Source organism: Artemia franciscana, chromosome 1, assembly GCF_032884065.1.
Source record: "Artemia franciscana chromosome 1, ASM3288406v1, whole genome shotgun sequence".
NCBI lineage: Eukaryota > Metazoa > Arthropoda > Branchiopoda > Anostraca > Artemiidae > Artemia > Artemia franciscana.
In genome coordinates, this window is record NC_088863.1 from 51,096,162 (window position 1) to 51,384,519 (window position 288,358).

Here is a 288,358-nt window from a genome sequence, read left to right on the forward strand (position 1 = left end):
TAATTGAACCCAATAAATTCGTTCAGAAAAAAGCTAACTCAGAAAAACAATCTTACCTAGACACTGTCGATTTACTGTCGAAGAGTGTTGAGAAAAATATCAATTAAATTGGGTCGCCTACCTTCACTAGCATTTTTTTTTAAAGCGTTTTCTTTAACAAGAAAAAAAAATCTTTCAGATGCCTCAAGTCTGTCGTTTTCCTCAGTTCAGGATGTTCATTCAAATTTAAAGAGTCTGACGATAACTTCAAGTTTGCCGTTACCTGTTGCCTCTAGTTCTCACACAGATTCGAGTACAGAGACACTGCCTACCAGCTCTGCCAAGGATAAAGAGCTGTCACCACCGACTTTTTCCCACGATTCCGATACAGACATTGAAGTGAAACATTCTGATCAGCTGCCAGAAGGATTGAGAGATGATACAAGAACCGAGAACAGCAGATGGAGACGACACACACAAGTAGCAGTACATCCTCCTCGCTTGACACGAGCATCACGCCCTCCTCTGACTTCGGTTTCGCAGTGGTGCTCAAAGAAACAAACCAGCCAACATCTTGGGATATTGCATTTTTTCTTAACGAAAGATGGAAGCCAAAGAACCAAGCCGAAGTTCGGACTTCAATAAAAAGACGAAAGATGGGGTGTAGTTACTCGTCGTCTTAACATTGAGCTTCTTATCCGGTTCCCCTGGCTTGCGGTGAGCCGTCACCAGAACACGAGGGACTATGGTGTAGTATATGTGTCATAATGAGAAAATAAAATAGCAGTGGAGGGTGGTTGGCTCTGTATGGGGGTGGGAGTGGTGTTTAAAAATGAGTCGGCTCGTCTTAAAACCACTGAAGGACTACTCGAATCTGATTGGAAAAGATGGTGCACTTACACAACATGCCAAGTCACATTATCATGTGAATTATAAGTGTAGAGCTGCAGCGCTTTTACCTTCGTTCAAGCAAGACCATCAAGATGTCAGGAATGCCTTGGACTCTGAAAGAATGAATCAAATACACCAGAACCATGAACTATTTACAAGCATTTTGGGAGCAATTAAACTTTGCGGGGCAAAGAATATACCCCTTCGTGGCCACGGGGACTATGGTAAGCTCGATAATCAGGTCCCTAATGTAGTAGCAGCAGAAATTAACGGTAATTTCCGTCGCCTACGTCAGTATCCTGTTCAGGGGGGCAATTTGCTGCTTCAAAGGCTTGTGGATACTGCACCTGGAACCGCAAAATACACTAGTAAGTAGATCCAAAACGAACAGATCCAAAATGAAATGGAGAACTTATTAAGTCCAAAGCAGTCAGAAAAGTAAAAACAGCAAGAGTTTGGCGTCTCATTGCTGACAAATCCACCGATAGACAGGCAGGAGAACTCATGGTAGTTACGTGTCGTTAGGTTTATGTATCGGAAAAGGGTTACGTAATCCGAGAAGATCCTGTTACCGTGGTCAACGCCTTTCAAACCTTAACGGGGCTTGCTGAAGATGAAAAGACCAACACCAGCCGAAATTTTGAAGAAAGGCTAGACGGCAAAAGCCTCGGCAGGCTACTTTTAAGTGCAGTCACCAAATCTGGCTTAGACATGACAAAGTACGTCGGCCAAGGTTATGACAAAGCCGCTAGCATGTCAAGCTTGGTAAATGGGGCTGCTGGCGAAATAAAGCGCAGTTACCAGCTTGTAATCCAGTTCTAAGCCATGCCAATAATCTTTCGTGCTCGAAGATACTTTCTGTCCCTATTCTACAGAATGCGCAAGATGTCGTACTAGAAACCATCTTTCATTTCAGCTCGAGTGCCAAACGAAAAAGGCTTCTGAAGAAACACCTAATGTCAGACAACGATAGAGCTGAGACCCTCATTGGTCTTTGTACCATAAGATTTGTAGAAGGGCATGAGGTAATTAGTCAGTTCTGGGATTCCTTCTCGTCTATTATTTTCGCTCTAGAGGAGATGGAAAGCTGGCTGGACCGAGAGGCCAGCAGTAAAGCACACTTACCACGTTCTTGCATGGAAAATTCAAACACTTTGATCAACCTGTTCTGCTTGAATTCGTTTTCTTTTCTAATGAAACTATTAGCAGAGTCACTTCAACAAAAGGACGGTGATCTTGTGAGAGCTTCAAAACTCATAAGCAGTGTCAAGACAACATTAGAGGAAATGCGACCCACTGGAGAAACTGAGTTCCAGTCTCTCTAAAAGGAAGTCGAGAACATAGCAAAAAAATTGATGTTGCCATGAAATTGCCATGAAGTTGCCATGAAATTGCCATACGGGCCTTGCGCTCTGTGCAGCAAACGGGAGTACTGAATCTGGATCCAGAAAGCCACTACAGGATGGCAGCATTCATCCCAGCCCTGGATGTCATTTTCCTTGATTTCTCGGAAAGATACAGCTCCCATTTTGCTCATGCAACTTAACTTTCATCACCAATTCCAACAATTGTCCATAACAAGAATCTGGACGATCTGAAGGAAGGGTACGAGAAGTACAAGAACCTTATAAGTGGCAAATATACTGATTTGAAGATGCAATTCCAGACCTGGAAGAGCCACTAGTCGAACGTAGCAACGGAGAAGCCGAAGACGGCCATTTCGGCTCTCAACAGCTGTCAGGAGCAGATATTCCTGAACTTCTTTGCGTTACTCACAATCCTTGCGACGCTTCCAGTTTCAGCATTTGGGGCATAAAGAATTTTCTCCAAGGTCGACATAATGTATTCTTTACTCAGAAGCACAACGTCAGAGGAGAGATTAAAGGCGCTGTTGTTTGTGCAAGTATACAGTAGCGAACTGCCGAAAACAGAAGTTGTAATAATTTCGTTTGCAATCAGAAAAGTTAGGAGACCGAATCTGATGCTCTAGCATGGCCTTTTCTTTCTTTTTGTTCAATTTTTCGCACCTGGGATTCAATAGAAGAAAGGAGAATAGCCCAGCAACAACTCCTCTCATCCCACGATGCGAACCAGATCTACAGAAACGAGACTTACAAACTAACCAACAAATCTGTCAAAAAGAGAACCGGGTCCAAAAAAAAGAAGGTATGGAAGAAATACTCCCTGCTACTACTACTAGTAGTGGTACTTAGATTAGTAACATGATTTAGGTGATCTAGAATAGTGGAGATGGCATGGTATGATATAGACTAGTAGAGATGGGATGGTATGATATAGATTAGTAGAGATAGGATGATCTATATTTAGATTTGTATGTGTGGGAAAAGGAGGGGGGAGTGAGATCGAGAATAGGAGTGACTTATAGTAAAAAAAGCCATTAGTGAAAGAGCGCACCCACATACACACACGAACACATACAGAAACACATGCACAAGTACAAATCCACAAACACACAACAAAAGAAAAAAATTATACATACATATATACATTCTTATACCTACACTCTTTTCTACTCTACTAAAAAGAAAAATATTCTCCTACTTTGGCAATTAAGACAGATAAACACTTGAATAAGGCCTTAACCTTACTCACCCATCCAAATAAACAGTTTTCCGATATTCATATCATGGAATATCAAATAGCTTCATATTAGCATAGAAAAAAATAGCTAGGTTTTGGGGGTTGGATTCATTAGGAGTGCGGGGGTAGCGAGGGCAGTGCTGGAGAACCTTCACGTTGGTGTCCCTGTTATTACTAATCAAACTCTGGCATTTCACTAGAACTTACAGTGCAAAATGCAATCCATCTATTTTTTAAGGAAATTTAAAGGAATGAGACATAAAATTTTTAGGTTACAAATTATTCAATATAAAGCTATTAAGGTCTAGTATTAAGAGCTAGTAAGGGCTATTACCCCCTACTCTCAAGCACCCACGCCCATGAGACACTGATTTTTTTTGTAGTTTACAATTCAAACAGGGAGTAGAAAATACTTTTAGGGATGGGTAAACAGATCTTTTTTTCTAGTTTGCATTTCGGATTAAAGAAGGAGGATGTACAAGCTCAAGATATTACATTAACGTCATTTCATCAGAATTCTCCTGCTAAAAACAAAACTTCAAATGGCTACTACATTGCCTGCTGTAAAATGGATGGAACATGAAATCAAATGAATTGATGAGCATTCTACTGGCGTATGATTGTAAGAGAAAGGTACATCCAGAACGGAAATAGTAAAAAATGGAACTATTTTACATTACAATGTTAATATGACATTATTTCAATATAAAATACCTATTTACATTAATATACTATATTTTTCTCTATCAATATTAGACTTGTATGGTTTTCGAAGAAATTGAGAACTTTGAATATATCTGGGTATTAAACCCTGCCACGGTAGGGGTAGGGTTTATAACAAACATCATATCATACATACTTTCCTTTTTGAAAATAAAAATCAGCTTTAACAGAGGGGTACACGACCCATTTCATGTTTGGTTCTGGTTCCGATTAAATAACCCTCGAAAAAAGGAGCCCTTGGCACAAGTAAAAGCCAAATTTTCCTTTGCTGATCGTGGAACGTCTTCAAAACATTTTCTAGCTGCCAAATCAGCAAGACAGGACCCAAACACTGCAAGTGCTCCTCAGATATTCCACAGCAACCAGGCGTGCGGTTGGTTTTCACTCTACTTATAGAAAATGTTAGAATCGTGTAGCGGATCAAGGAACAGTTACAGCTCTCTACCTCTTGTAAAAACAGTTGTATTTCCACTCTTACAAATCAGAGGTTTCCCCATTAATTAATTTTTTTATCAAGCTCTAAAGAAAAAGATAAAAATTTGTATGACCTACTCATTAAAAAGTTTCAATGAAGCCATAGTGATTTCTTAAACAAAGAATCTGCTCACGTCTGTTGTTAATACGCATTTTACTGTTATAGGGAAATGGTATTGGCTTTCAAATAGGTTTCTTCGTCGTTTTACATTAGCACCAACCAGATCAGACAAACATACTGGTCTGACGAAAGCGATATCGACATCCTAACCTATCATTTTTGGCATTTTTCATACAGCCTATTGATTGAAATATGGCCAGTCAGCCAGGTAACCAGAACAATCCGTAGGCAGTTTCTCTAGCATACATCTAGCAAATCTTCATCCGCTTTTCGGAGCGCCCTTGCTTCAGAACCTTATTTGACCATTGTCATCACTGTAGCTTCCAATGTTCTAATCTCTGCTGAGTTTTAACTGCTTTTCCTATCTTTAATAATGCTTTCTGATGTTATGGTTAATGACATAATAAATACTAAATGATGCTTATATAAAATAATGCTTTAATGGTAACACTTTCTAAAAGCATCACTTAAGGCCGTGAATAAGTGAACTGATGGAATTCGATAGTCCCATGTTAAAATTGAAAGTTTATTATTTAAAAAGTACTCAACTATTCATTGGCGGGAGATACCGCTTTTAATATCAGGCCGTAGCTTCTTGAAGATGCTACAAAATGTTTGCTAGGATTTTGCTCTATTTCCTCTAATTGCTTAGAAATCTTAGAAAATGTCTAGATCTTTTTCACAAGTCTGTTGTTAATACACATTTTACTGTTATAGGAAAATGGTATTGGCTTTCAAATAGGTTTCTTTGTCGTTTTACATTAGCACCAACCAGATCCGACAAACAAACTGGTCTGACGAAAGCGATATCGACATCCCAACCTATCATTACACTCGAATCACATTGGCACCCTTGGTCCAGTACCCCCCCCCCCCAAGATTTTCTCTGTATCAGCCCCTGCACGCCCTAACCATCTCAACCTTTCTCTCATTATAGCCATAGAAAGCAGGATTGAACCACATTTTTCATAGAGTCTATTGATTGAAATATGGGTCAGTCAGCCAGGTACCCAGAACAATCCGTAGGCAGTTTCTCTGGCATACATCTAGCAAATCTTCATCCGCTTTTCGGAGAGCCCTTGCTTCAGAACCTTATTTGACCATTGTCATCACTGAATGTGTCATCACTTCCAATGATCTAATCTCGGTTTGCAGACACATCTTCTTATTCTTCCATACCTTTTTTAACTGTGAAAAAACGCCCTGAGCCTTGGCTATTCTACTTTTAACATTTTCAGAGCTCCCATTGTCTTTACTAATAATACTACCAAGGTAAATGAAGCTGTCCACCTTGATCGATTTTTTGTAACCCAAAGTCACCTTTTCATCTTGACTTATTCCTAACCTTAGCGACTTAGTCTTCTTAATATTAATCTTCAAACCTATTCTAGCACCCTGAATTCGCAAAACCTCTAAAAGCTCATTGATTTTGCTCACGATACCCGCCTAACTGACCACATTTAAAACAGAAAAGCGTATGAAAAATAAGGTTCTATTCCACTTTCTACGGCTATAATGAAAGAAAAGCTGAATTGACTAGGACAAGTTCTGCAGCTGAACGATGACAGACTGCCAAAGATAGTCCCTTTTGGCCCACCAATTAGACCAAACGAAAATTAAATCGTCTCTAAATGGGGTAGGAGGAGGTTGTAAGGAAGGATTTAAGAGAAACTGGAACTTCTTGAAAGGGTATAAAAAGAAAGGCCTTGAATAGATTTGCATGGAGGAGGAGCGTGCGTACCCGTGATGGCCACAGGTGGCTTTATACTGCAGTGAGTTTTAAAAAAAAAGGTTACGAGTGGTATGTTCATCTAATTTATAGCTCGATAATGGAAATATCTCCAAATTTATCACGAAATCTCCTCACTCCTCTTTACATAGGTACCATGCTTTCCTTATTCATTCTAGAATAATTTTTCAATCTAACTCTCTTATATTTTCAGAACTTTGAAAATCAAACAGAATAGCAAAATAAAACAAAATTTAAACTCACGGTCCAGCAGTCTAAATAACCTTCTTTGTGTCAATGCTCAGAATTACACTAAACATTAACATGTTCAAATAAAATTCTTTACCACAAAGCACAAGAGAATCTTTGATAAAATGGTATAAAGATTATGCTTTTACTAGCATAAGAAGAAACGTTAGTAATTCAATAATCCATGTCTCGTTTTTGATATGTAGTAAATAATTGAGACAAAAACTTTATAAAGTAGTGAAAAATTATGTTAAGTGATAGTTATTAGGGATGGATAGTGGTTAATTTATAGCAAACAGTATTTCTGGCTTTCGTGTAAAGTGAATATACCACTCGATGCCTTTTTTTATGCTCTTTACAAATATAATAATCGCTCCTATCGGAAATTCAGATTTAAGCACTTTTTGACCTCTTAAAAATGACCAAAATATGGGTATAAAAAAGCCTTAAAACATTGGTCTCAGATTTTAAAACATTGGACTCAAACTTACCGTTTCATTATAAATCCATTTTTTAATGTTATATTATCCACAAGCAGTGATTTTCCACGATTAAATTGGCTAAATAAATTTCATCAATGTTATGGCGTTTTCTTCTTCCTTGACATTGAATTTTAAATAAAGCATGCGTTTTTGGTCGAAAATATGAAAGCCGGCTATTACGAACACCAGTTATAGTGTTTGCTATAAATTTAACTATATTATATACAGCAATGGTTAGTTTACGTATTTAATATATGCTATGCTTTACCCCAAGCCCCCTGATGTGCAAATATATAGCCCAAATTTGTTTCTAACCTAAATCAGATTTGCGATTTCAAATATCCTATTATTTTGTAAAAACCGACCGAAAACGCATGCTATAATTGAAATTGCGGCGACAAGGAAGAAGAAAACGCCATAACATTGATAACATTTATTTATCCAATTTAATAGTGGAAAATCAGTGCTTGTGGATAATATAACGTAAAAAAAATGGATCAAACAGTTCGTAGTAACGAACTGTAGTAAGCAGCGACCCGGCTCAATAGTAACCGAAACTCTAAAAAATGGAATTTTGATACCAAGAATTACATCAAAAGAATTGCATATTAATGCTGATTTTAAATATATAGGTTTTGTCAAGATCAGACATACCTATCAAAAGTTACGAGCCTGAGAAGATGTGCCTCATTTTAGAAAATAGGGGGAAACACCCCTAAAAGTCATACAATCTTAACGAAAATCATACCATCAGATTCAGCGTATCAGAGAACCTTATTGTAGAAGTTTCAAGCTCCTATCTACAAAAATGTGGAATTTCGCATTTTTTGCCAGAAGACAGATCATGGATGCGTGTTTATTTGTTTTTTTGTTGTTTTTTTTTCCCAGGTGTGATCGTATCGACTGAGTGGTCCTAGAATGTCGCAAAAGGGTTCATTCTAACAGAAATTAAAAGTTCTAGTGCCCTTTTTAAGTGACCAAAAAATTTGGAGGGCACCTAAGCCCCCTCCCACGCTAATTTTTTCCCAAAAGTCACCGGATCAAAATTCTGAGATGGCTATCTCATTCATCATAGTCGAAACACCTAATAACTATGTCTTTGGGGACGACTCCCTGTAGTCCCCGTGGGAGGGGCTGCAAGTTACAAACTTTGACCTGTGTTTACATATAGTAATGATTACTAGGAAGTGTACAAACGTTTTCAGGGGGATTTTTTTGGTTTAGGGGGGAAAGTTGAGGAAAGGGTTACGTGGGAGTATATTTCCATGGAGAAAATTCTCATGGGGGAAGAGAATTTCAATGAAGGGGGCGCAGGATTTTATAGCATTATTTAAAAAAACAAGGAAAAAATATGAAAAGTTTTTTTCTACTGAAAGTAAGGAGCAGCATTGAAACTTAAAACAAACAAATATTATTAAGCATATGATAGGTTTACCTCCTCGTTATACCTCACTCTTTACGCTAAAGTATTTTTAGTAATTTCAACTATTTACTCATCGGCCTTTGCGATTCAGAGGTCATTCTTAAGGATTGGGACAAGATTTCAGCTTTAGTGTAAAGAGCGAGGTATCGACGACGGTTGAACCCCCTCATAAACGCAATAAAAACATACAAATATAGAAGTTCGATATGTAAGTTAATTCGTAAGTTACGTATATTTTTTTCCAATGAAAACGTTTGTAAGAAATTAAAGATTCAAGTTGCTTTTTTAAGTAATCCAAAAATTGGAGGGCAACTAGGCCTCCTCCCTCGCTCCTTTTTCTCAAAATATTCCGATTAATTGCAATTAATTAATATGCAAATTTCGTTTTAATTATTTATGTGCGGAGACCCAAGATCAAAACATACATTAATTCAAAAATGTCCAGAAATTAAATAAAAAAACAAGTTTTTTTAAATGAAAGTAAGGAGCAACATTAAAACTTAAAACAAACAGAAATTACTCCGTATATGAAAGGGGCTTTTTCTCCTGAACGCCCCGCTCTTTACGCTAAAGTTTCTTACTGTTTTAAAAATAGAGTTAAGAGAAAGAGTCAAACTTTAGTGTAAGGAGTGGTTTTAAGTTTTAATGTTGCTCCTTACTTTCATTTAAAAAACTTGTTTTTTTTATTTAATCTATAATGAAACGATAAGTTTGAGTCCAATGTTTTAATGTTTGAGACCAATGTTTTAAGCCTTTATTATACCCCAAATTTAGGTCATTTTTAAGAGGTCAAAAAGTGGTTAAATCTGAATTTCCGGTAGAAGCGATTATCATATTTGTAAAGAGCATAAAAAAAGGCATCGAGTGGTATATTCACTTTATAGGAAAGCCAGTAATACTGTTTGCTATAAATTTACCTGGATAGTCACTAGTGACAAATCGCTAGGGGTGGTGACCCTGAACAAAGGGGAATTTTTGGGGAACCAATTTTTTCGAGGAAACAGATTTTTGAGGAAGCCCCCAAAAATCTGGGGATAAAGGAAACACTGGAATTTTCAGACAAAATTTGCCAACAAATTTTACGTATCATTCGGTTGTATGTACCGCTGCTCAAATAAAAATTTTGTTCAATTTTAGATTTATAGCTTTATTTTTTAGGTAAAGGGTTGAAAATGCCTTAGAGATGATGATGGGTGCCATGGCGAGCAGCCGTGTAATGCCAAGGTGGCATGAATTATTTTGGGGGTATCACGAAAGGGTTTGCTAATGATAACACGAATTAATGTACTTTAAGCATAATTTTTTATCAAGAAATATCTGGAAATTTTCTAGGAATTATAATATGTATCACTGGGGGCATAGAGTAACTACATATTGCCATGGTGGTGTGAATTGCTTGGACTAACATGTTCTACATCTTAAAATTAAGGTGGGAGGTATTAAATGAATTTATTGGCGGTAGGGGGGACTGAAATCTAACACTTAATTAAAAGAAGTGAAGGATTTTCATTTGGATATCTGAGAAATAACTAATAATATTGCTTAAATTTATCTCTAATAGCGACCCCTCCCCTCTCTGGAATTGCTTGCTAGGGTGGGCTAGCCGCCTATTTTCACAGTGGCGTGAATATGCATAGCCATAGCTCAATGAAACGTGGAACGTTCATTAAAAGTTCTCAGAAATAGCTCTTAATATAAATAAAATTTATCTCAAATAACAACCCCCCCCCCCCTCTGGAATTGGTTGCTAGGGGGGCTAGGTGCGTATTGTCACTGTGGTGTGACCATGCATAGTCTTGGTAAAAGAAAAGTGGAATTTACATTAAAAGTGCTCGGAAATAGCTCTTAATAGGGCTAAATTTTTTTCTAGTAATAACCACCCATCCTCTGGAATTGATTGCTAGAATCCCAACCGTTATTTAATTCATGTTTTTTTGCATATATTTTATTCTATGTCAGGTTTTATCACGTTTTTTTAGTTTTAACTGCTTTTCCTATGTTTAATGATGCTTTCTGATATTATGGTTAACGAAATAATAAATAATAAATAGTGCTTATATATAATAATGCTTTAATAGTAACACTTTCTAAAAGCATCACTTAAGGCCGTGATTAAGTGAACTGATGGAATTCAAAAGTCCCATGTTAAAATTGAAAGTTTATTATTTAAAAAGTACTCAACTATTCATTGGCGGAAGATACCGCTTTTAATATCAGGCCGTAGCTTCTTGAAGATGCTACAAAATGTTTGCTAGGATTTTGCTCTATTTCCTCTAATTGCTTATGAATCTTAGAAAATGTCTAGCTCTTTTTCACAAGTGTAAAATTTACCCAGGACAATAACCCTTTACATATCCACGCGTAAAATTGAGACGGAAAAGAGAAAGTAAGCAAGTATGACCCCACTAGACGCATAAGCTCCAAACCGACGCTACTGCTCTCCATTTCGTGGCCCTTCAGCCAGGAAGCACAATGGGGGGCTGGGGGCCAGCCATCCTGTGGTAAAAAAGAAAGCAAGACATAAGAAGAATTTCGAATAGGAAATCTGACAAACTCGCCCAGTGTAATATTTCCCCTGAAAAATTCCCTCCCCATGGAAAATTATCCCCGACAAAAGTCCTACCAGCAGAAAATCCCCACAAAAAAAAACTGTATGCATACTTCCCAATAACAAATACTATGCGTGAACAACAGTCAAATTTTGCAACTTAAAGACTTATCCCCAGGGGCTGTAGGAGGGTCATGATATCCCCAAGTTGTGCTCAACTACGCTGAACACAATGGCTATATCAAAATTTTTATCGGACGATCCCGAAAAAAGGGGCTATGGGAAAATAATCGCTTTGCTGGATAGTTAAACAGCTCGGAGAAAATGGCTAAGAAACACGTACACCATACATTTTTCGAAAAGTGTCCAGTAGAAAGTATTACTGAATAATAACAATAATACAATGGCTTGTTGGTCCATATTCCAAAGGCACAGTTACATTGAGGAGGGGGGGCTGAGGGTACCATGTGCCATCCATACTGTGAGACGGGTTGGGAATTGTCGGAAAATAATAGCAACAAAAAATAAAAAATATATCTATTCGGGTATTCAAGTGTCAGAACACTCTTAAATGATGATGATGGGTGCCACAGGGTGTTACCGTGCAACCACTGTTTATAAAATCTTTATAGATAACAAGACATGTTTCAAGTTCTATGTGGTGTTAATTGCCTTGGACTGTCACATTCTAACAATGAAATGCTAAGTCCTGCTATTCAAATAAAAACAGTGTTCAATTTTGGATTTATAATCTTATTTTTGTGGGAAAAGGTTGAAATGTCCTAAGAGTGATGACAGATGCCAGAGGGGAGAGGGGCAGCCGCAGAATGCCGTGGTGGTGTGAAATGTTTTGAGGACATCACGAAAGGGGTTTGCTTACGAAAAAACTAATCAATGGACTCTGAGTATAATTTCTTATCATGAAGTGTCTGGAAATGTCTTAGGAATGATATTGCGCATCACGGAGTTGTCACGAGACACCCACATGTTGCCATGGAGGCGTGAATTGACGAGAGGGACCATCACATTCAGTAGGGGCAGAGGGTGCTTTGTGCCGTCCATAGTGTGACAAGGGTTGTGAATTGTCGGAAAAAATAGCAACAAAAATAAAAAATGTGTCAATTGATGTATTCAAGCATCAGAAAACACATCATGATGATGACGGGTGCCAAAGGTTCTTACCATGTGACCAATTTTTATAAAACATTGAAAATAAGGAGAAGGTTCGTTCAAGAAAGGTTTTAAATTCTAAGGTGCGTGAATTGCCTTGGACTATCACATTCTAACAATGAAATGCTAAGTTCCGCTGTTCAAATAAAAATGGTGTTTAATTTTAGATTAATAAGCTTGTTTTTTGTAGGAAAAAGGTTGAAAATGCCTTAGAGATGATAATGGATGTAACAGGGGGTAGTCCTGTAATGCCAAGGTGGTGTGAAGCCTTTTGGGGCATCACGAAAGGGTTATTTACGAAAACATGAACCAATGGACTCTAAGCATAACTGTTTATCAAGAAATGTCTTAGGAATGATAACATATATCATTGGAGGCCACGGGGTAGGCACATATTGCCATGGTGGTGTGAATTGCATGGACTAGCATGTTCTAAACCTTAGAGTTAAGGTGGGAGGTGTTAAATGAATTTATCGGCGGTGGGGGAATGAAATCTAACTCTTAGTTAAAAGAAAAGAGGGATTTTATTTAGGACCTCTCAGAAATAACTCTTAATATTGTTTAAATTTATCTCTAATAGCAACCCTCCCCCTCTGGAATTGCTTGCTAAGATAGGCTAGCCGCCGATTATCACGGTGGCCTGAATATGCATAGCCTTGGCTGAATGAAACGTGGAATGTTCATTAAAAGTTCTCAGAAATAGCTCTTAATATGGATTAAATTCATCTCTAATAACAACCCCCCTCCACTCTGGAATTTGTTGCTAGGGTGGGCTATCCACATATTGTCGTGGTGGCGTGAGTATGCATGGTCTTGGTTGCAAAAAACGTGAATTTTTCATAAAAAGCTCTCGTAAATAAATCTTAATAGGGCTTAAATTTATCTCTAATAACAACCCCCCTTCCTCTGGAATTGGTTGCTACGACTCCTACAATTCTTTAATTCATGGTTTTTTTTACATATACTTTATCCTATGTCAGGTTTTTTATCGTTTTGGTTTTTCGTTTGCTGAGTTTTAACTGCTTTTTCTGTGTTTTAATAACGCTTAGTAATTTTTTTTATTAATAAAGTTGCATATACAAGTCTGTATTATTTATACTTTTTTAGGATAAAACTTCAATAGGTAACCGTTTACGCAATTTAAGCATCCTGTAGCCCCTCTCGCCTTTATTTCACCCCTGATAGCATATTCAACTTCTAATAGTGTAATAGACTTTATTACTAAAAGAAAAAAGAACGCTAACAGCAACCCGCATGTTTATCTGATAACACTCTCTAAAAGCATTATTTAACGAGCTGGAGCATACCAAATTCAAGCAATTTCTAGTAATCAATTTTCCCCTCTGCGTCTCAATTATTGCAAACATATGGAAACACACAATATACTTAATCGTCCTAGTATGCTTGAACAGGAATTATCCACGTGTGGAATCAGTTATTTCGTATATTATATTTCCTGAAACATAATATTAGAAAGATTTTCATAGTCCAGCTGTCCAGGGCACCATTCCATTGGATGGAGATACCCTTTCGAATCCTAATGGGGACGCAAATCATTGGAATATAAAGGTTCCCTGAGAAAAACTCATTGAAAGAAAATTAAATCTCTTAAAGTATTATGCAGCACCGATGTGTAAATTGTCATTACGTAACACCCATGTTTAGCCCCCATCAGTTACGACCAGGGATTTCCCGATTGACAAGCAGACTCTAACAGGTCCTATTACGTAATAGTCAAAAGTAAACAAAACCAATTATGCAACAAGTGCTGGCTGGGAGGAATTGCTCACTAGCCCCCCCCACCCCCGTGGTTAGATTAGGAACCCAGTGAAATTGGATGCTATGGCCCCTCATTGGAATTAAATGTTAAGGCCCCCAATGAAATTGGATGCTAGGACCCCCATTGGAATTGGATGTTAGGATCCCTGGTGGTTAGGATAGGAGCCGAATGAAATTGGCTACTAGGGCCCCGATGGAATTGAAAGCTAGGGCTCCCCAGTGAAATTGGATGCTAAGGGCCACTTGTGGTTATGTTAGGGGCCCAATGAAATTGGATACTAGAGCCCTCAGTGAAATTGGATGCTAGGATCCCTGGTGTTAGGTTAGGATCCCAATGCAGTTGGATGCTAGGGCCCCCATGGAATTGAATGCTAGGACTCCTCAGTGAAATTGGATGCTAAGGGCCACGGTAGAATTAGATGCTTGGGCCCCTGGTGGTTAGGTTAGGGGCCCAATGAAATAGGATGCCATGGCCCCCAGTAAAATTGGATGCTAGGGCCACGGTGGTTAGGTTAGGGGGTCGATACTAGGGTCCCCCGTTGGAATTGGATGTTAGGGCCCCCAGTGAAGTTGAATGCTGGGATCCCTGGTGGTTAGGTTAGGGGCCCAGCGAAATTGGATGCTAGGGCCCCAACGAAATTGGATATTGGGACCCCAATGAAATAGGATGCTAGGGCTCCCCAGTGAAAATGGATGCTAGGGGCCCGATTAGAATTGGCTGCTTGGGTTCCCAGTGAAATTGGAAGCTAGGGTCCCGGTTTTTAGGTTAGGGACCCGGTGAAATTGGATTCTAGGGCCCTCTTGTCGGAACTGGATATTAGGGCTCCTAGTAAAGTTGGATCCTAGGGTCCCCATGGTTAGTTTAGGCCCCCAGACGAAATTGGATGCTATGGGACCCCCAGTAGGCATGAATTCTACGCCCCTCCCTATTGGGTTTGACTGCTACCCCCAGTTGAAATTGTTGTTAGGCCTTCTCTCCCCCTCGGTGGTTTGGTTAGGGGCCCGACAAAAATCATTAGAATATAAAAGTGCTCTGAGAAAAACACCTTGAAAAAAAAGAAATCCCAACGAAAAAAAATCTCTAAAAGTATAATGTAAAACCGATGCGTGCACCGTCATTACGTAGCATAACACGTGTAAGATTCCGTCACATCCCTTAGTGTGCCGTCATTACGGAACACCCTTGTGTGCACCGCCATAACGTAACACCCATATGTGCGCCATGCTCAGTAAAACCGGGACTTCCCCACGGCCCCCTGAAGTCTAGCATGTCACGCGAGATTGCGTCAATCCCAATAAATCCATCAAGTCACTCAATATAACCTTGCCCTCAACTCCTATGACGTAACTGACACCTGAACACATTCCCTATGACACGTACTTGCGTCTTGAGGGGACGCCGTTCAACTAAAATCATCAAAGGAAGAAAGAAGCAGTAGCTATGGGTCCGTATAAACTTCGAGGGGATACTACTGATTAAACTTTTTGAAACTTATATATTTGAAACCAGCATAAAACTCCGATTATTTTGATACATCATTTGAATCAAAATTTGCTTTTTAGGGTTTTGGTTATTATTGAGCTGGGTTGCTCCTTACTTTACCATTACAGTTCTTTACCATAACTGTTTGATATTTGATTATTGAAGCTAGTCCAATTTCTAACAACGATTTGCACTAAACTTCAGACTTTTTCTTTTTTAAGGCTTTTGAATTCTTTTAATCCGTTGTCAAAATAGAAAAACATCGTTTGTAATAATCGCAAATTTTCGTTTTTTGGGCCTTTCTACAGACACTATTTAACTGGTTGCGTTAAAACCTGAAATCTTAATCACGTAGCGAGTGGATTTTATCTAACAAAAAATAGACTATTTCTAAAATTTTCAGGTATTTCTTCAGTTTGAATTAAAACATTAGAATTATTGCTCAGGCACCGTAAACGCCTTCCCAGTTTAGATACTAACTTTATTCTGAACTGAACTTTTAAGAAATTTCTACTTTTTTCATGTCTTAAAAAGACATTGCTTATCCGGGTTGCAGCAGTAGCTAGCAGCATAGTAAGAGACAATCAAGTCCCATACTAAAAAATACGAAAACCCATAAATCCTAAAAATAACGTTAGATCGAAACACAAAGTTCACTATTAGAACTACCTTGTCCAAAACTCCTATATAGGAAAGTTTACAGTCTCTTGGCTTGAACAACAAAGATAATATGTTGGCTTAAAAAACAAGGAAAATGGCTTGAACTACAATATTCTGTACTGACGACATCTTTTTCTTCTGCTTTTCTCCTCAGCTAGAAGGACACTGGAAAATCGTAGAGAGTTGTTTCAAGGCTCATTTGAAAGGGTATTGAAGTATTTAAAAACATTTTGTGTTTAATACAAATACACAAAAGAGAGTAATGAGGAATTTTTTCAAGACAGTTAATGAACAAAATATATTTGAATATTTTGGCCCTATATGTAAGCGCCGTCTTCAGCAAGAATATAATAAAAAAATAACACGAAAAAATACTTACAATAAAAGTTCTTGGTTAAAAATCCGTTTTTTAAAATAGCCTTGGTATCATTACTTCTTAACGAAAAGTTCAGCCAAGACTGTATGATAAAAGCTAACATTTTACAAGCTAAAAAGGTTCATTCATTTCACTAGCTGTATTTATTAAGAATAGGAATAATTTCTTGTTGCGATGTTTGCCTTCTCTGCAGCTAATCTTGTAGTTCTTTTGGTATTGGGCTTGTTTTTATTGGTTCCTATTTTTGTTTTATTTTGAATTTGACTATTTTCTATAATAAATTTTCTGTATACATGCTAGAGTGTGTATTCATCCAAGTCTCTATTTAGGGGTGTATTATTAATTAAGTTTCGTTTGACTTCGATTGCCTCGCAGACAGTTTGTTTGATTCCTAGGTCATTGGTAATTAGAATTGTTTCGTCAAATAGATAATAATAGTTTGCATTTTCAAAAATATGACTGCTTAAAGCTGAATCGAAACATACGGAGCTATTTTTAGATTTTGATGCTTTTTCAATACTTTTTTTTTGTGTTGCTGTAATCATGTTCCTAAATTTTGGTGGGTCAAATCAATGTAATAATTTCAACAACTACATGGTATTTGATACACCCCTCTTAGACGAATAACTGGGGTTTCACCCTTACCAGAATTGAGAATATTCATTATACTTAAATTACTTGTGAAGACAATACGTAAATTATTTTTAAACAACCTTTTTCAGTTCTGAAGTAATTTTCGGAATATAAAGTAGGGAAATCGTGCTTGTGGGTTTATTCGAATCATTCACTGGTGTGATATTTAAAAAGTATGTCTGTAATAAATTTGATTCTTTTTTTATATACGGCTTCGAACAGATATTAAGTATTCTATCCACAAGAGATATTACCACGCCTCTTTTAACCTGTGGAGGATGGTTAGATTTGAAGTGAAGGTATCTATTATTGTGTGTAGGTTTTCTACAAACAGTAAAATCATGTTTATTCACACTACGTATTACCAATGCATCTAGAAAAGGTATGTTTTCATCTGTTTCGGTCTCTAGAGTGAATTGCAGGTTCACTATAATGATGGGCAGTGATCCAAGTGTGCTTAGTAATCCTATAATTGGTGGTCCAGTGACAATTTATAGTCAATTAGGCAGGTGCTATTCTTTACAAGCCAAGAAAATGTGCTTTTGTAAAGCAAGTAGCAAGAGCAAATGTGGCAGAGCCCTAAATGGCCAATCAAATGAGAGCGGCAAACGACGAATTACGAGCGGCAAATAAAATGCGAAGCTCAAGCGAAAGTGCCAGAGCTCAAAACGGCAATCAAATTAGAGCTATAAGAGACTGATACGTAAATCGTAAAAATAGAGTATTTTCTTTAGATCCGAGTCCAGATACCCCCTAATGCGCGTCAAAAGTTTATGGTCTCCATAGATTGAGTATACCACTGTATGAGCACCAGTCGAACAAGTACAAGCCTCGTAAGCACAAGCCTCATAGTAGCACAAGCCTCGCTGCCTCACTATAACTCTCCATAGAAGTACCATCTGGAAACTACACGACATTTTATCATCCTAAAACTTTTTTTAAGAAGCTTGCTAATAGTTTAAGAAGCTTCAGACGAGCTGAAAAGCTTTAAGAAGTTTTTTAAAGATGCTTGCTAGTACTTGCCCCTTACCCTACTTGCTACTTGCCTCTCTAAAACTTTTTTTTAAAAAACTCTTATCATTATGGACAAACATATACAATAATCCGTGGTGAATACCTTACGATGAAGTGGCCCGATCTCACTAAGTGTTCGGATCAAGAAAAATTAACCCAGGTGGCTTGAGCATATCGTCAAAATTGTAAAAAACCGTATGTCTAGAATAAGAAAACCACGCACGGGGTGACAGGGGCTAAAGTGGCTGTTTCCCTGTCTAGAGGAATCTCATAGAGGAAGAAGTATCAAAGTATTAACATTCTATTAGTGTTGGGACCTCATACTGTCCAAGGGCAATATGAAGCCTCTCTGGTAGTTTTCTAGTTTCTGCAATTTAGTTTGCTTTTAATAAAAGAATAGCAAACTTCTTACTTTACAAAAGCAAATTCGTGCAAAAGTTGTGATTTTACTACTATTATTATTTGTTTTACTTAAAAGATGTGTACAAAATTAAGCGAAAATTTAATAAAAGTAAGCGAAAGCTCCCTCCCTTAAGAACGAAATTTAGAAGTTTGTCCTTCAAATTTGGTGGACAAGTCAAACAATTTGTTACACATCCAAATTTTCAAAATTTTAAAAAGGGGGTCCTTTAAATGAAAAGTAGGCGTAAGACAAATAAAATTAAAGTAAAAGCCCCCCCCCCTCACTGAAGGAATATTTTGGGTTTTTACCCTTCGAATTTTGGGAAATTTCAAAATTTTGAACTACAAAATTTTCACGAGGAGAGGGTTTTACAAATACACACAATTCGATACAATTCCAGAAAGTATCCTGAAGAACTTACCAAGAAGCAGTAAGAATATATTCACTACTAGTACTAAAGGTACGATATGAGATGGGTCTAGATTCTCCAATTTGACTACTACTAATATTCACAGTCTGCATTCTCCTGATTATTTCTTGTATTTTGCCATTATTTGTTGCTTCTGGCAATTCTTGTTCAGTCCTTGATTTTTCAAGGCGAGCCCTTGCTTTTGGTAGTGAATATTCTAAAATTGAATTCAAGGAATGTATTCATAAGTCGGAAAAAACTGTCCTAAGCAATAAATCATAATTCATTCACTTAATTTCTACCCTTATTCATTAATGTGATTTCACTAAGGCAACCTTTAACCTGAATTATTGATTAAATAAAAAAACAGGTTTTTGAACTGTAACATTAAAACATTAACATTAACATTAGGAGCGACATTAAAACTTAAAACGAACAGAAATTATTTCGTATATGAAAGGGGTTGTCCCCTCCTCAAAGCCTCGCTCTTTATGCTAAAGTTTGACTCTTTCTCACAACTGTACTTTTTGAAACAATAAACTTTAGCGTAAAAAGTGAGGCGTCGAGGAGGGGACAACCCATTTCATATGCGGAAAAATTTCTGTTCGTTTTAAGTTTTAATGTCGCTTCTTACTTGCAGTTAAAAAAACTTGTTTTTTATTTAATTTCTGAACAAATAAATCTTGTCCTCAAACAAAGCACAATGAAATTTGTTTTGAGCCTTACACCTTTGCTCAATCCCAATCTATGCAGTCAGTAAAACTATTTCTTAACCAATTAACACCTGCTCCTAGTAGCTAATTATCTTTTTTAACTTCTGAGACAGGGATAGAGTATGTTCTTAAATTACTAAAAGTCGTATAAAAACAGCAAGAGACACATAAAAGTATTCAAATGCTAAACTTTTTATAGCAGATCTTTAAATGAAGTTGTACACCATAGTCACTGCACTCAAGGGTTTTTCATCTACATCTTGCATGTCCCCTTGTTTCAGGGCAGCACACGAGCTGTAAGCTTTTTTAGAAACACTCTAATTGTAACCTGGTTTCCATCAAACCCTGAGACACAATGAGTTTTGTTAGTCACTAATCTATGAAATATTTTACTTTAAAAATCCGGTTGCTAATTGTTAACCTTATTGATATTTACGTGGACTGTTCTATGGAATTTCCACCCAGCAACAGCTAATGTACAGAATAAATTTAGTCCAATTCCCAAGTGTCATTTCATGCTCTTAACTATTGGCCAGTAGTTAAACAGGGTATTATCTAAAGGTCAACACCTCCCTTACCAGCATTATATTTGCAAATTATCTTTAGCTGCTTGACTGCGACTTCCATTTATTCTGCTGAACTGTAGTGCTTCATGCGAAGCACTGGGTCAATAGTATCATGATTTATAGCAACAGAAACAGCCTTAGCATCTTTCTAATTCCCCACAATCACAGTACCATTAGGTTACTGGCTAAAGTCATCTCTCTGTTTCTTCTGAAATTATTTGTCCTCTTCCAGCTTGCACACTTGCAATTTGTTTTCCCTGGCAATATCTGAAGGAGGATATCCATAAGTGCAAAGCGTCATCAGAAGGTCAAACAAGTGAACAAATTATCAAAGTAAAGTGTGTGCTGTGCTAGACTCAGGACTTTGTTCAGAAGGTCACTCGCCACTTTTTGTCCCAAGGGTTTACTTTGTCTGTCATGTTGCCCATACCTTCTCCCCATATACAGCTCAATGTTTGAAGAAACAGCCACAGGAAGATGCTCAGGCCTATGCTTCACGCTCAAATCTGATAGACTTTCCTCTGGTGAAAACATCCATGATGACCAAAAATGGAATCATTTATGCATCAACTGATACATCCATTGTGAATATAACAATCTACAGAAAGCTTGCATTAATGGCCTTTACAAATGATGAAAACTTGGCTATTTTTGCAATAAATCATAATTACAGATTACATAACAGATTGCAAGTGTGCAAACTGGAAGAAGACAAATAATTTCAGAAAAAAAACAGAGAAATGACTTTAGCCAGTAATTTAATGGTACTCGTGTACCATTACAATACCTAATTACAATTCAATATTTTGATTTGTAAATACTTTGTGTTTCATTGTACAAAAGCAGTGACCCAAGCGCCTGCTTTAACTCTTAAGAAGCATTTGCCTTAATTCCAAGTTTCTTATTTAGTGACAGCTTGAGAAGTTTTTGCAGAGAAGTATTTTTCTATAGATTTTATAGATTTTAGAAGAGATTTTTAGTTTGTAGCCTAGTAGCAAAGCACTAGGTAGTAGCCTAGCAAATACCCCAGACTTGTTTAGTTTCATTCCCTGATTTAGTTGAATTTATTATGGCCAGCAAGACCAAGCGTAAACACACAAGCCCAGTTAAAGTCCATGATAGGTGTGCTACATTTTTTACAGAATTGAATGAGGGGTCCTCTGCCATAGAGTGTGATATTTGTGAGAAGGGGATTTGTTGCAATTGTCTGAACCCGTCCCCCTTGCAAATATAAATTATTAAACAAGATGATACAGTCACTTACTTGTTCGATACGATAAACATGCGATAAACAGCGGTAAAAAAAAAATTCAAACTAACAAAAGACAACATGGATAGTCTTGTTACATAAATCATCACTGGAAGACTGAATCCGAGAAGGCACATCTATTAAACCAAATCGAGCAATTATCTTTCTTATTTCGGTGTCATCTAGGAGGCCGGAGGAGGAATTTGCAATATCTGAATTAAGCCGCACGTAGAGTACGGCGATCTTTCTTACGAAACAGATGAGCCATGCCTGATAAAAACAAAATCACAGGGGCGCAATAAGCGTTATAAATCATGCACAAACCGTTGCGGTTGTAACGGCTTTTGTTTGGGGATATTTTTCCGTGAGCGACGCGTAGGTTTTACACGGCTTGATTCACTAGGGATGAACTGGTAGTGGAAAGTGTTGGGCCGAAACACAGACCAAGCCAACTAACTAAAGAACATGGCAGAACTGCAGTCCCAGCAACAAATGGAGCGACCGCATATGGGCTATTAAAACAAATAAACTCGCATTTAGACGCATTAACTCACAGTCCAATCTTAGATAGTTTATTGGTGAAAACAGTAAAATTGGAAAGCAATCCACGGCGAGTCCGGGCAACAAGAAGAACGTCGTCTGCATATGCAACAGAAGACAAACCAATATTACCGTAAAAAACAGAACTACTAAGGGGACACTGACACGTTGCAAGCACACATTTAAATATACTAGGAGACAACACGGCACCTTGCCAAACTCCCTTATTAATTTTTCCCGGGTCAGATATTTGGCAATTCCAGGTAACTTGAATTTTAGACTTTAAATACCAAGAAGACAATAAATATAGAACAGAAAGATTAACACCTGAAGACGCATGGGAGAATAGAGCCTGAGAGTGCACAATATTGTCGAAAGCCCCCGAGATGTCAACAGTAAGACAGTATAAAGACATTTTAGTTTTTACAGCATCTTTCATGTGTCAGCTTAAAACATAATGTGCATGGGAGCAACCGAAACTTTTCCAAAAACCAAACAGAAAAGGCGTAAAATCACAATTCGACTCAATTTCTGGTAGTAATAAATGTTCAAGCAACTTACTAAAAAAATACGATACTGTAATGGGACTATAATTTACACGTGATGTGGAATCCTTGCCTCGCTTTTGAATAGACGTTACACGGCCATATAGGAAACTATCAGGAACAAGCGACTGTGCTAAGCAAGACTGGAAAAATATTTTTAGATGGATAAGTAGAGCAGGCAGGACATTCATGAGCAAAAAATTGGTAAGAAAGGCCGTCACCATTAAGGCTATTTGAACTTAATTTTCTTAAAGCCCGGCGAATTTCAGATATTACTATGGCTGGACGTGAGCCTGCAGGAGACGTTATGGTAAAAGTGGTTTAAGCAACTTATAATAAAAAGACTGAAGAAAACTATTAAATACACTGAACACACGTTTATAATGATCAACAAAATTAGCTAGCTGGAGACAAAATAGGGCAGATGGGGAACATTTTCTCACTATTAATAACCTTATTCCAGGAGGCCTTATTGGTGGGGCCTAGCCATGCATTCAAGCGTGCTCTCTTCAAACTGGTCTTTTTCAAGTTTACACTTTTGTTTCACAGAGAACAAAGCTCCAGACGATGGTCGGTCACATGATATCCACAAACGTAGCCAAAACTTGGCTTTTTGCTTAGCACGTTTTACTTCAGGATCAACGTTCCAATTAGGCTTTCTTGTACCAATCCGAACTTTATCCACAGGCACTGTAGCTTTGGAAGCTGATTTAAGGCAATGAACAATTTGATAATAATAGCAATTTAGGTCAAATACACTTTCGTATGCCACTTTGGCTGAGCTGAAAGTGTTTTGATAGATAGCTCACAGGACAAATTACAGCTAAGAATAAGGTGACCGTCATCAATCTTCTCTTCGTCCATCCTGACAACTGATGATAATAAGTTGGAACTGGAAGTGATCACATGATCCAGGTTCGATTTTGAACAGCCTCTGTTATGAATATACGTGAATGGGAGGCTCTTATCTGCAACATGATATCTGCTAGGAAGTGATTCTAGCAAGAGGATTGACCTATCGGAGTTACCAAGAATGTCACAGTTAAGGTCACCAGCTATAACCCAATTTAGGTCTTTCAAACGTAGACTTTCGAGTAGATACCAAAGAGCTTTGTTCATTTTAATCTTAAGGGTGACCAACTTAGGGTGTAAATAAATAAGGATACTTTTATTTATTTATTTGTCTTGTTTGTTTTCTACATGATTTTTTTTAACCTTTAAATTGATATACATTTCTTACAAATTAATTAGTCATACCACAGTTTCATTTGCAAGATTTGATCTACTTTGTAACCCCAGGTCTCAAAATTGCATATAAATTTAATGAAGCTAGGAAACATAGAACTCATGTCTGTTTTAAAGAAAATGAATGGACATAAGTAGGTTCTAATACACTAAGGTCTTAAGGCCATGGCAATTAAAACAAAACAATGAAGATTAACTTTAAAATACTTGACAATACATAAATATAACAGTCACAAAGAAAACCAATACTAAAATTTTACTTTTGTGCTCAGTTGCCAGCCTGACCAAGACTCACCACTGTGTTCTAAAAAAGGTCTATATCAAAATAATGATTTCGAGTGCCAGTAAAATCGGCTTCACAATATAGGAGGATGGCTTTTAAGATGTAGGCCAAAGCAGGTCATACCAAATCTGTTTTCAAAGGGACAAATCTATTTTCAAAGTGCCGATATGTTTAAATTTTAAGTCACTGTGTTTAAAGTGTATTTAAAGTGTATTATTTTGGTCTGTTTTGGGGAGACCAGAAATATTGAAAAACGGTTAGAATGGAGGGATCGGGACCCGATCCCTCCGAGGGATCAAGGACCCGATCAAACTGACTTGTAAGTAAAACTTTACTCGGTCCGATAGTCGTGGGGGGAGTGGAAGACGGGAGAATCCGGAATATTGAGCCATGCATAAATTTGAAACGGGTGACCGTGGGATACAGCCCCCCTCATCTTTTTCCGGAATTCCCCAAAGTTCCGGAATCCTGGAAGTTCAAAAGCCCCTTTTTCCGGATTATTTTGATATACTTCCATCCAGTTCATGTTCCAGATACAAGAAGAAGAATACAATAAGACCTTCCAGACCAAAGAGCCTCTTATGTTCAAACTCAAAATGGAAACGAGGTCACTAAAGAGCTAACATTATTTCCACTATTCACAGTTTCCTTCTTTTTTCTTTATACTAAGCGATTTCACATATTTATCCATTTAAAAATATACAACTCTGACGTCACTTGTCCTCAGTAATCTTTTTTTTGGGGGTCAGCAAGTGTAAGCTCACGGAAAAGTAATCCTGAGCGTTCGAGGGGGTAATCCGACTAACCTCTGACGTCATGTGCATCTCATAAAATGCTTGGATTAGTCGGATAAGTAATCGGACAAGTAATACCAGGTTCACACGCATAGGATCTTGGAAAAATCCTTTAAGGATTTGGTAATAATGGCCAAATACTTAAACCGTTTCCTTAAAGGGCGAAAGGATTTTACGCTTGAAATTTTTTCAAGCGGTGAGCAAAATTTTTACAAGCAATAAGCCAAAGCCTTAAAGGTTTTTTCTAATGCATACGCCCTTTTAAGAAAATATAGTTTTAAATCACCTTTGGGTAGGTAGGTTGTAAATCCTCAGTCAGTGTTGCCAGATGTAGCTTGATTATGCGGAACGTAGCATAATTAGGAACCAGAAGCATCCAAGCATAATCTTCATTAAGATAGCACAATTGTAGCATAATCTGAGACGATGTAGAACAACTCATAAAGTTACATCAATAAAACGAACACCAAAGATGGTTTATCGAATTTTTCGACCAAACTCAAGTAAAATTTTCGGCACAGCGACATACTACGAACCATCTGTTGTTTTTTTTTTTGTTCTGATCCTGTGGTCTATGGTCTATGGCAAGGAAAAGCGCACGCAAAATATTTGAATTTAAAGACATGTGGTGATTGGTTGGATTGGAGATGATGACTGTTTGATGAAATTTTGAGATTTAGAGGGGTTTCATGCCGTTGTTTTTGGTGGTGAACGGTGAGAGAATTTTGTTGTGCAATTAGGCCTAGCCCTTTCAACCATAGGCAATGGTTCATGGATCAAGAACTGGTTGATGGCTATTACACACCAGCTAGACACCAAACTATCGCCGAAACTCCAAAATATTTTGTGAAAAGCTTTTGCTGATCAGATATTGTTTTCTAATCTACCAAAATCTATTACTGGTGGCTAGTTACAGTTAGGGATTCTAGTTTTTGATGGACATTTCATGAATTGCAAGTTTTTCCCCAAAGACAAAGGCTAGCTTAAAGGATCCTCAGTGTCACTAGGGAAACATCTTCGTTTGGGAATCTCCGGATGGCTGTCAGCCAGTTCTTCAAATGACCACCCATGGTACTGGGACATGTCTCACTACATACCACTTGTGGTATGTACTCGGACACTTATGGTATTTACTCGGACATGTCCCAGTACCATGGGTATTGGATTTTCAAAAAAAATCATAACAAAAAAAAACCTTGGAGACTCCACTCTGAAAATTTCACTAGTTGTTTAGAACAATGAGAGCTTTCTATGGAAAAAAACACATAAAAATCTGTTTGGACAAACTGACCCAGGTGGTTACAAGATTACATTTGCTCATATTCCGCTGGTTAATTAACATAACTATTTCTAGATGCTTTACTCAGAAAGAACTTTCAAATAGCTTTTATTTGGTATTTTTCATTTTGTCTTTAGGTGCAATAGGAGCTGAGATACAGCAGTTTAATCATTGGCTGGTTGGCATAAATTGGGCAGTTTGAGTCGATGTTCAATGACCCATATCTCGGACACCGCTTCAGCAAAAAATCTAAAATTTTGGTTTTGGGAGTTTCTCATAGGGGTCTATCTCTATACCAAATTTCATCAAAATTGAAGAAGATGATTCCGTATTTTATTCCAAAGTGTGTTGATTTGATGCGGGATGCCCCTATTATCTCTGACGGAATTCTAGCATTTACCATACCTACGCATCTTTTTGTGAACATTCACCATTCAAGACTTTTGTTTTCATGATATAGTAAGAACCTTTCATGGTTTCTATTATTTTTGTATGTCCCTTTTTTGAAGGTTTAGCTGCACATTTACAAGTCATTCCTTGTTGAAGTACTTGTGAAATATTTTTGGAACTACTTGGTTTCCTGATCATGAGTTTAACCAGTTGGTTAGGACTTCTTAATAGATATTTAAAATTGCTTTCACTTTCAATTTTTGTCTTCTTTCCAGGAAGCATTTTATGATGGCACCTGTGTCTCCAAAGAAAAACCTCCAAAGAAAAAGAAAGACACTGGGCGAGATCATAAGTTTGTCAAGTCTTGGATGAATGAAAAGAAATTTCAAGGATGGTTGAAAGAAGTTACTGGAGATCCGTACAGTGCGTTTTGCCATGCATGCAATGTACAAATTCTGGCACGTAGAAGTGTAATAATAAAACATGCTGAAGGAATTGGTCAGATGAAAAATGTCACTGCTGTGAAAAAAACTGTGTCTGTAAAGGCCTTCACGGGTAGTAATGACAAGGAAAGAGTTCACAAGAATGTCGTCAAGAGTGTCGTCGTGGAACACAGTATTCCCTTTGCCACTAGGATCACCAAGTCAAGACACTGAAAGTAATAGCAAAAGATTCGAAAGTAGTCCATGACATGGAGCTTGGTAAAAAGAAAATGATTTCTATTACAAAGAAATTTCTAAACAAGGATGAAAATTCTCAGATAGTTGCAGAGATCAAAGACTCGTTCTTTAGTTTACTACTAGACGAATATACCGACAATACACTGGATAAATACTTGTGTATTCTAGTAAAATACTCCAGGAAGAGTGATGGGAAGATCTGCACAGATTTGTTCGGGATGATCAGACTTGAACCTACCAATCTGTCTGCTGATGGTATGTTTTCGCAGTTGAGAGATTTTTTGTTGGCAAAAATCTATCTTTGAACCAGATTGATGGTCTGGCCTGTGACGGTGCGTCTGTGATGGTTTGGGCCAACAATTCAGTTTATCAAAAGCTCAAGGACTCAAAGGACTCTAAGAACTCGGTGCTTTTGAAATGTATTTGCCATTCGGCCCATTTATGTGCTGCTGCTGCTACAGCCGAGATACCAAAGCATGTCGAGGAATTTGTGAGGATGGTTGTTAATTACGTTTCTTCAAGTTCAAAAAGAACTGTGATTCTTATGGAGTTTCAGGAGTACTATAAAAAAACCTCGAACAGGCTGCTTAAACTCACAGACACAAGATGGCTTGCTACTCACCAGTGCATTGTGAGACTTCTCGATCTATGGAGTGCTATTGAACAGTTTTTCGTGCTAGCTTCAGCAGAAAACCGCCAAGTTGCTGCAGACAAAATCATATTAAAATGAAAAACCCGTTCACGAAAGCGTATTTGCTTTTTCTTAAGTATGCTCTCAACGATTTCAGTTCCTTCAACGCCTTGTTCCAATCGGCAAAGATTCTAATCGGAGATTGGCAGTCTGAGTGTGAAAAGTTCATCAAGACTCTATGTTAAAACTTCCTCCAAGAAAGGTTTCTAAGATACTCTACAAAGATCAATCCTTCAAACCCGAGTCACTTCCGATCATTAGAAGACAAATTTTTAGGAGATGAGTGTGCCCAATATCTTTTGACATCATTGCAGAGTGGTAAAATACCCCCTGTGGGTGTGATCACTTTCCAAAAAAGGTGTTTAAGTTTCTACATTACCGCAGCGACACAGACGCTCAAGCGATTCTTGCACGGGGATCCTTTTTTGAAGTCCCTTCAGTTTGTAAATCCCAAGATGGCCCTGGAAACTGAAAGAACCAGTATTCTGTCACTAGGTGTCGTAGTGAACCAATTTCCAAGTATTATGCCAAAACTCACAGATGTTGACTCCCAGTGGCGCAAGCTGCCATACACTTTTAGTGAGTCCGAAAAGATAGATATGAGCAAAATTACTACACACTTGATGTGGAGAAAAATACACAAAATGAGAAACTTTACCGACGAAAGAGTTTTTCCAGATCTGGCAGAACTTGTCGAGAGGGTGCTCTCCCTACCGCATTCGAACGCAGACTCAGAAAGAATTTTTCTTGGATCAGTGATGTCAAGACAAAAAAGCGGAATAGGTTGAAGAAAGAAAGTATTGAAGCCGTGCTGGTCACAAAATTGCGACTAAGAACAAAAGATACAGTTTGCTACAAATATCTCCCTACGGACAATCAGATCAAGCTCCACAATTCCGAGAACCTCTACGTAGCCACCCTACCCACTGGTCAAGAAGTGGAATCTGATAGCGAAGATGAAGAAGATTTTTGAATATGAACCGCATTTTTTCTTTATTTTTTTAATGTATCTGAAGTAAAATTCTGATGATCTTCTTCTTCTTATGTTTGTGAGGTCTGTGGATCAGTATGATGTCCATTCACCTCTCTGACAATACAGGAAAAACTCCACTGATTATTGGAAGCTTCTGGCAATATTCCTAGAAAAAAATCTGCCGGTTGACAACAAGCAACGTGTTGCTAGTAATAATGGCGTCTTTTCAGGATTGATATCATCAACCTATAAATAATAGCTTCTAATTCATGTGATAGGGAGCAATTGACGAGAGCATCAAAAGTTAAGGGGATCTTTAATTGATGGCAGTAATTCCTCAGTCTCCTGGAATCATTATCTCCTGGGATGCAATCAAATAGCACATGTTGAGCGTTTTCCACAGTCTGAAAGCATTTTCTACATAGTGGGGTGTGGTGGATTCCCCATTTAAAAGGGTCAGCGTTAAGTAAAATTGTTCCAGTTTTTAACTTATAGTAGATCATATTTAAATCCTTAGACTTGAAAGGAGGGTACAAAAACCGCTGGTAAGTAATATTTGTTCTAGCTATAACAACATCTCTGTAATTCTTTGTTCTCAAATTTGTTGCCAGAGGGATCTCAGCAGCCTTATTTGCCAAATTATCTGCCATTTCATTATATTTGATTTCTTTATGACTAGGAATGTGAAGGAATGAAATACCACATCCCATCGAAAACAGATATCCAATCTTTTGGCGTATATTTTTCAGGTCATAATCATCAGCTTGATAATTTATCTTGTTGAGAAGATGAATTGATGAAAGGGAATCTGACAGGAACAAGACATTTCTTGAAGAGGTCCCAAGCTCACTTAAAGCATCTAATGCAAGTCGAACTGCAAATAATTCAGCCGAAAGTACTGATGAATTAATTGGAAGGGGGGCAAAAATATTCAGGTTTAGATCAGGGATACAGGCAGCTGCCCCAGCCTTAGAATCTTTAACAGAACCATCAGTGTAAACATGCATATAATTGGGAAAATGTGTATTCACATAATTTTTAAAAATTATCTCGACTTCCTTCGCTGAATAGCAGGATTTATTCTTTTTTAGCATACTCATGTGACACTCAATATGGGCCATCTCCCATGGTGGGGAATCCACAAAGGGAAAGTATCCATCCACTGAGAAGACCACTCTGGAAACTCCTTTACAAAAAGATTCCAGGTAGATGATACAGAAATCATAGAGGGTGTGTTATGAAAGACTTTCTGGTATACATAATGTTGATTACCATATGCTTGTATTCTGGTGAAATATCTTCTTCTTTGAAGCAAAGCTCTTTCATCCAAAGAGATGATCCCCGACAGGTTTCTCATTTTAATTATTGGAGTATGCTTATGAAATCCCATAGCAATACGGATTGCAGAATTTTGCAATGACTCCAACATGTTAAAAATCTTTGGCGAGCTATTAGCAAAACATTGAATGCCATATTCCATTTTTGCCCTTATATAAACTTTATAAAAATCTATCATTGTTTTAGGTGATGAGCCCCATTTCGAATTAGCGAGTCGTTTAAGTATGGTCAGTTTCTGGATTATATTCTTCTTGAGTGATTTTATGTGATCATGCCATCTTAGTTTGGAATCAAAAACAATTCCCAATAACTTCACTGAAGATTCATAGTTTATAGTAGAGTTATTCACGACTATATTTGGTATGGTTGAATGTCTCTGTCTGGTAAATAGGATTGCTTTGGTTTTGGAAGTGGAGATTTGCACAGATTTGTTCGGGATGATCAGACTTGAACCTACCAATCTGTCTGCTGATGGTATGTTTTCGCAGTTGAGAGATTTTTTGTTGGCAAAAATCTATCTTTGAACCAGATTGATGGTCTGGCCTGTGACGGTGCGTCTGTGATGGTTTGGGCCAACAATTCAGTTTATCAAAAGCTCAAGGACTCAAAGGACTCTAGGAACTTGGTGCTTTTGAAATGTATTTGCCATTCGGCCCATTTATGTGCTCCTGCTGTTACACCCGAGATACCAATGCATGTCGAGGAATTTGTGAGGATGGTTGTTAATTACGTTTCTTCAAGTTCAAAAAGAACTGTGATTCTTATGGAGTTTCAGGAGTACTATAAAAAAAACTCGAACAGGCTGCTTAAACTCACAGACACAAGATGGCTTGCTACTCACCAGTGCATTGTGAGACTTCTCGATCTATGGAGTGCTATTGAACAGTTTCTCGTGCTAGCTACAGCAGAAAACCGCCAAGTTGCTGCAGACAAAATCATATTAAAATGAAAAACCCGTTCACGAAAGCGTATTTGCTTTTTCTTAAGTATGCTCTCAACGATTTCAGTTCCTTCAACGCCTTGTTCCAATCGGCAAAGATTCTAATCGGAGATTGGCAGTCTGAGTGTGAAAAGTTCATCAAGACTCTATGTTCAAACTTCCTCCAAGAAAGGTTTCTAAGATACTCTACAAAGATCAATCCTTCAAACCCGAGTCACTTCCGATCATTAGAAGACGAATTTTTAGGAGATGAGTGTGCCCAATATCTTTTGATATCATTGCAGAGTGGTAAAATACCCCCTGTGGACGTGATCACTTTCCAAAAAAGGTGTTTAAGTTTCTACATTACCGCAGCGACACAGACGCTCAAGCGATTCTTGCAAGGGGATCCTTTTTTGAAGTCCCTTCAGTTTGTAAATCCCAAGATGGCCGTGGGAACTGAAAGAACCAGTATTCTGTCACTAGGTGTCGTAGTGAACCAATTTCCAAGTATCATGCCAAAACTCACAGATGTTGACTCCCAGTGGCGCAAGCTGCCATACACTTTTAGTGAGTCCGAAAAGATAGATATGAGCAAAATTACTACACACTTGATGTGGAGAAAAATACACAAAATGAGAAACTTTACCGACGAAAGAGCTTTTCCAGATCTGGCAGAACTTGTCGAGAGGGTGCTCTCCCTACCGCATTCGAACGCAGACTCAGAAAGAATTTTTCTTGGATCAGTGATGTCAAGACAAAAAAGCGGAATAGGTTGAAGAAAGAAAGTATTGAAGCCGTGGTGGTCACAAAATTGCGACTAAGAACAAAAGATACAGTTTGCTACAAATATCTCCCTACGGACAATCAGATCAAGCTCCACAATTCCGAGAACCTCTACGTAGCCACCCCACCCACTGGTCAAGAAGTGGAATCTGATAGCGAAGATGAAGAAGATTTTTGAATATGAACCGCATTTTTTCTTTATTTCTTTAATGTATCTGAAGTAAAATTCTGATGATCTTCTTCTTCTTATGTTTGTGAGGTCTGTGGATCATTATGATGTCCATTCACCTCTTAGACAATACAGGAAAAACACCACTGATTATTGGAAGCTTCTGGCAATATTCCTAGAAAAAATCTGCCGCTTGTTGACAACAAACAACGTGTTGCTAGTAATAATGGCGTCTTTTCAGGATTGATATCATCAACCTATAAATAATAGCTTCTAATTCATGTGATAGGGAGCAATTGATGAGAGCATCAAAAGTTAAGGGGATCTTTAATTGATGGCAGTAATTCCTCAGTCTCCTGGAATCATTATCTCCTGGGATGCAATCAAATAGCACATGTTGAGCGTTTTCCACAGTCTGAAAGCATTTTCTACATAGTGGGGTGTGGTGGATTCCCCATTTAAAAAGGTCAGCGTTAAGTAAAATTGTTCCAGTTTTTAACTTATAGTAGATCGTATTTAAATCCTTAGACTTGAAAGGAGGGTACAAAAACCGCTGGTAAGTAATATTTGTTCTAGCTCTAACAACATCTCTGTAATTCTTTGTTCTCAAATTTGTTGCCAGAGGGATCTCAGCAGCCTGATTTGCCAAATTATCTGCCATTTCATTATATTTGATTTCTTTATGACTAGGAATGTGAAGGAATGAAATACCACATCCCATCGAAAACAGATATCCAATCTTTTGGCGTATATTTTTCAGGTCATAATCATCAGCTTGATAATTTATCTTGTTGAGAAGATGAATTGATGAAAGGGAATCTGACAGGAACAAGACATTTCTTGAATAGGTCCCAAGCTTACTTAAAGCATCTAATGCAAGTCGAACTGCAAATAATTCAGCCGAAAGTACTGATGAATTAATTGGAAGGGGGGCAAAAATATTCAGGTTTAGATCAGGGATACAGGCAGCTGCCCCAGCCTTAGAATCTTTAACAGAACCATCAGTGTAAACATGCATATAATTGGGAAAATGTGTATTCACATAATTTTTAAAAATTATCTCGACTTCCTTCGCTGAATAGCAGGATTTATTCTTTTTTAGCATACTCATGTGACACTCAATATGGGCCATCTCCCATGGCGGGGAATCCACAAAGGGAAAAGTATCCATCCACTGAGAAGACCACTCTGGAAACTCCTTTACAAAAAGATTCCAGGTAGATGATACAGAAATCATAGAGGGTGTGTTATGAAAGACTTTCTGGTATACATAATGTTGATTACCATATGCTTGTATTCTGGTGAAATATCTTCTTCTTTGAAGCAAAGCTCTTTCATCCAAAGAGATGATCCCCGACAGGTTTCTCATTTTAATTATTTTAGTATGCTTATGAAATCCCATAGCAATACGGATTGCAGAATTTTGCAATGACTACAACATGTTAAAAATCTTTGGCGAGCTATTAGCAAAACATTGAATGCAATATTCCATTTTTGCCCTTATATAAACTTTATAAAAATCTATCATTGTTTTAAGTGATGAACCCCATTTCGAATTAGCGAGTCGTTTAAGTAGGGTCAGTTTCTGGATTATATTCTTCTTGAGTGATTTGATGTGATCATGCCATCTTAGTTTGGAATCAAAAACAATTCCCAATAACTTCACTGAAGATTCATAGTTTATAGTAGAGTTATTCATGACTATATTTGGTTGACATTACTCTATCAAGAGATCATTCAGATTTCAAGAATAGGCTATCAGTCCCTGGAGTGATGACCTCCCAAATGAGTGGTCACCCATAAAGACCTCTGGACCCCACTGCTGTTTCTCCTGCTTTAAAGGAATGAGTGAGCAATAGTTGCTTTTTTTTGCAGATATTATAGCATCTGATATATGGTCTAAAGTGCAAACATACAACAAAAGTAGTGTTCAACTCACCTGTAAACTCACCACCAAACTGAGGGCACATAACAGTCATAGCATAACTAATCTCTTTGAATATATTTTCTATGCATATCCTATCTTTTTTTCTTGAGAAGCCTGGTATATGACAGGCTTCTCTCGGACTAGAGAAATAGCATGTCTTCAGGTTCAATATTCCACATTTCTCAATATGTTTAAAAGTTTTGCTCTGAAACTCTTTTCCTATTGGTCAACTTTACGAAAAAAGTTAACTTTCAAATTTTGAAAATTCAAAGTTTAACTTTCATATTTGAGTTGCGTTTGATTCACTTTTCAAGTTGACTGAAACCAGCATTCCGACGTTTTATTTGTGATTCCGAGTTAACTTCTAGCGTTCGATTTGTAAAAGTTGACTGAAAATTAATGAAAAGTTGACTTTTAACAACTTTTACATTTTGTACGTTCGTCTCAAGTTAACTCGGAAAGAAGGCAGAAGTTTCAATTATAGCTAATCATGGAGTATGTCTTCAGATGGATCCAAGATGAAGGCACCACTTTTGTGTACCAGTGTGGTGAGTTATTGAGCTTGATTTTATGTTGTTGGGTAGGTTGCACTAAAATAGACTTAAAAACTATGTTATTAGCCTAGTTAAAACTGGCTTTTTTCTTGTGTAGGTGGGTGGGTTTTTTCTTTTACTGGTTGGGTGGGATAGGTAGATAATAAAATGATTAAGAAAAATCTTGTAAAGTTATTGGAATATTAGTTAAAGTTACTACTAAGCTACTTGAGCAATAATTTCAGAGCTGGTTATCCAAATATAATCTGTGTGGCCAGAAGTTTAATTGTTAGATTGCAGATTGTGATTTTCATATGTCTTCTTTTAGTCATTCCATTCAAGATGCTTTGGATATTTTTTTTATTGTGATAGATTGTCTTAATGCTCTGAAAAGGGAAAATATTTCAATTGCATAGGATGGGAAAATTTCAGTAAGCTAATCAATTTAAAGTCCTAAATTAGCAAGGGAAGTGTTTACTTCACTAAAAAATAACTTGTATACAGTGATTTTTTTTTTAAATTCACTGTATAATTGGAGTTCTTTGAACTCCAATTATACAGCCCTGTTTTTGGCCCCCTTTAGCCTGTATCTAGTTCCTGATTGTCCATTTAGCCTAAATTTCATTTTTTCTGTTACTCATTTCTTGTCAATATTACTAAGGGTTCATAGTTAAGCTCTTGAGAAGTCATTGTTAAACAACATGTGCTTATGTGGTAAAAGCCAAGAGAAGGACCTGTAGGCCTATAGAAGAAAACCTGTTAAAAAAAAGGTGACTCTTTATTATTTACATAATAATTATAGCTAACATGTTCTATATGCAATCCTGCTCTACTTTAGCCCCAACCCTCCTAATATGGAAATCTAAAGCTGAAATTACATATTTCCTATTGATTCTGCAAATCTATCCCTCAGCCCTAGTACCTGAGAATTGAAGCAACTGTGGCAAAAGAAAAACAACTAGGCTAAAAGATGGCAGAATACATTGAAAATATATAATTTGGGCTATATATTTGCAAATTAGGCAGGTTGGGAGTAAATCTTTTTTGTTTACATTTTGACTTACAAATAAAGTGAATTTACCACTTGATGCCTTTTTGTATGTTCTTTACAAGTATAATAATTGCTTATATTGCTAGTTCAAACTTGAGCACTTTTTGACCTAAGCTAACAAATTTTCAAGAGCTCAAAAAGCACTTAAATTTGAACTTGCAATTGAAGCACTTGTTATGTTTGTAAAGAACACAAAACAAGGCATCAAGGGGTATGTTTACTTTATATGTCAAATATATGAACAACAAAAAAATTACCAATTATTAGCATAGAGTTGCATAATTTTCTCCTGGGTATGTAGGCTAAATGGGAGGTCACTTACACCTGATCCTGTCCCTACTGTTTTTACTTGGTTGGAAGAAAAATCCAAAGAAAGTTCCTATTGAAAAGGAAAGAGCCCAGAAGTGAGATTGAATTTGTCATAGCTTGGAGGTTTGCCCCTTCAGTCTGTTTAAAGACAACATATTCATAACTGAAGCTTTGTTAATGTCAATCTTAAGGGTGACCTACATTTGTGACACTTCATTAAATGGTTGTAAAGGGATACTTTTATTTATTTGTCTTGTTTGTTTTTTTGAATCTTTAAATTGATATACATTTCTTACAAATTAATTAGTCACACCACAGTTCCATTTGCAAGTTTTGACCTACTTTGTAACCCCTGGTCTCAAAATTGCATATAAATTTATTGAAGCTAGGAAACATAGAACTCCTGTCTGTTATTCCTAAGGCAATGACTCCTGTCTGTTAACACTAAATTCCTAAGGCAATGGCAATTAAAACAAAACAGTGAAGATTAACTTTAAAATACTTGATAAGACATATATATAACAGTCACAACGAAAACCATTTGCAAAATTTTACTTTTGTGCTCAGTTGCCAACCTGAGCAATTGTCTCAAATTTTTAAACCTTGCAAAACATTCACAAGCCATTTCTTATGACCTACACTCTTGTCTATACATCAACAATTCATTGAAAAGGAAGACCTACCTTACTGGCATTCTTTCCTTTGTACTTATATTTAATTGGATTAAAAGAAAGAATCTATGGCCCAGTCAAAAGCCCAGTAAAGAACCAGGTGGTCCTTCAGCCAGGAAGCTAGGGACCAGTCATCCTATACTTTTCTAAGCCCTTCCTGCTTACTGACCCTGGATTTCTCTAGGTAACCTTTCAAGGTTGGGCCAGTTCTGACTCAACCTACATAGTCACATCACTGACCTTTGCCCCAAACCAAATAAAAACTGGCAATGCCAGGAATTAGACCTTTGCCCTTTGGACAGAGTATTCTCAACCTAGAGTGCCAGCCACTTAAGCAGGAACACAAATGTAACCAGAAAAAGAAATTATTTGAAAAAAGAAAATATTGGAAAAAAAACAACTCAAGTCATAATTCCTACCATTTTTCACCGCTGTCCCATAAACAATATCTATTTTATTTAGACAAATTAATTTTGAGACATGTATCAACAAAACTCCCATCAGGGATTGTATTTACTTAAAATACAAATAGCAATATGAATGCTCAGTTTTGTGATATTCTAGTTTTGAAATAATAAAAAAAAGAAAAATTATATGTTCTATTTGTTTTCCATCAGCTCACTTGAGCAAAATCATTTGTGACAAAAATGTACCCATGGTTGGCTTAGAATCCCTTTAAAATGCTTTAAACAGAAGGAATTTTAAAAACAATTATACTGATCAGCAAGAAGAATATTAAAATAACTCTCTAAACTTTTAAGACAATTTTTTAGCTGTGCAAATGCAAAACTTTAATAGTGTCCTAATGTATTCTAAAAAAAATAATATTAAAATGTGTCAGTTGTATTTTGATTGAAACTGCCTCAAAAACTTTTAGTTAAAATCTATGAAATGAAGGGCCAGGCATTCCTTTACACTTTATGCAAGATGTGAAAAGAAAAACAATTCAATTGTTTTTTTTCACAAAAGAAGATTAATTAAAAAATGTATTTTTAACAGAAAGCAACTGACATGAATGAAATGAAATAAAACAGAAATTCATGGAGAATAAATAATATCAGCCATATACTTAACCTACAATCAGGTGGCATAAAATATTATTTCTAAATTTAGAAAAACCCAGTGTTATTGCTTAAAGTTCTGTTAAATCAATAGGAATTGTCTTATCAGAAAAAGGCCAGAGAGAAAGAAACTGATAACCAAAAATTTATGTAGCCAAAAATTTCAGGACCCTCTAGAGGAGAAAGAAGTGGAGGTAGGTACTTTAAATACTTTCCTGGGACATACTTTGGTTAATTTATAGCAAACAGTATTACTGGCTTTTGTATAAAGTGAATATACCACGTGATGTGTTTTTTTATGCTCTTTACAAATATAATAATTGCTTCTATTGGAAATTCAGATTTAAGCATTTCTTGATCTCTTAAAAATGACCTAAATATGGGGTATAAAAAAGACTTAAAATATTGGTCTCAGACTTTAAAACACTGGACTCAAACTTACCATTTGATTATGAATCCATCTTTTTAATGTTACATTATCCACAAGCAGTGATTTTCCACAATTAAATCGGATAAATAAATTTATCAATGTTATGGTGCTTTCTTCTTCCTTGACAGCAAATTTTAAATAAAAGCATGCGTTTTTGGTCAAAATATGAAAGCTGGCTATTACAAATACCTGTTATACTGTTTGCTGTAAATTTAACTATATTAAATGCAGTAATGGTTAGTTTACATATTTAATATATGCTATGCTTTACCCCAACCCCCTGATGTGCAAATACATAGCCCAAATTTGTTTCTAACTGTTACAAATTTGTGATTTCAGATATCTTATTATTTTGTAAAAAAATGACCAAAAACACATGCTTTAATTGAAATTTCAGCAACAAGAAAGAAAAAAACGCCATAACATTCAGTGCTTGTGGATAATATATCATTAAAAAAAAAAATGGATTTATAATTAAACAGTAAGTTTTAGTCCAATGTTATAAAGTTTGAGACCAATGTTTTAAGCCTTTTTATACTCCATATTTAGGTCATTTTTAAGAGGTCAAAAAGTGCTTAAAATATGAATATCCGTTAGAAGCAATTATTATATTTGTAAAGAGCATAAAAAAACGCATCAAGTGGTATATTCACTTTATACAAAAGCCAGTAATACTGTTTGCTATAAATTTACCCATACTCTAGCCTCTAGACACATCCCTGAAAGTTTCATTTTCCTAACCTATCCACTTTCAAAGATAGCCAAAAGTAGTTAAAGTAAAATTTTACCCCTACTTTATGTTAAAAATCCAGTTTAGACAGCAATCTCAATGAATATATATATTATATAATATAGGCATTGACCAAACCATTCTAATTTTTTTCAATTAAAAATTATAGATTGGTTTAGAAACTAGGCCTGTTTGATTTGGTAATATTTGAATAACTAACCAATGTGATAGCTGCCCTCCTAAAAGCCTCCTAAGAACCAACGTTTTTAACAACATAAAAATTTTCTTCTGATTCCTTATTAAGGTTAGCCTATGCAAGATGGGCCTAGAACACCAAAAACCCTTTCAATCCTAAGAAATATGCATAAGATTACTTACAGGTCACTGAAAAGGTAAGATTATTTCCACTATTAACAGTTTCCTTGTCTTTTCTTTAGACTAAACGATTTCACAAGTCTAAATTTTTTGCCACTGAAGCGTTCGATTCGCAATTCTGTGTTGACTTTCTAGGTTGACTTCTTACTAAATAAAACGGCAACAGAGAAAAAAGTCAACTTTTAAGTTAACTTTTACAAGTCGAATCAAACGCAACTTTGCTCTCGTAAAGTTATAAAGAAGTTTAACGAAACAACTTCATGAAGCTTACCAACGATTTTACGAACTTTACGAACGCCGTGTGAGCCGTGCATTAATCAAATTAGTAACTGGACAAGTAAACAAACACAGGCGTAGTGTAATAACTCATTTCTTCGGCATAGTCCTAATCGGTGTAATAAGGCGTAGTGTAATAACTCTTTTCTTTGGAGCAAGCTGTAATAACGCGAATGGTTCTATTAAGGCGTAATAAAGGAAAATAGGTCCCGAATCTATTTTTGCTTATGCAGAGCCAATCAGATCCTTTTGATTGGTTCTGCAGTGAGCCAAGCAAAGTAGTGGAAGATTGAAAATTATTCTACCTGTGCAAAAGAGAGAGAGAAAGAGGGATTCCTGGAACTACAAGTCATGCATGTTTTGGGAATTGTTTATAGAATCTGTTAAAGAAAACAGAATGTTATATATAAAATGTGATAAGTTGTATAAAAACAGGGAAGCTGTCAAATGCTCATGGGCAGCTATTGGTGCTCAGATGGAAATATCTGGAGATGAGAGAATGACTAGTGAATTGAATTCTTTACATCTTGGCCACACTTGGTTTATTTCAGCACAGATTTAGGCGTCAAAGTGATTACTCAAACTAGACTCAAGAAAAGGCAGCTTTTTTAATTGAAATTAGATAAAAGGAATTTACTACATTTACTGAATTTTGATTGTCATTGTTTTAAAATCAGGAGATAGATTAGAATAAATAAGCAGTCTTAGTTAGGTTACAGAAAATGACTGTTATATCTGTGGGCTGGTATCTACCAATAGGATCCACAGGTCTTTCTGGGGGACAACTCTCTGATAGACCATCACTCCAGAGACTGATGACCCATTCTTGAAAACTAGGTGATCTTTTTATAGACTGGTTATTTAGATATTGGAGTAGGTAAGAATTTGGACAAAACAACATTATAGCCTACCTCAATTTTCGGTTTCTTTTTCTCTGGTTTTAGCTTTGATGCAATTCCTATTATTTCAGTATAATTTTAATGATGATAAACAGTTTTTTTCTAAATTTTGTAAATATATTTACAGGTTTTTCAAACCTTTTAAATTGGGTTTGAGCAACATTGTGAAGCTGAATATTTCATTTAAGCAGAAAAACTATTTTGCATGATTTTGCTTATATAAATTGCAGATTTTAAGGTCGTCAAAGGTCAATACCCTCTAGAGAAAGAAAGGGTTAAGTAAGTTCTTTAACCTACATTCCTGGGACATACTTTATTCTATAGATCTGTCCCTGAATGTTTTATGTTCATAACCTAACTGCTTTCCAAGATAGCAAAAAGTGCTTGTCCAGAATTTTATAAGAGAGAGATATTTATCAGACCCAAAAAAAACAACATCAGCATTGACAGCCTCCTCAAGAAGTAAAAAACTTGTCCTAGGGGGTGGCAAAACACACTAGCTTTACTATTTAACTATATAGGCTAAAATGCTAATAATTTCAATTGCACTGATAGTCAAAAGTAGACCTTAATCAAAGACACAAATTTTAAGCTTGAGCAAAAATTTAAAAAGTAATGCCTGATCCTAGATGTGGAATTCCAAAAATAGAGCAAGTAATTAAATCATAGATAGAGCCAATCACAGATACATTCAATCTATGGCAAAGGTTGTGAAGCAGTTTACTTGTATTCAAATAGGATAGGATATAAGGGTACTTTTTTTAATTAAAAAATGGAAACAATGTGTTTCTAGGTTGTAGGAGGCTAATGCCTACTAGGCTAGCCCACTTCTAACTATATACTTCATATTCTAGGTCAGGAGCTTACTACCTAGGTTTACTGTAACTAAAATATTTGGCCAAGATTATGCTCTGTCTCAGTATTGGGGCATTACCCCATAATACATTTTACTGTGATATAACAGTTAAAGTGGTGATCAGTTGTCCAACTGCTGTGTATCTTATTCTAGTAACCCATCGTCATTATAGTATTAGGTTAGTCTCTACTATGGGTAGGCTCATTAAACTGAGTTGAAGCTTGAATCACAATGGGGCACTGGCTTATGCAGATTTGGCCTGAAAGGTATTCCTAGTAAATATGTTGGTGCTTTGATTAATTTGGTGGCTGAAAGACAAAATACCAATTTATGTATCTTTTTTTTATAAATTTTCTGAGCTAATCTTTGCTATCTCAAATGCATGCCAGCCCTCTCTCCTGATGTGCCTTGATAGCATATAACCTTTGGATATGTAGGCTAAAAAGTTTGCTGAAAGTTTTATCAATTATAGATTCATAGGATATTATCAAATTGTCCAAGTCAACAAACATTATTCGTCATTCGCCTGCCAAGAAAGGCAATAAGCTTGTAAGGGCAAGCGAGGTTATCACCCTCCACTAATTAAAGCCACATTCATATCACGCTACTTAATGCAAAAGAAACTCAACTGATGAAGGAAGAAAGGGAAAAAGAGAAAGAGGAAAAAGACAAGAAGAAGACAAAAAATTAAAAAATTAACAGAAAAATTAACAGCAAGTAAATCAGGAAAGGCCTTGAATAGAATGACAACCTGGAGCGGGCCTTACATCAAATTTACTCACGAGATAAAAGAAACTTCTTTACCCGTGACTTGAAAGCCAGAAGACTAGGCACATTTTTCACACCCTCGGGCAAAATATTCCAAACATGGGGACCATAATGGCGAATTACAAAAGATGCCCGAGTAGTACTCCTAAACTCATGAGTTAAGTTATCAGCTTTTCTTGTATTATGATCATGACGGTCTCTATTAAAAGTAAAAAGATTTTTAAAAGCAGGGGTGAGCAGGTGATTCAAATATTATATGAGAAAATCGCAACTTGGTAATCTCGAATATGGGATACATCCATTAACTTATTGTTTTTAAAATGCTCATGAGCAGGAACATCATCAGAATCATAAAATTCCGATAATAATTCTACAGCTCTATTCTGAAGTTTTTGTACTCTTTTGAAACATGTTACAAAATTACTTGCCCATATAGAGCATCCGTAGCTAATATATGGACAAATTATATTAAAATAAATCATTTTTAGAATCTTTTTTGGGACTAGATTTTTAATTCTTCCAATCAACCCAAGACCTCTGCTTAATTTTTCAGCTATAGCATTTGAATGGTTTTTCCACGACGGGTTTTCATCAATTAAAAACCCCAAATATTTTCTTGTTGCTACTCTTTTTATCACATTTCCTTGAACCATGATTTGATCATTGCCAACACTTGACGAAAGTCTGGAGAATATCATGAAAAAAGTTTTAGAAAAGCTTAGTGTTAAAAAATTTTGTTGAGAAAAAGTTAGAATGACGAGAAATGCTGAGAAATGATGAAAAGGGGGGGTCCCAGGATTGACCCTTGTGGGACCCCGCACTCTATTTTCTTTTTTGAAGATAAAAATGATCCATTCTGTACTATCTGATACCGGTCGTGTAGATATGATGAAAACCATTCAAGGCTTGAACCCCTCGCCCCAATCGAGGCAAGAACTTGAATAAGCCCTGGGTGGTCCACCGTATCGAACGCTTTTCTAATTTCCAAAAACACAGCTACCGGTATAAGACCAGCTTCAAATGCATCATTAATCCAATCAACCAATGTCAGAACTGCCATATCTGTAGATAGCCCTGTTCTGAACCCAAATTGGTTTTCCATTAGAATTTTATTCTTTTCAATATAATAACTTAACTGGGCATGTACAGATTTTTCATATAACTTAGAGAAAATGGGAGAATGGATATAGGTCTTCGATTCGATGGGTCATCTTTTTCCCCTCCTTTTTGAAGACAAACCACTCTTGCAATTTTTAGTGCTTGCGGGAAGACTCCATGATCCAGAGAAAGGTTGATGAGGTGCGTCAAGACAGGTAAGACACTCGTTTTTGCGGCTTTTATGAGTTTCAGCGAAAACTCATCCATCCCACTAGAGCTCGACTTCATCGTAGCCAGGAATTGTGGCACTTCCCGTTCTAAATATCTTGCAAATTCAAAGGAATTCTCACTTGCAGGCTGTCTTTCAAAAAAAGATCCAAAACTCACAGATGTGCGTAAGCTAGCCCGCGCTTGATCGCAAAGTCTTTTTCCTTCATTTGCAAAATAATCACACAGAAATTCAGCTATGTGTTGAGAATCAGTAAGACGACCTTCCGTCGTCTCCATGGCTCTCGCCTCCTCCCTACTGTGAATATTACCGAAAAGTTTATTCATTGTTTTCCATATATTTTTCATATTCCCTTGATTTTCATGAAATTCATTTTGGAAATGAAGTTTCTGAGCTTTCTGTTTTACTGAATTTAAAATATTACGAAATTTTGGAATTTTATAAAATTATCATTTGAACGATCCTTTAAAAAATTCACATAAAGTTGGTTTTTCTGCTTTATTGAAACTAGAATGGCTTTTGTTATCCATATTTTCTTAGGAAAATTTCTATTAGGGTTGATTCTTCGTAAGGGGCATGTTTCATTCATTACATTAGTAACTATCTTACTGAAGAAGTCATATGCTGCATTTGGACACTTTTCCTCTATTACACGCGAAAAATTCGTTTCATCCATCTTATTTGCAAAACTGTTTAGGTTTTTACTTTTCATTTCACGGTAAAACGATGCCCTTGCACACCGTTTATTTCCTTTGACTGATTCAGCTTTATTTTACTTATTAAAAGAAGGTGATCCGACCCGTCGGACACAATCACATCTGCTTGGGATCTTTCGAGTAATCCACCATTAACGAAGAAATTATCAATTAAGGACGCCGAAAGATGCGAAATCCGAGTTGGAATAGTTACAAGAGGAAAACTATCATGTGACACCATCATATTAACAGAATCTGAGCTATTCGCTTTTTTTAGTAAATCAATATTAAAACCTTCCATCATAAATTTATTCTTATTTTCATTGTTAATTTTATCTAATAACAATTCAAATTCATCAGTAAAAACACTAATATCACATGACGGATTTTTGTAAATTAATCCCAAAATTTTTTTTCTTCATTTTTTATTTCGATGAAAAGGGTGTCGATCCTACCTTCCAGCCACAGGGAGAGGTCATCCCTAACCCAATATTGGGTACCTTCATTTATGAAAATACATAGACCGCCCCGCTCCATGGTTGTTCGTTCTCTTCGCTCGCAAACATATCCCAGAAAAGAAAAATCCCAGGGCAGTGACTTGCTAGAAACAAATGTCTCACATAGGCCTGCAATGTACGGTTTCTTATTTAGTAAACTTAAAATCTCACATAAAGAAGAATATGCCATTCTTAGACCTTGACAATTCCAGAGAACGATCGCTCTTTCATCTGCACTCACAGGTTTTGAATGCTCATAAAGATTATTTGGATTCACATAATTACTTGGACGACAATTCAACGAAAAATTATCGTTGCAATCATCATCCCCCGCAAGTGTGTCACAAGCTTGACTTCCAAAAATAAACCGGTTTTGTTCAAATTCTTTCAAAGCGTCATCATATCTGTTCACGCTCATTTAAGGTGACTATTTAATACGAAAAAAAGTCTGATAGGTAGAAAGAAGAAGGAAAAAGAAAGAGATAAATATGAAAGAAACTGACATTTCGGCTCTAAAATGCAAAGAGGAAAACAAACATACAAGTAATGCAGCAACATAATTTCATAACTCAAAATTATGCGGTCGGACTCGGTAAACGGACCACTTCAGCCATAGCTCTAATTTTACGGATCTCTCCTGCTGAGTCTTTTCCAAAAATTGTCCCGTAGTTCGACCAAACATTTCTATTTCCGAGCTTACTTTTAGCCAAGTCAAGAAACTGTTTCTTTTTTGATGTTAGGTACTCGGTAACAAACATTTCTGACCGAGCAAGTTTTGACTTAAATGAAAACACTTTTCTTACAGTTTCAGCAGACTTGAACACAACCAACACAAGCGCAGGACGCGTTTTTGCATTTACAATGGTGTCCGAATCAGTAAAATTTGCTCGACATTTAAATACAGAAACTATTGCGGTCGAAGAAAAATCAGAAATTTGCATTTTATCCGTAATCACATTCAATATACACTCAGAGATGGGAAGACCCCCACTTTGTTCAACACCATGAAATACAAGCTGATTCTGTCGTTTTTCCTGCTCCATATCATCAAGACAGGTTTCAAGCTGTTCAATCTTGTTTTCTAGGGCTAGGTTTGCGTTTTGGAGAGCCCGTAGTTTGTTTTCAATCTCATCAAACTTGGTCCAATACTGAACAAGTATAGAGTCGTGAATCTGAGAAACAATAGAGTCAATTATATCTGCACTATTTGATAGTCCAACTTTTTCACGTACTTCTTTTTCAATATCATTTCGGATATTGGATTTTAGCGTGTCCAAATCCGATAATGCAGAATTTATTGAATTCGCAGATGTATCTGGTAAACTGGAACCACTAATCTCGAGATGCTTATCAGGAAAATCAGCTAATTCGGCAAAAGCGTTCGCAACACCTAATTCATTTTTCTTCTTAGCCTCCTTTGAAATGCTAACAAAGGCTGAAAGCTGTGAGGCTGTTGTTGTCACGATTTCATGGCTTCCATAACTAAATACAACATAGGATATTTTTTGTTCTTGGCCTGAATTATATCCAACACTCGACATAGCCATGGTGGATAGTTTTTGAATTTTGCTAGAACAACAGCATCTTTTGTAAACTGAATCATTGAAATGTATTATCAAAAATAAAAATAAAAAACTACACTTAACTTTGAATAGGTAGGCCCACGTGAGCTTGGCAATCACCTTATAATCGGTCCAATCAGTCTTACAACGCTTAAAAAACTCTAGCAATCAAGCCTGCACATCCAAAAATCGTATCCAATTTAACTCAATATCAAGTTCATTAGCAATTTATTATGTCCAACAGATCATATCCAATTTCGTTCAATAGGTCAATGTACTTTTTTGGGAAACAGGTTTTGAGAATGCAATATAAATCACACCTAGGTCCTTTCGCTTTGAACGATGAATGATAACTGAACAATGAATGATAACTTCTTGTGCAAAAGAGAGAGAGAAAGATGGATTCCTGGAACTACAAGTCATACATGTTTTGGGAATTGTTTATAGAATCTGTTAAAGAAAATATAATGTTGGGTAACATTCTAGTTAATTGACTTCTCGCTATCTCGGAAAGGGTTTAGGTTAGGAAAATGAAACTTTCAGGGATGGGTCTACAGGCTAAAGCATGTCCCGGGAAGGTATTTTAAAGTACCCACCTCCACTCATTCTCCCTCTAGAGGGCCATGAAATTTGCCTAAATTACAGGTCTATACCTATTGAAAATTTTGACAAAACAACATTTTACCTTAATTTTCAGTTACCAGTTGCTTTTTCTCTGCTTTTAGTTCTTAAAATCTAATTCCTGTTATTTGAGTAGAATTTTGAGTCATATCAATGTTTTTTTTTTCAGAATTTAGGAAATGTATTTGTATATCTTTAAAACCTTATAAAAATGGAATTGAGCAAAGTTATGAAGCTGAAAAATTTTTTTTTGTACTTCAACTAAGCAGAAGATCTATTTTGCAAGGTTCCACTTTTATAACACACATATTTTTAAAGATCATCAAAGGTCAGAGCCCTCAAGAGGGAGAAGGAGTGGGGGTAGTTGCTTCAAAATACCTTCCCGGGACGTACTTTAGTCTGTAGATTTATCCCTGAAAGTTTTATTTTCTTAGCCTAAACCCTTTCTGAGATAGCAAGAAGTCAATTAATTAGAATTTTACTATAATGTTGTATATAAAATCTGATAAGTTGTATAGAAACAGGGAAGCTATGAAATGCTCATGGGCAGCTATTGGTGCTCATATGGAGATATCTGGATATGAGAGAATGACTGGTGAGTTGAATTCTTCACGTCTTGGCCAAACTTGGCTTATTTCAGCACAGATTAAGGCATTAAAGTGATTACTCACACTAGACTCAAGAAAAGGCAGCTTTTTTAATTGAAATTAGAAAAAAAGGAATTTACTACATTTACTGAATTTTGAATATCATTGTTTTAAAATCAGGAAATTGATTAGAATAAAAGAGCAATCTTAGTTAAGTTACAGAAAATAACTGTTACATCCGTGGGCTGGTATCTACCAATAGGGTCCACAGGTCTTTCTGGGGGACAACTCTTTGATAGATCATCACTCCAGAGACTGATGACCCATTCTTGAAATATAGGTGATCTCTTTATAGACTGGTCATTTAGATATTTGAGTAGGTAAGAATTTGGACAAAATAACATTATAGCCTACCTCAATTTTTGGTTTCTTTTTCTCTGGTTTTAGCTTTGAAAATGCAATTCCTATTATTTGAGTTTAATTTTAATGTGGATAAACAGTTTTTTTCTAAATTGTGTAAATATATTTACAGGTTTTTCAAACCTTTTAAATTGGGTTTGGATAAAATTGTGAAGCTGAATATTTCATTTAAGCAGAAAAACTATTTTGCATGGTTTTGCTTCTATAAAATGCAGATTTTAAGGTTGTCAAAGGTCAATACCGTCTAGAGAAAGAAAGAGTTAAGTAAGCTCTTTAACATAGATTCCTGGGACATACTTTATTCTATAGATCTGTCCATGAATGTTTTATGTTCATAACCTAACTGCTTTCCAAGATAGGAAAAAGTGGCTTGTCTAGAATTTTATAAGAGAGAGATATTTATCAGACCCAAAAAACAACATCAGCATTGACAGTCTCCTCAAGAAGTAAAAATTTGTCCTAGGGGGTGGGAAAAATAAACTAGCTTTAACATTTAACTATATTGGCTAAAATTCTAATAGTTTTAATTGCACTGATTGTCAAAAGTAGACCTTAATCAAAGACAAAAATTTTAAGCTTGAGCAAAAATTTAAAAAGTAATGCCTGATCCTAGATATGGAATTGCAAAAACAGAGCAAGTAAGTAAATCATAGATAGAGCCAATCACAGATACATTCAATCTATGGCAAAGGTTGTGAAGCAGTTTAATTGTATTCAACTAGGATAGGATGTAAGGGTACTTTTTTAGTAAAAATAAATGGAAACAATGTGTTTCTAGGTTGTAGGAAGCTAATGCCTACTAGGCTAGCCCACTTATAACTATATACTTTATATTCCAGGTCAGGAGCTCACTACCTAGGTTTACTGTAATTAAATATTTGGCCAAGATTATGCTCTGTCTGAGTATTGGGACATTACCCCATAATACATTACTTTTCTATTTTTTTTTTAATTTTCTAGGCTAATCTTTGTTGTCTCAAATGCATGCCAGCCCCTCTCTCCTGATGAGCCTTGATAGCATATAACCTTTGGATATGTAGGCTAAAAAAGTTTGCTGAAAGCTTTATCAATTATAGATTCATAGGATAATATCAAATTGTCCAAGTCAGTTTAAGAAAAAAAACACAAGCAAACTTTTATATACTGCCTAGGACTTCTCCAGCCCATTGGGGGGGGGGGGCTAGGATCCATTTTTAAGGGTAGTGATTTATGTACTCAGAAAAACATTAAAAGGCACATTGAGTGATACATTTGTCTTTTAGCTAGTAAATTAGTCAAAGCCCTAATAAATTTACCTTGATTTCAAGGAATACCACACAACCTAGGGCCTAAAACAAAGGAGTAAGCTCAAATCTTTGTGCAAGACTTAATTGATGAGATGGGGTCAAATTAAAGGAGATCACAAGGAAGATGAAAAAAGGACATGGCCATGCTTACTACTGGACCAATCCACAGGTCTTGTACAGGAAATTTAGACAGTTTTTTAATTTTTAAATACCTATTTGATAACTGAAAGAAGTTTGATACATTCAATTTATATAACCTTTGTGTATGTCTATGTATGGCAAATTACAAATCTTACCTTTTGTTGTGTGTCATTGAAACATAAACAGTTGTTTGGAATGAAGTTCCATTAAAAAGGAAAGAGCCCATAAGTGAGATTGAATTTGTCAAAGCTTGGGGGTTTGCCTTTTCAGTCTGTTTAAAGAAAACAGATTCATAATTGAAGATTTGTTCATTTCAATCTTAAGGGGTGACCTACATTAGTGACAATTCATTGAATGGTTGTAAAGCGATACTTTAATTTATTTATTTGTCTTGTTTGAATTCTAAATGATTGTTTTTTTAATCTTTAAATTGATATACATTTCTTACAAATTAATTAGTCATACCACAGTTCCATTTGCAAGTTTTGACCTACTTTGCAACCTCTGGTTTCAGAATTGCATACAAATTTATTGAAGCTAGGAACATAGAATCCCTGTCTGTTTAAAGAAAATGGATGTCTTTTCAAAGAAAATGGATGGACATAAGTAGGTTATTTCTCTAAAGTCCTATGGCTATGGCAATTAAAACAAAACAATAATGATTAACTTTAAAATACTTGGCACTAAATAAGTATAACAGTCACAACGAAAAATCATTCACAAAATTTTACTTTTGTGCTCATTTGCCAACCATAGTAATAGACCTAAATTTTTAAACCTTGCAAAACATTCATACTGTCCCCAGCTTTCTCTGGGTAACCTTTTAAAGGTTGGGCTGATTCTGGCTGAGCTTACAGAGTCACATCACTGACCCTTGTCCCAAACCAAATAAACTGATAATGCCAGGATTTAGTGCCCCTTAAACAAGAATTCTCAAGCTAGAGTGCAAGCCACTAAAGAAAGAACAAATGTGACCAGAGAACAACAATTAAATGAAAAAAAATATTGAAAAAACAAATCAAGTCATAGTTGCTGTCACCTTCACTACTGTCCCATATACAGTATGTATTTTATTTTGAAAAATTAATTTTAAGACAGGTATCAACAAAACTCCATCAGGGATTGTATTTACTTAAGATACAATCAGGAATATGAATGCTTAGTTTTGTGATATTCTAGTCTTGAAATAATAAAAAAAAAAATTATATGTTCTATTTGTGTTCCACCCACTCATTTGAGCAAAATCATTTGTGAGAGTGATATGCCCATGGTTGGTTTAGAATGTCTCTAAAATGCTTTATACAGAAGGAATTTTAAAAACAAATATACTGATCAGCACGAAGAATATTAACATAACTCTCTAAACTTGGTTCTTTTCAAGACAATTTTTTAGCAAAACAAATGCAAAACTTTAATGGTTTTTAAACAAGTAACTTGTAAACAAAAACTTAAATTAAAAAGAATACTTATTAGAAACAATGCTAGTAATATGGAATTAGACTTAAATAGCCAATTTGGCTTGTTTGAAACACCCCACAGCAATACTTTAGCAAACGAAATAGCAATTAAATTTTGTGAGTCCAATACAAAATTTCACATGATTTAAACTTTTGAATTTTCCCCTGTTAGATAAGAGCTTTGAACTTTTTGTATTTGGACAGACGCGTAAATCGCCGCCATCCGACGTATAAGCCGTAAAAAGCGGTATGCACCTTATTACACCAATTAGGACAATGCCTTCGGAGCGAGCAGTAACAATGAGAATGGTTCTATTAAGGCGTAATAAGGGAAAATAGATCTTGAATATATTTTCGCTTATGCAGAGCCAATCAGATCCTTTTGGTTGGTTCTGCAGCGAGCCGAGCAAAGTAGAGGAAGATTGAAAATTATTCTACTTACAGATATAGATATACATTTATTAAGAAAAGAAAACAAACACTATTCGCCATTCGCCTGCCAAGAAAGGCAATAAGCTTGTAAGGGCAAGCGAGGTTATCACCCTCCGCTAATTAAAACCACATTCATATCACGCTACTCAATACAAAAGAAACTCAACTGATGAAGGAAGAAAGAAAAAAAGAGAAAGAGGAAAAAGACGAGAAGAAGACAGAAGAAAAATGAAAAAATTAACAGAAAAAAATTAACAGCAAGTATATCAGGAAAAGGCCTTGAATAGAATGACAACCTGGAATGGGCCTTACCTCAAAACTACTCACGAAATAAAAGAAACTTCTTTACCCGTGACTTGAAAGCCAGAAGACTAGGCAAATTTTCCCTCCGGCAAAATATTCCAAACATGGGGACCATAATGGCGAATCACAAAAGATCCCCGAGTAGTACTCCTAAACTCATGAGTTAAGTTATCAGCTTTTCTTGTATTTTGATCATGACGGTATCTATTAAAAGTAAAAAGACTTTCAAAAGCAGGGGTGAACAGGTGATTCAAATATTTATATGAGAAAATTGCAACTCGATAATCTCGAATTTGGGATACATCCATTTACTTATTCTTTCTAAAATGCTCATGAGCAGGAACATCATCAGAATCATAAAATTCCGATAATAATTTTAGAGCTCTATTCTGAAGTTTTTGTACTCTTTTGAAACACGTTACAAAATTACTTGCCCATATGGAGCATCCGTAGCTAATATATGAACAAAATATAGAAAAATAAATCATTTTTAGAATCTTTTTTGGGACTAGATTTTTAATTCTTCGCATCACCCCAAGACCTCTGCTTAATATTACAAGTATAGCATTTGACTGGTTTTTCCACGACATGTTTTCGTCAATTGAAAACCCCAAATATTTTGTTGCTGCTACTCTTTTTATCACATTTCCTCGAACCATGCTTTTATCGTTGCCAACACTTGACGAAAGTCTATAGAATATCATGAAAAAAGTTTTAGAAAAGCTTAGGGTTATCAAATTTTGTTGAGAAAAAGCTAGAAATTCAAAGAAAGCATTATGAATTTTATTATACAAAACATCAAGCGAAGGCGCAGCTAGAAAGAGCAAAGTGTCATCTGCAAACAGGATGACACCAGCCTCCGACAGGTGATGCTTCAATCGATCAATAAAAATGATTAAAAGGAGGGGTCCCAGGATTGACCCTTGTGGGACCTCGCACTCTATTTTCTTTTTTGAAGATAAAAATGATCCATTCTGTACTATCTGATACTGGTCGTGTAGATATGATGAAAACCATTCAAGGCTTGAACCCCTCACCCCGATCGAGGCAAGAACTTGAATAAGCCCTGGGTGGTCCACCGTATCGAACGATTTTCTCATATCCAAAAACACAGCTGCAGGTATAAGACCAGCTTCAAATGCATCATTAATCCAATCAACCAATTTCAAAACTGCCATATCTGTAGATAGCCCTTTTCTGAACCCAAATTGGTTATAAACAATCAAGAGAGATAAAACTCTACAAAAAGAAAACTTCAAACGAGACGACGGCCAGTAGAATTAAAAGACTAAAACAACGCGGATATTTAGCCTGTATAAAACAAGGCGTCTTCAGCACAAGATAGAAAATTAAAAGAAAACTAATCTAAAAACAAATAAAAATCACCACCAAATATAATAAATACAATTGTCGCTACTTATTCACGTAGGGAAAAGTAGCTATGCGAGTTACTTCAAGGAGAATCAAAGAGCAACTGAGGAAAAATTTATGAAAATTGAAACTTAGTTAAATATTCTGTTGCGAAATAATCCTCTTGTAAGCTAACATTGAAGCAACTCTTTTTGGTCTAGTGGGTAATCTAGTCCCCTGGTGATTGTGTAAAATTTTCATTCCCCCATCGGCTATTGGTTCAGTTTTTAAAAGAATATCATAAATTGGGTCAAAATTTAAATTCCCTGTGTCTCTATTTGTTGAAACATTAGCAAATATATGTTTTTTAATTTCTATAGCCTGCCTCGCCCACTGAGAAAAACCTCTATCATTAGAAATAGCTGTAGCCTCATCAAATTGTATAAAATGTTCAGGATAAAAGAATCTGTGTTCAGCTAGAGCCGAAACAAAAGTCTCGGGAGGCTTTCTTAGTTGTAGGGTTTTTTTCTATTGAGTTGCGATACTCAATAAATCATTTAGTAAATTGTTGGTGCGTTCTACCAATATAAAACTTTCCACAGGAACAAGGAATTTTATATACCCTACTAACTAAATCTCCCCGGGTTAAATTCTTCCCAGAATTAAGATAACTACCTAATGGTCTCACTGATTTGAAACAAGTATCAATGTTATGTTTACCCAAAATTCTTTTAAGAATCTCCCCCAAAGTAGGTACATAAGGTAAAGAAATGAAACGTTTCGATAAGTCTAATTCTGTGCACTGTGAAACCCCAATAACCCTATTGTTGTGTTTAACGCGTCTAGTTTTTATTATTTTATCAATGAATTTAATCGGGTAGCTATTACAAAATAAAACATCCCTCAAATATAACTATTCAGAATCTAAAAACTCCCGGGAACAAATTCTGAAAGCTCTATCCACCAGTGCAATCACAACCCCTCGTTTCACTGAGATAGGGTGGCAAGAGTGAAAGTTCAAATACCTATCACTGTAGGTAGGCTTTCTATAAACTGAAAAAAGTTAATGTAACTCACTTTTGATCAATAAGATATCCAGAAAAGGTAGTTTATCACTTTCTTTAAACTCCACTGTAAATTTTACGTTTTTGTCAAAACTATTTAATGTTTATGGAAAAGGTATAAAGACTCTAAACCGTGTTTCCAAATGCAGACCACATCATCCATGAATCTGCCCCAGAAACAAGGAGAGAGCCTAAAACTGTGTATGGTGGAGGTTTCAATAGATTCCATGAAGAGATTTGCCAACAAAGGGGAGAGAGATGCCCCCATAGCCAAACCAAACACCTGTTTATAAAATTCACCTCTAAAACCACAATAAAGAGAATGTTCATTTGCAAAAATAATCAATTTCATAATGACTTCAATCTCCAAACTCGCCACGGTCACATCTTGTATCAAACCAAAGTGCTTTTGTAATTTAATCCTTAATATCCTCGCACTTTTTCACGTAACAATTTGAATACATGGACACTACATCAAAACTACAAAGAATTGAATTCTCCTCCAGTGTGAAATTTTTTAACTTATTAGTAAGATCAGTGGAATTTTGTATCTATGATTTTTGTGTTCCTAAGAGTGGACGCAATGCCACCGACAACCACTTTCCCAACTTTGCCACTGGTGATGAAAAAGTTGATACAATGGGACGGAGGGGGACTCCCGTCTTATGAATTTTGGGTAGACCATAGGTCTTTGGTGCGGAACAACCTCTTGGATAAAATTTATTATAAAATTGTGGGGTAATGTGTAAATCATTTTTCAAGGACTCCAATTCCTTTCTAATCGATTCCTTTCTAATCGTGGATAGAGCTTTCAGAATTTGTTCCCGGGAGTTTTCAGATTCTGAATTATTATATTTGAGGGATGTTTTATTTTGTAATAGCTACCCGATTAACTTCATTGATAAAATAATAAAAAATAGACGCATTAAACACAACATTAGGGTTATTGGGGTTTCACAGTGCACAGAATTAGACTTACCGAAACGTTTCATTTCTTTACCTTATGTACCTACTTTGGGGAGATGCTTAAAAGAATGTTGGGTAAACATAACATTGATACTTGTTTCAAATCAGTGAGACCATTAGGTAGTTTTCTTAATTCTGGGAAAGATTTAACCCGGGGAGATTTAGTTAGTGGGGTATACAAAATTCCTGGTTCCTGTGGAAAGTTTTATATTGGTAGAACTCACCAACAATTTAGTGAAAGATTTATTGAGCATCACAACTCAATAGAAAAAACCCTACAACTAAGAAAACCTCCCGTAACTTTTGTTTCGGCTCTTGCTGAACACACATTCTTTTATCCTGAACATTTTATACAATTTGATGAGGCTATAGCTATTTCCAATGATAGAGGTTTTTCTCAGTGGGCGAGGGAGGCTATAGAAATTAAAAAACATATATTTGCTAATATTTCAATAAATAGAGACACAGGGAATTTAAATATTGACCCAATTTATGATATTCTTTTAAAAAATGAACCAATAGTCGATGGGGGAATTAAAATTTTACACAATCACCAGGGGACGAGATAACCCACTAGACCAAAAAGAGTTGCTTCAATGTTAGCTTACAAGAGGATTATTTCACAACAGAATAATTAACTAAGTTTCAATTTTCATAAATTTTTCCTCAGTTGCTCTTTGATTCTCATTGAAGTAACTCGCATAGCTGCTTTTCCCTACGTGGATAAGTAGCAACAATTGTATTTATTATATTTGGTGGTGGTTTTTATTTGTTTTTAGATTAGTTTTCTTTTAGTTTTCTATCTTGTGCTGAAGACGCCTTGTTTTATACAGGCGAAATATCCGCGTTGTTTTAGTCTTTTACTTCTACTGGCCGTCGCCTCGTTTGAAGTTTTCTTTTGGTAGAATTTTATCTCTCTTGATTGTTTATTGTCATGTCTTGCCAGTTCGGCTTAAGAACTTTCCAAATTGGTTCTCCATTAGAATTTTATTCTTTTCAATATAATAACTTAACTGGGCATGTACAGCTTTTTCATATAACTTAGAGAAAAATGGGAGAATAGATATAGGTCTTCGATTCGATGGGTCATCTTTTTTCCCTCCTTTATGAAGAGGAACCACTCTTGCAATTTTTAGTGCTTGCGGGAAGACTCCATGATCCAGATAAAGGTTGATGAGGTGGGTCAAGACAGGTAAGACACTCGTTTTTGCGGCTTTTATGAGTTACAATGCCTAATTACATACTAACCCTATGCATATAGACGCTTCTTTGCAAGTGAACACTTTTCTTTGGAACCTTTAAGGATTTGGCTGTTGGATTTTTACAAAATCCTATGCGTGTGAACCTTGCATGAAGAACATGGAGTATATTCCGGTTTTTTGAGTTTTGGTTTACCATTGATCTGGGTCGCCTCTTACATGCAGTTCGTTGCCACAAACTATTTGATTACTGTGCAGGGGAAATGTCGAAAAGTCAGGAAAATGTCCGATCTATGTTAAAAAGCCTTCATATCGACTGTTCACCGGAATGTATAAAGTGTCTCAATGGTGACGATTGGATTTGTAATGCCTTGTCTTATGATCGTCATTTTAGGGTAAGTAACTTCGTTGAAGAGAACTAGAACAGAACTTCTTGACGCTTTTACGGGTAGAACAGTATATCCACCTGTTAATGTGCAAGCAAACGCTGATTTAGATATATTGACCTTGCAAAAAAACGAGGTGAAGAGGACACTGAAAAGGTATGAGTAGCTTAAAAAGCTTGCTAAAAAGATCTAGTGAGTAGTTATTTGTACATTTGCAAAAGGGATACTGATATCTACCCTAAAAGACCGGAAAACATGGAAAACATCAGTTTTTTTCACTTATTGTCTTAGTATGAATGGGAGCATAATGGTTCTGATGACAATATGATGTTAAGTGACGGGTCTTTTTATCTCATAAAAAGGCTTTCTTATACCGTATATGACACAGAAGAGAAAAGTAATCCCACTTGAATCTGACGAGAAGAAGGACGCTTACAATGGAGATCTTTTAAAATTGTTTAAACCTTAGCAAAATGAAATGAACTAGTAGCCAGTGCAAAGAACAACTTTCAAACTTATTATGTTGAAAGTGTAAGCTATCCTGAAATAGTAGCTTACCACGAAAAATCTGTTGTTAAGGTCAAAAGCGATCTAGAACTTGAAGAAAGGGTTCAAAAAGGCCTAAAAGAAATTCTGAAGGCACAAAATATTGATGAGAACATTAAAGTATCCAGATAACGCAATTCAGGGAGGCATCACGGAAAGAGCAGCAGATACTATGGATGATTTGCTAGACGAAAATAACCGGATTTTAAATGGTGACATCGAAAACAGGTTGAAAAATGACTCCGGGTCATTTAATATTGATCAAAAGAAAGTTGTTGACAAAATTTTAGACTCAGTTACCAAGCGCAAGGGTGCAACATCTTTAAAGTTGACTGTACATGGATGTGGGGGTACAGAAAAATCTAGGGCTATCAGTGTTGTGAGAAAACTGCTTTGCCACAATTTTAAGAAAGAAGACTGTCTCATTGTATTTATGACACCTACCGGTATCAGTTGTTTAAGTTTACCCATTGATCAGGAATACCCCATAAAATCCACACCTCTCTTCACTTAAAAACTTCTTACATTGAGAAAGACACTTCAGGGGACACGACTTTTTACTATCCATTAAATGAGTATGGTATCGTCTCTTCTTTTAATCTACAGTCACTTAAGACTAATTGAAATAATGACAGTTGATTTACTATTGGGTAACGCTAACTGCGTGTTTTGGGATTTTTTTCAATTAAGACCAGCATGTGGTAATCCTCCATATTTACTTCTGACACGGCTAGAAGTAATTGAGAGAATCGGAGCAGTTGGTAGTTTCAACCTTTGGCATTTATTAGAGTACGAGGAACTAAACAGAATGAGACAAAAGATGGACAAGAGTTATACTCATAGACTTGCTTAAATTATACAAGGGTTTTGCACTGGTGAAAACTTGAATAGTTTTCACAATAGAAAAATTGGGATCTCTTAAAGAGCCTTAAATGATGAAATTATAGATGTTTATGAAAATTGTTCGCAGATGGAAATAATCCTGTCAAAAATAGGCAGTCTTTGACCTGGCAATGTCATCCTTATATCTGAAAGCTCTATCCTTAAGATATTGAAACATGTAAAATTCTTTTTTGAATCCTTAAAAATAATATAACATTAAAATTTCCAACTGACAAAATCGCCAGTTTCTACCTTGATGGTTTGGATTGAATGAACGAATGAATATCTTTTATTACCCATCGAAAAACAAAAAAAGAAAACAATGGCGTACAATAAAAGAAAGGAAATCAAAACAAACATGTCACAAAGATATACACAAATTACTAAAAATACCAAATCTAAAATAGTAGGCCATTCCACGGGTTTGAAGAGGACTTGCTACTCAGTTTTCGAAAGTTTTTGTCCCTGGCCTGAACTGGTTCCAACACACTAAAACGGTTAACGATGTACCTATTCTTGAACTACCGAGGGGTTTGAAGCAAAAACCTCGCGTAGTTAAAGTAGCACTTTCACAACACTCACCTATCAGATTCAGTAAAAATGTCCCAAATGGGGTCAAATATAGAATAAAGAATAATAAGGAATGGTGTGAAATTAATTAGAAAGACACAAGAAAGCATGGGCATTCATTGTACTATGGCACAAATGAGGTCTGTCAGAGCTTTTTGCGGTCTGTAAGGGCACTAGCTTCAAATTTTCTGGTCTTGACCTGTTTTATTAATGTGTATATAAGGCAGCATCATAATCTAAGATTATACGACAAATTCATACGCTAAAAGTCGAAGGTTCGTAAAAGGAACTAAGTGATTATTTAGAAGAGGTATCAAGAAGGCTCGATTATAATAGTCAATGCGTCATCTTTAGTGATAGTGATATTAGAGTTCCTGTAGTCCAAAATGTAATAATGAAGTTATTTGGTGAGAGCCTTTATAAGGTGGCTAACATCAAGGATGCCCAACAATGCATTATAATGTTGCGAGCAAATAAAGACGAAATATCAACTGAAGCTTCTAAGATCCCTTTCAAATAAGAAAGGTCGTTAAGTAATGTTGGCCATTAGTCAAGGGCAAATCCAACAGGACATACCTGAACATGATAAAGAACAGCTGATTGATTGTACTGGTGGGAAAGAGGTTATATTAAAAGACGATCATTAGAAAAACTAACCATTGTACATTTTGAACTTACTGCTTTTTTCCGTTTACTGCTGTTTTTCGGAATGCAATGGTAGCTAGTAACGTAGTGAAAGATTTTCGGGTTGTGGCAGTAGCTAGCAACTATTTATAGTAGAACCACCTTGTCCAAAATTCCTATATAGGAAACTTCCCGTCCCTTGACTTGAATACAATAAGAGTCTACTGGCTTGAAAAACAAGAAGAGTTGTTATAACCACGATTCTGCAAGTTATTGCAAAGAACAAATCCTATCCCATTGTAACTGAAATGTCAAAATAATCGTGATTGCAGTTCCCGCTGCTAGTTGCTTCTGATACATATCCGGATTGCAGCTGTAGCTAGGAACCTGATAAGAGAAGATCAGGTCCAAAACTAAGGAATATAATAGCCCATAACTCCTAAGAATATGGTCAGATCAAACCAATATTTACACCATTTTGACCGTCTTGTCCGAATTTCCTATATAGGTAACTTACCATCCCTTGGCTTGAATAAGAAGGAAAAGATATTGGCTTGAAAATCGAGAGGAGTGGCTGAAACACAATATTTTGCACATACGGCATCTTTTTTCTTTTTCTTTTCCACCTCAGATATTTTGGCACTGGAACATCGTAGAGATCTGTTAATTCCTAATTTTAAAGGAAATTGACGGAGTATAAAAAAGATTGAATTAATTTTTTTTACATATAATCAATTTTATGCGAAATTCACATAAATAATCGATAAAGTTCATCATTTGTGCCAATCAAGAAAATGTGATGTAGTAGGTATCAATAATAGTTTTTCAGAGGTAGTTAGCAATCTAGCAAGAGACGATCACACCCCATAGTAAAAACTAAAATAACCCGTAACTCCTAAGAGTGAAGTCAGATGAAAGCAAGAAGTAAACCATTAGAATTTCCTTTTCTGAAATCCCTTTAAAGGAAACTTACCGTCCCTTGCCTGGAATTAAATAAAAAAAAACTAATTTTTTTAGCTGAAAGTAAGGAGCGACATTAAAACTTAAAACGAACAGAAATTACTCCGTATATGAAATGGGTTGTCCCCTCCGCAATCCCTCGCTCTTTACGCTGAAGTTTGACTCTTTGCCACAATTCTACTTTTTAAAACAATTAAAAGCTTTAGCGTAAAGAGCGAGGGATTGCGGAGGGGACAACCCATTTCATATATGGAGTAATTTCTGTTCGTTTTAAGTTTTAATGTCGCTCCTTACTTTCAGCTAAAAAAATTAGTTTTTTTTTATTTAATTTCTGAACGTTTTTGAATTAATGCATGTTTGGTTTTGGCTCTCTGCACATAAATTATTAAAATGAAACTTGTATATTAATTCTTTTTTTGGCTAAATGGCTTTCTCTTAGTTTTGATCTGACGATTTTGAGAAATAAGGGGTGGAGAAGGAGGCCTAGTTGCCCTCCAATTTTTCGGTTACTTAAAAAGGCAACTAGAACTTTTAATTTTTAATGAACGTTTTTATTAGTAAAAAATACACGTAACCTAAGAATTAACTTACGTAACAAACTTTCATAACCTTATATTTTCATTATGTATACGAGGGGGTTTGTACCCTCGTTAATACCTCGCTCTTTACACTAAATCGTAAGTTTTGTCCCAATTCTTTAAGAATGACCCCTGAATCAGAAAGGCCGTAGAATAAATAGTTGAAATTACTAAAAATACTTTAGCATAAAGAGCAAGGTATTTATCTCCTCCTAAATACCTCGCTCTTTATGCTAAAGTATTTTTAGAACCCCTCATATGCGTAATTATCTCTGTTCGTTTTAAGTTTCAATGCTACTTCTTCCTTTCATTTGAAAAAACGTTTTCATGTTTATTTTTCATTGTTTTCTTATAGTAATGCTAGAGAACCCTGCGCCCTTTTCATTGAATTTTTCTTCCCTCATAACAGATTCCTCCAAGGAAAGATCCTCCAGCATAGCCCCCTCTCCTCAGCCCCACCCCCAAACAAAATAAAATCCCCCTGAAAACGTCTGTACACTTCCCAATAACCATTACTATATGTAAACACTGGTCAAAGTTTGTAACTTGCAGCCCCTCCCCCAGGGATTGTGGGGGAGTAAGTCATCCCCAAAGACATAGTTATTATGGTTTTCGACTATGCCGAACAAAATGGCTATCTCAAAATTTTGATCCGTTGATTTTGGGAAAAAAATGAGCGTGGGAGGGGGCCTAGATGCCCTCCAATTTTTTTGGTCACTTAAAAAGGGCACTAGAACTTTTCATTTCCGTTAGAATGAGCCCTCTTGCGACATTCTAGGACCACTTGGTCGATACGATGACCCCTGGGGAAAAGAAAAAAAAAAAAACAAACAAATAAACACGCACCCGTGATTTGTCTGCTGGCAAAAAATACAAAATTCCACATTTTTGTAGATAGGAGCTTGAAACTTCAATAGTAGGGTTCTCTGATATGCTGAATCTGATGGTGTCATTTTCGTTAAGATCCTACGACTTTTAGGGGGTGTTTCTCCCTATTTTCTTAAATAAGGCAAATATTCTCAGGCTCGTAACTTTTGACGGGTAAGGCTAAACTTGATGAAACTTATATATTTAAAATCAGCATTAAAATGCGATTCTTTTGATGTAGCTATTGATATCAAAATTCAATTTTTTAGAGTTTTGGTTACTATTGAGCCGGGTCGCTCCTTACTTACAGTTCGTTACCACGAACTGTTTGATAACAATGAAAATATATTAGTTTGAAAATCAAGAAAAATGGTTGCAACTAATTTATTCAGCCCATACGGCATCTTTTTTGTTTCTTTTTCTTTTTTATTTTAGAGATTGACCTCTGGCCTATATTAACTGAAATAATCTATTGACAAGATAACTTGAAATAAACATTTTTTGAAAGTTGCTTTTCTAAGATGCGTCCGGGTTGGAGCGGTAGCTTGCAATCTAATAGGATACGACTAGGTGCCAAAGTAAAAAAAAACAAAATAGCCCATAACTCCTATGACTAGAGTTAGATCAAAACAATAAGTACACTATTAGAACCGCCTTGACTGATACCACTATCTAGAAAACTATCTGTCTCTTTGCTTAAATAACAAGGAAAATAAATTGGTTTGAAAATCAAGAACAGTGGTTGCAGCCACAACATTCTGCATCGAGGCCATATTTCTTCCTTTTTTCTATTTCACAAACAACTTGGCACTGGAACATCGTAGAGAACTGTTTAATCGTTCATTTTAAAGAAAATTGCCACATCAAGTGCAAGCTTGTAATTTATTAAAAATAATTTTTAATCTTTAATCAGGCCATTACGAAAAACTTCATTTTTCTATCAGGAATAATCGAATTCATCGGATCACAATGCTCGTGACAAGTGGGTGTGCTTACCATAGTAGCATCGGAGAATTAATGAAAAATAAGTCACATATAATTATAGTAAAGAGTGAATTCAAAAAAAAAGGAATTAAACCCTGTTTTTTTTTAAATTTAAAAGATATTGCTTTGAATCCGATATATCAAAGTTCTCCCCGACGGGGAGTCAAACCCCAGTCTCCGGCTTGACAAGTGGGCATGCTCACCAGCGTATCATCGGAGACCTAAAAAATATAGGTTACACATACAACATGATAATAAATTCGTGAATACACTAAAAAAATTATATAAGGGAAGGGTATGATTAGCTAGAAATGGGGATTACGTAAGTTTCATCAGTATCATATCCTCTAGACATGGCTTAAGCCTACTAAAGAAAAAAACATGGTACATATTGGGCTTAGTTTGATGCCTCACTTTCAGAAGTTTGTCTCTTACTATCCTAAATAAGAAAAAGTCATAGGCTTTTTCCTATTTGTGATTTTATATTAATAAATATCGCAGCAGTGTTATTATTCAAGACTGTGGGTGTCATGTAGTAGTTATTCAAAGATCCGGGTTGCAGCGGTAGCTAGCAACCTAATGAGAGACGATCACGTCCCAAACTAAGAAATGCAATAGCCCAATACTCCTAAAAAATAGTATCAGATTGAAAAACTAAGTACACTATTAGAATCACCATATTCGAAACTTCTATACAGGAAACGTACTGTCTCTTGGCTGGAACAACAAAGAAAATATATTAGCCTAACAAAAAAGAGAAGTGGCTTGAACTACGACACTCTGCATCGACGGTGTTTTTTTCCTTTTCTCCGTCCTCAGCTAGCTGGGCACTGGAAAATTATAAAGAGCTGTCTAATGGCTGATTTCAAAGAAAACTGATACATATAGAGCATTTTGAAATGAAATTATAGTAAAGAACGACCTCTTCTCCATATTAACTGAAATGTTTTTCGGGATTTATAGTAAAGAAACACCTCTTCCCCATATTAGCTGAAATTATCTTTTTTCCGGGTTGTAGCAGTAGTTAGCAGCCTAGTAAGAGACGATTACGTCCAATACTAAAAAATGTATTAGCTCATAACTCCTAAAAAAAAGTGTCAGATCAAAACAAAAGGTACAAAATTAGTACCGCCTTGTTTGAATCCCTATTTAGGGACCTTGACATCCCTTGGCATGAACAACGAGGAAAATCTATTGGCTGGAATCCAGGTTGCAGCGGTAGCTAGCAGCCTAGTAAAAGACGATGACGTCCCATATTAAAAACAAAATAGCCCACAACTCCTAAGACTAAAGTCAGATCAAAAAAATAAATACACTGTTAGAATCGCCTTATTCAATACCACTATGTAGAAAAGTATATGTCCCTTAGCTTGAATAACAAGGAAAATATATTGGTTTGGAAATCAAGAAAAATGGCTGCAACCACGATATTCTGCATCGAGGGTATATTTCTTCCTTTTTTATTTTTCACAAATAACTTGGCACTGGAACATCGCAGAGCACTGTTTAATGGCTCATTTTAAAGGAAATCGCAACATCTAGTGCATGCTTATAATTTATTGAAAATAGTTTTTTAAATATAATCAGGTTCTTACAAAAAACTTCATTTTTCTATCAGGAATCATTAAATTAATCGGAACATCACGCGCGTTACAAATGGGCATACTTAACATTGTAGTACCAGAGACTTAATGAAAAATAAGTTACATATAATTACAGCAAAGAATGAATTCTAAAACAAAGGAATTGAACCCTATGGCTTTTTTTAAATTTAAAAGATATTGCTTTAAATTCAATATATTAAAAGTTGTCCCCGACGGGGAGTCAAACCCCAGTCTCCAACTTGTCAAGTTGGCAAGCTCACCATTATATCATCAGAGACTTACAAAATATAAGTTACACATACAACATGATAATAAATTCGTGAAAACACTAAGAAAATCATATAAGGGATGGGTATGATTAACTAGAAATGGGGATTATGTAAGTTTCATCTGTATCATAGCCTCTAGACATGGCTTAAACCTACTAAAGAAATAAACATGGTACATATTGGGCTTAGTTTGATGCTTCATTTTCTGAAGTTTGTCTCTTACTATTCTAAATAAGTTTACACTACTATTACTATTCTTACTATTTGCGATTTTTATATTAATAAGTGTTGCAGCAATGTTATTAGTCAAGATGGTGGGTGTCATGTAGTAGTTATTAAAAAAACCGGGTTGCAGCGGTAGCTAGCAACCTAATGAGAAACGATCACGGCCCAAACTAAGAAATACAATAGCCATAACTTCTAAAAATAGTGTCAGATCAAAAAACTAAGTTTACTTTTAGAATCATAATTAACAGACTTCTATACAGAAAACTTTCAGTCTCTTGGCTGGAACAACAAACAAAATATATTGGCCAGAAAAACAAGAAAATGGCTTCAAGTACAATATTCTGCATCGACGGCATTTTTTCTGTTCTTTCCTCCTCAACTAGCTTGGCACTAGAAAATTATAAAAAGATGTGTAATGGCTCATTTCAAAGAAAACTGGTACATCTTGTGCATTTTTAATGAAACTATAGTAAAAAAATGACCTCTTCCCCAGATTAACTAAAATATTTTTCTGGGTTTTTCTTAGTAAAGGACCACCACATCCCCATATTAACTGAAATAATCTTTTTTCATGGTTTTAGCTTCAGTTAGCAACTTAGTAAGAGACGGTTACGTCCAATAATAAAAAATGTGATAGCCCATAACTCATGAAAAAAGTGTCAGATCAAAACAACAGGTGCAATATTAGAACCACCTTGTTTGAATACCCATATTTAGGGATTTTGAAATCCCTTCGCTTGAATAAGGCGGAAAATCTATTGGCTAGAATCAAGGTTGCAGCGGTAGCTAGCTACCTAGTAAGAGACGATTACGTCCCATAGTAAAAACAAAGTAGCCCATACCACTATATAGAAAACTATCTGTCCCTTAGCTTGAATAATAAGGAAAATATATTGGTTTGAAAATCAAAAAAAGTGGCTGCAACCACGATATTCTGCATCGAGGGCACATTTTTCCTTGTTTCTTTTTCACAAATAATTTGGCACTGAAATATCGAAGAGAGCTGTTTAATGATTCATTTTAATAGAAATTACCACATCTACTGCATATTTGTAAATTGTTAAAAATAGTTTTTAAAATATAATTAGGTTTTTATGAAAAACTTCATTTTTCTACCAGAAATCATCAAATTCATCGGATCATCACCGGCGTAACAAGTGGGTATGCTTACCATTTTAGCATCAGACACTTAACGAAAAATAAGTTACATATAATTATAGTAAAGAGTGAATTCTAAAACAAAGGAACTGAATCCTGTGGCTTTTTTAAATTTAAAAGACATTGCTTTAAATTCACTATTTTAAAAGTTCTCCCCGACGGGGAGTCGAACCCCGGTGTCCCGCGTGACAAGTGGGCATGCTCACCATTATATCATCGGAGAATTACAAAATATAAGTTACACATAAGACATAATAATAAATTCGTGATAACACAAAAACAAAATTATACAAGGAATGAATATGATTGACTAGAAATGAGGATAATGTAAGCTTCATTGGTATCATAGCCTCTAGACATGGCTTAAGCCTACTAAAGAAAAAACATGGCACATATTCGGCTTTGTTTGACTCCTCATTTTCTGAAATTCGTCTCTTACTATTCCAAATAAGAAAAAGCCATAGGCTTTTTCCTATTTTTGATTTTTATATTAATAAGTGTTTCAGCAGAATTTCTAATCAAGACGGCGGGTGTCATGTAGTAGTTATTAATAAATCCGGGTTGCAGTGGTAGCTAGCAACCTAATTAGAGACGATCACGTCCCATACGAAGAAATACAATAACCCATAATTTCTTAAAAATAATGTCGGATCGAAAAACTAAGTGCACTATTAGAATCAACATCTTCGAAACTTCTATACAGGTGACTTACAGTGTCTTGGCTGGAACAACAAAGAAAATATATTATCCTCAAAAACAAGAAAAGTGGCTTGAACTACGATACTCTGCATCGATGGTATTTGTTTTCCGTTTTTTTCTCCTCAGCTAGCTGGGCACTGGAAAATTATAAAAAGCTGTCTAATTGCTCATTTCAAAGAAAACTGCTACATCTACAGTATAGGCCTGTGTAGTTATATTTAAATTCAGTTTTTTTCATTTATATTAAAAGACGATCACTAGGAAATCAAACAATTGCATATATTGGACTTATTTAGCTGGCTTGATCTTGAAGGTTCGACTCTTACTATTCCAAAAAAGAAAAAGCCGTGGGATTTTTTCTAAGGCTTTTCCCTATTTGTAGTCAGGGTTTTATTTGGGTTGCAGCGGTAGCTAGCAACCTAAAAAGAGACAACCACGTCTCATAGTAAATCCGGGTTGCAATGGTAGCTTGCAACCTAGTAAGAGACGATCACGTCCAATACTACGAAATACGGTAGCCCATAGCTCCTAAAAATCTAAAAAATCTGATCTAAAAAGTATACTATTAGAATCATCTTGTCAAAAACCCTTTTGTGAGAAACTTAGGGCTCCTTTGCTTGAATAACGAGGAGAATCCATTGGCTTGAAAAACAAGAAAAGTTGCCTGAACTACGATATTCTGCATCAAGGGTATCTTTTATTACGTTTTTTCTGCATTACATAAAGGATCGACATAGTTCATCATAAATGGTGTTAGTCAAGAGGATCTCAGGTAGCAGTCACTAACAAAAGTTTTGCTTAGACTTTAAACTGAAATCAGTGTAAAAATTTTCTTCGGTAAGAATTGAGCCTTTGACCTTAAGAGTAAAATTATATCAAACTATTCCCTGAACTATACAGGCTGTGAGTGTCCCATTATTAAAATGGTTTATGTTATACTTTATAATAAAGAACGAACACTAGCTCATAGTAACCGCAACATTGATTAGTAGTTGTAGCCTTAGCCTTATTGGCAGTATTATCATTGGTAAACTTTTCTGGGTATGGTGTACCATTTTACGTACTTATCTGATTAATTCTCTGAAATTTGTCTTGTACTATTTAAACTAAGAAAAAGCTTGAGGCTTTTTCTGTTTGTAATTTCAGCTATATGAAGGATCGACGCTATAGTCTGGATTGCAGCAGTAGATAGCAACCTAGTAAGAGAATATCACGTACATTAGAAAAATTGGGATTTTAACGGTAGCTAGCAATCTAGTAAGAGCCGATCACATTCAATACTACAAAATGTAATAGCCCACAACTCTTGGAAAAAGTTTCAGATCAAAACAAGCAGTACAGTATCCGTATCGCATTGGTAGTTTTTACATAAAGGATCGGTATAGTTCATCACACATGGTTTTAGTCAAGAGGATTTCATGTAATATAGTCATTTATATTATAATAAAGAACGAACCCAAACCCATAAAAATTAGTAATTATAAATGGGGACTATGTAAGTTTAATCGGTATCTTGGCTCTAGAAAGGCCGTTGGCTTTTTCCTGTATGTAATCAGGGTTTTTTTTTTTTATAATAAAGAACAATCCAGATTGTATTGATAGCTTGAAACCTAGCAAAAGACGATCACGCCCCATAGTACAAAGTAAAATAGCTTATAAATCCTATAGCTAGAATCCGAATACAAAACGAAGTAAGCTTTTAGGATCGCCTTGTTCAAAACCTCTATACAGGAAACCTACCGTTCTTTGGCTTGAAGAACAAGGGAAATATACTGGCTTGAAAATCTAGAAAAGTGGCTACAACCACGATATTCTGCTATATAATAAAGAACGAACTCTCACCAATAATAACTGAAATGTTTAACATAATGCGGCTTGCAGTGGTAGCTGGCAACCTAGTAAGAGACAGTTCCATCTTATAGTAAAAACAAAATAGCCCAGAACTCATGTAACTAGAGTCAGATCAAAAAAAGAAGTATACTATTAGAACTTCCTTATCTAATACCCTTATATAGGAGACTAACTGTACCTTGGCTTGGATAACGAGGAAAATTCTTTAGATTGAAAAACAAGAAGTGGCTGTCCACAAAATATTCTTCATTGACAGCATTTTTTTCTTACATAAAGGATTACATTAAGGAAAGAACTGTAGCCCATAGTAACTGAAGTATTAAAAGGAATCATTATATAGATCATGATGTAAAACATACTAATCATTACAAATAATAGTATAACGCAAATTTGTTTTAATTATATTTCTAAGAAATGATCACAAGTAAAAATGTCCCATACCGGGTATCAAAATCGGGCCAACTGGGTGACAGCCAGATAACCCAAACACTAGTTACAATAAAGAACGAGAGAGTGTTTTAAGGGGAAACTATTCAAAGCAGACTGTTCTATGAAATCCATGTAAAAATTTGCCAAAAAAGGAGACAAAGCAGTGCCCATGGGTAGGCCCTTGACCTGGAGGAAAATTTTTTTTCGAAACATAATATATAAAAAGAACTTGGTGCAAAGACGTACAAGCATCATTATTGTGTCAATTTCCAAGGTTTTATAATCTGACTAAGTAGAATTTTCTTCTAATTTTCTTTGTAAGGCCTGTTCATATTTATGGACATCGCATGAAGTGTACATGGAAATTACATCAATACTAGATAAGATAGTTTTTTCTGTTATACTATGATTTTCAACTTCTCAACAAGATCTATGGAATTTTTTATATAAGATTTCTGTGTTGAAATCGAATTCTTCCTCCTTCTTTACGTTACAATTTACTCTTAGGTGCACAATCTGAAGGCCCATTTAGCCAGAGAATGGGTTTCAAAACTCTAACACATATTTTAAAAGACCATAGACTCAAAAGATATGTCCTTAGTAATAAAATATCTAATTTCAAATCTTAATTACATCAGACTTTTTCCGTCCCGGATTTTCTCCAAATTTTAAATATCTCACAAAGGTCTTTCCGACAAGTTTTTTATTTAGCGGAAACTCGCTTATCAGAAAAATTTTCAAAACTCGAATATCAACATTTTCAACAAACACGGATTTTCCTTCCTAGATTTTGTCCTGGCTCTCCTTTGGAAAATCTATCCTCCAAGGTTTTCACACCCAGGGAGCTAAGTATTCTATCAAAAGGACCTACATTTGCAATGGCTCAGACACATGTAAATATATCAGAAATTATTACGAGTGTGGTGTCCAGTATTTTTAGCTCTCATGGTGAAGTTGAAAATCCAGACCTACTAAGAGGAGAAATAGTAAAGAGTATTCTTGATTATAAGCCGTCATTGTCGCTTAAAACTCAATCAAAGGAAGAAATTAAAATCCTCTAAAATTTGAAAAAAGATAAAAATACAGTAATTACAAGAGCGGACAAAGAAAACACAGTTGTGATTATGGATTCTGCAGATTATCAAAATAAAATAAATACCCTTTTATTGCATAAAAATACTTATAAAGAAAGAAAAACTGATCCTACATATAAATACACCAAGCAGTTGAGAAAAGAATTAGAAATTTTATAAGAGAATAAACTAATCACCCCTCAAATGTACAGAAAATTTTACCCAAAAGGTTGTTAAGCCCCAAAATTTTATGGCCTACCCAAAATTCACAAGAAGGATACTCCGTTACGTCCTATTGTAGCATGTTATAGCTCTCCAGCTACAGGTGTAGGAAAATTCTTAGCTACAATTTTCAAGCCTCTTCTAACAACAAAGAAATCTTATATAAAAAATTCCATAGATCTTGTTGAGAAGCTGAAAATCATAGTATAACAGAAAAAACTATCTTATCTAGTTTTGATGCAATTTCCATGTACACTTCATGCGATGTCCATAAATGTGATCAGCCAGTAGCAAAATATGAAAAACAAGAAAATATTTCGACAAGGACCTCCGCCAAGTCGTCCTCAGTGCTCAAAAAAAGAAAGAGGAAAAAAAGAAACAACAGCAAAATCTAACCTTTTTAAGTGAACTGCACGAGAGGAAAGAAGACACTAAATCCAACAACAAAAACCAACTTGAAATCAATGAAAGTGAAGTTACCAATTAGATTGAATAAGTTTCCTTGCCTTGCAACAGATTTCGCCTGTGTCCAATTTCGGTTTTCATTAGATATGCGGACAGGTTGTCTTAAATTAGACTGGGTGAAAATATTCATAGAGTCTTTTATTATTAAATTATTATAAATTGGGCCTAAGGAAACATCTCCCGTGTCTCTATTTATAGCCAAAATTCTATTTATATGTTTTTTTTATCTCAATTGCGTCTTTAAAAGATTGCGGTAGGTCATTTATGGTAGATATTAAAGTTGCCTCTTCAAACAGAACTAAATGGTCAGGATTTTCGTATATATACTGGGCCAGAGCTGAATCAAAGTTTTCATTTTTATTTTCCAATCTCAGGGACTACTCTATTGAAATTTTGTGTTCTTGCAATCGTTCCCCTAGCTGCTGATTGGTCCTTCCAATGTAAAATTTTCCAAATGAACACGGGACTCTGTAGACACCACTACCTAGTATAGGGTTCGTTTTATCCTTTCCCGAGTTGAAATAATGTTCAACTTTTTGTTCAGTTTTGAAAGAAACAGAGAGATTATGTTTTTTTAAAATGTTTCCAAGTTTGTCACTGAGTTTCAAGACGTATGGTAATGTAGTGAAAGTTTTTTTTTCTCAATTGACAGTGTAACTGAATCAAGGGGGACGGGCTCCCTGTTTTCCCATTTTATCTTTTTTAATCGTCTATCTATTATATTTTCAATGAGGTTGATTGGGTAACCATTGCAGAATAAAATATCTTTAACATAATCTAACTCGGATTTTACATGATTACGTGAACATATTTTTAGAACCCTGTCGAATAAGGAAATTACTATCCCTCTTTTTACACAAAGAGGGTGATTTGACAAGAAATGTAGATACTGATCATTATGGGTCGGCTTTCTATATATAGAAAAATCAAGGCTAAGAATATTTTTTATAACTAAAACATCAAAGAAAGGGAGCTTTCTGAATCTTCCAGTTCTATTGTAAACTGGAGATTCAAATCATAAGAATTCAAATGTGCCAAAAATCTTTTAGAGAGTCCTGACCATGTTCCCAAACAACAAGAATATCATCAACGAAACGAAACCAGAGAGAGTGTTTTAAGGGGAAACTATTCAAAGCAGACTGTTCTATGAAATCCATGTAAAAATTTGCCAAAAAAGGAGAGAAAACAGTGCCCATGGGTAGGCCCTTGACCTGAAGGAAAATTTTTTTTCGAAACATAATATATAAAGAGAACTTGGTGCAAAGACGTACAAGCATCATTATTGTGTCAATTTCCAAGGTTTTATAATCTGACTAAGTAGAATTTTCCTCTAATTTTCTCTGTAAGGCCTGTTCACATTTATGGACATCGCATGAAGTGTACATGGAAATTGCATCAAAACTAGACAAGATAGTTTTTTCTGTTATACTATGATTTTCAACTTCTCAACAAGATCTATGGAATTTTTTATATAAGATTTCTGTGTTGAAATCGAATTCCTTCTCCTTTTTTACGTTACAATTTACACTTAGGTACACAATCTGAAGGCCCATTTAGCCAGAGAATAGGTTTCAAAACTCTAATACATATTTTAAAAGACCATAGACTCAAAAGATATGTCCTTCCAGTAATAAAATATCTAATTTCAAATCTTTATTACATCAGACTTTATCCGTTACGGATTTTCTCCAAATTTTATATATCTCACAAAGGTCTTTCCGACACGTTTTTAATTTAGCGAAAACTCGCTTATCAGAAAAATTTTCAAAACTCGAATTTCAACATTTTCAACAAACACGGATTTTCCTTCCTAGATTTTGTCCTGGCTCTCCTTTGGAAAATCTATCCTCCAAGGTTTTCATACCCAAGGAGCTAAGTATTCTATCAAAAGGACCTAAATTTGCAATGGCTCAGACACACGTAAATATACCAGAAATTATTACGAGTGTGGAGTCCGGTATTTTTAGCTCTCATGGTGAAGTTGAAAATCCAGACCTACTTAGAGGAGGAATAGTAAAGAGTATTCTTGATTATAAGCCGTCATTGTCGCTTACAATTCAATCAAAGGAAGAAATTAAAATCCTCCAAAATTTGAAAAAAGATAAAATTACAGTAATTACAAGAGCGGACAAAGGAAACACAGTTGCGATTATGGATTCTGCAGATATCAAAATAAAATAAATACCCTTTCATTGGATAACAATACTTATAAAGAAATAAAACTGATCCCAGAGATAAATACAACAAGCAGTTGAGAAAATAATTAGAAATTTCAAAAGACAATAAACTAATCACCCCTCAAACGTACAGAAAATTTTACCCAAAAGGTTGTTCAGCCCCAAAATTTTATGGTCTACCCAAAATTCATAAGAAGGATACTCCGTTACATCCTATTGTAGCATGTTATAGCTCTCCAGCTACAGGTGTAGGAAAATTCTTGGCTACAATTTTCAAGTCTCTTCTAACAACACAGAAATCTTATATAAAAAATTCCATAGATCTTGTTGAGAAGCTGAAAAATCATAGTATAACAGAAAAAACTATCTTATCTAGTTTTGATGCAATTTCCATTTACACTTCATGCGATGTCCATAAAAGTGAACAGGCCTTACAAAGAAAATTAGAGGAAAATTCTACTTGGTCAGATTATAAAACCTTGGAAATTGACACAATAATGATGCTTGTGCGTCTTTGCAACAAGTCCTCTTTATATTTTATGTTTCGAAAAAATATTTTCCTTCAGGTCAAGGGCCTACCCATGGGCACTGTTTTTTCTCCTTTTTTGGTAAATTTTTACATGGATTTCATAGAACAGTCTGCTTTGAATAATTTCCCCTTAAACAATATCTCTGGTTTCGTTTCGTTGATGATATTCTTGCTGTTTGGGAACATGGCCAGGGCTCTCTAAAAGACTTTTTGGCACATTTGAATTCTTTTGATTCGAATCTTCAATTTACAATAGAACTGGAAGATTCGGGAAAGCTCCCTTTCTCGGATGTTTTAATTATAAAAAATATTTCTAGCCTTGATTTTTCTATATATAGAAAGCCGACCCATAATGATCGGTATCCACATTTCTCGTCAAATCACCCTCCTTGTGTAAAAAGAGGGCTAGAAATTTCTTTAGTCGACAGGGTTCTAAAAATATGTTCACGTAATCATGTAAAATCCGAGTTAGATTATGTTAAAGATATTTTATTCTGCAATGGTTACCCAATCAACCTCATTGAAAATATAATAGATAGACGATTAAAAAAGATAAAACAGGAAAACAGAGAGCCCGTCCCCCTTGATTCAGTTACACTGGCAATTGAGAAAAAAAACTTTCACTACATTACCATACGTCTCGAAACTCAGCGACAAACTTAGAAAAAAAAAACAAAAGAAAACATAATCTCTCTGTTTCTTTCAAAACTGAACAAAAAGTTGAACATTTTTTCAACTCGGGAAAGGATAAAACGCACCCTATACTAGGTAGTGGTGTCTACAGAGTCCCGTGTTCATATGGAAAATTTTACATTGAAAGGACCCATCAACAACTAGGGGAACGATTGCAAGAACACACAATTTCAATAGATAAGTCCCTGAGATTGGAAAATAAAAATGACAACTTTGACTCAGCTCTGGCCCAGCATATATACGAAAATCCTGACCATTTAGTTCTTTTTGAAGAGGCAACTTTAATATCAACCGTAAATGGCCTACCGCAATCTTTTAAAGAGGCAATTGAGATAAAAAAAACATATAAATAGAAATTTGGCTATAAATAGAGACAAGGGAGATATTTCCTTAAGCCCAATTTATAATAATTTAATGTTAAAAGACTCTATGAATATTTTCGCCCAGTCTAATTTAAGACAACCTATCTGCATATCTAAGGAAAACCGAAATTGTAGACAGGCGAAATCTTTTGCAAGGCAAAGGATGATTATTCAATCTAATTGTTAACTTCTCTTTCATCGATTTCAAGTTGGTTTTTGTTCTTTGATTCAGTGTCTTCTTTCCTCTCGTGCAGTTCACTTAAAAAGGTTAGATTTTGCTGTTGTTTCTTCTTTGTTTCTTTTTTTCCTCTTTCTTTTTTTGAGCATTGAGGACGACTTGGCGGAGGTCCTTGTCGAAATATTTGCTTGTTTTTCATATTTTGCTACTGGCTGATAAAATCCTCGTTTTTCACCTATTTGATTTTTCTCTTTTAATCTATTATTTCCTTTCTTTGTTTTCATACGTAATGCATAGCCAGTATGGTATCAGAACGTACTCAAACATTGTGCTTTATTTCCGCAGAAAACGAATTCAATTTTATTATTTTAGTTCCCAGTTCAGGATCGCAAAGTTATTATAAGAACTGGAAAAATATTTATATTATCTGAAGAATAATTTTAATTTTTTAGTTAAAACTATAAAAAACCTGAAAGCTTAAAAAATCAGGTTGTAGAGATAGCTAGCAACCTAGTAAACGACGATCAAGCTCCATAGTAAAAACTAAAATAACCCGTAACTCCTGAAAATAGAGTCAGATCAAAACAAGAAGTACACTATAAGAACCTCCTTGTCGGAGATCTGCTATACAGCGAACTTACCGTCCCAGGGCCTGAACATCAAGGAAAATATATTAGCTTGAAAATCAAGAAAAGTGGCTGCAACCACGATATTCTGCATATAAGGCATCTGTTTTTTTTTTCTTTCCGTTTTTTCCTCCTCAGCTACCTGGGCACTGGAAAATCATAGAAAGCTCTGTAATCGCTCATCTTAAAGGAAATTTCTATATCTAGTGCCTTTTGTAATTAAAAATAAAATGTTTTTGAAAATAGAACCAATTTTGACAAAAAAAAAAATGCGTTAATACCATATATGGTGTAATAAGTGAATGCAATATTTATACACGCTTATCTATCGACAAGAAAATAATATAAGAAACGCATAGTTATTTTACCTTAGACCTTATTTCCTCTAGGGCCATCGGTGGCGCATAGGGCGTCGGCAAATTCTCTCCATTCGTCCCGCACTGATGCTGCAGCGATGACGTCTTCCAATTGAGATGGCAGTGAGATAAGAGCCGTCTTCAGATCTCAGTCGTATATTCGTCTCAATGGATTTCTGGGGCGGCCTCACTTTCTTCTTGTCTGGCTTCCATTCATAGGTTGTTCGAGGACTCTCTTCCATACAAGGAATGTGTCTCAGGTATATCCATTGTCTTCTTTTCATCAACTCGATGACTGGAGGTTTACCTATTTTTCTGCGTATTTCTACATTTGTAATTTTTTTGTTGCAAGCTTGTATTCAAGATTCTTCTGAGGCTCATATTTTCAAATGCGAGGATCCTTTTTTCAAGCTGGGTTTTTATTTTCTAACATTCACTAGCGTAAAAGAGAATTGAGAGTACATTGCTGTTGAAGAGTCAAAGCTTCAGTCGCATTGAATATTTATTACTTCTCCAATAGGCTTCAATCTATTAAAGGCACCTGTAGCTTGTCCCAATTCTGCGTTTAACTTCGGTCGAAATTTTTCCATCACTGTCAATCCAGCTACACAGGTACTTGAACTCCTGGACTTGTTCTAGATCCTTGTTTTTGCAATGGAGAACAATTGGCGAGCCTTTCATGACCAGGTTCTTCACTTAGTCAATGTTTATCTTTAGCACAACATTCTCTGCATTCACGGTGATAGTGTCAAGTAGCTGCTGCAATCGTTTGTTTTTTAGACTCTTCGAGAAGGACAACTTCGCCCACAAAGTTGAGACCGAACAGTTGCTTGTTTCTTAATCTTAACCCGTAACATGATGTGAATCTCAGGACATAATCCATTATAATTATAAAGAGCATGGGGGAAAGTACACACCCTTGACAAAAACCAGACGTGATGTTGAATAATCTGGTTGTGCCGTTTTCGGTCTTTACGGAACATTCCGATTTTTCATAAAGCACTATAATCATATCTACTATTTTCTCGGGAATACCTTAGTATTTCAGAACTCTCGACGAGCAATGTCGGTCAATTGCGTCAAATGCTTTTTCAAAGTCAATGAATAGGAAGCAGAGCTTTTTGTTGCATTCTCTTGATTCTTGGACAAGCATTCCCAGTACAAATATTAGATCAGAACATGATCTCCCAGTTCCGAAAAAATGCTGCTCTTGTCGTAGAGTTGCGTCTAGTACTTTTCGCAGATGCTGCAAAATGACGAAGGCTAATATTTTGGATGAGACAGCGAGAAGATTGACGCCTCTCCAGTTATGGTAGTTCATCAAGTCTCCCTTTTTGAAAAGTTTGACTGTAATGCCTCTGCTCCAATCTCTTGAGACCTTCCGTAAGGTCCATGTTTTGGTGAAGAGGGAGAGCCAAACGAATATGGAGGTTACTAATTGAGTTCTTGGAGTGCCATCAATACACGGTGCTCCTCCATTTTTCAACTTCTTTGCTCCATGCATGATCTCCTCAGCACTTTGAGGATCTTTATGGATGTTCAAAATCATAAAAGGTATATTAGGTACATTTGCCCGGTCACAGGTTCTCGGTCTGTTCAAAAGTTTTTCGAAATGGGAAGCCCATCTCTCGTCAATTTTTTTGGATCAGATATGATTAATCCATTTTGGTCCTTGACAAGGGTAATTTAGCTGTTTTGTTTTCCTACCATCTCATTTTTCAATCGGTAGATAGTCTTGGAGTCATCCTTCCTAGCGGCTTTCTTTTCAAGGAACTGTCTCTTGCCCTTTTCTGCACTCTGTTATTACCTCTTTATCTTTTTCTTTGTATAATTGTTTTATTGCCAGCTCTGAACTCCTTGTAGTAGCAATGAATGTGGCATACTTGAGTGCTGATCGTTCGTCACTCAGTTTCCATGTTATGTCAGAGATCCACCTTTCCTTTGGTTACTTTCGGAAACACAACTTTTCTTTGGTAAACGTTGTGTATGCACTTTTTATTTTATCCCATTTCCCTTTGACACTTTCTGAGTCTTTTGCCTCAACAGCCAAGGCATCGAATTTTTCTATGACGATATACAAAAATCTCTGCTGACTTTTCAATCCTGTAGCTTTTCCAAGTCGTACAGTTTCTTCAGATCTTCCTGTATCATCTTTTGGGCAAGTAGTTTGATCTGTATGTGGGCGATCATCGGGATGTGATTTGACTGGGCGTCTCCTCTATTATACCTGTGCACGTCAGACAGGCTTTTGCCCCACCTTCTGGTGATCAAGAAACGGTGAATCTGGTTTCACGTTGAACCGTCTGGGGATGCTCTTGTGTACTTGAGCACATTTTTATGTTCGAAGAGTGATCCACCAAAGACAGCGTCATTACTTAGCGCGAAGTCTACAAGTAATGCAAAACTGGCCAAGTCCATGAAGTCCTAGGACTTCAGGGCGGTACTTGCAATTGGCTTCTACTTTGGCATTCAGATCACCCACAACTAACAGAATATCATGTTTGGGTATGTCTTTGGTGACAGGCTGCAAGGTTTCATAGAAGCTATCTTTGACATCATTATCCACCTCATTGGTAGGAGAAAAACATACAATGACAGAAAGCTTTGTGTGTATTGCATCCAACCGTCCAAACAAGATCCTTTCGTTTATTGGAGTCCCTTTGAGCATTGTTCAGTATGCTGCAGGGGATATCATGAGTCCTACACCTGCCTGATGACGGTTGTCGTCTCCACAGTACAACAGCACATATCCATCGCCTAATGTTTCCTGGCCTACACCTTTCCAACATTTTTCGCTTAGGGCCAGAATGTAAATACTATATTGCTTCATCTCTCTGAGAACTTGCTCGGTTTTTTGATAACTGATTCATAGATCTCACGTTCTAGAGGCCGATTTTTATTGGTTGTTTTGCAATCAATAATTGTATCCGAAGGCTTGCTGGGCTTGTTGTCAGGGAGGAAGATAATTCATCCGAAGCATTTATCGACGTTTCCATTGCTGGTTTTTTTTTTTACGGGAACAGGTAGCAAACCTGTCACCCAAACCCTCCTCCTTCATCTTGGGTTGGGACAGGCTGACATTATCCATGACAATGACAGGCGGAGCTAACTGTGGAGCAGTTTACAAATGCAATAGAAAATATTAGACAGCACTGTGAATATACGGAGGTATACTTCCTAGAAAATTTATATATTAATATTTGAAGGGGTATTTACAGTTTATTTAGCAGTAATACCGATATATATATATATATATATATATATATATATATATATATATATATATATATATATATATATATATATATATATATATATATATATATATATAAACGTACCTATGAATAACGAAGGAAAAGCTACATTTTTCAATTATGGCTAAGACGAACCAGCTAGGATTATTAGCATATTTCTTTGTAAGACTGATGATTTAGAACAAATTCAAGGCATTTCTCTTCAAGAAAAAAGTATTTCTAATTGTATTTTCGTAAATTTTGTTTGTTCTACTGAATATTCGGCAGCAAATTTTCTGTGTCGTAGGACAAGCTGTAACGAAGAGTCCAGAGAAACTAGTGAAAAATACTCCGAAACCAGATCTGACAAGGAGACTATAAAGATTGAACTAACCTATAACAATTTATACATTCTAAAAATAAAAATAAGCAGGCTCTGAACTGGCAATTTCATTCTGCAAGGTCTATCCGATGGATATTGAAGCACATCAAATTTTTTTTGAAATCCTTGAAAATAATATTACATTAAAATCATAATAAAGAATGAATATGATGTTATTATAAAAGGCACTTAGATATAATTATAAAAAGGATCTATATGGGCCATTGTGAATGGGGACTATCTAAGTATCTTCGGAAATATCTGAAACCTAGTAAACAGAAAACTACAGCATATAATAACTGAAAGTTAAGATAATAAAAGCATCTTTTGAAACGTTACTTGTCTAGGGTATAGTGCCATACTGAATTTCTTCTCTTACTATTCCAACTAAGAAAAAGCCATGGGCTTTTTCCTATTTGTAATTTCACAGTAATTTTTATAATAGAAACTGGGTTGCAGCGGTAGCTAGCAGCCCAGTATGAGACGATCAAGTCCAAAACTAAGAAACATAATTACCCATAACTCCTATAAATAGAGTCAGATCAAAACAAGAAATGCATGTTTAGAACCACCTTGTTCGAAACCCCCTATATAGAAAACTTACCGTCCTTTGTTTTGAACCCCAAAGGAAATATATTAGCTTGAAAATCAAGAAAAGTGGCTGGAACCACGGTATTCTTCATATACGGCATTTTTTTTCAATGATAGCGGGGCACTGGAACATCGTAGAGAGCTGTTTAAGGGATCATTTCAAAGAAAATTGACACGCCTAGCGTCTTTTGTATCTAATTTTGTTAAAGATGACCAGTTTTTTTTTATGAAAAACTGCATTTTTCTAGAACACTATAGTAGCGTAGGTTATTACAAAGTTAGGACTGTCCTACCTACGTGCTTTTGTTACTAACAAAAATCATTAAAAACAAAATCAATATTTTTCCTAAGTATTTTCATATACTAGATGATAAATGTCGCCATAGTTTTATCAGAATTATAACAAAGAACGAACTCTTGCATATACTAACATGCATAGGCAACTTAACTATATTTAATAATCAAGAACGAATTCTAGCCCCTAGTAAATTTAATCATAATATGCTTTATTTTAGACTCAAACAAACGGTCCCACGATTATGAAACCGAAGCTTTTACATTCTGAAAGATTATTCTTTTTGAGACAATATTCAAAAAGAGTACGCTTGCGTGGGTGAAATTTCATAAAATATTTCACAGTAAATTGTAATATTAGGGGATTTTAGAATGCATAACTTAGTTTGTCGAGTTTTCATAAGAAAATTTGGTTCGTGAATCGAAACAAGAGCAATTCCTGAAAATTTTAATTAATAAATTTTATTTCATGGACCGCTAAAGGTATTATGTAAACTGCAAGTACATTTATGGTGTTTGAGAAATATTTTAATTTATTTATCAAAAGCAGAGAAATACCTGAAAATTTGAAAAGTATTTTTTTTTCTTTAGGTTTTTACTACTCGACGCGTGATTTTATGGGTATCCAGGTTGCAGCGGTAGCTAGCCACCCGGTAAGGGACGATCAAGTCCACTTCACGGTCATGGTCACATCCGTTTCTTCTCTGTTTCAGATTTTGATTACGTAAGAAAAATTGTCAATGCTCTCTGCTTTAGCTACCCGTCTTAGTTTCGTCTTATTTGATGATCAAGGTTGTTGATTTTCACCTAATGTGAATTTAATTTGCCGTTCTCTTGGTCTTATCTCGTTTGATAGATCAGGTGGTTCCATAGAATAATCATTTGTAACAATTGCCAATTTTCGTTTTTTGGGTCTTCCTACAGAAGTCATATGACTGGTTGCTTTGAAAACTGTAAGCTTACTGGTCTTTGTTCTGTCGTATCTCTCTTTTTATGCTAAAAGTGGACTTAACCTAAAAGAAATCTTCTAAACTTTTTAAAAAATATTCAGGTATTTCTCTAGTTTTAATTAAAAAACTTTAATTTTTTATAAGATACAATAATTTATTTTTTCAGTTTACATAATAGCATTAGAGATTTGCAACTGAGAAATAAGATAAAATAACATTTATTAAAACAAATAAATTAAGATACCTTTAAGATAAATTCAAAATTATCATGGCACATTACGTCATTGCTGTAGGGATGTATATAAAAACGATGTCACTTACATAAATATTTTTTCTAAAATTGAGGCATTTAACAAATTTTCTCAAACTTCGGTCCTATATAGGTTGTTTTTTAGGTAAAAAATTCCCGGGATACCAATTTTCCCAAAAAATAAGGAGACGTTTTCGAAAAAAAAACAAATATATACACGATTATTGCTCTTTTAAAGAGGTAGTATATATATATATATATATATATATATATATATATATATAAATATATATATACATATGTATATATATATATATTAATATATATATATATATATATATATACATATATATATATATATATATATATATATATATATATATATATATATATATATATATATATATATATATATATATATATTAATAGTTAGAAGATGTAGCCTAAAGCCAAACTGGCCAGCCATGACAAAACAAAGACAGAAAAACAAATGAAGATCAAAACAACGGCTCTACAGATAGAAGAAGGAAAGGAAAAGAAACTTGATTATTTCCTTTCCTTCTGCTGGCCCTGGACCCTTTGTTTAGTTCGGCATTTTGAGAATTTTCTCTCTATTATGAAATATTTAAAATTTGACCTCAGAATCGTCTTTTGACCTCAAAATCGCCAATCAGTTATAAAAGTTGCATTATCAACACAACAAAATCCCTGTACATTTTTTAGTCGTTCAACTCTCCTGTATAATCTATATTGCGTAATACAAATCCTCAGGAATTATCCGAGTCATTTACATTCCTATCACAGTTGAAAAAAATATTTAACATAGATCAAATTCAATAATTTTAATTGATCATTTATCTTCGGTAACAAGACAGTAGTGACACCAAAGAAAGCACAATTATAACCAACAATACCACAGACACTGAATCATTTAAAAACCAAAATCCACGATTAAACAGAGATGAAAAATTTGCACAAGCTGTGTACACACAACTAAATCTTCAAAATATAAAACTATCTTTGCTACATGATTAGATAACAGCCAAGAAACAACTCTTTGAAGAGCTTAGTGCTCGAAATGGGCAAATTATAAAGCTCTTACCTGTATTAAACAGTAATCTTTATCATTTATGAATATTTCTAAATTGATTCCCTTAATCCCCTCCCCCTAAAAAAGTTCCTGATTAGAACAAACACAATCATTCGAATTTGAAGTGAAAAAAAAAACTAACGAAAACTCTAACGAAAAAAAAAACAACAATAAACGGGAATCTACACTTCAGAGTAATCGCTTTTAACCCCTTTAGTGATACTTAACTCAAACATAGGAAAATAACCGCATTAATGTGTATATTTGGATAGACTCTGGATCCCTCAAAGCGTTCTAAATGGAGGCTTACGACTCTGCGAGCAACAACCAGCGACTTCTTAGTTTCTTACTAATGATTAAAAGATGCAATGTATAATTTTAGTTACTAGCTTTAATATTTTTTTTCTTTTAATTACTAGCTTTAATTTTTAATTTAGTTGTTTAATTTTAGTAATATTTAATTTTTCGGTACTAAGTGGTTTACTTTGACTCTGCTGCCACCCTTGTATTTGAAGTTGCTCCTCTCCAAAAGAAAAATAGATCTTAGAATCTAAAATTAAAGATAAGAAATCTCATAAAATTGATTATTTCAGGTGTTGTTTGTAAAAGGGATGATTAGAGACGGATCTTTCGTAAATCAGTCGAAGTTGTTAGGGGATTCACAGGGATTTTAAGGAGCCAGTTCCTCATTTTATTAAAAATATTTTAAGGACATTCTTAATATACACAATAAATTATTAAAGTTATTAGTTTATAAGCTAGAAATGAAACAATTGTTATTATACTAAAAATAAGTCTTTTTAAAAAAAAAATTTGAGGGATCAAATTGACAAGGTTTTGCAGCTTAAAACACTAAGGTAAGAGGTTAGAAAAACTCTGAAATTAAGTGTACATCATTTTTAGCAATTAAATACACATAGCTTGTACAAAACAGCTTCCAACAAAATCATTTAGAATCTCAGAGCATGATTAAAACCTTCAAGTCCGTTAAGTTCAAACACTGAACAACCCAAAAAAAGAACAGATGACATACATATACAAGCATCATTTGTAAAATTATATCAGTTAAGTATATGAAACACGGCTTCGAAAAAAGAGAATACGAGGTATAGCATTTAAAATTTAAATTTAAACTTAAAATTTTAACTTTTTAAGGCTTTGAAACTGCAAATGGAATCGCAGAGCGATCGCTGAAAACTAAATGATTTTGCAAGATTCATTTGCAAAAAAAACCCAAGGTTTGAAAAAAAAAATTAAAACAATAAAAATAATACTTATGTCATACATTTTTAGACAGTAATATTTAACATATACATTCTTCACAACATCCACTCCCACATCTTGGGATCGAAATTTCAAGGGATCAAGAGCCCAAGGAGTGACAACCCTGTTGCTCTTTTTAAATTTGGCACCCTTATGGCGTCTTTGTGAGAAATGTTACAGAATGTCTGCATAATAAATTTAAAATACGTCTATAAAACAATCCGATGAAAACTGGCGTAAATCAAATTATAATTGCACAAAACCAGAACATTATTTAAAAACAAACATTTTGAATTATTGTAAAGAAAACTATGGATAATGTTGTTTATGTTTAATGATTGTACCAAATATTAACAATCGTAATGTTAGGTTCATGCAGTGAGATGCCCATGTGATGGGCATTCGTACCGTGAATAAAAATATAGATGAAAATTGATTCTCAGAGTATCGCGTTTCTCTGTTACTATTGAGTGATCTCAGATTTAACCTCAACAAATAATAGCATTTCACGATAAATATAAAATTGTAATGAAATCTGAAAATAAATCTGGCAGATTTAAAATGAACGAAAATCTTGTCCCTAGACAGCAGCAGGTAAAAAAAAAAGGCTCACTCATCTTTGCGCAGTGTTTTCTTCAGCAAGTAATTAGCCTTTTCTCTTCATTACTTTCAGAATATGTAGATACATGCATATATATTACGTCTACACCATACTACGTCTAAGGCAACGAGAAAGAGTTGTTAACGACCCAAGAAGAGTTTTGTTAAAACTGCACGTCAGTGTAAAAAAAAAAACAACTTTACTACACAAAAATTCCCTCTATAAGACGACGAAATATCTTCAGGACCCGAAGTGCCGATATTTCTTCATAGTGTAAACACAAAAGAAAGATTTTCATCTTTCCAGATTAACAGCAACTGTTTATCTTGCAGGAGTGCAAATAATGCTTTCGACTTTATTATAAAAAAAGAGAACAAAAAGAAAGAAAAAGGAAAAAAAAAACAAAAAAAAGAGAAAAGAGACATATATCCTCAGACGCGGCATTATGAAAGGAAGCAAAAATTTATTTTATTGTAAATAAAAACAAAAAACAAAAATGGACTGTTTAATGCAAATTCTGCCGATTTGTATCCAAACCGTACAAATTGTGAACCATTTTTTGGATATTCAGGAAACGACCCACGTCAGCAATTTTAGCTCATTTACAATTTCAGACTGTAACACAAGGAATAACAAACATTCTAAAAGGCTATATATGACACTGAAACCATTGTAAAAGAATTAAGCACTAGTAGCCTTCAATCTGTGTCGGTGAGCATCAACACTTATTTAGGACAGTTAGCCTCAAATACTTTTCATAATGAAAAAACTAGCAGCTTCAATACAAGGAAAAATACTGTTCTAAGGCAACTCCAGTTTTGGCCAAACATTGAGCCACGTAAAACCAAAAGTCACCTACAGCCTATTTGTCAGAGTAATACTATTGTTAAAGGCTGAACAATAAACAACTGCATTTTAATATGATTAACAATAGAATCCGCAAATATTTTTATTATTTTTGCGGAGCGCCCCCCTCTCCTACTCAAACACTCAATAAACAAACATGAAAGTCTCCGAGAGAAATTAAGAGGATTACGCTTCACAGCCCGGGAAATATTGTGCTAGAGAATAAAACAAATTACCCAGATTTGAAGCAAAAGGAGAGGAAAATGGACCGCAATAAAATGGAAATGCAATAAATCTTGCAGGAATGTATTATGGAAGACTCGATAATCTGTTATAATAATGAAACGTTACTGTAGAACTAAAACAACTTTTGAGACACTTAAAGAAAAAAGAGAATTAATGAAAGAGAAAGAATAAGAGAATCAATCGGTCTAAAAAACCTTATCAGTCGAATATAACCAAGCATTCCGAAACTAAAAACTATCGAAAAACAGCAACTTCGATAAAGTTCTCTACGTGAAAAAAAAAACATAAATATATAATTTAGAATATTGGGTTAAACTAACACCTTTCACACCCAACTGGTTTGGCGTTTCTTTTGATCTAAAAGTACTTAACTTTGGCACTTGGGTGTCAGCAAGGAATGTGTACATATTTAGGTTGGTACTTTAATGGCATGGTTACGCTAGAAAATAGGAAGAACAGTTACGCGGTGAGTTCAAAATTAAGTTGGATCAGTCCTAAGGAAGGAATTTTCTATTAGCACAAAAATTACTAGATTTTTAACTTTTGAGTGAGCACCAACGCAATTGGAAATATACAAAAAAGTCATTATTCTCGGCACATAACAAATTTCTCATGTTTTCCTTCTTTTGGCATTAGTAAGAATTTTTAGATTAAATGTAGTAAATATAATGTATTTTCGAGAGTTTGAATTGGAAAACAAGCATTTTGAATCTGTTCAAATTGCTGCTGAGGCTTTTAGTTGGGATACGGTTTTAAAACCATTATGAAAGCACAATTTTTAGAAGATATGCAACTCTGCCTAAATAAATAAATGAAAAAAAATCACTATTTACAAGTTTATCTACAGTGGCAGAGTATAAACATAAATACCGAGACCAATTACTAAATATTTCGATATCAATTTATTCTATTTGTAGGTGCTTTAACAGCTAAGCATAAACAGTCAACTTATTTTTACTGACTTTACGGTAGAAAATTATTTCGGTTGGGAAAACATTGCTGATTGTACTTTTGGGAAATAATATGAACTAAAAGCAGTGTTGTCATATGCTTGACACCAATCATAAAAGCGAAACTACAGGACAGGCACCACCTCTTGAGCAAAAATATGCAAAAGGTGCAATCACAAAAACATTAGTTGAAAAACATGCTAATTGAACAACCTCGACACGCCAACACGTCACAAAGCACTCAAAATAGCGCAAATTCGCCTCACCTGGCAACACAGATTCAAAAACCAAACGTGATTTTGACAATTAGGACTCCTTTGGGTGATTTTCAAATTTCTAGATTGATCTCTGAAATTTTAAATCCGGATGTAATCACATTTTTGAGAAAAGAGACAGTGGCCCCAACCCCAAAAATTTATGGAAGGGGGCAAAATATTTTTTTTCGAAGTCTAGCAGGACATTTTTTTTAATGAAAATACATAAAGTGGATTTTTTCAAAGACATGACGAACAAGAGCTAAGAGCTAATATGGCACTTAAGACGAGGTCGGAAGAGCCAAGAGCTCATATGGTATGAGCTCTAGCAAAATTCTATGAATCAATAGATTGCTTTAAAAGGAAAATCAGAGGCTTAATGCCGGTCAGGATTTAACATAAGAGCTCTGAGTCACGACGTCCTTCTAAATATCAAAATTCATTAAGATCCAATCGCCCACTCGTAAGTTAAATATACCTCAATTTTTCTAATTTTTCATCTCCCTTCAGCCCCCCAGATGGTCAAATCGGGAAAACGACTATTTCTAATTTAATTGGGCCCGGTCTCTGATACGCTTGCCAAATTTCACCGTCCTAGCTTACCTGGAAGTGCTTAAAGTAGCAAAACTGGGACAGACAGACCAACAGAATTTGCTATCGCTATATGTCACTTGGTTAATACCAAGTGCCATAAAAAGGTATTTTAGGAGATCTAAGGGAGGGGATAAAAAAATCTACATGAAGATCAAATGACCCGATTGGCACTAATACAAAAAGGAAATCTGATTTGACGAAACCAACTATCCGCCATGGAATTTACTAGAATGATCAGTACCATTTCCAGCACTTGGATGTCAGTATGCATATTTATATTCTCTATGTACAATCATAATTCAACGTTACACTGGGCAGTACCCTCAAGATTAGCTTTATCAACAATAGCAGCCCATTCCTCTATACGAGGGGCACATAAAACTCTCGCTTCTTCAAGCCTCAATTGGCCCATAAACATAAATTCCCCAGGGCCTTCCGTAGCCCCGCAAGCTAAGGGCACATGCAATGCACCATATGTCACCCCCGAGTGGGAATCAATTTCCCGTTTTCGTTTTTTAGTAAACACATGAGACACTTGTCGCAGCACTCGTGTGCTACGGATTGTTAGTTCTGTTCGATCTTCGTCTGTGTTTTGTGCCATGGCAGATATTGTTCCCGCAGCGACAAAATCAGATGAACAAAATGCCGTTAGAGTTTCTTCAGGAGAACAAGGACGACATTCTGAAAAAGAGGATGTTATGAGTATAGATTACTATTACTACTACTAATAATAACAGCTCACTGCAGCACCAAGCCACCTGAGCCCAAAATCAACTACGCATGCTCCTCCTCCATCCCAATCAATACAAAGTGTCCCTCTGTACACCCTCCCAAAAAGTGGCGATTTCCTTAAAATCCTTTCATGACCTCTTCTCATCCCGTTCAAAAAGACCTGCCTTCGTTTGAACCTAGATGATTGGCGGAAAAGGACGATCTTTGGCCAACTGCCATGCTTTTTCCACAGAACGTGTCCTAGCTATCTCAACCTTCCTCTCATTATAGCCCTAGAAAGCGGGATGGAACCAAATTTTGCACAAAGCTTACTGTTTGAAATGCGGTTAGTCGGACCGAGGAGGATCTAATAAATCCCACTTCTTCTTTCGAAGCGCCCAAGTTTAAACCACATTACATAATTTTTGTTGTATGAACTTTAATGTTGTCGATTCCGCCACCGGGCATTTGATTACAGATACATAGCTATACATTACAGTTACGGTCAATTGTGTTTTTATAAGTTTCCTATGACGTTTACTCATGTTTGCTGGATGCATACTTTGGAAGAAACTACTAGTTCAGTAAGTTTCAGCTCACCTTTCCTCAGAGCATAATTCAGATGCAGTAATTCCCTCCAGAGAAATTTGACTGCAGAAAATAGTCGTGTTTATGAATACTCTTTGGATTTCGAATAAAATTTATTAAAACAATTAAATGATTTTTCACAATGATTATGCTACAAAATAGTTATAAAGCGATTATAAATTTAGATTGGGCTTAATGTTATGATTAAGTCTAGAAATTTCCTAGGATCAGCATTTTTGGAAGAAAAACAAAATGAAAACTATTTTGACTACCTTCAATCATGTGTCGATGCAAATCTGTCGCATACTTTGTATCTTATCTTACCTATTAAGACAAGAAAAAAGGATAAAGACCCTCCAGAGTCATTGCTGGCACATAGAGCGTCGAGTCGATCTCAGTTGCTAGGACATCTCTTTTTTACAGGGACACGAAGCAAGCTTGACGCCCAGCCCTGGTTCAGCGGGAATCGATCAATGGGCCCCCCCTGGGTCCGGGAATCGATCCATGGACCCCATACTGCCAAGTATAGCGTCAATCCACTGGGCAATATAGGGTTAAGAATATTAGGGTTAACGAGCAAACTTTAAAAAGAAAAGACCTTTGAAATACTTAGTCTTTTTGGCCCTTAAAAGTTTTTTTTTTGTTTCTGCAATGACAGATAAAAGAAGAACGGTGTTATATTACAATTTCTTATGGAGAACAAAGATAACATTCAAACGAGTTATTTTTTCTGCAAATAAACACGTTCTGTTGTACTTCTTTCTTCTTCTTTTTTTTAAAATACATCTGATGTGAGTAAAACTTTGGTCAAGCTAAGGGACCTTCCTTTTAACACGCTATTAGATCACTTTCAATAATGTCCACCTAAAGCATAATATGTTTCAGAAACCTCAATACTGTCAAGACTGATCAACTTTTCTTGCACATAGTGACCTGAAGTCTGGATAAACATTCTGATATAAATTCCCTATTGCGAAAACAAAACTACCATTTAAAACTGATTAATGAATGGTAACTACTATTTCGCACAATTTTAGTAGTAAAAGTTGATTGCAAAAACAAATTTATAGAAATTCCAGATAATCCCATTAAAAACGGAATTTGATTGAAACAAAAATTGCACCATTGCATTACTAATGGTCAAAAACCCAATATAGGATAATTTTAGCATAAAGGTCTCCTTTTTTTTTTACTGCTTTTGTTGCGCTGGGACAATATAGAGAGCTGCTAAAGGGCTCACTAGAAAGCTAATTGATATATCTAAATTTTTGTCACAAATTCCGCTTGATAATACCATAATAAGTGCCAAGTTTTTGGTGCCATTTCTGGCGTGCAAAATCTGGGAAGCATGTAAAGGATACCATCGTCATCTCCATAATCAAAACCCGGACCATGAGGCTTGTAATCACCCCCCCCCCTTATACCCTCTCTCCCAGCCCTTTAATAAGTTTAATAAATCGTCTGGTGACTAGCAGAACTAGTTGGTTGTTTCAACATGGTAGAGACACGTTTAATGATCAATCCAAAGCTCTTGATCATATCAACGGGCTTTTTATAGATTCGCTTTGATAACGTTATCATAAAGTTCCGTATGGCACCAAAATGATACGTTTTGGGGTCATTTCTGGACTTAAAAAACTGGGGAGCATATTTACAAGCACGATTAAAACCTCAATGGTTCCGATATCCTTAACTGGAGGTTTACTAACCCTTCCCCCTAGTAAAAAACCCCTTCTCAGCCTCTTTAGTAAGTGAAAACTAAAACACTCGCAAATTGAAACTACCGACTGAAAAAAATTTAATTAAAACCATTTTGGGAATAACAACTGTTACTTATGTTTAGGATAAAAGTATAAGTTGAAAAAAAAATTGGAAACAATTTTTGGAAATTTAGGAAAATAGATTGAAACGCATTGATGCCTCTTTTTTATTCTTTTACGAATAATGTTTAAAAAATGGTAGTCTGTCTAAGAAATCATTTAACTATTCAGGAAAAAAAGTTAAATGTTATTTATATTATCGTAACAGTGAGGTAAAGTACTAAACGCATCTTGGGGAATTTCAAAAAACAGCTCGACATGCCCCGAATATGCCCATTATTTTGTCCATTGCTAGCGGGATACTGGGACATCGCAAGAGCGTTAAAATGTGTAAACATTCGAAGTTTCCACTGTTAGAGTTTTGCTTCCCTCTGCCCATCAAGATGTCAATGAATTTGTCACTGATTTTGATGTCACATAAAGGTTGCTCATGTTGGGGCGAGGAAGTGCGCTGCTCCCTTGAATTTTGAGAATTTTCTTATTTTACCCTTGTGTTTTTTCCTAATTACACGATTTTGATGATCAGATCCAAAATTTGGACGGCGACGGAGCGTGCGTAACCGTGTTGGCCTCATGCGGCTTGGTCCTACGGTGAGTTGTTAAAATTGAAGCAGAAATTATTAAGGAATAATTTTTATAATGAGTTCGAAATTCTTTCCAGCATTACGGCAGACAAATCACTATAAAAAGAACATAAATTTCAGTAAACTACATTAACATTCAGCAAATTACTTTTAATTTCTTGGTGTCCTTCAGTTCTCTAAAATGTGAATATATTTTGCATAGAACAATATTTCACAGATAACTGAGTTTTTCATCAGCAACTCTTCGCGAATATCAAGATTAATATACTTCTCGTCTTGAACTCTTTGTGACGAAACTGCGGTCTTTTTTTTAAAGAGACAGTTGAAGAGAAGTGTGAAATAAGATCTATATTTAACGTCATCAACACAACAACACAGAACACAGAATCGTGTTGTTGACTTTTACGGTTTGTTCGCCTAAATAAAGTTTATTGTATGTATTTTTTTAGCCAAAAATGAAAAAAACTAATGAAAAAAAACAACAACAACAAATTGTTTCTTATCATGGCTATCCTCTAGGGAAAACCTAATAAAGAATAAGCCCTAGGCCCTTAGCAACCAAAAATTTTAAAAACGCGTTTAAAAAAAATGCGAAGTGAGGAAGAATCACCCTTTGAAGTTAATTCAGGATTGATAACTATTATTTCGACTAATCTTGATGACAAAATACCTTAAAAAACAAATAAAGTTTGCCCTAGGGCTTTCCATGTTTTTCAAGAGAATTTAGAAAAACAGCCTGAAGCTCCCAAAAATTGTGCCAGATGAAAATGAAAACGGCATCAATGAAATTTGAGAAGCCGAAAACCCCATAGAGCAGAAATACAGTTCCCATCTTGAGCAACAAGGAAATAAATTTTTGGGATGGAAAGCATCTCCTTTTATTCGTCATCGCTAGTGGAGCACTGAAACTTCATGCATAAGGGATCATTTGAAAGCTATTTTTAATATCTACAAGCTTTTGTAAAAAACAAAACATAATAAAAATATTATATGATAAAAACTAATAATAATAACAAACATAATAACTATATATATATATATATATATATATATTATATATATATATATATATATATATATATATATATATATATATATATATATATATATATATATATATATATATATATATATATATATATATATATATATATATAGTTTTTGACAAAACAGCATTTTCATGCTTCTCTGGAGTATGATGTCATATTTGGGTGACTTGGCTGCCTGATTTGTTTTGGTTTGATTTTTACTCGATCACATAAAAAAGATCCGAAGGTTTTTTCTTGTGTGCAATACATATTTTCCGATACAAGGCCATTCCACACAACCGTTGGTTCAAACTCAAAACAAATGGTATTGTATTTAATATTAAAAGCAAAGATCGAAGTTGAAACTTCTTGCAGTTTTTGCAACCCAAATTCGGAATTTTTTTCAAATTAACTGGCTTGCGATCCCTATACTGTAGAATCGTGAAAAAAACTAGAACTTTACCAAAACTACAAATCAGACGCAACAGATTTAGGAGCAAAAGAATCCATAAGTAGCCGACAGAAAAAAAAATATATAAATACTAAATACTTAAAAAAAACACGAAGTAGAATACAATGAGTTTTTTCTTCGTTTATCCCGTTTGTAGGGAAACGGCAATTCAATGGAGCAGAGTGATGTGATTAATACACGATCTCAAGTAAATAGTAACCAAGTAGCGGAGTGTAGGAGAGATTGGAACTTTTTCTCCAATCACAAACGTCTTTTCTATCCCCCTCTTAAGTTAGTTAAAGTAATCTATTGTTCTAATGTTTTCAAGTATTTTTGTATCGTTTTGTTTTCTTGTTATATATTAGGGGTTAAACAAAATAAATACAAGTAAACTGATAACCGAGCCTAACGTAGAAAAGCTACCAACAGACCAGCAACCACTACTACAATTAAAAGTATAACGGTATAAATAATACCACTAGCAGGATCATTTCAACCCTTCACATGTAACAAATTGCACTTTGGAAATCAACTTATATCAGGATAGGGGGGGGGGATAAGAAAGACGCTTTTTCCCGCAACTGTGTGCTAAAAAATTACATGCTTATGGAGACACCTATTCCTTTTCCCGAAGCTACTCGGCCTTTACTGTATCAGGAAACCAAAAATATCTGAAATTTTGTTCTGATTTTAACATGACAGTGAAGCTATGATGTTTAAACACATGGAACGGCATGGAACGGCTCCAAAGAATTTAAAACTTAAGCAATAAATAAAATAATCAGAAAGTAAATATTTCTAAATAAGCAATCAACACCAATTCCCCCCCCCCCAAAAAAAAAACAAACAAGACCAATATTTGAATCTATGCAAGATACCGAAATGGATTTTTAAAATGCTCCATCTTCACGAGTTGAAGAAAAGAAAAGAAAAACATAACCCAGTTGTGTCTATGCATCGATCTCTAAATTAAAAAGTAGCCTTTATCACCTAAAACCACCTTGCTGTTCATATACGGAAAAAACTGAAAAATGAGCCTATCACTATTTTCATACATCAACAGGCCCATCCCCTCCTGTCTGCCAAAAGACAAATATCTATTCGACGGTTCTACCCCACGAAAGGCAAAGGCATTGTCAGCATTCAGACATATGCAAAATGCTCCCTCAATTGCTTTACAACACCTTAGCTACTGCCCCATAAATCAAACTCCTGACCTTCTACTACTATCAAAACCACGGAGATATTCCCTCCCCATTGTAAACCGTGCTGGACAACCATGAATCCCTGGATTACTGATTTTCATTAATATAAAGCTGTAAAACCCCTATGGATGGAGTGGAAAGTTTAATGTTTGATAAACCTAATTGAAGTATAGCACTAAATTTATAAAATCTAAATTGATTTTCAAATGTTTCTAAGCGAAGCGGAATAGCCCGCAATTGTTGTGATTCCAGACACTGGAACAACGTAGAGGATAAAACCCTAATGCTGACTCTTCCGTCTTAAAAAAAAAAGAAGAAAAAAATACAAATAAATAAAAAAGAACCATGAAATTGAAAAAGAACTCCAACGACAAATACGAGATCAAACCTGATGATAATTTCGACACAACAAAAGAACAAAAAAGGTCGGCCATTATTGTCGAGGATTGGGAATTATAATAAAGAAGCAAATACCTGGCTAAAAAAAGGGGGTTCAATAGAGAATGAAATGCATGATTAGTGATAAATTCAAACATAAATAAAGATTTAAAAAATACCTGCCATTAATGCCCTTCCTTCCTTATAAAATAAATGAATGGAGGGGAAGAGGACTAGAGGAATTAACTGTAGGATTCCTACTTGTATTAAATAAATAAAAAACAAAACAAAAAAAAACAAGTTTTTTTAACTGAAAGAAGCGACAATAAAACTTAAAACGAACAAAAATTACTCCGTATATGAAAGGGGCTTTTCCTCCTCAACGCCCCACTCTTTACGCTAAAGTTTGACTCTTTCTCTTAACTCTACTTTATAAAACAGTAAAAAACTTTAGCGTAAAGAGCGGAGCGTTGAGAAGGAAAAGCCCATTTCATATACGGAGTAATTTCTGTTCGTTTTAAGTTTTAATGTCGCTCCTTACTTTCAGTTAAAAAAAACTTTTTTTATTTAATTTCTGGACGTTTCTGAATTAATGCATGTTTTGATCCTGGCTCTCCGCACATAAATAATTGAAACGAAATTTGCATATTAATTTTTTTTTTGCTAAATGGCTTTCTCATAGTTTTAATCGGAAGATTTTGAGAAAAAAGGAGCGAGGGAGGAAGCCTAATTGCCCTCCAATTTTTGATTACTTAAAAAGGCAACTAGAACTTTCAATTTTTACTAACTTCTTCATAAGTAAAAATATACGTAACTTACGAATTAACTTACGTAACAAACTTCTATATTTGTATGTTATTATTGCGTATATGAGGGGGTTCACCACCTCGTCAATACCTCACTCTTTACACTAAAGCTTAAATTTTGACCCGATTCCTTAAGAATGACCCCTGAATCACAAAGGCCGTAGAATAAATAGTTTAAATTACTAAAAATATTTTAGCGTAAAGAGCGAGGTATTACGAGTAGGTAAACCCCTCATATGCGTAATAATTTAAGTTCGTTTTAAGTTTTAATGCTGCTCCTTACTTTCAGATGAAAAACTTTTCATATCTATTTTTCAATTGTTTTTTTTTAATAATGCTAGAAAATCCTGCACCCCCTTCATTGAAATTCTCTTCCCCCATGAGAAATTCTTCCATGGAAAAATCCTCCCACATAAACCCCCTCAACTTCTCCCCCCTCCAATCCAAAAAAAAACCTGAAAACGTCTGTACACTTCCCCCAGCCCAATCCTCCAATCAACTGTCTTCTAGATGCAAGTGACGCAACATTGCGATGTCGCAAAGGTAGGTATTTACGAGCCTGTATAGGCCCTAACAGTTACTGCGACAAGGATAGGCAATTCAAGCCCCGCCCCCTCCCTAGCCCAATCCTCCAATCAACTGTCTTCTAGATGCAAGTGACGCAACATTGCGATGTCGCAAAGGTAGGTATTTACGAACCTGTATAGGCCCTAACAGTTACTGCGACAAGGATAGGCAATTCAAGCCCCTCCCCTCCCCACCTCGATCCTCCAATCAACTGTCTTCTAAATGCAAGTGACGCAGCATTGCGATGTCGCAAAGGTAGGTATTTACGAACCTGGTGGTTATTACACAATATAGTCTAGGCTAGAAAATTTATGAATTTTAATTCTTTCAAAAATATTTCTAAGAGTAGGTCTAGGTTTTTTCTAGCTTCCAATATGGCATAAGTAGTTTGGAGGTGTAATTAAGCCTATACTAAATGATCCTCCATTCTCTACCCCTTTTCCCCATATTACTCTTAATTTCTTATTAGCGTATTCTTAATTAAAGACATGAAAAAATTACGTGTGACCCGATACAATTTTAAATTAAACTAGATTCTCCGCAGCTAGCGGTCAATCCCGACAATGCTTAATTGTAGTTTATAGGTTTGTTACAAAAGCTTGCAACCAAAACGTTGTTCATACGTTGGGTTTATTGTGAAATGTGAGCTTGCAAAAATTTTGTATTAGACTGAATACGAACACACACCTATGGATAGATTGCATTCAAAAGAGGTAAGTTTTTTTACATTATGTTTTCTAGTATAGGTAAGTTTTAAAAAATTATACTGTACTTCAACTAGTACCTGTAGTTAAAGACATGCAAAGTCTGAATAGAGAAATCTACCTAGGCTAGATACAATTTGGACTATATTTTCTAGATTGGACTGTCATATCCAACTTTTCCTACCGGACTTGGGTTTGATCCTCCACCGAAAAAGTACGTAAAAGTTTCATTTTCCTAACCTAAACCCTTTCCAAGATAGCAAGAAGTCAATTAACTAGAATTTTACCATACTTTGTTGACTCAAATGTCTAACTTTCTATAAACACATTTTTCAGTTTTAAAATTTTTTATTGAACCAAGCTGATCGATACAAAAATTTAATAAGAAAGCCATACTTGTTCACAATGCTTATCAATACAGAACGGAGACAATGCTTTAAAATCAACATTAAAGAATTTCACAATAATATTCTCACTTAAAAAATCATTCACAACGAACTAGGTGTAAAAATATTAACAATACTTTGAAAAGAATAACGACGTAAGCGTAAAAGAATAAACACTAAAACATGAAATCCACAAGCCATAGTCATTGTATTTTGAATTTTTCTTCGATTCTGAGTCACTATTTCAAATTTGTCTACAAATTGTCCAATATTTTTCCATTCACAATTATTTCTTCTGTAGGTGTCAAAAACCTCAATCGTCTTCCGGGACATCACTAGTAAACCAACCCAATGGCCAAAAAGCAGCCTAGATGGGCTGGTATTCACCACGATGATTGTCGGGAAGCTGGTAAATGTAAGACGATCAAGAAAGTCGGAAGGTAAGCAGAAACTTTTGTATTGTTTAGCAACAATGTCCTTTTTTAAAACAGCTAGCACTTGATCTGTATTCATGGTGCAATTGGGAGAAATACAGTACCTGAATTGTCAATTTCCAAAAATGTCTATTGAAATCCGATAATTATAAGGCTAACAGACGCATCTGTAGCTTGTGAAAAAGTAACAGTTTCTCAAACTTTTCGGTTTTAATGATTTTATTTTATTTTGGCTTTAAAATTTCTGTTATAAATTTTTATTTAAAAGTTTTGGTTTAGCAGCTTTAGTTTTAAGGTCTTACGAAGTTTTTTTTTTTAATAATATTTTCAAAATTTGAATTTTAAACTTTTAATTTAAAGCTAGTAATACGGGACCCAGAGATCGAATCATGCTGCAACAATGCACTGCAGGGACAATGCAGGGACCTTACTAGTCAAGAAGCGTCGTTAATCTGATACAATACAATACAATTTAAAGGTATTTTTTGAAATTTTAGTTTTAAATTGTCAGTTTTAAAGTTTTAAAGTTTTTATTTAAAGTTCCAGTTCGAAAGTTTAGCTTTGAATTATCAGTCTTAAGACCTAGGTTTCTTTTTCTCTTAATTTAAGTGGTAGTTTAAAAAAAAATTAATATAGTTTTACACTTAAAGTTTTAGTTTTAAAAGTTTAGAGATAGAGTTTGGTTTCAAATTATCAGATTTAGAGTTTAGATCTTAATTCTTTTGTTTTAGAAGTTTTAGTTTTAAATTTTAGATTTTAAGGTTTTAGCTTCAAAAGTTTTTTTTCTACGGTTCTACTTTTAAAGTTTTAAATTTATTACTTAAGTTTTAAAAATTGTTAGATTCAAAGTAATAGTTCTAAAAAGTTTTGATTTTTGGGTTTTCGTTTTAAAGTCTAAGCTTTAATATTTTACTTTTATAGTTCTTAAGCATTAATTTTAAACTATTTATTATTTTGAAGTTTTAGTTTTAAAGTTAAATCAATTTTTTTTTTAGTTTTATAGTTTTTGGGTTCAAATTATCAGTTCTAAGGTTTAGGTCTTAATTTTTTTTTTAAGCTTTAGCTTTGAAAGTTTTTTCCAGAAGTTTCGGTGTAAAAAGTTCAGTTTTAAAAGTTTTAAAATATTAGTTTTAATTTTAAAATTTTTAATATATTTTTCTAGATTTAATATTCGTTATATTTTTTCAGCTTGAGTTTTAAAAGTTTTATTTTTAAAGCAATAGTTCTTAAAAGTTTTTCGTTTTAAGGTTTTACCTTTAAAGTTTCAGTCTAAATGTTTTCATTTTTTTCTAGCTTAAAAATATTTGTTAAAAACTTTATTTTTAAATTTTGGGTTGCAGTTTTAGTTTTAAGTTTTTGGCTGCAGTTTTTTTTCGCTTTAAATTTTCAGTTTTAAAATTTTTATTTCAAAGTTTGAATTTTAAAGTTAGTTTTAGAAGTTTTGAGTTTACAAGTTTTAATTTTGAAAGATCTTTTTTTTTTTTTTAGTTTTGAAATTTTACTCCTAAGCTTTTATTTGAAGCTTCAGTTTTTAAATTTTAATTCAAAAAATTTTAGTTTTAGAGTAGTAATAGTCTTAAAAAGTGTTTTTGAGGGTTGGAAGGTTTTATTTTTAAAGTTTTAGTCTTATAATTTATTTTTAGGGCACTAAGGTTTTGCTTTTAAAATTTTAGTTTTAACAGTTCTAGTTTTAAACTTATTTTTAAAGGTTTTAGTTTTAAAAGCATTGGTTTTAAGGTTTTATTCAAAAAGTCTTTAAATTCAAATTATCACTTTTAAAGTTTAGGTCTTATATTATTCTGTTTTATAAGGTTTAGCTTTGAAAGCTTTTCCAAAATTTTCAGATTTAAAGTTTAAATCTTAATTTTTTTTTTATTTTGAAAGTTTCAGTTTTAAAGAATTTTATTTTAAAGTTTATAGTTTTAATGATTTTAGTTTTAATGTTTAGATTTTAGTTTTTTTTTCTCAAATTTTAAGTTTTAGCTTTAAAAGTTTTCTTTTCTAAGGTTTTATTTTTGAAGTTTTTAACTTAAAGGGTTAGTTTTAAAAGTTTTCAGTTTTAAAGTAATAGTTTTAGAAAGTTTTTGGTTTTGAGGTTTTCGTGTTAGAGTCTAAGATATAATATTTTAATTTTTCAGTTCTTAAGTATTAGTTTTATACTTTGATTCTGAAGTTTTAGTTTTAAAGTTTAGTTTAAAAATTTTAGTTTAAAGTTATAATTTAGAGGTTTTTGTTTAAAAGTATTGGTTTTAAGGTTTTATTCACAAGGTTTTTATATTTTAATTATCAGTTTTAAAGTTTAGGTCTCATTTTTTTCATTTTACAAGTTTAAGCTTTGAAAGATTTTCAAAAAAGTTCAGTAGATGAAGTTTGGTTTTAAAAGTTTTAAATTATCATTTTTAAAGTTTAAGCCTTAAATTTAGTTTTAATTTCAAAATTTTTATTTTATTTTTGTAGATTTAATATTCGTTATGTTTTTTAACTTCAAGTTTTTAAAGCTTTATTTTTAAAGCAATAGTTCATAAAAGTTTTCAGTTTTAAGGCTTTACCTTTAAAGTTTTAGTCATAATGTTTTTTTTTCTGGATTTAAATTTTGTGCTAAAAACTTTTAATTTGAAGGTTCGGTTTGAAGTTTTACTTCCTAGGTTTTACCTGTAATTTTTTTGCTTTAAATTTTAAGTTTAAATTTTAAAGTTAGTTTTTAGAAGTTTAAATTTCATTTTGTCAGTTTTATAGTTCATGTCTTTATTTTCTTTTTAATTTAAAAGTTTTAGTCTTGAAAGCTCTTTTTTTTAGTTTTGAGTTTTTAAATTCCAGTTTAAAAATTTTTAGTTTTAGAGCAATAATCTTAAAAAGTTTTTGGAAGATTTTAAGATTTTAATTTTAATGTCTTACAGTTTCAGTTTTAAACTTTTGTTTTGAAGCTTTAGTTTGAAGTTTTCATTTTAAAGTCTTAGTGTTAATATTTTGTATTATAATTTTAGTTTAAACGTCTTAGCCTTAAAAACGTTTCAATCACAAAAAATTTGGTGAAGATTCCCACAAAGTGAATAATTCTAATAAAACATAAAATAGTCAATTTAGGTTAGTTTCAAGGTTTAAACCCTTTAAGTTAGGTTAGTTTACGACAGGTTGACGCGGCATGCCGCGTCAACCTGTCGTAAACTAACCTAACTTAAAGGGTGTAAGACATTATACTACTATAGGGCCTATACTACTGTAAGACATTAAAATTAAAATCTTAAAATCTTCCAAAAACTTTTTAAGATTATTGCTCTAAAACTAAAAATTTTTAAACTGGAATTTAAAAACTCAAAACTAAAAAAAAGAGCTTTCAAGACTAAAACTTTTAAATTAAAAAGAAATTAAAGACATGAACTATAAAACTGACAAAATGAAATTTAAACTTCTAAAAACTAACTTTAAAATTTAAACTTAAAATTTAAAGCAAAAAAATTACAGGTAAAACCTAGGAAGTAAAACTTCAAACCGAACCTTCAAATTAAAAGTTTTTAGCACAAAATTTAAATCCAGAAAAAAAAAACATTATGACTAAAACTTTAAAGGTAAAGCTTTAAAACTGAAAACTTTTATGAACTATTGCTTTAAAAATAAAGCTTTAAAAACTTGAAGTTAAAAAACATAACGAATATTAAATCTACAAAAATAAAATAAAAATTTTGAAATTAAAACTAAATTTAAGGCTTAAACTTTAAAAATGATAATTTAAAACTTTTAAAACCAAACTTCGTCTACTGAACTTTTTTGAAAATCTTTCAAAGCTTAAACTTGTAAGATGAAAAAAATGAGACCTAAACTTTAAAACTGATAATTAAAATATAAAAACCTTGTGAATAAAACCTTAAAACCAATACTTTTAAACAAAAACCTCTAAATTATAACTTTAAACTAAAATTTTTAAACTAAACTTTAAAACTAAAACTTCAGAATCAAAGTATAAAACTAATACTTAAGAACTGAAAAATTAAAATATTATATCTTAGACTCTAACACGAAAACCTCAAAACCAAAAACTTTCTAAAACTATTACTTTAAAACTGAAAACTTTTAAAACTAACCCTTTAAGTTTAAAACTTCAAAAATAAAACCTTAGAAAAGAAAACTTTTAAAGCTAAAACTTAAAATTTGAGAAAAAAAACTAAAATCTAAACATTAAAACTAAAATCATTAAAACTATAAACTTTAAAATAAAATTCTTTAAAACTGAAACTTTCAAAATAAAAAAAAATTAAGATTTAAACTTTAAATCTGAAAATTTTGGAAAAGCTTTCAAAGCTAAACCTTATAAAACAGAATAATATAAGACCTAAACTTTAAAAGTGATAATTTGAATTTAAAGACTTTTTGAATAAAACCTTAAAACCAATGCTTTTAAAACTAAAACCTTTAAAAATAAGTTTAAAACTAGAACTGTTAAAACTAAAATTTTAAAAGCAAAACCTTAGTGCCCTAAAAATAAATTATAAGACTAAAACTTTAAAAATAAAACCTTCCAACCCTCAAAAACACTTTTTAAGACTATTACTACTCTAAAACTAAAATTTTTTGAATTAAAATTTAAAAACTGAAGCTTCAAATAAAAGCTTAGGAGTAAAATTTCAAAACTAAAAAAAAAAAAAAAGATCTTTCAAAATTAAAACTTGTAAACTCAAAACTTCTAAAACTAACTTTAAAATTCAAACTTTGAAATAAAAATTTTAAAACTGAAAATTTAAAGCGAAAAAAAAACAGCAGCCAAAAACTTAAAACTAAAACTGCAACCCAAAATTTAAAAATAAAGTTTTTAACAAATATTTTTAAGCTAGAAAAAAATGAAAACATTTAGACTGAAACTTTAAAGGTAAAACCTTAAAACGAAAAACTTTTAAGAACTATTGCTTTAAAAATAAAACTTTTAAAACTCAAGCTGAAAAAATATAACGAATATTAAATCTAGAAAAATATATTAAAAATTTTAAAATTAAAACTAATATTTTAAAACTTTTAAAACTGAACTTTTTACACCGAAACTTCTGGAAAAAACTTTCAAAGCTAAAGCTTAAAAAAAAAATTAAGACCTAAACCTTAGAACTGATAATTTGAACCCAAAAACTATAAAAAAAAAAAAAAATTGATTTAACTTTAAAACTAAAACTTCAAAATAATAAATAGTTTAAAATTAATGCTTAAGAACTATAAAAGTAAAATATTAAAGCTTAGACTTTAAAACGAAAACCCAAAAATCAAAACTTTTTAGAATTATTACTTTGAATCTAACAATTTTTAAAACTTAAGTAATAAATTTAAAACTTTAAAAGTAAAACCGTAGAAAAAAAACTTTTGAAGCTAAAACCTTAAAATCTAAAATTTAAAACTAAAACTTCTAAAACAAAAGAATTAAGATCTAAACTCTAAATCTGATAATTTGAAACCAAACTCTATCTCTAAACTTTAAAAACTAAAACTTTAAGTGTAAAACTATATTAATTTTTTTTTAAACTACCACTTAAATTAAGAGAAAAAGAAACCTAGGTCTTAAGACTGATAATTCAAAGCTAAACTTTCGAACTGGAACTTTAAATAAAAACTTTAAAACTTTAAAACTGACAATTTAAAACTAAAATTTCAAAAACTACCTTTAAATTGTATTGTATTGTATCAGATTAACGACGCTTCTTGACTAGTAAGGTCCCTGCATTGTCCCTGCAGTGCATTGTTGCAGCATGATTCGATCTCTGGGTCCCGTATTACTAGCTTTAAATTAAAAGTTTAAAATTCAAATTTTGAAAATATTATTAAAAAAAAAAAAAAACTTCGTAAGACCTTAAAACTAAAGCTGCTAAACCAAAACTTTTAAATAAAAATTTATAACAGAAATTTTAAAGCCAAAATAAAATAAAATCATTAAAACCGAAAAGTTTGAGAAACTGTTACTTTTTCACAAGCTACAGATGCGTCTGTTAGCCTTATAATTATCGGATTTCAATAGACATTTTTGGAAATTGACAATTCAGGTACTGTATTTCACCCAATTGCACCATGAATACAGATCAAGTGCTAGCTGTTTTAAAAAAGGACATTGTTGCTAAACAATACAAAAGTTTCTGCTTACCTTCCGACTTTCTTGATCGTCTTACATTTACCAGCTTCCCGACAATCATCGTGGTGAATACCAGCCCATCTAGGCTGCTTTTTGGCCATTGGGTTGGTTTACTAGTGATGTCCCGGAAGACGATTGAGGTTTTTGACACCTACAGAAGAAATAATTGTGAATGGAAAAATATTGGACAATTTGTAGACAAATTTGAAATAGTGACTCAGAATCGAAGAAAAATTCAAAATACAATGACTATGGCTTGTGGATTTCATGTTTTAGTGTTTATTCTTTTACGCTTACGTCGTTATTCTTTTCAAAGTATTGTTAATATTTTTACACCTAATTCGTTGTGAATGATTTTTTAAGTGAGAATATTATTGTGAAATTCTTTAATGTTGATTTTAAAGCATTGTCTCCGTTCTGTATTGATAAGCATTGTGAACAAGTATGGCTTTCTTATTAAATTTTTGTATCGATCAGCTTGGTTCAATAAAAAATTTTAAAACTGAAAAATGTGTTTATAGAAAGATAGACATTTGAGTCAACAAAGTATGGTAAAATTCTAGTTAATTGACTTCTTGCTATCTTGGAAAGGGTTTAGGTTAGGAAAATGAAACTTTTACGTACTTTTTCGGTGGAGGATCAAACCCAAGTCCGGTAGGAAAAGTTGGATATGACAGTCCAATCTAGAAAATATAGTCCAAATTGTATCTAGCCGAGGTAGATTTCTCTATTCAGACTTTGCATGTCTTTAACTACAGGTACTAGTTGAAGTACAGTATAATTTTTTAAAACTTACCTATACTAGAAAACATAATGTAAAAAAACTTACCTCTTTTGAATGCAATCTATCCATAGGTGTGTGTTCGTATTCAGTCTAATACAAAATTTTTGCAAGCTCACATCAAACAGTTCGTGGTAACGAACTGTAGTAAGGAGCGACCCGGCTCAATAGTAACCAAAACTCTAAAAAATTGAACTTTGATATCAATATCTACATCAAAAGAATCGCATTTTAATGCTGATTTTAAATATAGAAGTTTCATCAAGTTTAGTCTTACCCATCAAAAGTTACGAGCCTGAGAAAATTTGCCTTATTTAGGAAAATAGGGGGAAACACCCCCTAAAAGTCGTAGGATCTTAACGAAAATGACACCATCAGATTCAGCGTATCAGAGAACCCTACTGTAGAAGTTTCAAACTCCTATCTAGAAAAATGTGGAATTTTGTATTTTTTGCAAGAAGACAAATCACGGGTGCGTGTTTATTTGTTTGTTTGTTTTTTTTTTTGTTTTTTTTTTTCTTTTCCCCAGGGGTCATCGTATCAACCAAGTGGTCCTAGAATGTCGCAAGAGGGTTCATTCTAACGGAAATGAAAAGTTCTAGTGCCCTTTTTAAGTGACCAAAAAAATTGGAGGGCATCTAAGCCTCCTCCCACGCTCATTTTTTTCCCAAAGTCAACGACTCAAAATTTTGAGATAGTCATTTTGTTCAGCATAGTCGAAAACCATAATAACTATGTCTTTGGGGATGACTTACTCCCCCGCAATCCCTGGGGGAGGGGCTGCAAGTTACAAACTTTGACCAGTGTTTACATATAGTAATGGTTATTAGGAAGTGTACAGACGTTTTCAGGTGGATTTTATTTTGTTTGGGGATGGGGCTGAGGGGGGGTGGATATGTTGGAGGATCTTTCCTTGGAGGAATCTGTCATGGGGGAAGAAAAATTCAATGACAAGGGCGCAGGATTCTCTAGCATTACTATAAGAAAACAATGAAAAATAAACATGAAAACGTTTTTTCAAATGAAAGGAAGAAGTAGCATTGAAACTTAAAACGAACAGAGATTATTACGCATATGAGGGGTTCTAAAAATACTTTAGCATAAAGAGCGAGGTATTTAGGAGGAGATAAATACCTTGCTCTCTATGCTAAAGTATTTTTAGTAATTTCAACTATAAATAGGGTCATTCTTATAGGGGTCATTCTTAAAGAATTGGGACAAACCTTACGATTTAGTGTAAAGAGCGTGAATGAAATGAGTTGTCCCCTTCACAATCCCTCGCTCTTTACGCTAAAGTTTGACTCTTTGCCACAATTCGACTTTTTAAAACAATTAAAAGCTTTAGCGTAAAGAGCGAGGGATTGTGGAGGGGACAACTCATTTCATATACGGAGTAAACTAAGAGAAAGCCATTTAGCCAAAAAAAGAATTAATATACAAATTTCATTTTAATAATTGTAGCGGAGAGCCAAAACCAAACATGCATTAATTCAAAAACTTTCAGAAATTAAATAAAAAAAAACTAATTTTTTTAGCTGAAAGTAAGGAGCGACATTAAAACTTAAAACGAACAGAAATTACTCCGTATATGAAATGAGTTGTCCCGTCCACAATCCTTCGCTCTTTACGCTAAAGTTTGACTCTTTGCCACAATTTTACTTTTTAAAACAATTAAAAGCTTTAACGTAAAGAGCGAGGGATTGTGGAGGGGACAACTCATTTCATATACGGAGTAATTTCTGTTCGTTTTAAGTTTTAATGTCGCTCCTTACTTTCAGCTAAAAAAATTAGTTTTTTTTTATTTAATTTCACAATAAACCCAACGTATGAACAACGTTTTGGTTGCAAGCTTTTGTAACAAACCTATAAACTACAATTAAGCATTGTCGGGATTGACCGCTGGCTGCGGAGAATCTAGTTTAATTTAAAATTGTATCGGGTCACACGTAATTTTTCCATGTCTTTAATTAAGAATACGCTAATAAGAAATTAAGAGTAATATGGGGAAAAGGGGTAGAGAATGGAGGATCATTTAGTATAGGCTTAATTACACCTCCAAACTACTTATGCCATATTGGAAGCTAGAAAAAACCTAGACCTACTCTTAGAAATATTTTTGAAAGAATTAAAATTCATAAATTTTCTAGCCTAGACTATATTGTGTAATAACCACCAGGTTCGTAAATACCTACCTTTGCGACATCGCAATGTTGCGTCACTTGCATTTAGAAGACAGTTGATTGGAGGATCGAGGTGGGGAGGGGAGGGGCTTGAATTGCCTATCCTTGTCGCAGTAACTGTTAGGGCCTATACAGGTTCGTAAATACCTACCTTTGCGACATCGCAATGTTGCGTCACTTGCATCTAGAAGACAGTTGATTGGAGGATTGGGCTAGGGAGGGGGCGGGGCTTGAATTGCCTATCCTTGTCGCAGTAACTGTTAGGGCCTATACAGGCTCGTAAATACCTAACTTTGCGACATCGCAATGTTGCGTCACTTGCATCTAGAAGACAGTTGATTGGAGGATTGGGCTGGGGAGGGGGCGGGGCTTGAATTTCCTATCCTTGTCGCAGTAACTGTTAGGGCCTATACTACTGTTATTGGGAAGTGTACAGACGTTTTCAGGGTTTTTTTTGGATTGGAGGGGGGAGAAGTTGAGGGGGTTTATGTGGGAGGATTTTTCCATGGAAGAATTTCTCATGGGGGAAGAGAATTTCAATGAAGGGGGTGCAGGATTTTCTAGCATTATTAAAAAAAACAATTGAAAAATAGATATGAAAAGTTTTTCATCTGAAAGTAAGGAGCAGCATTAAAACTTAAAACGAACTTAAATTATTACGCATATGAGGGGTTTACCTACTCGTAATACCTCGCTCTTTACGCTAAAATATTTTTAGTAATTTAAACTATTTATTCTACGGCCTTTGTGATTCAGGGGTCATTCTTAAGGAATCGGGTCAAAATTTAAGCTTTAGTGTAAAGAGTGAGGTATTGACGAGGTGGTGAACCCCCTCATATACGCAATAATAACATACAAATATAGAAGTTTGTTACGTAAGTTAATTCGTAAGTTACGTATATTTTTACTTATGAAGAAGTTAGTAAAAATTGAAAGTTCTAGTTGCCTTTTTAAGTAATCAAAAATTGGAGGGCAATTAGGCTTCCTCCCTCGCTCCTTTTTTCTCAAAATCTTCCGATTAAAACTATGAGAAAGCCATTTAGCAAAAAAAAAATTAATATGCAAATTTCGTTTCAATTATTTATGTGCGGAGAGCCAGGATCAAAACATGCATTAATTCAGAAACGTCCAGAAATTAAATAAAAAAAGTTTTTTTTAACTGAAAGTAAGGAGCGACATTAAAACTTAAAACGAACAGAAATTACTCCGTATATGAAAGGGGCTTTTCCTTCTCAACGCTCCGCTCTTTACGCTAAAGTTTTTTACTGTTTTATAAAGTAGAGTTAAGAGAAAGAGTCAAACTTTAGCGTAAAGAGTGGGGCGTTGAGGAGGAAAAGCCCCTTTCATATACGGAGTAATTTTTGTTCGTTTTAAGTTTTATTGTCGCTTCTTTCAGTTAAAAAAACTTGTTTTTTTTTGTTTTGTTTTTTATTTATTTAATACAAGTAGGAATCCTACAGTTAATTCCTCTAGTCCTCTTCCCCTCCATTCATTTATTTTATAAGGAAGGAAGGGCATTAATGGCAGGTATTTTTTAAATCTTTATTTATGTTTGAATTTATCACTAATCATGCATTTCATTCTCTATTGAACCCCCTTTTTTTAGCCAGGTATTTGCTTCTTCATTATAATTCCCAATCCTCGACAATAATGGCCGACCTTTTTTGTTCTTTTGTTGTGTCGAAATTATCATCAGGTTTGATCTCGTATTTGTCGTTGGAGTTCTTTTTCAATTTCATGGTTCTTTTTTATTTATTTGTATTTTTTTCTTCTTTTTTTTTAAGACGGAAGAGTCAGCATTAGGGTTTTATCCTCTACGTTGTTCCAGTGTCTGGAATCACAACAATTGCGGGCTATTCCGCTTCGCTTAGAAACATTTGAAAATCAATTTAGATTTTATAAATTTAGTGCTATACTTCAATTAGGTTTATCAAACATTAAACTTTCCACTCCATCCATAGGGGTTTTACAGCTTTATATTAATGAAAATCAGTAATCCAGGGATTCATGGTTGTCCAGCACGAAGTTGCCTTGTCATGTCCCCATCATTGACGCCCAGACACCATACCCTAAATCGACAGGATCACAAGAGAGAGAATAAAACAAATCTGCCAAAAAAAAAGAAAAAAGAAAACACATTCTGAAGATGAAGATCTAGCAATCAAGTTAATTTATATGATTAATTTTTCATGAAAACGAGGTTTATCTAATAATTTTATGACGAAATGATTCGTAAACTGATCGTGCGAACAGTTTCATGCCTGAATCTCTAACAGATCAAGAGGAAAACCTTGGGTAAAGGGGCTGCTGACCCAAGGGCGCCAATGTGACTCGAGGTGGGGACCAAATTAAAAAGTTTATTTTAAAAAAGATTAAAAAAGAAAAGAAAAATGAACGGAATAAGTGTGCCAGAAGTGTCTTAGGAGGAGGGTCGCCCCCTCCGAACCTCATGTATCTGTTTCTGGCCTAAGTTGCTTTTAATTATTTCATTCATCAAATCTCAACCAAATTAGCTAAATAGTTAAAATAAATAGATAGATAGATTTATTCACAGAAAAGCCCTATTGGGCCATTCGCTATTACACAAAACTAAAATTAAGGATTTTCTGAGGGAGGAGGGGGTTTATTATTAGTCAAAGCGTATCTTTCGATTTCCGGGTATTTTCGGATATTTTACCAAAATATCAGAAAATATTCTTCGATCCCCCTGCACATTCAGCCATCAGTTTTCGTCTCTTATCCATTCTGCTCGTGTCTAGATTTTTTATTTTTATCCATTTTGAACTTTTAGCTACAAGAGTAATTTTCAATATGTCATTGTGAATAAACAAATGGCTGTATTACCACGTTTATGAAACTTGTTGAAGATACCAGTTTTATCTTCAATTACATAAAAAAACTAGTTTTTTAACTGAAAGTAAGGAGCGACATTAAAACTTAAAACGAACAGAAATTACTCCGTATATGAAATGGGTTGTCCCCTCCGCAATCCCTCACTCTTTACGCTAAAGCTTTTAATTGTTTTAAAAAGCAGAATTGCGGCAAAGTGTCAAACTTTAGCGTAAAGAGCGAGGGATTACGGAGGAGACAACCCATTTCATATACGGAGTAATTTCTGTTCGTTTTAAGTTTTAATGTCGCTCCTTACTTTCAGTTAAAAAAACTAGTTTTTTTTATGTAATTTCTGAACGTTTTTGAATTAATGCATGTTTGATTTTGGCTCTCCACACATAACTTATTAAAATGAAATTTGCGTATTAATTCATTTTTTGGCTAAATGGCTTTCTCTTAGTTTTGATCAGACAATTTTGAGAAATAAGGGATGGGGAAGGAGGCCTAGTTACCATGCAATTTTTCGGTTACATAAAAAGGCAACTATAAATTTTAATTTTTCACGAATTTTCTTATTAGTAAAAAATATACGTAACTTAAGAATTAACTTACGTAACAAACTTTTATATTCTTTAATTCTTATTATGTATATGAGGGGGTTTGTACCCTCGTTAATACCTCGTTCTTTACACTAAATCGTAAGTTTTGTCCCAATTCTTTAAGAATGACCCCTGAATCAGAAAGGCCGTAGAATAAATAGTTGAAATTACTAAAAATACTATAGCATAAAGAGCGAGGTATTTATCTCCTCCTAAATACCTCGCTCTTTATGCTAAAGTATTTTTAGAACCCCTCATATGCGTAATAATCTCTGTTCGTTTCAAGTTTCAATGCTACTCTTTACTTTCAATTGAAAAAATCTTTTCCATGTTTATTTTTTCATTGTTTTTTTTTTAGTAATTTTAGAAAATCCTGTGCCCTTTTCATTGAATTTCTATTCCCCCATGATATATTTCTCCAAAGAAAGATCCACCCACATAGCCCCCTCCCCTCATACCCACCCCCAAAACCAAAAACAAAATCCCCTGAAAACGACTGTACACTTCCCAATAACCATTATTATATGTAAACACTGGTCGAAATTTGTAACTTGCAGCCCCTCCCCCAGGGACTGTGGGGGAGTAAGTCATTCCCAAAGACATAGTTATTACGGTTTTTGAATATGCAGAACAAAATGGCTACCTCAAAATTTTGATCTGTTGACTTTGGAGAAAAAATGAGCGTGGGAGGGGGCCTAGGTGCCCTCCAGTTTTTTTGGTCACTTAAAAGGGTCACTAGAACTTTTCATTTCCGTTAGAATGAGCCCTCTTGCGACATTCTAGGACCACTTGGTCGATACGATGACCCCTGGAGAAAAAAAAAAACACAAAAAAAAACAACAAATAAACACGCACCCGTGATTTGTCTTCCGGCAAAAAATGCGAAATCCCACATTTTTGTAGATTGGACCTTGAAATTTTTTCAACAGGGTTCTCTGATACGCTGAATGCGATGGTGTGATTTTCGTTAAGATCTTATGACTTTTAGGGGGTGTTTCCCCCTATTTTCCAAAATAAGGCAAATTTTCTCAGGCTCGTAACTTTTGATGACAAACACTAAATATGACGAAACTTATATATTTAAAATCAGCATGAAAATCTGATTCTTTTGATATATCTTTTAGCATCGAAGCTCCGTTTTTTAGAGTTTCGTTTACTATTGAGCCGGGTCGCTCCTTACTACAGTTCGTTACCACGAACTGTTTGACAGGTGTTTCTATTTTCATAAAATAGGGGAAAGTTCCTTGTTCGTAGAAAAATTTTTGCAACAATCAAAGATTTTTGTGCCAATTTTGCAGATATATACTGAACTGGTAGAAGAAAAATAATTTTTGTTCGGTTTAAGTTTCAACTTTGCTTTTACATTCATAGGAAAGCTTTGCTTTTTGTTGTTAATTGGGTAAATTACCTATAAATAATTGATCAAATTGACAAGTATACTCAAAAAAGGAGTAAAACAAGAAAAAAGAACGGACTGCGACTGAGGGCACCAGAGAAATCCTGGGGGGCCTAAGGCCCCCCTGGATCCGCCCCAGAGAACATGTGCTTATTTTTCCCACCAAGTTTCATACCAATTTCTCCACTCTAAACGTTTTCCAAGATTTCAGGTCCTCCCAACTCCTCCCAATGACACTGGATCAAGTTTTCAAATTCAAGTTTTCATTTCAAATTTTCCGAATTCACCGTCCCCCCATTCCCCCCAGGCGGTCAAATTGCGGAAAAAACTATTTCTAATTTAATCTTATTCGGTCCCTGATATGCCTGCCAAATTTCATCGTCCTAGCTTATCTGGAAGTGCCCAAACTAGCAAAACCGGGACAGACAGACCGACAGAATTTACGATCGCTATGTCACTTGGTAAATACCAAGTGCCATAAAAAATACAAACTCGGAAAAAATTAACCAATCCACAGAAAACGCAAGAGCTTGAAAATTTCCAGAAATTCCTAGAAGCCCTTTGTATTTACTTTTTCTTCTTTATATGCAAAAATGCTGGTGTAAAGAGAAATAATATTTTTGTACCTCTGACAATTAGTATAAATTACAAAAAAAAACAAGAAGAAAATTCCTAACGCTGAGAGGATTTTGAAAACAATATCAATAGTAGAAGGTTTATTGTAATATGGTTAATTAAAATACAACCATGGATGCACAACCTATAATATTCTTTCCAGTTTCCAAGCCAAGGGCAATTACACGCAATTAAGCGAAAGCCATTTTTTGGTTCGCCACGATAAAAAGACAATGAGTTTTGATCACTCTGTAAGAAACACAGAAAGTAGCTTGGAAACAATTTTCAACTCAATATCAAAGAATGACCATAATCATGCCCGCAAAAGGGAAGCACAGGCAGAAGATGCATTTTCAGCATTCCAGACTATCGGATATTCACCCACCCCATTAAAGCTTATTTTTGTAGTACGCAGTTGTTTTTTTAAGAACCTAAGACTTTGTAGTTAATAAGCGGTGTATCAAATAACTACTAGTTATTAGCAAATCTACTTTATACAACCAGATCCATCGGCAAGAGGTAAGAGGCAAGCAAAGAAGGACTTGGAATCAAGGGTCCGACAAAATGGGACCAGTGAAAATTAATATAAACTGTTTAGTGGAGACCTTGACTAAGGATCCCGGCAGGCTGTTGTCTTTCAAGGACTGTTCAGCATAAACTTTTCCTAGTCCCGGGCCTGGTATGCTTCCCACGTTTACCAAACAGATATTTGGATTGGTTAAAAAAAAAAAACTTCTTCCGAAAACTAATAAGAGCTGAGAGAAATTAAAAAGTTAGGTCACTGAGATGACAGCATGAGCAGGTTACTTCAGCTAAGGCACATACACGGAAGCTTATTTCTGAACAGGCGTAAGGTTTCGAGATTGGGAAAGGTGAGAATTTTACGTAAAAACCAAGCGAATTACAAGGATAGTGTAAGAACTTACATTACCAAGAGCTAAGAGCTCATATGGCACGTGTGACGAGGCAAGAAGAGCTAAGAGCCAAGAACTCATATGGTATGAGCTCTAACAAAATTCTAAGAATCAATAGACTGATTTAAAAGGAAAATCAGAGGCTTAATGCCGGTCGGGATTTAAAATAAGGGCTCTGAGTCACGATGTCCTTCTAAATATCAAAATTCATTAAGATCCGATCACCCACTCGTAAGATGTAAATACCTCATTTTTTCTAACCTTTCCTCTTCCTTCAGCCTCCCAGATGGTCGAATCAGGGAAAACGACTATATCAAGTCAATTTGTGCAGCTCCCTGACACACCTATCAATTTTCATCGTCCTAGCACGTCCAGAAGCACCAAACACACCAAATCACTGAACCACTCCCCCCAACTCTCCCAAAGAGAGCAAATCCAGCACGGTTACGTCACTCACGTATCTAGGACATTTGCTTATTCTATCTACCAAGCTTCGTCCCGACTCCACCACTCTAAGCGTTTTCCAAGATTTCCCCCTCAAACTCCCCCAAATGTCAAATGATCTGGTCGGGATTTGAAATAAGAGCTCTGAGACATGAATTCCTTCTAAATATGAAACTTCATTAAGATCCGGTCACCCGTTTTAAGGTTACAAATACCTCAATTTTTCTAATTTTTCCAAATTAATACCCCCAGCTCCTCCAAAGAGAACGGATCCGTTCCAATGATGTCAATCACATATCTAGAGCTTGTGCCTATTCTTCCCATCAAGTTTCGTCCCGATCTCTCCACTCTAAGCGTTTTCCAAGATTTCTGTTTCCCTCCTCCAACCCCCATGTCCCCAGATCCAACTCGAGTGGAAAACGGAGCATCTGAGACATAAGATCCTTCTGTATATCAAGTTTTATTAAGATCCGATCACCTATTCGTAAGATAAAAATACCCCAATTTTCACGTTTTCCAGGAATTCCAATTTCCCCCTCCAACTCCCCCCCAATGTCAGAGGATCTGGTCGGAATTTAAAATAAGAGCTTTAAAGCACAAGATCCTTCTAAATATCAAATTTTATTAAGATCTGCTCACCTGTTCGTAATTTACAAATACCTAATTTTTTCCGAATTACCCCCCCCCAACTCCACTGAAGAGAGCGGATCCGCTCCGGTTATGTCAGTCACGTATCTTAAACTAGTTTTTATTCTTCCCATCCAGTTCCATCCAGATCTCTCCGCTTTAAGTATTTTCTAAGATTTTCGCCCCCCCCCCAATGACGCTGGATACGATTGAGACTTAAAATAAGAGATCTGAATTACGAGGTCCCTGTAAATATGAAGTTTCATGAAGATCTGATCACTCCTTCGTAAGTTAAAAATGCACCATTTTTTCTAATTTTTCAGAATTAACCCCCCCCCAATAGAGCGGATCCGTTCCAATTATATCAATCACATATCTAAGACTTCTGCTTATTTTTCCGACCAAGTTTCATCCTGATCCCTCCACTCTAAGCGTTTTTCATGATTTTAAGCCCCCCCCAAACTTCCCCCAACGTCACCGGATCCGGTCGGGATTTAAAATAAGAGCTTAGAGACACGAGATCCTCCCAAATATCAAATTTCATTGAGATCCGATTACACATTCGTAAGTTAAAAATACCTCAATTTTTCTAATTTTTCAGAATTAACCTCCCCCCCCCAATAACCCCAAAGAGAGCGGATCCGTTCCGGTTATGTCAATCATGTATCTAGGACTTGTACTTATTTTTCCCACCAAGTTTCATCCCGATCCTTCCACTCTAAGTGCTTCTAAGATTTTAGGTTTTCCCCTCCCCCCCCCAACGTCACCAAATCCGGTCGGGATTTAAAACAAGAGCTCTGAGACACAATACCCTTCCAAACATCAAATTTCATTAAGATCTAGTTAACCGTTCGTAAGTTAAAAATACTTCTTTTTTTCTATTTTTCCGAATTAACCGGGCCCCACTCCCCCCCCCCCCCCAGATGGTCAAATCGGGAAAATGACTATTTCTTATTTAATCAGGTCCAGTCCCTGATATACCTGCCAAATTTCATCGTCCTAGCTTACCTGAAAGTGCCTAAAGTAGCAAAACCGGGACCGACAGTCAGACAACACCGACGACAGACTGACAGAACTTGCGATTGCTACATGTCACTTGGTTAATACCAAGTGCCATAAAAATCATAATAATTTAAAAGAAAAAAGATTTTAGAGGCAAGTGTTCAAAGGCCTTATATACGTGTCTTGTTCAACTGACACCTTGAAAATAAATAAAACATTCAATGCCTCTTGGTTAGCATTTAGCACATATGATAAGCCTTTCTATAGAGTTTATTTGCCTTTCACAGAATATCCACTATCAGAAATTTGAAATCTTTCAATTTAGAATAAGTGCACGTTCATACCCATACCATTTTTCAGGAGTTTTTCATTAGACGAGGGGTGAAAACATGCACTATCTTTGAATATATCAGAAGGCAATTACTAACCGAGTTTCTGTCTTAACTTCGATACAATCTACCCAAAAGCACAGGTAGTTGAGGATGTTATCAGATACCTTTCGCCAATAAAAACTGAAAACAGTAGCACTTTCAACGAGGAATCACTAGCAGCGTAGTCAACGAGGTACAATTGTGCCATTTTGGTACAATTTAGAGGTCCTGATACAATGCGGTACATTTGGAAATTTTTGGTACAATCAAATTCTTCGTTACATTTTAGTTTTACATGCTCCTTTTTGAATCTGTTTCGAGTTTTATATTATCGAAAATTTTCTTCTTTTTTTTCTTTTAACAGAAAATTTTCAACCTGCTCCTCGGCTGGTACAAATTGACCGCTTGCGGAACAATGTTAGTCAGAAAACTGGTACTGCTTATTTCAAAGCTTTGGCAACCCTAATCACTAGCAGACCAGCATTGATGTCAGTAGAAACGGTTTCTTATTTTAGTAACCGTTATGAAAATCAATTTGTAACTAAATTCCAGAACATAGAGAAATCGAAATCGACTGTGGCTTTAAATAAGAAGTAGGCTGACAATATATCTTTGTGATAAAAAAAAAAACAACTTAAAATCAGGAAAAAATAGCATTTGCATTGCTTCAGCAACGGCAAAACAAATAAAACAAATAGCATAAGAGTTGTAAATCACTGAGGACTGAATTTATTTAAATCGTAAAGTTGCAAGAGGGGGATTTGTATGATCAACCATCGACACGTACGTGTATTGACAAAAAAAGTTCGCATAATTAAGAAGGAGCTTTATTTAAAGCGGTATAGATCGAAACAGTGTCATGAATTAATCATTCCCAAGATTTTATGTTGTACTTACAAATGTCTTTTCATATCGCAATTTGACCATTGACGGTAAATTCTGCAACCGAAAAAAAAAACACAGGGCATCCTAAACCTACAAATGGTAGGCTACTTATGTATTATACGACAAACATTCGTGAATTTAGATCGCGAAGATCAGACAGGACAATAACCGGCTAGTTTGTAATGCATAGGCTAGTGATAGAATAGTGTCTCACCATGGATGTTCAAATTAAGATTTGGGATTTGCACCGAAGAACAGGCAATTACATTTTTTCAGGTTAAGGGGCTGTTGCCCAAAACAAAGCGTCAATGGACACATAATGACTCTGTACTCTTACGAGAAGCAACATCTTCGGAAGTGTAACCTAACCTTTATTAGCATTAACCAAACTTCACTTCTCGAGTGTTTCTCGTATAACACACAAGTACCCAACGAAGAAATAATTGAAAAGAAATTGTGAGAGGAGATAGAAACACTGGCCTCTTACCCCTTAGTATACCTGCTGACAGTTTGGAATTTTTCGGTCTTTATAAACTGAAGTGAAAACAGTAGTGTCTTACTTAGCAGCAATTCCTGCAACAGCATTATTCAAGTAGAATTAGTCTACTCTTTTCATGGTCACTGTAAAACCATTTATAGGACAGCTATAGACGACACAAAAAGTTGAAGAAGTCCTTCGAGCATCGATAACTCTTCACTTCAATTTCCATTTTACGCTTCAAGAGAAATACGCATAATAGATGCATTGACCATATCGCAGGGCTAGGGAACTCCAGCTGGTCCTGACTTTTAGTCAGCAAAATCAATTTTCGTGAAAAAGTCACCTTATCTTTGATACATTCATGCTCTTCGAACACAGTTTTTGTAAGAAAGGGCCGTTCGATTGTATTTCCCATCATTCCTGATCAACTATGTTGAACAATGAACTTAACTGAGACTTAACTTCTCCAACATCAAATTCTGCTCAATTGAAGTAGATGTTCACAGACAGATGAAGCAAGGTTCGTTCAGAGAAGCTTACACTAAACACAGCATAAAAATTCAACGACATTAGATTAATCTAGAAAAAAAAAACAAGCCTCAAGAACGTGGCCAAAGGAAGAGGCACGGGATTTAGCCCCCCCCCCCGAAAAAAACCGTCCGACTTAAAAACTTATCAAAAATGCATAAAAAAAATTTCTTATGCGTCTTTTAGCTTTATTATATCCCCTTCCGAACAAAAATCCTGGATGCGCCCTCGACAGGCCTGATATATTTTAAGATGACACTTATACTTTTTCGAGCGCTGGGAGACTGAGAAGAAAAATGAGTAAGATGACGTCAAACAATATCCTTGATTTTCTGGAGGTTTAGCTCCCAATCTACTTCAGATAAATCACCTGGTCATCAAAGCGAATGTTTCTGTCAGACCCATGTTTACGGGTCTGACAGAAATTACGGAACGCTTCCATGATAATCACATGCATACAGATGAAGTACGTAAATTTAAACATATTTCCATTGAATAGCCCCCTCTAGTTGCGAACAACTTGATGAACTGACACCACGTCACGATGCCTCAATTCATCCGGATAAGGTAAGTGAAAACTAGATGTACATTACATAGGCAACGTGATGTGTTGCGGCAGCCTTTGTTCGGCTTCGCCGAGTAAAGAGTTGCAAGAGCTATACTTTGGTTTTGTTTCCTCGCTTCGATTAAACGCTGAAGTTGTACATTACATAGGCAACGTGATGTGTTGCGGCAGCCTTTGTTCGGCTTCGCCGAGTAAAGAGTTGCAAGAGCTATACTTTGGTTTTGTTTCCTCGCTTCGATTAAACGCTGAAGTTGTTAATCTGTAAGGATCTCAAAATAAATACTAGGCACACCAACTCGCAAAAGTTGCAAACACCTCATTGCAACTAGCAAAAGTTGCAAACCCCACATTGCCTGAGATGATTACGAGCTAACAGCCAAATGTTGCTTAAAACTCCCCTATGCGTCTCACACTTGGTATCAGTCTATTTTTGGTTTCAGTGTGTGTACCTTACTACTGAAGTTGTCAACCCCTTTAAACTTTTAAACAGCCAAATGTTGCTTAAAACTCCCCTATGCGTCTCACACTTGGTATCAGTCTATTTTTGGTTTCAGTGTGTGTACCTTACTACTGAAGTTGTCAACCCCTTTAAACTTTTAAACTAGTATATCTCACGAAGGAATTTTTCTACCAAAAAATAGATGACATATACTCTGATCATATTCCTACAGCCAGATTTGAACTCTGGGTCCCGTATTATCAAGCTGAAATCAAACCTACTGCGCAAAATACGGGGCTTCATTAAAGCTTTACAAAAAAAGACACTTCTTCTTTATTAAAAATCCCCTCAGTTTTCTTCTATGTCAGGTCTCTAACTGTTATAACAACCATATTTCAAAACCATTTACCATACTATCAGTATCTAAAGCATTATTATTTCTCAGCCTAGGTTTTCTCTGTCTCTTCTTGCAACTGTGTGTCACATTCATCTGAATCACTGCAGCCTTAGTCAGTTCTACATGGGCATTTGAGACAATAAACTAGGTACTTAAATGTACAGCAAGAATTCTACTAACTTCCCAATCCAAACAAAATGTGTTCATTATGAGCCCAAATTCTATCCAATATGCTCGACAATTCCTATTTGAATAAACCCAAGAATATTTTTGAGCTTTTCTTCTCTCCAGTGAAATTTTGGCTGTGATAATTGTGTAGCTTTACAGGAGAGCCGAAAAAAATGGAAAAAAGTTTGTCGGCTGTGGTCGCTCTGAAGAGTGAGGCTAATTGATATAAAGAGAGAGAACTTATTCTAAACCAATATTTATGCTCTTTTCAGCGTTGTAAATTAAATTCAAATATTCAGAGCGAATTCAAAATCATTCCATTTTATGGTGTATGTCTCCCTTTTCCTATAGAAAAGATAATCCTCTTCTCTCAAAAGCATTCTGAGCTTCAAAATTAGTCCTTTTTTGGCATATGTCTCATTCCCTTGACAAAAAAGGAGACAAATGCCAGGTTGCAAGAATTGGGTGTTTTAACACCACCGCGGTTTTCCGCCACCGTATGTTTTCCGCCACCCAGGAAATCTTGCATCATCAGGATTAGTTGGGTCAGACGAAAGGGTCAAATATTTTGGTAGGTTGATCGCCACCGTATATTTTCCGCCAACTCATTAGTGCAGATAGCGCAATTAGCTGGTTCATGTAATCCCAGATCTAAATCCTTAGAGGCGAAGAGGGTGTTTACCGCCACCAACGCTAACTCTACGTTGATCCTAGATAATACAAAGATTGAACTTAATATTTCAAATAATCATTTAAATTTTATGAAATAAACGAATTTTAGAAATCCTCATTAAGCAAAGACAGAGACTAAAACAAAGACTATATACATCTTCACTATACAAATATGCTATTCTGGGAGGAGGTTCGTTGAAACAGGAAAAATAAGCAAATGTGTGAAGCTTATGTTTTAAATTAATTAAAAAACAAATTCAAATTTACTCTGTAATGTTCTATGATAAAAAGTGCACTAATCCCAGACATTATTTTTGCACGATAATCGGCATGATTTGATTACCCTTGTAAAAGAAAATAAAAATAGATATGCAACCTTGACACGAAAAACACAGTTCAGTAACTAAAATATACATACTCATAGGTAAGCACAAAGTCTGGGGGGAGGGGGGTCGGTCATCCAGAATGGGATGGGTACATTTCTATCAAGATTGAATTACTTCTGACATGTTTTCCCAAGCGAATGGCCTTCACTGTACTCTAGATAGGAAAGTCGCAGGCGATCAATTCTTATAAGTTTGACCCAACTTTAGTCGAGTAATGCACGATTCTTTGGTCCTTAAAAACTGAGACCTCGTATCACGCAATTACAAAGCATTCTAAGGAGTTTTATAGGTATTATTCAGTGAATTAGCGGGAGGTGAATTTACGCTTTTTATTAAATTTTCTCATGGTTCCAAGGTTATTCTGCAAAAATTTAATGTTTCTAAGATGAATAACTTGAATTGTTTCATCTGGTTAGGTTCAGGTTCATTTTAATAATAAAATAAGTTACAAAATGTCCAGAGCCCGGCTGAGAAGACAAATTCGTAATGCACGGGATGGAAAAAAACTTATTTAAATAAATACAACATCCATACTTCACTACATGCAATTCAAACAAGTGTAATTAAACATATTCCCCCGTCAAATGCCCGGTCAACGGTACCACCCGTTGACGCGTCCAGCGAAATAAACATAAAAATAAATAAAAGATACCAAGAACCTGGAGAATGCCCAGGTCCAGTATCATAAAAAACCATATAAAATGGGAACAAACTTAACATCCCAAAGGCAACCCCCACCGACCAACAACAATTCACTTATCACAAAAATTTTTATCAATAAATCAACATAAATTTAAGTTTTCGTTTAGCTGTTTTAATTGATTTTGAAGTATCCAATTTAGACGTATAAATATTCCAATACCGAATTACCGAGTTTCGAAGGGAAAATTTCGATCTTTCATCTATTATTCTTGGCTGATATAACTTATTGAAATTTCTAGTTAGATGTCCGTGGTCAATACTTTTGAGTGGGAAAAGGTTCGAGGAACGACAAAACGAGGGAAGCAAACCACGGTCATACTTCAGTTTGAAGAGGATAGATTCAACCGTCACAAAATGTCTTAAAGGAAGAATATTAAGGAAGCAATACAGAGAATCAGCTGACGACTTCGCTGGATATAATTTAGGGCAAGGCAAGTAGCTCTTAAGGACTCGCAAAGCTTTGTTCTGTTGTCTCTGAAGTGGCATAATATGAGAACTAAATGTGTTAAGGTAAACAAGTGATGAAAACATTAAATGAGAATGAATAAGTGCATAATAAAGTGATCTCATTGCTTCAAAGGGAAGGGATGACCTGAGTATTCGCATTATACCTATATTTCTCCCCAATTTCATCCTCAGATTAGATATATGAGGCTTCCATGATAGATTAGAGCCAAGGAGGACTCCGAGGTATCGCATAGTTGCTGCTCGTGAAATCTTTATTTTAAAATCACTTGATTCAATTAGTTGAAGCTCAGAAACTGCAGCGTTACAACGCGCGAAAAAGACAAATTTCCTTCTAAATATCAAAATTCATTAAGATCCGATTACCAACTCGTAAGTTAAAAATACCTCATTTTTCCTCTCCCTTCAGCCCCGAAGATAGTCGAAACGGGGAAAACGCCTTTATCTCAATTTCTGCAGGTCCCTGACAAACCTACCAATTTTCATCGTCCTAGCACGTCCAGCAACACCGAACTCACCAAAGCACTGGAACCCCCCTAACTTCCCCAAAGAGAGCGGATCCAGTCCAATTACGTCAATCACGTATCTACAATATTTGCTTATTCTATCCACCAAGTTTCATCCGGATCTATCCACTCTAAGCGTTTTCCAAGATTTCCGGTTTCCCCCTCCAACTCCCCCAATGTTATCAGATCTGGTCGGGATTTAAAATAAGAGCTCTGAGAAATGAATTCCTTCTAAAAATCAAATTTCATTTAGATCCGGTCACCCGTTCTTAAGTTAAAAATACCTCAATTTTTCCGAATTAACACCCCCCCCTAAACGCCCCCAAAGAGAGCAAATTCAGCTCGGTTATGTCAATCACGTATTTGGGACTTGTGCTTATTCTTCTCACCAAGTTTCATCCCGATCTCTCCAATTTAAGCGTTTTCCAAGATTTTCCGTATCCCCCTCCAACTCCCCCAATATCACCGGTCGAGTTAAAAATAATAGCTCTCAGACACGAGGTTTTTCTAAATATCAAATTTCATTACACGAGGTTCTTCTAAACATCACATTTCATTAAGATCCGATCACCCATTCGTAAGTTAAAAATACCTCAGTTTTTCAGTTTTTCCTCGCCCTCCATCCCCCCAGATGGTCGAATCGGGGATACAACTATTATCAAGACAATCTGTGTAGGTCCCTGACAAGCCTACCAATTTTCATCGTCCAAGCACATCTAGAAGCACCAAACTCGCCAAAGCACTGGAAATCCCCCAAAGAGAGCGGGTCCGTTCCAATTATGTCAATCACGTATCTAAAACTTCTGCTTATTCTTCCCATCAAGTTTCATCCCGATCTCTCCGCTCCAAGCGTTTTCCAAGATTTATGTTTTCCCCCTCCAACCCTCTCTGTCCCCGGATCCGATTCGAACTGAAAATGGAGCATCTGAGACATAAGATCATTCTTTATATCAAGTTTCATTAAGATCCGATCACCCATTCGTAAGATACAGATACCTCAATTTTTACGTTTTCCAAGATTTCCGGTTTCCCCCTCCAAATCCCCCCAATGCCACCTGATCTGGTCAGAATTTAAAATAAGAGCTCTGAAGCACAATATACTTTTAAATATCAAATTTCATTAATATCTGATCACCCGTTAGTAAGTTACAAATGCCTCATTTTTTCTAATTTTCCAAATTACCACCCCCCCCCCCAGCTCCCCCAAAGAGAGCGGATCCGGTCCAGTAATGCCAGTCACGTATCTTGGACTTTTGCATATTCTTCCCACAAAGTTTCATCCTGATCTCTCCACTCTAAGCGTTTTCCAAGATTTCCGGTCCCCCCAGCTCCCCCCAATGACACTGAATCCGATCGGGATTTAAAATTAGAGATCTGAGTTACGAGGTCCTTCTAAATACGAAATTTCATTTAGATCCGATCACTCCTTCATAAGTTAAAAATACCTCATTTTTCTAATTTTCAGAATTAACCCTCCCCCCAACTCCCCCGAAGAGATCGGATCCGTTCCGGTTACGTCAATCACGTATCTAGGACCTGTACTTTTTCCCCACCCCATGCTTCAGAGCCATATTTGACCATTGTCATCAACGTACCTTCCAATATTTGCATCTTGGTTTATAAATTTATCTTCCTATTCTTCCAAACTTTTTTTTAACTGTATAAAACACCCTGAGCCTTGGCAATTCTACCTTTAATATCTTCATCGCTCCCACCGTCTTTACTAATAATACTACCAAGGTAAGTGAAGTCACCCATCTGACCAATCTTTCTTTACCCAGTGTCTCCTTTTCATCTTGACTTATTCATAACCTTAGTGACTTATTTCTCTTAACATTAATTTTCAAACCTATTCTAGCACCCTGAACTCATTAAACCTCTAAAAGTTCATTCCCTTTGCTCACACTTTGATCTAGCATTCTTAAATCATCCAGCATAATCTAAGTCCAGGAGAGTTTTTCACCCATTTGATTCCTTGGTCTCCCATTGCCTTTCTTATGCTCCTTAAGACAAAGTCCATCAAAAGGATCCATATAGAGGGGGATAGAACACAACTTTACTTAATCCCTTATTTAATAAAAAAACCAGTTGCTTACCTCATTTCCTACCTTAACCGCAGCAGTATTATTCTCGTTCATAGCACTAATCACTTTAATGCATTTGTCTGGTATGCCATATAAGGATAACACATTTGCTAAAGCTCTTCTATCAACAGAATCAAACGCTTGCTCATAGTCTATAAAGCTTATCCGCCCATCTCGCTTTAACTCATTCCTTATAACTAATTGTGTCCCCGTTCCTATCTTTAACTGGGACAAGTCTGGATTGACTATTCCCTCTCAATTTTACTTCAAAGTAAACTATGAAGAATTTTTTTGTGGAGAAAGTATTTTTTAATTAATTTATGTTCTTTTTTAATTAAAAGTTTTTTCTTTTGGTTGACTAAAGGAATATTTGTAAGACTTTCATCCCCTAGAAAATCCAGATTTTGCTTTTTATTTATATATTGGACATAATTTTTGAAATAAATCTTAAAATTAGCCTTGCCGAAGAATTTTGGATGTGTGGGAACGTGGAATACTATTCAAACGAATGGATTGAAAAATCCGCATTATCTTTGGGCTTCTATAGGACTGAAGCCATTTGGACCAGAGCCGTTCCTAAGGGGGGGGGGGACCGAGGCAGTTGCCCTGGGCGCCATGACTTTCGGGGGGTCGCAGCTGGGGAGCTGCCCACTCTGTTTCAACTTTTCGATTTGATTCGGCGTTTTTTGCTTATATTTCAGTCGAGAGGAGGGGAGGGCTTTAATAGGTTTTCTTAGTTGCTACCAACCTTAGGAACGGCTCTGATTCTGATCAATAAAATCTAGTAATCTTAAGTATGCATAAAAGTTAATTAACCACCCCGATTCAACAACCCTCAAAAATTTCTGCATCATTCCCATAGGTGTTCCTGAGTTGTCGCAGACTAACCCATCTCGCAAACTTGATCGCAAACAGTTTGATTTGAGCTAGTTCAACATACCCTTGAACATGTCCTGAGAGTCTTCACTTAATTATCTTTGCCTTTCCAGAAATACTTCAGGCAATTGTTTTTGAAAATCCGGATGCACATACAGTCTTTTTATTCAATTTAATATCCTCTCAATATATCCTGAACGTTTCAAGTTAGAACTTTAAGCCGTTCCTGAGGTAATGCATATACGTCTTTTTGACGGCCTGAATGAACATAGTTTCTTTTAATTCAGTTCAACATACACCTGATCAAGCCCTTTTAATTTCAACCGAATAAACTGGACTTTTTATTTAATACTGCGAATACACCCTTTGACAACCTTGGATCCACGCATCGTCTTTGGTTTAGTCGAACATCCCAAATAATATGCCCTGAAAGTTCCAAAGCAAAACTCTTAGCTGTTCTTTGGATATTGAACAGATTTGTTTTTAGCAATCTAGATAGAAAACATGTTTTTAGATTTAATTTTACATCCCCTAAACTTTGGTTGACAGTTTCACCTTATTCTCCTATTCTGATACTTAGATATTGCGTCTATGTGCCATTTCGACCACCGATGGAGTTAATTTATTTTCTTCTGGTTTGACATTTGTATTAGAAATAGTAGCTGTAGTAGTGGCAGTGCCAGTAGTTGCAAAATTATAAGCAATAGTCAGAGTCACACTGGTAATCGTAGTAGTATTAGTAGGGTACTCACTGTAGCAAGCTGTCAGGGTCCCAAAAGTTTGCACTCGCAGTCGCAAATATTCGAAGTTGGAGTCACAGGTAGTAACAAGTAATTGCAGTCACAATTATTAACAGTCGTTAGTAGTTACAGTCGCAGTCGCAAGAAGTCACAGTTACAAGTTGTTACAATTACAAGTTGCCGCAGTGACAAGTATTCACAATAATAGTCACAATACATACAGTCGCAGTTGTGATTAGTCACAGTTAAAAGTTTTCCCGTGATTTTGTGATGGAGTTCGACATGTTTTGATCGTTATATGTAAGAGCTTTCAAACTAGTCTAAGAGTTAAACAACCGTGTCTTTGTTATCATATATTACCAAAGAAAGACTCAATTGCTTTCAAAGATTCTCTTTGTGTTTTTTACAGGTTCCAATGAAACAGAAAATGGTCAATATTCCTGTCAACCTAATTTTGGCTCAAAAGTTTTACTATGCTATTATTCGGGCTATGAACCATTGGTTTCGACTGAACCTTGCTTGTGCTCACACTTAGTTAATGAAGGAGCTACATTATTGGACAGTGGAAAAGTTCATGTTAACTCTGGTAAGTCAAATCCTCCTGCTAACCCCAATCCTTATACCACCGAGGATGTAGCTTAGGGTAGTACCCTATCAGATATTATGTAAGTTCATGTGTTTAAATGGAAATTACCGGATATATTTGTACAGTTATATGTTAGAAATGAGAATCAAATGGATTGATTCTGTCGAAGTTTTGGAAGTAAGGAATGCCCCCCCTTGAATACTTTATAGCCTAGTGAGCAATTTGTATATGTATAATTTTTTTTTAACCAAGCAAACTGTAATTTGAAAGCAATGTTGAATGTTAGATTAGGGGCTTCATGTATGATTCATAACATCAATCTGTCAAATCTGGGGTTAAGTTACTAAGTGCGAAAGGATTCATGCAGATTTTTCTCATTATTTTCTTCTTCTGATTCATCCATAGCCTTGAAGCTATTCTAAATTACAGATCTCGGCTGACTTTTTAATTATCAGATTTCTTTACTCCATTACTCTTCCTAAAAGTGTCCGTCAGCGGTAAAACTCACAACCAGCCAAATTAGAGGACAATTATTAGTATATTTGTTAACCATTTGGGATAACGACGATGACAAGATACTTACAAATTTTTAAAATGAAACAAGGTTATATGGTGCTTCAACCATGGTAATTATAGTAGTTAGTCAAAAAAATTAGAGTATCTTCAAAATAATTGAATTTACCTTTTGGAAATTGAATATACAATTTTCAACTTAGGGAACACAAAACTCATTTATACAACTTTGTGATCTTTAAATTTTTTTCTATTGCATTCCCCCCCCCCCCCAAAAAAATGCTGGATTTCCCCTTGAACAACAGGTAGATACTAATAAGGGCAAAAATAAGGGGTTATTTTGCCTCTTTGTCTCTGTCCTTCATAACATTATTAGCTGGATTAGTGAAACACGATGACTGGCTAAAAAAAAAAAAAAAAAAAAAAAAAAAAAAAAAAAAAAAAAAAAAAAAAAAAAAAAAAAAAAAAAAAAAAAATGTTGACGACGGTTTCATAAAAACACACTAATGGTATCAAATCAATTTTTTTAACGAAAAAACATATGAAATAGATCGTTCTTTCACTCAGGCCTCTTGGATTCAGGCTGCATGATCAGTTGATTCAGGAAAAGGGATCGGTGACCCCTCAGCACTGAGTGGTAGGATTACAAAAAAAAAAAAATATATTTGGAAACAGTCGTTGACAAGAAAGGAAAAATTGAAGCGTATGAAATCAAAACTGTTGCAGTAATATGGTTACTGTATCTGTAATTGGAACGTGAATTTTCAGCAGCAGAATTAAATGAACGGAATGGAGTGAAAAAAAAAAATGGATGAAACAGTGATTTTTAAGTTTTGTTCTATACGAAATCACCTTTTTCCAAGTATTAGCCATCCAAGCGTTTATTTGATTTCGCTATTGCCTAAGTATGCTTATGAGCTCCTTATACTATTTGTATGCTAAGTATACTATCAGATACGTATCAGCTCGTAAACTGAGCATCAAACGAAACTGAAACTAAAAACAAGCTGATATGTAAACTATAAAATTGTCCCTTGCAAGAAATTTGGTGTTTAATCCTATAATCTTTTATTAAACCTAAGAATCTTAAACTCAATATGGCTTCATTTCTTATGTCAAAATTGTTGTAATAAGGAAACGATTGTTATGTGACAGTATTAGAAAGAAAGTTTTGAAAAGCGTCACTGGGCTGCTTGTGATTCGTAAAATTTATATATATCAAAATAAGTTGTTTGTGTGGCGACTGAGGTCATGTTTGTGTGTCGACTGACGTCATGTTTGTCAACTGACGTTATTATAAGGATTGAGCGTTATGCCGTCATGAAGTTGTTTGTCGACTGACGTCATGTTTGTTATGACGTCAAAGGCTTTGTATATGACGTCATTATAAGTATATAAGAAGGCCTTTCAAAGAGAAATTTTTAATATAGATCTTAAAATGACAGAAGAACCTATAATGGCAGAAGAAACAGCCGAGGAAGCTGCTCAAAGGGCTAATGCCAAAAGGCTTGCGGCTAATAGAGAAAGTAAGAAAAGAAAGCGTGCCGAGGAATCACAACAACAGCTTGAAAACAAGCTTGCAGCTAATGGAGAAAGCATGAAAAGAAAGCGTGCCGAGGAATCACAACATCAAAGAGAAATTTTTAATATAGATCTTAAAATGACAGAAGAACCTACAATGGCAGAAGAAACAGCCGAGGAAGCTGCTCAAAGAGCTAATGCCAAAAAGCTTGCGGCTAATAGAAAAAGTAAGAAAAGAAAGCGTGTCGAGGAATCACAACAACAGCGTGAAAACAGGCTTGCGGCTAATAGAGAAAGTATGAAAAGAAAGCGTGCCGAGGAATCACAACAACAGCGTGAAAACAGGCTTGCGTCTTAAAGAGAAATCACCAAAAGAAAGCGTGCCGAGGAATCACAAGAGCAGCCTGAAACAACCTGGAGAGCGAGAGTCAAAACGTATCAAAACTGACAATGAGAGCGATGAGGATTGGGTTTGAGATTTTGACTTGGATAAGGTCATCAATGACTACCAGATTTTAGTTAAAAAAACAAAGGTTCGGCGATATGAATTTCATAGTGACGAAAGACAAGTCAAGGTAAAACAAACCAAACAACTTGAAAGTGATACCGATGATAAAAAAAAAATGACGTTGAAAGGACTATCGTTTCCCAGTTGCAACATCTTTTCTACATAAATAATAATTTAGTGCTTCTGTTCAAAACTATCAACGAATCAACGAAGTGGCAATCGTTATGGTCGGTGATTTGTATATGACGTCAAAGGCTTTGTATATGACGTCATTATAAGTATATAAGAAGGCGTTTCAAAGAGAAGTTTTTATTAAACTCATCGATGCTATGATGCCCTACAATATCCTATCATTTTTTGGGATGGAGCCGACGGCTATCACTTTAATATTAAATTGATAAATCCAGCCACTAACAAAGAAATGGATAAGACATGCAGCGCAACGAAATATTATGCCTATAGATTAATGATTCGTCATTTATTACATTTATATATAATCCGTCTTGGGATTAGGTACAACAGCTTTTACATCCTGGACAATCGCCGGTTCATAGACATGACATTACGGCCCGTGTCTTCCAGCAAAAGTTGCTCTCCTTCATCTCCTGCAGACTTATGGGAGAAATACAAATCGCAAATGGCCGAGAATATATTCCACCGAATACGGCTAGAAAGGTCAGATATGACTTTGGACTTTACAAACGAAAATTTATAACTGCACTTTAGTTATGATTGAAGATTTTTGCTTATCTATTGCAAACAAACTTCTCAAGCATTTGGGAATTCTTTCACCTAATCGTACTGCTTCTATTTCTACATGAGTAGAATGGGATCGTGAACAAAGTTACAACACAATTGATCTATTGTCGAATGTTACAGACCGGGACACCGGGACTCTAGGAATATAAATGACGACCGAGACACTCAAAGAGAAATTACAGACCGGGACACCGGGACACAAATATCAAGCGGGACACAGGGAATATAAATGACGACCGGGACACTCAAAGAGAAATTACAGACCGTGACACCGGGACACAAATGACGACCGGGACACAGGGAATATAAATGACGACCGGGACACAGGGACACAACTACAACGGGGACGCCGGAAGGGCACATGGGGGATATATAAATGACAACGGGGACACAGGGAATATTCGATTAGCAATTACCATAAATAAAGCCCAAGGGCAATCATTAGAAAAATGCGGTATAATCTGAATACGGATTGTTTTCCCATGGACAATTATATGTTGCATGTTCAAGAGTCGGTAAACCTGACAATCTATTTATATGCACAGACAATGGGACAGCGAAGAATATCGTATATTCGCAAGTTTTACGTAGTTAAAAACATATATATATATATATATATATATATATATATATATATATATATCTACCTATATTCACAGGTGGGACACAGGGACACAACTACAATGGCACGTAACTAATATGGCACGTAACGACTTACGCGTGCGGGGGGGTGGGGGTGGTGCAAAGCACCCCCGCCAACTAGGTGTTGGTGTGGCGCGAAGCGCCACACCAACAGCTAGTTAACAATAAGACATGGGCACCTGCGCATCCCAATATTTTTTTTTAAAATTAGGATGGTCATTATTATTGAAATTAAGCATAAAATGCTGCTACTGTACCCTATTTTATTTATGTTTGCAACAGTAGTGATGCCTCTCTGCTTTTATGAGGCCCACAGTCGCTACTCATTTCTTCCTTTTATGATTTAAGTTGAGCGGCGATTCCCTCAAGATGCAGGTTTATTGATTTTCTAACGATGCAGGTGTCTGTTACGTCATAGGGAATGTTTTCTAAGAGATGCTTCTGCAAGTTACGTAATAAGGAATGTTTTCTAAGAGATGCAGGTGTACTATCCCCTGAATCTATTTAACAAGGACCCTCTTCCTGGATTTCGCAAGTGCCTTATCCCGTCATTCCACAAGTGCCCTATCCCGTCATTCCCCAAGTGCCCTATCACGTCATTCCATGACAGCCAGAAGGTGTTAATTACGCCATAGGAATGTTTTATAAGAGGTAGAGGTGTTAATTACATAATTGGAGTTGAGGCTCACGGAATCTTGCGGAATCTTGCGTGTCTCCGATCGGGATTTAAAATTAGAGATCTGAGTTACGAGGTCCTTCTAAATACGAAATTTCATTTAGATCCGATCACTCCTTCATAAGTTAAAAATACCTCATTTTTCTAATTTTCAGAATTAACCCTCCCCCCAACTCCCCCGAAGAGATCGGATCCGTTCCGGTTACGTCAATCACGTATCTAGGACCTGTGCTTTTTTCCCACCAAGTTTCATTCCGATCCCTCCACTTTAAGCGTTTTCCAAGATTTTGGGTCCCCCCCCAACTCCCCCCAATGTCACAGGATCCAATGTGGATTTAAAAGAAGAGCTCTGAGAAACGATATCCTTCTAAATATCAAATTTCATTAAGATCCGATCACCCGTTCGTAAGTTAAAAATTCCTCATTTTTTCTAACTTTTCCGAATTAACCGTCCCACAACTCCCCCCTCCCAGACGGTCGAATCGGCAAAACGACTATTTCTAACTTAACCTGGTCTGGTCCCTGTTAAGCCTGCCAAATTTCATCGTCCTAGCTTAGCTGGAAGTGCCTAAACTAGCAGAACAGGGACAGACAGACAGACCGACAGAATTTGCGATCGCTATATGTCACTTGGTAAATACCAAGTGCCATAAAAATAATGTGCGTTAATCTGCCCCAATTTCTATAAAATTAGTTGGAAAACTTTAATTCATTTATTGCTATCCCAAAAGCTTGTACCATATACAGGGTGGCCATCAAAACAACTTCTCATGAATAAAAACACTTATAGTGACCTTAAAATGACATATCATTTACAGATTCGCCATACATGAGAGCTGATACGAGGCACAAACTTTTCACATTCAGCAATAAATATAGGTCTGCACGGAATACGAAATGAGCTAAGCCGTAGTAGCTCCCAGGCGTTCCTATCAGAGGACGTTTCAACTACAGCAGACAAAGAAATAGTAGAAACATAAAGGCCACCGCCTAAACCAGTGGTTCCCAACCGGTGGTACGCGTACCCCAGGGGGTACGCGAAACCCTCGCAGGGGGTACGCGAAGGTCCCAAAATTAATTCAGTCTACATCTTTAAAACTTGTTTCTGACTCAGTTCCAACATTTCCCTCAAAATCAGATAACATAACCCATTGTACGTAATTTCAGACTCATTTTCAAAACTTTCGCTTTCAGTAACCCGCTAATTTTTCTCCATAGCCGTAAAGTCTCGATGCTAATTTTTCTCCATAGCCGTAAGGTCTCGATTTAAACTCAGCGAGTTCAGTATCTTGTCATCTGTTGAAACACGAAGTTCGTGAATTGTGGTTGCAAACAAAGATGGATAGATTCCTGATCAGGAATAACAAGAAGCCGAATGATGGTACCCAAAACTCTGAACCTGCACCTAAGAAGAAGAAATATGACGAATCATCGGTCAAAGTGCGTCGATATTTGTCAGAATACCTAGGGCTCGGATTTAGTGCGACAAAGTCTGATCCAGTGAATGCACAGTGCGTTCTTTGTGGTCAAGTCTTGGCCAACAGTTCCATGAAACCTGCGCATATGAACCGGCATCTTAGTACTGTGCACCCTTCTCATGTCGGTAAGCCCATAGAGTTTTTCAAGCGTAAACAAGAAGCATTCGCTAGTAACTGTTTGGAAATTGCAAAAGTGGCATCAGTTTCTTCAAAGGCTCTCCGGGCTTCGTATGCTGTTTCATATTTAGTTGCGAAACAGAAAAAACCGCACACCATCGCCGAATGTCTGATATTACCAGCACTAGTGAAAGTCAGTGAAATAATGTTTGACACGAAAACTGCTACTGCCCTTCAGTCTATACCTGTGTCGAACAATACCATTTCAAGAAGGATAGAAGACATTGCAAGCGATATTGTCATGCAGGTTATTGAGCAAATAAAGTTGACGAAGATGTTTGCGTTACAGCTTGACGAAAGCACGGATGTGTCAGGTGAAGCCCAGGTGATCGTCTTTGTTCGATATCAAGATTGTTCTGACATAAGAGAAAATATTCTGTTTTGTCAAAACCTACAGTCAAGAACAACAGGAGAAGAACTATTCAAGGTGATTGACAAATTCTTCGCAGAAGGGGGCATCTTGTGGGACTGGTGTCTATCAGTTTGCAGTGATGGAGCTTCCGCCCTAACAGGGAAGAATAATGGGCTCATGGCCTGGATAAGGAAGAAAAATCCAAAGGTGAAGTGGTTGCACTGCATCATTCACAGGCAAGCTCTTGCATCGAAAAGGATGAACGCACATCTGCACGAGACCCTCAACGAGGCTGTAAAAGTGATCAACTTCATCAAAGCCCGACCACTGAACTCAAGAATGTTCAAGTTGCTGTGCCAAGAGATGGGTTCAGAACATCAACATTTACTTCTGCACACAGAAGTTCGCTGGTTGTCTCGTGGGAAGATTTTAAACAGACTTTTCGAGCTTCGACAAGAAGTTCATATGTTTCTTCTGGAGCAAAAATCTGCATTCAGTTCACTTTTTGAAAACCAGGACTGGGTCTGCAGGCTGGCCTATCTTGCGGATATTTTCGACAAACTGAATGACTTGAATCTGTCAATGCAAGGTTTCCGGACGGACGAACTCTCCCTGAATTCGAAGATGTGTGCTTTCATCAAGAAATTGGAGTTCTGGCTTCAAAAGGTTCAAAGAAACAGCGTTAGTGTCTTCCCGACCCTTGACAAGTTTGCGGACGATAGTGAAATTGATAACCTCAACACAATCTGTGATTGTATTCGGGAGCATCTGACAAAGTTGCGAGATGAACTTGTGTCATATTTCCCATCGATTATGAACCAAGATAGAACGCAGGATTGGATCCAAAATCCATTTGTTGAAGACGTGACCTCAAGCTCCGGTCTTAGTGACAAGCTTACAGAGAATCTGATCGAACTTGCCAGTGATCGCGCCTTAGAACTGAAATTCCAAAATGTAACTGTTTCCCAGTTTTGGCTGGAGGTGAAAGGAGAATACAAGGAACTAAGTGAAATCGCCATGTCTGCTTTGTTACCATTCGGATCCACTTACCTTTGTGAAGTGTCATTTTCGGTAATGTCACTGATCAAAACCAAACACAGAAACAGACTGAGTGTACAAAATGACCTTATAATTGCCGTTAGTGACATCGAGCCAAGATTTGATAATATTTTAGCAAAAAAGCAGCCTCAAGTTTCTCATTGATTTTGTACGTACATTTAAGCACCGTCATATTGGACAATAAATCTCATGTTTTTGAAAATCTGATTTTAGTTAAGAAAAAAGTAAAACAACGATTCTCAAGAAAGGGGTACGCAAACTTTTTGGGCCTTGACTAGGGGTACGCGGACCGAAAAAGGTTGGGAACCACTGGCCTAAACGACCTATATCAAGATTCAAAGCTCCTAGACTGACAATATGTCGATCTGTTTATCACAAAGGGAAAATGAGACGTGTTTATTGTGAAGAGCTGAGCAATAATTGTCTTAGCAAATCTAACCACAGGCTATATCGATTGTTGGAAGAGAAAAATATTTTTGCAAAGCTAGGTTGAACTGCAGTCGAGAAAGGTCCGGGAACTTTTTTAGCACTATGGAATATTCGAAAACAAATTGAGTGTTTACCAATTCCAAAAAATCTGGCCTGGATTCTTTCATAGTACACGCACAAACTGATTAAACCAGACACAAAACACGTCTCTTTGGACACAGTCTCGCCACATACATTAAAAATATACGAAAAGTATAGAAGAAATTGGAGAATTCGGAGGGAAAGCACACAAAACCTCCCCCTCCCATTGTGTCGTGCCTTATTCTCCACCACTGAAGAGGCCACTTTAATAACAGTGATAAAACTCCTCAAAGAAAGCAAGCCGGCAAAGAGTTAAGTAGCCTAGACCAAAAAGGGACTCTCGGCTCAGACTTTGCTAATCGTAAATTTAGTCCTTGTCATCAAAAGTTACGAGCCTGAGAAAATTTGCCTTATTTTGGAAAATAGGGGGAAACACCCTCTAAAAGTCATAGGAACTTAACGAAATTCACACCATCGCATTCAGCATATTAGAGAACCCTCTAGAAAAAATTTCAAGGTCCAATCTACAAAAATGTGGAATTTCGTATTTTTTGCCAGAAGATAGATCACGGATGCGCATTTATTTGTTTGTTTTTTGTTTTTGTTTTTCCCAGGGGTCATCGTATCGACCAAGTGGTCCTAGAGTGTTGCAAGAGGGCTCATTCTAACGGAAATGAAAAGTTCTAGTGCCCTTTTTAAGTGACCAAAAACATTGGAGGGCACCTAGGCCCCCTCCCACGCTCATTTTTTCCCCCAAAGTCAACGGATCAAAATTTTGAGATAGCCATTTTGTTCCGCATAGTCAAAAACCATAATAACTATGTCTTTGAGGATGACTTACTCCCCCACAGTACCTGGGGGAGGGGCTGCAAGTTACAAACTTTGACCAATGTTTACATACAGCAATGGTTATTGGGAAGTGTACCGACGTTTTCAGGGGGATTTTTTTTTTGGTTTGGGTGTGGGGTTGAGGGGAGGGGGCTATATGGGAGGATATTTCATTGGAGGAACATTTCATGGGGGAAGAGAAATTCAATGAAAAGGGCGCAGGATTTTCTAGCATTACTATTAAAAAAAACAATGAAAATATAAACATGAAAAAGTTTTTTTCAATTAAAAGTAAGGAGTAGCATTAAAACTTAAAACGAACAGATATTATTACGCATATGAGGGGTTATAAAAATACTTTAGCATAAAGAGCGAGGTATTTAGGAGGAGATAAATATTTCGCTCTTTATGCTAAAGTATTTTAGTAATGCTATACAGAAGCAAGAGATATAGTACAAAAAACAACAAGATATATATCTGGTATAAAAAGTTTATATTCGATCTCGCTCTACTTATATCCGTTCCAACTTGTCATCTATAATGTAAAGTTGTGGACAATAATTCGAATAATTGAGAAGACACATGTTAAAGTGAAGTTATTAAACTTGATAATACTAAAATGAGGGAGACCTCGACCTATAACTGGCACACTTCCCGACACCTGATGTTTCCACACTCCCCACCTCCCTCCTTGGAAGCCCAATCATAAAAATAGCAAGATTTTGCCATTTAAAAAAAAAACGGTTTTCCCCTGGAAGTTTTCCAGGCTTACCCCTCCACTTCCTGGAAATATTCTAGGGTGGTCTCGATACCATACCTAAAGCACATATTGGGGAGTACTGCGTTAGTTAAAAAAAAAAAAAAAGGAAAGCTTACCATGAATCCATCGTACATGCACAAAATTTAACGACGAGTGGCCTGTTAAAGAATTCTTGTGTTCTTAGACTTGGAGGTTCTGGCTCGACTCTCCCTCTTACGATAATAAAATTATAGAAGCCAAGACTATACATTTTAAAATGAAATTATACGAGCTAGAATTTGCACTCTTTGACCTTACCATACCAGCTGCTTCAAGTCCCAGAATTTGACTGGAAATTTGGGAAGTCTATAGGACTATAAAAACCATCAAATGATTCCAGCATTCCCGTAAAAACGGACCGTGAAGTCAGTATAGAACTCGTTATAAAGGACTAGACAACCATAAAATGGGTCTTGCCAAAAACTAGGGTATAACACATCTGGAAAGAGCAGGGACATATGCACGATTTCGTTTCAGGGATGACGACATTTTTAAGGGAACAACTTAAAGTGTAAAAAAAATCGATTAGTATAAATTATCATTTGCAGGCAAACTTTCTCCGTTAATTCAAAGAGGATGGGAGTTTCAACTTTCAAAAATCAACAAGAATTTCACATCCTGAAAGGCTTTCGGAATTCCATTCACCTAGCTCAACTACCTACCTATCCTTGTAAAAATAATTTTAAAGTTTCTCCACAAAGTAATTTTTGCCCAAAACTGAAAAATTGAGAAATTATGGAAAACCATAAAAAAAACATTGTCACTTGTCAATTATATCAACTAAACTCAAATAGTTCGATCTCTTTGACCTGAGTAAAACCGGTTTATCTGTCTACATTCGAAAATAATTAGCTTAGTCTCAGTGAGATAAACTACTATTCCGGTATATTTTAATTATATATTTAGTATATATAGTTGGTTAGGTATTTAATATAATAAGTTCTGGGCGGCCTGCTTTCCATAATTCTCTGTTGCAGTTTCCATAATTTTGTAACTAAAGCGCAAACCTCTTGTTTAAGCCTTTTATATCGGCTGATGTAACGGTTTACGTAAGTTCTCTAAGATAGTCAGTAGCATTAGCATCGGAATATGGTCTTTATATAGTAATGTAAGAATATGCGTTCACTGATGAGAATATAGCAGAAAAACATACAACTGAGACGAAGGTGAGAGGTAGACTGACTTTAAAAGTATTCGCTTGGCCCGAATTTTCCTGGAACAGCATTTCCAGCTATTGCTTATTCACTGGCCTGGGAATAAAACGTTCATACAATAAGCTGTGGTCCTCCCGGGAGACCTCCTAGAGAAGCTCTCGTTGATATATACATGGCCAACTCTGTTACAAATGAGACACCAGCAAAAGGCTTCTCTAATTGATATTCCAAATACTTTACAAAAGTATTATATTTTCAACATATTTTGGTATATTTCATTATGATTAACCTAACTTCACTTTTTGGGTGTGGTCGATATATTTGACAAGTACCATAACCCTGACTGGGGGGGGGGCAGATCCAAAGCCCCTCCCATATGCATATGTCTGGGACAGAAGAGGTTTTATACTGAATACACCTTTTTCGATGAGAATAGCAAATGACATTTTTTGAAAATCCAGGGGGGCTAGAAGTCCAACTCCCCCAAACCTTTAGCAGCCCCTTCCCATGGATACACCTAGGCTTGCTTCTAGCTTCTATACCTCTAATGAAGTAGGATGTGCCTCTTCATATGCACCATTTGAAAAAAGATCCAAATAATTCTTTATTACAGGAGGAAGCGATTCAGAAGGAATTTTGCGACCGGTAGCACATGTCCCTAACATTTACAAAAACTCTTGGAATTATCCTGCATCCTGATTTAAAGCATTTTCATCAGGAAAAATCGTTGACATCATAGTATAACTGGAACTAATATCATACTTCCTTTCAAATTACTTGCCCAAAATAACCAACTTAAACTTTGGCGTTAGCTATCTTACTCATTCAAAATCTTCGCTAAAATAAAATGTATGTTTTTCTTTATTCATCAGCTTGAATTTCATAAAAATTGAATTAGAGTCCGAGAGGGCTGACACTCAAAATGCCCATGATCACAATGCCCATGACTCAAAATGCCCACGAAAAATGCCAACAACTCAAAATGCCCACGGCTCAAAATGCCCACGACTCAAAATGCCCACGACTCAAAATACCCACGATTGGATAAATTTTAGGTTTCAGTCCTTAATTGGGAATGATACGAGGGGTTGCTCACTCCCCAAACCCGTGTAAGCCGGGTGCCGGTGCCGGGAGGCGCTGGGAGGGTGCCGGGAGGGTGTCATTTCATCCTAGACAGGGTAAAATACCAAACACCAATCCTAAAACTGTTATTTTCAATCCAAGAATCATTATTACCTTCACGATGCAAGTTAACTGGTTGATTTGTATCTCCTGGTTTTGCTTTCTGTGTCGGCACAATTTTAAACGACATAGCTTCTTTACTTGAAGGCAAACAATTCTAAACTGATCAAGAAACGCAGAAAACAATTATTTTTCACCCACCCGGCACCTTCCACTTTTGTGAGTTTTTACCCTGTCTAGGATGAAATGGCACCCTCTCGGCACCGGCACCCGGTGTACACTCATTCCCGGAACCCACCCAGCACCTTCCACTTTTGTCAGTTTTTACCCTGTCTAGGTTGAAATGGCACCCTCCCAGCGCCTCCCGGCACTGGCACCCGGTATACACGGGTTTGGGTAGTGAGCAACCCCTCGTCTCATTCCTAATTAAGGACTGAAACCTAAAATTGATCCAATCGTGGGCATTTTGAGTCGTGGGCATTTTGAGCCGTGGGCATTTTGAGTCAAGGGCATTCTGAGCCTGGGCATTATGAGCGTGGGCAAAAAGATCGTGGTGGTTTGGGGAACCACCCTGCGAGAGACATAAATTTATGCGAAGTTCAATATTCAAGAGGACCAGGTCCAGCAAAAAAGGAGTAAGTTAAGAAATATAGGCTCCTGAAGTGAAATCACTAAAACTGATTATACTAGGCTTGGTTCTTGCCAAATTCGATGAAAATGTACACCTACCATTCGCGTTATTTGCGACACGCTTTTTCGGCTTTCATGGTTCGCTTGCGAATAGTTTCGTATAAAAAAAATCCATTGAGCTTACGAAGCAGTCGCATAAAAGATTAAACATTACAGGGAAAATCTTAGGACAGGGGGCTTAAAATCGGGTAAAATTCCACAGGTAAATAGTTAAATTTTTTGCTGTAAACACATGCAAAAATTCAGTGTCTGTAATAAAATTCCTAAGGATGGCAAAATTTTTGCGACTCAGTACAAAATCCACATTTCAATTATAGATTTCCAACCTGAAAAATCCAAGCATTGATTGTTAGTTATAATTCTATAAAATAATTGGTAGTTGCCGGTTATGGAAACACATTCAAGAATTCCATTTAGGTTACATCAGTTATAGTCAAAACATAATTTATCAACAGGCTAAAAACCAGGATGGGAACCTGATTTCATCAATTACGTTCAGCTTGTTGTCTGCTAGAACCGCCCACACGCGCAGTGGCGAAGTGGGCTAAAATTTCTGTACCAGTAGGCATCTGTATGTAATATTTTTATAGTACAAGAAGAAACATTTAATGGCCACAAGGTATTGGACGCATTTAATATGCATTTAGCGTTTACTCTGTAAACGTTACAATTTATCAACTGTAGCGTTACATTTTATCAACAGGCTAAAAACCCTGATGGGAACCTGATTTCATCAATTACGTCCAGCTTGTCTGCTAGAACCGCCCACACGCGCAATGGCGTAGTGGGCTAAAATTACTGTACCAGTAGGCATCTGTATGTAATTAATTAAAAAAAAAACTAATTTTTTTTGCTGAAAGTAAGGAGCGACATTAAAACTTAAAACGAACAGAAATTACTCCGTATATGAAATGAGTTGTCCCCTCCGCAATCCCTCGCTCTTTACGCTAAAGCTTTTAATTTTTTTAAAAAGTAGAATTGTGGCAAAGAGTCAAACTTTAGCGTAAAGAGCGAGGGATTGCAGACATTCTAGGACCACTTGGTCGATACGATGTCCCCTGGAAAAAAAAAGAAAAAAAAAATAAAAAAAAAAAAAAAATAAACACGCACCCGTGATATGTCTTCTAGCAAAAAATGCAAAATTCCACATTTTTGTAGATAGGAGCTTGAAACTTGTACTGTAGGGTTCTCTGATACGCTAAATCTGATGGTGTCATTTTCGTTAAGATCCTACGACTTTTAGGGGGTGTTTCCCCCTATTTTCTTAAATAAGGCAAATTTTCTCAGGCTCGTAACTTTTGATGGGTAAGACTAAACTTGATGAAACTTATATATTTAAAATCAGCATTAAAATGCGATTCTTTTGATGTAGCTATTGATATCAAAATTCAACTTTTTAGAGTTTTGGTTACTATTGAGCCGGGTCGCTCCTTACTACAGTTCGTTACCACGAACTGTTTGATATTTTTATAGTACAAGAAGAAACATTTAATTGCTACAAGGTATTGGACCCATTTAATATGCATTTAGCGTTTACTATACTATAAGGAGGCTAAAGGTTTAATTATAATTGGATAAATAAAATTGAAAAGGTAAAATTCTTTTTATAATAAACAAAATTGAATAAGTAAAATTTGAATTATGTAATATGTATTTCCATTTCAATGCTGTAACAACTGGAAAAGAGAATATTTGTAATATAATTCACTTTCAGTGAAACGCCAATGACGCAGTAGGCTTTAGATTTTTAAAGTTAGGAAAAGAGGCAGTATCTAAATTCTTGTTTGTAGACTCTAGTGAAACTGAATTTCTCATGAACGGTCTTGAGAAGAAATAAGGTTAGACTAAATATTTTATACATAATGGTGTCAACTGCTCAAAAGCCGATCAGTTCAAAATTTGATTTTGCTGTAATTTCATTTTTATTTTCAATGTTGTATTAAGTACGTAAGAAAATGTTTGTAATAAAGCGCTATTTTCAGTTAAGCGGTTTTAGACTTTTACAGTTAGGGAAGGAGGCAGTACCAATACTCTTCTTTGAACTGATTTTTGTTCGTTTCAATCTTGATTCGAATATTTAATTAAAGCTTTATTCGTTTTAAGGTTTATTTATTCATTTATGTTAGTTTATGTTGTATGTTTGTTTGCTATGATTGTTGATTTAGTTTCTGTTCGTTTTGGGTTTCATTTATGCTACAATAGTAAAATATTTTTGTTCGTTGTAAGCTTGATTTGCATATTCAATTTTAACCGAACTCGTATTAAGATTTATTTATTCATTTACATTAGTACAACAAAAGAATAAATATGAAAGCAATACGAAATCGGAAGAATGGAACAATAAGAACAGTGCAAGAAGAGATAAGAAAACTAGAAACAATATAAAAAAATAATTGATCCCCCTACCCCTCCTGCACAAAAAAGCAAACCAAATGTATTTAAGCTATATTCTCTTCTTCACTTGATTAGTTGCAGTTCCAATTTTCTTATTGTTAGACGTTTCAATTCTTTTCTGGTTTTTATTGACATTGAGCATGCCTCGAGTGACGCATATAAAGATATTAGCGGTCTTTTTTAATCTTTCCTTGTCCTTTTTCGCTGGCCGGCGTCAACATTCCCCTCGAAAATACCCCCCCCCAGAAAAAAGACGAAAAATACCACCACCACCACCCAGAAAACATCACCCCACGCAGCTGGTTGGTCTCCAATCCCTTTGGACTTCAAAAAAATGACTAGAACTCTCAATTTCTGGTTTAATGAGCACACTCCAAAGTTTCCTTGACCTTGAGGTGGGGGTGTGGATAAAGAAGAGGCAATCCCCCTCCTCTACGGAATAAATACTGCTCGTTTTGGGGTTTAACGTTATTGTCTACTTTCATAATAACAGCATAGACCAGAAATATACCCAGAAATCATAAGGGAAGATATCAATTTCACATTTTTGATGCGTTTTTAAAAGTTTATTTTGTACCCCTCTCCCACAAAAAAAAACTTTGCTGGAAAATACCCTTTTGCTAACTTTTCGTTGGGAAACTTTTCACGGAGGTGATTACGGCATGATTTTAAAAACCATCAGAAATTAAACTTTTTCTCAAATGAAAGTGCGCAAGAAACATTTTTCCCCTGAGATCGTCTACAAGAAAGTTTCTGGGTGTAATTTTGGTACTTGTCTATTATATGAATTACACTCGAGAAGTGAAGATTAGTGACAATAAAATATGATAAAAATAGATTACTTTATAAGCCAAACTGTGAAGGTCATTTGTGAATTATGAAATTGGGAGCTTTGGCATCGGTTGACCGTCTCAAAAGACAAGGACAAGTTCATTATTAACGCAATTCTTTACCTAGTTCATTTTATTTCATTATTAACGCGATTCTTAAGGACACCGGTTAGTTTGCTTTGACTTGTCATAAAATGTAGTGTCTCACCATGGATGTTCAAATTAAGATTTGGGATTTGCACCGAAAAACAGGCAATTATGTTTTTCCAGGATAAGGGGTAACAAGCAGGTTTCACCATTTAAAAGTGAACCACAAAAATAATATTGTCGATCCAGAAACCGGCGCCTATATCCAAAAAGTAGAGAGAATATGGGGTTCCACAAAGTGGAGGAACAAACGGCATCGAGGTGCATCCTGTCATCATTTACTTCCATACTTAGTAGAGTAAATGTAGCGGGCGGCAGTAAAGACAGAAGGCCGAGTTCATTTTAAAGCGATTCTTCAGGACATTTCTGCGTTCTGAGAGCATATTTCCAAGTTGTAGTTTTCAGAATTTTGATAATAAAGTATTCTATTTTCATCATTTTTTTTTTTTTCATTAGCATTAACCAAACTTCACTTCTCGAGTGCGGTTTATATAACTGACAAGTACCTGAATTTTCAGGTAGAATGGAATTGTCTTGGGGTAATTTCCCCGGATGGGGGGTATTTTTAAGAACTTTTCACAGTGGAAGTTTTCCGTGGGGGAAGGAATTTTTCATGGAGGAGAGCCAGATTTTCCGCTATTATTTTAAAACGATTAGAAATAATTTTTTTCAGTTTTTATCTGAAAGTAAGGAGCAACATCAAAACTTAAAATGAACAGAAATTATTATGTATAATTTAATATAGTTTTGTATATAGTATACGTACACTTTAGAATACAGATGCTTTTTGCATATTCAATTTCCCATCGAGGATGGAACTGTCTGGAGGGAATTTGACGGCGGGATGAAATTTGGCGTTTGGGGGAAGGCTTCCCCCTCCATATATACGAAATATGTCCCTCTCCTTAATACCTTGCTCTTTACGCTAAAGTTTGACTGTTTGTCCCAATTTTTTAAGAGCGTTTAAAAACGGGAACTTTTTAATCAGAATAGGAAGCATTTTAGAAGTGCTAACAGCTTTAGTGTGAAGAGTAAGGTAATGAGGGGGCAATCCTTCATACAAGGAATAAATCTTCCAAAATTAATTGTCAATTTGGTTTTAATATTTCAAGTACGGTGAGCCAAATTCGAACCTGCATTAGTTGAAAAACGTTCAGAAATTAAATACAAAAAAAAGTTTTTTAATTGAAAGTAAGGAGCAACACTAAAACTTAAAACGAACAGAAATATTTCCGTTTATGAAAAGGGGTTGTCCCCTCCTCAACACAAAACTCTTCACGCTGATGTTTTTTCTGTTTTAAAATATCGAGTTGTGACAAAGAGTCAAACTTTAGTGTAAAGAGCGAGGCGTTGAGGAGGGACCAGCACCTTTCATATACGGAATAATTTCTGTTCGTTTTACGTTTTAGTGTCGTTCCTTACTTTTTATTAAAAAAACTTGTTTTCTTTAATTAAATTAAAAAACAAAGAAAAGCCTATTGCCTATTGCTTACACCTAGCATTTGTTATTGGGAAGTAAACAGACATTTTTCGGGAGGCGAATTTTCTCTGGGAAAATTTTCAGTGATTGGATGCAGGGAATACCCCCTCTTAACTACTTCACTCTTCACGCTAAAGTATGGTTTTGTATCCCAATCCTTTACAAACAAAAAGTGAAACACAAGGTTCCTCACATTAGGATAAGATAGCTTTTTGAACATTCTAAATAACGTTAGCGTGAAGAGCGAGATATTGTGGAGAAGGTATCCTCCCGATAACGTAATAATTTCTGTTCGTTTAAGTTCTAATGTTGATCCTTACTTTCAGTTGAAAAAAAACCAATTTTTTTTTGGTCTAATCAATCAAAGGCACAAACCACTCTTAGGGGAAAACATTGAAATGCCGCTGATTTCACGCTTTGGAGGTGTCAGCTAATTGCATATAGGCAGTTATATTGCTTCTGCATTGCTTTCGTCAACGTAGCGTTAATCAGCTACGCAATAATCAGCAAATTATGCAAATAAGGTACAAAATTTTCCTGGGATTCTGACCATAACTGACATCTGAGAAAACCGGTTTCATGCCTTCAACAACAAGTGACGGATGATACAATGTATTAGACTTACATATAATGCATTGGACTTGTATAATTTGGGCTATATATTTGCGCATGGGGAGGGGTAGGTTGTGTTTCCATAATTTTGTCTGTAAAGTTTTATTTTACCATCAGGTTTTGTTATATTTTCATTGGGATTAACCTAACTTCACTTCTTGAGTGTGTTTCCAATAACCGATAAATACCAAATAATTTAACGATTGAAAGATAATTTTGCTAAAGCTGAATTCAGACGCTTCCACAACTAGACAAAAATATTTGGGTAAAATGATTTTCAACCATTCATAGCGTTCTTTCTTACAAGGAATTTCTGACTGATCTAAATCATGTTGTTTAAACAATGATAACTAACCGGACATGCTTAAGAACAGGAAACCACTTTCCAGCAAAAGACATAAACTATAAAACAAATTTAGTCTATTTGTTGCACTTTTACTATGCAAGGATATCAATTATCTTTAGTCCTTCAGCAGCTGCTGAAATATCTCGGCCCTGTACACGAATTAGAACGAGGCGTCTGACTGAACAGAAATTTTTTCAGTCTTAGCTGTGTCGGGGTACTGGCACTTTGAAAACGTGAAAAAATGGGCTTGACCTACTTTGATGCTGAATTTGAATAACAATGGAAATTACTCGGCGAAATTTGTTCTTAACCTGGAGATAATAGGCCACAGATCAGAAATCATAAAATATAGAAAGGTTCTGACTGTACTACCGGACTCGCCAGGTCAAGATTACATACTCGCCATGTCATTTTTAAGTATACGCTGGATTGTGGCAGTGGGCAGCCAAAACCCGACCCCCGTCCCTAATGTGCAAATATATAGTCCAAATTTGTTTCTAAAGTAGGTACCAAATTTTGTGATATTTCATTAGGATTTAGAGTCAAAGAAACATGTTCTAATTAAATGAAGCACTTGAGTGGCGTATAATACACAAGCACCGAGACTTTTTAAGATAAAAAACCTAAATCTCAGGACCCAGCACATACAGCATGAATATCTGACTCAGTATATATGCTATGCAAAATTAAGCATGTAACCTGCATATTAATCTGGAACTAGCCTGAAACTAATGTTGCAGAAGCAACGCCATTCCAAAGCTTGCAGAACTACCATGTATGATCAACGCATCACCAACCGCAGTACATAATTCAAGATCAGTAAGATTATGATAAACTCTATACTCTATGTGTTATGCTTAATTGCTGCCCCCTTCTCCCCTTGTGTATGTATGTCAGTTATCTAATGTATATGGTTTATTTATGTCGAACTGTATTATTTGTTAATGGTTTGTTATGATGTTGATAAATGAATTTAGCACCTGGTTTCGTATTAAATCAGGAGAGAAGCAGGGTTGTGTTCTATCCCCTTTATATTGATCATTTTGATGGACTTCGTCTTAAGGAGCACAGGAAAGGAAATGGGAGAACACGGAGTCCAATGGGGAGGAAAAACGTTCCTTGACATAGATTATGCTGACGATTTAAGCATCCTAGATGAAAGTGTGAGCAAAATGAACGAACTTTCAGAGGTTTTGCGAGTTCAGTGCTAGAATAGGTTTGAAAATTAATGCTAAGAAGACTAAGTCGCTAAAGCTAGGAATAAGTGAGAATGAAAAGGTGAAGTTGGGTTACGAAAAAACTGATCAGGTGGACAGCTTCATTTACCTTGGTAGTATTATTAGTAAAGACAGCGAGAGTCGTGAAGGTGTTAAAAGTAGAATAACCAAGGCCCACTGTATTTTTTCCTAGTTGAAAAAAGTTTGGAAGAACAGGAAGATAAGTCTGCAAACCGAGATTAGTATACTGGAAGCTACAGTGATGAACCTGGTCAAATATGGTTCTGAAGCATGGGCACTCCGAAGAGCGGATAAGGATTTGCTAGATGTTTTCCAGAGAGCCAACGGATTGTTTTGAGTATCTGGCTGACAGACCGTATTTCAAACAGCAGGTTATACGAAAAGCGTGGTTCAATCCCGCTTTCTAGGGCTATAATGAGAGAACGGTTGAGATGGCTAGGGCACGTTCTGCAGATGAAGGATGAGAGATTGCAAAAGATTGTCCTTTTCGGCCAACCGTCTAAGGCTAAACGGAAAGTAGGTCGTCTGCGGTTAGGGTGGGAGGAAGTCATAAAGAAAGAATTAAGGGAAATTGGAACTTCCTGGGAGGGTGTAGAGGGAGGCTTTGGATATAACGGGATGGAGGAGGAGCGTGCGTGACTGTGTCGGACTCAGATAGCTTGTTGCTGCGGTGAGTTGTTAGTAGTTATCAAGTTTTGTAACAGCAATCTAATGCTCACTATTGCTGTTTTTATATAGTAAAGGAATAGGTAATAGTGAGTACTCTTTTCGACGATACCTCCCTGATTGCCAGAACGAAATCACAATTACAGCGCTAACATATAAATAAACATACCCTAGTTATGAACCCTTCCTGACAATTTTCCCTATACGAGAATAATCCCTGAACATCCTGCGACAAAATCAGGCTTAGACGTAAGCCTCCAAACAGTGTGTCCTGAAAAATGTAATTTAAGCATAAATACGGCAAATATTTTCAGCAAAAGGACAATATCATGTACCTAAAAATGCCTCTAAAATTCTGGCGTCAAACACAGCCCTTTCTAACACCATTCTTTTTGGTGTTTTTAGCATGCCAAATTAAAAGACACCCGAGTGACAAGGAAATTATGGCCGTAAAAAATAATACTAAAGTTTTTTGTTCAGATTTATGCAAATCTGTTCCTCGTGCTAGACAAAAGCTATAGCTTAAAATTTTTTGATGCCTTAGCTGTAAAAGTTGAGAAGAATCATTTTTGACAATTTTTTGACAAAGAGAATATCCATTTAAATGCGAAAAGAAACTATCAGAAAGTCCTTTCTTACCACCTTTTTATTCAATGAATAAATACACATAAAAGCCAAAACATAAAAATTTAATTGCACCCAAGTAACAAAACACAGAGGGAAACTTTATTTTTTCATCTTTAAAATTGTAAGTAGTTCGAAAGAATTAAATGCGTAAAAAATGACATTTCAGATTACCACACTTCAGGCCTCTCACCCAAGAAAATAATATGGCTCCATTATTTTTACAAATTTGTTTGCTTTCCTCCAAGGAAAGTCGAGGGGTAACATAATTTCTATCACAGGTATACAAAGCTTCGTTTCACCATCTCGGCATAAGAGCATTCGGTTCTACATCGCATCTCCCGTTATGTAAAACTTAGAAAAAGGGATATACAGAAAAGATACGCACAACTCAAAGCGTAATATTAGATTTTATAGCCTGGTGCCAAGGTCGGTCCCCAGGCATTTTTTTTTTTTAACTATTTCGCAAAACAACTGTAATAAGATTAAAACGTTATGTCACTGTACAGATATATATATATATATATATATATATATATATATATATATATATATATATATATATATATATATATATATATATATATATATATATATATATATATATATATTATAGTGAAAAGTTTTTAAAATCCTTAGTTTTGGTATTTTTATCAGAAAATTGACTCCCCCCCCTCATTCTGAGAATAAGCTATTTTTGTATCTTCATTAAAAAACTGAAGAAATCATTCGTTCCCCCTGTATTTTTGTGAATTAATGTCTCTGGACTACGCAAAGGAAAAACAGTCTTACTTTACTAAAAATCCAGTTAAAAAATGTATGTTGAGTTGAATACTATATATGTATATGTATATATGTATATATATATATATATATATATATATATATATATATATATATATATATATATATATATATATGCATGAATTTTCCACTTGTAAATCCTTGAAAGAATTAAATAAAAAAAACAAGTTTTTTTTAACTGAAAGTAAGGAGCGACATTAAAACTTAAAACGAACAGAAATTACTTCGTATATGAAAGAGGCTGCTTCCTCATCAACGCCCCGCTCTTTACGCTAAAGTTTGACTCTTTCTCTCAATTCTTCTTTTTAAAACAGTAAAAAACCTTTTGGTTACTATTGAGCCGGGTCGCTCCTTACTACAGTTCGTTACCACGAACTGTTTGAAATTGGAACGGTTTGTACTCCTTAGAAGATGACTTATTACTTGTTTTCCACAAAATGATAGTACATTTTCTCAGCACTATCTTTTCCATTATTTTTGATAAAATAATGTTATATTTTCTTAGTGCTAACAAACCGTCAGTAAGGAGCGATCCAGCCCGATAGTAACCAAAATTCTAAAAAAAAGTGATTTGTCCTATCCCATTTTTGTTTGTTATTAAATGAAAAGACAGAGAGCAAGAAACATTACCTTACAAATTGCCTTACAAATTGCCTTAGCAACGATTTGCTTAATAAATTTTCTTCCTTTTCTCTATGGTTTAGGGGGCTAATCAGACTTGTCTAGATCTAGCTTGACCTTCACTAAAGTTCTGGTATCAACAGAATGGAACGTTCAATCATAATCTATCAAACAGTTCGTGGCAACGAACTGTAGTAAGGAGCTACCCGGCTCAATAGTAAACGAAACTCTAAAAAACGGAATTTTGATGCTAAAAGATACATCAAAACAATCGGATTTTCATGCTGATTTTAAATATAAGATTGATCAAATTTAGTCTTTGTCATTAAAAGTTACGAGCCTGAGAAAATTTGCCTTATTTTGGAAAATAGGGGAAACGCCCCCTAAAAGTCACAGATTCTTAACGAAAATCACACCATCACATTCAGAGTATCAGAGAACCCTATAGCAAAAATTTGAAAAAAAAGCTCCTATCTACAAAAATGTGGAATTTCGTATTTTTTGCCAGAAGACAGATCACGGGTGCGTGTTTATTTGTTTGTTTTTTTTAGTTTTTTTTTCCCAGGGGTCATCTTATCGACCAAGTGGTCCTAGAATGTCGCAAGAGGAATCATTCTAACGGAAATGAAAAGTTCTAGTGCCCTTTTTAAGTGACCAAAAAATTGGAGGGCACCTAGGCCCCCTCCCAGGCTCATTTTTTTCCCAGTCAACGGATCAAAATTTTGAGATAGCCATTTTGTTCCGCATAGTCAAAAACCGTAATAACTATGTCTTTGGGGATGACTTACTCCCCCACAGTCCCCGGGGGAGGGGCTGCAAGCTACAAACTTTGACCAGTGTTTACATACATTAATGGTTATTAGGAAGTGTACAGACATTTTCAGGGGGATTTTTTGGTTTGGGGCTGGGGTTGAGGGAAGGGGGCTATGTGGGAGGATCTTTCCTTGGACGAATATGTCATGGGGGAAGAGAAATTCAATGAAAAGAACGCGGGACTTTCTAGCATTATTATAAAAAAAAGAAAAAATAAACATGAAAAAGTTTTTTCAATCGAAAGTAAGGAGTAGCATTAAAATTAAAAACGAACAGAGATTATTACGCATAAAAATACCTTAGCATAAAGAACGAGGTATTTAGGAAGAGATAAATACCTCGCTCTTTATGCTAGAGTATTTTTAGTAATTTCAACTATTTATTCTACGGCCTTTCTGATTCAGGGGTCATTCTTCAAGAATTGGGACAAAACTTAAGATTTAGTGTAAAGAGCGAGGTATTAACGACGGGACAAACCCCCTGATATACATAATAAAAAAATAAGAATATAAAAGTTTGTTACGTAAGTTAATTCTAAAGTTACGCATATTTTTTACTATTAAAAACGTTCGTTAAAAATTAAAAGCTCTAGTTGCCTTTTTAAGTAACCGAAAAATTAGAGGGCAACTAGGCCTCCTTCCCCCCCCCCTTATTTCTCAAAATCGTCTGATCAAAACTAAGAGAAAGCCATTTAGACAAAAAAAGAATTAATATGCAAATTTCATTTTCATAATTTATATGCGGAGAGCCAAAGTCAAACATGCATTAATTCAAAAACGTTCAGAAATTAATTTTTTTTTTACTGAAAGTAAGGAGCGACATTAAAACGTAAAACGAACAGGAATTACTCCGTATATAAAATGGGTTGTCCCCTCCGCAATCCCTCACTCTTTACGCTAAAATTTGACTCTTTACCACAATTCTATTTTTTAAAACAATTAAAAACTTTAGCGTAAAGAGCGAGAGATTGCGGAGGGGACAACCCATTTCATATACGGAATAATTTCTGTTCGTTTTAAGTTTTAATGTCGCTCCTTAATTTCAGTTAAGAAATTTTTTTTTTATTTAATAAAACTGAGGACCAAAGTTGTTTGACAGCTCAGCTTTTTGCTTTTACTTGAAAAAAATGCTATCTTCAATTAAAGAAGATATATATATATATATATATATATATATATATATATATATATATATATATATATATATATATATATATATATATATATATATATATATATATATATATATATATATATATATATATATATATATATATATATATAATATATATCTATATATTTATATACATATATATATATATATATATATATATATATATATATATATATTTATATACATATACATATATATATATATATATATATATATATATATATATATATATATATATATATATATATATATATATATATATATACATATATATATATATATGTATATGTATATAAATATATATATATATATATATATATATATATATATATATATATATATATATATATATGTATATAAATATATAGATATATATATTATATATATATATATATATATATATATATATATATATATATATATATATATATGTATATAAATATATATATATATCTATATATTTATATACATATATATATATATATATATATATATATATATATATTTATATACATATACATATATATATATATATATATATATATATATATATATATATATATATATATACATATATATATATATATATATATATATATATATATATATATATATATATATATATATATATATATATATATATATATATATATATATATATATATATATATATATATATATATATATATATATATATGACCAACTGTCTAGACAAGCTCTGATAAGAGTCAAATTCACTTTCTATGTCAATTAAAGGAAAAATCGGAGATTTTTAATAATAAGCAAACGAACTTCAGAAAATTAATTAAAAACACGTGTTAGACATAGAAAAATCAATGCTAAAAATGAACTGATTTAGTTAAAATTTGTATTTTATCTTATTAACAACCTTAAACTCTACTCATCGAGTCAAGGATCGTCACTTGAATCCCAATGCTCTTCCACCTCAAATGCAAAGAAATATCTGATGAAGTATAACTGTTACTTTTTCTTGTCTAAGAAGGGGGAACGCCCTTAGCATAATGCAAGGGTCAAAGACAGACTAGCGAAGCTAGATTGGCAAACCTTCCAGGTCAACTGTGTCGCGTACCAAAGAGATCGACTTAAATCCATGGGCTAATGCCAACAGCTAATTGCCATCACACACAGAGAAACGCACACGGGTAGACACCCGAAGATTACTGCTTCTATTTTATATTAATACCAAAGCTTTTTATGAGAATTGTCAAGTATAAAAACTTTGTATTTCAAATCAATTGCGTCTACCAGGTGTTGGATGACAAAAAAAGTCTCAAACTCGCATTAAAGACACAATAAATTAAAATACATCTTGCTCTTGTAAAGGCATCTAAAACTGGAGGGAAAGAAAAAACAGTAAAAGTAACAGAATAAGATCATTATGTTTTCAACTATCTATGTATTAAATTTACAAGACATTACAAATTGACCACTTGATTTTTGAAAATTTTTATTTGGGACAAAAAAGACCTCTGAGGTTAGGACATCCATGTAACGTTGAAAGAAACTAATGCAAAAGGACAAGCTTTACAAGGGTTAGCAAAAAAAATTTCTTAGCCATACGAGGCGCCCTTCGTCCACTCGATAGAATCAACTCTGACCATTCTTTTGTCGATGAGTAATGCCTATGAACCAAACTATTTATTATAGCAACAGGGATAAACAATTAATCTTTGTATACACATTTCTAATCTCGTTCCAGTATACTTTTTTCCAATTTACGGCCCTTTTTTTCCTGCTATTTTAGATAAGTCTTGGCAGCTGGGAAGATTTGCTTAGTATCATGCCTGGAACAACGCATTCGTGCAAAAGACAGAGACAGGCCACCAGGCAGAAATAAAAAACCATGAAAAGCTAATAAGTGAGGAGACTTAAGTCCATCCCTGAAAAAAACAAGAGCTAACAGCTCATGGAAAATAAGAGGATTTGTGCCTGTCGGGATTTAAAATAAGAGCTCTGAGACACGAGGTCCTTCTAAATATCAAAATTCGTTAAGATCAAATCACCCATTCATAAGTTAAAAATACCTCATTTTTTCTAATTTTTCCTCTCTTCAGCCTCCCAGATGGTCGAATCGGGAAAAATGGCTTTATCAGGTCAATTTGTCCCTGACATGCCTACCGATTTTCGTCGTCCTAGCACGTCAAGAAGCCCCAAACACAACAAAGCACTGGCCTCCTCCTAACTCCTCCAAAGAGAGCGGATCCAGTCCGGTTAAGTCAATCACGTATCTACGAGATTTGCTTATTCTACCCACCAAGTTTCATCCCGATCTCTCCGCTCTAAGGGTTTTCCAAGATTTCTAGTTTCCCTCCAACCCCCCCCCCCATGTCACCAGATCTGGTCGGGATTTAAGATAAGAGCTGAGAGAGATGAGTCCCTTCTAAATATCAAATTTCATTAACATCCAGTCACCCGTTCGTAAGTTAAAAATACCTCAATTGTTTCTAATTTTTCCGAATTAACACCCCCCCCCCCAACTCCCCAAAGAGAGCAGATTCAGTCCGGTTATATCAATCACGTATCTAGGACTTGTGCTTATTCTTCCCGCCAAGTTTCATCCCGATCTCTCCACTCTAAGCGTTTTTCAAGATTTCCCAATTTTTTCAATATCAAATTTCGTTGATTTGATCAACCATTCGTAAGCTAAAACACCTTTTTTTCAACTTTTCCTCTACCTCCAGCCCCCCAGATGGTCGAATCGGGGAAACGAATGTTATCAAGGCAATTTCTGCATGTCCCTGACACGCTTACCAATTTTCATCGTCCTAGCACATCCAGAAGCACCAAACTTGCCAAAGCACTGGAAATCCCACCAACTCCCCCAAAGAGAGCGGATCCGGTCCGGTTACGTCAATCACGCACCTAGAACTTTTGATTATTCTTCCCACCAAGTTTCGTCCTGATCTCTCAACTCTAAGCGTCTTCCAAGATTTCCTGCCCCCAGCCCCCTCCAACGACAAAGGTTCCAGTCGGGATTTTAAACAAGAGGTCTGATTTACAAGATCCTTCTTGTAACTCGATATCAACTTTTGTAACTTGATATCAATAAAATTTGATATCTATAATCAAATTTCATCAAGATCCGACCACTCGTTCGTAAGTTAAAAATACCTAATTTTTTCAAATTTTTCCGAATTACCCCCCCCCCCCCAGCTCCCCCAAAGAAAGCGGATCCGTTCCAGCTATGTCAATCACGTATCTAGGACTTGTGTTTATTTTTCCCACCAAGTTTTATCACCAAGTTTTATTTTCCAAGATTTCAGACTTCCCCTTCAACTCCCCCCAATGTCACCAGATTCGGCCGGGATTTTAAATACGAGCTCTGACATACGATATCCTTCTAAATATCGATTTCATTAAGATCACCCGAGCATAAGTTAAAAATACCTCATTTTTATGGCATGTGGTAATAATCAAGTGACATATAGCAATCGCAATTTCTATTGGTCTGTCGGTCTGTCTGTCCCGGTTTTGCTAGTTTAGGCACTTCCAGATAAGCTAGGACGATAAAATTTGGCAGGCGTATCAGGGACCAGACCAAATTAAATTAGAAAAAGTTGTTTTCCCGATTCGACCATCTGGGGGGGGGGGAATGGGGGACGGTTAATTCAGAAAAAATAGAAAAATGAGGTATTTTTATCTTGCGAACGGGTGATCGGATCTTAATGAAATTTGATATTTAGAAAGATATCATGTCTTAGGGTTGTTATTTTCCGAATCATTATCACCGAATCCGGAGACATTGGGGGGAGTTGGAGGGAGAAACCGAAAATCTTGGAAAACGCTTAGAGTGGAGGGATCGGGATGAAACTTGGTGGGAAAAATAAGCACAAGTCATAGATAAGTGATTGACACAACCGAAACGGATCTGCTCTCTTTGGGGGAGTTGAAGAGAGGGTTAATTCTGAAAAATAAGAAAAAATTTGGTATTTTTAACTTACGAAGGAGTGATCAAATCTTAATGAAATTTCATATTTAGAAGGACCTCGTAAATCAGATCTCTTATTTTATATCCCGACCGGATCCAGTGTCATCGGGGGAAGCTGGGGCAGGGAGAACCAGAAATCTTGGAAAAGGCTTAGAGTTGAGAGATCAGGATCAAACTTAGTGGGAAGAATAAGCAAATGTCTTAGGTACGGGATAGACGTAACCAGACTGGATCCGCTCTCTTGAGGGGAGTTAGGACGGGGTCCAGTGCTTACATATCTCAAGATACATAGCTGACATAACCGGACCGGATCCGCTCTATTTGGGGGAGCGGGGGGAGTTTAATTCGGAAAAATTAGGAAAAATAAGGTGTTTGTAACTTACGAACGGGTTATCAGATCTTAATGAAATTTGACATTTAGAAGGATCTTGTGCTTCAGAGCTCTGATTCTAAATCCCGACCAGATCCGGTAACATTGGGGGAGTTGGAGGGAGAAACCGGAAATCTTGGAACATGTGAAAATGGAGGTATCTTTATCTTACGAATGGGTGATCGGATCTTAATGAAAATTGATATATAGAAATCTTTTATGTCACAGATGCTCTATTTTCAATTCAAATCGGACCCAGGGACATAGAGGGTTGGAGGAGGGAAACAGAAATCTTGGAAAACGCTTAGAGTGGAGAGATCGGGATGAGACTTGATGGGAAGAATAAGCACAAGTTCTAGATACGTAATTGACATGATTGGAACAGATTCGATCTCTTTGGGGGGGTTGGGAGGGAGGGGGCGTTAATTCAGAAAAATAAGAAAAATTGTGGTATTTTTAACTTTAGAACTGGTTACCGGATCTGAATAAAATTTGATATTCAAAAGGAACTCATTTCTCAGAGCTCTTATTTTAAATCCCAACCTGATCCGGTGACATTGTGGGAGTTTGAGGGGGAAACCGGAAATCTTGGAAAACGTGAAAATGGAGGTATCTTTATCTTACGAATGGGTGATCGGATTTTAATGAAAATTGATATATAGAAAGTTTTTATGTCACAGATGCTCTATTTTCAATTCAAATCGGACCCAGGGACATAGAGGGTTGGAGGGGGGAAACGGAAATCTTGGAAAACGCTTAGAGTGGAGAGATCGGGATGAGACTTGATGGGAAGAATAAGCACAAGTTCTAGATACGTATTTGACATAATTGGAACGGATTCAATCTCTTTGGGGGAATCGGGAGGGGGGCGTTAATTTAGAAAAATAAGAAAAATTGTGGTATTTTTATTTTAAGAACGGGTTACCGGATCTGAATGAAATTTGATATTTAAAAGGAACTCATTTCTCAGAGCTCTCATTTTATATCCCAACCAGATCTGGTGACATTGGGGGGAGTTGGAGGGGGAAACTGGAAATCTTGGAAAACGCTTAGAGTGGAGAGATCAGGATGAAACTTGGTGGGTAGAATAAGCAAATGTCGTAGGTTCGGGATAGACGTAACCAGACTGGATCCACTCTCTTGAGGGGAGTTAGGATGGGGTCCAGTGCTTTGGCGAATTTGGTGCTTCTGGACGTGCTAGGACGATGAAAATTGGTAGGCGTGTCAGGGACCTACACAAGTTGACTTAATAAAGCCGTTTTCCCAATTCGACTATCTGGGGGGTGGAGGGAGAGGAAAAATTGGAAAAATTAGGTATTTTTTACTTATGAGCGGGTAATCGGATTTTAATGAATTTTGATATTTAGAACGACCTCGTGTCTCAGAGCTCTTATTTTAAATCTCGACCGGCATTAAGCATCTGATTTTCCTTTTAAATCAAGCCATTGATTCTTAGCATTTTGCTAGAGCGCATGCCATATGAGCTCTTGGCTCTTCCGGCCTCGTCACAATTTAATTTTTCCGAATTAACAGTCCCCCCACTCCCCCCCCCCCAGATGGTCGAATCGGGGAAACGACTATTTCTAATGTAATCTGGTCTGGTCCCCGATATGCCTGCCAAATTTCATCGTCCTAGCTTATCTGGAAGTGTCCAAACTAGCAAAACCGGGACAGACAGACAGAGCGACAGAAATAGTGATCGCTATATGTCACTTGGGTAATACCAAGTGCCATAAAAAAACAAAAAAAAAAAACGCCTGAAATTCTACTTGTATCTATTTTACTTATTTTTGGTTTTGCTTTTCATTGGTCCAAAGACGAAAGGATCGGCTTTGCCAAAAAGGGCAGGATAAATGTAGGGGTGTTCGAACCCCGACATCCCAAAACATTTTCAAGCTTTTTGAAATCTCGTGTCTCAGAGCTCTTATTTTAAATCTCGACCGGCATTAAGCCTCTGATTTTCCTTTTAAATCAAGCCATTGATTCTTAGCATTTTGCTAGAGCTCATGCCATATGAGCTCTTGGCTCTTCCGGCCTCGTCACAATTTAATTTTTCCGAATTAACAGTCCCCCCACTCCCCCCCCAGATGGTCGAATCGGGGAAACGACTATTTCTAATGTAATCTGGTCTGGTCCCCGATATGCCTGCCAAATTTCATCGTCCTAGCTTATCTGGAAGTGTCCAAACTAGCAAAACCGGGACAGACAGACAGAGCGACAGAAATTGTGATCGCTATATGTCACTTGGGTAATACCAAGTGCCATAAAAAAACAAAAAAAAAAACGCCTGAAATTCTACTTGTATCTATTTTACTTATTTTTGGTTTTGCTTTTCATTGGTCCAAAGACGAAAGGATCGGCTTTGCCAAAAAGGGCAGGATAAATGTAGGGGTGTTCGAACCCCGACATCCCAAAATATTTTCAAGCTTTTTGATTCTTTACATATTTCGCGATTCTTTAAATATTTCATTCCCATTCTATCGGGAAAGGAGAGAGACGGTGATCTGAAGACCTCTTCAAGAGAAAATTCTACCCGTGTATTTGGAGACGTTTATCTAAAAGTTGTTTAAAAAATTTGACGCAATTTCTTGTAAACTACGAAAAGCGTCCGTACCCTTTTTATACAGTCTAGGGCTATACGTGACATTAAAAGGGGTGGGGCTTATTAGGGGGCTAAGAATGAATTATCAAAAACATGAACAAAAACGAATATAAAACAAGAGCTAAGAGCTCATATGGCACTTGTGACGAGGTCGGAAGAGCCAAGAGCTCATATGGCATAATCTCAAGCAAAATTTTAAGAATCAATAGATTGCTTTAAAAGGAAAATCAGAGGTTTAATGCCCGTCGGGATTAAAAATAAGAGCTCTGAGTGACGATGTCCTTCTAAATGTCCAAATCCATTAAGATCCGATCACCCATTCGTAAGTTAAAAATACCTCAGTTTTTCTAATTTTTCCTCTTTCTTCAGCCCCCCAGATGGTCGAATCAGGGAAAACGACTTTATGAAGTCAATTGTGCAGCTCCCTGATACACCTACCAATTTTCATCGTCCTAGCACGTCCAGAAGCACCAAACTCGCCAAAGCACTGAGTCCCACCCCCTAACCCCCCCCCCCCAAAGAGAGCAGATCCAGTCCGGTTACGTCAATCACGAATATGTGACATTTATAAGCGTTTTCCAAGATTTCCGGTTTCCCCCTCCAGCTCCCCCCCAATCTCAACAGATCTGGTCGGGATTGGAAATAAGAGCTCTGAGACATGAGATCCTTCTAAATATCAAATTTCATAAAGATCCGGTCACCCGTTCTTAAGTAAAAATACCTCAATTTTTCTAATTTTTCCAAATTAACAACCCGCAGCTCGCCCAAAGAGAACGAATCCATTCCAATTATGTCAATCATGTATCTATAAATTGTGCTTATTCTTCCCATCAATTTTCGTTCCGATCACTCCACTCTAAGTTTTTCCAAGATTTCCCGTTTCCCCCTCCAAGTCCCCCCAATGGCACTAGATCTGTTCGGGATTTACAAGGAGAGTTCTAAAGCACAAGATCCTTCTCAATATGAAATTTCATTAAGATCTGAACACCCATTGGTAAGTTACAAATACCTCTTTTTTCTAATTTTTCTGAATTACCCCCCCCCCCACTCCACCAAAGAGAGCAGATACGGTCCGGTTATGTCATTCACTTATCTTGGACTTGTGCTTATTCTTGCCCCCAAGTTCCATCCTGATCTCTCCGCTTTAAGCCTTTTCCAAGATTTCCGGTCCCCCCCCTCAATGACACTGGATGCGGTCGGGATTTAAAATAAGAGATCCTTTCTTGGTAAGTTAAAAGGACCTCATTTTTTTAATGTTTTAGAATTAACCCTTCCCCCCCCCCCCAACTCCCCCAAAGAGAGCGGATCAGTTCCGGTTATGTCAAATACGTATCCAGGACTTGTCCTTATTTAAACAGTACAATAATCATTACTTCAACGAAATTCCACCAAGACCAGAGGCGGTTCATTGGGGCTCGGGGGGGGGGGGGAGAATGGGAGCTTGCTCCAGGGACAGAAATTTTAGGGGCGCAGAATATATATTTTCACATAAGGGGGGTGGGGTAAAGTATTTGGACAGTTTGAAGTCAGAAAACAATTCTTACTTCATAATATACAGAATAATTATACTAAACACACCTTGCATACAGACCCGCTACACTTTACCCCCCCCCCCTCTCCTCCTCCCTAATGTGCAATTATATAGCCAAAATTTGTTTTTAAAGTAACGAAGAAACTAACAAAGAAACCGGTCTGTTCTCGAGTTTTACACATCACAAACTCGAGTGAGTGGCGTATAACACAAAAGTACCAGAATTTTTCATGGAGAGAGACGGATTTCCCGGTATTTTTTAAAACGATCAGAAATTAAATATAAAAATACAAGTTTTTTTCAACTGAAAGTAAGGAGCAGCACCAAAACTTAAAACGAACAGAAATAATCACATATATGAGAGGGGCTGCCTCCTCCTCTAGACCTCGCTCTTCACACTAAACTTTTTTTCCATATAATTTTAAAATAAAGCTTATCATTCTAATTAAACGGCCATTGTGTTTCAGGAATCGTTCTTAGAGAATTAGGACAAAAAGTAAAAACTTTAGCGGGCAACTTTTGAGGGGGCAACTCCTCAAACACGTAATAATTTCTGTTCGTTTAAAGTTTTGATGTTTCTCCTTACTTTCAATTGAAAAAACTTGTTTTTTAAAATTTATTTCTGATCGTTTTTAAATATTACTAGAAAATCCGGCTCTCTCTCTCATGAAAAATTCCGGTGCTTGTGTATTATAAGCCACCCACCCTAGTTTAAGATCCGTAAAACTCGAGAACAAACCGGTTTCTTCGTCACTTCAGAAAAATTTGGGCAATATAATTGCACATTAGGGGGGGGAGTAAAGTCTAGGGAGCCTGCATGCAAAATGTGTTAGGTACAATTATTCTGCATATTATGAGGTAAGAATTATTTCCTGACTTCAAACTGTCCAAATACTTTACCCCCCCCCCTTTTCTGCAAATATATAGCCTAAATTATATATTTCCCACCTATTCAGTCAATTGCCTTTGTCTTGTCTCACATTAAGCTGAAAGAAACTAACGAAGAAACTGGTTGTTCTCAAGTTTAACACAACGAAACTTAAGTGAGTGGCGTATAATGTAAAAGTACCTTCCCCCTACAGAAAAAAACTCAAATAAAATTCTCATATTTGGAAAATCTTATTTTCCGCGGGGGGAATTTTCGGCGGAGGGTATTTTAAGTGGGGGGGAGCCTCGAACCCTTACATACAGAGCCAAAATATTCTTGTTGTTGCTTTTATATGTGGTTATGTAACTTTTCGCTCAACCACTTCCTACATACAGTTGTCATTTTCTCAGTCCTTGGTACTTTTAAGTATCAATTTATGGAAACGCCTCATCTAAAAAGTATATCTTAAAAGAAGGGTTTCGAATGCAAAGCAAAGTTTTCTAACAGTGCCAAAAACTTCGAAACTTTCAAAAAACCGCCAAAGCATTCCCAGTTATTCCTTAAATATTGATATATATATATAGCACAAATTTCAATACTTCCATCATTAGAAGCGAATACAACAAGAGCTAAGAGCTCATTTGGTACTTGTGACGAGGTCGAAAGAGCCAAGAGCCAAGAGCTCATATGGTATGAGCTCTAGCAAAATTCTAAGAATCAATAGATTGCTTTAAAAGGAAAATCAGAGGCTTAATGACGGACGGGATTTAAAATAAGAGCTCTGAGTCACAAAAGGTCCTTCTAAATATCAAAATTCACTAAGATCCGATCACCCACTCTTAAGTTAAAAATACCTCAATTTTTCTAATTTTTCCTCTCCCTTCAGCCCCCAGATGGTCGAATCGGGGAAAACGACTTTATCAAGTCAATTTGTCCAGCTCCCTGGCACGCCTACCAATTTTCATCGTCCTAGCACGTCCAAAAGCGCCAAACTCGCCAAAGCACTGAACCCCACCACCTAACTCCCCAAAAGAGAGCAGATTCAATCCGGTTAAGTAAATCATGTATCTACAAAATTTAAAAGCGTTTTCAAATATTTCCGGTTACCCCCTCCAACCCCCCCCCCCCATTGTCAACAGATCTGGTCGTGATTTGAAATAAGAAATCTGAGACATGAGTTCCTTATAAATATCAAATTTCATTAAAATGTGCTTATTCTATCTATCAAGTTTCATCCCGGTCTCTCCACTCTAAGCGTTTTCCAAGATTTCCGGTTTCCAAGATTTCTGTTTCCCCCCTCCAATCCTCTATGTCCCAGGATCCGATTTGAATTGAAAATCGAGCATCTGAGACATAAGATTCTTCTTTATATCGTGTTTCGTTAAGATCCGATCACCCATTCGTAAGATACCTCGATTTTCACGTTTTCCAAGAATTCTGGTTTCCCCCTCCAACTCCCACCAATGTCACCGGATCTGGTCGGGATTTAAAATGAGAGTTTTAAAGCACAAGATCCTTGTAGATATCAAATTTCGTTAAGATCTGATCACCCATTCGTAAGTTAGAAATACCTCATTTTTTCTAGTTTTTCCAAATTACTCCCCCCTCCAACTCCTGATCTCTCCGCTTTAAGCGTTTTCCGAGATTTACGGTCCCCACCCCCCTAATGACACTGGACCCGGTCGGGATTTCAAATAAGAGATCTGAGTTTCGAGGTCCTTCTAAATATGAAATTTCATTAAGATACGATCACTCTTTCGTAAGTTAAAAATACATAATTTTTTCTAATTTTTTTAATTACCCCCCCCCCCCCAACTCCCCCAAAGAGAGCAGATCCATTCCGATTATGTCAATCCCGTATCTAGGACTTGTGCTTATTTTTCCCACCAAGTTTCATCCCGATCCCTCCACTCTAAGTGTTTTCCAAGATTTTAGGTTCCCCCCAACTTCCCCTTCATTGGATCCGGTCGAAATTAAAAATAAGAGCTCAGAGACAAGATGAGAGCTCAAGAGCTCCCTCCACTCTAAGCGTTTTTCGAGATTTTTGGTCCCCACAAAACACTCCCCAATGTTACCGGATCCGGTTGGGATTTAAAATAAGAGCTCTAAGACACGATATCCTCCAAATATCAAATTTCATTAAGATCCGATCACTCCTTCGTAAGTTAAAAGTACCTCATTTTTTTATTTTCAGAATTAACCCTCCTCCCCCCAACTCCCCCGAAGAGAGCGGATCCGTTCCGGATATGTCAATCACGTATCTAGGACTTATGATTATTATTACCACCAAGTTTGATCCCGATCCCTCCACTCTAAGCGTTTTCCAAGATTTTGGGTCTCCCCCCAACTTCCCTCAATGTCACCGGATGAAGTCGGGATTTAAAATAAGAGATCTGAGACACGATATCCTTCCAAACTTCAAATTTCATTAAGATCCGATCACTTCGTAAGTCAAAAATACCTCTTTTTTTCTAATTTTTCAGAATTAACCCCCCCCCCCCAACTCCCCCAAAGGGGGCGGATCTGTTCCGGTTATGTCAATCACGTATCTAGGACTTGTCCTAATTTTTCCCACCAAGCTTCATCCCGATCCCTCAACTCTAAGCGTTTTCCAAGATTTTAGCTCCCCCCCCCTCATTTAACCCTCCCCCCCCCCAATGCCACCGGATCCAGTAAGGATTTAAAATAAGAGCTCTGAGACACGATATCCTCCCTAACTTCAAATTTCATTAAGATCCGATCACTCCTTCGTAAGTTAAAAATACCTCATTTTTTCTAATTTTTCAGAATTAACCCTCCCCCCGCCAACTCCCCTAACAGAACAGATCCGTTCCAGTTATGTCAATCACGTATCTAGGACTTCTGCCTATTTTTAACACCAAGTTTCATTCCGATCCCTCCACTCTAAGCGTTTTCCAAGATTTTAGGTTCCCCCCTCCAACTCCCCCCAATGTCACCGGATCTGGTCAGGATTTAAAATAAGAGCTCTGAGACATGATACCCTTCCAAACATGAACTTTCATTAAGATCCCATCATAAGTTAAAAATACTTCATTTTTTTCTATTTTTTCCGAATTATAAGAAAAGAAAAGCGGACACGGACCTCGTTTGAAATCAAAACTGATCTTATATCCTTTTGACACGCCATTACCTAATTTCAAAGATTGAAGAAAAAACGGTTTGGTACAACTGGATTTTCAAGTTGTGAATTCTAATATGCAAATCACGGAAACATCTAGAGTATTCAAATGCGTTCACCAATCGATAGAATAGAAGGGTTGCTCCATCCAAGGAGATGTACGTTGAATAAGAAATCCCCCACTGGATTTATTATTTATTTGAAAACCCTTCCGCATGTTTTTTAGAAACCAGAGTCACCTTGTCATATATAGAATTGAGTAATGGTTCACTCACAAGTTGATCACTGATTCTAGTACTTTTTATATAAAAACAAGACTATGGCTAGTGGCGATGTTAGATAATGCCGAAATATCTGACAAAATACAGTATGTCAAAAAAAAAAAATGAGAGCTAACGTTCAGTTATTACAGTTGGCAAGACTTAAACCCTTATATGCAAAACTATATAGCCTGAAAATTGCCCCCATCTCCTTAAGTAATCCTTGATACCCACCCCTAAGATTTATACCTGCGCACATCTACTTATAAGAGACGGTATTGTTTCTAAAACTGTTTTATTATAAGAATTTACGGCCAAATTTCTCATCCAAAAAAGAAACTCCCCCTTACCCATGATTAAATAAAAAAAAAAACAAGATTTTTTTTTAACTGAAAGTAAGGAGCGATATTAAAACTTAAAACGAACAGAAATTACTCCGTATATAAAAGGGGCTGTTCCATCCTCAATGCCCCGCTCTTTACGCTAAAGTTTGACTCTTTCTCTGAACTCTACTTTTTAAAACAGTCAAAAACTTTAGCGTAAAGAGCGAGGCGTTGAGGACGGAACAGGCCCTTTTATATACGGAGTAATTTCTGTTCGTTTTAAGTTTTAATATCGCTCCTTACTTTCAGTAAAAAAAAACTCGTTTTTTTATTTAATTTCTGAGCGTTTTTAAATTAAGGCAGGTTTTGGTTTTGGCTCTCCGCCAGTGAATAATTAAAACGAAATTTGCATATTACTTTATTTTTATGGCTAAATGGCTTTCCCATAGCTTTGATCGGACGATTTTGAGAAAAAAAGAGCGGGGGAGTAGGCATAGTTACCCTCCAATTTGTTCGTTATTTAAAAAGCAACTAGAACTTTAAATTTTTTTACGAACGTTTTTATTAGTAAAAATATACGTAACTTACGAATTAGCTTACGCAACGAACTTCTATATTCGTATGTTTACATTACGTACATGAGGGAATTCACCACCTCGTCAATACCTCGCTCTTTACACTAAAGCTTTAATTTTGTCCGAATTCCTTAAGAATGACCCCTGAAACACAAAGGCCGTAGAATAAATAGTGGAAATTAATAAAGTCACTTTAGCGTAAAGAGCGAGTTATTAGGAGGAGGTGAACCCCTCATATGCGTAATAATTTCTGTTCGATTGAAGTTTTAATTCTGATCCTTACTTTCAGTTAAAACTTTTTCAAATTTATTTTTTCATTGTTCTTTAAAAAAATGCTAAAAAATCCTGCACCCCCTTAATGGAAATTTTCTTCCCCCATGACAAATTCCTTCATGGAAAGATCCCCACGCATAACCCCCTCTCCCCAACCAAAAAATCCCCCTGAAAGCATGTGTACGCTTCCCAATAACCATTACTTTGTGTAAATACTGGTCTAAGTTTGTAACTTGCAGCCCCTCTCACGGGGACTGTGGAGGAGTAAGTCATCCCCAAAGACATAGTTATTAGGTTTTTCGACTATGCTGAATAAAATAGCTATCTCAGAATTTTGATCCGGTGACTTTGGGAAAAAAAAGTGCGTGGGAGGGGGCCTATGTGCCCTCCAATTTTTTTTATAACTTAGAAAGGGCATTAGAACTTTTCATTTCCGTTCGAATGAGGCCTCACACGACATTCTAGGACCAACGGTTCGATACGATCACCCCTGGGAAAAAAAAAAAACAAAAAAAAAAAACACGCATCCGTGATCTGTCTTGTGGCAAAAAAATGCAAAATTCCACATTTTTGTAGATAGATGCTTGAAACTTCTACTGTAGGGTTTTCTGATACGCTGAATCTGATGGTGTGATTTTCGTCAAGAAGCAATGACTTTTAAAGGGTTTTTCCCCTATTTTCGAAAATAAGGCTCGTAACTTTTGATGGGTAAGTCTAAACTTAATGAACCTTATATATTTAAAATCAGCATCAAAATGCGATTCTTTTGATGTAACTATTGTTATAAAAATTCCGTTTTTTAGAGTCTCGGTTACTATTAAGCCGGTCGCTCCTTACTACAGTTCGTTACCACGAACTGTTTGAAGATAAATTCCAGGAACTAGCTGCGCAAAGGTTATCTCCATTGAAAGCAAAATACTCTTGTATCCAACCTTAAATACAGAAAAAAATGTTCAAATAATTTATTCCATTAGTGTTTTCCCTGTTATCTGTTTAAATCAGAATCTCCATACTGCCACAGATGAAGGATGAGCGGAAATCTTCATCTAAAAAAACCTAAGATGTTTCTTCTTATTCTCTCCAATTTCTGACTCAGCGAATTTAATGCAACATATGTTTTCTTAATTATTGCAATCACTTTTCCTCAACTAGTGCTGTCAACCAGTACAGGGGAAGGTAAACAGGAAGGGTGTGCGAAAGCACAGGATAGTTGGCCCCCAACCCCCCATTGCGCTTCCTGGCTGAAGGGCCAAGAAACGGATATCAGGACCGCCGGTAGGGACTATAAAGTCTAATGCCATATTCTTTACCTTTTTTGTGACTAATTTATCATTAAGAACCATTGAGAAGGAAAAAAAATATTGTCGGTAAAAAAAAATTCAGCTAAAAAAAAGAAGAAATAAGTAACATACCTTCCCAGAGGTCTAGAGATTTGGAACCCCGCCTGACTATCAGCAAATCATAACGAACTTTTAACGTCGAAACACTTGACTGCGTAGGACCTGCTTCAATATAGATAGCAGCTGATCCACTATTACTAGCAAAACAATGAATCTTTCGACCATTCTCCTTGTTCATCAATGGTAAAAGCTTCTTAGAGCTTTCTAAAAATATCTTAATGTCACCAATAGGGCCAATAACTTTCAAACATCCCTAAAAGGAAAACAAATATAAAATGCTATATCCTCCTCAACGTAATGAGCAATTGTAGTCCAAAGTAGGCACATGCACAGGGGGAGAGGAGGGGAAGGGGGGTTCGGACCCCTCTTTTGGCGAGAAAGTAAAAATTGTAGTTTAGGCTTGCAAATAAAGGAAAGTTGGATCGTTAATCCCACATGCTGCATCTCAAATATAGACCTTGAAGAATCTTGTAGAGCCATTAGTATGATCAGAATTGGAAATCTTCCATCAAAAATGGTTCCGATAAAACATCAATACTGTGTGAAAAAAAAAAATGAAAGCGAATAAATCAACCTAATTCAGCAAAGTTTACTTAATAAAGTGTATAAAACTTATGGAGTTATCCTTTACTATGCAGTCCATTTTTCAAACCCAACGGCAATTGATTTCGTCGCAATTTTTCTACCTAATCTCTAATTTCAATATTTGAATAAACTTATACAGAATAGAATTTCTATTGAACAGGATTTAGTTTTAAAAAAAGTTTTCACAGCATGGTTGCCGAATTTGAATTTCGCGTCACAAATAGCACTAGTACATATAAATCGTATCAAAAAACGTTGCCATCGCTGATGTTCAAGTCAGTACAATATACATAAATAAAATGAGCCAAAATTTTTGTTGAAAAATCAAAAAAGAACAAAAACAACATAAAATTAATGACTAGTTTTCCTGGCTAGTATACAATTCAACAAAATTCGAAACAAAACTTTTGCATTATCTTTCATGTTTAGCAGGGACAGGAGTCAATTTGGGGACTTTCTGGAACTTTAAACAGGACGGTCTGTTGCGGGCGGGAAGGTATGGTTTGGGGATAATGGAACGTAATTAGGGAACAGACAAGGTCTTGGCACCAAAATGGAGGCACATGAGATTCCTTCTCGCGGCCAAAATGATGAGTTCCAACTTACCTAGTAGATAATGATATGGAACCTTCCCTTCAACATTTATGACGAAGCTTTGAATTTTCATTCCAACCATTCTGTTGCTGATTTGAAGGTGACGATAATGGCAAATATCTCCTTTTCCGAAAATTTCTAAACTGAAATCTATGCTTTCAGTGTTTAATGGATTTTCGGTAAAAATCAGTTTATAACAATTGTTATACAAATTTTAAACCATTTTTGCTAAAAAAAAAAAAAATAACATTACCCACGAGCCCAACGCTTTAAGGGGAGCCTGGTCGAATGGTTTCTGTACAAAGGAGAGGGAGGCAAAGAGACGAAGAAACATGTATGTTAGTTTGCATCCTTAGGTTTTTCGAATTCTAGAATTTTTCAGTATTCAACAGGGAAATATAGGGAGAATTTGAAACTGTTATTTCGCAAATATATTAAATAAGCTGCGAAGCAGTAATTTTTTTGTTTTAAGTTTCAACTTTGCTCTTTACTTTCATCGGAAAAAACTTTTTTTCAAAATTAATTTAGGCAAAGAGAACTAGGCCTATAGATGTACTTTAAAGAAGAACGCCCGAAGTTCAAGCAAACTCAAGCCATTCAAGGATCTTTCTAAGGAGCGGTTTAAAAATATAAAAAAAAAGAATCTTAGAAGGAAAACTAAAATACACACTTCTTTGTAATTCTTTTACTTTGAGTATTTAAGAAAAGTGATCACAAGATATGAATGAGCGGGGTCTAGGCGTTTACCCCCAGGAAAATACCCCACTTCCACGACCGGTTGGTCTCCAATCACTTTCGACTAATAAAAATGACTAGAAGTCTGAATTTCTGATCGAACGAGCATCCTCCCAAGTTTCTACGACCACGAGACGGAAGTGTGGATGAAAAAAGGCCAATTCCCCTCCTATATCGAATAAATTCTGCCCATTTTGGAGTTTAACGTTACTCTTTACTTTCAAAATAACAGCATAGACAAGAAAAATTCACAAAAAACAAGAGGGATTAAATATCAATTTCACATTTTTGGTGCGTTTAAAGAAATTGTACTCCTACTTCCCCAAAATTCTGGACACGGCCCTAGGGATTATACATCAATTTCTACCTCAACATTTCCCAAATATCTTCCTTAGAACTAACTTTGTATTTATCTGAAGGCTCAATGAGATTTAGGATGTTTTGGTCGAGACATTTTTAAGGTCGAAACAAATTTCACTGTCTTAGGTAAATTCCCTGTTGTTTTACAAATCCAGCTACTACTACTACTAATGGCTCACCGCAGCACCAAGCCACCTGAGGCCAACACACCTACGCACGCTCCTCCTCCAACCCAATCTATTCAAGGCCTCCCTCTTCACACCCTCCCAGGAAGTTCCCATTTCCATTAAATCTTTACTTATCGCATCCTTCCACCCCAGACGAGGACGACCTGCGCCAGACGGTTGGCCAAAAAGGACAATCTTCGGCAATCTGTCATCCTTCATCCGCTGAACGTGGCCTAGCCATCTCAACCTTTCTTTCATTATAGCCCTAGAAAGCGGGATTGAACCAGATTTTTCGTACAACCTACTGTTTGAAATACGGTCAGTCAGCCGTGTACCCAGAACAATCCGTAGGCAATTTCTCTGGAAATCATCTAGTAAATTTTCATCCGCTTTTCGGAGCGCCCATGCTTCAGAGCCATATTTCACCACTGTCATCACTGTAGCTCCCAATATTCTAGTCTTGGTTATGCTGACTTATCTTCCTATTTTTCCAAACTTTTTTTTTACTGTGAAAAAAAAAAACACCCTGAGCCTTGGCTATTCTACTTTTAACATCTTCACTGCTCCCACCGTCTTTACTAATAATACTACCAAGGTAAGTGAGGCTGCCCACCTGATCAATCTTTTCGTTGCCCAAAGTCATCTTCACTTATTCCTAGCCTTAGTGACTTACTAAGTCCATGAGAGTTTTTCGTCCCCATTTGATTATGTTGTCTCCAATTGCCTTTCCTGTGCTCCTTAATACAAAGTCCATCAAAATGATCAATATCAAGGGGGATAGAACACAACCCTGCTTGGCTCCTGATTTAATACAAAACCAGCTGCTAACCTCATTTCCCACCTTAACTGCAGCAGTATTATTCTCGTACAGAGCACAAATCACTTTAATGTATTTGTCTGATATACCATATAAGGATAAAATCTTTGCTATAGTTATCCTATCAACAGAATCAAATGCTTGCTCATAATCTATAAAACTGAGGACCAAAGGTGTTTGACAACGAGCGCACTTCTCAATTATTAACCTAGAGTGAAAACTTGGTCAACCGCACTGTTCTTCTCTTAAAACTTCGTCTAGAGCATCTCTCAGTCTAAAAAGTATCATGTAATTTGCTACCTACAGAGACCAGACTAATGTCTCGATAATTAAGACACTCACTCTTGTCACCTTTCTTATGGATTGATTTAATTAAGGTTTTCCTAAAATCATTAGGTACTTCCCCTCTTTCAAAAATCATATTCATAATCTTCAGTAGCTTATTTCTAACCTCAGAGCCACCATATTTAAGAAACTCCTTTATCACACTATCAGCATCTGGAGCCTTATTATTTTGTTGTCCTTTTAGTACTGTCGCTAATTCTTCCTCATCAAACAAATCTTCCTTCATATCCAAGGTATCATTCCAAACATTACATATCATAAACAGATCATTCCACAAATCCAAACATTTGCGTATAAGTGCTTTAAGCCTCTACAATGGGGTCAACTGATTGTTGCAATTAGGGAGGGAATGAAATGCCTCAAAAGATCATTCCAACGCCAAAAAAAAATCCGAACTCTCATTGAGCCTTCAGATAAATACAGCACTAGTTCTAAAGGAGAGACAATGGGAGGGTGGAGGGAGAAATTGATATTGAATCCCCAGCGCCGTATCCACAACTTGTTAAGGGAGAGGGGGGGGTACCAATGCATAAAACATGTGAAATACCTGCTGATTTCTGGGATATTTCTGGTCTATCACTGCTCGATTTTGCCCGTTTATGCTCTTTTCAGCTATAAATCCACAAAAGCAAACGTTGATATGATCTTGAGCTTTGAATTGTACCTTTAAATATCACTATAGGATGTTGCGGGAGGCCTATATCGCCGTAGTTTTTCCCAGCCTATATTTAGCAAAAAACCTTTTGTTGGAGTATTTTCATCGTAAATCCCTTCTATACTTTACCCCCTTCCCCCTAATGTGCAGATACATAGCCCAAATTTGTGTCTAAAGTATTATATTTTTTTCATCATATTTTGGTATTTTTCATTAGGATTAACCTACACTTCTTGAGTGTTTGCCGTATAATACACGAGTACCAAATTTTCTAGTAAAACTTATACTCTTATTAAATAAAAAAAACAAGTTTTTTCAACTGAAAGTAAGGAGTGACATCAAAACTTAAAACGCACAGAAATTACTTCGTATATGAAAGAGGCTGCTTCCTCATCAACGCCCCGCTCTTTACGCTAAAGTTTGACTCTTTCTCTCAATTCTTCTTTCTAAAACAGTAAAAAACTTTAGCGTAAAGAGCGGGGCGTTGATGAGGAAGCAGCCTCTTTCATATACGAAGTAATTTCTGTGCGTTTTAAGTTTTGATGTCACTCCTTACTTTCAGTTGAAAAAACTTGTTTTTTTTATTTAATTTCTGAACGTTTTTGAATCAATGCATGTTTTGATTTTGGCTCTCCGCAGAGGAATAATCAAAACGAAATTTGCATATTTTTTTTTTGGCTCAATGGCTTTCTCATAATTTTGATCGAATGATTTTGAGAAAAAAAGAGCGGGGGACGAAGCCTAGTTGCCCCCCGATTTTTTGGTTAATTAAAAAGGCAACTAGAACTTTTAATTTTTTACAAATCTTTTTATTGGTAAAAGATTTACGTAACTTATAAATTAGCTTACGTAAAGAACTTTTGTATTCTCATGTTTTTATTACATATATGAGGGGATTCACCCCATCGTCAGTACCTCGCTCTTTACACTAAAGCTTAAATTTTATCCCAATTCATTAAGAATGACCCCCTGAATCACAAAAGCCGTAGAATAAGTAGTTGAAATTACCGAAAATACTTTAGCGTAAAGAGCGAGGTATTAGAAGGAGGTGAGCCCCTCATATGGGTAATAATTTCTGTTTGTTTTAAGTTTTATTGCTGTTCCTTACTTCCAGCTGAAAAAGCTTTTTCACTTTTATTTTTTAATTGTTTTTTTTTAAATAATGCTAGTAAATCCTGCTCTCCCTTCATGGAAATTTTCTTCTCCCATTACAAATTCTCGAAGGAAAGTTCCCCCAGCATATCCCCCTCTTCTCAACCCCTCCCCCAAACCAAAAAAATCCTCCTGAAAACGCCTGTATACTTCCCAATAACCATTACTATATGTAAGCACAGGTCAAAGTTTGTAACTTGTTGCCCCTCCCACGGGGACTGTGGGGGAGTAAGTCATCCCCAAAGACATAGTTATAAGGTTTTTCGACTACGCTGAATAAAATGGCTATCTCAGAATTTTGATCCGTTGACTTTGGGAAAATAATTAGCGTGGGAGGGGGCCTAGGTGCCCTCCAATTTTTTTGGTCACTTAAAAAGGGCACTAGAACTTTTCATTTCCGTTAGGATGAGCCCTCTTGCAACATTCTAGGACAACTGGGTCGATACGATCACCCCTGGGGAAAAAAAAAAAAAAAAAAAAAAAAAAAAAAAAAAAAAAATAAACACGCATCCGTGATCTGCCTTCTGGCAAAAAATGCAAAATTCCACATTTTTGTAGATAGGAGCTCGAAACTTCTACAGTAGGGTTCTCTGATACGCTGAATCTGATGGTGTGATTTTCGTTAAGATTCTATGACTTTTAGGGGGCGTTTCCCCCTATTTTCTAAAATAACGCAAATTTTCTCAGGCTCTTAACTTTTGATGGGTAAGACTAAACTTGATGAAACTTATATATTTAAAACCAGCATTAAAATGCGATTCTTTTGATGTAGCTATTGGTATCAAAATTCCATTTTTTAGAGTTTTGGTTACTATTGAGCCGGGTCGCTCCTTACTACAGTTCGTTACCACGAACTGTTTGAAAACAAAAAGAGAAAAACATACCAAGGCGCGCAAAAATCTCGGCATTTTTACTCGAATAAAACTATATTGCTAATCCCCTCGAACACTACCTACTGCACCCCCAAACAAAACTATGCGGAGTTCTATTCATACTAAAATGGAGATACAGGTCCAACCCTTCAGGGGGGGGGGTCTTCAGGTAAATCTCAGGGGAGACAATTTCTCCAATGCTTCTTACATGAAGACCCTGATAGTTCAATTCATGACGACTACCGAATTGTTAGAGCTATTTATTTTTACTTCCCCCCCCTCCACATTCAAAGCTTATTGCAAAAAGAAGGATTTTTAACAAATATTTACCTTAAAGTCCTTGGAGCCACTTCCAATTTTCAAGTGCACTCGAATAGTCCCCTTCGGTCGTCTCCAGGCTATTGTGCCTTGGCTGCATTTAAAGTATAAGCTTCGAACTTCATCGCCGATTTTGGAACCACTAAAAGATAAATCAATGCATTATTTAAAGTGATCTAACAAAGAGTAAACTAAACACATGGAAACTATGAAGTGTGTCATATACATATCTCAATGCCAGATGGCCCTATTCCATTTTGGGGAGGAAATAACAAATTTTGAGTAAAGGGGGCCAGAAAAAGAGAACTTTTCTAGCCACTATCCAATCACAGAATGAATTTCGTAATTTCTCACCACCGGATTTAGCTGCTGGATGCAGTTAAATTTACATTAATGACCAAATAGGCAATTTATCTTTGTTGCTCAATCTCATGTTTTCTGACACCGAAGATTTGAAAGATCGACAAATACATATTACTTTTATCGTTCATGAAGACTACTTTGTTGCCGAAAATTTTTTTTTCAGTTCCAACAAATGAGAAAAAGTAAGCATTGGCGGTCGATTGACCTACGAATTTAACATATTGATAATAAGACAAATGAACCTATGTAAAGTATTGAAAAACTTCCAAATAACTGTGCATTTGCTTTAAATATGAGCAGGTAAGGAAAGTTAAACTTAAGAACCTTGCAAACCCAAAGTTTAGCCTCAAGCAGCAAATTTGTGTACACATTTCTTCTTCCTAACCTATATACCACTAATCTCTGTGCAGACATAAAACAAAACAAAAACTTTTACAAATACCGTAAATAATTAATAAAATAAAAATTCAGGCTTTTAACATATGACAGGAAATTTCCATAAATTGAAAACTAGCATGCAAAAGTAAAAATATAGAAATAATTCTTAAACGCCCGCTTTCAGACACATGTATGGGCATTGAAAGTCAGCCAATTAAGATAATATGAAAGACTTTTACGTCACGGCGACGCCACTCTTTTTCTTATTTTCTCCGTCAAATCTGCGTCTAGCATCATTTACTAGAAAAACACAACCGGATCATTTCCACACTAAATGTCAACAAACTATGATTATCTTCAACCGCCATTGACGCCACATTAATACATAAAAACTTATCAACTGGAGACAAAAGCTTACATCATCTCGCATCTCTCATCCGTCTCTAACATTCCCAACAACCTTTTTCATCGATATTCCCATCAACTAAGCAAGTAGAAACACATCTGTGAACGTTAAACTCAAGTTTGTGACGACATATAGTGAAGAGAACCATATTCCCAGGAAGACATATTACACAATCAATGTAAAAAAGAAGTTAAAATGTTTGATAAACACTAAGACCTTTAAATTCATATCTAGCGGGTTCACATATCTAGGATAAAAGGCGGTTCACGCCCATCTTCAAAGGTATTAAAACCAAGCTGTCCGCCACATTTAGACAAATATTTAATCAAATAGGCAAGAACGCATTTCAGATACTGCAGTGTCCAGAAAATGTTTAACGGAAGCTTCCCTAAAGAATTAACTCTCCCTAGAATAAACCCAAGAGATCTTCAACAATAAAAATGCTCATGCAAACATCGATGTTTATGAGAAATAGGAAAGAACACATTTCAGATACTGCAGTGTCAGAATATGTTTAACTGAAGCATCCCTGAAGAATTGCTTCTACCTAAAATAAACCAAAGAGATCTTCAACACTGAAAATTTTCATGTAAACTTCAATATTTATTGACAAATAGGCTAGAACACATTTCAGATACTGTAATGTCTAGAAAATGTTTAACTGAAGCACCCCTGACGAAGTGGTTCTCCCTAGGATAAACCCAAGAGATCTTTAACACTAAAAATGTTCATGCAAGCTTCAAATATTTATGCAAATAGGCAAGAACACATTACAGTTACTGCAGTGTCCAGAACATGTTTAACTGAAGCATCCCTGAAAAATTGGTTCTCCCTAGAATCAGCCCAAGAGATCTTCAACACTAAAAATGTTCATGCAAACTTCAATATTTATGACGAAAAAGCAAAAACACATTTCAGATACTACAGTGTTCAGAATATGTTAAACTGAAGCATCCCTGAAGAATTTGGCCTCCCTAGAATCAACCCAAGAGATCTTCAACACTAAAAATGTTCATGCAATATTCAATGTTTATGACAAATAAGCAAGAACACATTTCAGATACTGTAGTGTCCAGAATAAGTTAAACTGAAGCATCCCTGAAAAATGGGTTCTCCCTAGAATCAACCCAAGAGATATTCAACAGTAAAAATGTTCATACAAACTTCAATATTTATTGACAAATAGGCTAGAACACATTTCAGATACTGTAGTGTCTAGAAAATGTTTAACTGAAGCATCCCTGAAGAATTGGTTCTCGCTAGAATCAACCCAAGAGATCTTCGACACTAAAAATGTTCATGCAAACTTCAATGTTTATGACAAATAAGCAAGAACACATTTCAGATACTGAAGTGTCCAGAATATGCTAAACTGAAGCATCCCTGAAGAATCGGTTCTCCCTAGAATAAACCCAAGAGATCTTCAACACTAGAATTGTTCATGCAAACTTCAATATTTATGACAAATAGGCAAGAACACATTTCAGATACTGCAGTGTCAGAATAGGTTTAACTGAAACATCTCTGAAGAATTGGTTCTCCCTAGAATCAACCCAAGAGATCTTCAACACTAGAAATGTTCATGCAAACTTCAATATTTAAGACAAATAGGCAAGAACACATTTCAGATACTGCAGTGTCAGAACAGGTTTAACTGAAACATCCCTGAAGAGTTGGTTCTACCTAGAATAAACCCAAGAGATCTTCAACACCAAAAATGTTCACGCAAACTTCAATATTTATGATAAACAGGCAAGAACACATTTCAGTTGCTGCATTGTCCAGAAAATGTTTAATTGAAGCATCCCTGAAGAAGTGGTTCTCCCTAGAATAAACCCAAGAGAATCGTCAATACGGTACAACACACAGCTCGTAATCTCAATTTTGTGAAATCTACAAATTGCCCACAAGGACCTGAAATAAATATTACCAAGTTTTGTCCTCTTTACTTTTTAAAAATTTGCAATATCCAGTAATAACTAAATCTAGCATTAAAGCTTAAGCTATTCGCTATTTATTCTCCCGTTGTTCGTGATATACAATTGGCTATAATTCCGCTAAAAACGGAAGAAGTTCGAATTTTAAGAGCCACACCAAAACTTTTCACATTGGAATGAAACATCAAGCGGGCAACTGTCTGAGCCAGTCAAGGAAATGGACCCAACACTGCGCACAGGGGCACAAAGTTTTGTTTTGACAGACCCATGGATACTGACAACAGTTTCCTACAATGGAATCCTTATGAAATTTCAAAAATGCATACCTATATAACTAGACATTCCAAGAATTAAAGCGAAAAAGAATTAGGTAATTCTTGAAAAAAAAGTATCTTAGAGCCTTCTCGACTTTTATAAGACATAATTTTTTTTTCAACTCGACCCTTACGTAGGCCTATACTTTTTTTGTAAGTGTTGGGATAAAACATATATTTAACACGTACACCAGTACCGTTTTCTTTGGTAGAAAACCAATTTATTACAATACGGTTCATGCTCAAATTACACCAATTAGGCTACTGATATTTTTCGCGTAAAGAAAAAAACAAGCAAAAACAAATGTAGGATAACTGGTTTTTGGCGAGGGTAACCAGCCAAGACAAGCACTAAAAGATTATATTAAAAGGCTGCTGCCCATTGGAGGAGCACGTGAACTCGGAGAAAAAGTAAAAAAAATAGGGAATTTATATTTAAAACTCAAAGAATTGTGGGGTAGATAGTAAAAACCTTTAGATTTCGGGAGAGGAACTACGACCTACACTCCATCACATTCGTTCCTGGAGCCAACCTCTGATAACTAAGTAAAACGAAAAAAAAAAAGAAAATGCAACCCATCCGGACAAGGCCGTATCCATGATTGTTAGTTGAAGGCGGGAGGTCACAAATTAAAAACATATCAAAAATTTGTTCATATGTATTTTTATCATGTTTTTTTTGAATCGGAAAAAACTTTCAGGAGATGGGAGTTCAAACCCCTAACCCCTCCCTTGGATACGGCATTGCATCCAGGCGCTGATAATTTTTTTTTTTTAATAATGGCATTCCCTGGTTCTTAACCTTTCTGAGATGCTACACTTTTCTCACGGTTGAATGATCCAATCATCCTGTTTGCAATGAAATATTAACCCTTATCATATTTAACTGAAGCAGATGCAATAGATGATTCAAATGAAAATTGGATAAGAAATTCCATTTTGAAAGGGGTTCTGCTCTTGCCAGGCATGAAACCTATATAGGGTGAAATGAATAAAGGCCAGATAACTGCTTAACACCAGCCTACTTACCTCAAAATTTAATCATTTTAAGCCTTTTTTTTTATTAATCTCCGAAGATGCCAACAATTGTCCGAGAATTTTACAAATAATCCGTGGTAACAAAAACGGATAGTTTATATTTTACTTTTAGCTATTTACTCTTAAATATTTTGAGCGTTTATACAGTCCTGTCCCAAACGATCTGTAATCGCTGAGCAGCACTGTAAGACCCACCGAAATGTTTTGCGACTTACAATCGGCTTTAATCATTTTTCTTTTTTTAAGTAATCTTCGTAGATTTCAACAATTATCCGAGAGTTTTACCAACAATTGTTGGTGAAAGCCAAAAAAAAAGATGTTTCTGATTTTTACATTTTAGCCTTTTATTCTTAAAAATATTTTGAGCGTTTATAGAGTCCTTCACAAAACGGCGGGCATTTGTCACAAATATTCCTGTAAGTGGTTTTTATCTAATAGCTGTATAGCAGAGGCAGAGAGATTTATAGTTCGTAAGAGGATTCACCGGAAGTATCGGAGTCCAGCCTTTTTAATGCATTGTAACTTCTATAATTGTATTTAATATTGTAATTGTATATATAATTGTAATTATATATAGTAATAAAAAAAAGTGTATACAGTAATGCAAGTAATTGTATAATATAATTGTAATTGTATAATTGGCATTGTAGCTTCTATAAAAGCTTCTCATTAAAACTGGCACTCTAAAGTAACCAAAGTTAGTGTTGTTGTTGTCTGTCGTTTTTTGCGTTTGTTACTATTTCTCAGCGAAATTAGTTGACAATGTAGCGTAGCTCAAGGTAAGATAAATCATATTTTTGAGATACTAATAGACTATATTTTGAGACACAAGTTCATGCATGCAATACCATACTTCCGTGCAAACAGGAAGCGATGTGAACTAAATATTTCGCTGAAATTATTTCCATACGATTTTTTTGCAAGAAAACGGACGTATTGAATACTTGAAAATCGTATAATTGAAACCAATTGAAGTTCATAAAAACAATTTTTCCTAAGAAAAGATTTAAAACCTTATTTTCGCTCTCTTTTATGAAAATGTAGCCACGATCTTTCGTCTTATACATGTATATAGAGTGTTAAAAATGTTCTTTTCTTTCTGAGGTTGACTTTATCAAGCATAAAAGCATCAATTTCAGGGGGAAGAGGAAGAATTTGTTGTACGTGAATTGTAAAAAGTGAGGGTTCCCCATCTTCCCTGGCTAGCAACTTTCTTTTTATTAATTCATAAAATATTTTAACAGAGCTTGACCACGCCCCAGTACAATCATGCTGGCAACGAATAGATCAGCAGGACAGACACACACAGAAATTCATTTAGACAGGAGGGAGGACATTTGAAAAAAGGACAATTTGTGTTTTTTAAAAATGGCCTAAGCATAAATGAGTTAAGCATGTGGCTCAAAAACGTTCGAAGAAATCTATCAATCGGTCTTTCCAAAACGGGTATATCTATAATTGTGACCGAGATATAAATTGGTCCAAAAGGGCGTATAAAAGAGCGAAAGTCCCTTATCTTGAAAGTATCGAACAATTCAGCAATTAGAACATTTTTAGCGAACTTCGATCGAAAAGTTAGCTGGAAATCAGTCTTTAAAGTTTCACGTTTCTTAAATTTTGATTCATTGAGCGTTTTTATTTTCCTTTTGTTCTCCTGTAAAATTATGAAAAGTGAACATGGGCCCTTTTTGTAAAACGCTACACATTTATGATTTAAGAAATTGCAGGTAAAATCACGAAAATTTTGAGACTACGGGAGGGTAATGGTCCTCCATTACTTAACCGCCTTGTACAAAAAATGTATACAATCTCGAAATGATAGTAGCCAAACTAAAAAGCAGCAACCATCCCGATTCTTTTGAGACTTTTTTTGTAGATTCATGATGTCAATAAGAATTAAATTCAGGTGAGCTCCGTAGATGCAACCATCGGCCAGAGGGTAAAGTGCCTTGAATTATGCAAGAAAATAGTGACCAGATGGACGTGTGCAACTAACAGTTAGCAAAATTTTCCACTTAGAAACCCGATTGGATCATAAATCAGATAAAAGTCTTATCGAACAAGTCGATGCCAAAAGTAAACAGCCTTAGGACTTTCAACTCAAATCTCAAAGCAAAGCCGACTGAATTGTCTATAAAGGGAACAAACAAGAGCAAACAAAACTTGCTTCCTTGTGTTTTCTATCTACCAAATCCGTTGTTGTAGATGTAAAGACAAATCTGTAGTATTCAAACCTCTGTCAAACCTTTAGATAAGCATGCTGAAATAACAGCAATTTCAGGTCTTAAGCCGCCACAGCTTATCAGATAAAATGTGAAAGAAATGATTATCGGTATTTTTAGTGCAAACGCCTTAGACAAGTTCACTGCTGTGCAAACAGGGGACATTTCCCACTAAGAAAAACAACGAGAACCCAGAGCACAGCCGTCGACCTAGGTCAAAGCCAGACGAAGGACCATCCCTAGCAAATTCAAATGCATTATTTTCATAAAATGCAATATATTACTGTTTTCTTCAAGACCAAGCACAGCACCATAGAGCAGAAGACCAAAAAGAAAAAAAAAACATAAAAAGTGGGTCATCTGCTTCGAAGTCTCGGCTTTAATAGATAAAAAAAAACTTCCAACTGAAAGTAAGACACAACATTAAAACTTGAAACGAACAGAAACTATTCCATGTATGAAGGAGGCCGTCCCTTCCTCAATACCTCACTCTTTATGCTAAATTCTCCAAGTTCATTATAGATATTCAAACTCAGCAACCCTTGTGTTTCAGCAGTCTTTCTAAAAGAACTTTGAGGAAAGTCAAACTTTTGCGTAAAGAAAAAGGGTTGAGGAAGGTGCATCCCGTCTCATACATGGAATAACTACTGTTCTCTTTAATTTTTAACGTGGCTCCTTACTTTCAGTTGAAAAAAAAGTTGCTTTTATATTTAATTTCTGGCCGTTTTTCAAATCATACCAGGAAATAAACTTTCGACAATGCTGAACCAAATAGGGTATTTCAAAATTTTGACTGGATGGTTTTGGGGAAAAGGAGCGAGGGCGGGGGGGAGGAGCTAGTTGCCATCCAATGTTTTTGGTCTCTCGAATGAACCCCCTCATGAACTTCTAGGACCATTGATTTGATACGATCATTCCTGAGAAAAAAAAATGCATCCATGATCTTTCTTCTGGCAAAAATACAAAATTCCACATTTTTGTATATAGGGACGTGATACCTCTAAAGCATAGCTTTCTGATATGCTAAATTTGACGGTGCAACATTCATTAGGTATACTCAATTTTTTGGAGGTGGTTCCCACCTTTTCAAGCAAATTCCAATCAGGCTCGTACATTTTGATGGGTAATACTAAACTTAATGAATTTCATATATTTGGAATCAGCATAGAAACAAAATTCTTTTTATGTACCTATTGCTATCAAATGTCCGTTTTTGGGGGTTTCGGTTAATATTGGGCTGAGTTACTCCTTACTTACAGCTCCTTACTACGAACTGTTTGACGAAAACAAAGCAAGTTTAGACACATCTAATTTTGACAAAACTTTGGCGGAAAAAATCCCACATAAGAAACAGCAGAGTCTACTATCAAATCTAATGGACCAACCGAGATTTCTTTAGAAAAAGCCCCCCATCATGAGAAATTAGAAACACGGAAAATAGTTGATGGAGAAGGAAGGAGGGCAAATTACAGCGGCTTCATATTCGATGCCGTTGACACTGATTTATAGTCAAGAAGAAAGTAACCTTATTTCTAATTCTTATATTATTTTTATAGCTGAACTATCATAGATTATTATACATAATTGCGCTAAGTAGCTTCCGCTAGGGGTTTAATAGGATTAATATAGCCGTTACATAAAAAAGACAGGTCTTTTACATGATATTGTCAAAATATTCACATTTCAAAGGGTGAAAACTCTTCGCTAAAGAATATGCAAATATTTTGCATAATCTCAACTTATCAACCACACTGAAGAAAAAATTATGCTAAAACATACATATTCACAGGTTCACTTAGGTATATGGTTTAAAATACCACAAATTGTTACTGGTCACTTTAAGGCCTCGATTAAGTGAACTTGAAAATATCGAGCTTCAAAACTGAAGTTAGGTTAGTCTTTTGTCTTCTAATCTAATTCTCTAGAGACCGTCGATTGTTAAAACTTCAAATAGTACCAATTAACAAGTCTTGTGAGAGGTTATGATAGACAGCTTCCTTTGGAGAGATATTAATATATTTGGCTGGGTCTTGCAAAGCTTGGTTACCGACCAAGGGAGAAGAGAAAATGAGCAGAAGAGCACTATCATTCTCAAGTACAAAATGCCCATGTATATGAAACTGTGACGGCATGCACAGAGTGCATTTGAAAATTTATTGTTTTTTCCACTTTTTTTCCTAGGGATAGGCTAATTCAAATACCTCAGTTGATTAATTCGAAACTAAACACCAAACTTAGTTGAAAGCTTTCTTCGAGGATTCTCAGAAAACCAAAATTTTCTTACGAATTAAATTGAAAAAAAAAATAACTGAAAGTAAGGAGTGACATTAAAACTTAAAACGAACAGAAATTACTTCGTATATAAAAGGGACTGCTTCCTCGTGAACGCCCAGCTCTTTACGCTAAAGTTTTTTACTGTTTTAAAAATAGAGTTAAGAGAAAGAGTCGGACTTTAGCGTGAAGAGCGGGGCGTTGATGAGGAAGCAGCCCCTTTCATTTTTGAAGTAGTCTCTGTTCGTTTTATGTTTTAATGTCACTCCTTACTTTAAGTTAAAAAAACTTGTTTTTATTTAATTTAATTTCTGAACGTTTTTGAATCAATGCATGTTATGATTTATGCTCTACGCAGATGAATAATTAAAACGAAATTTGCCTATTTATTTTCTTTTGGCTAAATGGTTTTCTCATAGTTTTGATCGAATGATTTTGAGGAAAAAAAGAAGCGGGGATGGAGGTCTAGTTGCCCTCTGATTTTTTGGTTACTTAAAAAGGCAACTAGAAGTTTTAATTTTTTATGAATGTTTTTATGAGTAAAATTATTAGTAAAAATAAATTTTATTAGTTAAAGATATACGCAACTTACAAATTAGCTTACGTAAAGAAACTTCTGTATTCTCATATTTCTATTACATATATGAGGGGGTTCACCCCCTCGTCAGTACCTTACTCTTCACGCTAAAGCTTAAATTTTGTCCCAATTTCTTAAGAATGACCCCTGAATAACAAAAACCGTAGAATAAATAGTTGAAATTTCTAAAAATACTTTAGCGTAAAGAGCGAGGTATTAGGAGGAGGTGAATATAGGAGGAGGTCATATGCGTAATAATTTATGTTCCTTTTAACAGAAATTATTATGGAATATTTACAGGAATTAATGTTCACAGGAAAATAATAACAGGAATATTCTGTTCCTTTCAGTTGAAAAACTTTGTCATATTTATTTTTTCATTGTTTTTTTTTAATAATGCTAGAAAATCCTGCGCTCCCTTCATGGAAATTTTCTTCCCCCATGACGAATTCCTTCATGAAAAGTTCCCCCAACATATTCCCCTCTTCTCAACCCCTGCCCTCAACCAAATGAAAACGCCCCAGAAAACGTCTGTACACTTCCCAATAACCATTACTATATGTAAGCACTGGTCAGTGTTAGTAACTTGTAGTCCCTCCCATGGGGACTGTGGGGGAGTAGGTCATCTCAAAAGGCATAGTTGTAAGGATTTTCGACTGCGCTGAATAAAATGGCTGTCTCAGAATTTTGATCCAGTGACTTTGGGAAAATAATTAGCGTGCGACGGGGGCCTAGGTGCCCTCCAATTTTTTTGGTCACTTAAAAAGGGCACTAGAACTTTTCATTTCTGTTAGAATGAACCCTCTCGCAACATTCTTCAACAACTTCAAGTTACAATCTTTGACCTGTGTGTACATTAGTAATGGTTACTAAGAAGTGTACAGACGTTTTCAGGGGGGCTTTTTTAACTTTTTTTTTGGGGGGGGGGGATATTTGAGGGGGGAGGGTTACCGGGGAGGATTTTTCCATGGAGAAACTTCTCATGGGGGAAGAGACTTTCAATGGAGGGGGCGTAGGATTTTCTAGCATTATTTAAAAAAAAACAATGAAAAAATAAACATGAAAAGTTTTTTTTCTACTGAAAGTGAGAAGCAGCATTAAAACTTAAAACGAACAGAAATTATTACGCATATGAGGGGTCTACCTCCTCGTAATACCTCGCTCTTTAGGCTAAAGCATTTTTGGTAATTTCAACTATTTATTCTACGGCCTTTGTGATTCAGGGGTCATTCTTAAGGAATTGGGACAAAATTTAAGCTTTAATATCAAGAGCGAGGTATCGACGAGGGGTGAGCCCCCTCATATACGCAATAAAAACATACGAACATTGAAGTTGGCTACGTAATTTAATTCGTAAGTTACGTATATCTTTTACTTACGAAAACGTTCGTAAAAATTATAGGTTATAGTTGCATTTGTAAGTAATCAAAAAATAGGAGGGTAACTAGGCCTCCTCCCTCGCTCCTTTTTTCTCAAAATCTTCCGATTAAAACTGTGAAAAAGCCATTTAGCCCCAAAAAATTAATATGCAAATTTCGTTTTAATTATTTATATGTGGAGAGCCAAGATCAAACCATGCATTAATTCAAAGACGTCCAGAAATTAAACAAAAAAACAAGTTTTTTAAAATGAAAGTAAGGAGCGACATTAAAACTTAAAACGAACAGAAATTACTCCGTATATGAAAGGGTCTTTTCCTCCTCAACGCTGAGCTCTTTACGCTAAAGTTTGACTCTTTCTCTTAACTCTACATTTTAAAACAGTAAAAAACTTTAGCGTAAAGAGCGGGCCGTTGAAGAGAAAAAGCCCCTTTCATATACGGAGTATTTCTGATCGTTTTAAGTTTTGATATCGCTCCTTACTTTCACTTAAAAAAACTTGTTTTTTTTTGTTTAATGGTAGATAAGAGCTTGAAACTACAGTAGGATTCTCTGATATGCTGAATCAGGTGGTGTAAATTTCGTTAAGGTTCTATGATTTTTACGGGTTGTTTCCTCCTCACCTGTGCTTCCAAACTTTAGTCTCTAGATAGCTCGCGCACGAAAAATGCAGGATCAAAAACCCGTCGGCAATCCTTCAATCCGTCGCAATCCGAGTTTCTACCACCAGTCACGATCCGGTAGGGCAACGGGGAAGAAGCTACGGGGTTCTGCTCCGTCTCAAGGTTTGTCGCTTGACCTAAATCTCTTGACTTGTATTTTGGATATTTACATCCACCAAGCTCCAAATACTTTTTACAAAGGCGCTGTCTATGTGTGGTAACACTTTAAGATGTATACCTCGCTTTGATTTAACTTCCCCCATGATTTCGGCCTTATGTGCACAACTTTACTGAAGGCTCCTGACTATTTTTCATTTCTAGGTTTCTTCATTGCGTTGAAATAATTTATGGAAATTTCACACTCTATTAACAAGCAGCTGATTATACCAGCTTGTCATTTTGGTCTCTTGGGGGTATTATCAGCGATCTGAAACGATTCTTTCTGGCAACCGACTTGTAAAAATTTCAGGTAGCTGAAAATATTCTAGGGGACTGTTAGAAAACAGGAAAATAAATCGAAAAATGGTTCCAATCATCTTACAGGTTATTGTCTTCTGCTCAGGATAGTACCGATTTTGTTCTAAAAGCAATATCCTTTATCGAGTACACTTGTGAAAAAGACCTAGACATTTTCTAAGATTTCTAAGCAATTAGAGGAAACAGAGCAAAATCCTTTCAAACATTTTGTAGCATCTTCAAGAAGCTATGGCCTGATATTAAAAGCGGCATCTTCCGCCAATGAATACTTGAGAACTTTTTAAATATAAATTTTCAATTTAACATGGGATTTTCGAGTTCCATCAGTTCACTTAATCACGGCCTTAAATTAAATTCATTTTTATGCAGAATTAATAAAAGTAACTGTTCCACTTGTGATTGTGGTGATGAAGAGACTTTATATCATTATCTTTTTGAGTGTAAACTTTTTGAAAACGAAAGAGCCGAAATGCAATTTAGATTACAAGAGTTTTCTTACTCTGATAACTTTAATATTAATGTTATTTGATTTATTAAAGAGGCTCAATATGCCGTTCTAACATACTTGAATCAAACAAAGAGACTGGTTGTGTAATTTTTTTTCTCCTTTGTGCTATTTAGTAGATCGTATTTTGTAGCTGTATTTGTGATATAATCTTAGTGTTGTATTTTGTAGATTAGATAGTGAAATACTCTGTAAGGGCTTAGTCAAACAGTTCGTGGTAACGAACTGTAGTAAGGAGCGACCCGGCTCAATAGTAACCAAAACTCTAAAAAATGGAATTTTGATACCAATAGCTACATCAAAAGAATCGCATTTTAATGCTGATTTTAAATATATTAGTTTCATCAAGTTTAGTCTTACCCATCAAAAGTTACGAGCCTGAGAAAATTTGCCTTATTTTAGAAAATAGGGGGAAACACACCCTAAAATCATAGAACCTTAACGAAAATCACACCATCAGATTCAGAGTATCAGAAAACCCTGTTGTAGAAGTTTCAATCTCCTATCTACAAAAATGTGGAATTTTGTATTTTTTGCCAGAAGGCAGATCACGGATGCGTGTTTATTTGTTGTTTTTTTTTCCAAGGGGTGATCGTATCAACCGAGTGGTCCTAGAAAGTTGCGAAAGGGCTCATTCTAACGGAAATGAAAAATTCTAGTGCCCTTTTTAAGTGACCGAAAAAATTGGAGGGCACCTAGGCCCCCTCCCACGCTAATTATTTTCCCAAAACAACGGATCAAAATTCTGAGATAGCCATTTTATTTAGCGCAGTCGAAAAACCTTATAACTATGTCTTTGGGGACGACTTACTCCCCCACAGTCCCGTGGGAGGGGCTACAAGTTACAAACTTTGACCAGTGCTTACATATAGTAACGGTTATTGGGAAGTGTACAGACGTTTCCAGGGGGATTTTTTGGTTGGGGGGAGGGGCTGAGAAGAGGGGGATATGTTGGGGAGCTTTTCATCGAGGAATTTGTCATGGGGGAAGAAAATTTCCATGAAGGGAGCGCAGGATTCTATAGCATTATTTAAAAAAAAAAACAATGAAAAAATAAATATGAAAAGTTTTTCGACTGGAAGTAAGGAGCAGCATTAAAACTAAAAACGGACAGAAATTATTACGCATATGAGGGGCTCACCTCCTCCTAATACCTCGCTTTTTACGCTACAGTATTTTTTAGTAATTTCAACTATTTATTCTACGGCTTTTGTGATTCATGGGTTATTCTTAATGAATTGGGGAGAAATTTAAGCTTTAGTGTAAAGAGCGAGGTACTGACGTGGGGGCGAGCCCCTTCATATATGTAACAAAAACATGAGAATACAAAAGTTCGTTACGTAAGCTAATTTATAAGGTACGTATATCTTTTACTAATAAAAACATTCGTAAAAAAGTTCTAGTTGCCTTTTTAAGTAACCAAAAAATCGGAGGGCAACTAGGCTTCCTCCCCCGCTCTTTTTTCTCAAAATCATTCGATCAAAACTATGAGAAAGCCATTTAGCCAAAAAAAATAAATATGCAAATTTCGTTTTAATTATTTCTCTGCGGAGAGCCAAAATCAAAACATGCATTGATTCAAAAACGTTCAAAAATTAAATAAAAAAAACAAGTTTTTTTAACTGAAAGTAAGGAGCGACATTAAAACTTAAAACGAACAGAAATTACTTCGTAAACAAAAGGGGCTGCTTCCTCATCAACGCCCCGCTCTTTACACTAAAATTTTTTACTGTTTTCAAGGAGGCACACTCGTGCCTCTTTAAAGAGGCGAACCACGACAATGTTAAGCGATCTTCGGTTCCAGTGGTCGCAGAGGGATGGGGAGGGATGCATTTCGTAGCCCGAGCTCCAACTAATAAACTTGCCAAATTTCATCCCCCTCCGACTTTTCCTTCATGGGGAAAATCTGGCCGAAAGTTTTGACCACCCACCCCCACCCCCCCCCTTTAACGTTGTCCGATCGGGCTGAAATTCACAACTTAAGGTCCCCTAGGGCCCAGGAGCTTATTTGCGAAATTTCAGCTCGATCCGATAACTTCTTCCCTGTTTTCCAGAAACCACGCATAGCCACTTAATGTTCATTTTCTTTTTTTTCTGCCACGCCTACAGGTCACAGCCGACATCGGATCTGGGTGTACGAAGACTCATTCGACGAGGAATTCTCCGAGTAATTATCCTGGAAAGTTTCGTCGGAAAATCTTAACCCCCCGATTTTCTAGCTTCGAAAAACCCATTTCCCCATTGAAGGTAAAATTTTCTCTTGTAATAACATCACTTGTTTGAAAAATTCTTACACTAACAGCAGCTTGGCGCAGCGGAAGCGTGCTGGGCCCATAACCCAGAGGTCGGTAGATCGAAACCGCTAGCTGCTAACTTTTTAAAATTTTTAAAATTAGATAATTTTGTCAGTTTGAATTTATTGATACAGAAAGGGAGAAAATAAACATGGAAACATGTGATCAGAATTACATACTGGAATGTTCACAAGAATTTATACTGAAGCGGGGGTAAGGCTTGATGGAAGCAAGTTAAAAGAACCATTTAAATTGATTTCCTAATTGAAGCCGTTGGTGAAATTTTCTATTGTAATAACTTGTTTGATAACAAGCATAACAGCAGCTTGGCGCAGCGGAAGCGCGCTGGGCCCATAAACCGGAGGCGGGTGGGTAAAAACCACTAGCTGCTAAACTATTAAAATTATCAAAATTAGATAATTTTGTCAGTTTGAATTTATTGATACAGAAAGCGAGAAAATAAACATGGAAAATTATTATTAAATTACATCCACCATGGATTGTAGAAAAACGTACAGAAATAATATGAAAAAAACTTCGTTTTCTTAAAGAGTTAAAGAGGCTGCGTCCCAAAGTCGAACCTTAAAACGTACAGGAATTAGGAGAGGCAGTTGGGGGGCTGCCGCCCCCCCAAACCCCCCGCTTTTAAAGACTTTTGTACAGGTTTTTTGTTGTGGGGGGCTGCCGCCCCCCTAACCCCCCGCTCTTGGCTTCGGAAAGGCCCTCTTTTAATTAACAAAAAATTGAAATGAATGAACAATGGTATAACTTCGAAAAATGTTAAACACAAGAGGACAGGAGAACCATTGCGCCGAAACTAGTAATTAGTAACAATGAAGTTGACCACTCCATTTACATTTTAACATAATTATTGAAACTGTTTCCCAGACACAGAGCACACAAGCTAAGAGCTGGGGGTTTGTTGGTGTACAACAAAAAACCTGTACAAAAGAGTCTTTAAAAGCGGGGGGTTTGGGGGGCGGCAGCCCCCCAACTGCCTTTCCTAATTCCTGTACGTTTTAAGGTTCGACTTTGGGACGCAGCCTCTTTAACTCTTTAAGAAAACGAAGTTTTTTTCATATTATAAATAGAAGAGTTGAGAGAAAGAGTCAAACTTTAGCGTTAAGAGCGGGGCGCTGATGAGGAAGCAGCCCCATTCATATACGAAGTAATTTCTGTTCGTTTTAAATTTTAATGTCGCTTCTTACTTTCAGTTAAAAAAAACATGTTTTTTTTTATTTAATCACTAAATAAAATCATTCATTCATACCAAAAGGAGCTGCTTATATAGATTTAGAAACACAAACCAGTTAAACCCGTAAACATTTTTTTTTCAGTCCAAACCTTCTCCATAATCTTTTTTTTATCAAATTTGTGAAAACGATTGCCTACAACTGATAACGGCTGCGAGCCTCAAGGCGTGGGTTAATTGAGGCAAAATTATTTTCCCTTCGAAGCCATGGTTCTCTCACACAACAATATTGAGCGTCAAATTTTTGAAAAATCTAAAGGGCGCCCGAAGTTTTAACCTACAAGTATCTTTTACATTCAGACTGACATTACGATAGATGGTCTGACGCCATAATGAATAGGATACGGCATCAATACGAAATGAACATGAAGCCATTTTTGGACAAGCGATATGGACAAGACATAATATCAAAGGTGTATCCAGATTTTTTTTCTTTGGAGGAGGGGGGGGGTAAAAATAAAACAGAAAAAAAATCGTTTGTATATGCTGCATACTTGTTGCTTTTTTACCAAGTCAAGCAAAAATTTCGTGCTAAGGATTCCAAACCCAGCCTCCCCTGGATATGGCCTTGCACAATATGGCAGTTACTTTGAAAAATTTGCACAAATGTTTGGCCATTTGCAACCAAGCAACATAGTAAATACTTGCCGACTTCAGCAACAAGTTTAGCTTGGTTACGCAAAAGCCTCTAAATTACAAAATCAGAAATTAAGATATATTAAAAATTTAGCTTAAAATTTAATTTTCCCAGTTTAAGCTTAGCATTACATGTGCTATCTTCAAAATTTCACAGAATTTGGCAAATTATCTCTTACCATTTAATCGTTTGAGCTGGTATACACTATTTACACCTGAGCATGATTTTTTTTTTCTCAGAATGTCCACTAAACTAGAGCAATTATATTTAAATTACTGTTTTGTGCTAAACACTTTTTACCTGATCAAAACATAGGCTTCAATTGACGGAGATTTAGAAAAGGGCAAAATTTATTTTTTCAAAATCTAAGGCGCGTACAAAATTGTCATTTTTAAAATTTTCTCACAAAGAATAAAACAAAGGAATTTTTCAACGAAAATATTCCCAAAATATAATGTTTTCGAAAATACAGGAGAACAACCCTCCTCCCATATTGACGCCACTAGATCAAACTGAACAGCCGTGCATCTGGCTGTAATGTATTAAAATGAAATCTGGAAAAGCACGAAAAAACTTTGTAGAAGGCATCAGTATTTCAGTAAAGCGTTGAACAACTTGTTTCTAATATGAAAGAGAAGTTAAGTTGAGAAGTTGAGTTAAGTTACTAAGAAATGTTAAGTTGATCCTCCACACCAAAAAAAGTGTGGCTAAAACTTGGAAGGCATTTCTTTTTTTCTCTTGCCTATAGAAGAAAAATTACGGTTATTAATGTTTGTTGCGTCACATAACAAAAATAAATTCAGATCAATAAACAATCCAAAATTTACCTTCCAAACCAATTGCATGTATCTGAAACCTGGGAATGAACCTCTGAGACAGAAAGTGAAAGAAATATGAAAATTATGTGTAATGTTGTTGATCCAGTGGTCCAACTCTGCCTAAATTGAACCATATTGTCCTCTTTAAGAGGCTAAAGTCTTCTATACTCCCATACACAGGAACACTGAAAAGAAGAAAAATTAATTGCAATAGGCTAATCATCGTTCACCATCCCAAAGGGAATTTTTCCCCTTCACATCCTGATGTGCAGGCATTTTTGCAACCATTTTATCCATGATTATACCTTAAAGCAGCTAATTAATAAAGCAGACAATGACACAAGTGAGTAAATGCAATACACACAAAGTGGGCTGCCACCCAATCCAAATCACACATTACATACAAGCATGGCTTAACTTTTACTAAGAATGCAACGCAATTTGGGCGTAAAGCTTTCTGGTACTATCTTTATTTGTAAGTTTTGATTCTATTTTGCATTAAACTGCTTGTTTTTTTAAATTATTTGTTCATTTTTGGTGAAAGAGTTTCAAATTTACCTCAGATCTTTCAGACTGACCATCTGTCTTATGTTCATGTTTCCCTGCCTAGTTCTAAAGCGAACCTTGTAGTAAATTTTCATATTTTTACATTTCATTCATGTACAGATGCAATTTAAGCTTGGGCCAGATATACTTATACAGAGATGACTCTTGTACTTTAATATGGCTTATACGAATCAGGGGAGGATCTAGAGCAAAATCTTGGGGGGGGGGGCAATGTGACAAAGGTGCCAATAATTGACCAAGACAAATTTATTCTAAAAAAGAGTGAAAAACAAGAAAAGACTGGGAAAGAGGGCGCCAGAATTTTTTTTTTTGGGGGGGGCGCAGGCCTCCCATCTGGATCCACTGGTGATACAAATCATGGAAAATTTAACCTCACAAATTTTCTATTTGACAAATTTTCTATTTGTCATGCGTTTAGAAGAAACAAGAATCCTCTATTTTTTAAGCTTATTAGTCTATAATAAACATGACTGGGCTATATTGAAAAAGTGCCTAGCAATAAAAGATTCCAAGCATGGTTGCAGTTTAACAACTCATTGCAAACACTGCAATGATATTATAAATTTCATAATAGTGGTCAAGCAGACAACAGCCACGTAGACATTAAACTACTAAAAGCTCATCATAGTAAAAGTTCAGTAAGACCAATACAGATGTCTACATTTCTCCTTTATCCCATTCTATTTAGAGCATCAATCTATATTCCCTTCTATGAAAGTTCCAACTTCCTTTTAGTCCTTTTTTTTATTTCATATTGCCACCCTACTCAAGGAGGTCCAGGTGTCTATTTGTCTTGGTATAATATTTTGGCAACATGTCATCATTTATCTGTAGCAGATGATATAACCATCCTAAACTCCCTTTTTAAGACCATACAGCAGATGAAAGCCATTTTTTTTTAAGCAGTTCATTGTTTTGTAAACAATCATTCAAAAAGGGGGTAACGTTTATATTAACAGATTATTCAGATAGCTAGGAAACAAACTTACCTCAATAGTCAGAATTGTATCGTGAATCTAAATTTAAAGTTCATTTGTGTCAGAAATGAACTTTACCCTACCCCTATATAAATACCAATTTAGGGTATATATATATATACATACACATTAGGGGAAGGGGGTGAAGTTCAAACTTACCTCTATAGTCAGAATCGTATTTTGAATCCAAATTAAACATTTGTGTCGGAAATGAATTTTACCCCCACCCCACTAATTTGCAAATATACGAGTCTTCGTTTAATCTCTCGAGTGATAACACCTTTTTGGTTATATCAAACAGTTTTGGGTAGCGAAGTGTAGCAAGGAGCGACCTGGCTTAATAGTAATCGAAACTCTAAAAAGAGGAATTTTGATACCAATAGTTACATCAAAAGAATCGCATTTTAATGTTGATTTTAAATATATAAGTTTCATCAAGTTTAGTCTAACCCATCAAAAGTTACGAGCCTAAGAAAATTTGCCTTATTTTAGAAAACACGGGAAAACACCCCCTAAAAGTCATAGAACCTTGACGAAAATCACACCATCAGATTCAGCGTATCAGAGAAGTCTACTGTAGAAGTTTCAAGCTCCCACCTACAAAACGTGGAATTTTATATTTTTACCAGGAGACAGATCACAAACATTTCCTCCCCAAAATCACCGGATCAAAATTTTGAGATAGCCATTCTGTTCAGTTTAGTGGAAAACCTAATAACTATGTCTTTGAGGACGACTTCATCCCCCAGAGTCCCCAGGGGAGGGACATACAGTAATGGTTATTATGAAGCGTACAGACGTTTCCAGGGGACTTTTCCGAGTTGGGTGGGGTGGGTAGAGGGGGGGGTTACGTGGGAGGATCTTTCCATGGAGGAATTTATCATGAGGGAAGAGAGTTGAGGCAGGATTTTCTAGCATTATTAAAAAACATGAAAAATACATAATTTTTTTTCAACTGGAAGTAAAGAGCAGCATTCAAACTTAAAACGAACAGAAAATATTACGTATATAAGGGGGTTCGTCTCCTCCACAATACCTTGCTCTTTATACTAAAGTATTTTTAGTAATTTCAACTATTTATTCTACGGCCTATGTGATTCAGGGGTCATTCTTAAAGATTGGGACAAAATTCAAGCTCTAGTGTAGAGAGCGAGGTATTGACGAGGGGGCGAACCTCCTCATATACGTAGTATAAATACACAAATATAGAAGTTCATTACGTAAGTTAATTTGTAAGTTACGTATATTTATTACTAACAAGAAAGTTCGTAAAAAAATTAAAAATTCTGGTTGCATTTTTAAGTGACCAGAAATTGGAGGGTAACTAGATCTCCTCCCCTATCCCTTTGTTTTATCAAAATCGTCCGATCAAAACTGCGAAAAAGCTATTCAGCAAAAAAAAAATATGCAAATTTCGTTTTAATTATTCATGTGCGGTGAGCTAAAATCAAAACATGCATTAATTCAAAAACGTTCAGAAATTAAATAAAAAAAACAAGTTCTTTTTTTTAAACTGCAAGTAAGGAGCGACATTAAAACTTGAAACGAACAGAAATTCTTCCGTATATGAAAGGAGTTGTCCCCTCCTCAACGCCTCGCTCTTTACACTAAAGTTTTTTATTGTTTTAAAAAATAGAGTTGTGACAAAGAGTCAAACTTAAGCGGAAAGACAGATGCGTTGAGGAGGGGACAACTCGAACTTCAATAAATGCATTGACCTTAAGTGATTACAGAAGTTTTAAAATAATCTGCTATGGATTAAAATATAAACTGACTTTATTGCTATGGACTAATTATGGATAGCTTTGTTTGGATGTAATAATACGGCAGCAACAAATAGGTACGACAATTTATTCTCTTCAACAATTTTTTTTAGTTCGAATTTTAGAAAATAGTTTATCACCCACATTTCATCCATTTGGTCGCTAATTCAGTGACAGCCTGCGCAGAAGAGAGCGGGAACAAACACGAGAGCTGTATCGGTACCAGTGTTGCCAGATTGTCAACGCAGAAAAACGCCCTGGGGTTTTCGAAACAAGCCCGAACAAGCCCCAAAAATTTTTACCGAAATAATCCACTTTTGAGATTTCACTTTACAGTGAGCGTGTCCAAAAGCTTGTTTCATAGAGAATGCTATGTCTGGATGCAACATTCATGCTAAATTTTCAGCCCAAAAGCTATTCTCATCGTTTTTCCTTTAAACTTCAGGAAGAGTCGTAATTTTGTTGATCTCCCCTCAACATTCGCAGGGAAGAAGGATAAATTTACCCGGCAGACAGGAATACTTGACATTTTTGGCTGCTTTTAAGTTTGAAATATAAAAGAATTACCTTAAGCTGTATGGCAGCTTAATATTTTGAACCCATGGTTTTTTTTTCTGACGCTAAGCCTTTGCATTGAAAAATTTATGGTGCGAAAGTAAAACTGTTTACTTGGAAACAATTTCGTCCATGGAATTCTCAAACTCGAGACTTTTGAAATCAAAGAACATGTGTTCAGACTTGGGATCAAAGTTGGGCGATTTAATTGTGACTGCTGCTATTTTAGATGAAAGCTAAATAAAAAAGACAAAGGGCCATTTCCCAGCCGAGCCATCGAGGCATTTCCTAATATGTTATTATTCCTTACGGTTTTAGCTTTCCCTCCAAAATTACACCTTTCAACAGAGTTGCCGCCTCTCCATAGCTTTCCGAAAGTTATAGCCCTATACAAATAAAGCCACTTCCCCATGCCCTACTACCCTAATAAGTGACACATTTTTTTAATATTTCACTAAATATTATATTTTATTTATATTTATCTCTTTAGAAACCTATTTTAAAGCAAGATTATATTCTTAAAATTACCTTAAGCTAGGTTGCAGCTAAATATTTTGAACTTTTATGGTTATTTATGACGTTAGGACTTTTAACTGAAAACCTTCTTTTTTTTCTTGTCACCTAGTTTTAATGGACGCGGCTCTCAGCTAATTATTAGTGCATTGACATCGTAATAAAACAAAAAAAATCACGATTAACTGAAAACGTAATGAGATCTCTTCAATAAGCAAAAACTTTTAAAACAGAATTATGACCAAAATATCACAACTAGAAATACAGCGGCTTAATTACTTCTTTAGATAGAGTGATAAAATGCAAAAAAAAAAAAGTAATTGAAGCTTGAAATTCTGTAAAACAAAGGGAAAAAACTTCATGAGAATCTACGTAATGATTGAAAAGCTCTAAATACTTTTGGTACGTTTTCTTAATACCTCAAGCAACAAAATTTAAAAATAATTTATGAGAAATGAGATATAATGTACAGCTTTTGACAAAAAAGTGCTACAACAACTGAAATACCAATATATTGAACGAACACAAGGAAATTTTGATTTGAAAAAGCTAACTGCAAGCTAGAAATTCAGTATCAACAACTTAGGAAAAATATGCATATCAAAAGCTGATTATTTTGTAATACAGCATTTTGGTTTTTAGATGGAGCTTTTCAATCGATTTCTTTTACCAATCAGGCTCCAGCTCGAATATTCCTAGTTTTGGCTACACTGAAGGAGCTCATTTTTATATGAATTTCACAGAATATGAAGAATTCCAACATTTGTTTTTCTTTTTTAAAGAAACCGATGGTCAATTCCTATTCGTACTCTGAGGTGCAAATTGAAAAAAATCCTATTAAAAAATAATTTCATATCTTATTTTCGACATTATTTGCTAGAATATTCAGGAAAACGTAGAATATTTAGCATTTTCGTTGGATTTTCAACATTTTTTTTCGGAAAGTCAGTAAAGTGTAAAATGTAAAATTCTTTCACTGGAATTTTGAAACTAATTGGTTGGACTTCCAAAAATTGGTTATGGGAAAGTCAACAGAACATGGAATATTAAAGACTTTTGCTGGACTTTAGACGTCTGTTGTTGGAAAGTTAACAAATCGTTGAAGATCACACTTAATTGTTCGATTTGAAACCTTTGTTGAAAATTCAACAAGAAACTTTATTTTTGTTTAAGCGGTTGAAATTCAACGCATTTTCTTGTTGGAAATCCATTTCTTTAAAGTATACATCTACACCTCAAGAAGATAGAAAAAAACACCAGGATAAAAACGGCATCAGAAGAAAAGAAAACGAATATAAGAGCCAGTTCTGCGATTCTATAGTAATACCACTAAGTCATCAAGATCATTGTTAAAATTCACATATGTGGTTGCAACGCGACCCCCAAGCCTATGGATTTCACTATTGAACTGCAATATTTTTTTAGTAGGCTCAAACTGCGAACAGCAAATACCACACACTGACAACCACAACCGAAAGACTACTATTGAGTTCAGCATAGGCAACAACATTCGGTTCCAAAGTTTGTTCGTCACAATATCCATCATAGAAAATGACCTCTCAAGTACAGCATTGCTTATTGGCAGGCTGAGGAGAGTCAACGCCCACCTCGTTAAGTCACGAAATGGAGGGACACCAACTGGATCAAGATGGTGCAGGACCTTGACCCAGAATTCACAAGAGTCACTCGGAATTCCTCCACCAGAAGCTGATGCCCAATCAACTACTAAGAGTCTTCTCCGCTGACTCTCTAACTCGCTAATATTCAGCAATCGAATAACATCAAAAGGTAAATCACTAAATAGAGGACGCAACTGTAACAAACAAATGGTGGGAGAAAGCACTTTCAGTTTCAGCAGAGAATCAAGAGCTGGGGGCAAGCGCTTTAAAACTGCTCTAGCAGCTTCTTTGAGAAATTTGAGGCAACGCAACTTTATTTCCTCCTTTTGATGACTGGTCAGGTTAGATCTTTCTAGCCCCAGAGGGACCTCGTAACCGTAGTCAACCTGGGCTGTATGAAGGTAATAAATTTCGAAGTCCATATTCAGTGTTAATGACACTACAGACGTGTGCAGCTGCTTTCTCAAGAAGCTGCCATGAGAAGTTTGAGGCAACATAACTTTACTTCTTCCTTTGGATGACTGGTCAGATTATATCTTTCAAGCAACAAAGGAACTTATATCTGTAGGCAACCTGGGCTGTAGGAAGCAGGCGTGTGCAATATTTTCCGAAGAAGACTTAATACAAACTCTTTTAGCTCTTCAAATAAACGAAAGTGAAATGCGTTAGTGTGTTGGAAAAGAAGGTTAACTCTCTAGAATTTGGCCAATAATGGCTTCAAGAAAACAATATATGCCTTATTTCGCTCATTGAGGTACATATCATGGAGCACTCGGGCAATTTAGCAACGTTCCTTTTCCTTCGCTAATCGAAAGTGTGCTGAAAGCTCAGAATACTACTTGAGTATGCGAACAATTGCTCTACATCGACAGCCAACGCGTATTGGAAGGAGAAATAATTTTCAACAGGGTATTCCCATCGTTTATGAGCTTTAACATTTGCTGATATGCCTCTCTTCATAGCGGACTAACGTTAAACCACTTGTAAGTCTCTGAGAGGATGAATTCCAAATTGCTTGGAAGCTCTCCAACCGCCTCGGAAGCACACAAATGTAGGTAGTAAAATATACAATTGAAGAGCTTGAGTTGAGGCAACCCGTCATCTCGTAATAATGTAAACAAATGGTTCCCCCCATACAAGTTGTTTGCTCCATGTGTCCCAATACCTATCAGATTTTTTATGGGAATTCCACATGAAGCTAAGAAGTATTTCAGTTCTCGATGTAAAATCACAGATGTGGTCAAATGTACTTTGACCATGCCCAAAATAGCACAAAGAACTTTTTTCATCTTGGGTCTATAGTATCTCACACAAATACCCATAAATTTCATGGTGGCAAGATCAGTCGATTCGTCCAGAATAAGGGAATATCCGCTGTCACCAATATCAGCGACAATCTCTTGGAGACTTTCTGGTCCAAGAACATTCTTGTTAGGGGCTGAACATTTTGTTCTCGTCAATTTCATTGCCTCGAAAACTGGTCCAGGAAAAGCACTCGTGATAATGGTGGATAGGTGTTCAATAGTTATAATCGACGAATGACATGCGACATATGCTGCCAAAATCAGTTCCGCTTTTCATGCTTTGACATCGAGCAGAGTAATTCCTAGAAAAAGAATGGGGTTTTAATTCAGCAGGTTAATCTGCGAAGTGTCAAATATATCCTGCAACACTTTCGACAGTTATTCACTTTTAAAAGTGAGAAACAATTTGGAAAAAACTAAACTGACTTTTCACGCGAGCTTTGGATAATCATCTGACGTAAGGGTAAAGACGCCCTACAGACTCAGCTTCAGGAAAACTCATATTTTCAGGTATCGACTTTGAATAAAAAAGTTTGAGATTGTAACACCAGTTTGTGATATTTTTTTTCTTTTTTTTTTACTTCAATCGTTTGAGCTGACTAACCACAGAGACAGGCTACTAGTTCTGCACATAATGAAGCACTGGATATATAATGAAGCTTGAGGCTATGTGGATCCTTTCGGCCTTCTGGTAACTATCTGCCTCCTTACACTTTATTTCCTTGTACAAATACTATAAAAGCATCAAAAAGGAAGATTGAAACATAATTTCATGAAACCTGTATTAACTCAGAAGAAGGCTAATAGAGAATCAGCCTACAGAGGATAAGTACTAAATTTTGTATTTTAATTCTCTACGGCGCTCGTTCAGTGTATTGAAGGTTTGCAAATATACTAATATTTACAATTTACAAAAAAAACCTGGAACCTTGTAATGTAAGTTGACATAAAATGCTGACGAAAAATTGCGACAAACTAAATCATAGATGACAAGAAGCAGATTCAAAATGACTTAGGACAACATTAGGACTGCAAGGTATTCTTTTGTAACATTTTGAGTGTTCATGCTTGGGTGTTATGAAGTCCATCTTCAACTGTTTCAAACACAATTTCAAGAAAAAAGTATTTGGCGTCCTACCTTTATCCATGTTTTGTAGATGAAACGTTTCTTTTCAATGGTTGTCACTAGTAATCGGCCGTAATAAATAGTTCTTTGTGATTCACTTTACTTATTTTCTTCTTCTTCTTTAGTGAATCGTAGGGTATATTTAAACTTTTCCTAAAATCCGTTCGCTTTCTTTCCTCAAAAGTTTCGTAAAAGAATGAACTTAAACTTGAAAAAAAAATTCTTAAAAAAAATAAATAAATATTATTCTTTGGAGCAGAAAAAGCCCAAAACAAGCCAAATTAAAAAACAATAAGCCCAGTTCCCCCCCCACTCGATCCCGCAAAAAAACGCCCGCCCCAGCCCAGAGAAATAAGCCACCAGGGCTTGAAACAAGCCAATCTGGCAACACTGTTCGGTACTGGTCAGACATTGATCCTTAACCCTTTCACGGCGTGGGATTCCAACTGGAATCACAGTCTTTGCTGAAGCATAAGTGCCATCTAGTTATGAGACATTGAATCGAAAATTATACCATCAGATAGCAGACATCGAGCTCTTTCGACTTAGTACCTTTTTAGACGCACCAACATCTGTTGGGTTTTACCCGTGTCATTTCAGTTCTTCGTTTTGTGATTGAAGGAACTCCTGAAGGTAAGGGAAAAAATTTTTTCTTTGATTGGAGTGTTACATTTAAAGAAAAAATTGGGCAGATAAAGAATGATTAGAATATCAATTATAACTAATTATTTGAGGTTGGAGATCTCTGGTTTACCAGCAAGGCCACTCATTTGTCTTGATCCCATAAGGCATCAACCAGTCATGAAGGTATAACAAACGTTATAATAGTCGGTTTTGATTTGTGGGGGTTATTATTTTTGTTTGTATGGTTTTGGTTATTTCTTTGTAACCTTAGAATTTTCAGTTGTGGTAGTTTTGTAGTTGTACTATCTAGTTAGTGACTTTTAGTGATTAATTTTCAAAAAACTAGTGATTTTTTCCTGATTCTGGTGATTTTAAATGGTAGAGCGCATAAAATTAAGCGAAATAAATTAGCCTTGAATCTAATTATGGGATAAGGGATATTTTAGTTAAAACGATACTGAAAGCTAAGAAAACTAAATGTTTTCAAAGTAATGACTTGAAGAAAAATGCCTTTGGATGTAGAAAAGAAAAAAAGTTAGATTTTTTTCTGTTGTTTTATTATCTGTGTGCTGAATCTGATGAAAGATATAGAGATGTAGTGTTTGATATAAAGAAAGCTAAGAAAGCCCAAACAATTCTTTGTTCCAAGAAACCATACTTATCTATTGACGGAGACCGGGCTGATATTTATAAATTTCATAAACTTTTTTTCCAGTAATTATTGTTGAAATTAGTTTAAATTGTTGTTTTATATAATGCATGTCAATAAAAAAGTAGGTGTAATATTTATCATTTTTAGTGCTATGATGTCAGAGAGAGAGAGGAACGATTATTCAGAAGACAGACTACACAAAATGCGAACCACATCTTTTCACGGGACGAGGCTGTTCAGTATATTCTTGAACCAGACGAAGAACTGTCTGATCTAAAAATCGAAGACGATGAGGACCTTGACCATGAGGAAGATGATAACGATCCTGACTGGAGCCTCCCTGTCAACCCCTCCCTTGAATATGGCGTCGATGAAGATGATTTACGTTTATCGTCGTTGACTCAGGTACACATCGTCAACCGAAGTGCATCTCCACCACCATCCCTTTTGGTTGCCTCTTTCATTAGTGACCCATCTACCTCTGGTACAGCAACACCTTTCCAATCTTCATCTTCGAGAGAATTTCTATGGAGAAGAAAAAACTTTGAATCATCCAATGTAACCTGGAAGTCTTCTCTTCCTCCACTTCCTCCGGAAATTCTAACCCCTGTTGAATATTTCAAGCAGATGTTTGATGATGATATTGTCGAAGACATTGTTTTTCAGTCCAATTTGTACGCGATGTAGGAGGGTGTCCAAATGAGAGTCAAAAGTAAAGAGATGGGACAGTTCCTAGGAATCCATATGCTCATGGGCATAATAAAACAACCCGCAATTTCTCAACACTGGGATATAGCTACAAGTTTTACCCTCATTGCAGATGTCATGTCCAAAGACCAGTTTAAAACCCTTCAAATATTTTTTCATACAAACGGTAGCCATTTTGCTGTTCCAAAAGGTCAAGACGGCTACGACTCTCTTTTCAAACTTCGGCCGGTTACAGACGGACTGTGATTAAATCTAAAGAAAATCCCTGTGGAGAAAAGGCAGAGTATTGACGAGCAAATGGCCCCTTATAAGGGAAGGCTAAGCTTCAAGCAATACCTCAAGGACAAACCCCACTCCTGGGGAATCAAGATACTCAGTCGTGCATGGGCCAGCGGAATCATCTACGACTTTGAGGTCTATACTGGGAAAGGTTTGGTTCCGGTCAGTGAGCTTGGGCAGGAAGCAGAGCTTGTGCTCAGACTAGCAGAGGCGATTCCAAGAAAGGAGAACTTCAAGCTCTTTTTTGACAATTATTACACAAATATACAACTGATTCACGAACTCATTTTACTCGGGATTCATTCAGCTGGCACCGTCAGGGCAAACAGACTGAAAGGTTGCTCTATCGAAGCTGACAATGTACTGAAAAAAAGGGAAGAGGAAGTTTTGACTACAGAGTTTAGACTAATAGCGGTATAGTGGCTATGAAGTGGTTTGAAAACAAGAGCGTCTGCATTGCTTCGTCGTTTGTCAGCGCTGACCCTTCAGACAACTACAAACACTGGGACAGTAAGTTGAGGAAGTATGTCGACGTTGTCCATCCCCTATGCATTGCTCAGTATAACAAATTCATGGGTGGCGTTGACCTCAGTGACATACTCATTGAGCTGTACAGGATAGATATCCGTGGAAAGAAATGGTATATGCCTCTCTTTTACTACTTCTCGGATCTTTCAGTCGTCAATGGATGGTTGTTTTATCGGCGTCATATCGGTCAGCATGGCCGAAACCACAAAAACAGCCTCTTAGACTTCAAGAGCAAAATCTCCAACTACCTTACCTCTGCAAATGATGGAACTCCAAGATCTTGTGGAAGACCCCTCAGAGACCAAGACTTTTCCACTAGAAAAAGACCAAAGCTTGTCAAACCAAAGCCATATGATATTGTTTGCTATGACGGCATCCAGCATTGGCCAGAGGCTGTGGCTGATAAGAAGCGATGCCGGCTCTGCTCCACTTATGCTTCAATCCAGTGTTCAAAGTGTCAGGTGTCATTGTATCTGGTGCAGAACAGACGTTGTTTCAAAATCTTTCATACCCAAAGACTATTTTGTATTTCTTCTTCTTTGTATTGGCATCAAACATAGATTTCCATGTTAGATCAGTATATGGATTTTGTGGCGTGTGACAGCGGATGATGTCAATTGGAGTCATGACTGTAAGTCTGGAGAGAGAGAGACAGAGAGAGAGAGAGAGAGAGAGAGAGAGAGAGAGAGAGAGAGAGAGAGAGAGAGAGAGAGAGAGAGAGAGAGAGAGAGAGAGAGAGAGAGAGAAGTTTATTAATATTAAATAGAACACAATGCAAAATACAATTCAAAATCGAATTACAATACACTTAATTCCCCTTGAAAGGCTCCATGGCTAGGGATACAAGGGGGATAAGAACAAAAAAAACAATATACAAGAAAAAAATTCAATATAGGCAATATATTTATGGGGGATAATATAAGCAACAACTTGAAGGAGAAAAAAAAAACATAGAGAACATACCTGAGGCCTGGGAGTCAAGCGCAGAGAAGACAACCACACACCACGAACAGAACACAGGGGACATCAACTCCTCAGAGGAAAAAAATATCATTCTATTTGATTCTTTATTAAATGATCCTTAAGAATCCTTTTAAAAGTCCCAAACGAGTAGCATTTCTGCACTGAAGAAGGTAGTGAATTCCAGACCTGTGGACAAGCAATGTGGGGATTGAAATCTGATTGAATAGTAGAAGTAGGCGGAATGTCGATATTATTTGAAGAATGAAGGCTATATGGAGCTGAATCAGAAATAAACATAGGAGTTTTCCGAAGAGATTTTAGAAGATGAAGTTGAAGTTGATCAAAGTGAATTTTGTGATCAAAGTTGATGCCGTGAAGTTGGTCAAAGACAAAAGAAGCACAAGAAATAATGTAAATAGACCGTAGACTTAAGAGTGGTGTTGGTGAAGAACGGTTGGTGTCCATAACCAGACGCCGTGCTTTATTATACATGACGGAAAGTAACCGCAACGTAGACAAAAAAGTAAACATCCATACAATACGGCAATAAGAAACATATGACTGGACAAGACAGATAAAAAGAAGTTTCAGAATAGATCCAGGAAATGTGTATGTAAGTTTTCGAATGATACCCAAACTCCGTGAGACCTTAACCCTAATCATGGCTACATGGTTTCTGAATGAAAAGTTCTCATCAATCAGGATACCAAGAAACCGGACCACCCGATTCTCTGGTCTGAATGAATGAATGAATGTAATGAATGAATGAAACTGATATTTCGTTTCAAACTCATCATATGTAAGGTCATTCAAGGCTAAAATCTGAATTTTTTTTTTCTTTAGCTCTATCATAGTTCAGTCCTGATAGGGTTAAAATGCTGGGGAATGGCGTTTTCGGTACTGGCACTTCCCACAGGTTTTGTTAACTGTTTTATAGCAGATATCAGTAGCTGATTAATATTCATCAACGGTACTTCATATTTCATTGCAATTTAAAATTCTCCATATCTCATTCACTCTCATTAACTGCCCCCAGAGTCAGAAACAGATTCTAATAGAAACGGAGAAAAAAAACGGAATTCTGTTTCTTTCTTTCCGTTTATTTTTTTACCGAACACAAACGGACTGTTTTTTTTTCTTCTTTCTAACAGATGTTTTAACAGATAGTTCTGTTTCTTCAGTTTTTTAGTTTTATGAAAGTAAAATGAACAATGATCAATAATAAAAAAAAAATTCCCCCAAAAAAGAAGACCAAACAGACCCCGGTTTGCCCCCCCCCCCCCCCAACTGAAATTTAACTTCTTCCAAAATCTTGTCAAAACCAAGATAAATCTGAATGATTCAAGCATCAACAGAAACGGATCAGTTTTTTTAATTTATATTTATCTTTATAGTACTAATTAAATAATAATAATAATAATTCATTTATCACCCACTTCACAAAACAGAGGTTAAGTGGAGTAAAATACAAAAGAAAAACAGCAAAAGTAGTACAAAAGAAACAAATTTAATCACATACAGAAAAAAGACGGATAAGGCGATGAAAACATCCTAGCCTATAAAGCGCTTCAATAGCTAGCCTCGCAGATAATTTTTCGAAAGCACCAGTAATATCTGTCGCACAATACTTTTTAACCAGTTTTGTATTCCGGTAAGAACGAAGTAGATATAAAAGAAATTTGCAGTACCGGTAATAATTTATGCGAATACGTTTTAGATCACCAGTCAACAGAAGTGGCCTAATACCAGAACACAAGAGCACAGAAAGATCACAAAAATTTGAGTCAAGTCGAGTTAGCGCTCTTCTCCTATAGTGTCAACGATTTGCTACAATCTTAGAGTAACCGAGCCTCAGCTTATCACTAATATCTTTGACAGCACGAGACCGGTGAGCATTCATAGAATCGCATACTGTTATACCAAGGCAACGAAACGATTTAACACGAGGAATACTAAAACCATCGCAGTATAGTGATTCTGAACAATTATTACCGTTGAAAACAAGAAACTCGCACTTGTCAATATTTAGGTACAGGCCGATATCGCGGAAAGCAGAAGTAACTGACTTCACTGAACGGGCAAGACCAGACTCAGTTTGACTAATCAGAAGAAGGTCATCCGCATAAGCCAGATATGAGATATCAGATGGTCCTAGTAGGCACGTAGTCGATATTTTTGATAATACATTTTCAATACAAGCATTAAAAATATACGGCGAAAGAACTCCCCCTTGTCTTACACCGCAACGAACAGGGATATGACCAAAATAAGAATTATCTAATGACTTAAGGCGAAGGTAAGGATGGGAGTACCAAAAACGAAGCACGTGAATTACCGACGGATTTACTCCTCTCTGGCATAATGCTGTCTATGCTTGAGTATGACAAATACTGTCAAATGCTTTAGACAAGTCTAGGGTTGCGAAATGAAGTACGCGACGAGTGCGATGGGCATCTTTTAATAAAGAAGTCAAAGCACGGTGAGCATGCTGACAGCCTAGCCCAGATCTAAAACCAAATTCATTATCATCATTTAGAGCAAGCTTAGTGATCTGAGGTAGTAGGAGGTGTTCAAAAAGCTTGCTAAGAGTACAAGCTACCGTTATCGGCCTATAAGAGCTACAAGAAACCGGATCTTTTCCTTTTTTAGAAGTGACGTAACGCTACCGCATAGGAACGAATCAGGCACACACGAACTACTCAACCACATTTGAAAAAACAGTTGGAGATGAGATACCAGTTCAAAAGAATTCGGAACAAGATTCAAAACACTAATCCCATCAAAATCCAAAGATTTTGATTTTAAACCCTTAATAATAGCCCACTTTTCAACTGGAATCACATGTCTCTGACATAAACGTGACGGCAAATTTTTTTCAAGCAAACACGAGAAACGCTTATGCACTGCATAATTAACTTTCGAAAATATTTTTGAATAATGTTCGATCCAAGATGGACGAGATATAATATCACTAGAACTTGCATCCGGAAACTTGGCAGAATTTATCACTTTTCGCCACTCACTATTACTTTTCGGAAAAGTTTCACCGGAGTTACGAACGGCACGAAGATGGTGTTTATATTCGAGTTTCGTCTTTTGTTTTAGATCAAACACAGTACCCCGAGAAGGTCGACCATAGGCAGACCCGATTCTTAACCAGAATTTGGCCTTATTCTTGACTTTTTTCAGCAAAGGATCACACTTCCAAATTGGTTTTTGGGTATTCCAACTGATACGGATCAGCGGGATGGCCACATCTTCAGCTTGCTTTATACATAAGATAATGTCACGATAATAGCGATTCAAATCAGTATGAATATTGTCAATAATAGGGTACGCATTTGTGCAAAGAAGATGGAAAGGGACACGTACGGTGGACAGTAGAGTTCCAAGGGTAGCAAGGTAAAGAGGCATGTTCGCACTAGACCAATCACGTTTTTCAAACCACTTATGCGATATTGAGGGTTGGTTCGAGTATATGTCAGAAGTAACCATAATATCAAAATACAGAAGTAAATAATCATAATCTCTCTCATCTTCATCAACATGTACTGCTGAAGTTTTTAATGAATGATGGCAGATACAGTGGTCTAAATTTGAGACAGAACCACAACCATAATATCAAAATTCAGAGGTAAATAATCATAATCTCTCTCATCTTCATCAACATGTACTGCTGAAGTTTTTAATGAATGATGGCAGATACAGTGGTCTAAATTTGAGACAGAACCACTACAGTGGATATATGTAAAACTATGGTCTTTTGTTAGGACCTTAAATACTGAGGGTAGACACTGAAAAAGCGCTTCCTTTCGTGTCGAGGAAACGGTGATGTCACAGTTTAAGTCGCCTATAAGCACCCACTTGTATCCCAGACGCTCAATACCCAGATATGAGAGTCTTTAATTTATTGCAGGCATTCGCATAGCTGAAGAAGGAAGAAACGGATCTTCTATCATGGGGCAAATAGGCGTTGATTATGATCACGTCTGCAAGCCGGATTGCAAGATAGTGTTCAGAGGATTGGTAGTAGCTAGGAGACAAATAGCTAGGCAGAGATCGCTTAATTATACAGGCAAGACCGCCAGAAGGCCCGCCTCGGGTACGTCGGGCATTCGTGATGAAAACAGCATGTTGAGAACTTCGCCTTAGAAAGTTTACACTGCAACTTGGGAGCAGGTGTTCTTGTAAGAGAAAAACATCATGATTAGCTAGTTTCTCATCAAGGCTTAACACTTTATCCTTTGTCCCATTGATGTTGAAAGAGTAAACTGAGACTTTATACTCATTCATGATTGCAAGCGAGAAGGCCGTGGAACTTTGGAATTAGCAAGAGCCTTTAGTTTGGAGCAACGAAAACTGTAAGCAACATGATCTCCACTATAATTTGCACACTTTGGTGTGTTACTGCAAGGTGAGTCACTGGAGTTCATATGGGGACCAGAGCACCGTGAGCATTTGTATTTTTTATCGGGACATTTTGCAGCAAGGTGGTCAGGTGATTGACATTTCCTGCAGCACCTAGAAATTCGCCGATATTCATACACTCGGAATAGTTCATAGCCTATCTTCAGTCCAGATTTAAGGGCCGATGAAAGAGAAATTTCGTCTTCGAACGTAATTTTCGCACAATTTGAGCTCCCAATTCTCATAGCGTCTCGAACACCCCTGCAAGCTTTAAGAGGCGCAAGATCAAGATCTTGTGCAACGCCTTTCATGATACCAAAAAACTTTTTCTCTACCATTTTTGCTTCACAATCACGAAAAACCGAGCGCGCAGATTTGCAAAAGTCAGCAGCGGCCATGCTATCGATCTTCACAATCAATTTATCACCAGAGGCTCGAACAGTATAAATGCACTCGTGACCAGAAATACAGTCAATTCTTTCCTTCCCTTTAGATGCATTATCGATATCACGCGGTATATTCGTGATAATAACAGTGGCTTTGCTTATATCACTACCAGTAGCACTGCTAGGAAGGCTGGGGAAATTCAGATCATAAGCTGACATTTTCTCATTAACTTGCGAAAGAGTCTGTTGAATTCCATTAAGTTTAGAAGCTATCCTGGAGTAAGCAACTGCTGGAATACAGGGAACTTCGGCTGGGGAACGGATAACAAAGACAGGCATGTCCTCGGAAAAACTCTGATTTTGAAGAAGTTCTAACATGTCTTTCAAATGATTCAAAACTGCATTTGAGCCCGTCCGCCTTGGATAGGGCTCGGTCAATTTCGGCAGCAAATCCCACAGGATTTTCTTCGATTTGGCAATATCACTTGACTCGAAGAATTCGACCGCAAATTTTAAGATCACTGTAGCTTCGACACCTTTTTCAATATTATACTGCAGAAAGTTCAGAACCGGGGCATAAACAAAGCAGTCCGTATCCGAATCAGAGTCCATTTTCATGGAAATAGTCTGTTAATCCAATTCCGAGTCAAAAACATACGCTCCCTAGCCCCTAGGGTTTGATGAAATTACGCCACTGTTTATCCCCCCACTCACAACGTGTAAGTATATAGCCAAAATTTGCTTCTAAAGTATTATTAAATAAATAAATAAAAGTTTTTTTCTTATTTGCACGTAAGAAGCGACATTAAAACTTAAAACGAACTGAAATTATTCCGTATATGAAAGGGGTTGTCCCCTCCTCAACGCCAAGCTCTACGCCAAAGTTTGACTCTTTATCACAGTTCTGCTTTTTAAAACAATAAAAAACGTTAGCGTAAAGAGCGAGGCGTTGAGGAGGGGAAACCACCTTTCATATACGAAATAATTTCTGTTCGTTTTAATGTCGCTCCTTACTTACAGTTAAAAAAACTTGTTTTTTATTTAATTTCTGAACGTTTTTATGGCACTTGATATTTACCAAGTGACATATAGCGATCGAAAATTCTGTTGGTTGATTGGTCCCAGTTTTGCTAGTTCAGGCACTTCGAGATAAGCTAGGACGATGAAATTTGGCAGGCGTATCAGGAACCAGACCAGATTAAATTAGAAATAGCCGTTTTCCCGATTCGACCATTTGGAGGGGAGTGGGGGGGCACGGTTAATTCGGAAATTAGAAAAAATGAGGTATTTTTAACTTACGAACGGGTGATCGGATCTTAATGAAATTTGACATTTAGAAGGATATCATGTCTCAGAGCTCTTATTTCAAACCCCGACCAGACCTGGTGACATTGGGGGGAGTTGAAGGGGGAAACCTAAAATCTTGGAAAACGCTTAGAGTGGAGGGATCAGGATGAAACTTGGTGGAAAAAATAAGCACAAGTCATAGATACGTGACTGACATAACCGGAACGGACTCGCTCTCTGTGGGGGAGTTGGGGGGAGGGCTAATTCTGAAAAATTAGAAAAATGAGGTATTTTTAACTTACAAAGGAGTGATCGGATGTAAATGATGTTTCATATTTAGAAGGACCTCGTACCTCAGCTCTCTAATTTTAAAATCCGACCGGATCCAGTGTCATTGGGGGAAGATGGAGGGAGGGGAGCCGGAAATCTTGGAAGCGCTTAGAGTGGAGAGATCAGGATGAAACTTGGTGGGAAGAACAAGCACAAGTCCTAGATACGTTATTGACATAACCGAACCAAGTCCGCTCACTTTGGGGGAGTTGAAGGGGGTGTTAATTCGGAAAAAAATAGAAAAATTGAGGTGTTTTTAACTTAAAAATGGATGACCGTTCGTGAGATATTTTTAAATTTGATATTTAGAAGGAACTCCTGTCTCAGAGCTCTTATTTTTAGTCCCGACCAGATCTGGAGACATTGGACGGGGATATCGAAAATCTTGGAAAACGCTTAGTGGAGAGATCAGGGTGAAGCTTAGTGGGTAGACTAAGCAAATGTCGTAGATACGTGATTGACGTAACCGGACTAGATCCACTCTCTATAGGGGGAGGGGTTTACACAGGAGGATCTTTCCGTGGAGGAAGAGAATTTCCATGAAGGGGGCGTTGGATTTCCCAGCATTATTTAAAGACAATCAGAAATTCGATTAAAAAAACAAGTTTTTTCAACTGAAAGTAAGGAGCAACATTAAAACTTAAAATCAACAGAAATTACTGCTTATGTGAGGGAGTTCGCTCCCTCGCAAATACCTCGCCCTTTATGCTAAACTTCTAATTTTGTTCCTATTCTTTAAGAATGACCCCTAAATCACAAAGGCTGTTTAATTAGAATAAATTTGATACTACTAAAAAAAAAAAAGCTTAAAGAGCGAGGTACTGACGAGGAGGCGAACCCCCCGTATAAGTAATAATTCTGTTCGTTTTAAGTTTTAATTTTGCTCTTTACTTTCAGGTGAAAAAACTTGTTTTTTTTATTTAATATATCTATGTAGCTACATTAGCCTACCTTAAATTTTCTGATTACAAGCTCCTTTTCATTCATTCAGAAGTTTTTTAAACTGACGAAACTCACCCTGGATGCTTGGATTCTAGATTATCAAGAAAAAAAAAAGAAGACGGTGGCTACCAGCCCCTAATCTACCACGCTAAAGTTCCCCTTTTCGTTTATATTTTATCCTTGACTGGTCGTTTCATACCATCATCGTAAACTTTACTCTAAAGGCTCTACATTTAAACTCTATTTTGGATTTCCTTCAGACAAATGGAATGCTCGATTTAGCTTTGCTGTCGAAAATGCCACTCAACTTTTCCCAACTAGCGGCATTACGCGAAGCAAAAATGGTACTCCGTGAACTAGCAGTCCCTGCACGAATATCTCGAGCTACAAAAAGCCTGGACCTCATTGAGGGAGCTTCATGCTTTGGCTGAACCAAAACTGTCAAATTGACCTTCAAGAATAGGCAGTCATTGAACTTGGCAATTTCTAGTGGAAATAATTTGGGATATCATTTTTTCCGAGTGGTCAAGTACAAGTAGGCCCCACGATGGTGCTTTAGGTGCCAAAGCCTTGACCACCTTATTGAAAACTATAGAAGTGGTCCCAGATGTGCTATATGTTGCAGACCTCACATTAGTAGCAAGAACTCGCCCAATGTATTTCATGCAATGAACTAAATGTCTGTTTTAGCCTAAATAGTCAGAAACTAAAAGAAATTTTGAGAAATAAGAGTTACTCATGAAAAGTTCTATAAAAGCTCCAAGCCTGGATATTAATGGGTGCTACAAAAAAGGAAAGGCTCTGGATGGTCTCCTTTAACTGTATGATGTTCTATTCATTCAGGAACAATGCTCTCTGGATTGAACGGAAATTTCTTAAACCAATCCAAATTGCAGGACCTGTTCATACAGCCTGCTAAGTTAATGCCAGGGCGTCCGTCTGGAGGCCTTGCAACAAATACAAGAAAGGAATTTTCAGCAAAGTTGCCAATTAAAAAGAGTAACTTGTAGTCTCGTTTTGCTGTGGGTACTGACTTAATAAATGTATATATGCCTACTAATTATAGCAATACTATCTTGATGACAAAAGTTTTCTAAGGCATTTGATGCACTTTGGCGATATCTGAAATGTCTTGAGCATAGTAAGAGAAAATAGGTTATGGCTGGTGACTTGAACTGCAATCCCGCTAAAAACAATATCCACTCTGACATTTTTCTAAATTGCCTACCCACTTCCTTTCAAATTTAGCAAAAGTATTTGGATTTTTACATATACTCATTCTAGTGGAGGTACATCCAATATTGACCACGTTCTGTAGTGTATATCCATTCCTTGTCTCATGGTCCCCCTGTCACAGTATACACAGATGATCCAATTAGAGATCATCTTAGACTATCTTTTTATCTACAGCAATCACAGAACATTAATATTCAAAACAAGAAGGTGGGTGCAGACGAAGAATTGGAATAAATGTAATGCTGATCTGTATATGGCCCCTGTCCCCTCTATTCTTTTTTGCATCCCGCTAAAAACAATATCCACTCTGACATTTTTCTAAATTGCCTACCCACTTCCTTTCAAATTTAGCCAAAGTATTTGGATTTTTACATATACTCATTCTAGTGGAGGTACATCCAATATTGACCACGTTCTGTCGTGTATATCCATTCCTTGTCTCCCTGTCACAGTATACACAGATGATCCAATTAGAGATCATCTTAGACTATCTTTTTATCTACAGCAATCACAGAACATTAATATTCAAAAAACAAGAAGGTGGGTGCAGACGAAGAATTGGAATAAATGTAATGCTGATTTGTATATGGCCCCTGTCCCCTCTATTCTTTTTTGCATCAAAGTGCCATTCTACTTACTATGCTCCAGTCCTCCTGAAACATCTGCTATGATTGATCTTAACACTTTACTATCAGATTGTTCAAGCCATGAAAGTGTGCAAATCAACAGCAGTCCCTACTAGGAATATAAAGATTGGCACAGAAGAACCAAGATGGTCCAAGTCTGTTGTTGAGCTTCAGACAGCAAAGCAACATGCAAAAATCTGGCTGAGCATTTGGAAGACCCGTATACAGAAATGTTTTTGAGTTGAAACAGAGCACTAAATAAAAATATAAAGCTGAGCTAAAAAAAAAGCCGTATTATCAGACAACATTTCACTGCAAATAAGACATCATGGCAAAATATAATCCAAACTGATGGAAGTTTACCTAGTTCTTTTCCGACTATGAGTGATTGAAATTTTTATTACATGTCAGTTTATGGATCAAAAATCTTGCCATAAGCAAATATTGTGAAGAGAAGGTTTCTAGCTGGCTTGGACGTTTTCAGGACAGTATTGTGTTGTCACCATGTCACTAAAACAGGTTAAAATCGCCGTAAGAAAAGCTCTGTCTAAAGCTAAGAACAGGATAGATGCTGACAACAGCAATGACTGTAAATCTTACAGAAACAGTGTATTGTGCATTTTGAGTAAAATATTTGAATATGGTATTTTACCTGAGCTAGACACCAAAATTTTTGGAGATAACCAGCTTCGATTCCAAAAAGGTGTTGGTTGCCCAGAGGCACACAGATTACTAGCAAACTTGCTAATCAATTTGGACAGTAAAAAATCACCTCTTCATGTGTGCACTGTTGATTTACCAAAAGTGTTTGATAGTATTAATCACATGCAATCTCTTGGAGCTCTATTTTACAGTGGTGTAAGTGTGAGTATTGTCAAAACTATAAAATTTAGGTATGTAAATTGGACATATCTACCAAATGGAGAGACAGTTTCAGAACCAATTAAAGTCAAAAGAGGTGTGAGGCAAGGCGTGTCATTTTCAAACATGGAATTTCTCAGATTCTAAACCAAATTTCTTCATCTCTTCTACTTCACATTACAGACTTATCTTATATAGCTTATGCTGATCAACATGGCTAAGAGAAATATTGTTTCCCTTGTAAATCCTTCAGTCCCTGCTATGTCATAGTTGAAATACCTTGGGTTAATGAGTTCTGAATTGCTCCACAAAACCAGGAAATCAATTGTGAAACACACATCCACTGCCATGAAACATACTTATGGCATTGTTATTCTAAAGCAGGGGCAATACTCTAGGAAATCACCTGTTTATATTTATTGTTCAATGTGCCAACCTCACATTATTTACCTTGCTGGTGTGACTCAACTACTTGCTGAAACATAAAATTAATAAGTGCTATTTTAGATATGCAAAGTTTCTGTTGTTTATTCCTAAGTGGCCCAAAAATTCCCATCTTGAAATATTTGGAATTATGAATCCAGTCAAAGAATGGTCAAGAATCTGTTAGAAGTCTGTGATAAAAGTGATACTGCATAGACAAGATTTTTCTCCAATAATAACTTCAGTGTTTCTTTTTATTGTTGTATTTAGTTGATTCTTTTCATATTCCCTTCCTCCACGATAATATCTTGTAGATGGTGTGTAAATAAATCATTATTATTATTATAGCCTATACCCTGAATTGGTATATAGGAGTAAGGGAGAGGTCTATTCCAGTGTATGTTAAAACTAAATGAATGATATATTTCAATTCAGGATGCAATTCTGACATAGAGGTAAGTTTGTTTCCTAGCCATCTGAATAATCTGATGATAAAAACATTACCCCAAAAAGTATAAGCAAATCCTTGGTTAATTCCTCTTTGAAATAGGCTATCTAATATGTTTTTGTCAATTTTCAAGTGATCAAATATAAGAAACACAATTAAAACTGCTATTAGCTGAAATTACACTTGAAGCAGTTTTAGAAAAATGCAAATCCTGCAAAATGTTCTATCTGAACTGTAAAAACCATGTGCTGTTCCTAGCCACACCCACATAAAAAACAACAACAACAAATAGCCTATTAGCCTAATCTTCGAAACAATCCTGAGTTTAGATTGATGTTCACAACTGAGGGAAAGGTGCCAGGCCAATATTTACAAGCTAGCAAGACCTGGAAAGTTGAACCAAGCCACTTGTAGGAAGGCTTTCTTGGCTAGTGGCTTTTGTTAACAAATTTGGTAAAATTCTAATTTGACTACATTTTGCTAATTTGGAGAAATGAAACTACTAGTTATGAATACAAGGCCAAAAAGATACTCTGGGAAGGTTTTTTTTAGCTTCCATGTTAACCCCCTTCTGATTTCTGAGTCTTAGAAACCTGTCTACTAGACAGGTCTATTGAAATTTTGACAAAACAACATTTTAACTTAATATTCTGTTATCAGTTTCTTTTTCTCTGGTTCTAGTTCTGAAAACACAGTTTCTGTTATTTGAATAGAAGTTTGAGCCACATGCATGTTTTTTTCCTAAATTTAGGAAATGTATTTGCAGATCTTTGGAACCTCATAAATTGGGGTTGAGCAAAGTTGTGATGCTGAAAACAGTTTTCTTGTACTTAATTTAAGCAGAAGATTTGTTTTGCAAGGTTTTATCTCTATAATATTTTTTTTTTAAGATCATCAGAGGTCACTGCCCTCTAAAGGGGGAAGGACTAGTGGTAGGTTCTTCAAAGCACCTTCCTGTGACATACTTTAGTCTGTAGATCCATTCCAGGAAGTTTCATTTTCATTACATAACCCCTTTCCAAGATAGCTAAAAGTAGCTAAACAAGTTTTCCCTAAAACTTTAGGGAACCATAACAAAGATGTAATTACCAATGCCAGTTTATTCAGACAATATGATTTGAACAATGGAAGAATGGTTAGGATAGTTTGTTTTTTTAGCTATTACTTATTAAACTAGACCCATAATTCCCAACATGGGGCACAGGCCCCACAAGGGGGAGGGGCAAAGGCTACATTTTTGGGGGCATATGCAGGACATGCACCATTTGGCTGACCATGCTCTAGACCCTAATTAAAAAAAACACAAATTTTTCAGGCAAATGATATCACATTCATATGCATTTCAAGAGCAAAAAAGATATATGACAGTATTCCTATGACCCTATGCAGCATGCATTGTATGAATGATGATACTTCAATGCAGCATACATTGAAGTGTCACATACAGACAAAAATTTAGTAGTTAATACTGGCTTATTTTACTAAAAACAGGAGCATAAAATATGCATAGAAGATGATTTGGGTAAAATTCTAGTTAATTGACTTCTTGCTATCTTGGACAGGGGTTAGGTTGGGAAAATGAAACTTTCAGGGATGGGTCCACAGGCTCAAGTATGTCCCAGGAAGGTATTTTAAAGTACCTACCTCCACTCCTTCTCCCTCTATAGGGCCCTGACCTTTGATGACCTTTAAAAATATGTGTATTATAAAGGTGATCAGCTACACAACTTTGCTCAATCCCATTTTATAAGTTTTTAAAGATATGCAAATACATTTCCTAAATTTCAAAAAAAAAAAAAAATATTGATATGGCTCAAAATTCTACTCAAATAACAGGAATTGCATTTTCAGAACTAAAGGCAGAGAAAAAGCAACTAGTAACTTAAAATTAAGGTAAAATGTTGTTTTGTCAAAATTTCAAAAGGTATAGACCTGTCATGTAGGCAAATTTCAAGGCCCTCTAGAGGGAGAAGGAGTGGGGATGACTACTTTAAAATACCTTCCTGGGATATGCTTTAGTCTGAAGACCCATCTCCAAATGTTTCATTTTCCTAACCTAACCCCTTTCCAAGATAGCAAGAAGTCACTTAACTAAAATTTTACTAACAAGGGGGCATCAGGATTTGAAATGCCTCAGTGAGGTATGGCCTAAAATTGGCTGGGAATTGCTGCCCTATATTATATGTCTAGTTTTCACTAGACAGTTTGGTAAAATTCTAGTTAATTGACTTCTTGCTATCTCAGAAAGGGTTTAGGTTAGGAAAATGAAACTTTCAGGGATGAATCTACAGGCTAAATTATGTCCTGGGAAGGTATTTTGAAGCAACTACCTCTACTCCTTCTCCCTCTAGAGGGCCCTGGCCTTTGATGACCTTTAAAAATATGTGTGTTATAAAAATGAAACCTTGCAAAATAGATCCTCTGCTTAATTGAAGTACAACAAAATTGTTTTCAGCTTCATAACTTGGCTCAATTCCATTTTATAAGGTTTTAAAGATATGCAAATACATTTCCTAAATTTTGAAAAAAAAAAACATCAATATGGCTCAGAATTCTATTCAAATAACAGGAATTGTATTTTCAGAACTACAGGCAGAGAAAAAGCAACTAGTAACTGAAAATTAAGGTAAAATGTTGTTTTGTCACAATTTCAATAGGTATAGACCTGTCATGTAGGCAAATTTCAGGGCCCTCTAAAGGGAGAAGGAAAAGAGGTGGGTACTTTAAAATACCTTCCCGGGACATACTTTAGCATGTAGACCCATCCCTGAAAGTTTCATTTTCCTAACCTAAACCCTTTCCGAGATAGCAAGAAGTCAATTAACTAGAATTTTACCGACAGTTTTATCAGACAATCTTTTTTTCAGCCAATATTCTAGGGTTACATCTAAAGCAGGTCACCCCTAAACAGGATGAGAGAATGTCATAAGGAAAGATTTAAAGAAAATAAGAAGTTCTTGGAAGGGTTCAAAGAGGGAAACTTGTTATATGCTGGGAGGGAGAAGGATGTTTTCTGTTTCTTGATTAGCTCATCATGGATTCAATTTAGGATAGACAGGTTGAAACATAAGTGATGCATGACAAAATGCAAGAGAAATCTATAATTTAGCCTATAGCATATATTTGCTTGTTAGATGCAGTTGAGGGTAAAGCAGTCATACTGTGGAATTGCAGTCACAATGTGTTAGGCTAACTATTATTCTGTATAGGCTATTAGCCAATGAAGTAAGAATTGTTTTCTTAATATGTTTCCTTCTCAACATGCCAAATTCTACATTTATACCAAATCTACCTCCAGCCTACAAATAAACTAGGTTAGGCTAGCCTAGGCTGAAAAATGCTCCTGGTAGGCTAAGCCTACATCCTAGACAGCTTGAAATAGCCAAAAGCAGACTAAGTGAAACATACTGTATAAAATAGCTTGATATCTGTCAAAATCCCAAGAATCAAACGACTAATCCTATTCCAATTATCTGTTTAGACGTAAAACACTTTTGTTTCTTGTCCTTTCAACACAGTGTTGCCAGATTGTCAACGCAGAAAAACTCCCTGGGGTTTTCAAAACAAGGCCCAAAAATTTTCAAGGAGGCGCACTCGTGCCTCTTTAAAGAGGCGAACCATGACAATGTTAAGCGATCTTCGGTTTCAGTGGTCGCATTACCGAAATAATCCACTTTTGAGATTTCACTTTACAGTGAGCATGTTCAAAAGCTTGTTTCATAGAGAATGCTACATCCGGATGCAACATTAATGCTAAATTTTCAGCCCAAAGCTATTCTCATCGTTTTTTCTTTAAACTTCAGGAAGAATCGTAATTTCGTTGATCTCCCCTCAACATTCGCAGGGAAGAAGGATGAATTTACCCGGCAGACAGGAATACTTGACATTTTTTGCTGCTTTTAAGCTTGAAATATAAAAGAATTACCTTAAGGTGTATGGCAGCTTAATATTTTGAACTCATGGTTTTTTTTCTGACGCTAAGCCTTTGCATTGAAAAATTTATTGTGCGAAAGTAAAAGTGTTCACTTGGAAACAAATTCGTCCATGAAATTCTCAAACTCGAGACTTTTGAAATCAAAGAACATGTGTTCAGACTTGGGATCAAAGTTTGACGATTTAATTGTGACTGCTGCTATTTTAGATGAAAGCTAAATAAAAAAGACAAAAAGGCCATTACCCAGCCGAGGCCTCGAGGCATTTCCTAATATGTTATTATTCCTTACGGTTTTGATTATACCTCCAAAATTACACCTTTCAACAGAGTTGGCGCCTCGCCATAGCTTTCCGAAAGCTATAGTCCTATACAAATAAAGCCACTTCCCCATGCCCTACTGCTCTAATAAGTTAAACACTTTTTTAATATGTCACTAAATATTATATTTTATTTATATTTATCTCTTTAGAAACCTATTTTGAAGCAAGATTATATTCTTAAAATTACCTTAAGCTACGTTGCAGCTAAATATTTTGAACTTTTATGGTTATTTAAGAAGTTAAGACTTTTTACTGAAAACCTTCTTTTTTTTCTTGTTACCTAATTTTAATGGACGCGGCTCTCAGCTAATTCTTAGGGCATTGACATCGTAATGCAACAAAAAAAAATTTCACGATTAACTGAAAACGTAATGAGATCTCTTCAATAATCAAAAAATTTAAAAACAGAATTATGACCAAAATATCACAACTAGAAATACAGCGGCTTAATTACTTCTTTAGATAGAGTGATAAAATGCAAAAAAGAAAGTAATTGAAGCGGGAAAACCTGTAAAACAAAGGAAAAAAAAAATTCATGAGAATCAACATAATGATTGAAAAGCTCTCAATACTTTTGATACATTTTCTTAATACCTCAAGCAACAAAAGTTAAAAATAATTTCTGAGAAATGAGATATAATGTACAGCTTTTGACAAAAAAGGGCTACAACAACTGAAATACCAATATATTCAACGAACACAGGGAAATTTTGATTTGAAAAAGCTAACTGCAAACTAGAAATTCAGTATCATCACCTTAGGAAAAATATGTATATCAAAAGCTGATTATTTTGTAATAAAGCATTTTGGTTTTTAGATGGAGCTTATCAATCGATTTCTTTTACCAATCAGGCTCCAGCTCGAATATTCCTAGTTTTGGCTACACTGAAGGAGCTCATTTTTACATGAATTTCACAGAATCTGAAGAACTCCAATATTTGTTTTTCTTTTTTAAAAAAACCGATGGTCAATTCCTATTCGTACTCTGAGGTGCAAATTGAAAAAAAAAATCCTATTAAAAATTAATTTCATATCTTATTTTCAACATTATTTGCTAGAATAATCAGAAAAACGTAGAATATTAAGCTTTTTCGTTGGATTTTCAACATTTTTTTTTCGAAAAGTAAGTAAAGTGTAAAATGTAAAACGCTTTGACTGGAATTTTAAAATTAATCGGCTGGACTTCCAAAAATTGGTTATGGGAAAGTCAACAGAACATGGAATATTAAACTCTTTTGCTGGACTTTAAACGTTTTGTTTTGGAAACTTAACAAATCGTTGAAGATCACACTCAATTCAATTTGAAACCTTTGTTGAAAATTCAACAAGAAACTTTATTTTTGTTTAAGCGGTTGAAATTTTAACGCATTTTCTTGTTAGAAATCAATTTCTTTAAAACATACATCTACACCTCAAGAAGATAGAAAAGAACACAAGGATAAAAACGGCACCAGAAGAAAAGAAAACGAATAAAGAGCCAGTTCTGCGATTCTATAGTAATACCACTATGTCATCAAGATCATTGTTAAAATTCACATATGTGGTTGCAACGCAACCCCCAAGCCTGTGGATTTGACTATTGAACTGCAACATTTTTTTAGTAGGCTCAAACGGCGAACAGTAAATACCACACACTGACAACCACAACCGAAAGACTACTATTGAGTTCAGCATAGGCAACAACAATCGATTCCGAAGTTTGTTCGTCACAATATCCATCATAGAAAATGACCTCTCAACTACAGCATTGCTTATTGGCAGGCTGAGGAGAGTCAACGCCCACCTCGATAAGTCAGGAAATGGAAGGACACCAACTGGATCAAGATGGCGCAGGACCTTGACCCAGATTTCACAAGAGTAACTCGGAATTCCTCCACCACCAGCTGATGCCCAGTCAACTACTAAGAGTCTTCTCCGCTGACTCTCTAACTCTATAATATTTAGCGATCGAATAACATCCAAAGGCAAATCACTACATAGAGGACGCAATTGTAAAAAACAAATGGTGGGAGAAAGTACTTTCAGTTTCAGCAGAGAATCAAGAGCTGGGGGCAAGCGCTTTAAAACTGCTCTAGCAGCTTCCTTGAGAAATTGAGGCAACGCAACTTTATTTCCTCCTTTTGATGACTGGTCAGGTTAGATCTTTCATGCCCCAAAGGGACCTCGTAACCGTAGTCAACCTGGGCTGTATGAAGGTAATAAATTTCGAAGTCTATGTTCACTGTTAATGACACTGCAGACGTGTGCAGCTGCTTTCTCAAGAAGCTGCCTTGAGAAGTTTGAGGAAACATAACTTTACTTCTTCCTTTTGATGACTGGTCAGGCTATATCTTTCAAGCAACATAGGAACTTATATCTGTAGGCAACCTGGGCTGTAGGAAGCAGGCGTGTGCAATATTTTCCGAAGAAGACTTAATACAAAATCTTTTAGCTCTTCAAATAAACGAAAGTGAAATGCGTTAGTGTGTTGGAAAAGAAGGTTACCTCTCTGAAATTTGGCCAATATTGCCTTCAAGGAAACAATATATGCCTTATTTTGCTCACCGAGGTAAATATCATGGAGCACTGGGGCAATTTAGCAACGTTCTCTTCTTTCGCTAATCGAAAGTGCGCTGAAAGCTCAGAATACTACTCGAGTATGCGAACGATTGCTCTAAATCGAGACAGCAAACGGGTATTGGAAGGAGAAATAATTTTCAACAGGGTATTCCCATCGTTTATGAGCTTTAACATTTGCTGATATGCCTCTCTTCATAGCGGACTAACGTTATCTCACTTGTAAGTCTCTGAGAGAATGAATTCCAAATTGATTGGAAGCTCTCCAACAGCCTCGAAAGCACACAAATGTAGGTAGTGAAATACACAATTGAAGAGCTTGAGTTGAGGCAACTCGTCATCTCGTAATAATGTAAACAGCGAATGGTTCCCACCACACAAGATGTTTGCTCCATCTGTCCCGATACCTATCAGATTTTTTAGGAGAATCCCACATGAAGCTAAGAAGTCTTTCAGTTCTCGATGTAAAATCACAGATGTGATCAAGGGTACTTTGACAATGTCCAAAGTAGCACAAAGAACATTCTTCATCTTGGGTCTATAGTATCTCACACAAATACACATAAATTTCATGGTGGCAAGAAAGGTCGATTCGTCCAGAATAAGGGAATATCCGCTGTCACCAATATCAGCGACAATCTCTTGGAGACTTTCTGGTCCAAGAACATTCTTGCTAGGGGCTGAGCATTTTGTTCTCTTCAATTGCATTGTCTCGGAAACTGGTCCAGGAAAAGCACTCGTCATAATGGTGGATAGGTATTCAATAGTTATAATCGACGAATAACATGCGATATATGCTGCCAAAATCAGTTCCGCTTTTCGTGCTTTGACATCGAGCAGAGTAATTCCTAGAAAAAAAATGGGGTTTTAATTCAGCAGGTTAATCTGCGAAGTTTCAAATATATCATGCACCGCTTTAAACCATTATTCACTTTTAAAAGTGAAAAACAATTTGGAAGAAGACTAAACTGACTTTTCACGCGAGCTTTGGGTAATCATCTAACGTAAGGGTAAAGACGCCCTACAGACTCAGCTTGAGGAAAGCTCATATTTTCAGGTATCGACTTTGAATAAAAAAGTTTGAGATTGTAACATCCAGTCTGTGATATTTTTTTTTTTTTTTTTATTCAATCGTTTGAGCCGACTAACCACAGAGACAGGCTACTAGTTCTGCATATAATGATGCCCTGGATATATAATGAAGCTTGAGGCTATGTGGATCTTTTCGGCCTTCTGGTAACTATCTGCCTCCTTGCACTTTATTTCCTTGTACATATACTATAAAAGAATTAAAAAGGAGGACTGAAATTGAAACATAATTTCATGAAAAATGTATTAACTCAGAAGAACGCTAATAGAGAATAAGCCTACAGAGGATAAGTACTGAATTTTGTATTTTAATTCTCTACGGTGCTCGTTCAGTGTATTGGAGGTTTGAAAATATAATAATATTTACAATTTACAAAAATAACTTGGAACCTTGTAATGTAAGTTGACATAAAATGCTGACGAAAAATTGTGACAAACTAAATCATAGATGACAAGAAGCAGACTCAAAATGACTTAGGACAATATTAAGACTGCAAAGTATTCTTTTGTAACATTTTGAGTGTTCATGCTTGGGTGTTATGAAGTCCATCTTCATCTGTTTCAAACACAATTTCAAGAAAAAAGTACTTGGCGTCCTACCTTCGTCCATGTTTTGTAGATGAAACGTTTCTATTCAATGGTTCTCACTAGTAATCTGCCGTAATAAATAGTTCTTTGTGATTCACTTTACTTATTATCTTCTTCTTCTTTAGTGAATCGTAGGGTATAGTTAAACTTTTCCTTAAATCCGTTCGCTTTCTTTCCTCAAAAGTTTTGTAAAAGAATGAACTTGAACTTGAAAAAAAAATTCTTAAAAAATAAATAAATATCATTCTTGGAGCAGAAAAAGCCCAAAACAAGCCAAATTAAAAAACAACAAGCCCAGTTTCCCGCACCAATCCCGCAAAAAAAAACGCTCGCCCCAGCCCAGAGAAATAAGCCACCAGGGCTTGAAACAAGGCAATCTGGCAACACTGTTTCAATATTACTTTTCAGCTAACAAATGAACGAACATCGTCGCAAAAAAAACATTTCGAAAAAAATTGCCGGGACTAAGGGATTTTACTGAGCCAGTGCTTATAAGCAAGATAAGTTATGCGAAATTTTAATAAACATAATAATTCAAGAGTCAGAAAATGTCGAAAAATATGTATCAACCGATTATCTGGTAGTTGTGAGACTCTTACAAACATAAATAAGAAGAACTGAATAAAGGATTAGACCTAAAACAATTAATTTTGTAACCAGAACAGAATTTTAATGTTTTGGAAATTTATGGCAATATTTTCACTCGTTGTGCGTTCACCTTGTACAAAGCCAGTGTTTCCACTAAGGGGACTTCCCCCCTAAAATGGGAATTTTTTTAGTCTTTTAGGGGCGAGATTTTTTAAGGATCTGGGGATTTTTCTAGGGATTTTTCCTCTCCTAAGGACTTTAGGAAATTCTTAGGGGGTTTTCTTTTAATTTGTTCATCGTCATCATCTTCTTGATCAGAGAAGAAGGATAATTCGATTCAGGATCTGTTTCCTTGCGAATCACAGAGAAGTACTTCTTCAGTTACTTAAACATTTTTAACAGCACAAAGATTTTTAGATGCACAGGAGTTCTAAGCAACAAACTGGCAACAAAGAACTGTTTGAAACAGTTCCATGCTGATGTTGGCTTCAAACAATAATTTCAGCTTGGACTGTTCTCGATTAATGAAGTCATATGGTTTGTCATTTTTGGATTGTTTTTTCATAAGATTATTTGGTAGATAGCATGTCATTTTTTACAGGTCAGATAAATAAAGTTATTATATATTTTGATAGTTTTATAGGGTACATAGTTGTTATTACTGCAGGAAATTTTTTGATAACCATTGCATGTACGACAAAACTCAACGTGAGTTTTGTCACAGAGCAGTGTACTTTAAGTTTAGTTATTTCCTTTTTTTTAATTAAACCCGATTGAACTTTGAACTTTGATTCTTTTTCTCTACAGTGCTTGTATGATATTGAGGATTTTTGTGTAAAATTAAAAAAAAACTTGAACTCGAACTTGTAGCCAGCTATATAAGTTGTACTGACGTGAATAATAGAGGTAGGATATATCTATTCGGACGCCTCTCTTACCATTTCATTACCCTAGTTTTTAACAGACAAACAAACTGACAGCCATGTTTTAAAAACAATGGCACATAAATGGATTGTGTGTTTTTGGCTAGCCTACATACCCACGGGAAACTCATGCAGCTCTATACTGTATGAATGAATGAATGACTGTATTTAAAGCCATTTTTCAGGCCGTATACATACATATATAACAACAAACAAACTAAATTATGTAACAATCGACTTTCGAATAACAAGACCCTTCCGGACAAAATTTGCCACTGCTACTATATTTATTTTCGACGTCGACTTCCAAGTTCCAAGAAGGGGCTCACGACTATCCACTCTAAGAAAGCTCCCTCTTAGCTCATTTAGCCCCTGACACCTGAAAAGAAAATGGTCTAGCCCATCAAGATCACCGCAAATTGGACAAGTTTACCGCATTTCCGGGTGACACCTATTTTTCCAAATACTGTGAATAGGGAGACAGTTTGCTCGCATCTGCATCCAAGACCTCAGGGATTCTTTTGGAATCCCTAATTTAAAATATAACTCTTCACCATAATTTTCTTTCACCTTATAATAAGAACTTAAGCTTTCCGACTGGCTAAGGTCATTCCACCATTTCTGAATTTCTTGGTCTTCCAGCCTTATTTGGATCTCTGACAGAAAGGCTTTTTGATCTGAGATTGGGCCCTCTCCTCCATTCCATGCATACGATAGACCTGTGCTGTCCAGTAGTTTTTTGACATGGAAGGGCCATGACGATTTTTGTCCCAGGGTAAGTAATTCATCATACGCTGCTCTGATGAGTCTCGAGGAGGGACATTGCAGTATTTTCAGCCAAAACTTAATTAGTTGGATCTGTCTATGTTTTCTCATTGAGAAAAGTCCCAAATCTCCCTTGATGAAAAGTTTGTGAGTTGTGGCGTGCAGACCTACCATTCGTTTATAATATTGTAGCTGTAGAGTTTCTAATGAATTTGCCACTTCTAGGCCCCATACTTCCCCTCGATAGTGGAGGATTGGCCTTATTTTTGAGTTGAACACGTTTTTGTGCATCTTTAAGTCACCTATTCCCGTCAAATTACTGTTCCTGAACAGCGTTGCCATTGCTGCTTTTCCTCAATTTGCCATCTTCGAAATATGATTGCTCCATCTTCTGTTCGATGTTAGGTGGAATTCTAAATATATTGCCTGAGACACAACCTTCACAGCTTCACCATTCAAATTAAAACTTTCTTCATCTTTATTTCCTGTCGATTGTCTACGGCAAAAAATCATCACCTCTGTCTTTTTTGTGTTAATTTCCAGTTTCTTTTCCTCTAAATATTCAGCTGTTAAATCTAACAGAGTTTGTAGCTCCGAATTGGATCTGGCGAACAAGGCAATACCATCGGCAAATAATAGTAATGATAATACTTTATTTCCAACGTGTACATCTGGCGCCCACCTTTTTTCAAGGTATTCGGCAAGATCATTTATAAAAATAGCAAAAAGTCTCGGTGATAGGGTACTACCCTGTTTTACACCTTTTACATTAAAAAAAAACTCTAGATATACCGCTTCCTGATATCTTTACCACATTTCTGGTCAAACAATACATCGAGAGAAGAACCCTTAAAAAGGGTGACGGAATTCCTGTTCCTAAAGGCGTTCTAAACAGAATTATACGGTCAACATTGTCAAATGTTCTACTTAAATCAAGAAAAGCCACGTACAACTTTCCGTTTCCCTTGTAATACTTACTAATCAATGCATTTAGAACAAACATTCGATCAGATGGTGAGTATCCTTTACGAAAACCGGCTTGCTCTTCTCTCAGAATTTGCCTCTCATCCAGCCATAATTCCAGCCTTTTGTTTAAGATTTTGTCCAAAATTTTTCCAAGACAGTTTCCTAAGCTGATTGGTCGGTAATTCTCGCACAAACTTGCATCACCTTTCTTAAATAGGGGGATAACTACAGATATCTTCCAAGGATCAGGCCACTTTTTTTCTTTCATAACCAAGTTATACAACCCCAGAAGCAGAGGTAATAAAATTACCTGTAGTACATTCAAAGCCTTTGCTGGAATTCCATCTGGTCCTGGCGCAGACCCACCTCTAGTTTGTTTTATGGCATCTTCTACTTCTTCCCGCTGGATTTGGCGGCAAAGGTGATAATCTTCTTCCAGTAGGGGGTATTCAGTGTGGTCACAAGAGGGGGTTCCGACTTCTTCTGCCAGTTTTTCGAAATCGGGTGGGGGCTGTTGTGTGCCAGATGCTGTACCTGCTTCTAGTTTCTCAAAGAAGGGGGGCCACTCGTCTTCCTGCGGAATACATTTGGGAGCAGTCATTTTTTTTTGATGAAACTCTTTTCCAGAATTCCCGGAAATCATTTGTCTTATAGAAATGCGCAAGTTCATTTTGTTCCCGCCATCGAAACTCTAGTTTCTTCATTTTTATCATTAGTATATATTCTTTTCTTTTACTTCTATACTGTCGGAGCGATTCCAGTTTCTCAGTTTCCTTTTTGGATTTTTTAACATATTCTAGCATGTGATTTAATTCTTCTTTTTTCCGTTCACATTCATTGTCGAAGAACATGCTTTTTTGTTTCCCCTTTTTTTTCATTTTTTCAAGTAAAGGACTCCGTATCAGCTCGGCAAATTTTGAAGAAACTTCATTTACATTTCCCGTATTTTCCACAATCTCACATGCTAGGGCATTCAACTGTTGAACCATCGGCTCCGAGCAAAAATAATCTTTTATTCGGGTTACATCCTTCTCCACCCACTCACATTGTATTTTTAATTTTACCAAGCCAGTGCTACTCGTTCCTGTCCCAAATGTCTGATACTTTAGTTTTTCTCTTTTCCGCTGATTTTTACTAATATTTGTAGACTGAAAATAAAAAATTAATGGAAAATGGTCAGAAACAGCAAAATGCACTACCTCAAGGCTTAGGGAAATAGGTGCGAGCCTACTGTCCACCAAAATATAATCAATGACACTAAAATTCGTTCCGGAAATGCAAGTAAACTCACCGCGTCCCGCATCATTTCCAAACCTTCCATTTCCAATGACTAGACCAAATTCTCTGCAAATGCCCAACAACCTCCTTCCCCATTGGCTAACTTTTCTTTTCACATCTCGGCTCCTCCTTGGAATTTTGTAGCTCTCTGGAATCCTCAGTGACGTCAAATCCTTTCCTGAAAGAGAAACAAGGGGAGTTTCTGGTTCTTCTGACGTGTAAGCATTAAAATCACCCATCAAAACAAAAAACTCTTCACTATATTTTCTCTGTAAATATTCCAACTCATTTTCAATCAAAGTCCACGTATCTTCTTTCATATAACTACTATTCTGTGGAGCAGCATATATGCAACCCAGGACAATCTTTGGTCCATCATGACACTTAAGGTTTAACCAAATAATGTTCTCAGATTTACTTTTTATTCTATGACAAACTTCGAAACTCTGCTTTTTCACAAAAACTGCGACTCCGCCGTAAAAACGTGCATTACGGGAAATTTGCCGGTCAGCACGGAAAACTGTGTAATCTTTAACCGACAGATCCTCCGAAGGCGGGGTCCATGTCTCAATTAAATATGTTACATCACACTTCAGAAAAGACTCATTTAGACACTGTTGTTTTTTACTCATTAGGCCTTGGACGTTCCATGTCATAAACTGAATTTGTTGTACACGGCCTACTTCCTATTCCTCGAAATTGAAAGGGCTCCTTCGTCTATTTCTGAGTGAGCGGCGTGGGGGTTCTCGACCAAGGCCTCGATTTGGTGGGTCACGAGTTACGTTCCGACGATCCTGCCTGTGACGATCTTCGGGGCTGATTATCTCTTCTAAACCTCGTTTACTCGTGGCTCCGCTCACTCCGGGTTTTTTACCGTCTGCCTGGCTAATAGCCTGGTCGTGTGTGAGACTGCCGCTACGAATATCCGAGTTTACCTCTGACATTTGATCCCCACCTTCGCTTTCCATTTCTGCGTTAGATCCAGTGTACTCTTGCACTTGAGATCGCGCTAGTTCTTTTGCTTTATTTCTTCCATTATTTCTAATTTTTCGTGATTCATGTTCATACGTGAACAATTCACCGTCTAAAAATAAACGAGGGCCCCTGAATTTCACCTCACGGTCCTCTTTGATTGCTTTCTGCAAAAGTGGTTTCAGAGCGTCACGAGCAATTCTCTCGGCCCGTGTATAATCCGGAGCTAGGGAGATACCGCAACTCTGGAAGCGAACTGAGTTTCGCGAAATAAAATCTCGCAAATATTTGGTTGTGAACTTCACTAGCACTGGACGGATTTCTCCTTGTTTTTTAGTGTTCAAGCGAAATGTGTCATGTATGTCCCATCTCCTGATCTCAATCTGTGGCAAACAGCCGAAAATGACCTCACTGATTTCCTCCGCAAGTGATCCCCTAGGTGGGTTTAGGGGTTTAAAATTATAAAAAATCAGGTTTGACTGTTTTGCTTCTTTTTCTAACCACTCTCCACGCCTCTGCGATTCGTCTATATTTTCTTTTATTTTCTGGATGTCCTCCGTGGTTTTCGATTGCGACGCCTCATTTTTCTTTATTTGGGAGGATATGGTTTGCAGCTCTTCCCCTATCGACGCGAGCTTAGAAAGGCCCCCAAGCTGGTTTTCTATATTTTTCAGACGCTCTAAAATATCCAGATTTGTTTCCTGTTGAACAGACATTTTCGTTATTTAAAATTAATTAAAATTTACTTATCTCAAATAGGGATAGGCCCACGCAAGCAGTGGCAATCACTTTGTGGTCAGTGGCCCGATGGGACGTGGGACCTGCCTGGCTTATTTCCCACCGTACTCCGACATCCAACAATCCAAGCCTTCCTTATTGCGTATATATTTCACTTATTGCGAAACTTCAATAATCACTGACAGTCACTGTATTTCAAACGTAATTTATTCCAAACTTTAATCCTGCTTCAAAATTTTATCGATGCTCACAGGTCAAATGCCAAACGACAATTCGTATGTAAATTTTTTGCTGTTCATGTTTTTGACTTACAAATAAAGTAAACATACGAATTGATGCCTTTTTTATGTTCTTTATGAATATAATAATCACTTCTGTCGCAAATTCATCCGGTCCGGTTATGTCGGTAACGTATCTTGGATTTGTGCTTATCCTTCCCACAAAGTTTCAACCTGATCTCTCCGCTCTAAGTGTTTTCCAAGATTTCTGGTTTCCCCCACCCCAACTCCCCCAAATGACACTGAATCTGGTCGGGGTTGAAAATAAGAGATCTGAGTTACGAGGTCCTTCTAAATATAAAATCTCATTAAGATCCGATCACTACTTCGTAAGCTAAAAATGCCTCCTTTTTTACTAATGTTTCAGAATTAACCCTCCCTCCCAACTCCCAAAAGAGAGCGGATCTGTTCCGGTTATACCAATCCCCTATCTAGGACTTGTGATTATTTTTCCCAAAAATAAGCGCTTTCCAAGATTTTAGGTGTCCCCCTCCAAATCCCCCCAACGTCAGCGGATCCGGTCGGTATTTGAAATAATATATCTGAAACACGATATATTTCTAAATATTAAATTTCATTAAGATATGATCACCTGTTTGTAAGTTAAAAATACCTCATTTTTTCCAATTTTTCTGAATTAACCGTCCCCCCCCCAGATGGTTGAATCGTGGAAACGACTATTTCTAATTTAATCTGGTCTGGTCCCTGATACGCCTGGCAAATTTCATCGTCATAACTTATCTGGAAGTGCCGAAATTAGCAAAACCGGGACAGACAGACCGACAGACAGAACGACAGAATTTGTGATCGTTATATGTCACTTATTAAATATCAAATTCCATAACAATTTTTTTCAACTGAAAGTAAGGAGCAACATTAAAACTTAAAACGAACTGAAATTATTACGTATATGAAGGGGGTTGCCCCCTCCTCAACGCTTAGCTCTTTGCGCTAAAATTTAAATTTTGTCCCATTTCTTTAAGAATGATTCCTGAAACACAAAGGCCGTTTAATTGGAACAATAAGACGCTTTTTAAAAGTGCCTAAAAAATTAGTGCAAAAATTGAGGTGTTGAGGAAGGGGTAACCCCTTCATGTACGTAATAATTTCTGTTCGTTTTAAGTTTTAATGTTGTTCTTTACTTTCAGTTAAGGAAAATTTGTTTTTTCATATTTAATTGTATATACAAGACAGGGTATCTGCAAGTTTTCATGTAAGACTAAAAACTGGCCCGCCAATACCTAAAAATGGAGCATGTTTTTCGGACAGAGAGAGGTTGCTTGTGGTTTCTAAATGGGTGATAAGTAGGGTTTATCCAACACACAAAATTGGAGGCCACTCTCCCCCCCCGCCCCGACCAACCGTCAACTCTTGGTCGAAACAAAATGGTTGAAGTATCATGGTTTCGTGAAGAGGGTGCCCTTCAACTGGTATGTAGTCATTGTAAGTGTCTCAATTTTAGCGGAGAAATCTACTTGAACAGTATTTGTCAAATTTAAGTAGTAAATAATATTTTGTTTCCTTCTTTCTTAAAATAAAATCATTTTGGACATCCATGATGTCATTCAAAAAAATATCATGATTTAAACGAATCTCTGTGCTGCACTCATGCTTCCGGTTATCTTGCTGTTTAGGTTCGTTCATTGTTTACCCAAAATAAAACACGCAAACAAATCTTATGTTTCAAATTGGATTACAAAATATTAAGACTAGGCTATTTCAGCTTTAAAAGGAAAAGGGGGAAAGGGGGCATCGCTGGTGTGTTGGTGTCTGTTAGGCTAGTGTTGCGAAGAGTTTTACTCATAGTAAAAAAAGGAAATCTTAGTTAGTGAGTTGACTTGTACATTTTGCAGTAAAGGAAGGTACACTGTCAGATATGAATGCTCCCATGAAAGACGACGTGGGCTTGGTCCACTAGATGCCTTTTGTTTGTGATAGTGAAGGGTTTACAACGAATCTAGAGAAGGTAAATCTCTGCAATTTTATTTATGCTAATAGAAAATATTATCTTCTCAAATAAAAGGTTTTCAAAGAAAAGTGACCAGCCATATTAAAATCCAAAACGGGCGGAAATAAAGTTATATAAGAATTCCGACTTAAAACCAATAGAACTTGCTATGAATATATTAAAAAATTTTAAACAAACGGAAGTTGAAACAAATAATTATTCCAAATCTCAAGGAATAAAAGTTCTTTTATGGATAAACTGTAGCAGCCCAAAATTAAAAAAAAAAGATATTAAAAGGAATGCCTAAGCTAAAGTTAAACCGAGCAGAAATCACCAAAGCTAAAAGTTTGGCAAATGTCTCATAAACCTTCTGAAGGCCAAAGCGTCATTTACATTTAACTGAAATTGATTAGTATTTAGAGCAGTGTGTTTATATTTTTCTAAACATTGTAAAAATCGACAAAAAAATGGTATTTAAAAATAACCAAGGTTTACAATAAGAGTCACCATAAGTAAAAGTGGGGCTATCTCCCTTTCAAACGTTCAAAATAACTTGAGTGGTATTCTGGTCTATTGAAAAACGATATGTGTTTTGAACTGTATCGTTTTATTTGTCAGGACAATGGCACAAAAATCATGATGATTATCAAGGTAGCAGGAAAGAACTAATCGAAGCAGATTAATTGTTCAAAATGTATGGATATTAACTCGTGAAAGTCTCAGTAAATTTAATTTTTAAATGTCGAAGCTGTTAAAAAAAAAAAAAAAAAAAAAAAAAAAAAAAAAAAAAAAAAAAAAAAAAAAAAAAAAGAATCAGTAAAGTGCTAATGATTCTCAGGTGTTTGTAAAGTTTAGGTGATAGTAGCCCTGCTCTTGGTTTTATGGTAATTTTTGTTATATTTTAGTGTATACCAATGGCAGCATCTGTTGTCTTTTGTGTTTCGTGTGATTATTTATTTTATCTATGTTTGTTTTGGGCTTCGTCAGTTCGGTTATAGTAATTTATGTTGATTTTAAGCTTGACTTATTACAGTAATGTATTTCTGCTTGGTTTAGGCTCTTTATTGTCCTTTAAATAACTGTTTTTTTAAATATTACTTTTCATTTTTTTTAGTTGAGACTGTGCTGCTATTAGTTTAATGTAAGATTAGTTATGGTAAAATTCTAGTTAATTGACTTCTTGCTATCTCAGTAAGGGTTTAGGTTAGGAAAATGAAACTTTCAGGAATGAATCTACAGACTAAAGTATTTCCCGGGAAGGTATTTTGAAGCAACTAGCTCCAAACCTTCTCCGTCTAGAGGGCCCTGACCTTTGATGACCTTTAAAAATATGTGTTTTATAAAAGTGAAACCTTGCAAAATAGATCTTCTGCTTAATTGAAGTACAACAAAATTGTTTTCAGCTTCATAACTTTGCTCAATTCTATTTTATAAGGTTTTAAAGATATACAAATACATTTCCTAAATAAAAAAACAAAACATAGATATGGCTCAAAATTTTGCTCAAATAACAGGAATTGTATTTTCAGAACTAAAAGCAGAGAAAAAGCAACTAGTAACTGAAAATTAAGGTAAAATGTTGTTTTGTCAAATGTTTTGTTTTGACAGGTATAGACCTGTCATGCAGGCAAATTTCAGGGCCCTCTAGAGGGAGAAGGAGTGGAGATGGGTGCTTTAAAACACCTTCCCGGGACATACTTTAGCCTGTAGACCCATCCCTGAAAGTTTCATTTTCCTAACCTTAACCCTTTCCGAGATAGCAAGAAGTTAATTAACTAGAATTTTACCTTATTTATGAAGATTCTTTTAGTTTTTCTCCTTAAGAAGTTAAAAGTGGACTTCTGATTTAGGTTATGGGCAAAGTTTGAATATTCAGACAAAGCGTTCGGTCTGCAGTTCGGTGCAACAATTTTGTAGTATTAATTTACTTTAAATTATTGGGTGGATGGGCTGGGGGATTTTTATTTATATGAACTGAAAACCCTGGTGACTTTTCGTCTTCTATAGATCTTAAGCCATTTTTAACTTCATTCCATACATACTGCTGAACATTGGTGTATCTAACACTTCATTATAAAAACAAAAATCTTCATATTCCTTTTAGTGTATTTTTTTTTAATAAATGTGTGTCAAATTTATTTGTAAAAGAGTCTGTTTTACTTCCTCAACAAAATAAAAAAAAGGTTTGAAAATTTCAGTCATCATTATGCCCCCTCTGGTCAGTTTACTGGCAATGAAATTTCATAACTATCAAAGAGTGACAGTGTCTGGCCCATTTTGGGATGTCACGAATTAAAACAACCCAATTTATTTCGGAATTTGTTTTCTTTTTGATTTTTTTTTTCCATTGTGTATGACCAGTAAGTTGTAAACCGATTGAAGACGAAAAAAATATAGGCATATTTGGTGTGTCACAAGTCAATGGGACAAATTGTTTTTTGTTGGTTTTTTCTCGCCTTGAGTAATGTCTCATTGTCAATACCTGCATGCCCTTTAAGTCTTAAGGCCGTAGACGCATTTTAAGGCTTCACGAACCGATACCGTCAAAGTTAAATTCAAATTTTTGTCTCTATAAGTTATATGTGCTTTCTTTAAACAAAATTCTGCCGCATATTCTTACTGCATTGCTTTCATTTTTTACTAATTTTGTCTTAATACTGAGAGTCTGGAATAATTTTTGCTTTTCAGCATTGTTAGATTCAAATTGCCGTAGCTTTTATGTTTGACCTATAATATTTTTGCATCAGTGGAAAATGTGTAGCTTTCTATTAAGTATATCTATTCTAAGGCATTTATGAACAAGTCACAATTAGTTTTGCTATAATAACTTTGACGGGCACCCGCCTTATGGTATCGAATTAATTAGTTTTTACTCTATATGTCTGCAACACCATCGAATCTTGTTTTCAAAACCCGTGTCCTAACTCGTGGTCTTAAGTACGAGTACAAATCGTATTTTTTCACAATAAATTGCATTAGCTATTAGGAAGAAAGATAAAAGTGTGATTGTATTGCAGTTTTTTTAGCTTTTAGACTTTTTGAAACAGTTTTATTGACAATTGAAGTAAATTAATTCACACTCTTGGAAGCTAACAAAATAGACAGCAGTGATACAAAGACTAAGAGTTCTCAACGTGGCAGTAAAAACGTGGCTTCAGACTAACATTTGAGCCGAATGAAATGTTTGGTAGATGTTTGATATCTTTGAGCAGATTAAAAATGGAGAAACAATTCGGTTTTGTAGCAAAAGTGAACATAATGAATATATCTAGAACATAGGAAGACATTGCAGACATCGAGTTGGGACATCTTGTGAAAAAAGAATGAAATAATTGCTGTTGTTTTATCTCAATTTTAAATAAGAAAAGTATCGAGTGAGCACTGATGATCGTGAAGAGAGTTATAAAATGATTCTATCGAGGGAGTTTTTTCCCCGGTATATACTGATCAAAGAGGTTGATACCGTTACATGATAATAAATCAGACATTTCATCATACTGGAAGTGTTGCTTATATTACGGGTATTTTGAATTTACCCTCGGAATTTGCCTCGTGGTGAGCTGTGGTCTTTTAAGTAGTTTTGGTCCCGTTGCGTGGGTACAAAGGAAACAACTATGATCTTTTGCTCTTTGAAAATATTTGATTTTTGTTGGATCAGATACTTAAAAGAGTTTAGCTTTACAATGCAATGCCAGTTTATCACTTTGCCAAATAGGATTTTGGAATTCTTAGCTGTAAAATGGTCCCTGCTCTTGCTGGTATCTCAACTGATTAATAATCGTGATGTTTGCAATGTTTCATATGCTTATTAAAAGTTCTTTCACTGCGAACATATGATAGGCACATTGGCCTATCGTGAGTTGCGATCTATTAAGTGGTTGTGGTCCCGTTACATGTGTGCAAAAGAAACTGCTTCTACCTTGTGCTCTTTGAAAACATGTGATTTTGATGGATCAGATACGTCAAACAGTGTAGCTCCATGGCCAATTTTCGCTTTGCAGAATAGAATTTTCAAAAATTCTCAACTGTAAAACGGTCCTTTCTCTTGCTGGTATTTCAACTGATTGATAACCGTGATGTTTGCAGTATTTCATAGGACTATTAAAAATTCTTTAACTAAATAAAAGATGATAGTTGCATTTGCCAATAAAACAAGTTCCACGCTCTTTCCCTTGTGACAATAGATAACTTACATCCGTGTTGGGGTAATATCGACCATATGAATTTATATCTTTTGGGGGATCATAAAGTAGCCAAACTCAATGTTTTACTACATCTAAAGCCACTGCCCTAACAGAACACAAAACCCCTTTTTATTATTTTTCTTCTCGCTTTTTACAAATTCTATATCGTATAACAATGACCCCTGTCCCTATATATTTGTTTTCTTGTTCAAACAGTGTAATTTCCTTTGGATATACCGGGTACTTGCCTTACAAATACTCAAAGTTTACTTTTAGGACATTTTTCTTTCATCACGTGCAATATTTCTTAGAAGCCCAGCAATGAAAACGAATACTATAAACATTGTAAACCGGTGTCGAACCTTAAACTTCAATTTCCATTGGTAGTCAATTTATCAGGGTGACAATTTTTCTGTTTTCCCTGTCCTTAGCTTTACTCAAACTTAGATCTACATTTTCAATAAATAAAATACCTGATCCACTCTTCCTTTCATTAAAACTGTCGTTTGTGTTTGAAGTTAAATCAACCCACTGAGAAATTTTGTTCGTAAAATGTTTTAGGTCAGGTGAGAAGGTTTGAATTTTAGTAAAGATTTATATATGGTAAACAGCCCCTGACTTTTCATATTTAAAATTATGTTTGGTTTTCGTTTCCTTTGGTACCAGCCCCCGATCCAAGTTCTGAATCTAAATAACATCGCAAATATTCCTGGCATAGGTGTGAAGAACGTCAACGGTGTCTGACACAATGGTGCCCTCGTCAACTGAACTATTGGGATAATTAAAAAACTCTATATGACTTTAAATGACCTCTAGAAAATAACACTAAGTTAAAATTGTAAGATTGGACGTTTTTCTAAGGGAGATTCTTTATTTTCGAGCCCTGCACCACTTTGCTCAAGACTCGGTTTATTAATAGTAAAATTATCATTGAATATATATCTATATATATATATATATATATATATCTTCCCTACATCTTATATCTATATACTTTATATATTCTACATTACAGTTATGTATTCCAGTTTCCACCAAGGTCAGTAGATGTACAGGAAAGAAAATTTCACATCCATAAATCTTAGTTACAAATCATGGGGATGCTCTTTGTGTATGTGTTTATTTTTAGAGGAGATGCTACTGAAATTTCGAAAAATCTTCTTTGTCCTTTAAAAATTTTTTTAGAAATTACTTGATCCTTCATTATTGAACATTCTAATTCTTCAATTCTTTGTGTTCATTTTTTGTAAACTGGAACGATCTTGCAGTAAAATTATCACTACATTACCTTCAGAAAATTTGTATTTATTGAAGTTTCAGAAGCGACTCTAGTTTATCTGAGCCGAACTTCCCTTAAATCAGTCCAAATACCATCTTAAAAATTGCAAAGAGGCTTAAGGCTTAATACAATTTCTGATGTTTCCATCCTCCTATTCATCCAGGGTTGGATCTAGAGCAAAATCTTGGGGGAGGGGGTCCAATGTGATAAGGGAATTAATGAAAAAATCTTTGGGAGGGGGGGGGGTAATGTGATAAAGATGCTAATAATTTACCAAATTGACAAATATATTCTAAAAAAAAAGAGTGAAAAAAAACATAAAAAGAGGGTGCCAGAAAAAAATCTTGGGGGTGGGGAGGCATCCCCTTTGGATCCACCAGTGCCTTCATCCTGGAAAATCCTTCGGTGCCGACATCGAGCGTTCGACTATATAAATTAATGGCTCTGTGGTCTTTTTTAATAATTGTTATTTATTTAGATATATTTTGGATCTGTTCATGCTCGTATTTACCTATCTGCTGATATCATGCGAATAAATTGTCCGACTAGTAAGTGTAGTTTAATGAGAAAAAAAGTCATTTACGAAGTAGGTGTTTTGGTAGTATTTGGCTGCTATCTAGCTGAAGATTTTTTTTATGGCCAAAGCTTTTACAGACAGGGGCTGGAGGTTAACAATTGTAAGTCAGCCTGCTTGGCAAAATAGTGGCCATGGTAAAGTACTTGCCTTTCAAGCCCGGATGACTAGGTAATTCTCAATTTTTATTGGTTTAGAAGTGAAGAATAGGGAAGTGACTGAAAGTCTTTAAAACGAGAAGGAAATGTCTTGTTGTGTGACGTGTGATATCCGTTGTTCTCGTTTTTATATTTGCGGGATTACTTTTGTCACTCTTCTGTTGTCTGTGAGTGATTTTTTCAAACTTTTATCAACGGTTGACCTTCATCGTCAGCCTATCGCCATGTTGTCTGGCACCTCCCAATATTAGCCCTCCCATTTTCTGCCAGTATAAGGCAATGGTAGTAGGTTTCTCGATGGGAAGCTAGGAACGAAGATATTATATATACCTCACCACAGGGATTGTTCGCAGTCTCTTCTGCGAGGAAACAGTGTTTTCATTTATTACTTACTATGAGGACTCGGAGGGGGGATATTCAAGTGGGGTTTGAAACCTCCTATTAAGGGTTCTTGACTACGGAAATTTTAACAGTGCACTCGTTATGCTTTCCAGCCTTTCCGTTCCTGAAACGACCCCAAAAAGTGTCATTTTTGGCGCCAGAGAACACTTTACGATGGCTTCATCATACAAGTTTATATAATGGACGTAGATATAAGTATTAGCTTTCATATTAGTCTATAAACGGCGCTTTTCTATGTTTCAATACTCTCTGAACTCCTGGGAAGAATTTTGTCGTAGTAAACTTTTATTACTAACTAGAAAGTAAAAAATAGTTACCCTTCAAACGTGTTTTTATAGTTTCGTTTTCAGTGGGCCGTTATAATTCTCTTTGCTAGGTTGCCGCTGTTTTTGCAACCATGATGCTGTGTTCCTTAATTTTGTCTCCTGCATTGTAATTTTCGATCACCAAATGGATTTTTTGAATGTCTTAAAAAGGTGAACTTTCTAAAACGGGATAGAGAAGATAAGTTCCTTGACTCAGAACTTCCAAAATTTATTGGTCACGAACTCTGGAAGCTCTGTCTTTTAAGACTTCTCCTTTGGAAATAGTGACTTAGAACTACTAATGTGGAGGGAAATTTTCCCAAAAACATTAGTGGAATTCCCTGTCTTCAGTAACGAGTTGTATTTTTTGCTTATTTCAATCTTCTTTTTTACATTGAATTATTTTCCAAGGATTAAACTCTTATTTTTTCTTCATGGTGACATTATTAACATTATTGCTTGTTAAGTTGTTTTTAGAAGAATGAAAAAATAGTAGATTTTTATTCTAACCTGGCCCTAGCTGTTGAAGGTCAAAGACTAGAAAACATAGGAGGGACTAATGCCCTCCTCAAATTTCGTAGAAAGTATGAGACAGTAAGCTTTTTTAGTGGTCTTTCAAGTTTATTCTGTGAATATCATCGTAATAACAGTAATTCCATATGGAGGTTATTTTTTTTAATTTTATGTAATTCTTCTGTCTTTTAATTCTTGGGTAATTTGTAGATATTAATAAAAATCAACTATCTTTCAGTCAAAGAGAAAAAGACGCGATTATTTAAATGAAACCTTGACACGCAATGGAAAGAGAAAAATAAATTCAAAGGCTGAAGATTCCAGTCTTTGCACTTCAGATTGCACTTCTCCTCGTCGAGATTGGGAACAAGGCTTAAAAACAATCACACATAAAATACAAAATTTTCTAATACGAAAAATAAAACGCATTCAATTTGCTAGTTATTAATTTTCTTTTACAGCCATTAGTTTCATTATCTAGATAATATTAAATACCTTAAAATAAGTAAGTATTTGAAAATGCTTTTTTTTTAAATTGATGAAAAAAGGTTTGATTGGAAAGTTTTTAAGATAATTCTTTAAAGTCCTTAAAATCAAAGATAGTACCCCCCTCTGAGGAGGCTCAGACGCCCGCTATAGGTTAGTAGTCGAGAGTATTTTCAAATGAAACATTCAGCAAAGTGTAGCACATTTGGAATCTACTAAGAAAAAAAAGGAAAGTTCTGTCCATTAAACTTTATGAGAATGCTGGACTTATATTCAAGCCTCCCTTGGAGGCCTTGGACATAAGGTATTGAATGAATGATTAAATACTTAATAGTAGTTACTAAACAACTATCATAGGCAGCGCATTAGCGCTGCCTAAGCAAAGAACGATGTTGGCACAGTGTATTATTTTCTTCTTTTTTTTGGTCTTTGACCAAGACACTTTGTATCGAAAGAGTTGTCGTATAAACTTCAAAAAGGGCTCATTCAATTGGAAATTGAAACGGCTAGTGCCCTTTTTAATAGTCGAAAGTGATTGGAGGGCAAATAACCCCCCTTCCAGGCCCACCCTGTCCCCAAACAGATCCAATAAAAATTTTGAGATAGCCAATTTGTTCAACGTAGTTGAAAGGTCCGAAAATTGTGTCTTTGAGGATGACAACCCCCCCCCCCCCACAGCCCTCAGGGCGAAGAATGTAAGTTACGCCCTGGGGGCATGTAAGATGTTTATAGAAAGCTTTGTCGTAGAAACTTCAAAAAGGCTTATTCGATTAGAAATTGAGAGGGCTGGTGTCCCTTTTGATAGTCGAAAGTAATCGTAGGGCGAATGCCCCCACACCCGCGTCCAACATTTCTCCAAACACTTCTGATCAAAATTTTGATATAGCCATTTTTCAACGTAGTTGAAAAGTCTGTAAATTATGTATTTGAACTTGACACCCCCCCCCCCCACAGCTTTCAGGACAAGGGTTGTAAGTTATGCCTTTGGGGCATATAAGGTTTTTATAGAGACGTTGTCATAGAAACTTGAAAAAGGGTTAATTCGATTGGAAATTGAGAGGACTAGTGCCTTTTTTATTATTCGAAAATAATCGTAGGGTGAATTCCCCCCCCCCCCCCGGCGCTCATCGTTTACTAAAACACTAGCAATCAAAATTTTGAGATAACTATTCTGTTCAAAGTAGTTAAAAGTTCCGCAAATTATGTGTTTGAGGAAGAGATAGCAATTTTGCTTAAAATAGCCAAAGAAACATACAACACTGCAACTATTTTTACGGTCACTGAAGCTGCTATGATAATAGTACTATTATGGCTAAGTCTGTGAAGGTAAAATTTGAGAGAATATTGATGGCAAATTCCAACTAACAAAAGAGACTATGTGCATTTAGATTATCAAAATATCATAGCGCCCCTCTAGATCACCTCCTCCGAATATTTACATCTTTTATTCGCCCAATTCTGGAATATGCAGATCCTGTATGGCATTTTGGACTGACGCCTGAGCAAAGCGCCAGGCTCAAAAGAGTTCGGAAAAGAGCTCTAATGATAATTTCAAAGCAGGCAGAAATGTAGTATGAAGAGCTGCTGACATAGTTTAAAATGCAAACTCTTGAAAAAAGAAGAGAGAAACTCTGCATGGATTTCGGAAGAAAATCTCTGATCCTCCCAATCCACAAAACCCTTTTCCCCCCTCGATCCACAACAAAACGGCTCCTGCGCAGGGTTGCAGTGCCTGTTGAGAAACTTCATCCGGTACGCTGTGCCCACAAGCGGTTACCGAAGAGCTTTATACCTAGTTTTGTAGAAATGTATAACAAAATCAGGAGGATTGATTAGTGTTTTGTTTTCTTTGTTTTTTTTTGGGTCCCTTATTAATTTGACTATACCAAAGAAATTCGGCAGTGCCATGAAAATTTTGGTGAAAATAAAAGTTTATCTATCTATCTATCTATCTATCTATCTATCAAAATAGCGTATTTTAAGAATTGGCTTATGTATTAAGCTGGAACCCTCAGAGAATATTTATAGGGGAAAATCAAATGACCAAAAACAGTAAGTGCACACTACTACCAATACCACTGCTGCTGCGGCATTTACTAGTTCTACTACTCCTATTACTGTTGCTGCAGTTACTACGTCTATTGCAAATACCTGTAAAGTTAAGGGCATTAGGATGACAATTTCAAAAAGTTAAAAAAGAGCAAATCGACAATATCATAGCAATGGCTAATTGTATTAAGTAGAGTAGTTCTATTACTACTGTGACTACTATTACAACTATACCTGAGGGTTTGAGGGTGAAATTTTCAGGAATTTTTTTTTTTACAGATGACAACCTGCCATCCGTATGTAGGTTGTCAAAAGGGTATACCATCAATATCTTCGGAACAGATTCGTATGTGAAATTAAAATTTACAACGCTTGTTCTGGGGGATGTAGAACTAACCAGAAGACAATATTTGCATCACAATACTAGTGCTTCTACTCCTATAACTGCTACTACTGCTACTAAAGCTAAGACCACTACTATTAACTCTACTCTTATAACTACTGGTGCTAATAATACTACTGATAAATCTATGGGTATTAAGGCAAAAATTTTGGGCAAATGTTTAACTATTGAAATAAATCAGAATATACTATGCCCACATAGGTTGCCAAGAGAAGGTATCAGCAATTCTTTAGGATCAGTTGATGGTGTTACGTTAAAAATTTCATCTTGTGTTGAAGGGGATGTTGAGAAAAAGTGCTATTTGTATACTGCTACTAATGCTACTATTACTACTACACAAGCTAATGGTATTAAGGTGAAGTTTTCAAGGAAGATTAAGGCGGATGCTGAACTAAACCAAAACGAACTATGATCATGTAGATTGTCAATAGGGTGACAAAGCAATGTCACAATAATGGTTTACTCAAGTTAGACCTTTCAGGGTAAGTTGTGACAGATTTTGAACTAGCCAGAAGACACTATGTGTATGGTTTTGATGCTACTTCTTCGGTTACTGTGACTAACAACACTTAAGGGCATTAAGTTGAAACGTTTAGGGGGAGTTTCAATTCAACAAAAAAACTCTACGCATGCAAGTATGAAAAGGGCTTATAAACAATATCATAGGCAGCACCGCTCTTTCCTAGCAAGAAATATCATTGATATTTTAAAGGAGCTAATTTGATTGGAAATTCGAAGTTCTAGTACCCTTTTTAAGAGTCAAAAATGATAGGAGGGCAATCAGCCCTCCTCTTTAGCTCATAATTTTCCAAACACTTCTAATCAAAGTTTAAGATAGCTATTTTGTTCAGCATAGCTTAACGGTCTTGTAACTGTGTCTTTAGGGCTATTGCGTGGGTCAACCATCCACAGTTAAGCAATTTGGCCAATATGTTTTAAAACTAAATGTTGCCTTAAGATTAAATCAAAATGCATCGTATTAATGCTAATTGCCAATGATGCATCTCAGCAGTATCCCAAGAACGACTGAGGGTATTATGTTCAAACTGTCAGGGCTATTTCTATTGCTACTTCTGCTCTTCAAATTTAATCAAACCAAAAGAGTGCAAGTTTATCCAACCTGTCAAAAAGCATAGGTAGATTTTTTTTCGAATGGTATCAAGTTTTCTATTTCAGATCAACTAGAGGAGGTATAAAACTGAATTAAACAATGCTATTTGGGTCCAGATTTTTGCATGAATGTAGGCTGTTAAATACTGTTGAACAATTTTCTCCGGTATACAAATAGCAGGCCAAACTATAAATTCTAAAAGAAAGACCTAAAAGATTTATCTTTATTTATTAAAAAATAAATTGTTAACATTTTCACTTTTATAACTTTAATAAATTGAATATTATTAATATTTTAATTAATAATTATTGGTATATATATATTAAACTGACAATGCACGTTCATTTGTATTTTTTCAGTAGAGTACAAATAACGTCCTGGCCTTGGGAGGCATAGGGGTTTTGAGTCCTACTCGTGTTAATTTCTGGTCATTTTGAGTTTGACTCGAATATTTATTGTAGTTTCTGTTCATTTTGGGTTTCATTTACTGGTGGATGCTGACTTTTGGTAGTATTACTCTTGGTAGATTATTTGATTTTATTTTTGCTCATTTTTGTTTTAATGGAGTTCTTTAATTTTCTTTAAAAAACTTATTTTGTGGATAAAATTGTTTTTATTTATTTAATAAAGAAACCTGGTAATGATTAATGATAAAATTAAATACTTAGAGCTTTAAGGTGGAAGCTCTCAGGGCAGTTTGAGGGGAGTGTTGAACTAAATCAAAAGACAATATGTTTATGTGAGTTATTCGGGGGGTGTATTACCAATACACCATCAACACCTTAGGGTATTCAGCTGAAACCCGCGAGGTTACTAATATTTCTACCACTTTTGCTACTCCTGCTTTTAAAATTATTGCTACTGTTGAACCTAATCGGTATAATTTAAGTGCTTCCAGTTTGTCAAAATAGACCTTGATGTAAAAAATTCAGGCTATTGCCTGAATCTTAGGACTGGAGTAGGATATAAAGTAAAACTATCAGGGAAAATTTTTGTTGCTTTAACACTACATGAAAAGGCACTATGTGCATGCTGATTGTCAATAAGACCGCTCAGTAATATATCAAGAACGACTGAAGGTATAAAATTTAAACTCTCAGGGCTGCTGCTATTACTGCCTCTGCTCTTACTATTGAATTCAATCAAAAGTTTGTAAGTGCATCCATGTTGTCAAAAAGTAAACACAATGTATTAGGAACAGAATATCGTATTAAGTCTCGTTTTTCAGGGAAACTTGAGGAGGTGCAAAACTAAATCAAAAGATGCTACATGTATCCAGATTGTCAATGGGGTGGATGTTTAAAACTGTTAAAAAACACTTGTCCAACATAAAATTAGCAAGCCAAAATCTGGATCCTCATAAAGAAAAACGAAAAGATTTAATACACTATTTTCTTAACCAACGAAAAATATTTTTTCAATTAAAAACGAACAGAAATTAATTTTAAAAACCTTTTTTTCACAAAAGAAGTTTTTCAAAGAAATTGAAGAGAATCAAGTAATTTTTTAGACGTAAAACTACCATAAATCGCCGTGAGTAAATAAATGGAACCCAAAACAGACAGAATTTACAATAATAACCGAATTAAAAAACTGGAACGTGATTTGCACTTTTTTGAAAACAGGATACTTTTTAATTTCTTTTTTTTGCTTGGTAAGTCCAAAATTATTAAGGCTTTCAGGAATGAATATTAGTCTATCTATTAAATTGTCAATCCACATTTATATGTTTTTTCATTAATCTTGGTTATGATGGTGATTTTTTTCCATTCGATGTTATACTACTACTACTACTCACATGCAACAGCAAGCCGCTTGAGGCCTGCACAGCTACACAAGCTTCTACATCCCAATCTGTTAAAAGCCTCCCTTTTATACCCTCCCACCCCAGACGAGAACGACCGCAGAATGTTCCTTAGTCATCTCAACCTTTGTTTCATTATAGCCCTAGAAAGCGGGATTTAATCACACTTTTCGTACAGCCTACTTTTTGAAATACGGTTGGTCAGTCGGGTTCAACAAAAATCGTAGGCAATTTCTCTGGAAATCATCTGCAAACAAACGTAACTTAGAAGCAATAGGGAAGTTTTCTCCAGACAATGGAATTCGATTCAATGAATATTTCGGCCCTAAGTCTAAGGGCTGTCTTCAGCATAACACACAAAAAAAAAATTATATAAAAACTTACATTAAACTGCAAATTTTAAAACTAAAAATGTTTTTCAATACTTTTTAAAACAGCCCTAGTATCCTAACTTCAACAAAGTTCAACCTCGTTGAAGTAAGGCTGTTTAAAGCTCGTTGAAGGCTGTTTTAAAACGTTTTTAAAACTTTAAAACTGAAAATGTTTTTAGAAAAAACTTTTAATGTAGGCTTCCCACCGTCTTGAGAAAATTTCTCTATTGTTTCTAAGTTGTGTTTGTTTGTTATGGAAAGAGCGTGCGGTCTTCGTCGCTATTTACGTCCAGGTTATGGAAAACATTTAGCAAATCATCTTTCGTTTTTTGGAGTGCCCAGGCTTCAGAACCATAGTTGATCAATGTCATCATCTTAATTTCCAATATTGTAATCTTGGTTATCTTCCTATTCTTCAAAACTTATTTAACTGTGAAAAAGCACTCCGGGCCTTGGCTCATCTACTTTTAACATCTTCACTTATTCCCAGCCTTAGCAACTTGGTCTTCTAAACATTTACTTTTAAACCTATTCTAGCACCCTGAAGTCGGAAAGCCTCTAATAGCTCATTCATTTTGCTCACATTTTCATCTAGGATGCTTGAATCATCAGCATAATCCAAGTCCAGGCAAAATTTCTTCCCCATTTGATTCCGCGCTCTCCCACTGCCTTTCCAATGCTACTTAAGAAAAAGTCTATCAAAATGATCCTTATAAATAGGGATAGAACATAATCCTGCTTAACTCTTGATTTAATACTAAACCTGATGCTAACCTAATTCCCTACCTTAACCGCAGCACTGTTATTTTCGTAGCCTACATGGTACTAATCACTTTAATGTGTGTGTCTGGTATCAGATAGCGTTGCCTATAGTAAAGGCCATAAGGCTTCAATGTTAAATTATTATTTATTTTCCTTCAGGGGCACCTCGTATGGAAGGTTTAGTCTTGTAAACTTTGGAGGGGGGTCATTATATTGGAATTGGAAGTTGTGGTGCTTTTCTTAAGAGTCAGAAGTGACCGGAGGGCAACTAGACACACGCCCTCGTTTCTTCAAATGCACTAGATCAAAATTTTGAAATAGTGGCTTTGTTAAAAAATAGTCCAAAGATATGATAATTGCCGTGTTGACACAACCCCGGAGCCCGGAGGCTAGTGTGGTAAGTTATGTCCTGGGGGGCGTGTAAGGTTGTTATGGAAAAAGCGATTGCATAAACTTTGTTGGAGGCTCATTTGATTGAAAGTTGAAAGTTGTATTGACCTTTGCAAGAGTTAAAGTGTTTGGAGCACAACTAACCAACTAAGTCCTCTTTTTCTCAAATGAATAGGGTCGAAACGTTGAAATATCCATTTTGTTCAAAATAGTTAAAAGATCGTATAATAAATCATCTGGGGATGACACAAACCCCCTCCCCCGAACCAATGGCTTATACGAGGGGTAGTCGTATCATTTATCACAGTCACAGGTGGGCTCATACTCATTCATATTTACTCACACTCATACTTGCACTCACACTCACACACAGGGGAAGAAGCGGTGGCATAAATTTTGGAATGGGCTCATTCAATTGAAAATCAGAAATAGTGCTCTTTTAAGAGTGAAACGTGATAAAAGAGCAAGTAGTCCTCCCCACGCCCTCTTTTCTCCAAATTCATCCGATCAGAGTTTTCAGATTGCCATTTGTTCTAAATAGTCCAAAAATTAAATGATAAAAACCCCGGGGTCAACACAACCCCTCAAGAGCCCAGGACAAGTGTTATAAGTTATGCCCCTGGGGCATATAAAGTTTTTATGGAAGGGATGGTCGTATGAATTTTAGACGAGGCTCATTGGATTTGTAATTGAAAGTTCTAGTTCCCCTTTTAAGAGTCAAAAGTGATCGGTGAGCAGCCAGCGCCCCCCACGCCCTCTTTTCCCCAAATAAATCCTAATGAAATTTTGAGATAGTTATTTTGTTTCAAATAGTCCAATGATCATATATCAATGCCTCTAGGGTTGACACAACCACCCAGAAATGGGGATAATGCTTGTAAGTTGAACCCCGGGAGCAAATAAGGTTTTTTATGGAAGAGGTGGTCGCGTAAACTTTGGAGGAGGTAGAAATTGAAAGTTTTAGATCTCTTTTTAAGAGTCAAAGGTGATTGTAGGGTAACTAGCCCTCCCCCGAAATCTTATGTTTTCCCAAATGTATTCGACCGAATTTTCTTGAGGCTGCAGTCAATAAAGGAAAATAAATAATAAATTGCTTATGAATTAATGAATAAACTTAAAAACAAATTTAAATAAAACCAATCGAATAATAATAATAAAATTAATGAAATTGAAAAAAAAATCGTTAATAAATGAGAGTTTTGTCCAAATTTGGCATTGAAATTCTATAAGAGACAGGAAGGGGCGCTCATCGAGATTTTCTCCGGGCCAGAAAAGAGACCGGAAGAGAGGTTTGAAATCGTTTTTGACTTATAAAAAAGGGTTATAAATACCAGGTAATATAGCTATTCTATTTCTACTAATATGGAAATTCTACTTCAGCCCCTAGCTGATTATGTCTTAGTTACTTTTCTGCTGTTGTTGTTACAAAACTGTTGTATTATATTATCGATTAATATTAGTTGCTTTTTAGCTAGTACAAAATTTGTTTTTCATAGTTCGTGGTAATAAACTGAGCAAACAACGAAACGGCTTAATAGTAACCAAAATTCTCAAAAATAGATTTTGATATCAATAAATGGGAGCCAACATTCACTCTCCAAAAACGACATCCCCACCCCCTCCCCTCATCGCAGGTGGTTGGTCTTCTATCACTTTCGACTGCTAAAAAAAGGACTAGTGCTCTCAATTTCTGATGTAATGAGCACCCTCCGAATTTTCTGCGATCGCGAGGTGGAGTTGGGGGTTAGAGAGGGGCATTCTCACTCCTATACAGAATAAACTCAGCTCATTTTAGCGTCTTATATTACTCTTTACTCCCATAATAACAGTATTGCCCAGAAATCAAGAGAGATTTAATACTAATTTCATATTTGATGAGTTTTTTAAAGTTTTTTTATGGCACTTGATATTTTACCAAGTGCCATATAGCGATCGCAATTTCTGTCCGTCGGTCTGTCTGTCTGTTGGTCTGTCGGTCACGGTTTTGATAGTTCGGGTGCTTCCAGATAAGCTAGGACGATGAAAGTTGGCAGACGTATCAGGGATCGGACCAAATTGAATTAGAAATAGTCGCTTTCCCGATTCGACTATCTAGGGGGGAGTGGAGGGAATGTTAATTCGGAATAATTAGAAAAAGTGAGGTATTTTAAACTTATTGACGGGTGATCGGATCTTAAGGAAATTTGATATTTAGAAGCATCTCATGTCTCAGAGCTTTCATTTTAAATCCTGCCCGGATACTGTGACATTTGGGAGAGTTGTAGGGGGAAACTGGAAATCTCGGAAAACGCTTAGAGTGGAGAGATCGGGATGAAATTTGGTGGAAAGAAAAAGCATAAGTCCTAGATACGTGATTGACATGACCGTAGCTGATCTCCTCTCTTTGGGGAGGTAGGGGGAGGGGGTTTAATTTGGTTAATTTGGAAAAATTAGAAAAAAATACATATATTTAACTTACGAAAGGGTGATCGGATCTTAACAAATTTGGATTCTTAGAAGGACCTCGTAATTCAGACTTCTTAGTTTAAATTTCGACCGGAGCTTGTGACATTAGGGGGGAGGTTTGAGGGGAAACCGGAGATCTTGGAAAATGCTTAGAGTGGAGAGATCAGGCTGAAATTTGGTGGCAAAATAAGTACAAGTCCTAGATACGTGATTGACATAACTGGAATGGATCCGCTCTCTTTGGGGGAATTGGGAGGGGGGCTATGGATTTGCATTGGTTTGGCTAGTTTGGTGCTTCTGGACGTGCTAGGACGATAGAAATTGGTAGGCGTGTCAAGAACCTGCACAAATTGACTTGATAACAGTCATTTGACCTGTTCGACCATCTGGAGGGGGCTGGATGGAGGGGAAATCTTGAAAATTCAGGTATGTTTATCTAACGAATGGGTGACCGAATCTTAATGAAACTTGATATATAGAAAGATCTTGTGTTCTAGATACCCCATTGAAAACAACACCCCTCTTCTCTAGATATGGCTTTTGTAAAGCACTAAGAGGTTTTCTGTTTTTGACACTTGGTTGTATTAATTAATATACTTTTCAGTCATTAGTTAAAATAGACCTAAAACTAACGTTTTTCAGAATTTAGCCTTTCCTCTTGAATTGACTTGACCCCCCCCCCTCAGCAAAAATCTTGGTTTTAGGTTAAATACTCCTATAACTACTCAATTTTAACATGCTCTGCTTAAAAAATTTATTCTAAAATACGACAGTAGTGAAAGTAATGGCATAAATTGTATCTTTTATTTTTTTTTCTCTTTCCTGATTGAGGGTATGTCGTGAGTTGATTTCCCTATTACAAAAGGTGGAACCAGTTTGGAAGTTATTTACACAAACCTCAAACCTTTTACAATACTCCAACTACCCTTCTCCTCCTAACTGGTAGCTATAATTTCATGCTACAATTGAAACCACTGCTAGTTTTTAAAACAAATTACTCAGTCTCTGAATTTTTATACCAGCCAATAACAAGTCAAGGTGATTTTGAATCTTGGATTACGTCTGAGAGTTGGGATGATGTTTTGTCGTGTGTAAATCTTAATTCAAAGGTTAGTTTGTTTCAAACGAAATTAATGACAAATCACCAAAAATGTTTCCCAGGGGCTACCGAGAAGGCAAGTTCCTTGGATAAACCCTACATTAAAGAAAAAATTAAAGAACTGATCCTTTTGAAACTAAAATTTTTTCACCTTGGAAAGAAAAATGACGCATTAGCCCTCCGTAAACAAATAAAGAAAGAAATACTTCGGGCTGCTTCTCGTTATGGTAATAAATTAAAATGCTTAGACCAGAGCAAACCTCAGCAATGGTTTAAGAAAGTGAAAGAAATAGTGGGTCGCTTTTGCAAGAACCTATATTTTCTTCTGGGTGAACCACCTGAACAGACAGCCGAAGAGCTTAATAAACACCTAGCTAGCATTTCGCAAGCGTTTCGCCCTCTCTCGGAAAACCATCTAAACCCTGAAAATCCCAAAGAGAAATTCTGGAAATATCAGCAAAGCAAATAATAGAAAAAATACACGAACTGAAAAAAACTAGTGTTTGTTCCATTTATATCCCAATTGATCTAATAAAAGCATCCCCTGATAAACTATCAACACTCCTTGTTAGTATTTTTATTGATATTAGTACTTCTGGATGTCACCCGTCAAGCTAGAAGCTGGGTTATATTACTCCAATCCAAAAGAAAAGAGGCCTGAATGATTTTACTGGAGTACGACCAATCACCTTGACCACAGTTTTCTCAAAAATATAAGAGATTTTTTTAGCTAATTGGCTAAAGGCAGATATTCTTGAACTTATTGATTTACAACAGTTTGGAAACCTGAAAGAGACATCTGCTTCACCGTACCTTGTTATTTTTCTTGACACTATTCTTAAAACCCTGAAACCCTGATACTTAGTTGAATCTTTTATTAATTGATCTCCAGAAAGCGTTCGACCTAATTGACCATAATATCTTTGTACATAAACTGCTGACTGGGTTTCAAGTGAGTCCCTTTTTAATTAAAATTGTTGCCTCGTTTTTAACAAATCGTTCTCAAGTGCTTAAATATGAAAATGTTTATTCCGGTCCTCTTCCTATCTTTTGTGGGGTCCTCCAGGGAACCCTGATGGGTCCCATTTTATTCCTTATAATGGTTAATAGCCTCATGATGGACCACACAGAGCGATGGAAGTATGTGGACGACCTGTCTGCACATTAGGTTTGGCGATGAAATATTAAAAGCTCGATTACGGCAGTACTTGACGATGCCACACAGGAGGCTTCTTTGTCAAAGATGAAAGTTAACATTAATAAATTGTCAGTTATGACAGTTTATTTTTTAAATCACCCCCTTCTTTCACAAACCCCATTCTTCCCAGAATCTCAGTCACATGCATTAAACTACTTGGGGTGACAATTACTGCTGGCTTGAATTGGGATGCCCATGTTCAAAATATTTTTAAAACAAACTTTCCCTTCGGTTTCCCTTCTGAAACTTTTGTTAAAGTTTCCTTGTCCCCCTAAGGATCTTCTCCAACTTTATTGTTCTTTTATTTGGCCAGTGCCTGAGTTTGCTTGTCTCGTGTGGCATTTCGGTCTTTCTTCAGAGTATATTTATAAAATTGAAAATGTCCAAAAACGAGCACCCAGAATCAAAAATGGTGAAGGGAAGGTTCCGTATCATTTTCTACTTTGTAAGTTCAAGCTCACCACCTTGGCCGAGAGAAAGAACCCCCTATGCCCTCGTTTCGGTACCAATACCCTGTCTGTTCCTCGATTACGTCCCATCATCCCCGAACCCTACCTTCCTGCCCGCAACAGACCATCCCGTATAAGATCCCAAGAAATTCCCAAACTGACTCTCTTTTCCCCGCTAAACATTAAAGATATCGAAAGAGTTATGTTTCGAGTTTTGTTGAGTTATGTAATTGCAGAGAAAATTAGTCATAAATTTTATTGTTATCTGTTTATTTTTTCTTTTTGACTTTTCAACCAAGTTTTGACTCATCTTATTTTTATGTATTTTCATTAATTTTATTGCTATCTATTTATCTTTTATTTTCGACTTTTTAACTAAGTGTTGACTCTTTTTTTATGTATTCTAATTCTTTCAATGCTGTGATAGAATTTTTTCAAATAAAATTCAATTCTATTCATTACTTTAAATCCTTGATGATCTTTTGGAGACAATATATACTCGTCCATTTTAGCTTATAATAATTATTATAAGATATTTTAACCTGAACTTTTTGATCCTGTATCTTCAGTGATAGTGGGTTTTCTTTCAGCTTTCCTCAGAGGTGGAACCTTATCAGTTGTTGAAATTCCAACACGTTTAATTTTGACTACAGTATCCTTTATCAACAATATTTTTTCCTCCCTTATTTTGGTGCAGAATTTAGTGCTAATAAGTAATTTATCCGACTATTCCTTTTTTGTCTATTTTTTTTAATTCGTTGTTAAGAAGAAGGTGATTCATAAGACCGATACATTGGAATCGATTACCTTTAAGTGTGGTTAGTTTGAGCTAACCCTTCTTAGATCCTGCTTAGCAGAGACTCCATGGGATATTTTTGACACAAATATAGAGTTTTGCTCACGGTTTAAACTTCTATTGGTGATGTACTATCCCACTTGTGGTAAATAGAGTATCCACTATTTCTGCACCAAATCTAAAAGATTTATTCCCTCGAATCTATGGATGACCCCAAGCCTTCTCAAAAGCTGGAGAAGTAAAAATGACATTTGGAAATCTTACAAAATCAACAAAGTCTTCGTCAAGTGCAGCTACTGCTCCCTTTCAGTGACCCAAAAGCTACTGGAATATTTACAATTCCTTGGCGTGCAAGACTGAACGGCTTTATTATTTTCAGGAATTTTTGTATTGTGGAAAGAATATGCAGAAAACTTGGCAAATGATTAGTTTTTCCTAAAACCTCTTGTCTCCGTCTTCTTTTATCTCCCCCAGTTTGATGGTTGATTGCTCGATTGTTCAGGGTGAACTTAATGTTCAAAAAGCATCTACCTCTTATTTTGCTGAAGTCGGAAGAACGGCAGCCTCTTCAGTAAGCTCCCCTCTTTTTAAATCCGATTTCAAATCGTATCTTGGTCCAACTTCCTTGAAGTCTATAGTCCTGGAGCTAGCTCCTGAGGTCGAGTAAACTTGGTCGAAAGTAGACTTGTTAATGGATCAGCATTTATGCGATCTTCAGCATTTTCTGATTCTGGTTGCATACCCGCCAAGGTAGTGAAATTAATTCTTTCTTCAATTATCTCCTTTGACAAAACTTGTAAATGTATGTTTTGCGAAAGAAATTTTCACTAATTCATTTAAGCGAGCTCAAGTGATTGTTTTTTAAAAAGATGGACCTCAGAGCGATCCAGCTAACTATCAACCTATATCTTTATTGTCTGTATTTAGTAATATTTTGAAAATACTATGCCTTCCCGTATACTTTCCTTTTCAAAAGCAGAGGATTATTTTTTCATTATTTGCAGTTTGGCTTCCAAGAGCTCTTGTGAGCATAATTGTGCTGGTCTTTTCAATTTTCTAAATAAGGCTCTTGATTCTGGTGTGATTACCGCTGCTGTATTTTTGGACATTCAAAAAGCTTTCAATTACTTGATCCAGCAATTTTACTCTTTAAATTGTTTAATTGCAGTACAAAAGGGAATGCTCGCGCTTCGTTTGATTACAATTTGTCTTGAAGGGCCTTTGCCGTGGATTCTTTTCTCCTCATCGTCTAATGTTGAGTTTGGAGTCCAACAGGCCCAAGTTCTAGCTTCAGTTCTGTCTTTAATTTATGCCAACAATCTTTTTTTATGGTTACCTAAAAAACAAACGGTGCCGTCATGTCACCCAATTTTTCCATGCCTACAAATATATATCTCCATCAACTGGCGACAACACTCGTCATGCCTTTGCTGACGACAGTAAACTGGGCACTGCTTTCAGAACTGAGCTTGCGATCCGTTTAAGATTGAATTTTTTTTTCTGAGAGAGTAAATGTGTGGTTAAAGCGCAGTACCTGGCCCTAAATAATGCTAAGTCAAGCTCCCTCATTTTCTTGCAAATTTCTCAGTTTGGCCCCAAACAAAAACTTGTTCACGAAAAGTGATCATTCAATTCAGCTCCTATATACTCTTTTTCGATGAGAACTTCTCCGTCTGTTATCATATTAGCCAAGTTCAAACGAAGACATTGAGGAATCTCGGAACTCTTAGAAAACTCGAACACATTTATTTTGGCTTGATTCTAAAAACTTAGTTTCATTGTTTAATTCAGTCTTATTGCCTACTATATGGATGTCAATTTTTCCCTTCTGATTATACCTCTCTCTAACGTATATGACAAAGCAAGGAACCTTACTCTTCAAAGTAATAGTTCATTTGAAGATTTTTTACATTGTTTCATGAATGTCTTTCGTTGTTCTTCAACTGCACGGTGATGATCCTGTGTCCCTTAAAACTAGACCGTCCTTTTGTCTCTTACCATTCTATATAAAATATTCATAATTATGATAATGCTCGAATTCTATTCCTTCAGTCTGAATTCTATTCCTTCATTCCTTCCTTCAGTCTGATCAGACTTAAGCCCTCCAACTGCTTCTCAGTCAGGCTAGAATGCTTTGCCTGAATTGGCTAGAAAGTATCAAACGTTTGGTACCTATAAAAGAATCGTAAAAACATTTTTGACCCTTTGATAATTTCTTTCTTTATTTTTCTCTCTCAAAATTTTGTCCTTAAGTCTTCATTTTTTAGTGCCTCGAGGGGTCCATGTCTCTGGGCCAAGTTGAAATTGTGTGTTGTATTGTTTATTGAACAAAGCACTCTATTATGGCTTGGTTATTAGTGGATAGTCAGCGGTTGTCCCTAAATAGGGTGGGATGGTGGCGTAAGGAAAGATTTAAGAGAGATAGAAGCCTCCTGAGAAGATGTAAATAGGGAGGGTTTGAATAGATTGGAATGGAGGAGGAGCGTGCACGGCTGTGTTTGCGTCAGGTGGCTTGTTGCTGCAGTGAGTTGTTAGTAGTAGTAGTAGATAGTGGTGAGTGGCTGATTGTTATTTTTCTTTTCTTTTTTTTTCGTTTTTCTCTCCTTGTTACTCCTTTCTCCCTTTTTTTCTTTCTTGCTGCATTCTCGACCATTGAACCTTGCAGGGGGCATATGATGTCGAATTTGCTGGTAATCTTTACTATTGTTAGTTGCCTATATATGAATAAATATCAATCAAACAGTTCGTGGTAACAAACTGTAAGTAAGGAGTGACACGGCAAAATAGTGTTCAAAACTCTAAAAAATAGAATTTGGTGTCAATAAGTATATATACAAAATTCGGTTTAATATTATGATTCCGAATGTGTACGATTCATTAAGCTTAGTGTTAACCATAATAGGATACGAGCCGCAGAAAATTTGAATGATTTTTGGGACACTCCCTAAAAGTGAAACAGTCTTAATGAAAATAACACCATCGGGTTCAACGTATCAGAGGAACCCACTGTAGAGCTATCAAGCTCCTATCTGCAGTAATGTAGGAATTGGTATTTTTTCAGAAGAAAGATGACGGATACGTGTTCATTTTTTTTCCATGATTGATCATACCGGACCAATGGTCCCAGAACCTCAGCACAAAGTTCATTTGAACGGAAATTAAAAGTTCTAATGCCGTTTTTAGGTGAACAAAAAGAACTAGCCCCTCTATCACGCCCTTTTCCCCGAAAATCTTCCAATAAAATTTTGAGTTAGCTATTTCATGCAGAATTGATGAAAAGTTCCAAAATGATGCCTCTGAAGATAATGTTACTCCCCTCCTCCCGCCCCTCGGGGATAGGCCATTAAATTATGAAATACGCCTATTTTTTATGTATTGTAATTGTTATTGGGAAGTAGAGAGACATTTGTTTTTATGGCACATGGTATTAACCAAGTGACATATGGCAATCGTAAATTCTGTCGGTTCAGTCGGTCTGTCTGTCAGTCTGTCGGTCCTAGTTTTGCTACTTTTGGCACTTCCAGGTAAGCTAGGACTATGAAATTTGGCAGGCGTATCAGGGACCGGACCAGATTAAATTAGAAATAGTCGTTTTCTCAATTTGATCATCTAGGGGGAGAGTGGGGGGCCGGTTAATTCGGAAAAAATAGAAAAAATGAAGTATTTTTAACTTGAGAACGGTTGATGAGACCTTAATGAAATTTGATGTTTGGAAGGATATCGTGTCTCAAAGCTATCATTTTGAATCCCGACCGGGGGGGAGTTGGGAGGGGGAAAGCTAAAATCTTTCAAAACACTTAGAATGAAGGAATCGGGATGAATCTTGGTGGGAAAAATAAGCACAAGTCCTAGATATATTAGATATATGATTGACCTAACTGAAACGAATCCGCTCTCTTTGAGGTAGTTTGGGGGGAGGTTAATTCTGAAAAATTAGTAAAAATGAGGTATTTTTAACTTACGAACGGTTGATTAGATCTTAATAAAATTTGGTGCTTGGAAGGATACCGTGTCTCAGAGCTATTATTTTAAATCCCGACCGGGTCTGGTGACATTGGGGGGAGTTTGGAGGGGGACACCTAAAATCTTGGAAAACACTTAGAGTGAAGGGATCGGGATGAAACCTGGTGGGAAAAATAAGCACAAGTCCTAGATACATGATTGACTTAACCGGAACGGATCTGTTCTCTTTGGGGTAGTTGGGGAGGGGGAGTTAATTCTGAAATATTAGAAAAATGAGGTATTTTTAACTTACGAACGGGTGATCGGACCTCTATGAAATTTGATGTTTAGAAGGATATCGTGTCTCAAAGCTCTTATTTCAAATCTCGACCGGATCTGGTGACATTGGGGGAGTTTGGGGGGGGGGACCGAAAATCATTGAAAACACTTAGACTGGAGGGATCGGGATGAAACCTGGTGGGAAAAATAAGCAGAAATCTTAGATACGTCATTGACATAATTGGAACGGATCCGCTCTATAAGGGAGAAGGGAGGGTTAATTCTGAAAAATTAGAAAAAATGATGTATTTTTAACTTACGAAGGAGTGATCGGATCTTTATGAAACTTCATATTTAGAAATACCTCGTAACTCAAATCTCTTATTTCAAATCTCAACTGGATCCAGCGTCATTGGGGTGGGGGTGGGGGGGCTGGAAATCTTGGAAAATACTTAAAGAGGAGAGATCAGGATGAAACTGGATGGGAAGAATAAAAACCTGTCTAAGATACGTGACTGACATAACTGGACAGAATTTGCTCTCTTTGGTGGAGTCGGGGGGGGGGGGTAATTCGAAAAAAAGATGTACTTGTAACTTACGAAAGGGTCACCAGATCTTAACGAAATTTCATATTTCGAAGGATCTTGTGCTTTAAAACCCTAATTTTAAATTCCGACCAGATCCTGTGACATTAGGGGGAGTTGGAGGGGGAAACCGGAATTCTTGGAAGACGTGAAAATTGGTGTATTTTATCTTACGAATAGGAGATCGGATCTTAATGAAACTTGATATATATAGAAGGATCTTATGTCTCAGATGCTCCATTTTTGACTCGAATTGGATCCGGGGACATAGGGGGCAGGAGGAGGGAAACAGAAATCTTGGAAAATGCTTAGAGGGGGAGATCGGGATGAAACTTGATGGAAAGAATAAGCACAAGTTCTAGATTCGTGATTGACATAATTGGAACGGATCTGTTCACTTTGGAGGAGCTGGGGGGTCTTAATTTGGAAAAATTAGAAAAACTGAGGTGTTTTTAACTTAAGAACGGCTGACCGGATCTTAATAAAATTTAATATTTAGAAGGAATTCATGCCTCAGAGCTCTCATTTCAAATCTCTACCAGATCTGTTGACATTGAGGGGAGTTGGAGGGGGAAATCTTGGATAACGCTTGGAGTGGAGGAATCGGGATTAAGCTTGGTGGATAGAATAAGCAAATGTCCTTGATACGTGATTGACGTAACCGTACTGGATTCGCTCCCTTTGGGGGAGTTGGGAGGAGGGGTTCAGTGATTTGGCGAGTTTGGTGCTTCTGGACGTGCCAGGACGATGAAAATTGTTAGGTGTGTCAGGGAGCTGCACAAATTGACTTGATAAAGTCGTTTTCCAAAATTCGACCATCTGGGGGGCTAAAGGGAGAGGAAAATTTAGAAAAAATGAGGTATTTATAACTTACGAGTGGGTGATCGGATCTTAATGAATTTTGATATTTAGAAGGACATCGTCACTCAGAGCTATTATTTTAAATCCTGACCGGCATTAAGCCTCTGATTTTCCTTTTAAATCAATCTATTGATTCTTAGAATTTTTTTTAGAGCTCATACCATATGAGCTCTTGGCTCTTAGCTCTTCTTGCCTCGTCACAAGTGCCATATGAGCTCTTAGCTCTTGTTCATGGGGATAATTTTCCGCTTGGATAGAAATTTTCTGGGTTAACTTTCCAGGGGAAATTTTACACTGGGGTATTTGACAGAATTACTAGACGAAATTATTTTTATTTGTTTTAACTTCTCTTTGCCTACTCAATTTGGCATCTAGAGATGTTTTGGTGGAATGATCTGGGGAGTTTTTCAGTGTTTTTGGATTGTCAGGAAATAATTTCCACAGAAGGGGATTTCTGGATTGATCAGAATCAGAATTAGAACTGAAAGTCCTTCAAATGAAAGGAGAATTTGTTCAGACTGAATATTCTGCAAGAAATTTTACGGAGGGCGGGGGATTTTCAGTGACGATGGAATTGTCTGGAAGCTCTTTTTTTGGTGGGTGATCTTACGAGTGGGTAAACGGATCTTAATGAATTTTGATATTTAGAAGGACATCGTGACTCAGAGCTCTTATTTTAAATCCTGACCGGCATTAAGCCTCTGATTTTTCTTTTAAATCAATCTATTGATTCTTAGAATTTTGTTCGAGCTCATACCATATGAGCTCTTGGCTCTTAGCTCTTCTTGCGTCGTCACAAGTACCATATGAGCTCTTACCTCTTGTTCATGGGGATAATTTTCCGCGTTGAGAGAAATTTTCAGGGTTAACTTTCCAGGGGAAATTTTACACTGGGGTATTTGACAGAATTCCTAGACGAAATTATTTTTATTTGTTTTAACTTTTCTTTGCCTACCCAATTTGGCATCTAGAGATGTTTTGGCGGAATGATCTGGGGGAAATTTTCAGCGTTTCTGGATTGTCAGGAAATAATTTCCACGGAAGGGGATTTCTGGAGTGATCGGAAACACAATGAGAACTGAAAGTCCTTTAAATGAAAGTATTCTAAGGAGAATTTTTTCAGGCTGAATATTCTGCAAGAAATTTTACGGAGGGGCGGGGGATTTTCAGTGACGATGAAATTGTCTGAAAGCTCTTTTTTTTGGGGGAGGGGGTGAATTTTACGCGGAAAGAACTTTCCATACAGGAGTTCCCTGTGAGGGGAGGGGGTTTTTCATGGACGGTGAGCCAAATTTACCGGCATTTTTTGAAAAACGAACCTTTAATTGGAATAGGAAGCTTTTTTAAAAGTGCAATGAACTTTAGCTTGAACAGCAAGATATTGAGCAGGGCTGCAACCTCTTCATATGCGGAATAATTTCTATTCGTTTGAGTTTTAATGTTGCTTCGTACTTTCAGTTAAAAAACTTGTTTTTTTATATTTAATCTATCTAGGTTCTGCTTATATGGTACCCTTGCGTCATTCTCTTTACCATTAATTTTTTTCTTAATTATAAGTGCTTTTCCTTTTAAAGTTTATGAGGGCTAAGATATAATATTAAGTACAAAGTCCACCTATTACGTATTTCGTAGGATTTGAAGCGCAGTTGTATAGAAGGTTTACATTGCGATGAAACACACTGCAATAAGAGCATATTTCTGACTGACTATTTTGTATTATGATAAATTATGACAAATTAAGTGGAATATGGAGTAATTAATAGATAAAATTTGAAACCTTTTGTTTTAAGAATGCTCAAAATTGGTTGATAGCCCGGTTGGTTAAATTTACTTATAATTACAGGCGTTTTTGGGTTTTTGTAAAAATTCGTCAACTTTTTCTGAGTTGACTAAAACTAACTTTTGACATCTATTCTTAAACCATAAACTTAGTTAAGGTTTCATAAGAAAACGTGTGTCCCTCCAAACATTTTGAAAGTTTAGAAATACTTTATTTTTGAGTCCTAATGCAAAACAAGTAGGGAAAGACAAATAGGGAAAGACAAATTATTTCTAGTATATAGTATTGTAATTTGTTTATATATATATATATATATAGTTTAGTATAGTAAATTATTTTAGTTTATATATATATATATATATATATATATATATATATATATATATATATATATATATATATATATATATATATATATATATTCATTTTCATTCTGGCTTATCTTTTAACTGAAGCTGTTGTCCCAGTGAAGCAGCACGTGGATTTACATCATCCTTCTCTTCTCGCATTTTCATGTAACCTTTGGCATAGTTGTTTGAGTCTCGTAACATTTCTTCCTAGAGATCCATTAGATTACTTAAAGATCTCATAATTTAAAGGATTTCCAAAGCGTTCTTCATCAGCTTCATCGGGGTCTAAAAAGTACATTTGGCCATATTGAAGGTGGTTCAAAATCACCTTCAGGGGTTTGTGATGAATGTTCCGCTCAATTGGTTTTTGGTAAATTTGTTCAGCTACTTTGAAGCTTAAAACATTATAACTATTGATGGTTTGATCATCGCTTACGTTGAATGAAGCTAAACCGAAACATGAGTGAGTTCCTGTTTTGGATTAGTTTGTGGAACTGTTTAGAGAGCTAAAGACATCCTGAAAAAAGGCCAACCAATTTGTTTGGAAATTGTGGACTACTGGCAATGCAGTTCGACAAAGCAAGCAGTAAACTCCAAGTGAATCACCATTGGTTGCTTCTTTTTCGTCGGGGAAATGGAGGACTCCACACAACGTTGAAGGGTCCCAGTGACTTGTAATTGAAACTTGTGTATTTACAGCATTTTGGTAGGTTTGTACTAGGTTTTAAGTCACAGTTTGTTGGCGTCAAAGATTACTACGATGTTGTTCTTCTAGCCTAATATTTCTTTCTTATTCATTTTCATTTTTGACATGTTCTGATCCAACCACATATTTCATTATTCTTTCAATTTTGTTTTAATTCGTTCTGATTGTCGTTACTGAAAGTCTTGCAACCGTAAATTTCTTTGTTCTTCACTTTTGTGGGAGACTTATATATATTTGCTTTTTTAATTCTCTAACGCATTATCATAACCATCACATTATTCATTATTTTTAAGTCATGAGGTTTTGTTTTTGTTTTTAATTTGTTATGATTGTCGTTGTCGCATTTATTATAGCCCCATATTTCGCATTTATTATAGCCCCATATTTCTTTGTTCTTCACTTTCGTTCTATACTCGTGATTCTTGCTGTCGGATATCTTTTAACCGCACGTTTCTTTGTTCTTCACTTTTGCATTTGATTCTTTCTGGTCCTCGTTGTCGCATTTCTTGTAGCTGCTTATTTTTTTGGTTCTTTACTTTCGTTTTTGACTCATTGAAATTCTCGCTACCAGTCTTCTAACCACATATTTCTTTGTTCTTTCTTCTGTTTTTGAGTCGTTGTGATTCTCGCTATTGCATATCTTCTAACCGTATATTTCTTTGTTCTTCGCTTTCGTTTTAGATTCTTCTGATCAACTTTGTCGTATGCCTTGTAGTTGCATATTTCTTTGTTCTTCGGTGTCGTTCTTTACTCGTTGTAATTCTCGCTGTCACTTGGCTTCTAACTGCATATTTCTTTTCTTCACTATCGCATATTTTCTAATCATGTATTTCTTTATTATTTGCTTTTATTTTTGATTCGTTCTGACCGTCGCTGCCACATGTCTTGCAACCACATATTTCTTTGTTCTTCACTCACTTTTGTGACTCGTCGCAATTCTTGGTGCCTCTTATTTTCTTATTGTGTATTTCTGTGCCCTTCACTTTTGTTTTTGACTAGTTATGATTATTGTACTTGCAGGTATTCCAACCACATATTTCTTTGTTCTTCATTTTCGTTGATCATTTCTTCGGGTATTTTTTCAACGCCCTTTGCCTTAGCTGCTTGGACTGATCTTGTTACATTTGATGGTCTAGGTTGTTGATTTTCTCCCATTGTAAATCGACATTTCCCGGATCATCCTTTGATCTTTTCTCATTTGATGGTCCAATTGTTTTTTTGAGCAATAAATAATTTAGCTTTTTTCCTCTACTTGTTATTAAACTACTTAAAACGCCTTTTGTAGATAGACTCATAACACTTGATATTTTATACTTAGCTTTGTTCCTTTTATAATTTTACATGTGGCATAAATACTAACGTATTTTTCCTAAGTCACAACCTATCTAGATTGTTTTCTATGGCCAGAAAATGCTAGTGTAGCAATTTTGAGGAGAAAATTATTGTTGACGGGTGATGTACGACAAATGACTAAATATTGTTCCTTTAGCTCATTCATCTGGAGCCAGATGAAAATAAATTCGTTCCAAATGCGGTGGGAAGAACCATTTTAAATGATTTAACGGGCATTGGAACCTCTTGGGGTTGAGAGGAGGAAGAGTGCAACTTTGAATAGATTGGGACATGTTTGTATATAACTTTGAATAGATTGGGACGGATGTATATAAATGTTACGTTACTTATATCATTTTTTTGGAGAATTAAGGCTCTTAACAAATTTTTTCAAACTCGTGACCTATCTAGATTGTTTTTTTCAGGTCTGAAAAATCCCAGGATGCCAATTTTCAAAAAAAAGGAAATCCGAGAAAAATTTATACATACATAAATACACAATTGTTGTTCATTTAAAGAATAAAAACATCCAATATATATTCTACAACTCCTGCTACTAACAGCTCACTGTAGCACCAAACCACCTTAGGCCAACACGGCTTCGCAAGATGCTAATCCGTCAGAAAAGGAAAGAGTTGCATATTTTTAACTAATACGCTTGGTAAGCCTAAAGACCTAAATGTCCGGAGTTACATTTCCTTGACCCCTTGACTTAGACAGAATTTGTACTTGCTTTTCTCCATTCTTCTCCTGCTCTTCAAAAAGTCACAAGCGAAGGGAACGACAACAGACAAGTTTTATAAGACCCTCACAAGTGGGTTTTTAGTTAGACAACGACCATTTGAAGCTCTTTCACTGGAATACCTTTATCGTCTATTTTCATCATTCTTTTTGGCTGTTGCAAATCTTCACGCATGTGTGTTATATGTGTTTTTGTCACATTTTGAACTGAATCTTCAAATAATTATTCATTCTTTTACACGATTAAATAAAAAAAACAAGTTTTTTCAACAATTGTTTGCTGCCACAGTGATGCCACCACATACCACAATCTTTCTTTTGTGACAGCAGTTTTTAGAGCACGAAATTTACTGTCGAGTGAACACAAATTTAGTTTTTAGCTAAATAAGTATTCTCGTATAACGGAGAAAAAGAACGGTAACATCTCCTATGTTCAAAGATCCGAAATTCCTTATCGAAAGATTTTAGTCTCCCAAATATAGCCTAATAATCAAACTTTAAGTTAACCTGTTCTGTCCATTGTCGAATTAATTAATTAATTGCCAGGTTAGTACTGTCACTTCCCACAATAAAATTTTGTGTCACAAAAGTGTTTTGTTCCGGATCTACTTCTAAATGAGTTTTTGTTCAAATGTTTACTACATCTTCTACAAGAGAATAAACAGCAGAAAAAATGAAAAAAAAATGAACAAAAAACAACAAACAAATGAAAGTGCTTCCTTTATCCACACTATATTCGATAGTTCTTAACTTAAGGATTTGAAAATCTGCACATGAGGGTTTCAAATAAATAAAATCTGATGGCCAGGATTTTTGTCACGGTTTTGCCCCTTATCGAAACTTTTTAATTTTGTTTATTTCACAAGGAAAGCAGTGAAGGATTGGAATTCGATACTACAGCCAAATATTTAGACCTGAAACAACCTTATGTCGTCACATATACCGATTTTCACACGACGAATCGCGTGAAAGTTGTCTAAAATTACAAAACATCATAAGGTTTGAGAAATATTTGAGCAGGGCATAATAAACGATAAAACCCAAACTTCAATTACGCAGTAGCAATATCTGATGAGTAAACATACCTGAAATACTACTCAAAACATACCTATAAATATGCTTGTTTAGCTTAGAATTGATTTAGTTGAAAATTGCTTTCCTGGCTCCATTCAATATTCCAGATCCACTTGGGCATCAAATATCATGCCGGAGGCTGCATATCACTGAGCTAAACGTTAGTTTTTTAAGGGGATCCGATAACAAAGAATCTACCTATCTCATCCGTTATAAACTTTTTTAGTTTTTGTTACCAAACTATTTAGAATTGATGGGCGGTCTTGCCACCGCTTGTAGGGCTTGCATAAGCGATTCGAATAAACGGCAGTATACAAAAAAGCTGACATCTACTTTCCCTAAAATCTTAGAAAAACTACTCTTGTTTTGTGCCGGAGTTGGAGATATTTAGTTTTAGGGAAACTTATATCTTTAGGAAGTGTATTTTTTTCAATCAAACAAAGCAGAATTTTCTTTCTAAAATTCAGAAAAGGTTTTTCCCTAGAACGTTCTAGTACACTGGGTACGAAATTTCCAAAAATCAGCTTAACAGAAATGTCCTTTAACCAATTTGACAGCTCCTCGAATTTTCTGTGGTTCAACCCTCTAATTGAAAACTTTGCCGACATAATTATATTTCCTTTTCAATCAAATTTCATAATCAAAGCACAAATTGTCCATAGATATCAATGATTAGTAGTCCCCTGGGAGAAATCACTAATGGAACCTTTGTCTTTGAGACTGTAAGCCAACGCTGGGGCACAAAAAATGATGTTTAAGGTATCAAATCCTCTTAAGTTACTCGTCTGAATTCAACGCACAAACCACCATCTGCGAACCAATGTAAACATGCCCTTTCTATTGTCAAAGCATAAGTAAAGCAGATTTGCCGAATTTAAATGACATTACCAACTACTGTTTAAAAAAATTACAGATATTTTAGTATATTTTTATTCTAGCCCAAAAACACTTATCAATAATAAAAACAAATGACATCGTTGCTCTTAGAGTAGAAAAAACTGAAATTATATTGTTTTGACTAGCTTTGACGTCGAGCATTCTTGTGTCAAAACCTAGTCTGATATTTCAGTGTCAGAGGAACATATTTCCTAAGAAATCTGAGTGCATTAGAAACTTAATAACGTCAAATAGCGTCAAAATACTATTACCATCTGTTGGCAATAGAAGTTTGAAAGCAATAAAAAAAAGATTAATTTGATTCATTGCTTTGTTAATCGATGTTCGCTTTTGGTCGGTAAATGTGAAGAAACATGAAGCAAGGGACTCAGAAGTATAGATAACAGATGAAGACATTTTTGTGTCGCCAATCCCATCCCCTGTTAGCTACTGTAATTAAAAGTTTATTTTTCATGATTTTAAAACTGTGTTTCATAAACAGATCACATGTTTCTTGCATTTTGCCACTTTATCTCCCCCCCCTCTTCTAGGTTAAAATAAATTTATATTTCTTTGCCTTTTTCAAGATACCTTCGAGTGTGTGTTTTGTTCCAAAGTGTCTATCTTTAACTTTTTTCAATAGAAAATAAATCGGAAGCCTATTTATAGGTTTCCGCCATATTTTTTATAAAATGTCTATTTATAACCATCTCCACAAATATTGGACCACAAATTTAGGAAAAATCCTAGATTCTCTTCTCAACAAATGTTGGATTGAATCTTAACCCCTTCAGACATTATTAGAACATATATTCTTAATGTTTATCAAGTCTTGTAAAGATCCGATAGCCACTTCTGGTAAATATCCCGATGATATTACTTTAGTTAACTCATCTCCACAATAATCGGACCACAAATTTAGGAAAATCCTAGATTCTCTTCTCAACAAATGTTGGATTGAATCTTCACCCCTTCAGACATTATTAAAACATATATTCTTACTGTTTATCAAGTTTTGTGAAGATCCGATAACCACTTCTGGTAAATATCACGATGACAAGATTTTAGATAACTCATCTCGACAAATATCGGACCACAAATTTAGGAAAATCCTAGATTCTCTTCTCAACAAATGTTGGATTGAATCTTAACCCCTTCAGACATTATTAAAACATATATTCTTCCTGTTTATCAAATTTTGTGAAGATCCGATAACCACTTTTGGTAAATATCCCGATGACATGATTTTAGATAACTCATCTCCACAAATATCGGACCACAAATTTAGGAAAATCCTAGATTCTCTTCTCAACAAATGTTGGATTGAATCTTAACCCCTTCATACATTATTAAAACATATATTCTTACTGTTTATCAAGTTTTGTGAAGACCTGATAACCACTTCTGGCAAATATCCCGATGACATGACTTTAGATAACTCATCTCCACAAATATCGGACCACAAATTTAGGAAAATGCTAGGTTCACTTCTCAACAAATGTAGGATTGAATCTTAACCCCTTCAGACATTATTAAAACATATATTCTTACTGTTTATCAAGTTTTGTTAAGATCCGATAACTACTTCTGGTAAATGATTCTGTAATACTTCTGGTTCTACTCTGGTACGAACTCCTAAAAGGTGAAACTAGAACGCTCAATGTACACTTGACCTCAGCTAAGTGGAGTTAAATGGAGTTGAGCTGTATTGGAACCTTCATATTAGAGATAATCGGACGGATTTAAACCATATATTGACACAGCCGCACAGAGATTTTGAAATAATTGAAAAACGACTGTTTAAACGACTGCTGTAGACCAGTAGTGACGATTTTTTGGTCAAATTTAATAGACGGCCTTTATTTTGAATGAGTAAAACAAAAAGTATTTAACCCCCATCGAATCGAATATTTTAATTCCAATTTTCTGTGCCCCATCGATGTCTTCGTTCAGCGCAGGTCATACATTGGACGAGGTACTCAGCAGATTATTGGCGTCTCTTAATTGATTAGGCAACTGGGTATATTTGAGCAGCCGAAGTGTAATCGACGCGTCCCTCACAATAGGAGTGACCGATGATACAACGTGTGGGCTGCTTGTCACGTGGATTGCCCCAGCAATGGATTGCTTCTAAGCATTAATTCGGATACAGGTTTGCTTCCCAGACGTGTCTCTGCTGTTTTTCGAACTACATAGAGTCCCTGGCCTTTTTTCAGGACTCCGTATGTTTTGAGATTCCTCATCAATACCTGTTATATTATATTTCCTTAGTTAGTTGTGCCGGGGTCATATCGCTTTGCTGAACAGCAAAAAATCCATCTTTTAATTCTTTGTACATCTTTTGATCTGAGCTAGATAAGTCGTGCATCGACTGAAAGCAGACCCTAATGAACTTCGTATAAAGGTGGTATTTGCTGGCTACAAAATTTAAGAGCATGTCTTTGAGCGTTTGCAAATACAGCTTGAAGTTGTCAGATCTTTTAGAATATAAATACCTCCTTAGAGCTGAGACCATATTCCTCTATTGACCCAAAGCTGAATCGTTTTTCTTTTCTTTTAATCTATAGTTACTTTTGCATTAGCCCAGATGTCCTTGGCTGATCCCCACTGAAGAAATTTGTGTTACGACACTTCTGCTTGAAACAACACTTCAGTTAGTTCTAGCTACTCATCCTGACGACCCAATCCCAATGTATTTTTCATTTTTATGAGTGCTGGTCCAAGCATCAATACTTCTTTAGGGATGCCTCTTTGTGTAGATACTGAGTTCTCATTATTGCTGTTGAGGTATGAATAATTTAATTCTTAACTACCATAATCATCATTATTGCAGTCAGTATATCCTGTTCCTTCAGTGTCAGCATCTTCTACAATCAAGTACAATCTTTGAGTTATAAAAGTGAAGCCGTGAGAAATGGATCTGCTCTAATGAGACACAAAGAAAGTATTTTGAGTCTCATGTTTTGCTGGATAAATGAGACACATTCTAAGTTTAGTACTCCTGACTTGTCTGATTAGGCCATTAGGAAAAATATGCTCTGACTAGCCTATTTACTAACGTATATGATGTGCACCAAGTAAAGATTATTTATTCAGATTCCCTTCCTGTCTGCTTTAAGTGAGCATGATGAAATTCATCATATCATTTTGAAGTTTAAGAGCCCCATGCTGAAGGGTACGTTGTTTGCATTTTAGCCTACTCCTTTGTCCCAGCAGTTCCTTCACCAGAAAATTTAATCCGTGATCTCAATTTTGTGATTAGAAGTACCAGGTAATTATCTACTTACCAAGACTGACCAAAAGGTAAAAATCTAGTTGGACTGCTTCTGTTATTGTAATGATAAGCCTGTTTTAATATTAGACTAATGTTCACAGTGGCAAATCATTTATTTAAAATGCGTGAAGACAGAAGTGTTCCCTAGATGACAAGTAGCCTATCACAAATCCGATAAAAATTGCTAAAATACGTTATGATGCTATTTGCAACCAAAACGCAGAAAACGAACAGAAACAGAAATAGTACTGGAAAAACAGTTACCTGTTTTTACGTTTTCCTACAAAAAAAATTAAAAGGCCAGAAAACAGTAGAAAAAAAAACAAACAGAAACATATACTCTGCAAATCCCTATTCTTAATAATTTTAAAGGCATCAGTTATCTTCACTTGTCTTGGGTCTGTATAATATTACAGATTTTGTCAATTATTTGTCGATGCTTTCTCAGTATCCATGTTTAGATGATCCAACTGAAAGCTGTATTGTTGTATTGTTCCTTAGAGGTTTTGGAAATATCTTTCATATATCTACTGGATTATTTGATCTGATTCTCCTGAGGTGACAGTTTACAAAACCTTGAGATGTAGTCAGTGCTGAATATTGTGTGCAAAAAAGGTAAACAAACTATGGATAGTAAGGTCAATGGTGAATACATTATAAAGTAAGTGAAAGTATTTGAAGCAGCAGTAGTTTACATATAGAACATAAAGTTTCAGGAAGATTTATTGCTAATCATTCAAAAACTCAAGATTGCAGTTGTGAAGCTGTATAAGATTTTGATTGTCTTCCATCACAGAAATGAGAAAAGAATAGTTTGATTAAATGGATTGTTTAGTTGGTATAGAATTTATTGCTAATACCAGAGAGGAAGACATCGTTGAAACTAAGGCTCAAGCACACTTCCACTACATGAAAAACATAATGTTTAAAAGCTACTTTCCCATATTTGTTGAAGGATCCAATTTAATCGTCTCTTCAAGCTGTGTGAGCTTTCTTCCTAAATCGAATATAATGGCAATTGACTCCCCCCCCTAAAACCTCAACATTCTCTCTAACTATATCGCAAAAATCATTGTGGGCCTGGAAACAACTTTATTTGATCCTTTCTGTCCACCTAAGACCATAATAAACTTGGACTTCTGCTCTGCACTGTAGCTATGAAAACAACATAAAACCAAAATAGGGTACCATGATGTGTACCCATTACATTGCCTCTTAAATAGACTCTAACTAAATGACTTCACACTAAAATTTAATTTCGTTCCATGTCATCTAGGAATCTAAGAATATACTTCAGTCAATGAGATAGACAAGAATGTATCATGCTTCCCATATATAAGTCAAAGACCAGTGACCTTCAGGACCACTCTTTGACTCTATCAAAAAAGGTTTTCTAGCACCCACACAGCAACGTTCTATGTCCTCCTTTAAGGCAAGGAATGAAAACGTCCTTTTCCATTGAATAAAAAGCATTGTAACTGGTCTTAACCACTGTGCAAGATTCCCTTAGTTTCTGTAACTTTCCCAATTTCCTGCTCTGCAGATTTTGCAAGAATAAGGATGAGACTCTGGAGCTTTTACTGACAAATTGTAGCACTCTAGAGATTGAATATACCAAAAGCCATCTACCCTTGCTGGGAGCATTTCAGGGTGTATCTATCCACCAGCTGCACAATTGAATGTGAAGCTAGAGTCGGACCATCAAGCCTAGAGGAAATTCTACTTGGCCCTCCTTGAGTTTCTACAATCTTTTAGACTGCTAGATACATTGTTAGCTGTTTTCATTGCTTGAACCTCTGTGAAGTCATCATTTGTTGATACCTCTGCTAGCATCAAATGAATGTTGAATGTCAAATGAATGGCTAGTTCCTGGATGCCTCTGTCAAAAGAGGAAGAAGATTTTATGACCTGTGCTAATTGATAAGACTGTCTACATTGAAGGAAAGGAAAATACCAACGACTCCAAATAAGTTTTATGGTGAAACAAACGCTTTCGAAATTATTCTTGATCCACATAAACAGTTTTAGATGAATCACTACATCGCGTTTAGATAGTTTGAGGAGTAAGTTAAAGCATATAGTAAACATTTTCTCAAATATTTGTTCTTTCAGTTGAAAAACAATTCTGGCTAGTATGTAAATCTGACAGACTAATAAAATATTTCCAGTTTGGTCAAATTTGAGGATGGTATTTGACTAGTGTTTTTAATTTATGAAAATATTGGAGGATGCCAATATTTTTAATTTTTTTTTTTAAGAAAGACACAAAAAAAACTTTATTGAAAACTATGGCGAGAGCTTTTTATATTTATTATTGATTTTTATGGCACTTGGTATTAACCAAGTGACATATAGCAATCGCAAATTCTGTCGGTCTGTCTGTCGGTCCCGGTTTTGCTACTTTAGGCACTTCCAGGTAAGCTAGGACGATGAAATTTGGCAAGCGTATCAGGGACCCCACCTCCCAGGATTCAGACAAAATTACGCCACTGGATGTGGGGCTACCTTCTTCTTTTATTCGTTTGGTTGTAAATATGTATTTTGAAACTAGTGCATTAGTAAGAGTAGGTGCATCGGGTCTTCCGAGGCCTTTAAGGCTAAGAAAAGAGTAAAGCAGGAAAGCGTCTTGCCACCTCAACTTTTTGGTCTTTTTATTAATGATGTTGTTGAATTTTTAGAAAAAAATGAGATTACACATTTTTTAGCAGCAGTGAGATTAGGTAATAAGAACTTCTCAGTTCTGTTGTTTGCGAATGACACTGCTCTATTGCCGAGTTCAGCACATGATTTATAGACATTACTGGATTTAACAGAAGATTATCCAAAGATGAAGTGCTTCAGGTAAATGTTCATAAATCAAAAGCGGTTATACTTAACAAGAGGAATGATAAATGTGAAAGTAAATTTTGGTTTAAGGGGGAGGAGATACAAGTTCTGGGTAAAATTAAGTATCTCGGATGTATTTTTCAAAGTAATGGAAGATGGAATTCACATATAAAGGAAATGTTAAACAGGGGAAGAGCAGCAATATTTACAATTTTCAGGAATGAACTAATAGAAATAAAAAAATTACAGACTAGTCTCAATGGTAAAGTTTTGGCTGAGAGTCCTTTAATTACCGAGCGACAGGCTGCTCATGGCAGCTTATGAAGCTTTATTTTCGCAGGGGAAAAAGATCATGGCCACTAAAAATAAATGAAATTTTAGACAAAACTGAGTTGTTTTTTTTTGTTTGGAATGAACGTAGAGGACCAATGGATATAAATACAAATTGGGAGAGCGAGATTAAGATAGTACTAGAGAATCAAGTTATCCAAAAATGTAGAGAGGATATAAAAAAAATCAGAAACATTAAAGTTTTATAAAGATGTTAAGGCAGTTTATGGACAGGAGTTCTATCCTAAGCTGAGTTTACCAGCTCGATATTTGACTTAGTGGATACATCTTATGACTAATTGCCTTCCAATAACCCAAGTAGTCCGACCGCCAGGTCATGGAAATGTGACAACCCCCTAACCCAAAAAAGTGGAATCCGACCAAATCGGACACGGTGATTCCGAATATGCCGGGAACTAGGTTCAGATATGATGGCTTAAAGTAGAAATGAAGCCCTATGCTATTCCAATGTTTCCTCTCAATAATAAATTTTGCTCTCAAGCGCAGTAGGTTGAAAAGTGGATTTCCACCAAATCGAACCTGCTGATTCCGAATATACCAGGAATAAGTTTTGGGAAATGATGGCTGAAAGTAAAAATGAAGCCCAATACTATTCCATTTTTCCAAAACAGTAGGATGAAAAGCGAACTGATCAAAACCAACCCATTGACGACAAATATACCGTTAATAAACACTTTCCGAGAGGGTGGTTTAACTGGAACGGAAACTTATAAATTATTCTCCTACTCAGCAACGCATTCCATGATCAGACACATGTATAGTGGGCTACCACTGGCAGAAAAGGTTATTCCAACCAAATCGAATACGCTGTTACACATGACATGGATAGCCACTGGCTGCTCAAAAATACGATGCGAGTCTGTTGCTTAATAAACCTAGGCCTGTCAGAGTGAATTAACGACTACAGGGAGTCTAACAACAATCTTGTGTACTGAAATGTGACAAAAACAACTAAAACACAAAAAGACGAATTGAATGGGACACATCAATCTCAACCTTTCCCAACAGTGCTTCACAGAATAAAAGTCTTTATTCTTCATACGAGTCGACTGAGCACCTGCCCCCACACGAATAAAGTAAGTCACACTGGCTTCCTAAAGCATAAGGAAAATGTGCTGAGCAACCATTCTTACAAGAACATAATTTTGGACACCTTTGACGGTTGAAGGCCACTGAAGAAGCGTGGATGTCACAGGAACGACGTCATCTGAATGGCTGAATGCCCACCCATAATCAAAAGGGCTGTGAATGAGTAGCTGTGTCTTGGCTGCTTGCAGAAGCAAACACCACTGGAAAACAGCTCTCTTCATGTGATACTTAAACGAGTTCTCCGTTGGTGGCAAGCACTTTAGACTGTTTTCCTTATGGAACTAGTGCACCCGTAGATCATTGAGACTAGCAAAATCGCCTGGTCGCTTGCCATAAGCAGTAACAACTTTTTTTTGACAAACATTTGTTATGTCAACCAGGTATTCCATCAAACGCTGGGACGCACTTTTCACTTTTGAAGCTAACTCTTCGAGCTTGTCCAGGACACCAGCTTTGAAAGCCGCAGTTATGAAAGTCTTTTTTCCTTTTAAATATAAAAGCTAACTGTGTCAAAACCACTGAAGCAGTAAAGCAGGGTAATGGAGTTTGCAGCAGTGGCTAGGATTCTCTCGACTGTTTGGTGAATTGGACGGTTTATGTCTCTGAACTTGAGGTACACCTCAGGATTGGATGCACTGCACTGAGGAGTTATCAGTCTTAAATGCTGAATGAGTATAGCGAAAATGTCTATTTCATCTGCCTTCACTATGACGCGTGGAAAGCCCTTGCGGTAACACTCGGCCACATGGGGTATCACCCTCGTTTCTGCCTCTTCGTGTGTACTAGCTAGCCTCTCAGCGAGTGGAGAGCAAACATCAGGAGGAAGACCTATAACATGGACTTCATTTCTATCGCGAAAACCTCTAGCAAGCACTAGCGGACAAGGGCGTGTTTTCCGTCTCTTCTTTCCGTACCGCAAAGATAATTTCAGCTATTTTTGCTTTCAATGATGACTGTGTCAGTATCACCTCCCAGTTTTCCAGAGTTGTATCCCGGGAGAGTAAACACATTCTTGTATTATCCTTGCTCCTTCTACCATGGCAGCCACTGCTGTTTTTGAAGAGAATAGGATACCCTTCTGGGTCCTTCACAAAATATAATCTATCGTAGCTATCATACATTACGTGGAGTTCAGTTGATTCCATCGTATCTCTAGTTATATTTCGCAAGGCTCATAAAGTAAGGTTTCCCAAAGTCTGGGTTTTCGAAGGGGTCTGCGTCCTGATGTATGGCATAAAATCCATAAAAAAAGCCTGCCTTGCTTCAGGTGTGGGAGAAATGTTTATAGTCTAGGAATCAATCTCACTGAGGATCCGTCTAGCATCTAGAAGTGCAGTTTTGGAACCCGTCCGTAAGGAAATGCCAGCACCGGTCTCTGTTCTTTCAAACAGAGCTGTTGATACCGGAAGAAGTTCATGCGACATTAATCTTCGCAGCATTTACAAAGACGAAGCAGGAGCACTATTTTTCTAGTCACTTCTAGTTCGTCTTGGATGCTGCTGAAGGCTTTCTTTTTATGTCTGTTGCCTTTCTTCAGGTTAGTAGCCATTGTAGCTACTTTAACTTTTGAAAAGGCATTGGGCTGCCCAGTGACAAATGCTTCAATGGCTTTAAAGCCGTTTTTTTCAACAGACAAAACAGTTTCCTCAACTGATTTTTCTGCAATCTCATTTGAAATGATGTTCACAAGTTCTTCTTCTTGATAGTCAAATGGATTCACGTGACTTTTGACTACTGACATGGTCTTCAGTACTAGGTTTTCGTTGTTAAACTCAATCCTTTCGGAATCACCACACCCGCTGGTGCCATCCATTCCAGCTAATTTATAGAGTGAAGCTGAAACTTTTGCACAGAACGGCAAGGTGGATGTCCACTTGGCAATCGCAGTGGTGTTCAGATTCATCCCTTTAGTACCGGCTTTTTGCTTTGCCCCAAGGTTAAGACTTGATTCTAAGGCATGGTCTGGAGAAACGGCATTAGTTGAGCCAAAAGATATTTTCACAGCGAAGTGGCCTTGTAAAAACTTGTCTCGAAGAAAAACTGGCAAAAACTGGTACGCACCGAAAAGGGGTTTCACAATTCCGAAAATCAAGTACAAAAGAAAATAAAAAGTGTTTTTAGGGTGAAGCTAGCGTGGGACACCCAAGTTCCAAGCATATTCTGAATCAGGATTATCTGGTCTATAAAACGGTTTTGTCAGAATGACTGTACCTTTTGGGTTGGGTGTTTTCGAAACTAAGCGTCTTTTGCCGAGCTGGCGGTCGGACTAAAGATTTAAAAGATATACAAAATAAATATGTTTCAATGAAGACAGATATACTTGCCCACTTTTCAGAGTTAAAAAGGATTATTTGATGCATTGCTTGAGCCGGTGCCTGGGGCTCTCTACGATAAGGGAAGGGATGTTTGGACAAAATGAGTAGATACTTTCTGGTGTCTTAAATACCACGTCACCTCAGTTTCTTTGCAAAACAGCAAGGTATCTGGGAAATTTGTTAACTAAAAAAAAATCCCGGTATAAAGTAAATGTAGTGTTTCATCTAAGTGTTACATGTTTTTTCTCTTTTTATGATGGATGATGTAAACTGATTATATTGTGCTTTTTTCTTTTTTTCTGGTTGACTATAAATGACTGTGTTTCCAAGTATTAAGTGCTATTATTAGGTTAACCGTAATGTTTCATTTAAGTGTTTTGTGATGATCGCTGATAAAAGTTTAAGTTATTTGTGCTTTTCATTTAAGTTATTTTACTGTGTTCATTACCGTATATTTGGCGTCAAAATGCACTTATCTATCTATCTATTTACTCATTTTCCATACAAAAATTTTGCGAGGTTGAGCTTTGGGGCAGGCAGCCTTCCAAACAACTACGACTTAGTTCATATTTTCCAAATAAATTGCCTCTAATAGTGTTTTGAAAATTTGCTCCTTCTCTTCCAAAGTAATGCCCGTGTGCGAGCCTGATATCAGGATCTCCTTTTCCCTGTAAATTCAATGGATCAATTAGATATATTTAAGGCTCGTGCGTCGACTTTAAGTGAAAGTATTGCTTCAGTCCCAATTTACGAAAGAGAATTCAGGGTGTAGGGATATTGTTAGTTAAAATGTTTTTTCTTCTTTTTTAGCGAAGATAAAAAAAAAAACAGCCCGGAAGTCCCAAATTTTACCTACTGACAGATTCAGAGAAAGGACTACAACCCCTTGAAGAATTGCATCATGCATGAATTAAAACACTTTTTAGAGGGATGGGAAGCCATCCGCTATATTTAAGATCCTCGTCAGCGAGCTAGATACCTTAGTCGACCTACTCTTGTGCTCCCACAACTAACTTGAAAACTAACAACACGCTATGTCTTCCTGGATGAAAAAAAAAAACAAAGTTAGTCATAAATTCAAAAATGGGATAGGAAAATCTATGTAAGTTGACTGTTTTTATAAACAAGCATATATTTTCATGAGCTCTAATTCATTTTGTTTTAATTCAGGGAGGGTTTCAATGTCCTACCCATGACTTTGGTAAAGCGAGCTGCGCTAATATAACAACGCGGAGAGTCGACCAGTTTTTCATCATTTTAAACTTTCGTTTTTCTGTAAAATAGCTGAAAATTATTTATATTTTTATTAATTTTTCCAGATGTAGAAGAAAGTCAAATCAGAAAGGACCCCATGTACTGTATTGAACTCATTCTATAGCGTGTTAAGCTAGGGGTCGGAATCTATTGTTTGTTCTTAGAGTAAATTGCATATATTCAACTTTTGTCCCCCAGCCTCAGTCCTTCAAAAACGACATGAATAGATCTTCAATCATATGATTGTTAAAATATTACCAGTGTCAAGATTAAATTTTGCATATCAAAGGTGTCTCAAATGTGAATTTCAGATACAGTATCGGAAGAAAGCTGAATCAATTTTGTTTTTAATAGATCTATGGCTGTATCTGAATTCAAATGTGTTTTTAAATGCATTATTCCCCTGACCTACTTGACAGTTGAATACATTCAGGGGTGGATCTAGAAAAAAATCTTGGGGGTCCATTGGACCAAGGGCACCAATGTGATTCGAGCTTAATGATAGGTGGGGGTGTCCATTTCGCTTTCGTCAGACCATTTTGTTTGTAAGAATCTGATTGATGCTGATGTAAAACGATAAAGAAACCTCTTTGAAAGCCAATTCTATTTTCCTATTGCAGTAAAATGCGTATCAAACAGTTCGTGGTAAAGAATTGTAGTAAGGAGTGACCCGGCTTAATAGTAAACGAAACTATAAAAAACAAAATTTTGATACCAATACTATACATAAAAAGAAATGGATTTTTATACTAATTTTAAATATATACTTTTCATCAAGTTTGGTTAAGAGCCTGAGAAAATTTGCCTTGTTTTCGAAAAAAGGAGGAAACACCCCCTAAAAGTAATATAATGTTGCTGAAAATCACACCATCAGATTCAGCGTATCACAGAACCCTACTGTAGAGGTTTCAAGCTCCTATCTGCAAACATTTGGAATTTCGTATGTTTTGCCTGAAGAAAGATCACGGATGCGTGTTTATTTGTTTATTTGTTGTTTTTTTTATTTTGTTTTTTTTTTCCAATAGTGATCGTATAGACCCAGTGGTCCTATATCGCGACAGGGATCATTTTAGCGAAAATTAAAGTTCTAGTGCCCTTTTTAAGTGAACAAAAAAATGGAGGGCAACTAGGCCCCCTCCCACGCTCATTTTCCCCCAAGTCACCAGATCAAAATTTTGAGATAGCCATTTTGTTCAGCATAGTCAAAAAATCTAATAACTATGTCTTTGAGGGTGACGTAATCCCCTACAGCCCCCGAGGGAAAGGCTGCAAGTTATGAACTTTGCCCGTTGTTTACGCGCACTGCATATTCCAGCGTTATTAAAAAAAAATGAGAAATTAAATAAAAAACAAGTTTTTTGAACTGAAAATAAGGAGCAACATTAAAACTTAAAACGAACAGAAATTATTACGTATATGAGGGGTTTCGCCCCTTCCTCAAGACCTCACTCTTTACGCTAAAGTAAATTTAGTAATTTCAAAAGAGTTATTTAATCTAATTAAACGGCCTTTGTGATTCAGGGGTCATTCTTACAGGATTGGAACAAAATTCGAAATTTAGCGTAAAGAACGAGCTATTGACGAAGGAGCGAACCGCCTCATATACGTAATAAAAATATGCGAATATAGAAGTTCGTTACCTAAGCTAGCTTGTAAGTTACGTATATTTATTACTAATAAAAACGTTCGTAAACAAAGTTAAAAGTTTTAGTGGCCTTTTTAAGCAACCAAAAAAACTGAAGGACAACTAGGCCCCCTACCCCACCCCTTTTTTCTCAAAATGGTCTCATCAAAACTTTAAGAGAGCTTTTTAGCCAAAAAAAAAAAAATTAAATTAATGTTCAAATTTCGTTTTAACTATTCATGTACGGTGAACCAAAATCAAAACCCCTGAATTAATTCAAAAATGTTCAGAAATTACATTAGAAAAGAACAAGTTTTTTCAACTGAGAGTAAGGAGCGACATTACAACTTAAAGCGAACATTATTATTACGTATATGAGGGGGTTCGTCCCTCCTCAATACCTCGCTCTTTACGCTAAAGCTCAAATTTTGTTCCAATTCTGTAAGAATGACCCCTGAATCACAAAGGCCTTTTAATTAGAATAAATAGCTCTTCTGAAATTACTAAAAATACTTTAGCGTAAAGAGCGAGGTATTTAGGAGGGGACGAACTCCCTCATATACGTAATAAAAACATACGAATATAGAAGTTCGTTATGTAAGTTACTTTGCAAGTTGTGTATATTTGTTACTATAAAAACGGTCGTAAATAAAATTAAAAGTTCTAGTGGCCTTTTGAAGTAACAAAACAATTAGAGGACAACTAGGCACCCTCCTCCGCCTTTTTTCTCAAAATCCTCCGATCAAAACTTTGAGAAGGCCATTTAGCTAAATAAAAAAAGTAAAATTAATATACAAATTTCGTATTAATTATTCGTGTATGGTGAGCCAAAATCAAAACCTGCATTAATTCAAAAATGTACAGAAACTAAATAAAAAAAAAAAGTTTTTTAACTGAAAGTAAGGAGCGACATTAAAACTTAAAAAGGACAGAAATTATTCTGTATATGAATGGGGCTTTCCCCTCCTCAACGCCCCGCTCTTTATTCTAAAGTATGACTCTTTCTCACAACTCATCTTTTTAAGACAATGAAAAAACGTTAGCGTAAAGAGTAGGGCGTTCAGGAGGGGACAACATCTTTCATATACGGAATAAATTTTTGTGTTGTTTTAAAAAGTAGATTCGTTAGAAAGAGTCAAACTTCAGCGTACAGAGCGGGGCGTTGAGGAGGGGACATCCGGTTTCATATAAGGAATAATTTATGTTCGCTTTAAGTTTTAATGTCGCATCTTAATTTCAGTTAAAAAAATTGGTTTTTTTTTTAACTAACAACAGATGCGAGGAGATTCTTTGATGAATAAATTACTATGGCTTCATTGAAACTTTTTTAATGAGTAGGCAAGACAAATTTTTATTTTTTTCTTTAGAGCTTGATAAACAAAATTAATTAATGGGAAAACTCCTGATTTCTAAGAGTGGAAATACAACTGTTTTACAAGAGGTAGAGAATTGTGAAGCAGCCCCTTGATCTGCAACAAGATTCCAACATTTTCTATAAAGAGACTGAATACCAACCGTGGTTGAAAGTACGCCTTTAAATAAAGAGACTGAAGTACGCCTGGTTGCTGTGGAATAGCTGATGACCACTTGAAGTGTGGGGGTCCCGCCTTGTTGCTTTGGCAGTTAGAAAATGTTTTGAAGACGTTTTACGACAAGCAAAGGAAAATTTGGCTTTTATTTGTGTCAGGAACTCCTGTTTTCGAGGATTCTTTAATCGGAGCAAGGACCAAAACATGGAAGGGGTCGTGTCCTCCGCTGTCGAAGTTGATTTTTTTCAAATTGGAAAGTATTTGTAATATGATGTTTATTACAAACCTTAACCCTACCACGGCAGGATTTAGTACCCAAATTTATTTAAAGTTCCCAATTTATTTGAAAACCATACAAATCTAATAATTTTAGAGATAAACATAATATATTAATGTAAACAGATATTTTATACTGAACCAAAATTGAACAAAAGGTAAGAAAAAGCCATACTAGAGTATCAGATTCAGTTTTCGAGCTTTTCTAATGGCAAACGAATTTATTACATCTTCTGTGTTCAGCAATTCGTTCCTGTATACTCGCATAAGCAATAGCGCCTCTAACCTCTCCTCTAACGTTGTGCTTCTGAATGCAGAACACGTTATGGCGACTTTGGAGAAAATTCTTTCTGCCTCGCATGTTGAAACTGGAAACGTCGTAAGGATTGCGAGCAATGCCAAGATGCTCCTGACATCTTTTGAGAGCCGAAATGGCCGTCTTCGGCTTCTCTGTTGCTACGTTCGATCAGTGGCTCTTCCAGATCTAGAATTCCATTTTTAAGTCAGTACATGTCCCAATTAGATGGTCCTTCCTTCATGTACCCTTCCTTCAGATCGTACCAATTCTTGCTATGGACAATTGTTGGAAATAGTGATAAAGTTTAGCCGCATGAGCAAAATGGGAGCTGTATCTTTCCGAGAAATCAATGAGAATTCCACCATCCGGTAATAGCCTTCTGGATCCAGATTCGGTCCTCGCGTTCGGTACATAGAGGGCAAGGCTATGCTTGGTTAGACGACTTTCGTGGCAACATCAATTTTTTTTGCCATGTTCTCGACTTCCGCATAGAGAGACTGGAACTCCTCTACTGTTGTATTAACGCTCTTTATGAGTTCTGAGGCTCTCACAAGATCACCATCCTTTCGTTGAAGTGACTCTTCCAACGGTTTCATTTGAGAAGAAAACGAATTCAAGCAGACCAGTGCGATCAACGTATCTGATTTCGCAATGCAAGAACGTAATTGATGTACTTTACTGCTGGCCTCTCGGTCAAGCCAGCCTTCTTTCTCCTCCAAAGTGGAAATAATAGACGAAAAAAAAAATCCCAGAACCGATTAATTGCCTCATGTCTCTCTACAAATCTTGTGGGACAAAGACCAATGAGGTTCTCAGCTCTACCGTGGTCTGACATTAGATGTTTCTTCTTAAGCCTTGTCCGTTTGGCAATCGAGCTGAAATGAGACATGGTTTCTCGTACGACATCTTGTGCATTCTGTGGAATTGGAACTGAACCATCTTCGAGCACGAACGATTAGTGGTATGGCTTACACAATGAAAATAATCTGCACCTGAACCTGAAAAATAATCTGTAAGCTGGTAACGGCGCTTTATTTCGCAATAAACCAACAAATTTTATTATTTACCCAGCTTGACATGCTAGCGGCTTTGTCATAACCTTGGCCGACGCACTTTTTCGTGTCTAAGCCAGATTTGGTGACTTCACTTAAAAGTAGCCGGCCAAGGCTTTTGCCGTCTAGCCTTTCTTAAAAATTTCAGCTGGTGTTCTCATCTTCAGCGAGCCCTGGTAAGGCTCAAAAGGCGTTGATTACGGCAACAGGATCTTCTCGGATTATGTCAAACTTTTCCGATTTGTAAACGTAACGACACGCAACTACAGTGAGTTTATCAGTGGAAAAGCGCAACTACATGTCTGTCTATCAGTGGATCCAATCGTCCCGATTAGTTCATTTTGCATCTGCTTACTAGTTTATTTTGTGTTTCCAGGTATAGTAACTACAAGTATTTAAAGCAGCGAACCGTCCCCCTGAATACGATACCGAAGTAGGTGACGGGAATTAACATCATTTTCCGCTATGACTACATTAGGGCCCTGATTATCGAGCTTACCATCGTCCCGGTGGCTACGAAGGGGTATATTTGGTGCCCTGCAAAGTTTAATTGTTTCCACAATGCTTGTAAATAGTTCACGGCTCTGATGTACTTGTTTTATTCGTTAAGAGTCCAAGGTATTCCTGACATCTTGATGGTCTAGCTTGAACGAAACTATAAGCACTGCAGCTCTACATTTGTAATTCATATGATACTGTGACTTGGCATGTTTTGTAACTGCACTATTTTTCCAGTCAGATTTGAGTAGTCTTTCAGTGGTTTTATGACGAGCCGACCCATTTTTTGCCCACTACCCCCACCCCAGACACAGTCGACCATCCTCCACCGCTATTGGAGATTTTCATTATGACACAAACACTACACCAAAGTCCCTCGTGTTCTTGGTGACGGCTATGCGCAAGCGAGAGAAACCAGGCAAAAAGCTCAATGTTAAGTCGACGAGTAGCTTCACCCCCCTTTCGCCTTTGTATTGAAGTCGGAACTTCGACTTGGCTCTTTGGCTTCCATCTTTCGTTAAGAAAAAATGCAATATCTCCAAATGTTAGTTGGTTTGTTTCTTTTAGTATCACTACGAACCGAAGTCAGAGGAGGGCGGGATGCTGGTGTCAAGCGAGGAGGATGTACTACTACTTAAGGTGTGTCGTCTCCACCTGCTGCATCTTGGTTCTTGTATCATCTCTCGATCCTCCTGGCAGCTGATCAGAATGTTTCACTTCAATATCTGTGTTGGAATCGTGGGGAAAAGTCGGTGGTGACAGCTCGTTATCCTTGGTGGGGCTAGTAGACAGTGTCTCTGCAATCGAATCTGCGTGAGAACTAGAGGCAACGGGTAATGGCAAACTTGAAGTTATCGTCAGAGTCTTTGAATTTGAATGCGCATCCTGAACTGAGGGAAACGACAGACTTGAGGCATCTGAAAAAAAATTTAATTTTGTTATTTTTTATTGTTAAGCAAAACCCTTTAAAAAAATGCTAGTGAAGGTAGGTGACCCAAAATAATTTATATTTTTCTCAACCCTCGTCATTTGTAAATCGACAGTGTCTAGGCAAAATTGTTTTTCTGAGTTGGCTTTTTTTCTAAATGAATTTATAGGGCTTCATTAATTTTAATCAGTATATTGACCTTCAGTAATCAGTCAAGTCGTAAATGATCAATTCTGAGTATTTCTCTCGTCAAGACCAGTTAGGTCATTTTTTTTGTTTTAAAATTCTCCGTTAAGAGCTGAAAAACAAGAAAAATATTCTCAAAAATACGCCCCAAGTTTAGATACAGCGTTTTCTTATGATGATATTGTTCACTTCAGAAATGGACGGTCTTGGATGTTCTGCCTTATCTTAATTTAGCGTTTTTTGCTGAAACACGGTCGAAATGCTGTTTTCACACGTGCTTTAAAATTTCTAACTTAACCAATTAGCGCCCAACGTTCTTATCTGGGAACACCTTACTTTAAATTTTTTATGACTTTCACGGTAGCAGCTAGGGCAAATTTTAAGCATCCCTTAAGCTGTCATAAGAATCAGAGAAGTTCTAAAAAAAATTTCAGACCTGAATTTGGTCTATTTTGGTTCTCTGGATTTTTTTGAAATATGGGAAAAATTAAGTCTTTGAAAGCTATCTGTTTCTAATGGAATACCAGGGAAGGCACGTGGTTAAAACCTATTGTTTTATAGATTTGTGGTTCTATAATCAACACACTTTGAATCTATGAGACAATTGCACCAAAATGTTTGCAAATAGAGGATGCAGTATCGGTTAACCAAAAGTTTTCCCAACCGGTTCGGTTTTTCACAGAACTATAATATTTCACATGTTTTGTAGCAGGCGATCACTTCTGTTTCGCTGATGGGTCCCGAGAAATATGGTTCTATCAAAGAAGCTGTAGCTATGGTAGACAAAATAATATACAATAAGATAGACACTGATATGATCATTATCTATTTATCTCCCCATAATTTTGGGGTAATAATAAACAAAAATATGGAGGTAATATCGGGGTAGTCAATGACAAAAGGGAGGGAGACAAGGGCAATAAAAAAAGAAAAATCTGATTAGTCTCCTAAGTTGTCTTGCAGGGACGATTGAGCTTGAGATATTTGATCCTTATCAATCTGGGTAGTTCCCAATTTCCTCATTATGTTCAGATGACATAGACAACATTCCACTAGGACTTCGTCCTAGGAAGATAGCATTCTTCCCTGCATCTTACTACAGTCAGTCAGCTCAATAAGATAGGGCATGTGAATTAGCTCTCCCAAATCCCACTCGGCAAACTCAAATGTCCAAAACATTTCCCAATACCCCTTTATAATTTGTCTCTCCCCGTGACCCATCCTTATCATACCCTCATCAATGACTCCCGTAAAACCGTACCCTAAATCGACGGGCTCTTAAGAAAGAGAATAAAAAAAACCTGCCAAAAAAAGAAAACACAATCTGAAGATGAAGATCTACCCTCAGAATCAGTACTTCAACTAGCAAGCAAGTTCAATTGTATGATTAATTTTCCCCCAAAACAAGGTTTATCTTTAAATTTTATGACCAAATTATTCGTAAACTGATCGTACGAGTAGTTTCATGTCTAAATCTTCAAAAGATCAAGAGCAAAGTCTTGGGCGCGTGGGCCACTGGACCATGGGCGCCATTGTGACTCGAGGTGGGCACCAAATTGACAAGTTCATTTTAAATAAGATTCAAAAAAAAGAAAAAGAACGGAATAAGGGTACCAGGAATATCTTGGGGGAGGGTCACCCCCTCCGACCCTTTGGCTCTGTTCCTGGCCTAAAATGCTTTTAACTCTTTCATTCATCTAATTTCAACCAAATTAGCTATAAATAAAATAAATAGATGGATTTATTCACACGAAAGTTCTATTGAACCATTCGCCATTTAATTGGTCACAATATTAAGATTAAGTATTTTATTGAGTGGGGAGGGGGCAGTTCAAAAAATCCCACCTTAACATAAAAAATGTTGTAAGTTGCCTTATCATACCCCCATCAGTGACGCCCTGAAGTCGTATCCTAAATTGACGGGCTCTTAAGAAAGAGAATAAAAAAAATCTGCAAAAAAAAAAAAAAAACAGAAAACACAATCTGAAGATAAAGATCTACCCTCAGAAACAGTACTTCAACTAGCAAGCAAATTTAATCATATGATTAATTTCCCCTCAAAACAAGGTTTATCGTTTAATTTATGCCGAAATGATTCGTAAACTGATCATGCGAGCAGTTTCATGTCTAAATCTCTAACAGATCAAGAGCAAAATCTCGGGCGCGGGAACCGCTGGACCAAGGCCACCAATGTGACTCAAGGTGGGCACCAAACTGACAAGTTTATTTTAAAAAAGATTTAAAAAAGAACGGAATAAAGGTGCCTGAAGTATCTTGGGTGGAGGGTCGCCCCCTCCCATCCTGTGGATCTGTTCCTGGCCTAAATTGCTTGTAACTCTATCATTCATCTAATCAACCAAATTAGCTATATAATTAAACTAAATAGATAGATAGACTTATTCAGACGAAAGCCCTATTGGGTCATTCGCTATTTAATTAGTCATAAAACTAAAACTAAGGATTCTTTTGAGGGGGGAGGGGGTTTATTATTAGTCCAAACTTACCTTTCAATTTCCGGATAATTTATTAAAATATCCTACGATCCCCTTTCACATTCAGCCATCAGTCTTCGTCTCTTATCCATTTTATGCTCGTGTCCAGGTTTTTTCTTTTTATCCATTTTGAACTTTCAGCTACAAAGCTACTTTTCAGTCTAATGTCAGATTGTGAATTAACAACCTTATCTGGTAACACTAAGAAAAGGGTTTCAACTCCTCAAGTTGTGGACTAGGATTCTGAGCTTCAACTTCTCATTTTTGGATAGTTCAATAAGTTTCCCCTTCATTAGGGTTTATTCATATGCATCTGAGTTTTGATTTTGAGTACTTGCAAAAAGGTTTTAACTACTCAAAATGTAAACAAGGGCTCTGAGTTTCAATTCTTCATTTGTGGACGATTCAATAAGTTTCTCCGGCGTTAGTTTTTATTCATTTGCATTTGAGTTCTAAGTTTGAGTGCTTGCAAAAGGGTTTCAACTCCTCAAATTGTGGACAAGGGTTCAGAGTTTCAACTCTTCATTTGCACACAATTCAATAATTTTTTCCTGCATTAGTATTTATTCATATGCATTTGAGCTCCGAGTTTGAGTACTTGCGAAAGGGTTCAACATCCAGTGGGAATCCCAAATTGAAGAACGTCTTCAAATCCTTGGGAATGGTCCGAAGAGTGCGCTATTAAGTGTTGACAATAAGCAAACAAATCTTTATCTTTCCAAACCTACACTTTTAGATAACCGACGTTCTTTTGTGTGAAGTAGTGAACTATTATAGTCATCTTCATTTTCCAAACATAGTTAAGTAAATAATCTCTCGTTTAATATCCCTTTTGATTTTATCAACAGTTAACATAAGAAACGACATATAGTAGTGATTCATGCGAACGCTCACTAAGGCCCAGCACCCACGGGGCAGCTGTTTTGAGACTAGAATTGCTAACCGATTGCGCACGCAACTGTTTTGTGACCATGGCCTTGAAGTAGAGTGGGAGCCCGCCCACGAGGCAATCCAGATGAGACTGGTTTCCAATCCAGACTGGTTTCAGTCTCCAGCCGTGGTCACAATTGCTGTGCATAGTGTTGTCCTACACATTTTCGGGAGCTACCATGTTGAAATTGTCTAATTATTTTGGCTCTCAGCATTTCAGACTAGGAATTAAACCTGAAATTCATAGGAGAAGTGGAGAAGTATGAAGAGGTATACAACTATAAACATCCAGCGTACTCAAGGAAAGATGTTACAGAGAAATATTGGCAAATGCTGGCAGCTGAAGTAAACATGTTAGGTAAACAATAAACATGACAGTTCTTTTGCTACTCAGAACAGACGAGACTTTAAATTCTTTTCCAAGTAGGGATGAACCCAGTACGCCCTCTGAACCCACGGTACTCACATTAATCAATAGCACAACTGATCTACAGCCACTTGCGTCCATGGGCGGAGACACGTTTTATTTTGGTTGTAAACTGGTCGTAAGCCGATTGCCGGTAAGACTAGTTTCCAACTGTTGTCTTGAAACAATTGCACTGTAGGCGTTGGTCTTAAGGTTTGTTGCAATCAAATGATGTTGATGAATGACACAATTTACCGATAACAAATTAAGTGCAACTTGTTTTAGGGAACTCATTGATTGAGCATCATCAGTAGCAATGGAGGTGATTTTAGGCAAGGGAATTAATTTTAATCTAGAAAATAGGGTTTCAATTTTCGTAACAGTTTCCAGACATTTAGCGAATAGTAATTCCTGGGAATATTTTTCTTCTTTTACGGATCTTGTATAAGCTAAAAGTAAAACTTAATTTTCTGGTAATGTTGACTCGGCAGGCTACACAGAAAATTCAGATGTTTTTAAATAATCACATTAAAAATTTTCTTCACTCAGAGCCATTTCGCTAATTCTTCTCTGTAGTGTTTACTGTTATTACCCCGTGAAATTTTTTATATTATTGATAAATGGTTTGTGTAATACAGTGCGTATTACCTCGCTTTAAGCTGATAAAATAATATCTTCGCCAATAATGTGATACTTTCCAAACTTCGGTGAGCATTGAAAAATATTATAAGAAAGACGCAATCCATCGTCGTCTCTCTTAGATGTTACCCCTATGAGTTCTTGCAATGCCAGTATTTTCAAATACTTGTCTTTGATTAGTTAAAAAACGTTTAATCCTTTTACTTTCTTGTCGGGGTTTTTATTAGACATATTATATCTTATAAGTAAACAAATAAATAAATCTTAAAATAAGTGAAAATTAGATTGAAAATTAAAGTCCAACTGAAAAAGGACTGAAATTATTTAAAAAGGAGCTTGGCTACAGCCCCCTTCCCTCCGCAGGGTTGATGACCTTTTGCTGCCATGATATTTTCGGGATCCTTTTGAGACACATGTTTTCAAACACTAGGATGTTTCTCCATTTGGTAGGTTAGTTTCCAGCATTCACCTGCATAGAAGAGAATGCAAACCAATGGAATTCATGAGGCAAAGTATTAAGGGCATAGAGTATTTTCTCCTGTGCCAGACTGGTCTCAACTTACAAATAGCCGATGTCATTTGTCTAATCCTTCTCTTGATCTGTTGGCTCTTTCACCATTATATTCGATCTGACTTCTGAGGTACTCAAATTCATTGACCTCGTCAGTTGCTTTATCTTTACATTACAGCACGAGGGGAGAGTCAGATTTATCTGTACTCTTTGTCTTACTGACATTCACTGTAAGCCCCACTGTTCTGGACATTTCATCCACAGCGTCGAATAGCAGCCGTAGTCACTATTTCGCTTCTTTAGGAAAAAAACAAAGTTTTCGGTGGTGTCCAGATCACAGATCTGTTGGCTGCTAATTTTCTCTCCTTTTCCTAAAGACTGCCAAATGTTATCCATTACAATAACAAATAGGCACGGGAATAGGATACATACTTGTTTGACACCCGACATCAAACAGTTCGTGGTAACGAACTGTAGTAAGGAGCGATCCGGCTTAATAGTAACCAAAACTCTAAAAAATTGAATTTTGATATCAATAGCTACATCAAAAGAATCGCATTTTAATGCTGATTTTAAATATATAAGTTTCATCAAGTTTAGTCTTAGCCATCAAAAGTTACGAGCCTGAGAAAATTTGCCTTATTTAGGAAAATAGGGGGAAACACCCCCTAAAAGTCGTAGGATCTTAACGAAAATGACACCATCAGATTCAGCGTATCAGAGAACCCTACTATAGAAGTTTCAAGCTCCTATCTACAAAAATGTGGAATTTTGCATTTTTTGCCAGAAGACAAATCACGGGTGCGTGTTTATTTGTTTGTTTTTTTTTTTGTTTTTTTTTTTTTTCCCCAGGGGTCATCGTATCGACCAAGTGGTCCTAGAATGTCGTAAGAGGGCTCATTCTAACAAAAATGAAAAGTTCTAGTGCCCTTTTTAAGTGACCAAAAAAATTGGAGGGCATCTAGGCCCCCTCCCACGCTCATTTTTTTCCCAAAGTCAACGGATCAAAATTTTGAGATAGCCATTTTGTTTAGCATAGTCGAAAATCATAATAACTATGTTTTTGGGGATGACTTACTCCCCCACAGTCCCTGGGGGAGGGGTTGCAAGTTACAAACTTCAACCAGTGTTTACATATAATAATGGTTATTGGGAAGTGTACAGACGTTTTCAGGGGGGATTTTTTTGGTTTTGGGGGTAGGGTTGAGGGAGGGGGCTATGTGGGAGGATATTTCCTTGGAGAAATATGCCATGGGGGAAAAAATTCAATGAAAAGGGCGCAGGACGAATCTGGCCACGTTAGAAAAAAACGTCAAATTAAGAGTTTAATATACAATGCTGGGTGTTCGGAGCTTCTCTATTATGGAGTATAATTTGAAAATAACACAACTATACGAGCGATAAAACATATATACCACAACCATAACTCAACTAACGAAAGAACTGCTAAGAGATAACACAACTATAAAGCGAAAACAGGTGAAAACTAACGGGAAAATAAACGAACTAAGAGGTGGAAGGGGCCCAGAGAAAAAATATAATCCTTTTTCAATTTTGAGCCTAACTTCCGCAAAGGAGTAATAATGTCAGAAACCCCGAAATACCGAATTATTTTCTTTTCAAACAGTTCGTGGTAAGGAACTGTAGTAAGGGGCGACCCGGCTCAATAGTAAACGGAACTCCAAAAAACGGAATTTTGATGCTAAAAAATACATCAAAAGAATTGAATTTTTACGCTGATTCTAAATATATAAGTTTCAATTAATTTAGTCTTTGTCATCAAAAGTTACGAGCCTGAGAAAATTTGCCCTATTTTGGAAAAAAGGGGGAAACATCCCCTAAAAGTCATAGAATCTTAACGAAAATCACACTATCGCATTTGGTATATCAGAGGACTCTATAGCAAAAATTTCAAGCTCCTATCTAAAAAATGTGGAATTTTGTATTTTTTGCCAGAAGACAAATCACGGGTGCGTGTTTATTTGTTTGTTTGTTTGTTTTTTTTTTTTTTTTCCAGGGGTCACCTTATCGACCAAGTGGTCCTTGAATGTCGCGAGAGGGCTCATTCTAACGGAAATGAAAAGTTCTAGTGCCCTTTTTAAGTGACCAAAAAAATTGGAGGGCAAATAGGCCCCCTCCCATGCTCATTTTTTCCAAAATTCAACAGATTAAAGTTTTAAGATAGCCATTTTGTTCAGCATAGTCGAAAACCATAATAACTATGTCTTTGGGAATGACTTACTCCTCCACGATCCCTGAGGGAGGGGCTGCAAGTTACAAACTTTGACCAGTGTTTACATATAGTAATGGTTATTGGGAAGTGTACAGACGTTTTCATGGGGATTTTTTGGTTTGGGGGTGGGGTTGATGGGAGAGGGCTTTGTGGGAGGATCTTTCCTTTGAGGAATATGTCATGGGGGAAGAAAAATTCAATGAAAAGGGCGCAGGATTTTCTAGCATTACTATAAAAAAAACAATGAAAAAATAAACATGAAAACGTTTTTTATAATGAAAGTAAGGAATAGCATTGAAATTTAAAACGAACAGAGATTATTACGCATATGAGGGGTTCTAAAAATACTTTAGCGTAAAGAGTGAGTTATTTAGGAGGAGATAAATACCTCGCTCTTTATGCTAAAATATTTTTAGTGATTTCAACTAAAATTCTACGGCCTTTTTGATTCAGGGGTCATTCTTAAAGAATTGGGACAAAACTTACGATTTAGTGTAAAGAGCGAGGTATTAACGAGGGTACAAACCCCCTCGTACACATAATAAAAATATAAGAATATAAAAGTTTGTTACGTAAGTTAATTCTTAAGGTACGTATATTTTTTACTAATAAAAACGTTCGTTGAATATTAAAAGTTCTAGTAGCCTTTTTAAGTAACCGAAAAATTGGAGGGCAGCTAGGCCTCCTTCCCCACCCCTTATTTCTCAAAATCGTCTGATCAAAACTAAGAGAAAGCCATTTAGCCAAAAAAAAAAATTAATATACTAATTTCATTTCAATAATTTATGTGCGGAGAGCCAAAATCAAACATGCATTAATTCGAAAACGTTCAGAAATTAAATAAAAAAAAAACTAGTTTTTTGTACTGAAAGTAAGGAGCGACATTAAAACTTAAAACGAACAGAAATTACTCCGTATATGAAATGGGTTGTCCCCTCCGCAGTCCCTCGCTCTTTACGCTAAAGTTTTTAATTGTTTTAAAAAGTAGAATTGTGGCAAAGAGTCAAACTTTAGCGTAAAGAGCGAGGGACTGCGGAGGGGACAACCCATTTCATATACGGAGTAATTTCTGTTCGTTTTAAGTTTTAATGTCGCTCCTTACTTTCAGTACAAAAAACTAGTTTTTTTTTTATTTAATTATCTTGAAGAAGCGCATGTCCCCATTTTCTGTGCGCACACGACGTTCATTATCTTCATAGAGATTGGCATTCATTTTGAGTAGATTATTAGGTATTTCGTGATGTTTCAAATTCTTCTATAAAGTGTGTCAAATAGTGTAGACAATTTTTTTTGTGTCC

The 288,358-nt window shown here is 36.0% G+C and overlaps 1 protein-coding gene across 1 annotated transcript; it reads right to left on the reverse strand.

Annotated features, from left to right (window-relative positions):
* Nucleotides 1–81,943: 81,943 nt before the first annotated feature.
* On the reverse strand, nt 81,944–215,625 carry LOC136031103 (meteorin-like protein). The gene is made up of 5 exons (XM_065710409.1): nt 215,512–215,625; nt 188,989–189,164; nt 171,462–171,591; nt 164,862–165,102; nt 81,944–87,641 (listed from the first exon to the last, which is right to left on the reverse strand). The coding sequence occupies exons 2-5, from the start codon at nt 189,111–189,113 to the stop codon at nt 87,253–87,255; spliced, it is 885 nt and encodes a 294-aa protein (XP_065566481.1). The 5' UTR covers nt 189,114–189,164; nt 215,512–215,625; the 3' UTR covers nt 81,944–87,252.
* Between the last annotated feature and the right edge of the window lie 72,733 nt (nt 215,626–288,358).

Bases quoted from the DNA above. Each gene is read 5' to 3' on its own strand.
- LOC136031103 (XM_065710409.1), bottom strand. From the start codon at position 189,113: ATGGTTCAATTTAGGCAGAGTTGGACCACTGGATCAACAACATTACAC. The intron at 171,592-188,988 runs GTAAATTTTGGA...TTTATCTTTTAG, and splicing joins ACATGCAATTGGTTTGGAAG to TGGTTCCAAAATCGGCGATG. The intron at 165,103-171,461 runs GTAAATATTTGT...TTTTCCTTTTAG, and splicing joins GTGGCTCCAAGGACTTTAAG to GGATGTTTGAAAGTTATTGG.